This window comes from Pagrus pagrus, assembly GCF_965226575.1.
Source record: "Pagrus pagrus genome assembly, chromosome: 6".
Lineage (NCBI taxonomy): Eukaryota > Metazoa > Chordata > Actinopteri > Spariformes > Sparidae > Pagrus > Pagrus pagrus.
The window spans coordinates 7,510,067-7,759,566 of record NC_140190.1 but is presented as its reverse complement, the minus strand read 5'-3'; the positions used below and the strand labels follow the sequence as shown (position 1 = coordinate 7,759,566).

The window sequence follows — 249,500 nt, the reverse complement described above, 5'->3', positions numbered from 1 at the left end:
GTGTTGATATTCTGCCAAGAAAGCTGTTTAAAAAAAACTGTTAAGGCTTAGTTTGAGCCAGGACACATAAAATCAAAGTTTTCTGCTCAGATGTTCAGCCCACACAATGTGGACAAAAATCAAATGACCTGCAGAATGATCACAGCTCTAGCTTTGCTGAAAGACTGAACAATATTTGTTGTGACTGTGATTATTTTGACAGATGAGTCTGGAAGGTAATTTGTCCATTTAATCTTCACTGAAAAATTATAAATGTAAATTATAAATGTGATTTTTGCTGGACTCTGTACCAAACAAGTATGTTCCCTTACATCTGGAGACTATGATTTGGGGGCTGGAACAGCACAATGAGTCCCACAATGCTTCATTTATGATGGTATATCGTGACACATTTTACCTTTATCAACATGATTGCAGCTTTTAGATATTGTACTTGACCATATTATGATTTCTTTAATATTTTGATCAATCTTTTAGCCATACTTAGTGGTTACTTTAATCTTTGGTTATCTTATCGTTGTATAGTAACTACTGATATCGCCAATTTCAAGCATTTTCAGAGCTTTTCCAGCAACTGACATCTGTGGTGAATTAAAAATGATTATTATTTCACTTAATAACATTAAATCAGATGTTACTGTGCTATGAACAGCCAAAATAATGTTTCATGATTGCACCACAGACGGTTGATAAATTGAAGGAAATATAAGTTTTAACGGATACAGATATATACAGATATAACGATAGCGATGCAGTTACAGTTTCAAACAGATTCATGCATTGTATCCAAAATCCAAGCGGCTTTCAAACCTTGAACGCCACATTAAAGTGTTTTTTAAAGGACTTCAAGCACCTGTACGAACCCTGTAAAATATGCTGAGGAGCCACAAAAATGCAAAAGAGAGAACAACTTTTCTGCTTTTATTTGAAATGTGAATTTACACAGGGAAACTGAATGTCATGTTTGTGGATATAAAAAAAAGTTCAATAACAAAAACTTTCACACAAAAGGTGTGGTTGGTATGTCTATTTGTAACATTCGTTGTAGCTTCCCACTGAATCTGAGCTCAGACAGAGGCACCTCTCTCTTTAATAAATAGTTTCATTTACAGAATGAGTAATTAGATATAAATATGAAGGCGCATTTTAAACATTTTTTTTTTTAAAAGCAATTATAAATGTATTGATTCAATTACAAAAAAAACAAACAAAGGCAAGCAAATCAACCAAGCAGAGATGCAAAATGGCAAAGAATATTGGCAAAAGCAGAAATTGGCACGAAATGATAAACGAACAAACAAAGCAAGATGTTCAAACGCAAGTGAAACTTTAAATTATAGGCACTAGTTTCATAACACCCACCACACCAATGATCAGAACAACTTCCCTAACACTGGCACACTGATTCTTTTCATAGCACGAGAGGTAAAAGCCAGCAAAACTTATTCATCTTGTCATCTTTTTCAAGACATTTTCCTTTTTTTCATGGCATGAATGATATACACTGTCAGAAATCTGTTATGGGAATTTATTGAAAAAACTTTAAAGTTTCCTTGGTTTCATTGGCTGAATGGGGACAAAATATGTTTTTGGGTTCAGGTTTTCTTTTCCAATAGATACGTTTGTTAAGACGTCAGATATAACTCAGACCTAATGTTAAACTGACCAAGCACTTGAATGGAAAAGTAAAATCTTGGCAAACTGTGGCACAAATCAGAACCGAGGCTTTGGCCGAGGCGTCATCGATCACCCGGGGTTTCTCACAAGTCCTGATTTGTCCCTTTTGAAAACAATAAAAGGCTTTGGAGAGTTAGCTCGCAGTTGAGGTTCAAAATGTACATTTTTAAAGAATTGAAATCTTCAAAGAAAATACTGATATGGATTGTTTGGACATACATTTCATAAATAATTTGAATAAATAATTTCCAAAACAAACTTGTGCATACATTCTGGCTGATTTTGCAAGAGGAAAGATTCTTAAAAGTCAAACCCACACAGAGGTGCTTTCACTGTTGCAAGACATCCACAATTCTCTAATGTTATGGGACATTTTCACCTGCACAGCATCATCATAGAGATCGCTCACCTACGTCTGTTAAACACAGAGCATAAAGAGAGAAATGTGTGGAGACATTTCAACCTGAGGGAGGAGGAGAAAAGAACAGGGGGGAGAGGAGTGGGAGGAAAGCCGGGCAATGAAGTGATACGGACAGTCTGAAAGATGACTGCAGGCAAACCAAGGCAGGTGACGTGTCCTCTGCTGGCCGAGCTGGAGTCGAGCTGGTTTCTTTGGCATTTTCTGAGCAGTCTGCACTACATGCCTGACCCCTCCAGAGCCGGAGCCCACAGAGGAACACGATGCGAGGTCCTCTTTGATACGATGTGGACACTGTCTTCTCCTTTTTTCTTTTTTTTAAATTCTCAATTTTATATATTTTAGGGACATAGTCTCTCTCTTCACTGTAAAAGGTATCTAGGTAGATAAAGTGCCATGTTTTAATGTCTGCCTCCTTGTGTTGATCGTTTGATTGGAGAGCCCCCTGCTGGCCCGTCTCAGTAACAACCTTCCCTCCAGTTTTCACCTGTGCCGCTGTAGGACCGAGGAGCAGGAAGAGATCTGAGACAAAAAAAAACACGATAGTTAAATTCTGTCTACAGTAATTTATGCATGAGATCGGTGTGTGTATGTGTATGGTATACACACCTGCGCACAGGCTGGGCTAGTTTGCTGCGAGGCAGAGGGATCCCCCCTCCTGCAGAAGAAGAAGCACTGGGGCGGGGCAGGCCGCTGCGTGGAGGAGCCAGGGAGCGGGTGGGCGTGGAGGTGGCAGAATTGGGGTTGGATGTGGCCTTTACCGGCTGCCGCAAGGCCAGTGGGGACGGGGTGGCTGGAGTCCGCAGCTTACTGGGAGAGGGGACTGGAGACAGGCAGAGCAGGACTTTAGTCAGCTACAACTGGATTGTGTCTTTGTATATAAAATGCTTTGTTAGGTTTGAGTCTGACACTAGGTTAACAATGAAGTTATGATCAAGAGCACAATGGTGCGACATAGATATAATATGATGCCAGTTAACATACCTTTACAACAAAACATCTATCAAACACAGAAACATATTTGGGTCTTTGTTAACAACATTCATCACAAATGAAGTCAAACCTGTTATGGTGCAAGTTTAGAAACCAAAAACAAAAGCAACTACATTCAAAAACATCGAAAATAAACAAAAAGGCTAATCAACTCGGCTGCTTTCTATGAGTCTAGATGCACTGACAGAATGAGGTGATACACACATATTCTAGTGAAAACCTAAAGCACATATCATTAGCATGACATCAATACGACCACGGCGTGGAACCACAATCACAATATTTAAAAAAGGTGGAAACCCTCAGTGAATACTCACTGAAATCACCTTCTTCTCCAAAGCAACAGGAGAGTGGGACTAGACAAAGACGAAGACAACAGAGACAGACAGGCCTTAATACAGAGCTGGGAGGAAGCTGCTGCTGCTGCTGCTGCTGCTGCTGCTGAGGATGGGCTTCAGTGAGGTGTCTCTTACTGTCTGTGTGTTTTCTTAAACCGATGAACTGAATGTGGCGAGTGACCCCTTATGTGTAGCAGTGGATAGTGATGATGGGCAGTGTTAAAAAGGTACTCAAAAGTCATCCTTTTAAAAATATATATATACACGATTGCTGTTAAATATAGATAAATATATTTGACTAATTGAGCTCTGAAGCAGCATGCATTTGCTAAGTAGCTGGTAACTAAAGTTATCAAAAAATGGAGTGGAGTAAAAAGTACATTTTTTGCCTCCAAAATGTAGTGGATTGCACATAAAAAGTAACAGAAAATGGAAAAACTCAAGTAAAGTACAACTACTTCGAAATTGTACTTAAGAACAGTACACGAGTAAATGTACTTGTGTACTGGTGATGGGACAGTGAGGGAGTTGAAAGACAGTCTGCAGTTATAAAAGTTATGTAGCTTATGTAGTGTTGTTAAAGCTAGGTGTACTTTATAAACAGGTAACTGAATAAAACGTGAACATTTTTCACTTTAGACAAAAAAATGAATTGTTTATATCATGTAGTTTTTTTTGTTTTGTTTTTTTTAAATATGGGACATTTAATTTTGAAATTAAATGTTTCATATATTCTACCCATAATGTACAGTGCAATATTAAGTGTAGTCACTCCTCTGTTGCAAATCCTGTCAGTGTGACCACTAGGACTGTCACGCTTAACCGAATAATTTGCCTAACAGTACAGATTGTCTGGAGGGAAATGTTGTTGCTAAAGGTTGCAGTTACTATCCTACACAGGTAAATAAGCGGCTTGCATCACTGCGTGACAGGGTGTAAAAGTGATTTACAGTGATTCACAGTTTACATGGTTGAAGACTGTTATGTAAACTTAATGCTCACTTCGGAGCAGAGTTGGCTACTTACATTAGAAATGTGTATTGAGTCAAGGGAGTCAATATAACTGAAGTTGTACTTCATGTACACAGATATGAAAATACAACAATGTGAATGTAGAAAGTTATGCTAACTGCTAATAATGCATGTAATTGAATCCAAGTTAAGATGGCCGCCGAAGATGAACAGCTGAATGGAACTTTTCTTTTCATGTAGCCAGAGAGTCATGCGACTCTGATCGCGAACCATGGACCAGCAACAGCACACAATCACTGTTTTGACATTTTTCTGAACCAATTATTACAGAAGCTCGACACCGTCCTTGTGCAGATCCGTTCTGCCTTTGAAGTGCTAACATTAAATCCTTTCAGTATGGTGGCAAACCTGTGTGAGTCAACTCAAGCTCACCGCTGCCAACAACCACCCTCTATTTCACCTCGTTCTTTTAAAAAAAAAACAAAAAACTGGCTAAACCTGCCCTCAGTTACCTCACAGTTTGAAATGTCAAGCTGGCAACTAGTTCTTCACTTCACCTACCTCAGCTCAACACAATACAGCTGCATTATCATTTACACTCTGCATCAGTAGTCTTCAGTACACAGGCAGCTGACACTAGTAAGTCATAAACTGTGCACATGTCTGTGGTGCGATCGACCTCACAGCCTCCAGCTGGTTTAGGAGCAGGCTGTTACCTCGCAGGGCAGTTGGGCTTTGGAGGTGCTGTTTGGGCTTCGGGGAGGAGCGAGAAGGGGTGGAGTATCTCGGGAGCTGAGCTGCTGCTGGAAAACAGGGACATTTCAGACTTCATTCTGCCTGAGAGTCACAGCGCTACTGGAGGGAAAAAAAGGGCCGTGGAGGCAGAGAAAGCCACAGACAAGCCTGCAGTGCAGTTTGAGGCCACTAGGGGGCCCTACAGCCAAACATTCATAGCTTGTCCCAGCTTCATTCAAGTGGCGCGGCAGCAGGCTGTCGGAGCAAAGTGTCAGTGCCACGGTCAGCTTCAACAGCCCATCTAACCAGTCTCAGCACAGACAGAGAGATTGAGGCTGGTTTTGGTTACACATGCTTTAAGAGAAGTCGGTGAGAGAGGCAGAAATTCAGGTGTCTCACATGCCCAGTGCAGCCAAAGCTCAGATAGAAAACATACAACTATCAAGACAGTAAACCTTTCGCTATAGGCCAAAGTATACATATTAATGCAGCAGTAAAATCTGCTGTAATGTAAAAGCTCAGGCCACATGAACACCTGCCACTCAGAGGGCTGGTTAAGACAGGATAAAGGCAGTCAGTACATGTTTAACCAGCTGAAACCTGCCCTTTGACCCCTGTGCTCTCTGCCTCTAGTGACACAGAGGGATTACTCTTTTCTGGATTAAGGACAACACCATTACCTTTATCTCCCACTACAGGATTACATCAAATGGATACTCTTAGCCCACAGAGGTGGGATTGCGAGCTCTTAAAGAACGTAAAACCCTCGGAAACGAAATGTAAAACAATGTTAGTGTCGCTGATCGCAGGAGTCGCCCTGGATTCTCAGTGTTGCCGGCACCATGCTCTCGATTCTGCGGAATGGATGGGCGTGTTTCTTTGAAGTGAGAGGAAGGATGCGTGTGAAAAAAAAGATATTACAACTGCAAATGATCAAAGACAAAGAAGAGGATCCCCCAAACACCAAAGCCATGGCAGTACAAAGCAGCACAGTCCTCGTGCTGTAGGTGCAGCCAGAAGGATTAACAGAATTCCCATGTGCACAGTGACGAACAGGAGAATACACAGCCTGTCATGTTTCTGAATGTTTGGTATACTTGGAGAGCACAAACAAATATTAATATATGTCAGCAGACAACACAGTGATATCAGTGATGAATCTGCTGCAGTGTAAAGGTTCATTTACAACTTTGGAGGTTTTGTGTGTGTCTGCAGTAAAATGGATTGAGATAAAAATAGGACCTGTTGTTTATGTACGTCTCCGTCACAATACTCACTAGCAGACTGGCTCTGGTGTCGAGGAGAGCCGCCGTTTGGCACTTGCAGGTTGGACTCGCAGCTACGGCTGTTCTTGACAGGTTCTGGGGCCTGTGCCGTTGCCGCCGAAGAGCGCGTGAGGTTGGGAAGACTGCGACGCAGCTTTTCTGCAACAGCAACGACAGCAGAGAGTTAGCTCAGGCAAAATGACTGAATCGCAGTGTCCAGAATCACACTGATGTCCTCCACTTACCTTCGTTCTTCACCACGTTGGTCTGCATGTCGTGCCCGTGGCCCTGCAGCGAGTGGCGAGGCTGCTGCAGGCGGCTGATGATGGGCTGAGGCGAGCCGCGGCTGTGGCTGTAGTCGATAGACCGGGCGGGGGAGCGAGAGCGGGGCGAATTCCTGGGGGAAGCACGGGGAGAGTGTCGAGGGGAGGGGCTGAAGCGGCTGGAGGGCAGGTGGAAGGCCGGGTGCACCGCCTCCTCTTCGTCCTCCAGACTGTGCGCGTCTAACTCCTGGTCGCTGAAGGTACTGCGCCTTAACGAGTGGCAGGATGAACCTGAGCTCCGCCTGGATGCTGTTGCAGCGTAGTCTTGCCTCAAACCTGACAAACATGGACACACAGTTACAACACACTCTGAAACAAGCTGAAACCTGAAGGGAACTGCTGGTACAGGTACATACTCTCTTCCTGCATGCGTGCCAGTATCTGGACATCAGTGACATCATTGAGTTTGTAGGTGTTGGAGGAGCCCACTGAGTCCTCATCCATCTCTGACGTGCTCAGCTCACTGTCCACTGATGACTGCGGGCTCACCGCCGGAGGATTCCTCTCTGCTGCTGCGTTTCGCTGGTGTACTGGCGAGGAAATGATTTGTGAACACTTCAGTGAGTCACATTCAACAACAACATTATATTCTGTAACTGTCAGTGAACTGTACAGAGAGCCATACCTGCGTTCCCAGGCATTAGCTGCTGTCTGACAATGGGCACTCTGCTTGGGGTTGAGGAGGGGGAGTTGAAGCCACTGCTGTAGGGGCTGTTGGCTGCGTTTGTGCTATACGGACTTCCATAACCCTGCTGGTTGTAGGGGCTTCCATACAGGCTCCTGCGCTTGTTAGCTGTAGAGTCACAGAACAGAAAGAAATATCAGTCAGGCCACAGATTTGGTAATACAATCCATTATTCTATGTTTATGTATTATTTAAGAGGTGGGAAGTAACGAAGTACAAATACTTTGTTTCTACACTTGAGTAGATAATTGTAGGTATCTGTGCTTTACTTGTGTGTGACCACTTTTTACTTACTCCCAACATTTTAACACAAATTATCTCTACTTTCTACTCCTTACATTTTCAAAACAGGCTTGTTACTTAAGGGAATTATCTTTATTTTTTTATTTTGCGTCATTGCACACCACCTTCCCAATATGAAAAGACTGAGGCGAAATGACAGAGAGAGAGACTGGAATAAGGAGAATAGGCCTCTTAGTGTCTCGCATCTGCAGAGACCCTGCGGCCTGCTGCCTGAATTTCCCTTTTTTCCTCACACTGTTGCTGTGCTTGGGATGCTTTACCACCCACAAATGTCACTTTGACATCCTGGGAATGAGACTAAACAATCAACTATCTTTCTGGTGCATCTTAGAACAGTTTGGGCAAATCCTACTGACTCTATCTTTAAGTTTAACAGTCTAAATTATATTAATATGTAATAATATGTAAGTGAGGTTCAGTTAGCTTCACACAGAAACAGCTGGTAGAAATGTCCTTCATTTCTACCAGCTTTTCTTTCATCATCATTTCTTTATTTATGCTACTTAAGCTCTACTTATTTGCGGATCACTGTAATATCTTTCTGGTAAGAAGCTCAAACTGTCATCAAAAGATGAAAAGGCTGTTACTCAAATAAAAGTCTTCCCTTATATCAGTTACTGAAAAACCAGTCAAATCATCTCTCCAGTATATTTGTCTTTCCACAGATGGTCCTCTTAAAATCTAGCGTGTCTTTGTAAAGATTGGTATGAAGCCAGATAGTAGACTTTACTGCCCTGTACTGAGCAATAGTTCAATCCCTTAAAATACAACAGAATATTTAAATAAACAAATCACGTTTATGTTGAAATTTCTTACAGTAACTCAAGTTACAATAAACTTGTAGTAATGACAGATTAGTGTAATAAAAAGTAAGTGCAGGCAGTCTGTCAGTGGAAGATGATATGTGAAATTTAGCATACAAAATGAGAACAAATCGACTCTGAAAACTTGTTTCACTTGCCCTATTTGTTGACATACTACATCTATACATACTGTAGCCCATAAAAGACCCTGACGAAGCCTGCGGCTAATAGCCGACACTTTTATGAAAGCTCCACAGTGTGCTGGCAGTCTGCTCGAGTCTCTTAAAGCGTATGCTGAGTGTGGGCCTGATAGAGTTCCTGCATCATCAGCCGGGAGAATCACTTAACAATGCGTGCCATTCAATCCATACGCAGAGAGCACAATGCAATTCTCTGTGAGAGCAGCAGTCAAAGGCTCCAGTCTACAGATCTGTTGTCTCAGTCATGAGATCTGATTCTGGGCAGTTTGCTGGTCACTGTTGTACTTTGGTGGTTTGGGTGGTTAATGTCTCAGAGTTCACTCTTTACCAATCTCTCTCTCTCTCTCTAGCTGGATGTGTTTACACAGCTGGGTGGTGACTGGAAAGGAGCCTGTTAAGATCAGCCACCTCCCTTCACTTTCTCCCTCTCCTCCTGGTGGTCTGCACTCTGTCCTCCTGCATTATTTAAGAAATACCATCATGTCCACTCTGCTGCCATCTGCATGGATCAGCTGCTGAGGAATGTCAACAACACTGCAGCATGTCGGTCTGTGATGCTGCACACTTGGACAGTGGACGCTTTGGAGGGTCGGGTTTCTCTGGGACGTTCATGATTCGATTTTGATTAAAGGGCTAACATTTGATTATATGACGATTATCGATTGGGTTTCAAAATTCAGATTATTGATGTTTGACATCGAGAGAATGCGTCTCAGAATTGATTTTCCCCCACCCCTAAGGCTTTGTTTTCCGGATTTCGTAATGATCAAGGATGATGGTAAATGCAATAAAATTAGCATTAAATAAGTAATAACAAAAGTTAATGTTTATTAATTCAGGATTTGTAGGCCTACTAAGTCTTCAGATTTTGGAAAATGCTTAAATTAATTGTTTTCAAGGTTCAAAATATGCTTGAATTCGTATACATCCCTTGAAAATACTTTCAACATAATCTAGGCAATAATATTTGGATATTTTATACTAAACAATCTTGCAAACATACAATCAAAGTTAACATGAACAGCTAGTGTGGATGAGACCAGTATTCAGCAGCCATCAAACTACATAACCCAAAGCAGTAAAGATCTCAGGAGCTCCAGAGGAACTTTAGTGTGAACAGAAAAAGGAGCGAGTCCCCATCAGAGGAGAATTGAGTCCTCTCTAAAATGAACTAAGAATGTGAACACAAAAAGAGCTGAGTTGCTTTCCTGCTGGTCCCCTTTAAGAGGACTGAGTTCAGTTCACTTAAAGAGGATTATATGTGAAAACACCCAAAGTTAAATAAACAGATTTTAACAGTTCAACATTCAAATCCAAAACCTCAACTGTGAGCTCTTGTGGCTAAAAATTTGCATGAACACACCACTGACAAACAGGAACATCTCTGTGGGTGCTTACAAACACAAATCATCTCATGTGGTCTATTAAGTAGAGGAATCACATCAGGAAACTCTCCTCTTGACTAACATAGTATACCAGCTGTGTCTGTACTACAAAAGTCATGTGGGGGTCTGCAGCCCATATGAACCCAGCTTGGAGTTCTGTGTCAAAGACTTTAGGGATGATTAGATGACATCATGCCCTGTTGCAGCGACTCTAGCAGCACATTGTCACAGACCAATCTAAAGGGATCTGCAGCACAGGGACCAAACCAAAATAGAGTGTCCTCAAATCCTCATGTCCTAAAACAAGAAAAGAAGTCAGAGAAGAGAGAAGAAGTGTTTTTTCTACCCGCTTTGATTGATTTACTGTGATATGAAATTGTGCTGGAGGATTTTCCGTCTTGGCTTTTCAGCCTCGGAAACTTAGGGGTAGTTTCCACAAGCCAAGACAAAACAGTCAGCACACAAGAGCCTGATATAAAATGAAGCCCTGGAGGGCTTAAATGGTGAGGATGAAATGGAAGACAAAGTTTGGCATTGAGGTAAAAAATAAAATAAAAGAGCCTGCATATCACAAGAGAAGAGCAAACAGAGGAACTTTTGTAAAAGAGACAGATAAATACCAGAAAGTAGAGCAGGGCTAAAACTGGTAGAGACATGCAACAAGGAGAGGAACTGAGTGTACTGAGGTTTGAGAAAAGACAAAGCTTTAATGAGCAGGATAAGGGCAGGTCAGCTATGTGACTGTGGTTGAGACCTCCAGGGTCCTGTATGTGCACTGAATCAACAGCACAGCACAGCTGTCAGAGCAGCACCATGGAAAAAGTGTTCAGCTCCGGCAGCACACGCTGTGACTTTTTGTCAGGATTGTCCGACATGAAGAAGACGAGTACAGTCAGCGCGCTACCGTCTCCTCCCTGTTGATACTTACATAACTGAGGCACGTCATGTGGGGTTATGATTTTTACAGGGTGTGCACAGACAAAAGGCTTGGGTCAACACTGACGCTGTAAAGTTGAAAATATATGAAAGCCTTGTATGAGTATGTAAGCAGGCAGACGTATTATCTAGACAGAAACAAACACTTCATGATACAAGGAAGTCAACGCTTTGACTTCAATCTGCCTCAAGTGAAGTCAAGACATTTTTTTTCTTTGCAATTCCTCTGAGACAAACTCAAGCTGACACCATGGCAACAGGGTTTCCAGGCTCCTGCTAGAGACCGGGTGTGAAGGAGAGTAGCCGGGAGCCATGAGGGTGTGTCTGTGGTGAGGCTCTCTTTCGCTCAAATGCTCACAGAATGCACTGCTTAAGATGTGCTGAGGCCAGAAAGAAAAAATCTCTACTAATGCCCTGACCTTTTTCTTTCATTTATTTGATTTAAATGTTTTAACTACATGTCAGGTAAATCACAAGACTCCACGGAAAATCTTTGTTGTTCTGTCTTTGTGGAAGTGGTGACAACATCAGTGCTAACTGAGGACAGAAATGAAAGCAGAGGGGTGGATTGTATCAGTGACAGAGGGGATATTTTCAGGCTCCAGCAGGATGACGTTATCCCCCCTTCCACACCTACAGTGATGATATCACCACTATCACCCCACTCAAGTGGCTAGTTGTGTGTAGTATTAGTCAGCTGTTAGAAAGTGTAGTGTGCTTTGTTCAATAATAGTCCTTTTCACGCAGGCTCCTAAAACCCAATTTGGAGTGTTTTGCCTGAGAAATAAGCCTAATCTCAGAGGAAGGAAACGGCCCACAGTGATCACAATAAAGGGAAAAGAGAAAGCGATTAATCCTGGTGTGTTTTGATGAAAGTTGCCGTGCAGGTTTCCTGACTTCAATGAGATGAATCATACCAGAATCTGTGTACTTTTTCCCTGTTTAGATGCTCATAAATAATATCTGACCTGTGAACTTTGGGAGATATTAAAAAAAAAAAAGCTCTGCACTCATTTAGCAGCTGTTATCAACATATCTCAGTATCCATGGGTGAGGAGGTGGCTGTGTGTCCAGGTGCTGTCCAGATTGTTGCGCAACACAGCTGAGAAGATCACAGTGAACAACCTTCAGTGGCCTATTGCTCAACATGATCTGTCACATGGGCATACCACTGTCAAAATGGAAATGGCCCGGCTCAGTTTAGCTGCGAGGGTTTCAGGCCGGTCGTCCTCACTGAGGGACTGACTATAATTAGTGGCAGCCATAGCTCAGATAACAGACACAGACAGGGCATAAAACTACAGACTAGGTAGAGTGTTACAGATGAAATCACTAAATAATGTTTGTTTGATTTATACTGAATGCAATCATGAACAACTTTGAAAGAAAGTAATTCACCAGACAGATGTAATATAAATAAATAAATGCTCTACATGCTCTAAGCACCTAGGTGCAATCATATGGCAGAAAATGATTAATATTTTGCATACCCCTTGGCGAGGGTATAAATTAGGCATTATTTTTCACGCACATTTCCACAAAGGATCAACAACAAAGGAACTGAATCCCCTTTACACTATCAGCACCTCAAACACCTGATGATTTCATGGCTTTGACAATCATTTGCAGCACATTCAATCCCATATCAAAAGAAGAAGGGACTACCAACACGTACACACAAACACATTCTCACAAAGCCTCTGCCGGGTCATAAAACAACAGCCTCTGCCATTTTCTCTTTAGAATAAAGGAAGATGAACCACATGAGGGATCCTTTCTGATTAATTATACATGTGCTTGTGCTTTGTTTGTAATTGTGTCTTCTAGCAGTAAAGGTATTTGGAGAAATAAGTGAGGATAACTCAGAGCCATTTATTGTGTGTTATGTGTGCTTCAAAAATCAATAAATGGAAATAGTACGATTATTACAGAAGCTCAGTCCCATAAATTAAAGTTCTTTGTAAGAAGAATAATAATAACATGTATGGCTCCCTCTAGTCTAGCCTGCATTTAAACACAACTCTACTCTGGAACAAAAATTCTTTGTTTGCTATTTATATGACAATCATTTACAATTTTTACTTCAAATAATGTTATTATGGTTAAAAGTCTTGCAGAGCATTCACTAACAGCACAGCATTAGAAAAATCACTGCTGTTTTACCATGTTTCTGTGCCTCGTTGCATTAGTATACTAGTTTTGAGGTGAACTGTGGTGTAAAAAATGATGGTTATCAGTCGGTGTAAATTTGCTTATTTACGGGATTGAATTCTACCGTTAATGTTATTAAAAATATACACATTTCAAGTATATGTCTACGTCAGGACATAATACGTTGTGAAATAATAAAATAATCAGTGGTTCAATTGAAAAAAACAACCTGTCTTTGTGGAGTCTTTGTAACTGATGATAATAATAATAATAATAATTGTATAATATCATATACCATGAAACCATGATATTTTCTGAGATGTTGTACCATGAAAATCTGAACCTTGACATGTAAATTGTGTCTAACTTATATGACTTTGTTCTTGTCAGGATTAAGGAACTACACTGTTTTATTGTTGTCAGACTCTGACCTGACTACAATAGATGCAAAGTGATGTGGAACGACTTTTATGATAAAGATGAACAGCTTTAGTAGACTCATAGCTTCTTATTAATCTGTAACTTCTTATTTGCTTACTTTTGTTTTTGTTGTCTTTTTAAATGCAATCTGATTTAATGCATTTCTATGTCTCTGTAAAGCCTCGTGTCTGAATGCCTTCAATGAATAATATTATGGAAACAACTAAAAAAAAGTCTGTCTCAGTGAAGATTCTGTCCTGCTTAAGTTTCATCGGCAAGCCACTTACCACTACTACTACTACTGCTGCTGCTGCTGCTGCTTAGACTACATGTTTCATGTTAACTGAGGTTATTTACCTGACAGGGTGAGGTCCAGTCTGTGGATGAGGGAGCGCTTGGCTGATTCCATCTCAGGACTGGGGTTGTCAAGAGCTTGGCGGCACCACACGATGGGACTCAAGGTTTTCTGCAGGGGACTGTTGAGTTTGGCCTCATACAGCCTGGAAAAACAACAACAGAATACACAATTAGACTTGGTGAACTGCATGTTCTGTAAAAGCAATACAAACATATACGTACACTGTCATGTCATCTCTCTGTAATGATGACCGACCATGACTGACAGCTCATGCCTCATATGTGACGTGACCCAGCAGCTCTCAGAGGAAATGAGATTTAGGGGATAAAAGTGTTTGGCCAGAGTTTTCTCATCAAAAGCTGCAGTGCCAATGGCAGACAGAGCTTGCTGACACTGAAAATTACTATTTGTTTTAATCCAGATCTTTATCATACTTAAACATTAAAACTATCAGAGTCCATCAGTTATTTAAGATGCTGCTAAATAGACACCACCAGTTTAAAATGTACGTAGTAGTGACTTGTAGATATCTTTAAGACTTGTCACTATAATCTTGAATCTTACAGTTCACATGTTGCATGTGTTCATTTAGCACACACCAGTGTTGGCAATGATGACGATGCAACTTTCCGCTCCTGCTGCAGCAAACTTTAAGAATGGAACACTGTCACTTAGCCCAGATTGTTTGGAAAAAGTCACTGGGTTCAGTGCTCAGTCAGCTGTATTGATTGGATCGTCAAACCCATTTAATACTGCCACTGACCGATAATTTGTCGGTTTGTCGGAAGAAGAAGAAGAAGAAGACGGAGGAGGAGGAGAGACGAGAAGAGAAGAGAAGAGAAGAGAAGAGAAGAGAAGAGAAGAGAAGAGAAGAGAAGAGATTCCACTCTGTGGCGAAATCGGAGTCAGCAGCTGTCAGCTCTGTTGCAGCGATACAAGAAGCCTTTCATGATAAATGCAGAAACATTACAGACAAGGAGGACTAGTGTAGAGAAATACAAGCTGAAATCTGGGACTGCACACTTTCACTGTTTATCAACACAAAGGCAGTCATTCACATTCACTACAGCACATAGTAAATCTACCCCTAAGAGACCAAACACTTCATACATGACCTTCCGAGCTCTGAAACAATGATATCTGTCATGTCCACATGCGGTTTGGGGGAGTGTGACAAGTAGATATTGACAGGCAGTAGCACTGCAGGAGGAGAAGGCAGAATTTCAAATCCAGTCTGATGCTAATTCAGGGATTACAGGAGTCTATGACAGGAGCTGGCGAGAGCCTGGCACTACACCGTAATCCCAGATATCAATCTGATCCAGAGGGCAGACAAACAGCCAGGGCATAACGAGAGTGGCTCTGCCGAGCATGAGTGAGCAATGTCTGAAAGTGGTCCGATGTCAAAAGGCTCAGAGGCTGGCACTGCTGCAAGCAAACGAGGGAAGACTCTGCTGTGAGCTGGCGTTCAACCAAATATGATCTACATTTGGAGTAGTTTCAGTAGCTGTCATTAAGTTGTATCAGGAGCTACGCCCTAATGTTGCTTATTACAGTGTCATGATCATAGGAGATGCCAATCAAACAAACCCTTCCTGACAAGAGAGATAACAAGCACCATCTTCTGAAGACGGCCCATCATTTCATATCTAGTCTGTCCTAATTATGGTTGTCAAAAGTATCAATACTTAAGTACTCCTTTGATGCAATCTGTTTAAAACCATTTTCGATAGTATTAAAGGGGTTCTGTGGAACTTCTGTGTTGCGCTGGAAGATGTTCGTTATTTTACATTAGCGCCCTCTATTTCTAAACTAACGTTAGCTACTGTTGCTCTCTGTTAGCGGAGCAAAGAGAGGCACTGAGACAAGGCACTCGATAACCTTTGGACTGTCACGGAAAATACGAGTCCTTCACAAAGAAATCAGCAGTCCAGCAACATCAAAACAACTTAAAAAATCATCTACAGGCTTGCTAGGTGACCGAGAGAGATGGGGAAGGTCTCATTTCACGTTACAATCAGCTCATATATGCACAACACGAAAGTGACTTATATATTTGAATTGTTACATAGTGACCTTTTCTTTATGAGCAGGTCAATAAAAAAAGAAAACGTTATTCTATTTTGTGGGCATAGTTTTTTTTCTTTTTGTCATGTATCAAAATAGGTATCTGGTATAATTTTTTAATACTAACATTGTATCAAAGTTTTACATTCTGGTATTTTGATAACCTAAAAGGTCCACTATGTAGTTTTGGGGAAGAAATTTTAATGAGAAAGAAATGATTCTTTATACCCACATAAACTTTCTTGTTTTCATAAACAAACTGACCTTAAAAGACAACATACTTCATACTGTTGTACATTGTTTATATTTGGCGGACCCTGCCACCTTTCTAGCTTCACACAGTGTTGTGGGGACCTTATTTTCCTCTGAGAACAGCTTGTTTATTCAGTTATGGAAAAAACACATATTTCTGTTTGTATTACTACCTTATTAAAGTGTAACTATTAAAATTCTGTGTAGGAATTTCTTCTCCAAAACTACACCGTGTCCCTTTAATCCTAACAGACTGTCTGTAAACCCTTTCACCAAGTCTACATGTCAGATACCCGTGTGATGAAGATTCCTCTCAGTGTGTAACTCTGCCTCATCGAGGGATTTTCCTCGAGTTGGGATGAGAGGCGAGATTTAGAGAGCTGCGCAAATCCAATCTTACACCAGAGTTTCAGGGATTACACTTCTAAAGAGTGCCTATGCAAAGCCACCTAACCCTGAAACACCATAACTGCTCAGCGCTGGAGGAAATAATATTATCACAATGTATCAGGACAGGATTAAGAGCAGGAGTGTGGGCTGTCAGGCTGTTTCCGATTATAAGCAAACCAACATGATGCCAAAGGGTCATCCATGTCAACATGACCCTTTTATGTTATAAATACCCGGTGTTTGTAAGCCCCGCTCGTGATCAGCTTTTGGACACTGACACAGCGTTTATTCCGACACGATGAGACAGAAGTCCTATTTCAGATCTCTTGCCTCCTCACTTGGTGCTGCAGAAAACTTGTGGCTGTGTGCCAACAGTTGGTGCGAAAGGGAATTCAGAGGAGGACTATAACCATGGCTACCTCTCCCACATGGCTGCTGGTAACAGGAAAACAACTTTCACTTTAGCTGCACACACTGATCTCCTGCCACCACTGTCATGACAGGCCAAGCAATCTGCCACATCACAGCATGAAAACGGTTCAACAGATGATCAGGGACTGGAGGGTCCTGACAGCTGAGAGGCTCAGAGGCCTGCTGGTCAGAAACAAATGCACACAGGCAGGAAGGAAGTGATAATAATAGACCGAGATTTAGTATTGATTGTATGACAAAGCATGTCTACTGTGATCACAGAGTCCGAGAAGGGGCTTGGCATCGCCCACATGACTTGCCAAACAACAACATCCCTCAGTCAGCGATCCACAATGAGACTCCTTCAAGCACATATGACTTCAGATTTCACTGAAGCTACCGAGATTGTTTATGCCAGACGTTTTGTCGTGGTGGCTAATGTGCGGAGCAGCTGTGCCCCAGTGCTGGAGACACAGACACGGCTGTAAAGGCGAGATACCTCCCAAGACAAGCCTGTCACTCACCAGCTGTCCTCGTCTTCGTGTAGACAGTCCATGTCTTCCAGATCTAAGATCTCCACTTCGTCCAGGATCGATGTTTCCCCTTCATCTGCGAAACCCCCGGTAGTGTCTGAATAAAGTGAGTTCATACTCGACACAGAAGCAGAAGCAGCCGTTGCCCCCTCATATTCATACGGCCTCCTGAAGCTGATACCGTCGTAAGACAGTCTGGGGCTCAGACAGCGGTTATTCTCCAGCAGCCCACTGTAGCGACCCGTTCCGACGAACCCCACCCCAGGGAAGCCGGCCAGACCGGCTGCCATCCCGGCTGACAGCGACGACTCGTATCCGTCGCTGAGGGGTCTGTGGTTCCCTGACATCGCTCCGGACGAGGACAACATCGTGGACCGACTCCGGAGCTGTTCGTTTTGCTGTTCTAGTTTCTTCACCAAGTCCTGGAGCTTCCGCACCTCCAAGTCCGCGTTGATATTTGAGTTGATATCCTCCATAGTGGCTCTCCTCAGCCCAACGAAAATATGCGGTGGTCTGTGGTATTTTTAGTCCTTCCTCCGCCGACAGCCTATTTCTTCTCGTTTACTTCACTTTTATCTCCGTGTTTAAAGAAGACACTTTGGTGTTCGACCGACTTAAAAAGCTCAACATCGTCATCTTCTCCAGTTAACCGTGCTCACGGGCAGGGTCGAGGCCATTTTCATAATACTCGTCACCAACTGTGAAAGACCAACAGGCGGCGGATAGCAGACGTCACCGCGTACAGCGTCGGGAGCGAGCACGTAACCAACACCTATTTGCACGTGCACAAATAACTAGTCTCGTACAAAAGCGTTTAACGTAATTTTTTCAAAATAAATGTCGTATTTACACATGTAACATTTGGCTAGCTCAAGAATTATTCGATTATTTATTAATTATTTTTTATTCAACTATACATTTTTTAATTAAATATATATTTATTGGCCTCAAAGTGCCAGTCCAAGTCATCTCTAAAGGAAAACAAAGTGAAAGGCATGATGACAAAAACTATCAATTATCAAATCTACACTACAATAAAACATTTTTTTTAAAAATCAACAACTCAAACAAATATGAGCACAAACATGTTTATTTTCATATACAAACATTACACATGTTTCCAAATGTGTTAAAAAATGCTTTGCAACAAGCCTAGAGGTGGAGCTAAGGTGTATTTTTTAAGTCACTTGTTTCAGTGTCTCAGTCTTAAGAGAGTTCAAGGGCCTCCTCTGACTCCAGGTGCTCCTCAGTTTTTTGGAACACTGCCCCCTTCTGCTCTCCGCCTTCATCTTCAGCCTCCGCACCATCCTCCCCCGGCCCCTGGCTCGTCATAGAGGTGTCGAGCCCATCCTGGTCAGCGCTGGCGTTCTGCGAGTCTGCTCCCTCGTCATCTTCATCCTCCACATCCATCTCAAAAACGCGAATGTGCCTCAGATTGGCACTTAGCTGCCAGGAATGAAAAGGTTAATGTTAGAAAACAGTCCATTACAGTCATTCACTGGCATGCTCCCCGCTGGCAGAGGAAAGTGAGAACGCCAAAAATGGATCTTATTGATCCCTCGAGCAAACATAGAAATACTGCACTAAAACGAAAACTCCCCATACATTTATTATAGTGGGAGGTGTTAGATATAACTTTAACATACCACACAGGCCACTTTGCGGATTCCATTGACAGCAACAAACTGGGCCTTCATGCTTTCCAGTTCCCGCCACTGATTTCCCAACACTAGCTCTTGGCACGGGATGGCACCACTCTGCTGGTCCAACCTGCGTTACAAATCAAATTAAATAAATGACTTTTAGTATTTTGGTCCAACAGCCTGGTTTATACCAGTGAAAATAATTATCATGAAAGGTAGATGTGTTTAATAATACACACACACCTCAGGTTAGTCTCCCAATTGAATTCAGTCTCACAGCTCAGGGCTGAAGCTAGAGGAAGCTGAGCCAGGACGCGCCTTCTGTTCTCTTCTTCTGATCCTTGCAAGACCACAGTTAGCATTTCATCGTCATAGAAACGAGCATCCAGGCAGCTGTATACATAATTAGGTCTAGAAAAGAAAATTATGCTGAGTTATGGTAGAAATACCTTCACTTGCATTTATGTTCATTCAACAAAATTAATTACTAGGAATGACATGAGAGGGACTCACTGGGCTGTAGCATTATCATCGTCTGTGTTGTCAAGATGGTGGCTGAGGTCAATGGACATGACGCTGTTGGGGATGTGTCTGTGTGAAAACAACAATTACGGTTACAAATAAGCTTAAACACACAAAGAAACTCACACATACACCAACAATCACACAAACCTGTTTGGGTCTGTTCCTTTGCGTAATAGGTAGAGTTTGCTGGGTGAAACCTCTGGCATGCAGAACAAAACATAGTGCATTTTGGCTTTCTTGTCATTCCACCTGTAGCACAAAAAACAAATATCATTAATGCAAACCCCCCCGTCTCTCAGTGCAAACCATTATGATGTTTGTGTTTTACGTACAAAGATGGAAGTTCAAAAAGTCGTGGAGTGTTTTCAGAGCTGGAAAGACAATGGACATGACCAAATAAATACACCTTTAATCACAATAATTTAGTAATATTTGAAAATATTACAGATTACTTACGGAGACATAAGATCATACCTCTCTGGCACGGTGTACAGGGGCAAAAAGACGGCCTGTTTTACAGACTTTCCAATCACTTCCTGCGCACACATATATAAACCATAAATAAGCATGTGTAATGTGTAAAATGTGTAAAATGAAAGAATAAGTAAAAATTTCACAAATAAACATCTGAAATGTATGTTTGTAAAGTCTGTTCAGTTGATTATTAAAATTAATTAATCAAAGGACTATTACCAGAACACATTACTGTATTTTAGCCAAAAGAGCTGTATTGTGGTAACACTATTGTTGTGTAAAAATGCAGCAGAAGGGCTTTCGATCTACACAGAATGGGCAATATGGTTCCTGTTCTTCAGGTTTATCTTGAAGCTACATATCCAGACTTTGTGTTTGAGGGTCGCTGACATTTGTGGCTAAATACTTTGAATATACTCGTGAAAAAGAAGAAGATGGACAGCACACAAAACTCACTGCAGGTTTCTGTAGACACTGCTCGATCACACTCTCCATCATCCTCTTGACGAAGTGCAAAGACTTTTGGGGATATGAAGGAAACAGCAAAGGGCTCTCTAGATAAACATGTCAAACATTTTATCTGTTAGTTGTGGTGGTGCCAAGCTAACCTTTTACCTCATTTTGAAAAACAAAGTTATAAAGACAGTAATTATTATTAGCAAATGTTCTGCACTTATAAAGTCAAGATCATAATTCACCCTTCAGGTGCGTGCTCTCCTGTAAAAACTTCAGCCACTGGTTCCCCTTAGTGTTGGGTGGAGACACAAGGTCCTCATCCTCATCCTTAAGGTACTGTAAATGTCAAGATAAAAGAGAAACCAGACTGTTGTAAGACAGCTGCTCCATTCAAAAACACCTGAAGGTATGCAAGTCAAAACCACCTACCTGACCAACTCGTTCTACGTTGAAGTACTTCCCTTTACGATCAAAGAGTTCTTCATTCTGTGAGAGAGAGTAGTCTGTGAACAGCTATAAATATGTTGAAAATGTATTCACCATTATTGCCGAGTCATTACACTGATCTCACCTCACTGAAGTGCTCAGACAGGAAGTCAGCAACAAAGGCGATGTCCTTCTGAGTCATCTAAGGGATTAACCAAACATGTTAAAATTCTAGGAAAATGAAAGTGTTCATTTCAGGAACACTTGTCTAGAAACAAATGTCTCACAGCACCTTTGATAACTAACCTTGTTGAGTTCTGGAGGTACATGCTCCTCACACATCCTTAGCATAGCTGTAAAGAAAAAAACAGTGATTGTGATAAAAGCAATCATTAAAACTTCATACTTTAATTAAAATGCTATACTTTAATTTGTAATCTTTATTCTTACCTACATACAACCACCGAAAAAAGGCCTTAAAGTTCTTCATACTCTTGTCAATCACCCTGAATGATAAAATAACAGCAGATATACAATTTACACAAAAAACTTCATAATTGTTGATAGACAAGAAGTTAATTACTAAAAAATGTAATCACTCACTGCAGAAGTTCATTGGCTTTCAGAGAGAATGAACCCACTGCTGTGATGGCACCTGAAAACATAAAACACACATGTTGATGTTGTTGATTCAATATCTGATGTTTTATTAATAATGCAGGTTACAGGCGCTGTACCTTCTATAGCTGCTGAATCCAGACCGAGGGGCTCGAACTTCTGTTTCCACAGGCACATGCCTTTCACCTCGCTGAGGTGATACAACAGAGCCTCAGAGCCACTGTAGCCATAGAGAGACAGAGGGAGAGATTTGAACTGAAAGATCTCAGGTACCAGGTGAAGGAGAAGTGATGAGAAGTGAAAGCCTGAAAATACCTCTGCAGGTGGCTGATCACCAGCTTCTGGATGCTGGAGTAGGAGGACTCAATGGACTGTCCGAGCTTCTTTAAGCCCTGTGATGAAAATATATTATACAGACAACAAACAATCAAACAAGATGTGTTTGCCAGTGTCAGGAAATCTTATCTGAAGTGCACATAAAAAGGAGCATTCACACCACCTCTTACTCTCACCTTAACAGTCAGCTGGTTCATGAGAAGAGCCTGCAGTTCAGGACTGCATGAAAGCAAAGAGCCAATAGGAAGAAAAATTAGATTAATTAACCCAAGATATTCTGACTCCATCTACAGGACACACCGAACATTGCAACATGATAATGAGCGAACACTAAGAACAAAAATGTTTTCTTACCTTGATTGTCCCCACAGCAAGAGCTCCAGAAACTCATCTTGAACTTGAGTGTTTGTGTTCTTTTCCTACGAAGAGCAGAAATAAACAATTTACTGTTCGCTCTAATTTCAGCCAATTTATACTACAGACCCCACGACTACTGACCTGAACAAATTTAGTGAGTCTGAGATCCATCTGCATGAGGATGTCCTCCCAGGCTTCACACATACATGTGAGCGAGAGGTGCAGGTACTGCAGCAGGGTGGAGATGTGGGTGAACTTGCGTGCCATCCTGGTAACTTCAGACAGACAGTCTGATAACAACCCTGTGTCTAACTGGAAGACAAAGATGGACAATTAAATGACCAAATAAAGAAAATGCAGGTTTAAAAGAACTGGTAAATGAATCCAAATCATCCATCTCACCTGAATGTAGCAGATCTCAGGGTTGTTGTCAGCAGACCTGACTTCTGTGATGACGGACAAAGACTTAAGATCACTGGACAAACTCAGGCTGCGACAGGTTCCTGATACCTGTAGTGTCATTACATGAAAATAATCATTAAATGTGTTGCTGTATTCTTCAGAGGCTTAATATTGGACTTTTTTGGACAAGGGGTTTGCTGATGGTCTTATTTGCTTCTGTAGGTCATGTAGCGCCTTCAGCATTAGATTGAGACCGTTTTAAAAACCTCTGTAGAAGGTTTGAGTGGAATTTTTGGTGAAAATATTTTTTCAGTGACCAATATATCAGTTGATTTATTAACTCTTTCAGAAGATATAACTGACACATCATACAAATAAGGAAAAGAACCTTACCCCTGTTAAAGTGGCAATCTTGTACATCCCGTAGGCATACAGCTCCACAAAGCCAGCATCTCCTCCAAGAACAAGTACGTTCAGCCTGAATGGAAACAAAATGGGCGATGTTATCATTCACAGCTCTTAAACTTAAAAAGTAGCATGGATTAAAAAGTCTCAGACTGAAGAGGCCTCATTTACCTGACTTCTCCCAGGAGATTCATTATCTCGTCAGACTTTTCCTCACTGTAAGACAGACAGATCATGGCAGCTATCTCAAGTAAAACATACAGTAGTCGACTGATATCAGACTAATGAGTTACGCATTAAAATACTGCCTCACCTGAAGATTTTTGAAGTTGTGCTGTAGCTGGGGAAAAAGTTTTAGCAAATGTTATTCAATCAACCCAGGAGTTGCTGTCTTATAACCTGATGTGTAACGGATGTTGATGTTACCTCTTGGGCAGTGTTGGTAATTTGGGAAGAAAAAGTTTGGATTCATCCTCCGAGTTGTAGAAAGAGCTGAGGGCACTGAAACACATTAAAAGAGCAAACATCCACATTATTCTTGAAAGTCAGACATCCTTTGTGCCACTGATTTGATCCATGAGCCTCACACATACCTGTTCTCCTCTGTCACCTCCATCCAATGCATGCAGGTCACAGGGTGCTGCATTGGAAAGACGTGGAGGATCTCTGCTTTCTCAACACCGCACAGGACCACCTGCTTGGTGTCTCCAAGGCTGAAGGCCAAAACTGGGGAGTAAAAAGGAGGATAAAATGTATAAACAGCTTTATGCTTCCATCAACAAGTAGACAACTATCAAGAGAAAGATGTAGTCATTCCTTACTTTTGCCATCAGGTCGCCAGGCAAGTGCAGTGATCTCTTTCCCAGTGCACTCACTGGGTGGTAAGCTCCAAACACGCTGGAAACTAGCCAAGCGGTGTAGCAGCAACTATGGTCAAACATCAACCATACAATTACAAAGCTATACACGATACCAAGACATGTGTCAGGAAAAATAAAGGATTTCAAACCTACCTCTCCAGTTGTGTTGGCCAGAGCAATAAGATCCCTTTTAGGAGACCATGCCATACACAGGACAGGGTTAGGAAGCTGTTTCTCTCCCACTTGCCGGAAGGCAGGCATGTTGTGGTCTGGACAGTATGAAATGTTTTAATAAATACATGTACAGCAAGTTAATTCGGATGGCTAAACTTAAGATAGTTAGTAAATGTCTTAATGATTATGTTACACTGTTATTGGTGATTGAAGAAGACAAGACAGTTGAGCCCTTGTTATGTGTACAGTCTCTGTATTTTCATTATAGTAGCCTAGAGCTGGACGACCTGCTACTTCCTCGACCAACAGAACATTAAACATCCACAATTTGATGATTACTTAAATATTCATTGTGAATTGACTATTTTGGACTGTCTTGTGCAAAACAAGACAAGTAAAGATGACACGGTAGGATCTGGGAAATGCAACTGGCGTGTAAATGTAGAAGTGTGCAGCAGGTGGGTAACATTAGCGCTAGCCACAACCTAAACAACACAGGCTAAACCAACAGTCCGTGCTAATAAGTGGAGCCTTACCGTTTGGAGTTGACAGCCTTCTGTTTAAATGCTAGATATTACTGTATGCTAGCAGGTTTGTTAGCAAGCCGACCTAGCTAATGTAGAGAAACCCCCATGGCTAACTTTGGCCGTGCTGGACATTACGGGCGGCGAAATTATAACTGCAACACGGCGTGTTTTACATTTAAACGCGTCAAACACACTCTGCCCTGCGAAACACTAGATTTAAGTTTTCTTCGTGATGTTTTCACAATTACGCGGACAGCGCCATATTTTCCCTGCGACCAATCATTGAGGAGCGACGGCAGCCGCGATAAGACATAATTGCTCGGAGAGAAAACGCGATTCGTAAATGTGAGACACAAAAAAGTGGTCAGTGAGCAGACAGTGAAGGGTGAATTATTGATGGGCGACACGAAGCTTTCTTAAAAGTACTGAAGCACCAAGCTCTAAAGTTTATTTTCTTGTAATAGTTTATTGTTTGGGAGCGTTTTACAGTCAAAATGGGGCTCTCTGCTGGCCTAACGATGGTTTTACATACAATAGGGTTAATTGCAAAACCCCCAACCGTCAAAATGTAAGTAACTCGGTGAGTGGTTAGTTGTTTCGAGTGTTCATTGCGTTCTAGTATTTTTAATGTAAAGTTAAACTTTTGAAGTAAAACTGGAAAGTTTTATCTCGTCCCGCCCCCTTACGAAATGGCCCGAAGGGCGAAGGAAGCGCGCGTTCACAAAAAGCTCGCCCCCGAGCTGTTGTGCTCGTACTACAGAGGCACTGTGGAGAGAGCTCAGGTTCAAAACTGACTTTTGTTAGCGAGTTTTATCTGAAGATGTTGAATTGTAGAAGTGAAATCCAAATTTCATGACTGTCTAGTTATATTTTTAATGTTTGTGTTTTAATGTCTTTATTAACACAACCAACTACTGTTATTTCTATCAATAAAAAATATTATATTTGTGAGAGACTTTTCATTTTGGATATTATGGACTTTTGGAGGAATGCTCATTCATTTATAGGCTAAATATAAATCGCTATTTTATCATATTTGTCTTGAATCCAGCTCCATTATAGCAGGTAAAGCACATCCTGACAGCTTGGAGTATTGCTGTCAGATACTGTTCCCCCTCTGGTCAATATGAAAGGAGGCTCACACATCTTTCAAATTCATACTGCTGACTTCTTTCCCCACAACAAAGTATTGTGATTTTCAGGCTGATATCATTAAATTTGACCATTTACAACAGGGGGAACGCATCCTGACAGCTTGGAGTATTGCTGTCAGATACTGTTCCCCCTCTGTTCAATATGAAAGGAGGCTCACACATCTTTCAAATTCATACTGCTGACTTCTTTCCCCACAACAAAGTATTGTGATTTTCAGGCTGATATCATTAAATTTGACCATTTACAACAGGGGGAACGCATCCTGACAGCTTGGAGTATTGCTGTCAGATACTGTTCCCCCTCTGTTCAATATGAAAGGAGGCTCACACATCTTTCAAATTCATACTGCTGACTTCTTTCCCCACAACAAAGTATTGTGATTTTCAGGCTGATATCATTAAATTTGACCATTTACAACAGGGGGAACGCATCCTGACAGCTTGGAGTATTGCTGTCAGATACTGTTCCCCCTCTGTTCAATATGAAAGGAGGCTCACACATCTTTCAAATTCATACTGCTGACTTCTTTCCCCACAACAAAGTATTGTGATTTTCAGGCTGATATCATTAAATTTGACCATTTACAACAGGGGGAACGCATCCTGACAGCTTGGAGTATTGCTGTCAGATACTGTTCCCCCTCTGTTCAATATGAAAGGAGGCTCACACATCTTTCAAATTCATACTGCTGACCTATTTCCCCACTAAAGATAAGTCCTGTGAATTTCAGGCTGATATCTTAAAATTTGACCATTTACAACAGGGGGAACGCATCCTGACAGCTTGGAGTATTACTGTCAGATACTGTTCCCTCTCTTTTCAATATGAAAGGAGGCTCACACATCTTTCAAATTCATACTGCTGACCTATTTCCCCACAACAGATAAGTCCTGTGATTTTCAGGCTGATATCTTAAAATTTGACCATTTACAACAGGGGAACGCATCCTGACAGCTTGGAGTATTGCTGTCAGATACTGTTCCCCCTCTGTTCAATATGAAAGGAGGCTCACACATCTTTCAAATTCATACTGCTGACTTCTTTCCCCACAACAAAGTATTGTGATTTTCAGGCTGATATCATTAAATTTGACCATTTACAACAGGGGGAACGCATCCTGACAGCTTGGAGTATTGCTGTCAGATACTGTTCCCCCTCTGTTCAATATGAAAGGAGGCTCACACATCTTTCAAATTCATACTGCTGACCTATTTCCCCACTAAAGATAAGTCCTGTGAATTTCAGGCTGATATCTTAAAATTTGACCATTTACAACAGGGGGAACGCATCCTGACAGCTTGGAGTATTACTGTCAGATACTGTTCCCTCTCTTTTCAATATGAAAGGAGGCTCACACATCTTTCAAATTCATACTGCTGACCTATTTCCCCACAACAGATAAGTCCTGTGATTTTCAGGCTGATATCTTAAAATTTGACCATTTACAACAGGGGAACGCATCCTGACAGCTTGGAGTATTGCTGTCAGATACTGTTCCCCCTCTGTTCAATATGAAAGGAGGCTCACACATCTTTCAAATTCATACTGCTGACCTATTTCCCCACAACAGATAAGTCCTGTGATTTTCAGGCTGATATCATTAATTTTGACCATTTACAACAGGGGGAACGCATCCTGACAGCTTGGAGTATTGCTGTCAGATACTGGTCCCCCTCTGTTCAATATGAAAGGAGGCTCACACATCTTTCAAATTCATACTGCTGACTTCTTTCCCCACAACAGACAAGTCCTGTGATTTTCAGGCTGATATCATTAAATTTGACCATTTACAACAGGGGGAACGCATCCTGACAGCTTGGAGTATTGCTGTCAGATACTGTTCCCCCTCTGTTCAATATGAAAGGAGGCTCACACATCTTTCAAATTCATACTGCTGACCTATTTCCCCACAACAGATAAGTCCTGTGATTTTCCGGCTGATATCTTAAAATTTGACCATTTACAACAGGGGGAACGCATCCTGACAGCTTGGAGTATTGCTGTCAGATACTGTTCCCCCTCTGTTCAATATGAAAGGAGGCTCACACATCTTTCAAATTCATACTGCTGACCTATTTCTCCACAACAGATAAGTCCTGTGATTTTCAGGCTGATATCATTAAATTTGACCATTTACAACAGGGGGAACGCATCCTGACAGCTTGGAGTATTACTGTCAGATACTGTTCCCCCTCTGTTCAATATGAAAGGAGGCTCACACATCTTTCAAATTCATACTGCTGACCTTTTTCCCCACAACAGACAAGTCCTGTGATTTTCAGGCTGATATCTTTAAATTTGACCATTTACAACAGGGGGAACGCATCCTGACAGCTTGGAGTATTACAGTACTGTCAGATACTGTTTTCCTCTGTTCAATATGAAAGGAGGCTCACACATCTTTCAAATTCATACTGCTGACTTCTTTCCCCACAACAGACAAGTCCTGTGATTTTCAGGCTGATATCATTAAATTTGACCATTTACAACAGGGGGAACGCATCCTGACAGCTTGGAGTATTGCTGTCAGATACTGTTCCCCCTCTGTTCAATATGAAAGGAGGCTCACACATCTTTCAAATTCATACTGCTGACTTCTTTCCCAACAACAGATAAGTCCTGTGATTTTCCGGCTGAAATCTTTAAATTTGACCATTTACAACAGGGGGAACGCATCCTGACAGCTTGGAGTATTACTGTCAGATACTGTTTTCCTCTGTTCAATATGAAAGGAGGCTCACACATCTTTCAAATTCATACTGCTGACTTCTTTCCCCACAACAGACAAGTCCTGTGATTTTCAGGCTGATATCTTAAATTTTGACCATTTACAACAGGGGGAACGCATCCTGACAGCTTGGAGTATTGCTGTCAGATACTGTTCCCCCTCTGTTCAATATGAAAGGAGGCTCACACATCTTTCAAATTCATACTGCTGACTTCTTTCCCCACAACAGATAAGTCCTGTGATTTTCAGGCTGATATCATTAAATTTGACCATTTACAACAGGGGGAACGCATCCTGACAGCTTGGAGTATTACAGTACTGTCAGATACTGTCCCCCCTCTGTTTCATAGGAAAGGAGGCTCACACATCTTTCAAATTCATACTGCTGACTTCTTTCCCCACAACAGACAAGTCCTGTGATTTTCAGGCTGATATCTTAAATTTTGACCATTTACAACAGGGGGAACGCATCCTGACAGCTTGGAGTATTGCTGTCAGATACTGTTCCCCCTCTGTTCAATATGAAAGGAGGCTCACACATCTTTCAAATTCATACTGCTGACTTCTTTCCCCACAACAGACAAGTCCTGTGATTTTCAGGCTGATATCATTAAATTTGACCATTTACAACAGGGGGAACGCATCCAGACAGCTTGGAGTATTACAGTACTGTCAGATACTGTCCCCCCTCTGTTCAATATGAAAGGAGGCTCACACATCTTTCAAATTCATACTGCTGACTTCTTTCCCAACAACAGATAAGTCCTGTGATTTTCCGGCTGAAATCTTTAAATTTGACCATTTACAACAGGGGGAACGCATCCTGACAGCTTGGAGTATTACAGTACTGTCAGATACTGTTCCCACTCTGTTCAATATGAAAGGAGGCTCACACATCTTCCAAATTCATACTGCTGACCTATTTCTCCACAACAGATAAGTCCTGTGATTTTCAGGCTGATATCTTTAAATTTGACCATTTACAACAGGGGGAACGCATCCTGACAGCTTGGAGTATTGCTGTCAGATACTGTTCCCCCTCTGTTCAATATGAAAGGAGGCTCACACATCTTTCAAATTCATACTGCTGACTTCTTTCCCCACAACAGACAAGTCCTGTGATTTTCAGGCTGATATCATTAAATTTGACCATTTACAACAGGGGGAACGCATCCTGACAGCTTGGAGTATTGCTGTCAGATACTGTTCCCCCTCTGTTCAATATGAAAGGAGGCTCACACATCTTTCAAATTCATACTGCTGACTTCTTTCCCAACAACAGATAAGTCCTGTGATTTTCCGGCTGAAATCTTTAAATTTGACCATTTACAACAGGGGGAACGCATCCTGACAGCTTGGAGTATTACTGTCAGATACTGTTTTCCTCTGTTCAATATGAAAGGAGGCTCACACATCTTTCAAATTCATACTGCTGACTTCTTTCCCCACAACAGACAAGTCCTGTGATTTTCAGGCTGATATCTTAAATTTTGACCATTTACAACAGGGGGAACGCATCCTGACAGCTTGGAGTATTGCTGTCAGATACTGTTCCCCCTCTGTTCAATATGAAAGGAGGCTCACACATCTTTCAAATTCATACTGCTGACTTCTTTCCCCACAACAGATAAGTCCTGTGATTTTCAGGCTGATATCATTAAATTTGACCATTTACAACAGGGGGAACGCATCCTGACAGCTTGGAGTATTACAGTACTGTCAGATACTGTCCCCCCTCTGTTTCATAGGAAAGGAGGCTCACACATCTTTCAAATTCATACTGCTGACTTCTTTCCCCACAACAGACAAGTCCTGTGATTTTCAGGCTGATATCTTAAATTTTGACCATTTACAACAGGGGGAACGCATCCTGACAGCTTGGAGTATTGCTGTCAGATACTGTTCCCCCTCTGTTCAATATGAAAGGAGGCTCACACATCTTTCAAATTCATACTGCTGACTTCTTTCCCCACAACAGACAAGTCCTGTGATTTTCAGGCTGATATCATTAAATTTGACCATTTACAACAGGGGGAACGCATCCAGACAGCTTGGAGTATTACAGTACTGTCAGATACTGTCCCCCCTCTGTTCAATATGAAAGGAGGCTCACACATCTTTCAAATTCATACTGCTGACTTCTTTCCCAACAACAGATAAGTCCTGTGATTTTCCGGCTGAAATCTTTAAATTTGACCATTTACAACAGGGGGAACGCATCCTGACAGCTTGGAGTATTACAGTACTGTCAGATACTGTTCCCACTCTGTTCAATATGAAAGGAGGCTCACACATCTTCCAAATTCATACTGCTGACCTATTTCTCCACAACAGATAAGTCCTGTGATTTTCAGGCTGATATCTTTAAATTTGACCATTTACAACAGGGGGAACGCATCCTGACAGCTTGGAGTATTGCTGTCAGATACTGTTCCCCCTCTGTTCAATATGAAAGGAGGCTCACACATCTTTCAAATTCATACTGCTGACTTCTTTCCCCACAACAGACAAGTCCTGTGATTTTCAGGCTGATATCATTAAATTTGACCATTTACAACAGGGGGAACGCATCCTGACAGCTTGGAGTATTACTGTCAGATACTGTCCCCCCTCTGTTCAATATGAAAGGAGGCTCAGACAAGCATTAAAGACTTTATTAACTGAAAAATGAAATTAAATGAATAGTGTACACTTACTTTTTAGAACACACAATTATTATTCAAATTCAATAAATGCAAAATTAAATGTCAAAATGTGCAATATTTCACACATCAAACAAACAAAATGAAACACTAGCAAAACTAGGCGGTTGCCTAGGGCCTCAAGTTCCTGAGGGCCCATAAAAATCCTCATACACTTATGGTTAATACAGATATTACTTATTTGCGCACATTAATTATGTTTTTGATTAAAATCCTCTCGCTAAAATGCCAGCAGAATGCTAATCGTATTATGTGTGTGTCGGGGCCCCCCCTTCAGTCTCCACTACATTGGATCAGTCCATCTTACTGCGCATGTGCAGAACAGATTCAGGAAGACAGCAGCAAAACGAAAACAAACGGCGCGAAGTGGCGAGAGAAGAAGAGGAGAGTATAGAAGAGAAAAGTAAAGAAAAGAGACAGATGAAAAGAAGCTACCCCAGCCGTGCTGAAAAGAGGAGAAAGAAGGAGGAAAACAGAAAGCTGATCTCCAAGTTAAGAAAGTTACTACTGTCCCTGAATACATGTTTTGTAGTAAGAGCTAACAGAGAGGAAACTTTTTCTATTTTTCTAGGTGTTGACGTAACTGTCTGTGTCTTCCTGTTTCCGTTAGTGTGACTAGCTGAAATCCATGCAGGATGCAATCATTGTATCATTGTATTCCAAAATCAGTGTGGGATCATGTAACTACACTGGCTGCATGAGATACGCCTCTTGTTTTTACGTTTTACATCTCTAAATATTTTTTAGTAATTTTTATTATTTTTTATTCATTTTTGTATGTAAATATTAGCATGTTAGCTCAATAGCTTCCAGGTCATGTGACCAATTGACTCAAAATCATGTTGGGATCCTGTAACTACACTGGCTGCATGAGATACACCTCTTGTTTTTACGTTTTACATCTCTAAATATTTTTTATTAATTTTTATATGTAAATATTAGCACATTAGCTCAATAGCTCACAGGTCATGTGATCAATTGACTCAAAATCATGTTGGGATCATGTAACTACACTGGCTGCATGAGATACGCCTCTTGTGTTTACATTTTACATCTGTTCATAATTTTTACATCTGGTCATAATTTTTTCGTAATTTTTAGGCTATATGTAAATATTAGCATCTCAGCTCAATAGCTTCAAACACACTGTCTCTGCTTTAAATATCCCACATTTTTATTTTGAAAACAGGAAGTCGGTACACGCTGTAGCCGTCTTCTCCGTGTGTTTACTGTAAAGTCTGCAATACAGGTGCACTTGAAATGTTGGAGTGGCTTGCGAATGTCAAATATCCAACTTAAAACTAACTTCACTGAAGTCTTGTCATGATGTATTTTCCAGCTGGCCCAGGACGATTTTTTAAAGAGTTTTGGCTTAAGAAGTCACCCTACAAAGGAAGACTCTTTCAGTTTATCACAAATATTAGCATTAAATCATCATTTTGAGGGTACATGGTTTTCACTGGGCAGGAAGGTGGATTCATTTCCCTTGCAGGACAAGAGATAACATGGAGTTAATTGAGAATTTGTAAACTTAATGTAGGCTAGTAGTTAGTCTGTTCACAGCACAATTTACATACCTTTTTATAGCTTTCCCAAAGTTTTTCAACTCGAGCGATGTCTCATTCGGGGTTCTCCTGTGCAAATAGGCTACTGAAATTGAGCTTTAATTGGGATGTTCGGTTTATCCAATGACCTCCTCTAAGAGATGCACTGACATGACGTCACAAGGTCATGATCAACGCATGTTGTGTTTCTTTACCTATCTAGTTTACATACTAAATTGCAGTCCTCATTTACATTTCCTTCAATGGCTTTCTTCAATTTTCATATTTATCATTTAAATTTATTTTGATGTTTTTGTTGATGTGTGAAATATTGCACATTTTGCCATTTAATTTTGTATTTATTGAATTTGAATAATAATTGTATGTTCTAAAAAGTAAGTGTACACTATTCATTTTTTTTTATTAAAGTCTTTAATGCTTGTCTGAGCCTCCTTTCCTATTGAACAGAGGGGGAACAGTATCTGACAGCAATACTCCAAGCTGTCAGGATGCGTTCCCCCTGTTGTAAATGGTCAAATTTAAAGATATCAGCCTGAAAATCACAGGACTTACCTGTTGTGGGGAAAGAAGTCAGCAGTATGAATTTGAAAGATGTGTGAGCCTCCTTTCATATTGAACAGAGGGGGAACAGTATCTGACAGCAATACTCCAAGCTGTCAGGATGTGCTTTACCTGCTATAACGGAGCTGGATTCAAGACAAATATGATAAAATAGCGATTTATATTTAGCCTATAAATGAATGAGCATTCTTCCAAAAGTCCATAATATTCAAAATGAAAAGTCTCTCACAAATATAATATTTTTTATTGATAGAAATAACAGTAGTTGGTTGTGTTAATAAAGACATAAAAACACAAACATATGTCCCAGTTTAAAAATATAACTAGACAGTCATGAAATTTGGATTTCACTTCTACAATTCAACATCTTCAGATAAAACTCGCTAATAAAAGTCAGTTTTGAACCTCAGCTCTCTCCACAGTGCCTCTGTAGTACGAGCACAACAGCTCGGGGGCGAGCTTTTTGTGAACGCGCGCTTCGTTCGCCCTCCGGGCCATTTCGGAAGGGGACGGGACGAGGGGAAACACATCTCGACGAGGAAACAGAGCTTGATACAACACCGGCCCCTTTCAGAGCCTTCTATGTCCTGAAAGATTATATATTTTTCCCAATTTCCCAAATACAACATCATATTCATAAGTTGATCATTTTGTATGTAAAATCAAATTTGGCCTAACTTATGACAGTTAAATATTGATGTAAGAAGTACAATATTTCTCTCAAAGTAAAAGTATCTTGAATTGGATATACTCAAGTAAAGTACAAGTACCTTAAAATTGCACTCAAATACACTTTAGATACCACCACTGTCAGACACATTAACAAAGAGAAGAGGACGCGTGTAGTTTTTCTGCAGAAAGAATTTAAATCCCCAAAAAGAGACAATTATCAATAAGTTTAATTGATCGTCAGAGGGAACAGCAGAAGTTTTCAATGAAACTGCTGACAGGAAGGTTCATCCTGAGTACTCCACAGACCTCCAGGCATCACAGGCTTGTCATTTTAGGCTTCTTGGAAAGAGACACTGCTGCATTCAGAGCAGCAGCCAAATCAGTCGTTGAGCTTGATTGTATGGGGATGATTTGTTATATCCAGACTTCAGCAAGTCACACTGATACTATCCGAAAGGATCAAACTGTGGGAAAAAATAAATAGTTATGTTTTTAATGGCCAAGAAGGGTATGTATGTATATATGTTTAGTATGAAAATGGCCATTATAAAACTGAACTGCTGGAAAAAGATTTATTTACTAAACCACCATTGATATTACAGGTAAAAAAGGCTCCGTTATCTTCACAGCTGTAATAATACAGACTATCATATATATTCTTTTCAAGCATAATCTTCCCATTGTGTGTCAAGACGCCATGGCCTTTGGCCTTTGCAAATGAAGTCTCAGTCTCCTATCTATAGAAACACTATAAATACTGAATGCAGGCGACATGTAAACCTAATGTGTGATGGGGGTAATAGAGTTGTGGTGGAAACATACAGTATAAAATGTTGGAAAAGTTCCAGTACTATTCTTACATAAATCACAGATGCAAGATCTGTATGCTTTAGAAGTCACCATAAATAATGCAGTTATTTTTAAAGGATGTGTTACCATCAGTTATTAATTGGGGTACTGTGACAAGTGAGTAAAATTTTAGAAGATTACTTCTTGGAAAAAGTGGAAACTTATCACTGGCACTTCACTGTAATCAGTACATTGATGAAGAACTAGAATAGCTCTGAGAGCGTAAAATGTGATAGTGGCCTCGAAATAGACCAAGTGAGGCTGCATGGTCCTCGACTGTCTGTTATCCTTCCGACCCCCCATTTTGTCGTTAGTCTGAGACATCTATTTTCTGGTATTCAAAAGGAGACCATTCTGGATGTCTTTTTTTGGATAGCAGAGAGTTTAAAATACGACATGTCTGTACCTTAATTTAATCTGAACATGCTCCATGTGAGCAGCTTTGACCTTGACAAAGCCACAAAGCACTAGTCTTTGCAAAATGCTCACAGTCCCCTTTTAAGATAACTTACCCATAGATGAGGCAGATAAGTGGGTGGTCTGGGGTTATTGGGTTAACTCCGCTGGACACCTTGGCAACACTGAGGAGCTGCTGTCACTTCACTGTGTCAAATTAAAAGACGTCTTCACCTGACAAACCATAACCCAGCCAGTAAAAGACATATTCAGCAGGATGTTTGTTATCTCTTCTTTATCCAAACCTGTGGTTAAGTGTGGCCAATGCACATTGGGAGCCTCTGAGTGTCGCATGAACCCAAACTGTGTAGCTTATTATTAGTGGCTGTGTGGTGTAAGATAATACTTGGATGCACTGTTTTCCATGTTTAATTAAAAAACACTGGTTCTGTAAAAATGTCACCACTACCTTCTGTTCCTCTGGACTACCATAACACTCTCTCTGCTTGCCAGTATTCTGGCTGTGAAACCTGAGCCGGGGCCAAATATAGCCCCACACAGTGAGCAGTTAGAGACCGGGACAGATGGGACAGCAGGCCACTGCAGAGGCAGTACGCAATTGGACCCTGAACCTGAGAGATCCTGCTGACTGTCTGACCAATAAGGCTGCTCTTCTGGAAAGAGAAGCTTCTTTTTGGCTCATTGTGACTAATAAACGAGACAAACCTGGAAGCACAAAACCAGGAGGAAGTGTTTGGACCGATAGCCCACTTTAAGGTTAGTTTTGCTCTGTTTTTATTGATCGGCTGTTGATTGCTTATCAATAATATGACTTAGATCATTCAGTGTAACAGCTCAAGAGTTTTTCAATGTGGTGGTTCTATACAGTATCAGTAATATTTAAACATTACAATAAATATATAATATATTCTTTATCATGTTCTTTTAAGGATATTTGGGTTCCTTTTCATTTTAAACTTTTTTGTAATAAGTATAAAAATACTGTTAAAGTATTAAGTTAATATTAAAGTTAACTTAAAAACGCTTTTCAGATCTTGGAGAGGATAGGAGCGAGTGGAAACTTTGACAGCACTGACAGTTGTTAACATTCTGTCAATCAGTCTCAATGTTTAACATTTTCCACATTCATATTTAATAAGCCCTGTTTCGTTGTTATTGTTTCCTTGAGATAATACATAGTCTGGCCTCGTCTCGTCTGTTGATTGCTTTAACCCAGCGACTGTTTGTGCACGACCAGTTGTACCTGTGTGTGTTTGAAGGCAGTGGTTTCTTTCTTGAGCTCAGGGTGGGTGAGTTTGTGCTGCTGCTGTGAAACATAGCCCAGGAGATTAAAAATAACAACAGCTGGTCTTCAGGACGCCATGAGGCACCGAGTGTCACACTGCGTCATGCGTGTATCTACACCAACAGCTTCAAAACACGCTATACATCTAGAGTCAAGGTGTAGCGTGACAGAACACAGAGGTAGTAGAACTGTTTTAAACTACATGTGCGTGTGACCTAGTTTGACTTATAAACTTGTACATACGGATGCGTCGTGACCTAAATGTACAGTGCATACTAAACGTCAGTGCACATTTATATTTGGATTATGGTTTAAAATGTCCTGGCATCTATGTGAAAACGCTCCATCTCTTGTTCGCAAAATGGTACAGCTTTAATGAGGAAAGATGTAAATCTGTGATGTGGAATTAAAAATGTGTGAGGTGAGTGGAGCTGCAGTGAATGATTATTTTCTTTCCCATTAATCGTTTTCATGAAACCATTTCCACAATAATCATATAGTCTATAAATTGTCAAATAATTGTGAAAAATGCTCATCACAATTTCCCAGAGCCCAGAGTGACATCTTCAAATTGCTTCCTTTGTCCAAAACCCAAAGAACCTTCATTTACTATCATACGTAACAAAGAAAATCAGCAAATCCTGACATTTAAGATGCTGGAATCTGCAAATGTTTGACATTTCTGCTTAAAAAAATGACTGACATGAATATTAATTTATCAAAATAGTTGGTAAGTTAGCTGTAGAGGTGAGTACACGAAAGAACAGTGGGTAAAGAGGGTGAAGAGTGATGGGGTACAATGTCCTGTTGGAAACACAGTGAGTAAGAAATGCCAGTCATGTTCACCATGACCTCAGTTAAGGCCTTTGCTAATACCCACCAACTGTGTCCAGACAGCGCCAGCCTGAGTCATCCTGCCGGCTATGGCTGCGAGAGCAGATGAGCCAGTATTGTGAAGTCTATATTTTAAGCTTGACTCCTCTTGTTTGTCATTTCCCTTTAAACTGATAGTTATCTCATGTACACAGTGTAAACTGTAGTGTCTACAGTGTAAATGTGTGTAATTAGCTTGTTGTGAATGTGTATTTCAGGATGCAGGACGGGAGTTGGAATCAGCCGCTCCCCATTTCTCTGCTGCTGAAGGACCCGGCAGGAGGCAGGTCTTTGGAGGGCGATGGAGGGATGTTTTCTGAAGCGTCCTCTGATGGGGAACTCTACCAGGACTCAGTGACAGCGCTGGATTCTGGAGATGGAGACTTTGCAGATCTTACTGCCTTCTTAAGTGCAGAAGAGATTAACCATAGCCTGGACCTGGCCCGAGAGGCCTTTGGTGACCAAGTTGAATCTGAAGATCCAGGCCCCTCTAATCCTACGCCCCAGGAGCAGGCTCTCCAACATGTCCCTTCTCTCCCCTTGCCCCCCCAGACTACTGAAAACCTCACCACAAGTTCAAAACTGCAGCATCAGACCAAATCCCCCTGCTTGGATGACAGTGCAGCAGTTGACGCCTCATCCAGCCAGAATGTACCCCTCAGTAAACCTGTACAAGTGTCCAGTGAGGCTCCGTCCTCTGCTGAGAAGGTTGTCCGCAAACCAGTCCAGCCAGTGTATAAGCAGGATAAACCCCGGCTGCTTCACGAAGGCCTGGAGCTGAACGATCGAGCGGGGTCAGCCACAGAGTTCTGTAGCCGAGCTGCCACGTTCATCGAGGAGCTGTCATCCATCTTCAAAGGCTCTGCCCACCTGGAGCCGCAGGTGGAGGAGGACTCCTCCTCTCCTGACAGTGGCTACCTGTCCCCGAGGAGTCGGCGACCAGTCCCTCAGGGCTCTGCCTCTGTTCCCTCTGTGCCTCCCAGCCAACAGGAGCAGGCACAGCACAGTCAGCCGGCCATGAGCATGGAGCCTCAGCCCGGAGGCCCGTTGGGAGTGGCAGCTGCTGCGATGTACCAGCACTCCGGAGCTCCAACCTCATACGGACCGCTGTCTCCTCCTTGTTTCCTCCAGAAGCTGAAGAGTCAGGAGGTGGCAGAAGGAAGCCCCATTCGTCTGGAGTGCAGAGTCACAGGAAACCCCCAGCCGCTCGTCAGGTAGGGAAAATGCACTTTAAGGACTTCTCATACACAAGTGATGAATTTCATCATTCTGATTATCATGTAAAGAATTGTTCGTTTATCTCTTTATCCATGCGTTTGCATATTTTTAGTTGGTTCATTAACGATCTCTGGATGTTAATTAACTTATCAAACCAGTGATTATCAAATATGATATCAAATATCAATAATGATGGAGAGATTGTTAGAACACAGAGTGTACAAGATTGTCCCTCTTTTCCATTACCGTGGTCTTGTTCTCAGAGTGTTGGGAAATTTAATAATGGTGTCTTCAGCCAGCATTAAACAGCAAATACCCACAACTGATTTTCCAGTGATTCTCTAAGATTTTGGCTTGGCAAAGAAACTGACTAGTCAAGGAATAGCTTTTTTGTTATCCATGGAGTTTATAGGCTTGATAGAGTTGTTGACGTCTGTATTCTTCCATAAACACCTTCGTTATTACGTGCGCACTGTAATGTGAGTCCTGCTATCCTCTCAGATACTGAAAAGCATAAATAGCAAAAGTTGGCCACCATAAAGTAGTTGGTGCTGCGAGTGCGGAGCCAAGTAATTTTCATCTTGATTAAAGGGTCAGTCAACCCAAATTATATAATGTTTTCTATGGGTTTTCTCCTTTTATAATGGAGGTGAATGGAACTTAAATTGCGTTCTACATTTTTCATGGGGACTTTTTTTTTTTCATTTTTCGGTGCTGTAAGCGCCTCAAACCAAATTTCAATCACCTCCATTGTATTCAGGTGGAGTTAGTGATCTCATAGACGGATAAAACCCAGCATGGCCGGATGCCACTAGGGGCAGGTAAAGAGAAAATCAGTGTTTTTGTAATTGAAGTGAAGTTTTTCAGTTAAACATTTTACACAGGTCAGGAACTGTAAAACCTCTGTGCTAACATACAGAGTTCCAGTTTGAATGAACATGATGTGAGAACACGCTGACCTGCAGTATATGAACAGACCTCTATATCACAGTGTGGGTGATGTTGACCAGACCGGGCTTCAGGATTCAGCCTGGCTGCCTTGCCTGTTAGAGATAAGGTGGACGAGGTGGGAGGTGACCAGGAGGTGAGAATTACTCGTGTTGACAAGCGGAGCACCTGGTTTCAGGTTCGGGGGGGACTTCCACTCTGTGTAAGCACATTTGTCCTTTGGTACCTGAGCCAGTTAAAGCAGGGACACTTTCGAACTTATGCCTACATGAACTGCCCCTGGCTTTTTGCACCAGTTCAAACTAAAAATACACTCTTCTCTTGTTTCTAGAGATGTCAGCCTCACACCTCGGTCAACACGCTTGTTGTTTACTATCGAGACATACCTGTGCTAATTAAAGTAGCAATCTATTTGAATGTGATGATTTCAGGGATGTGAAAGTGGCCTCGGCACTGTTTGTCTACTCCTGATGGTTCCAGCTCGTCTTCCTGAATTTCAGGCAGTGTATCCACTTGTTGCACTTCACTGAACTATTATAAAATTAGCAATCAATATTTCAGGTTGCACTATTACATACAGTTGGAAAGTTTTGATATCATCAACTGCGCATTTCACTATACTTCACCCTGGCATGTTTGGTATCTTTTGAGACCTTGCGGTCTTCGTTAGAATCTAAACTAATGTGGGTTTGACCAGTCCTCCTCTTGTCTGAGATTATAATAAGGGTCCGATAGAACTAAAATAGATTCCCGTTCATGAAGTTTTGAGCAGGCGATGTGTTTTTAGGTGTTTGTGTAATCAGAATACAGAAAGTCGGTGACCCAGGAAGCGTATCTCCCTTGTAGGCTGTGAGGGGCCTCTTCAGCGGCTGTATAAATAGTCTTCAGGCCAACAGGAGACAGGCACAGGAATGCAGGCAATGCAATGACAAGGCGTTTTCAGTCACCACACTCCACATCTCCCCACACCTTCTTGGGGAATATAAAGGTAGTGTGTAGCACGTTTAACCGTAAGGAAACAGGAGAGCTCAGACAGTGTAGTAATACTGACATTACAAAACAGAAAAAGTGAAGTGAAAGTTAAAGGAAGTCAAGTGGAGAAGCAAAAATGAAATACTTAACCTTTTACCCCTATAATTGTATAACCTGTGCATAGTTTCCAAAAAAAGGTTATGACCTTTATGCTGCTGAAAGTGAATTCAGATGTTGTTGCAGAATGAGGTGGACGGATTGTTGAACTGAGCAGATTTGTGCAGGAGTTTTTGTTGTTGGACTGTGTGTTTGGCGGCTGTGAATGCTCTGTCAATGGCTCTCAGTATTGTCTGTGAGCTCCTGAAAGAGTGCTGTCACTTCCGGTGTTAGGTATCGATTGTGGACACTAGATGGCAGCAAATTATGTTTTATTCAAAATATCTTCTTCTGTGTAATGAAGGAGGAAAGTTGCAAAAAGGGTGTATCATCTGTTTCTGTGCTGTGATCTCATATTAGTCTAATTAAACACCCAAAGCCAGTGCTTTCTTTGCTGCATATAACTCTAACCATAAATACATGTGGACAAATGCCCAAACTTTCATATTTTGCTATTTAAAACTCAAACACTCACATGTCTGAAACCCTAACTTGCAGAGCTTCTTGCTGAAATACCAGCTGGACATGACTCACATTATGTTGTGCATGTGCGTGTGTTGACCTATTTTCTCATGCATATATTTATTTTGTGTTGCACTGGACGGTTATAGTTCCCATATTGTAAAAATGTAGATTTCCATGTCTTTTTGATTATAAAACAGGTCTAGGGGATATATAGATACTATGAAAAGATCAAAATGCTAAATCCACAAAAAAATGCACACAGCCTGTATTCAGAAACTGTCCTAAAATGAGCTGTCAGGACTTTTTTAAGGTTGTAATGTCACGGCTATACAGTCACTGCACCCTGCACGGCCATATTCACCGGTACAGATAGCCTGCTCAGGCTTGTGAGAGCTGACCAATCAGAGGACAGTACAGGACAGTAAGAGGAAAATAATGTGTCTTTGAACATTAAAGCATTTAAATATTTCCTCGTAAACACCAGTGAACCTGAAAATGAGCATAATATGAGACCTTTATTTATCTTCCGCTCACCTTTTTTCTCATTTCAACCTTTTATTCATTGTTTTAGTGAAAATGTACAACGTTTCAATTCAGATTTCTTATTGGGCATCGTCTTTGATGCAGCTGGTAGTCCAGACAGGTAACACTCCTCCTCACCTCCTCGTTCTCTCAGTCTAATGAGCTGGTGCTGAGCTGATGCCAGCATTTTGCACGGCCAGTGAAAGAGACATTCCTGGTGGTTGGGTGCTGGGCGCGGTCTTCCGTGGTCAGCCACAATTTGTCTCGGCCGGAGAGTCTTACGGTGCTGAGCGCCTGGTATTCTTCACTATGTCTTCATGCTCCTCACACACAATGTTTTATGCAATGCTCTGTTTAAAATGATGCATCTCTGGGATTGGGATGCGTGTGTGTTATATCCTTGTGGGAACCACTTTGTGCATTTCTGCAGTCTGAGCTCATTTTGGCCTTTCTTTACTTCTTCAAGGGGCTAGTTTAGGATTATGATCTTATTGGCATGAGAGCAGAGGGAATGTATGCAGTCAGTGTAAGACCCTTGTGTGTCTGTGTTTGTGTGGTTAAAAAGAGCATTTCTAAACAAAATTGATGGTGTGAGGTCTGCTTGTGCATCACACCAAACACGCTGCGGGTGCGTGATGACTGATCCCTCACTAGTTCAATGCATTGCAAAGCAGACATCGACAATCCATCTCCAATTGTGGCATGCTCGGCGTGCTATTTTAGGCATTTTGTCTGATGCTCTTCCATGTCATTACCCTAACTGCCTGCTGTGCAAACAAGGCATTTGAAAACTTGACTTGGAGTTGAATGAAGGGAGATGGGCAGTTACGGTAGAGAGCAGCCGCGGCTTCTCGGTTTCAAGCGAACACACAAAACCACAGGGGAAACTTTTGGAAGATGAGAGGCCGCCGATGAATGTTGCTATGAAACCTACGCAAGGCGGTGTCTCCAACATCTGGAGGAGGCGACGCGCCATAGATTCATGATGGAATTTGTTGTCAAACATTGATCCTTTACATTCAAACATGGTACCTTGTTTGAGCTAATATTGACTGACGGGATCATAGACAGCAGCAGACACACAGATGTAAGAGGACAGACATGCACGCAAACATGTGGTCCAAGTATTTTGCAGATTGTGTGTCCTAAATCGTCCCATTTTATTCTCCTGGGTAGAGAAATTCTTACGGACATGGTTCATTCCTAGAAACCAAACCCTTTGGTCAAACTGTGAAATATTCATCCCTCTACCGCCAGAAGGGCAAAATCACACTAATTGGATTCTTTAAAAAATACTTTGTGTCATCTCATGTAATTTATTTGCTTTCAAAACAGTTCCCACAGTTTGAATTCTAGTTCTGTATATCTTTTTAGATTTGGTTTATGGACATGCGAGGGCAATGTGCCCTGACCTTTGAAGTCCTTGCTATTGATTATTTGTAATTAACTAATGTTAATTGGGTATAGATGAAATTTCATTGATGGATATCATTTTACTCATTTTAGTTTCTTAAAAGTTTATGGGATATTGTTTGTCATTATTAATTTGTGGCCAGAAATTGTGAAGAAAATCTGATCTGAAGAAGAATCATGAATAAGAAACACTAACAATAAATCACAGAGATGCAGGCATTGGTTGCTGTCATAAAATTAATTGTCCCCTTTTTATTATGTGAAACAGTGATAGATAAACCCACATCCAGGACCATGAAGGTGGCAGAGAATCAAAGAATAATCTAGTCTTGTGTTCCCTTATCTGGTGCAATGTCCAGTGTCAATATAATTGTAAATGTTTGACTCAATTACATTTTTTCGGGTCCAATGCTGATACAGTATTAGGGAAAAAACCAATTCTGATATTGATACATTTGCCGATAAACACATTATTTGCAATGATCCCTCAAATGTGGATGTCAAACACGAATATACAGTATGTAAAAAAGGCAGGATATTTTACAGCAACAACAAGTAACAAGTAATAAAGTGACAATAAACTTTATAATGAAATCAGTGCACTAAAACCCTGGGAATGTGAAGGCACCACAAGAAACTTTTAGCTGGTGATGAAATGGTCTCAGTGTAATAGTGATGCCTCTTTATGACCTACATAAGCAAACAACACCATAAGATTCAGAAGATTGACTATTTCTAGATAATTCCTCTTAATGGTGCTTCACGAGTCAGATTATGACTTATCCTGGTCAAATAAGTCAAATCAAGATCAAATCAAACAAAATCAAGACCTTTGGACACGAGGTCGTGCCAACACCATCGCTTTTGTCCAGAATCCACAACGATGAAAGTTGCTTATAGTATCTTTAAATTCATCCCATGTGAAGAGTAACCACTCCATGTCAATGAAACGCAGTCATGTTAAGGAAGTACCGAGACATTTAAAGAATTTATAATGATTTCTCATGGGTTTGTTTTCTTGTTCGGGCAAAAGTTTTAGTTTCACAGTTAGTTTTATCTCCCAGACTCTTTGGACCTACACTGACTTCTTACACTTTGGCACACAGATAAGAAAAAGATTCAAGTTTGGCCTACAGTACCAGCCTTGTTGTTGCAGAAGTAGTTACACAGTCACAGTAGCCCTTCCTCCCACATTGTGTGAAACAGACTTGGTATGAGGTCATAGCAGGTGACCCGCTGCTGACTCATGACGGAGCCTGACTGTAATGCTGACTGTTTGGCCTGTTTCAGGAAGGCCGTAACTTTAAATTCTCCCTCATGGGCTCATTTGATCTCTGCGGGAGGAGGGGGGAGGAAAAGGCCCTGGTATTTTTATACCTGCTTTTTCTGAATTTTTGCAAGCATGATGTCATTTCATATTTAAGCTCAGAATAATGAGTGAGTCTGGAGTGGCTGTGGGGGTGCACGCATACTTCAAATTAATACTACATGGGGACTATTTGACAGAAGCTTAACATTCCTGAAACGTGAAAACATTTAAGAGGGTGTAACTTTAACTATACTGTATGGAGATTTCACAAGATGCTGTGAGGTAGTCAGTTTGACGTATTATTTAGGTCTCACTGTGCTGATAACTGAACTGTGTTCATTACTGTGTGTGTGTACAAAGCTGTGTATCAGGCATGATACATGTGAGCTTGTGCACTGAAGGCAGCCAAAGAATTTCTTTAAGCAACCACAAATAAACAAAGAAACTATCAACTCATCAATATCACCACTGAACATCAGGCTACATACCAGTCGCTGTCAAATCCGGCCTACTGCAGACGATACACGTGAACACATTGAGATATCAGCAGTAAAACATTTAGATGGACACACGTCAGTGCTATTCCTCAGCGCTACGTTAATGGTAGTAGTGACGAATGGCCCTGTCCTGTCTGAGCCTCAACGGTGGCCCCTGGCCCTTGTTTGGCCTGGAGACAGAGTGTGAAGTTTCACCCAAAGAGGTGAAACTTTTCCTGCTCCTCTTCTGGCCTCAAAGTCTAGGAGGCTCCTGACCTTGACCCTTTATCACATAAATTCACACAAATCCGATTATTCTATTTGTAAAACAAGCTGTTTTATACGTTCGCTCCATGGTTTGCAACCATGGAAATACAATACGTTATAGATAGCTCTGGTCAATGATCCTTAAATTGTGACGTGTGTGTGTTCAATCAATCAATGTTGACTTGGCAGTTGAAGACATTCACTGGTGGAATATAGCTAGGTACATTAACAGAGGTAATATTTCTACATTAAAATGTCAAAAGATGACTAGACCTTCACTTTGTTGAGTTGTGTACTTCATTTTATTCAAGGTAATGTTGTGTTTTCTTTGGTCGCCTTTTGTTATAACTTTGGTGAAAAACATCAGATGATTCTTCAGAGAGTGAGGAAGAAAGTTGGCAAACAGAACTTTTCATACTTTCAATACATTTAGCTGAATATGCTCACATACTTTTACTCAAGTAAGATTTTCTATACAGAACCTTTACTTGTAATGTGGTATTTTCAACAGTAAAGGATCTGAATACTTTCTACACCACTGACGACATTATAGACATGTTGGGTAAAACAAGGCTACACAGGATTCAAATTAAGTCTTTTATACATCTTTATGTGCAGTATTTAGCAGGAAGTAGGTGTTACACATCCTAGATGGGTGTTAGTGTAAATGTATTATTTTTCCAGCTGTTAATGAGAATAACCCTCTTATAATGTTAGCTCTGTGCATGGATCATACTTACAGCCAAAATAATTCTGGGCTCAGTGACAGCACCATGTTGAAATCACATTTAGCGTTTAGTGGGTGAGTCTCGAACACCATGAAAAAGGATTTGCCACTGTTCTTGGTTTTTATTTATTTTATAAGCCTAAAAAATCAATGTTTTTTGGACTTACTATATGAGCAGGAATGGTGTCATCAGGGTCAATATAATACTATTAAACCTTAACAATCAGGCAAAAAAGAGTTAAATAAGACAGCGAGTAGTGTAAGAGTAGAGGGGAATGAGATTTGTCGAGAGTTATATAAGTGGATCAGTGACAGTTGAAGAAGTGGAATACCGGATTTAATATGAAGCATGTCTGTTGCGGACAAAGGCGGCAGTCATGCACGGCAGGAGGATGGTAATCCAAGACAAGTTCAACAGGAGGATGGGCAGAGGGCGCTCCATAAATCTTTACTCCGCACTAAAGCCGCTCCTCCACACAGTGTCGGCCGGGCCTGTTTGACCCCATCTGTAAACACGCACACACTTAGCATCATCATTTACCATCTACAGCGGGCCTTGCATGTGCAGCGACACATGAACGCTCAAACTACTTTCAGTCGGATCACAACAGCTCAAATTTCGTGGTCTTCACAACAAATGTGTCACCAAAGGTTTGACTATTTTATGTAGCGTGGAGCGTGCACAGGTACACATCAGTTGAAAGGGTAACTCCACCAATTTTCCACATTATAGTGTTTTTACAGGTGTTGGGTGAGTACAACTGCATATGTGAAAAAAGCCTTTTGTGGCACCAGATGAAGCTGCATGTTATCTGATAAACTGCCTCCAGTGATGTCACTCAGTGGCTACGCTGCATTGTGGGTAATGTAGGCACCAGGTTTTGAAAAGCGGTCCACTGTTCTAGCATTGCACTCCAATAACACTGTTGGGCTCATTATTCACTGTCTAGAAATAAATGATCAGGCTTCCTTAGACTTGGCTTACGTCGGACACGCTGTATGGGACCCTTTTATGTTTATTTTCAGTTCCCCGTCCATCTACTTGACTACGAAACTGTAATAATAGATGATGAGATGACATTTTCATTTTTGGCTTCACTTCTCCTTTAATGTGTAAAATTGGTGGACTTACCCTTTAAGTGTGGGCAGGGCGTCAGAGATCTGTCAATGGTGTTGTTGACAGTAGCAAGGACTCATCTGAGACACTGGAGTGCCGTCAGTCCCGTTTGTAGTTTTGAGTCATCCAGGCCTCGGGCTCGGCTCCACAGCTGGGCTGTGAACAGTAAGCACCGGGCTACATTCCTCTGTTCACCTGTTAAATGGCTCTCTGCTATTCATCATGCTTGATAAGGCATGGCCATTAGATTCAGCTTACAGTAATCTGCCTTTTGATGAGATATTTCAGGCTGTTATTTTTCCTGGATGTCGGATTCCTGCGTGGCTGCCAAAGAGCTGTGTTTGAAGTGGAGCCCGATTCAATTATGTATCTTTGACGATATTGAAGCGGTGGAATTTAGTGTGTCCTGTTGTGTTTCTTTGTGTGTTTTGAATGTTTTAGAAATAGCAGCATTTTAAAACTATAAAAATGTGTGTCCATGTGTTTGGCTGTGTGTCGTGCGCAAATCGGACTGCGCGCAGGGATACTCGTTTTACGAGCAGACGAGAGGTCAGATGGGACTCGTAAAAACAAGCTAGAGTCTTCCTTCCCATGTACATGTGGCAGAATAACAGCTGTGTGAATGTTAAACTGTCTCACATAGAAACTCGAGATATGCATCTTTGTTCCTCAGTCTCCCTGTGTTTATATTTTGCATATCACTTGAGTGAAACACCCTCTTTCAGTTTGCTGCTGAGGCTCCTGACATCATGGGGAGAGACAGTTTGAGTGGGGGGGTCTGCAGGATTTAGTTTCACATGGAGGAAAGGGTAGGAGGAAGAGAGGAAGATGCTCCATGTACAGCTCATGTGTGTCTGATCGGTGCTCAGATCCAAGTCCATAAATTCGGAGCGTGGAGGAGAGGTCGCAGAGTTCAATCCCTGACTGCAGCAACTTCGGCCGGTTGCCTCTAATGCCATTTATCTTCTTTTGTTGGCAGTAGTTTTACAGTAATTTGTTGTCTCTTTCAGCCTTCAACACAGCACAATTACAGGGTGCACTGAGTTCAGTATCTTATCAGCGTGTTGCTCACTACCTCCACCATCAAACTGACTATTTCAGACTGGCTACAATTTGGCTTTACGAGTGAAAATAATCTAGGATGTCAATGTTGTGGTGCTGTACCCACCCACACACCAGGAGAGGTGGTCTGGCTGTCATGGAAGCAGATATTTTTGTATGCTTGTGTGTTTGCATGTTTGTGGCAAGTTCGTGGGTGGCTGGTTGAAGAGGGATTATGCACATTTGTTTGTTGCCGTGTATATTTACTTGTCTGGGATTACAGATAGCTTAAAGTATGTCACTTCCTTTTTATAAAGAGTCAGAAGTTGCACCTGGTTGGTGCAATTAACAGGATGTCAGCTGTGACAGGATAAAGTAACTATAAAAACAAGAGTAAATATCATTATAATGGTTGTAGATAGTAAGTCGTTGAAAGATATAGCTGTACAGGAGGTTACTTAGAGCGCGACCACACATGTGACCATAGATCTGCTCAGCCATTGCATTAACTCCACCTAATTGTTGTTCCCAGAAAGTTATGATACATACCTAAAATTAGCGCGGACACAGACAGTTATGTGGTTTGTCTCCAGCTGTAATTACTCAGTGGCAGGAAGATCGATGACTGTGGTCGTGGAGAAAGAGGTTAGAATTTTTTTTAATTGATGGAATTTTAAGCACAACATGTGATGTAAACATCCTCTTTAAGTTTAGGTGCAATTACATATGTAGAAACCGACTGCAGCTCGTATGCTTGAGGAAATATTTAGGTTTCATTTGGCCACAATCCCACACCAGTTAGAAATATAGTCATTCATACCCACAGGTACTTTTACAGGATCCCCTTTGTTGGGCTCAGTTGTTGTGTGTGTGTGTGTTCTTTGTTTCACCATCATCGTGTTACTGTTATTAATCTCACATAGCCACAAATAGACATATTAGCTCATTGCTAAGCATCCTGCAAAGAGCTGTGTTTAAAAAAGAAAAATAGCCCTGAAAAATAAGTTGCGGCTCTCTTTCACTCATTTCCAAAACAAATACATGTGCTAGCCAGATCGAGATCTTTTTTTACATGATGCTAATACTGCTTTTGTCCACAGGTGCCGCCAGAATCAACAAAAAATGACAGGTCCTGTAGCTGCCTTTAAAAAATGCCAAAAACACAAGTGACCTCACTGTTTGTCTCAACAAGAGTGAACCAGTGAGACATCTGATCTCGTTGGCCATCAGTCCAATTCTGCTTCATGTTGCTGTTTAGATACGTGAGCTCATTTATTTTATACGGCTGATATGTTTAATTTTGGGCTCTTCTGGACGTTGCAATTGTTGGTTTTGCTGCTGGATTTATTTGACAGTCGGGAGGATATATTGTCCTCGCAGTATGACATCATGAGAGGACATCTCTGTCTTTGTTTTTGTTAGTGTCGTTCAGTCTCCTTGGAGCACAAAACAGAGGTTGCCTTGACAACAGGCCCCATTTTTGTTGTGACATCAACTGACCCTTGAAAGAGCTTAATATTGTGTGGAAGTGGGCGTCTGATTGAATATGTATGAATGTTTGTTGGTTGTTTGTGGTTTGACTGGGAAATGATGTTTCATTAGTGAGTGTATGTGTGTGAATGCTGCACCTGTGTGTGTATTTGTGCGTTAATAAACCCAGCATGCTGCTTCGAGGGAGGAATATCTTTGTTCTTGTTGACTCATAATTTGGAAAGCTGCTTCCACTTGTACATTTCTATTGTTATTTATTTATTCGGGTCAGACAAAGCAGTTGGCCTGAGAAGGCCGCTGTCAGTCTTTCGGTAATTAATGGGAACATCCAGAGACCGTAAAAGTTCTTCCTCTTATTAACCTATGTTTTATAGTCACGTAGGGGAAGTACGGTGCTTTTCATGTTGTTATCGCTACAAATGGGAGGGTTTTTTTTTTTCACCGACCAGAAGAATTTGAATAAAAGAACCACATGATTACAGTGTGTGCCACCAGGACAGGACGTTGTTTGTGTGCGTTCGTCTCATCGTAGACTTTTACGTCGCAAAACCTCACACGGCAGCAGACCTAGTAACAAGCACCACAAATAATCCCATCTGCTTCGTCCCAGCGGTAGTCCTCTCAGGCTCTTCGTTGACAGCGACTAAAATATCGCTGTTAGAGCCTGAAGAGCCTGAGCCCCTGCAGAGAGTGAAACGCACCACACCCTTTCATTCTGCTGTGCGTCTGACATCAACCTTCTGGCTCTAAACAAACCGCAAATACCAGATTTATATTTGCTGACCGATGTGGATATGGAGTGTTTGGGATTATTATACGGTCAATATGTGTGTGTGTGTGTGTGTGTGTGTGTGTGTGTGTGTGTGTGTGTGTGTAAAAAGCACAACCAGTCACAGTAGCCACAGACATTTGTCTTGTGCTTGCCAGGTGCTGCCAACTCAAAGAGGTCTATTTAGATCCTGACTTATCCGAGCTATTTTGGTTCAGGCCAAACCGGGCTTTTTAAGTGGCCCACTTAGTTCTGGTATGTGGGATTTATTAAGTCAGGGCCAGTTTATTTAGTGCCCTCTCTTTTTGTGTAACACTGTAGTGCCTACTGTAGCTGTCATCTTTTATTTTTTTTCACGATCCCCCTGTCCTGCAGTCACAGATCAGAGGCCCAGAGGTTTCCATCGTGACTGGGTCGCTTGGCTGCAGCCCAGGCTTCTCTGTGGGGCTTTTGATAGTCAGCAGACTGTGGCCTGGACTTGTATAGGGGCAGAAAAAAACAAGTTTTGTTATTTGTTTGGGAGACAAAATCCACAAAGAAACAGCTAGAACATCCCTGATCTTCAATCAGCTTGTTTAAATGTTTGTAGGCCACAATAGTATCGCACGAGAGGACGTTTACCTGTTCCCATCTGCGAGGGGGTCTAGAGTTGCAGTGAGTTTGACTAGCAGGGGTTAGAGTTTATCCTTGTAGTAAGGACGGGAAAAACATGGAGACAATCACACAACCACTGGAATTACATGAATGCTTCCACTGTGGGCTGCACTGAAACAGTTTTTGTCTCTTAAATGAGTCTTAAATGTGTGTTTTTTTTTCTGCTCCTCTGTCTTGTGTGGAATTTGGCGATTCGGGGCTGCTCCCTCCCTCTCAACCCTCTGCTCAGTCCGAGCGTTGTGTGTATGTCTGACTGCGTGACTCAGAGTGGCAGACCTGGTGTGAGAGTGTCAGCGGCTCAGTGCGTGTCATGCTGTCAGGAGGAGAAGATCTGTGTTCAGCCTGAGATCAAGGAAATTATCAGTGACTTTGGTTTAACTTAGTGGGAGCAGCACGGCAGCTCAGGTAAGGTTTACTTGGTGATGTCATTTGCGGGTGTACTCAGGTGAAAGTCGAGCTGACGGGGTTCATCTCTTTTATTTAATTGTCTCGCCACACATAGATTGTTATGAGCGAGATTAGCAGATTCACCTCGAATTAGAGTACAGTCATGTCTTTGATATCTCATCGTACCTGGGTGAGGATTTAGGGCTCTTAGGAGAACAATGCTAACTTTTATTTGTTAAATAGATAAAAATGTGTTGTTGATCTCTGAAACAACAGGTGATAGACTGTGTGTGCGGTAATTACTTGAATGAATGAATAAATGAATGAATGGTTTATTGTTCGTAGAGAGCAAAAAGATAAAATAAAAAAAACAGTTGACTGTTCGACTACTGATTTCTTTCGGGCCTCAAAAAACAGGCTGAAATAAAATTGTGTGCGTGTGTGCGTGCTTGCTTGTTGGGGCATCCCCATGAGTGCCGAGGTGTGTGCATTTGTAGCTCAGCTGCTGCCTACGTCTGTCACTATTTCAGTTGAGTGTGTGTGTGTGTGTGTGTGTGTGTGTGTGTGTGTGTGTGTGTGTGTCTCTCTCTCTCTCTCTCTCGTTCTCATACCCACACACACACTCACCATCAACAAATCCTTCACTGATAGTTAAAATTAAGTTTGTTGATTCAAACTGTCAGAACCGCACAAACACTATGAACATTTGCTACAGGTGCTAATGATTCCTACTAACCACAGTACAAATGTCACATTTTATATTAATGCCCATGTTGATTCAGTCTGTGACCATTTGCCTTCTTGGCATGGCTCTCCTGCTCTCCTGTACTGCATCAGTGGACAATGTTTGTTGATGGACAACACTTTGCCAGTGCAACCCGCCCTCACTCTTGGTTAAAATTCCTCAGCGAAAAATGTCCATCTTTTCTTCCGGTCAGCAGAGCCGCGTCTGTCATCCGCAGCTGTCCGCCGTCCGGAATATTCCAGTGAACTTTGACCCGTGATCCTGCGCCCCGATTAACAGAGCTCCATCACCAGATGGCTTCTGCTGCTTTATTAAGCTGAATTCCTGCATGTATCATCTTTAATCGAGACATTTGCGTGCTTTTATGAGCACGTAGCAGAACACTTCAGTCTTAAATCTGGCATGATAATAATTCCTTTCTCTAGATGACACACTTAAACAAAATAGATTAGATGTAGTGGAATCTGTACATAAACTGTGGCATTATACAGGTCATGAACAGTGATTTAGTAATGCAGGGAGCACAAAACAGTTAAATACCAACACCTTCTCTCAGCAGTAAAACTATATTTTACTTAACTGATCAATACTAAATATAAACTTTTAATGTAACTATAGTCTGGTATACTGACAATGTTTGCTGGGCAATATAACATTGATAGACTTGAAGTATCACTAGTCAGTTTTGGGGGGGTTTTGGACACTACACAACGAGCTAAACATCAAACAAATGGTTGACATGTGATGGACTTATGTTAATGTGGCTAACATGTTAGCAACCAATTGGGTATTTACACATTCAACACATTTAGAGCAACATTAGCATACATCTGGAGTTGTTCTGGCAACCTGATGAATGTGAATCTCTTTGTAGCTCTATTTTGCACACAATCAACCTAGAAAAATCGAAATACAACTGGGTGTTTACCTTGCTGTATGTGCCTCCATGTTCATTAGCTAACTGCTAACTTTATCTATCTGCTATATTAGGCACTGGGCAATGAGGGTACTGAGTTTATTGGAGTAATTTTGCATAAAATAGCTGCCTGCTGCTTCGGGAAGAGAAGTGGTGAATGAGAGTTATAGGTTATAAAACCAAAAAAATGAGCTGAAAGACTAAACAATGGTTTGGTTTAGGTGAGCATGCTAACATTTATAACTTTAGTACTTAACACAGCTGAGACTGATGGGATTATCGTTACTTTTTTGGGTATTTGGTCACAAACCAAATCAATGGACAACTTGTACTTTTGATATAACGATGGTGAGAGATGAAAGGTTAGTCACCAAAGTGATCACAGTTCATCCTGAGGCGGACATGATTGTCTGTTGACATGTGGTGAGACTAGAGGATAAGTCTGGAGCTCACCAAAGTCTGTGAATGTCAGTACAAAATTTTATTTAAAAAAAAATGTTTATATGAATCCTCAAGTGCAGCTTTTTTATGTTAAAGAGAGTTAATGTCTTTGTGTGTTGGTAGAGATGCTAGAAAAAAAATGAGTTAAATTAGCTCTGGCATGTTAAATTGATCCTGGTTTAATGATGGGAATATGCTGGGTCGGTAAATGATGCATTCTGTGGTACCAGTAGTGGTACAATTACATACCTAGGGGGCAGGTAAATGGTGCATTGTGGTGGTATTCTGGAAAATTACTGTAATAAGGATGGCTGCGGTGGGAATAAATATTTTGCTACTTTGTTGAGGTTTTGCTTTTAGACCTTTCTCCGTACCCTGTAGAGCTACGTTCATTGTTGGATTCAGTCAGCATGCGTGGGAAAGAAGAAACCCAATCTGCTTTCCATCTTGTGTTTGGATGAATTAGGAGGTCTTTCTATGGCGGATAATAAAACCAACATCGCTTCCAGAGTTTGGGTAGTTTCAGTTGACCTCTATTGTAGTTTGTAATTAAGGATAAAGACAGGCTTGATGCCGCTATGCTTGTCCAGTTGCACTTTGGTTGACTTCTGAGGTCCGTGGCCCCGGAACTGAACACTGAGCAAACTTAAAACAAAGACAAACATGTCTCAGGAGGTATACATCATCTACCCATGCCATATTGATTGCTGATTGTCTTGTGGCTATGTTTCTGTGAGCCTGTCACTCCTACGTCCTGTCAAAGTCCTTTTTGTGAATGCACCCTCCTCCTTTCTTTTCCTCTTCACTCTGCGCTCTGGCCTCCGCTCGTTTTGGGTTTGTGGTGAAACCGAGCCTTGCTTCATAAAATTTTCCATCAACAGCAGCAAATAACAACACAGGGTCAGATGGGGAGAGCGCGGCCCTCAGCACAAACTATGGAGTCCAGTGCAACGGGGTCGGGTTTGGCCTGGAGATCATCTCTCTGTTGATATTTGAGGCATCACCTGGCATCAATTGTCTTAACTGAGATGTGTATAATTGCTATCTCACATGTTATCTTTATTTAGAGAGCTGGTGACAGGCTGGTTGATTGTGATGGTGGAATGTCTAGTCGCCATCTTGGCTGGGCGTCCTTAGGGTGGGAGCGAACGTAAACCAACCATGGCGTCACCCATCGGATTATGGACTATCGTTTGGAAGTCTTGAGATTGGTATAACTCGACCATCTTTTTTTTTTTTTGAGCCAGAATTGACCATATTTAGAGTAGCGGGTTGAGCTTAGCAGGATATCCTAATTGGATCAAGAAAGGTAGCAATGCCCTAAAGCATACCCCGCTTTATCGTCTACTCTAAATTAGACCATAACTTACAAAATCAACAACATGCTGAATTAAAGAAGACTTGAAATTAGCAATCGAGACCATAAACTCATCAAGAAACTGTTTGCTGAAGTAATAGATCAAGTTAGAAGTAGGGTCATTTTCTCATGAACTTACATACAATTGGACTTTAAGCCTCTAGTTTGGCATTACGACCATCACCATCTTGGCTTTTTTTTCTGGAGCCAGAAGTTACCATATTTAGCCAAGAGGGTGAAGCTTAACAAGATATTCTGATTGGATCAAGAAACCAAGGACAATCTGTGACAACCATAATTTACAAAATAAACATCGACTGGATTGAAGAGGACTTGAAATTAGCAATCGAGACCATTAACTCATTAGGAAACTAGTAATAAGTAAGTTGCCTCCTGCTAGCCATTAGAAAGAATGCAGGTTTAATGCACTTCCACATTGGCTTCACTTCTCAGACCCTGAAGCTCCGTCCACATTTTAAACAGCCATCGGGTGAGAGATGAATGAAGAGGTGAGGGCGTTACTCAGATGCCTTTTTACTCTCAGCTATTAGGGTGTGTGGAATAGTTGTGTTTTATAACTGTATTGTGTTAAGAGGAAATGGGTGGTAAAGCTTCATTCTGCCAAGAAATTTGTACCTTCACCCACTTTTCTCAAAGCAGTGAGTGATTGCTATTCCAACACACCCTGCTTCCCCTCCGAACGAGACTATTGATGGTTGAGTTCCTTCTCCGCCTGCCGGACTGTGTGTGATTCAACAAAGTCCCCGGCTGGAGAAACACACGCACGTCGTTACAGGGCGAGTACCCTGTTCAGCACATTCCACAGAAATAGAGAGGGGATTAAATAAACATTACTGTCTGTCTCTAAATGAGTTTGCGCAGTAATTATGCATAATGGTAGATCATTAAGGTTGATTAATAAGGGGTTTTTATTGTTGTGCTTGTTGGGAATGGTTTGTGCTTCCTAGTTTATGCTCAGTCAAGCCTCTGGGGAGAACAAGATGTTGAGTCCCGAGCTCTGCTCTGTGTTTCGTCAATGTGGGCCCAAACAAATTTACATTTCCATTCGTTTGCTGAGCAGATGGGCCGTGTTTTGAAAACAGGAAGGCAAGCCCGGTATACCTTCATGCCATAACTGGAATGGAAAACTACTTAATTAACAAAAATCACTACAAGACCACTGATGAATGCCTGAATTACAACTCCATTTTGCATTTTATTCACAGATGTTGCCGCTTGAAATTGCTGGATTTTCTCCTCTTGGGATTTGGAGAGATTCCGGCCACCCTGTGCGAAACATATTCCCCTGCCTCTGTTCACTATAGTTACACACAAACACAAAACACACATTTTAAGTACCTCCATCACAAAAACAAGTCATTAGTTTAATGATGTCATGTGTTACAATAAGCCCCTTTTTTGTATGTGTTTGATTTAACGGTGCTCAAAAAATGTCCAAAGGATTTTCCTATGTTGAAGGGGATTCGTATTGTGCGGCCCACATCAAACTTTGTGCATATGGCTGCAAGATCCACTTGGAACCATTTTTGATTAATACAGTGAGTGACTTGAAAGAAACTCGTGAGGTTTAACCAACAAAAGAAACCTGAGTTTCCCAAAGCAGAGCAGCAGACATGGCAGTCACCCAGACGAGTTGTTTCCCTCTCCGCCTGGCTGTAATCCTGAAAAATGGATTTCAAAACCGCACAGACATGCTGGTTTGCTCAGACAATCAACTTTTTACTCCCAAAACGAATTTGTGTCACATAAAGGCTGTGTTTTCCCAGCCTTTCTCTGCACAGATAACTGCTGGACTGTTTGATGCCTGGCAGACGACTCTTGGCCTCATTTGCCTCGAGGGCCTGAAACACCAGTGGATAAGGTCTCCCTGCTTGTGCCATGAACAACTCTTCATTAGTCTCATGTCACGATCTGTTTCCTATCGTTTAACACGCCGGTGTCTGGCTGCATGATATAGCCAGCCAAGTTTCCGTTGTTTCCCTTCATCAAGCGATAACACAGAGGAACTACCCTGAGGAGTCTATTGTACGGGGGCGGTTTAAGCAACGGCAGAGAGCGTTTGCACCGCTCCACCTGTCACTGCTGCTGATGAATCGCTCAGCGTGATCCGTCTCAACAATGACAGAGCGTATCATTTTTCCTGTCTGACCCGGCCTGACTCATGCTTGTTCCTGCGCTCGCCATTCATTCATTCACTTTCCCCCCCGTGTCTGCTCCCACGCCCACTCTGTCTGTCAGGTGTGAATCCTCCAGTATGAAGTGTTGTCTGTATATTTTTGGGCTGATTAATTGCTTTCTGGAAAAGGAGCTAGCTGTTTGACCGACACACCAGGGTGTTTAAATTCAAGAAATTGCCATGCAGCAGGATGTCGGGAATTTTTCTACCGCTCTCCAAGATAGCTGCAATGTCCTCAGGTCAGGGCTCTGGGCGGACAGAGCAGCTGTTCTTCCGGCATTTTGGGAATTCCTGCTCCTCCTCCTGTCAATGGAGAGGTTGGGGGGGTGAACAAGACAGATATGACCTCCCTTTTAATAGAGTGCTGATAGCTTTACAGTAATGTGTCAATAGAGTGTGGATATGTTGATTTGAGGTGTCATGATGCACGTTTAAAGAAGATTCGTACCGATAAAAGCAACTGACTTTCACAAATCATGCACTTATATGTGTGTGTGTGTGTTTGCAAGAGATGGGTGGTGTGACCCCTGTTGACTGATCCTGTATTTGATGTGGTAACACGCTGCTAGAGGGGGTGTGGTGGGTCTCCTCTAATCATAACCCTGTGAAGAGAGATGAGACAGATGAAGCTGGTTGTGTTGTAGACACAGTCAGATCAGGGAACAAAGCTGGTGACCCCAGGGAGGTGGTGCAGGGCCCGGGCGACCTGCCCAGACACCTCTGATTGGAAGGAGGGAAAGGGTGTATCTGCTTCCCGTAACACGCCGTCTCGTCAGTGCCTCAGGGCGGCTGACGTGTGGCAGATATGGAAACCCAGACATGCCCGGAGGAGGCGTGTGAGTGTGTGAATGAGTAGTTATTGGTGCTAGTTAGGTTGGCAGGCATCCATCATGTTTGACGAAGGTATATTTAAGTTCAAGTATTTGTCAGGAAGGGAAATCGACCGTGCTTGTCTGATAGGGTTTTATTGAATTTTTTTGGCAGAGGTGTCATAAATATTCAGCCTCAAGACAATGTTGAAATAATATGACTCAAATTAAAGACCCATTTCTCTGTGAAACTCTGGATCTCGGGATTCACAGGGTAACTGTAAACTCTTGGCTAAAAGACCTGCGTTCGAGTGTAAACTATTCATTTTTGGCTCTGGATAGTTACAGTAGCTATAACTCAACATAATGCAGTTTGCTAAAACTTTAGCACAGAGCAGCAGTTTGATTAATCTACGGACTTCCTCTTGAAACTCGATGAATAAAACCAACATGTAGTTCGACTTTTGTGATAAAGCGATTACTGTTTTTACTCGGTTGTTCTAACGAACCACATCATGTTAAAGTAACCAGAGTTTCCTCCTTTTCCAGGTGGTTCTGTGAAGGCCGAGAGCTGCACAACTCTCCCGACATTCAGATCTGTAGGGATGGTGACCTGCACACGCTGGTGATAAGTGAAGCCTTTGAGGACGACACGGGACGGTACACCTGCGTGGCCTCCAATAGTCTCGGAGCAGACAATACCTCTGCTGAGGTTTACATTGAAGGTCAGATGTTTTTATATTAGGAAATTATTATATTCTCACTTTTAAGGCTTTTTTTATCTTTACTGTTCAAATTGCAAATATCAATCACTGCTTCTGTTTTTGTCCCTTTGCAGGAGCTTCATCATCAGACTCAGAAGGAGAGGGAGCTGGGTCACACTCCAGATCGGGAACCATGCCTCAGTACGTGTGTTTCAGCATGACCCCTTGTGACCCAATGAACCTTGAACTCCTTGAACAGGTTAACTGAGCCCTGCAGCAGCTAATCTGCTGCCTTTAAATAGGCCCTTAAAAGACCCTTAAAGAGCCATAACCCCGACAACCCAGTACACTGGCTGCACTTTAAGTAATGAGAGGTGCAGAGAGGGTTAATATGGTGAAAGATCAGCCTGTCAGGATTGTCCCCTGTACTTATATCCAAATGTTAAACTTTTCCTTCCTTTTCTATCATATATTACTGTGTTTTTCAATTTGGTACTTACTCAACTGACTGAAAAATCTGGCACACGTGTAGATCCAGACTTAGACGTATGCTGTATTCAAAATGTCTAAACATTTTCTATTATTAAAACAATCCTTTGGAGGTTCGTGTGCTCCACCTAACAGTACCTGCTCTGTGTGCTTTCTAGCTCTCTAAATGTTTTTGATTGTTATCTGTTGTATAACTCTGCCTCCATCTGGACTACTTCCTGATTCTCTCTCTGTTTACACAATGAAGCCAAGATCACTGATATCATCTTAATTGCTGGGGAGAGAACATTTTCTGTGATCCAAGTATCATATTTGAACTAAAGGCATATAGAGTCAGGAAATGTATTTCTCTTTCTTTTTCGTTTTTGATGTGTGTGCTGATTTATGCTTTGTTAATAATAGAGTTCAGAAGAAGACCACTTCAATGTCCCTGACAATACGCTCAGCATCACCAAAAACCCCTGAGGGCCTTCCTCATCGCTCCACCCTGGTCCAGGCCCTGTCTCAGCCCCCACAGAGGGTAAGCACCCGCTGTACACGAGATGGTAGAGTCACAAAAACGTATACACATGGTCGAAAATGGGTATTTTCAGTGACATGAGCCTTACTGAATGAAGTCCACCTGCTCAGAAAGCTTTTTTATTGTCTTTTAGATGCAGAGCCCAGTGTCATCACTGTATGGTGGCGAGGTATCAGGTCCTCCTATATTCACCAAGGTAAGTTTGCATACACAATAAACAATACATATACCACATGGCTGGAAATGTCATTGCATACCTCCATCACTTTTGCACATTAAAGTGTGTTTACAGGTCTTGGTGAGTACTACTACATATGTAAGTAGCACGAAGCCTTTTGTAGCTCCAGAGGAAGCTGCATGTAATCTGATAAACTGCCTTCAGTGATGTCACTCAGTGACTAAATTGCATTGTGGGAAATGATGGGACTAGGTTTTGAAAAGCGCTCCACTGGTCTATCATTGCACTCCTGTAACACCGTTGGACTCATTGTCGACATTTTAAAAACAAATGATCAAAATCGATACAGCAGAACCAGATACATCACCTCATTTATTCCACAAATTTTTCTTATTTTTTAAAATGTGGCACCTACATTTACCCACAATGCAACCTAGCCACAGGGACATAACTGGATACTACTTTTTTTTTACATGCAGTACTTCTCCCCACGACCTGTAAACACACTTTAATAATGTGTAAAATTGCTGGAGTTAAAAATATACTGAAAGAGGTTCCACTCTTCGTGGTTAAGTTATAACCTGGCTGCAGGCATTTGCTCCAATTTAGCCTCAAGAGCTTTAATGAGGTCGAACACTGCCTGCAAGGCGATACGACTTGGCTTGCAGTCTGTGTGTCAGTCCATCCTAAAGGTCTTGATGAGCTCTGTCAGGTCAGGCTCTTCTACACAGACTAAGAAACACATTTCTGGCACTGGCATGAAACTGAAGCGATTGTTGCCACAAAGTTCGTAGCATACAATTGTCTAAAATATTTTCAATTTCCCTTAATTGGAGCTAAGGGACCTGGGCCAAACCATGGAGAACAGCCCCAAATACATACTTACACAGGCACATCATGCATGCAACACATACATGCATACACAGTACGTACTTAGAGCCTGATACACATGTACTCAGTCTCCTTGCCTCCCCATAATAACAGCATGCTGTACTGTGGCTTTCAGCAGTGGGGGTCAGATAGAACATGAGCCTTGATGAGAGCTCCTCCTCCAACTCAAGAACACCCTATTCCAGCTCAAACTCTTCAACACTCCCCTGACTCCCTCTCCCTCAGGCTGCGGGTCCTGCGATGGCAGGACTGAGACGGGCTGAGGCAGAGCTTCAAACGGGCCTGACAAAGCCACAAGGGTCAGGTCTCTTTCACTCTTGTTCAGCCAGTGAGACCCTAAATCATTTTCCACTTCATTACAGAAAGACATTTGTTTTTCCTCACCCCCACCCGCCGCCTTTAAAAACCGTCGCAGGCTTTAATCATCTCAATGAGAGGATGTTCGCCTCTGGTGAAGTCAGCACTGTGATGTCACCCATAAAACACACACCCACACACCCACACACATTCACTGTCAGACCAATGATCTACATTCCACCCCTGGTTTTACCAAAATACAGCCATGCCAAAGACACAGAGAGAGAGGAGGCTCAGGCTCACAGGCACATTCATTCACACTGACACTGAGTGCCTCTTGTTGATGGATACCAGTATATTATGTAACTCTGTTAACTAGCAGACTAGAGACAACACAGTGTTGGCAGTGGGTCCTCCATCTGCCCCTGTGTTGATGTTTTGTCTTTAGTTGTGCAACACTGTGAGCTGCCATATGATTGGTTGGACACAGGAGGTAAATTGGCATTTGTAAGAACTAGGACCTGCAAGTTTGAGAACATCCAAAAGCTAAATGTTCACATGTTTATAGGTGAATTTACTTTATGTATGGTTTATTTAAGTATAGTAGAGATGAGTGCCAGTGGTAATAATCAGCATAAGGCAGTCGAATCTTAACAGAATTAAAAAAATAATGTACTTCTTATACTCAAAGCTAACTGCTGGCATACACTTTCACAGAATCAGAAATTGATCCAATAAAGATCCTCTCTCATAAACTTCCAAAGTGCAGATATTTACCTATCAGTGACGATAAAAAGATGTTGAAAAGAAGTTATATTTGAAAGCCTGTCAAATATATCTTACACTTACAGGTCATCATTATCCAAATATTTGAGAAATGATTTAATCTTGAAAAACTTTTTTTTTCAGAAAGTAAACAGCTTTGGTGACAGCTGTTTGGACCAAATTAGACGCTCATTTTAAGCTGAAGTTAAAACAAATGGACAGCTTGAACAGTCAGATGTATAAATATTTTTGGATTACGTGATGCTGAAAACTATTGGACCAGATAGATCCAATAAAATGTCAGTGGATATCAGGTCCTTCGAGGAAAGCATCTCTTCATATTCTTTAGTGGACCGCTTGTTGTGGAGCAAGTTGGAAGATGTTTTCCTAAGTAAAGGGAAGTAAGGACGAATACTTGACTACTGGACATGAATTAAATGAGTCCCTGTCTCATAATAGCGAAGGTTAACTAATTCAGAGTTTTCTCTGAACACTGACAGGATGTGACAGGATGTGGTGATTTGTACTAGAACTCAGCCTTAGTTATCATTGGCTGAATTTGACCAGTGAGAAAGAAAACTGGAGGTCAGGAGTGAAAAGAGTGACGGTTCATAGTTTTCCACTGGCCTCTCAGTCCCTCATGACAGCCCCTCATCTGCAACCATCTCTTGTCCATCTATCCCCATGCTGTGACTCTGAAGAGGATTTATCGTTTTCATTACCGGTTTCAGTCTCTTCTCATTTCCTCGTCATTATTCACTTACTCAGTCCTTCTTCTCAACAACTCTCTCTTTATCCCTCCTCTGTGCAGCTGTTGCAGGATGCCCAGGCATCTGAGGGCCAGGTGGTGGTTCTGGAGTGCAGGGTCCGTGGAAGCCCTCCTCTGCAGGTCAGATGGTACCGCCAGGGTGAGGAGATCCTGGACTCTCCTGATTTTCGTATTCTCCAGAAAAGTGAGACATTCCTCTTGGTAATAATTAGTAATTATTAACACTAAATTGGCTGCTGATATATGTTAATAACCAAAATATTTCTGTCTGTCCTCTCTTCCTTTTTACCTTTAATGTACTGTGAATCAGAGCCTCGATCTGCAGCTGAGTCAGGTATGTTCCCTCAATTACAACGCTGCTTTCATGTTCCCAACCGCAGACGGGGTTAAAATTATTAACAGATTATTAACTGTGTCTGGAGAGTCATATTGAGTTTGATGGCTTCATTATCAGCTGCAGGCTTTCACCCGGTTATGACTACAGCGAATCACAAGTTGGTAACTCTCACAGTACAGTCACTTTCACAGCGACTCCAGTCAGAGGGAGTCCCTGTGAAAGTCTGAGAAACCCCCTGAAAACTGCACCACATAAACACAATGTCGTAGATAAACAATGACACGCACGCTAATTCATGTCAGACTGTTTCCCACCTGTGTGACTCAGGGGTCGTTTCAGGTGTTACTTTTAGGCTGTGAGTCACTCAGACGTCCCTGAACATCTGTGGATTCATGTTTATGTGTGTGTGTGTGTGTGTGTGTGTCTGTTCTTCATGAGTAGTTACATCCGTGCTTGTTTGTCTTTCCCGGCTGCTCTCCGTGTGTCAGACTATGACTTGTGATTCACCAGTCTAACATGTCCATCATCTGTCTGCCGTGCACATAATTTGTCTTCTGTCCATCTAATGTCAAGTGTCAACACGTCACTCCACTTCACACCTGTGCAGATCTTCAAAAAGTTTGGTTATTATAGGTGTATCGATGGTGTTTTTTCTTTTTTTTAGAGGAGATCTGCACCCTGGTGATAGCTGAGGCCTTTCCAGAGGATGGAGGTCTGTTCTGCTGCACCGCATCCAACCCGTATGGCTCCATTAACAGCAAGGCCCATCTCGCCGTCACTGCAGGTGCGTCCAACACAGACAGAAAGGTGTGATCAGTGTGTTGTTTCCCAAAAAATAAATATGTATTCCTAAACTACCACATCACTATATACCGGTAAGCTAACTAGCATGCGAACAATATGTTGAGCTTACTAGCATGCTGCCAGAGGCACCAAATAAACCCAACAACAAACAACATTTTAAGCCAGTCAGTATTCACGATAAGAGAGAGTCTCAACAGCTAATTTCACCTCTTTTAATACGAGTTTTTTGTGGCAGTTGTAAAAACTGTTCTTCCAGTCAGAGGATGATAAGACTTTTGGGGGCACGTTTACTAAAATTTGGATTTTCAAGCTTCAACTATACATTGTTTCAACAGTTTATTGGTATAACAGCCCTGCTCAGAGGGTGTCTTCCATCAAACAGTAATAACATTATTCCACACATTGGACTGTGGACCTTTATGGTCATTTAAAATGTCCTATAAACTGTAGCTTTGTCACAAGTTCAATATTTAAACAAAGTATAAAATGCTTCCAACATCAGAGCAGATCTTGTTTTCTGAAGGTGGGTTATCTAAATGTAAAATGCAACAAAAAAGACGTCTTTCTTCACAACAAATGTAATCTGGTAAATGAATCAGGGCTTGGTCAAACTAACCTCCGATAGTCCGGAAACTCCCTGGAGGTCTTGTGGTTTGTGGTCAGTGATAATAGCTGTATTGTATGTCTCTAAGGCGAGATGACCATCTTTTGTCGTGTTTATGATTGTGTAGTCTGTATGGGCGAGGAGTGAGAGGTGTGAGCTGATGAGCAGCTCTTAGCACGACACAAATATTTTTGTGTGTGTATTCTCACAGACAGAACTATGTGTGTGTACAGTACAGGACTCATCACACAGTAAAGGGAAAGGCTGAATAAACAGGAATTGCATCAGCCTGACTGGACCCAGCTGCTACATTAGATCAGATGAGCAGCAATACACACATATCGTTTGTGTGCGTTTGTGTGTGTGTGTGTAATCTGCATCCACTGTGGTATGTGGCGGGGGCAGAAGAAAAACTAAACATTGAAGTCCAACATTTTCCACATTTCTCTTGTTTGTTTCTGTCAGCAGCCGAGGACTCATCCAGTAATGGGATGTCTGGTGATAGCTCAGGGTTTGAGGATGCGGCAGCCTTCCCCCCTCCTCCTCCACCCACAGAAATCAGCCTCCTAGAGCTGCCACCCAAGGTGCTGCCTCATCCTGGCAATGAGGCTGTCCATATCAAGGAGCTAGAGATCTGGCCCAGTGTGTCATCCCTGCCTCCAGTCCAGATGGGCTCAGAGGTGGAGGATAAGGTAAAAGGGTCTATACAGAATAGCCAGCCCCAAAATCCACCACCACCACCAAGCCCGCCTAAAGCAACCACGCCACCGCCTCCACCTCCACCCCCACCTCCACCTCTGCTACCGTCCGACCTTTTGGCAGACATCACAGCCTGGAGTCCAGCCCAGGCGGCACCAGACTCACCTCCATCCCCAGGCAAGCTGTCTCCATCCCCTGGGAAGGACGGTCCTCCGCTGCCAACCAAGCCCAAACCGAAGCTGTGAGTACCTGTCGTGTCCACATGTGTCTGTGCCCCGGGGGCCGGCTAGTCACCAGGGAGGGCCGCTGGGAGGGAGACAGACTGGGAGCCTGTCTGAGGGCTAGTGGAAATGATAGTGTCTCCGCTTTGTGAAAGGGTTAACGGGGGAATCCCAGGCCTTTTAGAACAAAAGCATTCCCTCGCCTTTATGTTGGTGTCAGTGTGGCATCGTGTTTGCCAGGGCGAGTCTGCCAGCTGCTGCCTGTCTGTGGCTGTAAACAGATCTATGTGGCTTTTGCTGGATGGCTCCTATTGTTTCTGTCTGACCTCGGACTGCATGCCCAGCCCAGGACAGAGCCATTGTGTTTTTTTTCCTGAGCACCTTTTCTGTGAGCTCTATAGGGACCAGGTAGGATGTCACTGTTATTAGAGGAGAGTTGGGCATTGAATGGTTTTATCTTCAATGGTCCTGTGTGTTGAGATGTCTGCCGTGGACAAGCCTTTTGTGCATGGATTAAATGTCGTCTGCTGATGCATTTCTTTTTGTTTAAAGTACTTTTTTTATTAGAAATTATTCAGTGTAGAGCGCAGATTGACAACTATTAGATGGAATGTTTTTAAATTTTATTTTGTACAGACATTCATGAATCACAGAGGATGACTCCTATTGACTTTGATGACCCCCTGATTTTTCTTCTGGCGGCACCATAAAGTTGATGGTGCCAGATTACAACATGTCAAAAATTATTGAATGGATTGCAATGCCAAGTTGCTACATATATCATATTCCCCTCAGGATGACTTCCTGACTTTTACCGTAGTGCGAGTAGTCAATTACAGCAAGATGGATTGACACCAAACATTTATTGTTCCCAGAAAATGAATCTTACTGACTTACGCAATCCCCTGAATTTTTTGGATGGATTGCTTTGGTGCAAATACTCATGGTCCCCAGTGGATGTATTGTAAAGACTTTGATCCCCTGACCTTTCATCTCGTGCCACCATCGGGCCATTTTTCTGCTCATCCAGTACTTGTTAATGACCCAAAACCAGCAAAAGTAAAAACATGTCCATCAGCGTTGGTGCTAATTCACAAATATGAGTATGCTAACCTGCTAAAGTAAAATGGTAAACATTATATGTGCTAAACATCAACATGCTAGCATCGCTGATGTTAGCTTTTAGCTCAAAGTGCCACTGTGTACAGCCTCACAGAGCTGCTAGCATGTGTGTAGACTCTTAGTCCTCCTTTATTTTACACTCACAATATTTTCCCTTATAGTTTGACAAAACTTTCTTAGATGGCGGTATTTTTTGTAGACGTGCCCAATATTACAATATGATGACTGTCACATTCGTGAACAAAGCGAGCAGTATATCCCATCCAATGCAGGTAGTTAAAAGTGTTGCTGTGCGTTATGACAGGCTGCATTTAGCTCAGGGTTTGGTTACAGTGCAGCAAAGCTTGCTTCTTGCGTCGCACAGTCCATTTCCACTGCATGTGTGTACTGGATTTGATTCCTGCTGATGGATGTTACAGTATTGCACATTTGTTAACGGAAATGTTATGACTTGTTAATTCTGTGCTTCCAGAGCTGAGAATAGAGAGGAGGAGACAGAAACTGACAGGTAAATATTTGGTTGAGAGGCTGATGCTCTGGATGTGATCTGAGTGGCGCCACATGTAGCCTCGTTAATCAAGCTGTCATGGACGCAAACACAGACAGCGGCAGATGGTGGAAATTAAGGAACACGCCAATTCTGATAAATGACTTTACATTATAACATCATGTATGATGATGAATCAGCAGCAACGTTTAGACAAGAATTGAGTGGAAACAGCTGTTCATTTACTAAATAAATGGATTATGCATTATTGTTGGTGAAGAATTTGCATACCCTGGATGAACAGATGTGGTGTGCTTGCTGGGCTTGACCAGAGAAACTGCCTACATAAAACATAATGCCCTGCCATCCAGTTTTAAATAGAGCCAACTCGCCTTTGAGGTTTTAGTTTGGTATTGTACTTTTGATGCAAATCTTACAATAGAAGTTCATTTCAAATTTTACAAGAGAGATTAAAGATATAATATGTAACATTCCTGAATTGAAATGTCTTTAAATGTCCAGACCCGTTATATTTAGTTGAGTTGTGTACTCACCTGTACTATCTGTACGTCTTTTGTTTTCATTGTTTTGCTTTAAGAGACTCTGCATTTATTCGCAGTGACAACATGGATACGCTGCTAGAAACAATCAGCCCCCGACAGTGAACCAATTAGAAAGCGTCAGCCATCCCCGGCCTGCCCTCTCCCGTTTTTAAACTCTGTAATTACACAGTAAAACCAACAGCCCTGCCATTAACCAAAGGTCACATTTATGTCAGACTGCACTCTGTTTCCTCAGGTAACATGTAGCAACAGAATGAGCACCCTTGACCTAAAACCGTTGAGCTTATCACTGAGTTCCTCGTGTCCTGTTTGTCATGTGGCACGTCCCGCCAACACTCATGTTTTGTTAATTCACTGTGAGCCTCTTGCTGCTGAAACATCTACAGAGTACGGTAAAGCCTACAGCCTTTGAAAATGTTCTTCTTTTGATACTTTAATTGCTTTATTTTCAATTTAGAGGAGTTAATTTTTACAACTTTTTAACAAACCACTTTGTTAAAAATGCTATAAATTCAATATAGAGAGTGGAAACTATGACCCCTCTGACGTGTGTTCTTGGAAAAAAGCAATTTTGTGTAATAACCTAATTGTTTTACTGCATTTCGTATAAAAGCAGCGGGATCAGTATGGATTAGATGCTCATACTTAATGAGAATTATTTGTAGTCTGGATTTCTGTAAATTTAAGCTTTTACACCCAAGAAAATGTTTCTCATATGTGGACATCCCCAAAAAATATTCTGGGTTTTCACAGCACCCGTTGTTATTTATAAAGGACAGCTACATTATGTAACATTGCAATCTTAGCGCCCGTGTTTGTAGTATGGAGAGATGTGTCCATGTTCACAAATCTAGAATAAATGGTTCTAAATCATAGGAATAACATGCTGGAAGCCTGCGTGAGGGATGATTTTTGCTTCAATAACACTGTGCTGACGAGATGGAGGAAGTCGTTGTATGACTTGGCAGGCAGGAGGGACTGCAGGAGACCTGAGCTGTAATAACAGACCTGCTGTGTTTTTTCTGTGCTGGAGGAAGAGAGAGCGGGGTCAGTAGGTATTTGGATTTGATGCCCAGTGTTGATGTCAGACGTCAGGATAAGAATCCAAGGAAATTCTCAAGGGAGAGGTTCAGATTGGCCCCAAGGTTTGGAGAAAAAAAAGCAGACATTTACCAGAGTGGAGAGAACAGATGGACTGAAAATTGACAGCACTGTCTCATTGAATGCTCCTCTGGGGTAATTCTGCACATAAAAACAAATACTCTGGTTACTTGATTTAATTGGTAAATTTGATGGCTGTGTTATTTTCAGACTACTATAAGAAGGATAAAATTAACAAGTGACATCATGTGTTTGCCAGTATTGTTGGTGCCCTGACATAAACTACTCAGACAAGTAAGCATACAAAGCAAAAGCTTTCGCTAACATTACCTATTTCTTTGAAGGTGTACTGTGCAGGATTTTCCCCAAAAAACAATGTATAGACTGAAATAAAAGAAACATCTTTCAGTCATCACTTAGTGTGGCCCACATGCATGTGGTGGTGTCTAAACCACTGGAGACCCAGCTCTCTGCCTGTATTTTCTTAGTATTTTGCTGTGTTCTGGCCTTTTCGAAACAGTGGTACGGAGCCTTCAGCCAATAACAGCGTAAGGTAGCAAAGCGAGACTGTCTCTTATGGATGTGTAAAGAGCTGCAGATTTGTGTGCCTGTTTGACCGAGGGCAGGGATGAGCAGCACACACACAGGCAGAGCAGAGGGGGAAAGCAGCAGAAAGGCTTATGTCTTGTGCAGAAGTGTGTTTATTTGTGCTTTAGAACGTAACCACTAGGAAATAATCAGAAAATAGCGTTTTATTACTGATTCACCGGTTTGTTCTCCCTAACGACGCTCCCTCTCTTCATCGGTTCTCTGGATCCGTAACTTTGAATGATGTGTTTTCCAACAGAAAGACAAATCTTGCATAGTATACCCTTTAGCATATATGTGCTATGTAAGGCAACTGAAGGTTATCTTGGAAGTGAAGCTTATTTGATTCTGTGAGACGGTCTGGAAGATAAACTGAGCTCGCTGCTGTAAAGAGGGGTCAAGATAAAGACCTGACAGGGTTTAGGAACATGAAACACACTATGAGATGAGCCATAATTCAACTGGATGAGACTTTGCATCCCAACATGAGGTCATCGTGCATGTTGGACAGAGATATGGTTTCCCTGATTCAACAACACAGCTCCCCTGTGTTCGTGGCTCTTTAGGGTTCAACCGTTTACACGTGGCCGTCTGTAAAGCCACATCATGATAAACTGACAACACATGAACCTTGTAAATCTGTGCTCATGCACATGTTTGTGAGTATGTGTTGATGGATGAGGTGTCAGTGCTGCGTGTGTCTGGTGTCAGCTTTCCTACATTGATGAAGGTACATGTTGGCCTGGTGTGAGATTTCACAAGAACGTTTTGCTTTTCATAATGACACGTCCTTGCTAGTACAAGAGGAGAACACGTGCATGTGGTGTTGTGCTTTCACATTTTGGATATCCAGATTTTTGTATAGTAACCTTGCTGTTGAAGTAATGTTTTCATTACGTTGCTAAATCACCTATACAGCTGAAGTTTGTAGGAAAGTGTACTTATGATGCAGTGAAACATTAAGGCAAGTTAGTGAGCAGCTGTTTCAAGACTGCGAGACAGAGGAGGAGACAAAAGTGTCAAGCCAGTGCGACACGACAAAGGTGTGACCACCGTGATATTGACCGTGATAATAGGGGCAAAGCGTCATATTATAGGTTTGGATAATGTCTGGGTGAGCGTCACATTCGAGCACAAGTAGCAGAGGCAACAATTATCTTCAACCCATTCCACAGCTTAATCTCTCTTTCATAAGACCAGGAATCAACTTTGACAGTCCAAATTGTTCTCTTGCACGGATTTCGTTCCACAGAGTGCGTTTTATGTGTGACCTCTCACTCGTAACATGTCTGTGGATTTCTTTTTTATGCAACTCTACATATGTTCATTTTAACTCAGTATGCTAAGATTAGAGATGATGAAGAACAGACGCACATCGGCACTCAACAGGACCTCAATTTAGTATTTTCCCTCTGGAAATATTTCATGTTTTTGCAAAGCATCTACAGTGATTCAGTTTCAAGTTGTTTTGCTATTTAATTGTTAAAGAGATCATAATTACCGATTGACAAGGCTAATTGTTAGAATAAAGGCAGACATGAGTTGTGTATGTGAATTTAAACACGCTTAGGATCCACTGGAGATTTTTGACTTGATATTTTAAGTGCAGCCAAAGCAAAAGTAGTCTTGGGAAGGAAAGTGGAGGTCAGAACTGTTCTGTTTGTGTTAAAGGAGGAAGTGGAAAGTTTCAGACTCTGAGGGAATTACGCAGCAAAAAGTGTGTAACAGTGTGCTTCCCAATAGATCAGAGGCTACTGTCATGTGCAAAAAATGTTGTCCGACCTTGTTAGGATGATCCAAGGAACAATACATAAACACACACGACGCCTGGGAGTTATTGCTGCATCACTATGACTATTTTTCTGATAATGATATACGTCAGTGTATGAAGTATAATCTAATTGAGGTCCTGTTCCTACATGAAATTAACTTTGTCCACTGTTATGTTTTATATCTGATGAAAATCATGTGATTTTTCATTTTTCTTGTTCATTGGGCCAAGTTAAACAAACATATATTCCATTATAATAAATTTTTTTCTTACTAAATAGGTAGGAACCCAAAATGTGTTTATCACAAACATTCATAGTGAAGACATTTGGAGAGCCATGGTTTTCATTGGACAGTAAGGGTATGAAAACATGCAATCTTATATAATGTAGCAGAAAATGGAAATACTCAAGTGCTTCAAAATTGTGCAGGACTTGAGTAAAAATACTTAGTTGCATTCAATCACTGATCACGTCTATTTAAAGACAGTAATAAAATATAACAAGGCAAAATAAACAATTAAAAAATTTAAACACACACCAAAATGTACATTTAAAATCATAAAACATTAGCAGCTGCAGTTTCCCAACATATCACCAGAAAGCTACTTAAATTATAAACTGATGAAACATTAAAGTTTCCCAAGTGCGTCATGCTCTTTGTCTCTCACATCACTTCTAACCGAGCCAAGTTATTCTTTCCGTTGTGTAAAATCCTTTTGGGGGGTCTGTTTTAACCCAAACATGTTTTAAGTTCAATTTACAAAAGTTTAGCATGATACGATCATATTAAAATACAGATCCACCAAAATTTGAAATGCTGCAATACTGAATTATTCACCCAATCACAGGGTCCCAAACACACAGGAGTTCAGAACAACAGTATGTAAGTGACACCATGTGTGTTACTCACTAACTCTAATGTTTCCCGGCTCTGCCTACTTACACAACGCAGTGATAAAGATGAGGAATGGCCTAATCCACTTTAATGTGGCCCGTATTGCATGAAGCTTGACCTTATACCTTTCAATCCCTGTCCGCTGACATAATTGCCATACCACTGAGATTAAATGATTTCTGCAGTAGCTCCAAACCACTTTAACCCCAGTGAAGCTGTTGTCAGGGGAACGGCGTCCAAACTGAACGAAACAAACTGCTCTTTGCCAACAGTCCTCATCCGTCTCCCACTGTCACACACACACACACGCAACTTGTGTTTACAGTGTGAGGATGCAGCAGCTGATTGGCTCTTTTTGTCTGTCCCCGTCAGCACTTGTTTATTATAACAGACTTGTATTTACATCAAGCTTGTTGTATTACATTTAAAGCAGAATCTATAGTCTTCCTGTGCTGCATTGCTGAGCAAGGAGCTCCGGCTGCCAGGATTTGTCGCATATCTGCGCTGTGACTCAGAGCTTCCTCTCAGCAGTGTGTTTGTGTTTACGAGGTGCAAGTCATGAACTCTCTAATGAAGTATTAACAATCACTTTCTTGTCGAGGTGTTGCTTGTGGTTTTATGGAAAGCGGGAAACATGCATGTTAAAGAACCACCACATATGGCTTGCTGCACACTGAGCAACTATGCTTGCGGTTCATCATCATCAAACATCTAATTAAAAATGGAGGGAAAACACTGACTGCGGACCAGTCAGTGGATACCTTCACTTCAGTGAACACAGGCCAGAGAGGCTTTTGATTAACCAGCAAAAGGAAAAAAAAAAAGGCTGAGCCAGAAAGTAAGTTGTCGTCAGGGAGAGAACAAAAACAGCAAAATGTAGTGAGTAGGAAAAGCAGATAATTTCACATGAACCTCCAGAGTCAGAGATGGGCAGTCCTTAAAAGGACATGGGAGACCCAGGATTGGCTGAGACATCACACCAACTAACCACCGGATTGGTCGGTCGGGCTACAATGACCTGCATGGAATGGAGAAACTTTCCAAATAAGGAAGAGAGTTGTCGAAGCTGACCTTCACAACACAGACCGGGGGCTGGGAGAACGAGGGGTGAGCGGAGGGAGAAGGGGAGAAGCGATTAAAAGACGTGGGGAGTGAGAGACCAGGGTGTATGCTTGAGAGTTGACAGCATGGAAACTAACAGGCCTCAGTGATCCCCTCATAGAGAGCAGACTGTGTTTCCCAGGAAAGAACACCCTGGTATGCTAAACACAGAGAAAGACACGGATAAATACACATTGCCGCACATACGCACACGCACTCGGAGAATCAGATTGTTTCCGGATGAAGTCAATCATCCTCTGATTAGATCCTGACCCCGGCTGTGTGTGTGTGCGGCGGCGGCTCGTGTGGTATAGACTCTATCTCCCTTCACACAGTCAGACCAACACACCACTTCCACTTGTGGATGTTAATTAGAGGGTGTAACAACGTATACACACTCTAATCTCATGACACTGCTGTCACCATGAGGAGATTCACTCTGACTCGCCTCCAAGTGTCAGTGAGTCAGCACACGGGGGAATGACTCGCACCTCCAGACAGAGCGAGACCCTCAGCTAATGGCTCTCGGACCTTTCCTCAAAAAAACAGACAGTTGCTGTACATACACACTTACACACAGGACCACACTGGACCGGATCCCCGGCCTCCCCTTCCATCAACACGCTGTGACTCATGAGCAGCCTGGAAAACGCACAACGGCTCTAAAAATAGAGGCATTACATACAAAAATAGAAATGATGAATTCCCACAAAGGTTTAGCTTCATCCCACAAAAATGAAGGAGAAATTCTTTTATTGAGAAACCGAATATTTGTGGACATTCTCAGTGAATGAAACCAGATCTGTACGGCTGTGACGGCAGTGTTTGCACCCACAGTGGCACACAAATTGTTCCAGAGGGCCAATAAAGTCCGCGCGTTACATAAAACTATTATGTTCCATATGTTCGGCATTTAGATAATAGTCGCTGTGCTCCGCGTAGATAATGTGTCTGTGCGGGCGTGAAGAGAAAACAGAATGTGGAGTTTATTTTCAGAGAGGGCGTTGTTTCAAAAGTTACCTTACAATGGACACATTTCATCTGTGTCACCTGAAGCTGAAACACTTGTTCAGATGATTAATTTCTTAAACCTATCTTATATTCTCTCTCCTTAATCATCCTGTCTCTGTAGTCTTTAGTCCTCCAGGAAACAAGATAAGTTGGGACACAATAGGACGACTGAAAACAGTAAGATAGATTCTGATTCTGCTTTTCTATATGGTCACTTTCTTTACTGCGACTCCAAAAGCCGCAGTTATTTTTGTTCCCTGACTCCCAAAAGGAAGTAACTCAGTCAGCAGGACCACAGTACAGTATATGGCTGAGCTTTTATTCTGAAAGGAGTTGTTCTGAGGCAGGCTGGGAGCTTTTATTGTGAAGGGGAGGAGTTAACAGACAGACTGACTCATGCAGAGAGAGAGAGAGAGAGAGCGACTGGGTCTGTCACTGTCTGGCTGCTCGGTGCTCTATATATGCTCCTCACACCTGGCAGGACAGCACTGCAACAAAGTTAACTCTCCTGCAGGGAAATATCAGCTGCTTCACAGCAAGACAACAACACTGACGGTAAAACTTTAGTTTATTCTTGTTTATGTGTGTAAACTGATAACTCTTTTAAAGTCAGCAAACTTCAGCGGGACAGATGGAACGATGGATAAACAATAAACAGCTTCTCTATAACTTTTAAACTTTTAACTCTCAGAGAGGAAACTTTTTGAAACTTTAGGATACTTTGGTTTGTTTATTTATTTATTTATTTTATTTCATTCTATTAAAAATGCACTGGAGCCAAGCTTTGTCGCTTAATTTGAATATAGTAGAAGAAGAAAGATGACTGCGGTAGATTAAGGACTACTTTTCTTCATGTGTTCCTGGTCCCAGCATGTTAATGTTTAAATCATATGTTTTCAGAATGGGTGTGTGTGGTTTTCTGGGAGCACAGTGAGGCTGACTGTGATACCCATTCATTTGCTGGAGGCTCAGGAAAGGTAGTGAGGTCAGGCTGTGGAGAGAAAGAGAAGAGGAGCGGCATCAGTCACAGCGAGTGACTCAAGTCTGCAGTTTTCTTTCTAGCTTTTTGCATCTGCTGTTTATGTGGCGAGGTTCGTTTGTTTGCAGAGCTCCTCGGTGGAGTCGGATGGATTAGTCAACACAATAGAGTCTGTTAGGTTAGAAAGCTTGTGTCTCACTCGACTCGAGCTCTCTCACTGGTTGATTCCTTATGAGCCAACTCTTCACTCTCTTCCTTCCTCCTCCTCCTCCTCCTCTCCCTCCACTCCTGCTGCTAATCCCATTTGATGGCAATGTCTTTCCAATCCAGGGAAGAATGTCTTCAGCATTCTTGCTATAGAGAAAGAAGGAAGAAAAAAAAAAACACTCTTCGTCTCACTTGGACAGAGAGAGCAGAAAGGCGGAGGAGTGGGGAGAAGAGGGAGGGATGGATGGATAGAGAGAGGGAGGCCTCGCTGATTGAAGAGAGCCCTCTTCACCTACACTTGGATATGAAACGCGAGCCCGGACAGAGAGCAAAGGGGGGAAATAATAGAAGAAGAAAAGAAAGAAAGTAGGGCAGGGAGGGAGAAAGTGGGTGAACGGAGCAGCCGTGAGCTGTTGGCGTGGCTGGAATAAGAAAAACGCTCTGTGCTACGTTTTAAAGAGAAAGGCGGGGGGAAAGGAAAACAGTCTGGTTCTGTTTTATGTGGTGTGTGTGCAATTAGAGCCAAAGAGAATGAGGAGGAGCGGTGGGGAAGAGGGGGGCTGGGGTACCCGGAGAGGAGAGGGGTTGAAAATAAGTTAAGGACAGCAGGAGAACAAAGACTGGGAGAGAGAGAGCATGTCAGCGTGAATGAATGGAAGCTGCAGAAGGAGAATTAAACACTTTTTTCGTATGTGTGACATATTGAATATCATGCGTTTGCAGCAGCAGTAGCCTAGTGTTGGGGGGTCAGACAGCTTGTGAGATTATAGAGAAATGTTCTTGGAAACTTAGAGCGGCTTCTTCGCAAGTCTGCTTTCTCTTGTAAGAGTAGAGGAGGAGGGAGAGTGATGCGTATGAGAGAGGGGGGAGAAACAAATACAGACACAGAGCGCATGAAGATTTTACATTTCAACGCCTACATGTACAATCTTGATGATTTCGTGTAACTTGATCCTCGATGTGGTTCAATTCTGATGAACCAAATGTCTCATTCTTCTCAGTAAATGTTTCGCAATTCCCAATGCGACACATTTCCAATCAGAAATGACACAAAAGCCATTTCTTCATATCAATCGGACCGTAACTAATTCAGCAGCAACTTGTCTATCAGTTGAGCCGGCAAGTCTTACTCAGAGTCTGTCAATCTGACAGTCATTAAGACATCAGCTCAGTCACTACGTCAGATTGATGTATGTTGTCGCTCGGGGGCGTCAGACGAGCTTGTGTTGACGTGCTGTTGTGATGATGCAACGCTCGATCATGAATACAAATGAGGGAACAGGTGTTAACTAGAAAGGTGTGTATAAATCACAGCTCTGGTGATTTAATCTTGCACGTCTACTGTCATGAACTCCATAGACATGTATTACTCATGTTGGGGCGACATAAATCTGTTTGTACACTGACATCATGGGGACCAAACAAGCCCCCGTAATGTTAAATGATTACATATTAGGGTGAAGACTTCGTATACAGTTGGGGTAAGGTGTGTGTGTGTGTGTGTGTGTGTGTGTGTGTGTGTGTGTGTGTGTAATGATCTCAGGAAGGGTTTCCAAAGCTGTGTTTGTTTTTTAGGCGTGATACCGGAGCTCAATTTGACAATTCGGATATCAATCATTCACAAATGGCAAGGTCACGCTGTTACTAAGCCACAGGTGTTTGCAGTAACAAACACACATAAGTGTAATGCAAACTCACAATGGGCCTTTAATAGCCTGAAAGTAGCAAGAACACCCACTGAAGCTTTTCCCTTATTCCTCTTGCAGCACAGCCTTGGAGATTCCTTGTTTTATGCATCTTTTCACCTCACTTTTTCTGTTTCTCAACACCTCCAGAATCTTTAAAAGAGCAGGCACGTCCTTAGTTCCCCTCATGTTGTTGTTTACAGAAGGAAACCCCTCATTACTGGCCATGTACACTGGGCTACTTCCTGTTCTCCCCCCCCCCGGTGCGCTTCTTGTCATCAGCTGGCTGAGTCTAATAAAGCGGCTCCGTCTCTTCTGAGGAGATGAGCCTCAGAAAAATGCGCGGATAGCTCCCAGCATGCTCGGCTGTGGAGCAGTGGATGAGTTTCTCACGCAGCCCGGGTCGTTATTGTTCAGGAAGCACAAACCGAGCGGCACAGAGTAAACACGGCCATTTAAGATGTTGAGGTCTACTTTTATTAAAGCAAGATGCTGCTGGTGAAGACTCACTGTGTCTGGCACGCCTCTGATACATCATTGGGCTGTAAAACACACTTTCAATTAAGTTACTGTTCAGCTGTTCCTGGATCTGTTTATTGAGCTTTTTCATGTAGAGACTGGAGAGACAAAGTTGCTCCAGACCAGGTCACTCTTCACCCCATTAGAGAATTTACAGACAGGATTCAGCCCAAGGAAAGTATTTCTCAGGATGAAAAGAAGACAAAACTGCTCCGGCTATTTATACCTCCAAAATCAGGGCGAAAAAAGAGAGACATAAGAGTAACTGTGTGTTGCAGAATGACAGACAGAGGAGCTGGAGCGTTTTCCCTTCAGCAGCCAGAGCCAGTTGGCCCAGACTAGAACAGCAAAACACAGAACCGTTGGCATGGCCACAGAGGAACACTTCCCTCCTAATCCAGACAAAGAATAAGAGAGGCAGAGAGATGGAGGTCTGTTCTGCTCCTGGAGCTGTTTGTAGATGCCTTATAATGGTTTACACAAGGTGCAGGTCAGGTTTTACAGCAGGGCACAGCTGGGATGAAAAGGCAGGACGCGGTGCGAGCGCAGCGGCCTCGTCCTGCACTTTGTGGTCGAGGCGGTCTGGACGGTCAGAGCTGGAGGCTGCAGGGTCACACAGTCTGGATGACCCTCCGTCCTTCCCTTGATGTAAATGCTTTGAGTGGGCCATAAAACTATTCGTGCAGCTGCAAATTATACAAGCTGACCTTTTCATTTTATTATGAGGCATGCCAAACGGCTAAACAAGAGGCGAAACTAATCTGACAACATTAGAAACGCTTTGATTAAAGTGAATTTTAATGCAGATGGATGACTTGATTGTGTATCAACACATACTGCACAGACTCTTGGCCATACTAAGAGAGTGAGAGAGAGAGTACGTTATGATACAATGAAAGATGGCCACACAGCAGTTTGGCGTCGTAATGAATGAAGGTGCTTGTTTAGTCGTAGTTGCTTTATATAGAAAGCACCTTTTAAGGCAAAGGGGTGATGTCAGTTACAGCTAGATAACATCCACCCTGCCGCCTCCTCTACACATTTATATACATATACCCCTGTCAAAAACATAGCGGTCGAACAGAGGTGTTTTTCTTGCTACGAGGCTTATCTCTTTTGTCAAAAACATAGGTGAAGGCTGCGAAGGTCTTTGAGGTCCCCTCACGCTGAGGCAGTAAAGCCGTGTGTCGGGCTTCAGAGGGATGAGGCTGCGAGGAAATGAAGTGTGTTTCCTCTCTGCTGGAGCAGACGGGCAGGGTGCTTCTCCCCGACGCTCCGAGAACACAGCCAAAAAAGGAATCAAACCGCTGCAGAGCGCCGCGAGCCTCACGAGCTGCCAAACTATTCCTGTAAAAGCACTCTTTTGGTGGAGGGCTGAGCAGGAGATGTTTGGAGAATGTAAAGAAGAAAATGTATACAGGGAGGAGGGGCACACATTGAATCGATCTTGTGCTCTCGCGGTCAGTGAAGGAGAGAACCAGGTCGTGATGTCCTGGAATGATCGCAATGGAGGCTTTTGAATTAACGACTATTTATTTGGGCATGTGAAGTCCTCTCTGGAGGAGAGCGTATGACCAAAATAACTGGCCAGGACAGACTAATCAGTCATGTTGCTGTTGGAGCGTGTAGCAGATTTGTTACGCGATGCTACAACTGTCACTTTTGTGAAATATCCACTTGTGTTGTTGCAAATGTATACGAGGGGAGAGCGAAGAGGTGGGGGGGCTTTCTCTGCATTCTCACAGATGAAAAATAGTCGCAAGGCTCCACTGATTATTCAACATCTGGAAACGATTTGGGCACGTGAACGTAGTCCTGGTGGACTCCTGACAACATGCACCGCTGGGATGCACAGTATATTCTGAACAGGCTGCCTATGAAGAACTCATCAGTCTCACACACATAGCTGTATACTCTAAAGGTTTGAAACCCCAACCTTTCCCAAAGCCCTCCTGGTCCTCAAGGAGCGCTTCTGAGAGTTCACTTGTGGTTTTCAAAGCTAGCGCTCTTTAAAAAAACCCTCCTGGTGCACGTAGAGCGTGTTTCAACGACTCTACGAGGAAGTAAAAAGTTTAGGTTTGAGGCTGATGACGTGACAGAATTTTTGAAAAACTCCCTTTTTCCCCACAATGACAACACAGTGAATCAACAACCACACCTCTGTGAAAAAACACAATACTTCATTACCAGGACCCATCCCTGGCAAAATGACAAGGCAACGTTGCATTTCTGTTTTTCTTTCATCACAGTGCCATTCAGAGCCACACCTCAGCCGTGTGGTTCACTGGTCCTGTTTCTCATCCGAGCGCTGCACCAGTCCGTTAAAACTGGGCTGATTTTCTTACTACTAAACTTATCTCCTCATGCCTTTACCATACTTGATGTATTGTCAACAGGCTGGCTTTTTAAGAACTCTTTGTTAAAGGCTAGAGGCTGATAACCTATCAGTCCGTGCTGCTGGTGCAGTGGTTTCCTTCTCAGAACAAACTCTGACACACACACACACACACAACTTGTCCACATAAAACTGCTTCGCCTGAACCTCGGGCCTGACAAGCTGTCGCCTTCAGACCAGAGAAAAACAGCTCAGTTCCTGTTGAAAACTGTCAGACTCACGACCACGTGCTGAAGTCACCCCCAGAATCCTTTATGTGCTTTATAATAAACGTGTGTTTGCCATCCCAACGCTTTGATTGCCGTTTTAACTCTCCATCGATTATGCTCACATCTGGCATTGGAGATTTCTGCCAGTTGTGGTCTGACTACAGTTGGATTGAGAGCAGGCGATGGTGTCATGCATAAAGTGAAAACAGCTGTGTGATTTTGTTACATTTTCACAAGTGTGTTACTTTGTTACAGACATCCCCTCCCCCATCAAGAATAGAGATGTTCCCAAACCATCTTCTCCTTCCTGATAAAGAGTCCGATACCTGAATTTTGCCTATACAATACAGAGTACTGATCCAAAACCATTTCATTTGAAGGAAAATATACTGTACATTCGTTATTAGGAAAGGGAGAATATAAGATTTAATCACAGATTACATGAGGCTAAAGTTGTCCAGCTCGTTAATGTGCTGTCCTAAGCTCGTCACCATGGTGTTGTGTCCTAAACAAAACAAAACAAAAAAGCCAAATCCAACGAGTGAAAATGCTTTGGATTCCAAACTAAAGAAGGAGAAGGACATGAGGTGTCCAACACGTATTTATCCTTTATTTATGCAGGGGGACCTTTTTTTTTTTGACCAGGATAATTATGACATGAAATAGTTGTATACTACGAGCACTGTATGGATGTTATGTTACGGATATACTGTTTTTGGATATTGGTTACTTCTTTGCATACAGGTGTGCAGAACACTGCTGGGAAGTAACCGGGTCTTATTTCTAATAAATAAATCATGTGGTATCAGATCAGTTCATAGACTTATGTACTCTCCTCTACCAATTCCAGCATTTTAGGCAGTATCCGAGACTTTTATGTTACTGGTCAAGAATAAAAATTGCTGAAGAGACAAAAGGCGCTCACAGTTTCTGATACCTGTCACTGATGATGATCTTCCCTCTGCTTCACAGGAACGCGTCCCAGCTGAAGCAGCTGCAAGACCAGATTCTACTGGAGCAGCAGGAAGCAGCTAACTGGCAGCAGCAGCAGCAGGAACAGCAGAACCAGGAAGTCCCGCCTCCACCTCAGCAACCACCTCAGGAAGTGCCTCCATCTTCTCCACCATCTCCACCTCTACCACCTCCTCCCTCCTTCCAGGAGCTGGAGAGTAACGCAGCCATGCAGGCCAGCACCTTCAACTACGCCCGGCCCAAGCAGTTCATCGCTGCTCAGAGCCCCGGCGGGGCGGGCTATGTCACCCAGTCCTCTGGCTCCTCCGGGTCCAGCCTGTCCTCGCCCCTGTCTCCTCCCACCTCACACAAGCCCTTCAGCAGGGTCACCTTGCCCCCTTTCACCAAGTCCAGCAGCGTGGAGTCTCCGAGCTCTCCCTCCTTCCCGCCCCCACCTCCGCCCTTCTTCAGCTCAAGCAACATGTCCTCTCCATCAGGCCCAGCCCAAGACTTCCCTCCCCCTCCACCTCCTCCTCCTCCTCCACCAATGTCCTCGTCTCCAGCCTGCTCGGATATGTCCTCGCCGTTCTCCTCCGTCCCTCCATCTCCAGCCTCCAGCTTCCTGTCCTCAGTGTTGCCCTCCACCCCTTCATCACCTGGCAGTCCTATTTTCAACGCTCTGGGCCTTCCGAAAGGAAACGGGACTGTGTAAGTACTTTACAGTTCCTTAGGTTTCTAAGGTTCTTGTGTTCTTCATACACCGCGAGTTGAGCTCCCTGTCAGATAAACCCACTGACAACTGGAGGCAGGATGTCTACAAGATGGAAGATGACATGTTTACATTTTTACACAGCATGTTTACAGGGAAACGTTAACTACAGAGCCCTTTTAAACACACTCAAACCCACACACGTTGATCCCGAAGTATTCTCAAGGTGCAAGAACTGGCATGAAAATATACAGAAGGATCTCAGAGGACATTCAGATTACAGTATTGTAGTTTCCGTTTATGATGTAGCATCTGTCAGGATCTGTGACCCTCCTGATACAGCTCCTATGGACTGAGGGGTTGCCGGTTTTATATTTCGGCCTCTGCATATTGACTTAGCAGATACAAATCTCTTGTTGTGGAGATAATCCTCCTCTGATGGCTGTCCCAGAGGCAGAAATTTCGTTTATTTTTTTCCTCCATCAAGGGCATTCCACCTTCAACACTTTGCCAGTCATTTTTCATCGGCCCCTCGCTCACTCCTGCACTCCCCCTCTCAGCCTGGCATTCCTGCCGCGGTTGTGAGAGATAAGAAGACGCACGGTGGAATGCAATAGCCGGACACGTCCAGATAAGAGGGGATGTGAGAGAGCCAGAGAGGAGCGAGAGGAGCGAGGGGCGTTGCATGTTGAGATAACGTGTGTGCGTCACAGAGCAACTTTAATGTTGACGAACGTTTCTGTTTTTTTTTTTGCTTCTTTCAGCAAAGCGTTCCCCAGGAAGTCCTCGGTCACCAGGACGCCTCGCGCCCCTTCTGACCACGACATCCAAGGATCCAAAGACGCCGTCATCCAGGACTTGGAGAGAAAATTGCGCTTTAAAGAGGAGCGCATAAGCAATGGTCAACAGGTGTGTGTGTGTATGTGTGTGTGTGTGTGTGTGTATGTGTGTGTGTTGTATTATTCCTCTACTTAAACAACTGTGTGTTTGCAGGCAGTTATGAGTGTGTTCAGTAACGCAGTTTTAACAGTTTTTCTTCCCATAAGCGTGTATTTAAACAGGCTGTTGTGCCGCGCCCCCTTAAATGAATTCATAATGTTTTCTCCATCCCTCATTAACACAAAGTGTTGACACCGTAGCTAGCTGATGGTGTGTGTATAAGTGTGTTTTCTGCAACTCACACACTAACCCCAGCTGACCCCATTAATCCCTGCTTCCAGAGGTTAACCTATGAGGAGAAGATGGCCCGCAGACTGCTGGGTGCTGACAACGCTGCCACAGTCTTAAACTCACAGGAGACAGAGGAGGAGCCCGTCACACAGGTACGGTGGCTGTTTTTTAAGATCCACACACCTGGAAAGGGGAAATCCACACGCACACACACTCACCTGAAATCATACAGGCACGGAAGCGTTCGACCACCAGCAGTATTTATTTTGTTTTTAATCCCACTGTTGCATGTAAACGACACTCAATCACAGATCTATTTTCTGTTTGGTCCTCTGATACGTTGCTGGTGTCATTCCTATCTCATGACTGCTGGCTTTCCTTCATATACTGTTGAATTAGAGAACACCCCCCAGCCCCAGTCCCTGTAAACACTTGAGGAGCGAGTTATGAAAGCAGGGGTATAAACACTATAAAGTCCTCCAGAGCCCTCCATAAAAAGCTCTGTTTATGCAAACTGCTGGAAACCAATGTTGCTACAAACATGCTGGGGAGTAACACCGTTCGAAGGCGTGTGTAGTCATTAGTCTAAAGTTGTGTGGAAGTCTAGCACCTCCACAAGGTGTCGGCTGTTCATTCACGAATGAACTGGCATTTTTGTGTTTGTCGTTTGTGCAAATGGTCAAATATGTTAATCCTTTATCAGGGTTTATTTCCACCTATTGAGGAAAGTATGAATTCTTATATTTATAATTAGATTATTGTTATTTAAAAGTGGGCCACATAATCCACAGCAGTAATGAGAATTAAACCTATTGAGTTTTTTTCAGGTTATATAGTATACGTTAGTCTGCAGCAGAGAGTGACAGTAGTCAGAGGTGAAAGTGGCTCTGAGTGTCTGCATTAACAGACAGCACACACTGATTAGTTAAGTGAGGTCACGATGCAGATGTGGTGAACGTCACAAGAACAAAAGAAGTTATGTCCACACTGACGCATGAAATCGAGTTAGCACCGTGCCATCCCAGTGTGATGTAGCCCGTTGGCATGAGGAGTGATCTGATTGGTTGTGGCACTGTAGCACTGCATGACTGAACGCAACTATGATCATGTTGTATTTTTATGCTTGAGCATGTGAATTTGAATGATCTGTTTTGAGAGCAGGTAAGATTGAGCGGGCACACACGCACACACAGAATAACTGTTTCCCTCCCTGTGTGATGCAGCGACAGAACAACACACACACAAAACTCCCTTTTTCTCTCAACAGGAAGACAGACAGTCATCTGACAGAGAAACTGTCCCTCAAAAGGTTTCTGAAACCTTCATTTCTCTCTGTCACCTTCTGGTTTTTCACTTCACTCTGCGCAACATGTCGCCGTGTGTGAACGTGCACACAAAGTCACGCTGAAAGCTTGTTCACTCTGACCAGAGCGGAGCCTGGGAATTAGCTGATAAGGGAACGCATGGCTCACAAAAGGCCCTGTGGCTCCATACTGACTGTGTCGTCCATTCACAGGCAGGTGTGTCTGGTAAACACAACAGAAGAGAGCTGATTGAGCATGTGGACACCTTTTTACAGACCATCGTTGTTCAGCGCAGGTCGTTTGAATCGATTCAGATAATGAAGCATGTTCGAACTTGATTGCAACACAAGTGAGCACGTTAGTTTCACCCAGAATGCACTTTGTTCTGTCTGCAAAGCACGCATCGATGTTGCCACATTTAAGATTTCAGTAGCAATTAGGAAAACTGAATGTTACTCTGTCAGATTTGAGAAAGGAACACGCTGCAGCAGGATAACACCTCAGTCGCTCAGGATGGGCCACTTCTGTGCTTGCTGGAGTGAGTTTGGGAGGATAAGTGCTGGTTCTGCAGCTGTACCCGAGGCCTGTCATTATCTGTGCGATGTGTCATCAGACCATGCAGCTCTGCAGATGTTCCCTCTGCCTCAGCAGAGCTGCGCTGATGAGAGATTGATGAAGGCGGTGGGAGGAAGGAGTGGCTCATCTGGGCAGACTGAATTAGAGAATTGGGAGAAAGTTGGTAGTTTGGGTGACGATGCAGACAGGTTAATGAACGTGTCACAGGTTTTTATTGAAAGCTTTCTGCACGCTGCTTTGCCTCTGCCACGTGATCACACGAACCTAATGTGGTCTGTCTGTCTTAGCCTTTCTGTTAATCTCCTCTCCGTCTCCGGTTTGCAGGAGTACAAAGTGTCCAGCTTCGAACAGCGCCTCATCAGCGAGATTGAATTCCGCCTGGAGCGTTCTCCAGTGGAGGAATCAGACGACGACGTGCAGCACGATGAAGACTCTGCCGGCAAGGGGGTGGCACCGTCCTTCGACCAGAAGCTCAAACACTACAAAGTCTTCGAGGGCATGCCGGTCACCTTCTCCTGCAAGGTCATGGGAGACCCCAAACCAAAGGTGGGAGCGTGTACTGAGCATGTCATCGCCTGGGATGAGATTATTAATATCAGATAAATGTTGATGATTTTGAAGCATTTGGCTTCCTTGCTCGGGAGTCGCTGATGTGTGATGTTGATGATGGAGGGTGTAGATATTGTACATATGCTCCATGTTGTGATAAGGGGAGGCCCCTCGACAAGAACACACACTGGCCTGAGCCAGCTGTCTGGCTCTGTCCATGTTAATGACATGCTGATGACAGGCTTCAGATTGAACTGATGAAATAAAGAAAAAGAAGACGGATAGCGGGGAAAGGGGAAGAGATGAGAACACATTTTTGTGTCAAACTAAAAATGTAAAAAATTTCATCTGCTCAATTCACAGTTAAAGCAAATGTTTCCCTCTTTTATCAATGTCTATTAAATCATGTCATATCTGTCTTATTTCGTGTCCCAGGTCTACTGGTTCAAAGATGGCAAGCAGATCTCCAAGAGGAGCGAGCACTACAGGATCAGCCGCGATGCTGACGGGACCTGCTCCCTGCACACCGCCGCAGCCTCACTGGATGATGACGGCAACTACACCATCATGGCAGGCAACCCTGAGGTGAGCAGACGGCTGCACGAGATAAAATATAAAATTAATTTCTCTGCACCTTTTCATTAAAAAGAATAACAAAGCACACACACGTCTGTCTCCAGCCTGAAGAGGAAGAGGGCGTCGAATGAGACAGGAAATCACTAAAGCCCTCGTGAGGGTCAAACGTTCATGTGCTACAGGCTTTCTAACAGCTTTTTCCAGCTCTGACACTCACATTTTATTTCCTCCTCCCGGTCTGACTGCTGCTGGTGAAGTGGTGAAGTGTCAACACCTCATAAGCTCCCTCTCTCTCTCTCTTTCTCTCTCTGTCTCTCAGGGCAGGGTGAGCTGCACCGGCAGGATGATGGTCCAGGCTGTGAACCAGCGAGGCCGCAGCCAACGCTCGGCACCCGGACACATGCGCAGGTGAGGCTTCAATGACTGACAGAGGCGAGGGAGGAAAGACAAACAGGAGTATCTGATCGCCATCTGCGCGACGTCTGTGCTCACTCGCGCTTCTTATTCTGACGTAAAATGTTCCAAGAAGCTGCCGTTTACGCAAATGTTTGCTGCGAGCTGAATCACAGTTGTTCCTTTGTTAAACCGTCTGTTCAGGAGAGAAAAGCTCGGCGTTAATGAGAAGGAACACCTGTTTGCTCTGTTCTGTTTTCCATCGCTCTAACTACCCCGTATACAGTGTGCATTCATGCATTCATCCGAGCCCAGATATCGGGAAGAAAGCACAGAAGATCAGAGACTCTCCTTACAGCACATTAAAAAAACCCCACCTGTAATGTGTTATCTAGATGAGCACTCCCTGAGCTCAGAGATGTTTTGCACGAGAAGAGATCGAGATAACAATCCGTGTCTCCCGCTCGCTTTCTTCTGCCTCCCCGGTTGACATGCAGGCAGAGCGGTGATGTCACTGTTTTAGGGCCGAGTCACATCTATGGGTCCCGACCTGCTGTGAAGGGTTGAGGGAGACTCCCATGGGTCAAGAAAGAGCAAGTGGAAGGATGTCAGAACAGGAAATAAGGCCCCAGAGGTTCATATTATGTCTATGAACGAGGGGAAATACTGTATGATTCAAGCAGTTAAATTACTTTTTTGCCAATTTTTGTGAAGATAACCACTGAAGCTACAAACAATTTGGGCCATAAAAGGAAAGGAATGATTGTTTCATTGTTATTTTACTCTGTCGTCGCCGTTTGAATTCAACGCTGACGTTCCTTGCAGTTTTCCAAGAATAGTAGGGCATTTCATTTTTTTAGATATTGTCTGTGAACAAGTGGAAAAAACCTGATTGAATGGCTTTTTAAAATTTTTTTTGTTTTGTTTTAATCACTTTTTCTGGTAGTTTTCGTCATCCAAACTAGATTTCTCCCTCTGGCAGCTTTGCTGTCGTTCCATGAAGGTGGAAAGAAGTTTCTGTATTAAGACTGAGAGTATTATATTCATTATAGCGTCTCACAATACATTAAAGGGGCAATATGTAATAATTTGAGTTGAATCAGTCAGAAATTCACTAAAAGTTTTGACAGATTGTGAAGAAATAGCAGTTTAGACATTACATTGTCTGCGTATTGCTTTGCAGAAAAATCTACTGAAACTAGCATGGTAACCAGCCCTGAACCATTCTGGTCCAGTGTTAGTGATGTTAACACTGACACTCCCCTGGTCCCAGAGCTCCCAGTACGAATTGCTAGCTCCACCGCGAACTGAGCTTATTTGCTAACAGCCGCTACAGTTAGCACCAGTTAGCGGCTACTCCGATGATGTGCCACATGTGAATTTGACAGGTGGGCAATTCTTACATATTGCACACTTTTTCTTAAATGTTTAAATCTAAACAAGCTTCATTATATACAAATTAAAGGTGCTCTCATTCAGGAAAAACACAGAGTCATGCTCCAAAGAGAGTTTTGCATTGTAAACTCGAAGGCTCTGTTCAAATGAAATACTTCTAAAAGCTGGACTTAGTTGATATTCGCTTGCAAAATGTGTCTTTCATGATGAAACTAATAAAAGTGTGTGTTAAAATTGCACCCTTTTGAAATACAAATGAAGTCAAAGTAATAAAAATCTGTGTTTGCGTCTCTCTGTCAGACCCAGGTCCAGGTCTAGAGACAGCGGCGATGAGAACGATAACATCCAGGAGCGTCACTTCCGCCCTCACTTCCTGCAGGCGCCAGGTGACCTCATCGTTCAGGAGGGTCGACTGTGCAGGATGGACTGCAAGGTAAATACACACCTCTTATTGTTGAGAACACAACCTGTAGCAACATGAGTGTGCAGGGTGATGAAAGGGTGAAGGAAGGTCAACGTGTTGCTATACGGTGGCTGCAGCTATTTTCATATAAAACAGTTATTTAATGATCAGCGTGAAGGGTCTTCTGGCACTGCTGAAGTTTGTAGTGCTTAAGATTAGCTTTCATGCAACTTCTAGGTCTGACAGACTCATAGAAGAAGTCTTTGGAGACAGTACTGCTGACCGAGGGACATTTTTGAAAGTTAAAAGGAGAAAAGACAAATTACAAACCATGTTCTTTGGTCTGGTATGGCATGTCAAGCAATGAACTTTAATGCGAACAAGACTTTTTTTATATACAACCGCAGTTTCAAGGCCTTTCTTGTGGACGAACTATGCCAGAGTCTGCCTGCATCAAGTTTAATGGAATGGGGTCACAGTCTAAATCAGTGCAAGAGTTTAGCAAATAGCCAACCTCTGCTGAAACGTCCCGTTCTTCTCTCCTGTAGGTGAACACAGCACCCGATCCGTGCTGCTGTTCTTTGATAAAGACAAGCGAGAGAGACAGTTGAAAATATCTGAGACTGGAGAGGAAAATGCCCGCACCAAAGAGAATATGTTAATCATAGTAATAGAGAAAGCCATTTCAGATCCGCCCTTTAATTCAGCGTCTGTATTGCTTTCAGGGAGGCTCCTTGTCTGCGCTGCCAAAGAAACATTTCTGTGCGTTCCAGTTTCTGTAGCGAGTGAAAAAACTAGCCGAGATGAGATGTTTCATCACATCCTCGGCGTTATGAATGGCTCAGAGCAGACAGGGAGAACACAGAGGTGTCATTTTTCAGGGATTAAGTGGGATCAGGTTTTCTACAGTCATTTCCCCCGACACCACTCGGGCTTGTTTTCCTGCCTTTATCTTCTTCGTCGTCACCTTGGCTCTTCCCTCCAGCCTGCAGCACTTTTTAGAAAAACTCTTTGAAAACGGGTTCATGTCATAAAATGAAACAGACCCACAATTAACTCACTATAAAAAGACTGCCTTTTCTTACGCTTGTCAGAAATAAACTTCGTGTCTCCATTCCTTCAGAGCCCTTAATGTCAGGGACATTTATAGCAAATATTTATTTCCAGATCATTTGTGGCTTTCCAAACTTTCCATGCTTAAAAAAGTCCCGACTTCTAAAAGCGTGCTGGGCCGCTTCCAGAAGGATTTATCGTTGCTTAGTCTGCTCTCTTTTGTGTTATCAGTGAATGCTGTTGATCCCTGTAATACCAAACATATGCATGCCCGCAGTGGCACGTTTTACCAGGAGGGCAGGGCTTCTCTGCTCTCTCCTCGCTGCAGTTTATTTCCCATGACAAAAGGCGACCAGGCTCCTCCAGACAAACACAACACAGACAGATTAAGCAAACACTGCTGTTTTCATACTCCCAATAAACACTCCCCGCCCCCAAAGAACACATGCAGCTAATATACTCATTTATTCCAGACGTCATTGCAAACAAGCGTTCACACATTCAGTGGTTTCTAACGTCTGTTTCGCCACCTGTAGGTGAGCGGCCTGCCCACCCCTGACCTCATCTGGCAGCTGAACGGACAGACCATCCGCCCCGACTCCGCTCATAAGATGCTGGTGAGGGAAAACGGCGTGCACTCATTGGTCATCGAGCCCGTCACCAGCCGCGACGCGGGCATCTACACCTGCATCGCCAGCAACCGAGCCGGGCAGAACTCCTTTAACCTGGAGCTCATTGTTGCAGGTAAACAGAAACGTGCAACGTGTGCAGAAGATACATGTTGGCACAGTTTGGATCAAGGAAACACTCAGTAACGTTCTGTTTTTCCACAGCTAAAGAGATGCACAAGGCTCCTTCGTTCGTGGAGAAGCTGCAGAACACAAGCGTGGCGGAGGGTCATCCGGTGCGACTGGAGTGTCGTGTCGCAGGAGTCCCCTACCCACAGATCTTCTGGAAGAGGGAGAATGAGTCATTCACTCACAACACAGACAGAATCAGGTAAATAAAATGTTTCAAATGACAAAATAACACTTTTATATGGACGATAGAATAAGTCCCCGTCCAGTCAAAACAATAGCACACAAAGCTAACGTTACTGGGTTAGCTGCTGAACAACTCTGCTCAACGACTGTTCGAGCATTGGGAAATTTTAGCAATACTACAAAACTTTCGCAATACATCCACCTAGCCTCTGGGAAGATTGGTGGGCAGGTACGTAGGTAGACAGGCAGGTAAGCCGTCCAATCATCTGACATAGGCTGAATGAATTGATTGGATCGGCTTATTACGGCCAACAAAAACCACAGAGAGTTTTTTTTTTTCTTTTCTTTTTTTTGTCCGAGCATTTGTTTTATTGATTGCCGTCCAGATGTCGAGATTTTCCACTAATTTAATGAAAATGCTTCAAAAGCCCTAGCTTTAAACTTTTAAATATTTGCATATTCAAATATTCTGGAAGGCGTAGGTGCCATTTCAAGGATTTTAACAGGGTAATGTTACTTTTTTTTTCTGCAAGAAAAGGAGATTTTTTATGTATGCCTTACTGTCTACCTTAAAATGTGACGGGGATCTTTAAATTTGTGTCAATTTTCTTTCCCAGCATGCACCAGGACAACTGTGGCTACCTGTGCATGATCATCCAGCCGGCCATGAAAGAAGATGCTGGCTGGTACACAGTGTCAGCCAAGAATGAAGCAGGCATCGTCTCCAGCACTGCACGCCTCGACGTCCATGGTGAGTGTTGACCCTAAAACATACACACACACATACACGTGCTCATTAAAGGTGCACTATGTAGTTTTGGGGAAAACATTTTAATGATCAGAGAAAGATTTTCATGGACTGATTTTTTTTTTTATGCTTAAACAAACTGAATAAACAAACTCTCTTTGTTTTCATAACTAAACAAACTGAATAAACAAACTGACCTTAAAGGAAAACACAACTTGTTTTACTTTGTTTATATTTGGCGGACCCTGCCACCTCTCCAGCTTCAGTGTTCTGGGGACCTTGTTTTCCTCTGAGAGCAGCTTGTTTATTCAGTTATGGAAAAGATAAATATTTCTGAGTTTGTGTTATTACCTCATTAATACTGTAAATGTCTTCTCCAAAGATACACAGTGCCCCTTAAAATCAAGCATTTCTTATATGTATTTTTCTTTGAATTAAACTCCCCCTCTGCTTCGTCCTCAGCTCAGTGGCAGCAGCCCAACCTCCCCAAGCCCAAGAAGGTGCGTCCCTCCACCAGCCGCTACGCTGCACTGACAGAGAGAGGGCTGGACGTGAAGGCGGCCTTCTTCCCCGACTCCAGCCCGCTGCAGCCCGGCGGCCTGGTGGAAAGTGACGACCTGTAGACACCACAGGGAGGATTGCGATGTCAAAAAAACCCTGAAAGCTGCCCATATACCCGCTGTCCACCTGAGGGACTCTATCATTGAACTGCAGATACAGAACTAAAGGGTCGGTGGGCAGAGTGAGCCGGTGCAGCCGTGGTTTTCATATGTTTTTATAGTCTGACACAATCCATTATATCACAGAATCCATTCAAGTTGTTGCCCCATGCTTCATTTTATCAACTGGACCTGGAATGATTGAAGTGTTTACCACGAGGAAAGACTGCTCATAAATACGCTCTCTCGTGTTTCATGAACTGTATGACTGTTGACTCTGTTTTGCATCTTTTTAAGTGCCTCTCATGTCTGTAAAGATTAAAAAAACAGGTTTAAAAATGAAACATAGAATTACTATGCATGTTCAAGTGGTGCCATTTGAATTACACAGACTAATACTGTATCTATACGTAGCACTGCACCGACTTTGTGTAGAAGTGGGACAGAAGAGAGACTGAGTGACTCAAAGCGTCGTAGCTTTGACGAAGGAGATCACAGACTTAATTATGTGGGCTTGTGTAGCACAGTGCTGATATCTACAGGTTGTAGTCGGAGCATCATACAGTCTCAGTAATGTCAGGTAGAGTAGCTAACAGATATTGGAAAAAGGCCGGGCCTTACAAACAGTATGTTTAGTGTTTTTTTAGCAAAAGAAATGAGGTTTGGGAAAGAGGAACGCTCACACGTGGGTGATTTGATTGTTTGTGGGTGCAGCAGAACTTAAAGAAGGTTGGATCGAACAGACGCAGGAAGGGACAGCGACGGGAACAGGCAGGTTTTTGTAACAGACATGTTTTATGTGGTAAGTTAACACTTGATAGAGGGATGTGAAGATGACAGAAAACTTTGGTGGGTCATTTTTGAGATTTTTTTTTTTTTCTTCTTCTTTGATGGTTTATTTTAAAACGTGTGAATTGAAATGCTCTCACTCCAGAGAGGGTGCTGTGAAAGGTTTCAGTATTTGTCACACACGTCACAGATTGTCCATTTTATTTTTGTATGAAAAAAAAAAAGACTCCCCCGCCCCAACAATCTTTACGTAAATTATATCAGCAGCCTTTTGTTCACTGATGAATCAACCTTCTCTGTATCATGACGTTTTATAAATATATTTACTGCCTTAAAACACTTTCAGGCTCGATACAAACACAACTTCTTTGCATGTTATTTTTGGACACAGTGCCAAACAACTTTTTTTCCAGGATGTATAAAAACACAACTTTTCACTCTGAATTCAAGGGTAGAAAACACTCCAGGCTGGTGAAAAGTGAAAGGCAAGGTATATTTATATCTACTATTTTCGTCACCTCTGTAACTCTATACAAAGTGGACATCTTTCTCTGTGTCTGTTCAGAGCTTGCATCGGCTGACAGTTAACTGTGTTTGCACATTTCTATGCCAATCAATGCCTGTATATGGATTGTTCTCCTGATATTATTTTAGGTTATGAAAGTTAATAAAAATCAAACTCGTAAGAGACAGCGTGAGATGTTTTTATAGACTGGCAGACTCCTTCCAAAACAATAAGAGGACGCCAAAAAACACATCTGTCACAGTGGAAATACCACTCCTGCTAAAGAGCACTGATCTGAGTTTAATGTCCCAATGGAGACATATTATGCTCATTTCCAGGATCGTAATTTTATTTTGGATAACTACTAGAACAGGTTTACATGCTTTAGTGCTCAAAAACACATCAGTTTTCTCATACTGCTGCAGCACCCCCCCTGTTTGAAACACTGTTTTAGCTCCTGTCTCTTTAAGGTCCCCCCTCCCTATTACGCAGTCTGCTCTGATTGGTCAGCTCACACACGCCTGAGCCAGCACCTCTCACCATGGCTCTGTCATGTTTTCAGTTTCCAATGATCTTAAGTTCGACTGTGAATATAGGCATAAATTACGCAAATGTTTCACACAGTGACGTAGTGTGATGTCACAAAGTCACCGAATTAAAAGGCGGGGACTACTGACGAGGCGTTTCAGGAGCAGCGTTTTCTGTGGGAGAGAGGAGCTTCTGTTGGTGTGGACTCTGATCTTTTTAACTTTGAAGATCTTTTACATGCACAAGAAGCTATATGACACACTGAAGGAAAGGAAAAAAACAAAAAGCATATGTCTCTTTTAATAGTCCATCGGGTTGGGTAGGAACAGATTGCATGTAATTGGGAATACATAATCAAACATAAAAAATATTATCAACACAGATTACATTTGGTAAAAAATGTAATTGTCACTTGTTCAAAGATTACTTGATGATATTTTTGATTGTCTTTAAAACATGGCAATTTTTGAGAAATTAAACTTCTTCATGACAATGCTCTAAAACCAATGTTACTATTTTATATGGATGATTTTAATTAGGCCATGAATTCACTTTTTTTTTTTTTGTATTCCAATGTCTTATGTTACTATTTTTTTTAAATGCCATGCAATTTGTATTCACTGACTGACTACATTTAAAGTAATCTGACCCAAACCTGAAAATACAAGATTGAGGATACAAGTGCACACAACACAGAAAGAGGACAATCAAAGTTGCTCATTTAAAGTCACAGTTATGACACTTAACGGATGGTAACAGCGTGTTTTAATGACAGCAAAGCAGCATTTCATATCTCATCACTGGGCATTACAGCCACCTCCAACCTCATCCATCCACACTTCAGGTCCAGAGCTGTAACCAGACACTCAAAACATTCCCCGAGCTAAAAATACCCCCCTCCCACCTCCACCACTACCTCTAATTTCCTCCAGCTGCGGCCTAACATGCCTGGCCCCTCGACAGGCCCCTCCAGAGGTGGGCTCAGGGGGCCGCTGGTGGAGGGGAAACATGTGCTGCTGGCTGCGAGGGGGTCTCCCGGGGGAGGTGGAGGAACAAAACACGAGCGGGAGCTTTGCAGTCATGGAAAAAAAAGACCAAGAGAGTTCAATCTACTGATCAAATTTAGGAGCTCGGGGCACGGAGGTCCGGACTGGGCCAGACACTCTGGAGTCAGCAGCGTTAGTCATGAGTGATTGTCATACACACACACACACATACATCAGGTCACGCATAATGTGGCTGGACAGGGTGACTCAGCAAAAAGACGGACTAGGACAGTGATCTTCTGAAACATGTGGGTTTGTGTGTCCCATGTCAACAAGTAATCGTTTTTTTTCACAGCTTGTGCAAAGATTTAGTTTACTCTTTGCAAGAAATTCGATAAGAAAACAGCTGATAAAAAATACTGTCCATCCAATTTCACACTCAACTACATTCAGCTTCAGCCATGAAGCCTTTTAAAGTGTAGTCCATTTTTTTATCAGTTTGATGCTCCTCACAGAGAGCTCACTGTCCCTTTTTGTTTTTGAGCCAAGACAACTTCCAAGGAAAGGCGGCGCGAGGCTTTCCCCTGCCTCACTGTCATAAGGCCCCATTCCCTACATGGCCAGCTGCAGTCCTCCATCCACCACCAGCACCTGTCCCGTAATGTAGGGAGACTCCAAAAGGAAGAGCGCAGCCTGGGCGACCTCCTCCGGCTCGCCAAACCTCCCCAGTGGGATGGATCGCACCCCCTCCTCCTCCTTCAGCCCTGCGGTCATGTCGGTGCGGATGAAACCTGGAAGCAAGAGAGGGAAAGTAAGGTGACAGGAAAACAAAGGTCCAGAGCAGGTGCTGAGAGAAAAGGTGAGTGGGAGCGTACCTGGAGCCAGCAGGTTCACTCTGATATTGCGTGAAGCGACTTCTTTAGCCAAAGAGCGTGTGAAGCCTTCTAGACCGGCTTTACTGGCACTATAGACACACTGACCAGCGTTTCCTTTCAGGCCCACAACAGAACCTACAGACAACAGACAAACAAGAAGTCTTGGTATGACAGAAATCTTTCACAATAAAACACGATGGGAGAACAATTAATTGCCGCCGTTATGCTTAAAGGACGATAAAAGTGTTTTAGCCCAAATAATGTGCAAATCACAGTGTTTCTGTGATGATGTTCCCAAATGTCTTGTGTTTTCCACAAACCAAAGATATTAACAAGGGAGTAAAGAAATCAGAAAATATTCACATTTTAAAAAGCTGAACACGTTTGACTCTGGTTTTAGTGTATCTCAGTATCTCTCTCTTTAGAGAATAAAAATAAAATCACATTCATTATTGGTCGTCCTGGTTTGATTTACTTACAACCCGTTGTGTTAATTCAATGATGTTTGGCTTTCGACTTGTAGTCAACACCTCTGATTTAAGTTACATACACATGTGACAATAACGTAACAAACAAAATAAATCTTAAAACTTATTCATTCAACATCTAAACATGCATGGTAGGGTTATTGCAAAAAAAAGTAATATGATATTTGTAGTTAACAGGCCAAAAATCTGAAGACAGAGGCAATGATGTACACTGCCACCTAGTGAGCGAACTGAAAACATAACACTAATCCTGAAGACAACTGGACCCAGATCCATCAGTACCTATATTAACAATGGCCGCTTCCTGTGTGTGCAGCATGCTGCGCAGTGCTGCCCTGCAGGTCAGCATGGTGCCCAGCAGGTTGGTGTGAAGCAGAGCCACCATGTCCTCCGGCTTGGTCCTCAGTAACAGAGCATCTCTGAACAAACACACACACAGGACAAGATTATACTGTCGGACAGTGTTTATGACAGCATTCTGTATATAAAAACGCCCCTATATATTTTTGTTAATACAGCGAGGAGCTCCTGCTCACCTGTTGATGCCAGCTGCGTTCACGAGATAAGAGATGTTTCCACAGGTCTTCTGGATCGTCTCAAAGGTTTTCTGCACCTCCGCCTCTTTAGAGACATCACAGCTGAGAGCCACGTGGTCAGCTGGAAGGCAGTCACAGAAGGGCTGTGAGTATATTAATGCTTAAAAGGACTGTTTATAGGTATTGTAGGTCTACATTTCCTTTATTTTATAGCACAAGTTGGATTAACAGGAGGCTTGGGGCAGGCAGTCAGCGTGGTATTTCATCAACATTTTCACCATTTATTCAATTTTGTCTGGCTTCTGTAAGAAAATCATCTGTGGCAGGATCAACTGAGCAAGTAAGTATCCGTGACATAGCTCAGACTTCCTGATGCCTGCACTGCTGAAGAAACAAGAAAAACACCAACAAAACAAACAGTACCTGACTAAACGAGTGACTGACCCAGACCAATCACCGTACCTCCATGTAGAGATGCCACAGTGGCGCGGGCAGCGTCTTGGCTCCTGGAGAGGACAGCCAGCCTGCAGCCTCTCTGTGCCAGCAGGCGGGACACAGCCCTCCCAATGCCCCTGGAGCCTCCACACACCACAGCCAGCCTGGACATGACACTGTGGAGGAGACGGACACATCAGCACAACACACAGAGCCTATTGTGATACACTGTACTGAACACTAAAACACAAATTAAAATGTTTGTGTATGACAAAGACAATGTAGCTAACGAGTACATGGAAAATAAGTATATACCGCACAAACAGGGCTAACGTAGCTGCCATTGAGGACACTGAGGTCATGTCCTCTGTATTTTTTCTGGGTCTTTAGATCGATCGATCGATTGAAAATGCTCTGGGTGGGTGGATGGATGGATGGATGGAGGGCACGATCTCAGTATTTCTAAAATCCTGGCTACGACCCTGCGCACAAATAGTGTTCAAACAACTATAAGGCAATAAAGAAAATACTACGTTATAAAGTCACAATATTTTAGAACTGAAATAAGATTTATTAAACGCATTGAAGGCCCTCTAATGTTAACACATGCTAACACGATACCTGAACTTGGCTGTTATTAAGAGAGTCAACAGCAAAACAAGCTAAATATGACAGTGAGACGTTTGAGGGTTATTTTGGTGTTTGTTGTCATCATTAGCAGTTTCCCAGCCTGATAACTACGTTTGAATAATAACGTTTATCAAAGTTTGGTATAACCTACCTTATTTTCGACAGTTCGGACACAACTTGTCCCTCTTTAAATAAGTTTGCTGACTGAAACAGGGGTGGAGATCAGAGGAGCGGGGTTCATGGACGCCGCCATGTTTGTTTGTCTTTGTTGTTGCGCAGCTCGTCGTGAGCCGGAAGATGGCGCCGCGGACCCACAGCACAGAGCACACAGAGCAGAGAGAAGAAGAAGAAGAAGAAGAAGAAGAAGAAGAAGAAGAAGAAGAAGAAGAAGAAAAGTAACAAATATGGCCAATTTTGACTTAAATTTATTAAACTTATTTTCTTTGCTTAAAATAACTTACTGACACGAGTAACACTGTATAATAACCATCATTAATAAATGGTAAATGTATAGTTTATTAGTTAAGTAACAATTAAATGGTTCATAAAACATTTATTAAGCAGTTGTAAAGGTTAACAACATCAGTTGCAACTCTCTAACGGTCATCCAACTAATGTTTATGATGAACTACACGGTATCAGTTGCAACTTTCCAATAAAAAAACTGCTAATAAATAGTTTATAAAGCATTTAATAGCTTAATAGTAAAATAACTATTAACCACAGTTTGATTAACTATAAATTTGCCATTTTTTATGATGCATAATTGCTTGTTTTAATGATATGACCGATATAGAAGTATAAAGAAACAAAAACAAGAATACTCAAGTAAAGTATAAATACCTCAAAACTGTACATAAATACAGTATTTTAGTAAATTTCATGAGTGACTTTCCTCCACTGTTCCACTCGATTTTCAAAGCAGCCAAAGTATAAGTTCAGATTTATCTACAATTTGACATTGTGTCAAGGAAAGTTCACTATACATTTAAATCATACAGTGAATTTAAGAGGCCAGTAACACACATACACATTATTTCCTTGTGTAGGTTGTGTGTATATTTAACAATTTGGAAAAGGAAGCAAAGACTAACGAGCTACTAGAGCTGCAAAGGTCATGGGCATACTGAGAAATCTGAATTTATATTACTGCTGTTGGAAGTACATGCAGTGCCTTATTGCCTTTGCTGGCATCATTATACTCCTAGAATGTCTTTTCAATATGGCGTGCTAACATCTTCTCCATGTTTTATGTAAAAGAAAAATACTCTCATTTCTCATGAGTAATTACAGTTTCTCTGAGTTAACTTTTGGAGGATGAGTTATTTATGCTGACAGACCACAGCGCCCTGCCCACTGAATATAGCCCAATGATTATTAATTGCATTCATTCATTCTCCTCTGTGATTTATGTGTCATTGTTCCCCACTGAAACATATTTCACCAAGCAAAGCCAAACCGTCACTGGTGTCCGCTGGGTGGCCTTGGCCTCCACCTGGACGCTCCATCAGACCAAGACACCCTCTGCAGGATTGATCGGCTGAGGTTAAATCACATTCACAACCTGCGCCTGAGTGGACCCGTGACACTGACCCGTGCAGCATCTATCACATCCACGCTGCAGCAGAGAAACACAAGCACTGTGTGCAGTGTTGGTGGCGTTGTTGGTGTTTCATTATTCGTTCCAAATGTTATTACTCTACAGCACAGTGTTCATTAATAAACGGTGTCTGTGTGTCAGAGAGAGAAATAGAGCTTGATTTGTATTCAGATCACCCTCCTGAACACCAACATTATTCCCCTCTTTCACACTTTGGTGATCTGATGATACTTGCCAACTGAGCTGTGTTTTGCTCTCTCACACATACACACAAACATTCAGACACACTAACACGCAAGATATGTGTGCTTGAGCGTGACCCAGAGTGCATTTGCACATATTCACTGTTCAGAACTGAGCCTCGGTTCAGACCTGCATGACAAACACCCTAATGTTTCTTTGTGATTTTTCTGGAACTACTTTCTTTGATTTTGTGGGCGTTATTTTGAATGAAGGCACTTTTTAAAAACTCGTTATTATTATAATTAAGCCATCTAAAATCCTGTCATCTATTTGAAATTCGAACGTTCGTTGGCTTCACAAAGAGATTTCACGATGACTAACACAAGCTGAACTCAACTCATGAGAGCCAAATACCTGCGCTCTAGTACATTAAAGCTTTTGAAAAGGTACTTGAACGACACTCCTTTCACTAAATGGCTTGAACTCGCCGACACACCTCAAGGCTTAACATTATCAAGACATTCTCGACCTTGAGACTCAATTCCTGAGCTCTTAACAGCCCTCGCAGCTATTAATATTGACTTTTGCCTACACTGTGTACACATAGCTTTTTCCTACATTTACTTACGTGCAAGTCATTCAAAGATCCCCTCAAGATATCAGTAGCTCTGTAGGTGCATCTGGCAATAATCGATAGGAGAATGAACACACAGAATTATTTATGTATTTTTCTCACCTACATTGTCCAAGTTCAAACTAGATAACAATATCACTGAAAACGAAAACCTAACACATGTTTTTCTAAGGAAATATCCAGGTGCCTGGCAAAGGGAGTGCCATTTTGTTACTTCAAAATACTCCTGCCTGAGAGTAGCAGGTGCAAAAACTCATATTAGTACTTTATTTCCTTATTTACACAAACTTTATGCTTATAAAATAGTCACAAACAAGTGCTTAGGTGAAAAAAAAAGCCTATTCAAAGAAGAAAATGCATAAAACGACATAAACTTGTATAAGTTCCAAGTTCCAAGCTTTAAAAACTGTAAAAAACTATGTATTACTGAATTTGAAATATCATTGGCTACATTCATCAATCATCCGGAGGCTCACTCCTTGGCTGTTGTAGGCTCTAGGGCGGGCAAAGACACTCCTACCTGCTCAATGACCTGTCAATCAAACAGCTGCCATCTCAGGATCCCAGGAAGCTTTCTAATGTTATATGGCATAAATAGACACTTGAATTGAGGCTTGCTTAGCTTTGTTTGTACGTTGAGCTTTAACTCGGTCATTCCACAACTCACTGTTCTGTCACACAGGGAAGATCCTTCATCAAATGAAGCATTAGTTAGTCATCTACAAGAGTGAAAGCATTGATATTATATCAGTTTCATGGTATGAGACTATATAGTGTCTTAAATTTTTATAATTGTTACATGGTGATGTGGAATGAGTGTTGTCTTTTCCTGATGTTAAAGGCTGCATTACAGTAAAGTGACGTAGTTTTTGGATCTTACCAGACTGTTGTGACTGATTGTCACAATATTGATATCAGGGTATTTGGTCTGAAATATAATATTTGCTTTTCTTGTCCAGTCCTAGCATTTATGAAGTGCTTTTGAAAATATCTGAAAATATTGAGATTTATAATGTGTATTGAGATATAGTAATATTCTAGGTCCATGTAACCCAGCCCTGTGAAAAAGTGTAAAGAAGTCACACAGAGTGGTCTATATATACTCTTTGCTCAGTATAATGTTCATACAACTCATTTCCATGGCAACCCATCGTCTGTGTGCTGCACAATGACCTCTCCGGGCGCTTGTCAGTTCCTGTCAGTGTCTCCCAGCTGAGCACGCTGGGAAGGCTCACCTCTCCCTCCAACACGCCGCTCTGCTGTGAGTCAAAGCAGAAGCTCCTCTGCAGCAAGGACCATTTATTTCCTGGAGACATTAATGACCGCACGTACTGTGACTTACCCCAAATACGTTTAATTAGGAACAACTGTCCTTTTACTGTTGGTTCATTGTGTGTGTTTTACTTTCTGTCAGTCTCAGAACCTGTTCATCTTAGGTTGTACAAGCTTTGTGACAGGGAAAAGGAGCGGGGCGAGGACACCAGCACTCAGTCCTGTCAGCAGCGGTCTATGTCTTCGATGGTTCTGCTGGCTGGGCAGTTCTGCCCTGCGAGCGAGTGGACAACGTGACAGAAAGTCACGGGAGCAAACAGATTCAAAGAACACCGCATTACTGTCACGAAACACCAACACAGCCTGAGGAAATTATGGAAACCATTAGCTTTTATTGTTATATAGATTTTTACAAAATGTGCTATTCCCTCAAATACTTCAGAACGTTTTTTCACATAATAGACTTGTGCGAAATAAGTTGATTTCAGTTTCACCATTTTCAGACATACAACAGACTAACTAGAGACAAAAAAAAAAAAAAAAAAAAATCAAGTAAGTCACCTTGGCATGAGGAAAATCTGTTAAGTTGAATCAAGCAAACGTTCGTTGCCATGTGTTCCAATAAATGAAAATATAGTTAAATAACTCTTGTAAGAAATGCTTCATGTTTTGAGATCTGTGCAGCCTATGCATGAACGAGAAGTCAGTATGATTAGAAATGTTAGAATAGTGCATAAATGTGTGTTGGAGTAAGTCTGATGTGTATATTAAAGGCTTACCAGTGAAATGAAAAGACACTCGAGAGGAAGAGTTTAGCATAGAGCCTGAGGTTGGTGTGGTGATTGCCAAGACAACAATGCCAACATATCAGATTAATTCTAAATAAGTACCAATTCAGAAAGACAAAATAAAAAAGGCCCTAACAGTGATTTGTACCATCCTTTTCCACGCTCTCTTCGAATTTCAAACAAACTACAATATATTCCAGCAGTCAGTTACACAGTGGTCCCCCTCAATTAACAACAAAAATAATAAAACAAAAAAAGACACACTTGAAACTATGGGTCAGATTCAGTCAGTAAATTCGTTCTCAAAGCCAGATTTGGCACGATTCAGTGATTGCCTCAACCTTAAAGTGTTTAAATACCCCCCTTAGACCTCATAAGACTTGCTGTAGATCAGATGAATAGGACACATTACATTAAATGTTGTGGGCTCCACTAAAGCAGCACGGGTCCATCTCTAATGTTAGCTTTACTTTGGAGAACTTCATTCATTTATCCAATGTATTTTCTCCAACAGACTTCATTCTCTTAAGTATTCATTCAAAATCTGCCTATTCTTAAAAGGGGCACTATGTAGTTTTGGAGAAGAAGTTCAAATTCATAATTTTAACATTTACAATATTAATAAGGTAATGATACAAACTCAGAAATGTTTATTATTTCCATAACTGACTAAACGAGCTGTTCTCAGGGGAAAATAAGGTCCCCAGAACACTGTTTGAAGCCTGAAAGGTGGCAGGGTCCGCCACATATAAACAAAGTGAAACAGTATGAAATTGTGTTGTCCTTTAAAGGTCAGTTTGTTTATTTAGTCATGAAAAATGAAGAGTTTGTGTATTTTGTTTCTTTAGGCAAAACAATGAAAAAAAAAAATCAATTAAGATCTTTCTCTTCTGATTAAAATTTCTTCCCCAAAACTACATAGTGCACCTTTAATGTTTCAATGTTCAAGCACCAAAACTACGACCGAAACCCCTCGAATCACAAAAAAAAAATGGTACAGTCATTTAAGTCAATGCAACACTTTTTGTAGCCAATACAACATTTTGTAGAGATGTAATGTACAACAAAACCGAACCAGAAAAAAAAAAACATCAAGGGGATCAAAGTGATTGATTTCAATAAAACCTTGTCTTATCTCACACTACACATCTCTTCCTGTAGAGTAAGAAACAATGATATGTTACTTTAGGCAAACATTCTGTGCTTTAGCTAGCTGTGTTTTTATTGCCACAAGTCACATTAGGAATGAGTTATACTGTAGAAAAAAAAAACTGAGCGTGTGCCTTCCTGCGTGTTCAGGATACTCTCTACGAGCAGCAGGTGTCAGCCTCCGTGGAATTCATAAAGAAACATAAATACACGCTGAAAAGTATCCGTTGTGCACTGTTACTGAAATGTTACTGTCGCTCTGGTGATGTAGAGCTACGTCTGGGTTTTGGGAATAGGAGTGAAGCTACTCTGGTCAGTAAATACAAAGAAGGTACAAAGTAAGCAATATTTAACTGCAACGTCTATCTTGGAGTGTGTTTTCCGCATATTAAAAAGGCAAACAGTCCTGCGACACGTCTATCACCACTTTTGCTAATCACAAGCAAATATTCTATCGCTGCGGGTTAACAGTCCTCAGCACTTCAGCCACACCAGGAGCCAAAACTCGAGCCCTGTGAAGGACCCAGAGAGATATTTTATGATGTGCAATGTTCACGTGGCTGTGAACTGTAGCTAGAGTGCTCGAATGTGCAATAAGGGCAGATTACGTAATGCCTTTAGATCTGCAGAAGTGTCCTTTCTCCTACTCTACAGCACAAGTGATGATGATACTGCTCATTTGTTCTGGTCTGCCACATCTGATTTATCTCCTCCTATCTGCTGACGGCCTGGACCAACAGTAAAACTTTAATCAGCAGTCAGAGGAATGTAGAACTGATGTGGGGAAGATGTGGCATAAGGCTTGTGCCAGCTTAACCTCTTGATGTCTTGCACTACAAAAAGGCCAATCTATGAAATAAGTTAAAATGTGTAATATATCTATATCGACAGCTCATATTGGTTGTTTTAGGACTAATCATCTTTGTGTCCTTATGTACAATAAAGTGAGGAACAGTACAAGGCACACATTTAACAGCTGAATTGTTACAAAGATATAAATAACCAACAAAAAGGAAAAAGTTCATGAGTAGTGTGCTCTCCTCTAACTCTGTCCACTGTGCTTTCAATGACGACATGTTCTTCTGTTCTAGTCCGCAGCTCGCTCTCATGTGCCACCGCTGTTCTTTTTTCAGTGACTTGAGCCACTCTGTGTCAAGGTTTGTACTGTGACACTGTAGCGAGGTTTGTGGCGGTCACGGCGTCCACCATGTGTATTAGATGCTGTCTACAAAGCTGCCGGGGAACAGTCCGGTCCTGCCGTTCCTCTGCAGCGTGCCTTTGAACCAGCCGTCCTCCCTCTTCCTGTGAACAAACACAATGTCGCCCTCCTTAAGTTCCAGCTCGGCCTCGCTCTGGGGAGGATATGACACCACCACCCTGTACCTGTGGAGGACAGCCAGAGGCACAGTCAGTGATTGATACACACCGCAACAATGACGACCGATAGCTGTAATGTTACACACTCTTTGAAGGGATCATAAACAAAGCCGTACCTCTCACATATGATGGGGCGTGCGTCATGCTGTTGAGATAAGAGAGAAGAGCACGGCTGCCGAGGAGGAGGAGCGATAGGTGCGCATCCATCAAGAGGGCTGCTCTTCCGATGTGACGACTCCAGGGCTGTGGAAGTGGAGGAGGAGGTGGAGGATGATGAAGAGGCAGAGGCGACAGCAGCAGCAGCAGTTTCAGGCTCGAGGCAGCCGACAGAGCCGGAGGGAGGGGAGGTGTCGGGGCCCACTGCGCCGTGTAGCAGCTCTCCAGCGGCAGCCTGTTCTGCCTCAAGGGTAGGAGACGAGGGCGGTGAAGGACGAGACTTCTTCTTATTGGAGGACAACAGCTTCAGAAGACTTTTCTTTTCTCTCTGCAGCAACAACAGCAAGATTTTTTTGTTTTTGTTAGAGAACTGAAACAACTCCAGAGGCTCTAAGGCACAAGTACTTTGCACAAACCAGGTGTACTCTAGTGTCTGGAACTGGCTGATTCTTTATCACTGACGCACACACACTGATTTCTATTCTGAGCACAGACAGCTTCTAAACTGCAGTTTATAGATGTGAAACATCATGGCCACTGTGCGTTTGTGAAGAGAACAAATGACAGAAAGACGGGATCAAACTGTGCATGATAATAAGCTCTCCTTCTTGATTACTGAATCCTGTCAGCGTGATTAGCATCCTTACAAATGTCATTAAGAATCTCAGACATTCCCAATCACTACAAGTCATTTCAATCATCTGACAAGTTAGTCAAAAGATACAAGAACAGAAGATAAATTCTCTGCAGACATCAAACACAGCAACAGCAACAAATAGTTACAATGTATTCAAATATTTATCCAACCTTGATGTCTTTGTCCATTCTGCAAGCCAGAGCCGTGCTGTTAGCTGCAGGAATGAGAGCAGAGTTGTTCACTGGGCCGACAGGCACAGTGAGGATGGGTACAGGTCTCAAAGCATCACTGTCCAAGGATGCAGCGCTGACGTTTGGTGGGGTCAGAGAGGCGGCGGCGCAGCCCATTGCCACTCCAGCCCGGGTGCAGCCTTGTGCAGGACTGTTGGAAGGCTGCGGGCACACTGTGAGGTGTGGGAGATAGGTGACAGGTGTGGCAGACTGGATTGGTGTCACTGCTGCTGTGGGCCGGTCCTGACTGTGACATGCAGCTGCAAATGGGCGATAGAACAATATTACACATTTAAAAGGTGTTATTGATAACACTCTGTAAAAGCATTTTTTAAATCAATATGAAATTAAGATAAAACTGCTTTCATACGACAATTCATATCCATTTTCCTGACAGTAAACTTACCTGTCCTGACCGCATTGCGAGCCTGATTCACAGTCATCTGGGAGCTGACGTGCAGAGGGACTTTTGGCTGTTGACCCGTGGCTGTTTGAGCTGCTGTGACCACAGCTGCAGGTTGGGAGTTGGCAGGTACAGCGCTGGAGCACACGGTGAGGGGTTTGTTGAAGTCAGGACCTGAAACAATGGCCCCAAGGGGAGCAGATGAGGGGCTGACGATGGTGATCCCTCTGCCAGCCTGAGTGCACAGACTCATGGGCACTTTAGACTGTGTGCTCCCAGGGGCCGTCCTGAGGGGAGAGGACAGGAATATGAGTCAGACCAATAGGAAGCTTTTATACCTCATAAAGTTTATTTTTCATTCTTCTAAAAAGGTGCAATCACAATTCTGATTTATTTTTATCAATATCAATAATTATTATTAACTTATGGCGATGCATCTTATACAAATAGATGTGAAACCAGGCCTGTGAGAGTACGGCATGCTGACAGTAACAAATGACTGTTCGTGAAGTGATGACTGACCTGCTGACTGGGCTCATGTAGTTCCCAGGAAAGACTCCAATCTTGCCAGTGTGCATGGAGGTGCCCTTGAACCAGCCGTCCTGACAGCGTTCCAGCACCAGAAACATCTCTCCCTTCCTCAGTTCGAGCTCATCCTCCTTACGGGGAGTATAAGGGAACATAGCCACATAGCTGGATAAAGAACAAACAGTAAACAAAGAAGAGGAATTTAACAAACAAATACAAAACGCACAAATGCCAACATAGAGCTAACATGGAGGATTTTCGTCCTTATGGAAATGAAAGCTGTTTAACATTTTGTACAGCGTTCCATTTGTTATGGACTTATTCTGCTGCTTTGCTGTTCATCTGTCATCATCTCCTCCGAGACCCTCCAGTTGGGACTGTGGCCTCTGACCCAGAGAAAATCAGCACTGGAGGACAAAACAATTTGCGGGTCATCTCTCTACAGCAGAAAACAAGCCTGGAATGGAGTCTCAGCTGGGATGTTTTCAGTCTGATTTCAGCGTTGTCGGTGGGGGGAGGGAGGGAACATGGATGCCTCAGAGTCTGACATGCACGCACAGGCAGACGCAGATGACGGCAAGAGGAGCAGGCATGAGTGCATCTAATTCTCATCAGGTGTGTGGTGTCTTGGAGGAGTAATGAGGGTAAAGGTGAGGAGGTCAGATCTCCAATGGGACCCGGGAGACTGTCATCCACAGGTTTTGACCCCTTCACCTGTGCACATGCTCACACTTTGTGGCCTCACACTGACAGCTGAAGGGGGGTGGGGGGTGTCGCAGACAGACAGACGAAGACTTCCCCCTCTGAACAGAGCAGTAGCATTAAAGCCCTGGGCCATCGGTGCTGCAAACCGCTTCTGACATTTCACTGCACATTTAAGAAGACTGCATATTTTTGTGTGGGACTGTTTTTATAACTCACACTGTGGGTCTTTGTCTCCCACTTTGGTCGCTTATGCTGGGGGAGGGTCTCTGTCCGGCAGCCAATGAGTATGCCGCGCCGTCGACGGAGGACTGTGGGGGAGGAGGTGGGGGCGGTGGGAGAGCATCCTGTAAAAGACAGAGAATCATATTAGCAATGAGATAGGATCAACATCTAATTACACTTTTACCACAACTCATCGTTGTATTTCCTCTCAGTGTCAAGCAGAAAGACAAAAACAAGTAACAAAAGCCTTAAAAAACAGAGTGTGCGTGTGTTACGTAAGTTGAAAAACCAGTTTGTTTATGAGGGAAAAAGAATGAGAGATCATCTGTCATCTGGGATATTCCCTCCGGTTTGCCGACACTGAGGGAGAGCCGGGTTTGGCAGCCATTGCAGCCTTGTCCCCGACTTCCCCCTTGCAACTGAGAATTTCCTATTCTGCTTGTTTGTTTGTTGCTAGGAGACCACATAGCTATAATCCATTGCAGCGTTTAATTGGGACCATATGAATCGAAAAACATGTCTGCAGACACACTTCAGAGCAACCCTCAAACCAAGCATGAGTGGATTCATCTTGACTCACATGTTTTCCCTTGTTGATGGTCTGTAATGTCATAAGAGACTCAAGCTTTTGACTCGAGGCTAATGATCTCAGCATGCTTTCAGGAGAGAGGAACATTTCCTCTCTTTTGTGTGCTACTAGATTACCGGATTAAAATTAATTCACCAGCCTGTTATGACAACACGAAGCGCACAAAAACAACATAAAACTACACACGTTTTTAGAAAGTGTGAAAAACTAAAAACAGACGACTCCTACACCTCGGAGCAAGATCAGTCCTCCAGAGCTCAACACCGCCAGCTCTGAGCAGCGGAGTAATAGCTTCCATGACACAATGGTGGAGCGGAGTGGCACTCAGACAGCCCTGTGGTATGTGTACGGCCTGTGTGTGTGTGTGTTTCGATGTGCGTTTCGGTTCACTGCTGACGCTTGAGCTGAGATAATTAGGTTGCCTGCGGGCTAGAGAAATCATCTGTACAAAAACATCATGTAGTGTTCCCAAGTGAAGCGGAGAGCTCAACCTTTTGTGTACACATTCCTGCTCATTCAAAAACTCCACATGCCAGAGCATACACACAGACAGACAGGAAGTATGCCTGCTGTTTTGTGTGGGCTGAAGGGATTTCTTGACACTTTTAGTTGGACTAATTTTTGAATGTCTGCAGAAACAAGTTAATTTCTGCTAAAAAAAAACAAAACTCCTCCATGTTGCTATCTTTTAGAGTTGGTTGACAAATTGCGTAATAATAAAGCTACTGTATCAAGATTAACACAGTTTCACATGTGCACCGCCTCAAGTAACAACTATGTTGTCTGTTAGCAGCAGATGGGAAGCGCCAAGAGTCAGCTCTTCTCATCTAAACAAACTCATGTTCTCAGGGGAAAGCAAACGTTTTGATGGGAACCATGCTATGTGCACTGATTCATGTTTACAGATATTTTTTTTATTGTATACATTTGTGCCATTTTATACCCACATATTTAACCCTCATACTTGCATCAGGCAATTTTGAAGTGTTGCAAAATGTACAGAATGATGAACAAATGAGTTTAAAAAGAATAATCTGAAAATAGTCCTAACTGCTTGAAGAAAACACTTCCAGCTGTGCTATTTATCCATATGGATTGTTTTGGAGGGAGTTGCAGAGTTTTGAAGATATCACCCGTAGAGATTTCTGCCTTCTCTCAAATTTAATGGAACTGGATGAAACTCTGATTGTGGTGCTCAAAGCACCAAAAGAATACATTTGAAAAACTCAACAGCAATGTCTCTTTCCAGAAATCATGACCCAGTTACTGAAAGTAATCTACAGAACTTGTTGTGTTTATATAAGAACTATTTTCTTTCTACCAAACTATAAGCTGTCAACCATATTACCACGTAATATCAAAAATATGTATATATAGCGATACATACCGATTCTGAATATCTGAAATGGTTTCAATACTAATTTTCTGCAGTACTGATACACCAGTAGCAGCTGTGTTTTCCTGCTCTCTCTTCTCTCTGGCAGCGACTTGACACATGCACCGCTGCAGTGTCCTCATAGCCTCGTCTTTTCTCACTCTTCTGACTATGGTCAGAAATGACCTAACTGCACAGTACATCAGAATTGTTATATATATATATATCTTAAAATAAATGTTATGCCCTCAATGCTGTGTCATTATTTCCCCCTGGAATCAAACATGGCATCGAATATTGACTTTTTTCAAGGCATTGCATCGAAGTAAGAAATTTCTGCATCATGAAAACCCCAGCGCAGAAGGAAGCATGCATAACTAACGTTAACAGCTCAGCCGAGGAGGATGCCATTAATGTTTACACACAGCGCTGTCACAAGCAAGAACCTCTCGTCAATGAGACACCTCCCGGGCTGAATATCTTTAACTTGGCAACTCACTCCAAAACGATCTAGATGTATAAATAACACTACAGGTTAGAGAAAAAAATATGTATTTTTATTTTGGGGTGAACTGGCACAAATTGAAACCATTCATGTATTTTTTTTGGTTTAAGCAACATGCCATATATGTGTAATCTGTTTAGTACTCCAGAAATAGAAACACACTAATCTAATAATCTAATAATGTTAAACTGTTTTGTTGGCATCTTTTGTGCGGCTATGGCCTTGTGTTTATAATATTTATAAGACCTTTAGAGGATTCCACCTACCACTGGGATAGATGTGAAGCTCGTCTCTGAAGGAAATGTGAAGACCGTTGCTGTAGTAACAGGACTACTAGGGGGTGGGGTCACGATTAGTCCAGTTGTGCAAATGTGTACCTGACAACAAAAGGGACACACAGACCATGAATCGACTGTATAAGACAAACTCCACTCGCTCATGATGAATAATAATGTGCAAAAAATGCTCCTGTCACACTGTATGTAAATGATTCTCACAGAGCAGTGATGCACGCAATGTGGGATTGTATCCAGCAGTAACCACAACGGTGGTCGGATGGTCCAATTGGCCAAGGAAAAGCAGGTGACCACCCAGCAGGATATTTGATTGGGCATATAGAGAGAGGTGGCTTCTCCAGGCAGTCATCCACGTGAGTCATAGTGGTGTCCTGGTAACAAGGCTATACTGTTGGACACACAATGTCTCCCTGTAGCCTGCGCTCTGTCTCCATGCATGACTGCTCCACACAGAGCCGCCTCTTAAGGTGAACCTTTGAGAGAGCGGGCCTGCCACAGATTCAATCTTCACCGCTTCCTTATCTATTGTGCTCCGGGTGTGCCGAGAGTGTGCTCAAAGGTGACACGGAATAAATAACACTGTAGTACAGGGCAGGTATGTTATGCTCATTCAAATAAATATATTTCCTTAAGGATTTACAAAGAATGCCACCGACAGCTGCCTGTTTTAATTCTCCTTCGTCTTGTCTACGTGTATTAGATAAGAGGCGTGTTCATTTCCACGACTAGGGCAACTCAGCCCCCTAGGCAACTGGGGCTTACCTTTGTTGTTTTTTGTCTGCGTGTTTGAAGGAGAGAAGAGGAGTAGAGGTGAAGGGGGAGAGGAGAAGAAAATAGGCTGCGCTCACAGTGCCTGGAGAGTCTCTATTGTGTTTTAATAAACACAGTGATCAGTAAATCAAACGTATTGTTAGCCCTGGTGTCGCTGGGGAGAATCAGCTTACAGCCGCAAACGCACGTTTCTTTTATTCTATAAGTATCCTGATAATGATTTGTGGGAACAGTCTGGAGTCATTAAATACATGATTACACCTTCCACATGGATAGAAGTCGTTGACGGTGAATAAATCATATCTTCATGAAAGGTTTTTGGTTTGAAAAAAGACAGAAGATCCAATTCACCGTGGACAAGCACTCTCCTCGTCTCCGCTTTCACAAAGATGCATATAAACACACACATGCTTTAGATGAAAGATTGATGACTGAGCTTAACAGGGAGTTTTGGAACAGAGCATTTAAGAGAGTCTGCAGTGTCCAGACAAAAGTACGCTTGAGAGAACAAACAAACAGAAAGGCAGAAAATAATAAAATTGAGTTAGCTATAAGCTCCCAAAAGCTCCAAGTGGGACAACAATGCTGATAAAATCTCCCAATGTTGTCAAACTACTTGTCCTGAAACATCCGTTTTTATATTGCTTGGATAACAATTTTAAAAGACAATTGTGCAAACATTGCCAGCCAACATTTAAGGTAATAAAAGCAAGATAATAATTCTGAAACCTTCACCACAGTGAAGTTTTCAAACACTGTTTACTTAGTATTATTATTAGCTGCATGTTTTATTTGAAGTCATAGAGAGCCTCAGACTCAGATAAATCAGCAGGACACTTGTCTTGTAAATCGGCGTGTCTTTTGTTCGGACTGTCTAGCACCGACTCGAAGCCAAATCTCCAGCGGCTGGCAACCATAAAGCAGCTGCGAGTTCCTGTCATGTCGGGATTGGTGTGGAAACCTTGAGGGCTGAGCTGGAGTCGTTTTTGCGGACGAGTGGAGTCACGCATCCATGATTTCAAACGCTTGGATGGAGCAATGGCCTGTTTGGTATGATGGGGGGAAAGGGGAAGTCAGCCTAATTGCTGACAGAAGGAGAGAGGAGCCTTTGAGAAGCAACAAACATCTTGTGAAAACAAAGAGCGGAAGCTGGACGTGTCTTTTTAGTAGCATGATTATGTCTTGTGTTTCACAGTTTGTGAATAAATACCACTGGACTGGCTATTGACAAATCGGCTGGTTGAGAGTGGTCTCCCTGCATGCATTAAAAAATGCAACAAAGTGCACGCTAAGTATTCGATAAGCCACATAATGAGGGTTCACAATAATGTTTAATGTGTTGCACATTTTTCTATTTTGTGAGTAGGGGCCACATCCTTCCACATACTGCTATACATTATGAAAAACGATAGGACAACATCCTATATTAGCCTAAATAGAGCTTTTTCGTCACACTGCACGCTTCTGCAAATGAGCTCTCAACATAACTTCAAGGAAGCCACCCGCAATGCAGCAGCTGCTTTCCTCCAACTTCCCTCTTCTTACCTGTGAAGGTGCACTGCAGGAAAGCCCCCCACTGATCTCTCCAATCCGGGCAGCTGCTGTGGGGTTGCTGGAGCTGATAAGGACCGGCCCGCTGATCTCCATGGAGTGGCGCTGGGGGGGGGGAGCTAGCATGGGTTTGTGGGACATGGTCAGAGAGGTGAAAGAATGTCGCTTCTTGCTGTTCTTCTTCTCCCCTGCCCGCTGAGCGCCATTGCTCTGGGGCCCCGAGGAGGCCCCCTCACCAGATTCCCCGTTGGAGTCCGACGGCTTGTCCAACTCTATAAGCTGCCGAGCTGCCGAGTTGAACTGCGAGAGAGGGAGAGAGGCAGGGGGCAATGAAGAGAGAGTAGTAAGGTGGAAATAACAGATAGAGGGGAGGGAGCGGTGGAGCTCAGAGTATTAAAACGATCATGAAAACTGTCACTCTCTATAACGAAGTTGACTGTCATGGAAGAGCTATATCTTTAACAAGTCAGTGGAGATGTGAGCAGCAGAATGAGACATATTAGCCTGTGAGAGTTATAGTCCTGAACCAGCTCTGTGAGTTCAGACTCTGCGACCCTCTGAGGCACCTGTAAGGTAAAAATCAAAGGAGGCACACTAAAAAGGTTTCAGCTAATGACAGGGTGCTCTCACTTGCTATCACATGTTGCCCCAAGCAGCTCCCTCTACTTAGGACATAAAAGCTAAGATTTTCACTCCAATCCAGGAGAGAGCCTGTGTCAGCAGTCAGTCAGACAAGTAGTATTAAGAACAAAACACCAGGTGAGGAACCCAATTCAATTTAGGACCACCTTTAACAGAAATTGTGGATTATTGTAAATAAACAACTGAAAAGGCAACAAAAGCACCTAAGGCAATGAAGAATCTATGACCTAGATATTCAGTCTTTGTGCACAACCAAAGGAACATTTTGTGCCGCTCTATACGTTTGGGATGGTACTGCATTCGCAGTTGTATTATGAAACCTGAACACAAGTGGAAACTATCCTGTTAAGAGGACAACAAAAATAATATATTCTGCTCAAGTGGCTCCTGCTGTGCGAAAACAAAGCAATGCATAACTTTAGATATAGTCTGCATTCTGTTCCTGCAAAACCGTCCCTTGAATAAAATATGAATATAAAAAAGGATAAAATAAACATGAAAGGAATAAAGAAAATTGTTGCAGCTTTTGAAATAAAGTGCTTTTCTTTAGACTGAACGCACTTCAATCCAGTATCGTCTTGGCGTTTTTGTAATATTCATAACAATAGGAGGCACGCTGCCACTGACAGACTTTAAATGAAAAATGAAATCATCTTTAAAAGGACAAAGAGATGATTTATTCTGTCAGGATTATTCCTAAAGCTTTTAAGTGAGACCTGTGGAGCTTGGAGTGGGGGCTGTCTAAATCTTCAAAGACATGTTTAGTGGCTCTATGACACACTGGAGCAATACTAAAGGAAGAGAGGTATCAAACGCATTTTGCAGGCTGTATAAGCAAAGAAATCTACATTCAAAGGATCTAAACAATTCTGCACTAGCTTGTCCTCCAACAATGATTGGTGACATTTAAAAGAATCTAGTTAAGTTGTCTTACCTCAACATATGAGATGGGAAAAATTCCAATTTTATCTCCCAGCATTCCCTCTGCCCAGTTTTCATCCACTCTGCGGATCACAGTCAAGATATCGTCCTGAAATTCAAAAACAGAGAGAGAGGGTGGCGCTGCATGAGGAAGAAGCTAATTAACGATGCTGCTAACTAAGAGTGTTTCTCATCCTCGAGGAACAAACACTGAACAGAAATAATTAGGTAGGGACAATGTTTTATTAAAGAGGGACATACCGAGGAGTAAAAACACTGGAGTCGAAGCCATGGCATTGTGTTTGGAAAACTACTTAGTAAGCTTTTTTTTTGTTTTTGCTCATGTGGCATATAAACAACTGATGACAGAATACAAAAACATCAAAGTATGACCCAAACAGCTGGACAGACATAACCACTCAATTACTGTAGTTAAGCCATGCCTTGCTCTGTATGGCATTCATTCTGTCCAGCTTAATTACAGCTGTTCATCAAGAAGTCTGGCTCAAAATATAAACCATCTCTCTGGGCGTTTCACTTAACAGCCCTTACATTGTAACACATGCACAGCTCGAGAAAATGACTGCTTAGAAGACAGAGTGTCACTGTAATGAGAGGTATTTTTGTTTTACTACAGTGACCACGTGGCAGGGACTGTGGCTGCTTCACTGCTGCTGTGTCTCACCTTGGAGAAGGGCAGGCAGTCCTTGTCTGCCTCCTTGTCTTTGAGCTCAAAGTCATACAGAGCTTTGCACTGAGGTGGCGGTTGAGGCAGTGGCTTGATGACTTGGACAAAGTTGGTGGGGAAGAAGCCGTGGACTCCACCCATCTCCCCGTGGTACCAGTTCTCGTCCACTTGCCGGCGCAGGATAATAATGTCACCCTTGCTGAACTTGAGGTCACCTGGTTCCTTGCCATCATAGTTGTAGAGCGCCTTGGCACAAGGGAGCTGGGGTACACCCTGAAAACAGAGATTAAGAATAAAATGTAGAGTGTATGCAAATTCTGTGCTTCATACTTATTCTAAGCAGGCATCAGTTTGTAGTGGTTTCACATTGAAAAGGGGGAAAAATAAGTGTCGCTGGTATGCATACGAAAAAAGGGCTTTTTAAACAGTAATGAAGAAGTTGTTCACAGCTTTTTAAAAATTAGAACAAGCTGCAGTGTTGGAGAGACAGCTCCGGAAAAAAGTCCCTAACCAGAAATAACACAAGAATGAATACAAAAACAGATTGAACTTTCAATCTCAAAAAAGTATCACAACTTTGCAGAGAGTTTGCAAGAGCTTTGGTTTTCTCTTTGCAAAGTTAGTTCAGGCTTAGTTTGTAGGATTCATGCAAAATTAATCACCAACCGAAAGCACAGAGAGGTACTGAAGCAGTGCTGGAGAACAGTGAAATGGAAAATACCCAAGCTGAGCCCAAAAGACGCAGTCAGTCACAGTCCATGTAAAATACATCAGATTTCAAAACAGTGCTCACAGTCAGACTAGTCACTCCTGAATCAACTACAAACTAGGGCTGCACAATTAATTGAAATATTATTGCAATATATCGCAAAAGCTGCAATTTTTTGATAAAGGTGAAATCTGGGACAAAACAGTAATAACAAGAAGTACTGTAGTCATGCAGAGATGACCAGGCCTAATACCTTGTTCTCTAGATGTAAGAAAACATGATTGTTTGGTACAGACCCCAACAAATGTAATAGTTTTTTCAAGGGATAGATTGATTATAGGGGCCAATATTGAGCCTTTTTCCAATTATCTGTATCTCTGTTTTTCTTGTCCAGTTGTTGATAAAACTTTTTTGGCTCCGATGCAGCATCATTCTTCTGTCTGTAGTCACCACTATTTCAAAGTTGTGATGATTTATTTGAGACAGAGATTTTGCTTTCTCTTTGTGAAGTTAGTTCAAGCTCAGTTGTAGGATTCATACAAAATTAATGACCGACCAAAAGCACATTTCTCACAGAAGTACTAGAGGAGAACAAGGAGAACAGTGAAATAGAAAATATTCAAGCTGAGCACCAAACACACACTGTAACAATCCATGTAAAAGACATCAGATTTCACAATAGTGCTCATAGTCAGACGTGTCATTCCTGAATCAATTAGAAACCAGGCCATGAGGGAAATGAACTTAGTATGTTTTCTTGACACAACAAACAAAAAGGACTCATAATCTGTCAGTAAACTGTCCTGTTTGTTCCCTGTTAGTAAAAAGGTCTATGTTGTGAGTTCACAGTTTAAGTGCGATGAGCCTGGCTGGTTGTGGCTAGCTGACTAACGCCTTCAGCGGGCCCATGGCTCTGCCCCTTTATCTTGCAGAGGGAGGTTTTGTATCTCAGCCTGCTAGCCTTGAGTCCTGAAAGGCCCATTCAGGGGAAATGACAATCCCAGGAAAGAGGGACAGCGAGCAGGGGGGAGTAGCAGGATAGAGAAGCATCAATGTACTCCATTCAGGGTGGGTGTCCATGAGGAAGGCTTCAGTCCAAACCAACCCCCTGCCATTTATCCCACTGCTGTTAGACATCTTTCGTGGTGATCAGAATCACAAACACTGGTGACTGACTGGACCTCAACTCTGGAACTGAAACTGCAGAGTCGACAAGGAATATAGATAGATAGTGATAAGAAGAATGGCTTAAGCTCAGGCAGACACTGGCAGAGTGAGAAAGCGAGCCAGAGACAGTGGGGTTAACGCAGAGTTTGGAGCAGGCTCTGCAGTCTTGTTAAAGGCTAATGAACCGTTTAAAGGCTCAGAGGAGAATAAAAGTACAGAATGAGCCGTGATGGTGAGCCAGGGTGACATTACCCTGCTGCAGAGAATCACACAGGCTAGAGCACAGAGCCAATCACTCTCTGGCTCTACCGGTCCAGCCTGTGGGGAGAGAGAGTAGTGGGAGGAGGGGTACCGCAGCCCCCTGCACACTGCGCTGCAACTGGGCCTCCTTTCAGGGGAAAACGGGGCTTTTGAGCCCACCCAGGCCTGGCAGGGAGTTTCGTGATGAAAATGCAAATGAAAGTGGAAGCTCTGCCATTTTTGTCGCAAATGACAGATCAGGTTCAAGCTACACAAAGCCAGCAGGATCTAATTACATGGTAAATATGAAATGCCTGTCGCGTTGAAACTGTGAAGTTTGTACGCGGTTGTTTGTAAACCGAGGCCAAGCCTTAATAAAACCGAAACCAAAGTCAGCATTGTTATGTAATTACTTTTACACATGGTAAAAGTAATTCCAGTCATATAAGGTGTTAAAGTACAATTCTATTAGCGAGACTCGCGAGCTGAGACTGGTGGGAATTCAAGATTTCCCTGCTGATTTCTACTGAATTAGTTTAGTAATTATGTTTTTTCCTGTTTTGTACGGGACAACACAGACCAAACCCCACTCTTGACAAGGTAATATGATCTGCTCCCACACTCTTACAGCGCACTTCTCAGCTGTTTCTTGATCTCCCTATCCCCGCCTCAAAAAAGAGCTACATTTCCATGTTTCACTCGACTTAACATAGTGAGAGAGAAAGAGTAGAGAGAGACTATAGGGGCCTCTAGCTGTAAGAGGTGGTGTGGGTGTGCAAGAGAGAGCAAAACTGGGGATGGGTGATGACTGGGGGGGTTAATATCCGGTTTGTGTCCATGGAGACAGTGTGCTGTTGTGTCTGCGGTGGACCTGCATACAGGAGCACCATCAGTCCTGATCAAACATCCCCTCTGGAGAAGAAAGGGGACTGCGCTTCTGACAGTAAGGAGTGGCTACAATATAAATACTTCAAAAAAGTTTAATCTCAAAACTCCTCACTTGGATCTGAGGTAACTAAAATGTGGTCTGCGGGCCACAAGAAGCTTGTGATTCCTTATTTTGAGGCCCCCAACATGGACTTATTGTTTGATGTCGAAAAAAACCTGATATTGCACCTCAACTTGTTCTCATCCCTATATGAACAATAGTATTCAAAAACATGTTGTTGTTTCCATCCAACAGCCCAAAAGTTGTAGCAAGTGAATATCAACAAAGATAGCAGATAGATGATTTGGTGACACAAATATTTCGGTTCTCAGACTTCTTGACATGATAAACATGCTTATCAGTGCAGCGTATTATCAGTTAAAACAAATGTTTTGAGGATTTTCATGGGTCATTACCCTGTATCAGCTGGATATACAGAGGGAGATACAAAAGTTAATTAAGTCGGCTACTCCAGGCATCTGCTTTCACAACCTCCTCACACTGCATCTTTGAGTTGTTAATAACCATCAAAGAGAAACCGAACAGTCACTTGATTTTTGTTAAAAACATCTACCTCTGAAAACCAAATAAAACTTTGCCTTTAAACAACGACCCGGGTATCAAATAGGACCCACAACTTAACAGTTTTATCAGCGATTACAGCGTTACAATATGAGCGTTTGTCCACTAATGTACAACTGTCCATTGAAGAAGGAGGACAGGGGAGATGGGGCCAGGTCTTAAGACCACAACAAGCATGTATGGGAACAGTGTCTCCTCTTTCACAGGATTAAGTGCTCATTTTCCTTTAGGGGCTAGATGATTGGGTGGTGTTCAGTACTTCCTTTGTTGAAAATCAGACCTCCACTTTTTTAATTACATTTGTACTTTGCAGTAAAGAGTACTAACAGTTATCTTACATTTTTGAAAGAGTGAGAGGCAGACGGACAGACGAAGATAAAGACAGGGCGATTAAATGAGAGCGAGATTAGGCCGAATGTGTAGAGCATCAGATGGTGTGTGCAATTACTCCTGTACTGCATATAATGCAATTAGACTGGTGTGCTAAAGGGATTTGGCTGCTATAGTGTTCTCTTCCACAGCACTGGATTATAACTGAATTACCTAAGTGTTCTGCTCTACAGCACAGCCAAATGTCAACAACCAGTGAGTAGACAGGCATAAAAACACACACAATGCATGCATACAGTGGCGGTAAGACCGGGTCAAATGGGGATAATTACACTAACAGTTTGTCTTTACATCGTAAATTTTGCGAGAGAGGTTTTAAAAACAAACAAAGAGGTGTCCTGTAGGTCTTACAGTTTCAACACACTATTGAACTGCTATAAACACGGCTCAGACAATCAGCTCAACAAAATCACAGTTAAGTATCAACTGATTTATCAAAGAGTCGAAAGAAATTCGTTGCCAATTATTTGGAGAATTGATAAATAATTTTTCAAGCAAAAATGTCAAGATTTGCTGCTTATTAAAACGGTCTGATTTGCTGCTTTTCTTTGTCATTTATGACAGTAAACTTTGGGTTTTGATGGAAAAAATAAGCAATTTGAGGACGTCACTTTGGGCTCTGGGAAATTGTGATAAGCATTTTTCACACCTTCTTGATATTTTAAAGACTAAACGATTCACTGATTAAATCTGAAAATAACTGGCATATTAATCAATATTGACAGGATACCTAATGTTTTGTCTTTCACAGTCTCAACACAGTTGAACTGATGTACATGGTACAGGCAATCAACCAGCACAACAACATTCCGATAAATGATGAACTTACCATGCATTACAAAATAATACTTGTCCAACAGCTTGCCTCTACCGGGAAAAAACAAGGTTATATTCGAGGTTTAATGCCCCCAGAATCAGCTAATGCTTGAGTGCCAAATGAAACTAAAAACCAGTGCCAAGCAGCAAACAGTCAACGTGTGCACTATACACTGACGGATTGTTGATCTGGCTGTATCTAATCCATTGAATGAAATGATTGTGTTATGCCAATATTGGATTTCCAGGATTTGTGCATGATATGATGAATGAGTCCAATTAGCTAGGTATTGATTTCACGGGCACAAAATAGGGTTTAACATTGGGTAAAGTGTTGAGCAGGAGTGAATATTTGCCTGATGTCCGGACCAGAATTTTATAAAGAAAAAACAAAACACTTCTACAACGGCTCGTCAGTACAGGGAAAACATCAAGGTCACAGGTAGTTTTTTCTCCATCAGCAGTTCAAGGGTTGTGTGTAAGCACAGTAGACATAAACCTTTACCCCCTCTGTGTAAGTGCCAGACATGACTCCACTCCCATATGGATACCTCCAGGAGCTCTGCAGGGGTTTTACAATGAGCAGGGGGTACTACTGCCAAAACATTGTGTACGATGAGGGGGTGGGAGGGGTTGCCTGTCTGGTTTGCCCCTCTACAAACATTTCCAGGCCAAGACATGTCAGACATTGTACCAGTGGGAGCACAAGCAGCATCTGCCACACTGACCAGGTGGTCATGGGACATTTGTTGTTCATTACCAAGTCACCGTTTACTGAAGATCTTGCCACCAACATTGTGGCACAGGCATTGACACATGATGGGAGAGAGAAAATCTGAAGGCATGGGCCATCTTGATTCCATTAGAGCTGCATTAGTTTAAATTGATTCCTAATGGGCTTTTTAATGACCACTGTAGAGCAGGCCTATTTCACTGCTTCCACCACACTGTCTAAAGACCTGAGGGTTTGTTGGTGTAAAATGCAGGAACTGGGCTACAGACAAAGAGAGGCAGACAAAAGGCACAGATATCACGCTTATGAAAGCCAGAAGCCAGAAAGAGAGACCGTTATTCAACAAAACTAACCAAGCACGCAGTTGGGTGAATGATCGTGTACACATAAGCAGAGCAGAGGATGAAGCTAGTAGTAGTCTGTTTATCTGTTAGCTGTTTGTCTTTTTCAGGGTCTATTACATTTATGGTTGTTGTTGATAAAGCTGTTGTCGTTAAGTATTGACAATAGGTTTATCATTATTACAAATTGGTGAAATGAATGAGTCTTGATTTCTGCTGTCTTTAGGTGGCATTTCTTCATTGCTGCACCAAACAGTGGTGGCGAATGAGAGTAGTATGTATGTAGTATGTCCAAAAAGCATAAATATGAGGAACACCAAGAATGATTCAATCAAGGGAAAACTCAATTATAAATAGGAAGCCAAACTTTCACTCATTGAGATTTGGATAACTAAGACCTTCAGTTAAGAAGCCTCATGACACAGCTTACTCATCTAGAGCTGTTGTCTCCCTCTCTGTCTCAGACAAAAGAAAAACTTCCTTTCTCTGGTTTCTATGGAAACTCCACACAGGAGCACTTTTTTTTTGGCTATTTATAGGTCTCTTGACAGTGTCGTGAATCTTATGAGGGGGAGTCATTTAGAGTCCAATGAGTGCCCGGTTCTGGGGGAGAGTGCAATGATGGGGCCCAATTCAGTGGTGAAGTTTATGGGCTATCAGCTGGAAACCGTCTGACATTTTCGGAAATGTGTTTATTCACTTTCATGCTAAGAGTTAGATGAGAAGATCAATACCACTCTCAAGACTGTGCGCCAAATTTAAGACTACAGCCAAGAGCCGGTTAGCATTGCTTAGCATAAACACTGGAAACAGAGGGAAACAGGTACCTTGGCTCTCTCCAAGGGTAACAAAATCCACCTACCAGCACCTCTTAAGCTTATTAATTACTAGAAAGCTAATTCTTGAGTCCCAAATGAAACTTAGAGTGTCAAGCAGCAAACGTTAAACTTGTACATGATATACTTCTCAAACAATCATCTGGTTGTATTTAAGGCATTACAGACAATGTTGTAAATGAATGAAGTTATTCTGTTATGGCAATATTGGATTTGTCCATGATGTGATAAATTACTTAAATTGCTTAAATCAGGCAAAAAATAGACTTACATTGGTTAAAATGTTCAGCAGGAATCAATTTTTACCAAACAACACTGTACTCTTCCTGTACAGAATAAAAATAAAAAAATAAGGGGCATCATTAAGCGGATTCCTAAAATAAATACAATCTAACCGACACTCACTTGACTGCATTTCCTAAGGAGGGAAATAAGCAATAAACCATTCAAGCTTTCCAAGAGCTTTACCCTGTGACAACTCATTGTGCTTGTTTGTTGCCCTCGCTAAATAGCAAATGAGGGCCGACACATTAGTCTGCAGGCACAGAAAAACTCAGAGCAGTCTGGAGGCCAGATGGAAGCTTGGATCACATGTGAAAGGAACAGGAAGTTTCAAGACCTCGAAACTCTCCTTCTGTTCCTCCTGATGTCCTGATGTTCCTCGGTCATCTCTTAGTTAGCCTAACACTAACAATGTCCTCTACTCTCTCTAGTGCCAGCTACAAAACACATCTCAGGAGTCAGCACTCACTGAACACAGCAATTTACACTTTTAAAGCCACGCTGTAGGTGTTGCCTGGGGGCTCATGGGAAACCGGTTGCTAAACTATCCCAACTCCAAGAAAAATGGCTTTGATCATACAGAGCCCACAAGAGTGCAATGTGCAAAACCAGGAACTACATTGAGCTTTCTGTCTTAGGTAGCGGTGGATGATGGTGGGGTTTATAAAAACATTCACCACATGGACATACAATCAAGACATTTCTGAGCTGAGTGCACTTAGTAAGCTTTAGATTAGTCATCAGAAAGAAAGCATTTTAGCAGGAAGGGAGTATGGATTTATGGGAGAGCGTTTGCACACACTGTAGAGCTGTCACACATGCGGTTTTCATGAAGCTCTCGTGTGTTTGGCTGTATGTGTAGGCTCTACTGTGAAAATGTAATTGCACGAAACCACTTGCACATGGACTGGCACATCTCTTCGTGTAGCCTTATGTGTATGGGCTGGTTTCTTTACCTGGCTGGCCTCAGATGAGGGTAAAGGCTGGTTCTGGGTGGCCCCCTGGATCACCCAGACTGCTTGCCAGACTAAAAACTGAAAGAACACGACTCTTTAACTCTGTGCCAGTTCATACACTGGGCTTAACACTGTTCTCACAGGAACCCACTCACATTTCGGAGCAGACAGAGTGCAGGGGAGCTAGCAGAGTAGAAAGAGAAGGGGAGAGAAACAGTGTGAGATCAAAAGGCTGAAAAGAAAATAGGGTTGAGGAAGCAAGACTCGCCATACTGAAGCAAGACTCGCCATACTGAACCCATAATACAGTTCTTTGACATAGACATGCCCGCATTGAGTCAGCAGTTCCTTATCTAGTATAGCAAGAAAACGTGGGGCGGGCCACTTATGACAGGCAGATGATAAACATTGCATTTTAGACGTCATTGTCCACCAAGAAGCAGTGGTCTGTCTTGATTCTTCAAACCCCTTGATTTGACTTTTGATTTAAAGATTTTTTTCAGCACTGACTGCTACGCCATTGTTAGACTATCGTATATGGGTATAGTCATTTACATGTTCAAATTCTTTAAAAAGATGGGGGTAACCTACAAAAACAGTTTTGTTACAAAGTTCAGTTTCTTAAATCTGTCCTGAGTAAACCCCCTTCCCAAACAAATTAATAAAGGATATCTGAAAAAGAAAATAAATCGAACATCTCTGACTCCAACAGCGTCAAAATTGAAAGCTCATTTCATTTGATTTTGGAGTTAGAATAAGCCGTGACCCCCCTAATGAGCACCTCACTAATCAATAGAACATTTGGGTAAAAGGCATTATTTCAATTGTCAATGAGATCATTAACAACAACAACACAGGTGTCTAAGAACCTGGATTACCATCAAGAGAGGAGTTGCACATAGGAAGTAAGTTTGTATCCAAGCTACAGAGGGATTAGTTCACAAATGTCACAGTATCTGTGTATGGAGTACCAGTCAATATGAGCTGAATACTAAGCATTTCCTCACATTACTCTCCACTGTGCTGCTGAAAGCGTGCAGTGTCTGTGGCCTTTTGTTCCTCCTCGTCATTCAGGGTGAGCCACCTGCTCTGCTCTGCTCAGGCGACTTGGATTTATGCAGGGAGTTGCATCTTGAGGGGGAAATTTGACATGGGACTGGACCACTACCTACTCTGTAGATGCTGAATCTGACACAAAACCTGCTAAAGTCAATGCTATGCTGTCTCCCAGTTATCTTTGTTAAAAGTGTGTCTGGGCAGGCATATGTCTGTCTCATACGCCTGCGCATCTTTCAATTGTCCAGTGTTGCATATCAGACCAGTGGGCGACTGAAGAAGATTTGCTTGCATTGGCTGGTATTTGTACGCCTCAACAGTGGACAAACAAAGCCAGGATATTGACACAGGACTGGCAAAGGGCCAAGGCACAAACACTGCATCTGTTCTCCGACTCTAGAAGTCGCACAGCACTGACCATTTTTCACTTTCTTAAGGAAGTGTGTGAGTGTGTTTGTCCATTCCACCCTCGACTCAACCCAGATGTAACATGTAGCTGCTAGGTTTCCTTTATGTCCCCTGAATGCTAAGTGAGGCATCACGTTCTGGAGCGACAGTGGCGGAGCAATGAGGGGCAGATCTGAGGAGCTCAGAGTTTGGGGCCCTCAATAGTTTCTTGCTCTTCTGCAAAGATTTGCTGAGGAGTTGGTCATTAACAGGGCAACATTATTACAGCCATTTAACTGGTTGTGTCACTCTCGGACACCTGAGCTTTACAAGTACAGTTCAGATTTTATTTTACGGTAAGAAATCTAAAGTGTCAAAACAGGCATTATATTTTCAACACTATAAGTATGAAAAAGTGTGTTTCCCAAAACCCAAGATGACGTCCTCCAATGTCTTGTTCTGTCCACAACTGAAAGATATTTAGTTTGCTGTCATAGAGTAGTAAAACGAATGAATCGATTATCAAAACAGTTGGTGATTAATTTAGTAGTTGACAACTAATCGATTAATCGTTGCAGCTCTATTTTCACGTCTATCTTGACACGTCACATTAGACAAATTAGGCCATTAGAGGGAAACGCATAGGCAGGGCTTGTAGGACTCAAGACATTTGACAAGTAGACAATTCTGCTGGCACAGACTCACATTACATAAATCCAGGTTGCTGTGGTTACTCAGCCCACAGTAATACCATTAAGCACTGGGCAGAAAGGAGAGACAGATGCTGGTGCCTCTAAAGCTAATCAGGATGTCCATATACTTGAGAGCTAATGGGCTTCTCCTTGACATGAGCAGCATGAAGATCACACCTTTCTATCATGGAGAAACAAAATACAGGCTCCTTGGCTCAAACCTGCGTTGACATTTCAACATAGTGCTGGCACAGATCTGTTTGTGTACCGACTACACACCTGTGTTTTTGTGGTTGCGCACTGTATAAGGGCCCTAGCGGAACTAAAATCAGTCTGTGAGTCATTAAAACAAACATTGCCCTGGCTTGGTCAGGCCAAACTCACAGAGGGCTGGGTCTGTGTTTGTGTAAAACGACTTGGCTCAAAGTACATTTGCCTCGAGTCAGAACAGTTATGATGGGAAACGAGTGTGAATGTGATTCTGTAGTCAGTGCTTGTGGTTGTCTGTGTGTGCAGACGGCATATCATGGATGAAAGAAGCCCCAAGTCTTTGTCAGTGCTCTCCCCTATTCAAGTGCACTTCAGTAATTAATCACACACTGTCAGCAAGCAAGACCTCACACGTGTGGAGTAACTAAGAGCACAGTAGCAGGGCTCTCAAGATTTGAGAGATTTTCTTACAAAATAAAATACAGATTAGTCATTTTTTACCCATCTGGAAAAGAGACCTTTCAAAAAAGATTTATTGATTAATCAAACGACAGAAAAATATTCTGCAACTATTTTGATAATTGCACAATTGTTGTTCTGTTTCAGGTTTTATGTCAATGAAAACTGGACCTCTTTTTTTCTGACATTTTACAGAGGAAACTACTCAAGTAATCGAGAAAATAACACACAGTTTAAAAGACCGAGCAATCGTGGAAAAAAAACAGTCTCTTCAAACATGCAGTCTCCTGCCATTCATGTTCCCATTTCAGGGAGAACAGTTGCACTTTGTTTACATACAAATCACTTCTCACAAACAATCTCAACTTTAAACTTATGGTTCAGAAAGAGGGCTATAGTTGCTTTTTATTGTTAAGCCATGGCACATGGTTGCTCGGCAGTAACACCAATACTGTCCTTTCAACAGAAGATATACTGTATGAAAAATACACCGGATGCACAGTGTCTTGTCACAGCTGGAACAAAGATGTCAGTTGAGGGACAAATGCAGATTAACTGCACCTCTGGGCCTCAAAGAAAAACAGGAAACTTCTCAGCACATCGCTGAACAGCAAACACATAGGGCTTATAGAAGAAAGGCCAGAGATCTGTGGAAATCATTTAAAATATTTTATAGAATCATTCTTCCCTGTCTCAGAAGGAGGTCTGGGACCACACATCACTCATGCAGTAGCAAGGTGAGCCAGAGGCAGCTGCTGCTGCTGCTTGAAGATGCGTGAAGAGCCAGTAATAGTTCTTGGGTCAGAGGTCAAACAACTGAAAACGAAACTCCTAGCAAATCATGATTCTGCCTTAGGGATGGGAACTAAACACTTAACATGCCAGCAGTCAAACGGCCCATGGATGACCAATCCTGGCCCACCAATCACAACACAGGGTGAGGGGTCAAACTGCTCTGTTACGGCCAGGCAGCAGGTATTAAGGGCAGTTTGGGAATAAGGGAGGGACACAATGGGACACATGTTGTCAAACAGCTGACAAAACAGTCAAAAGAATAAATTCCACTGAAAACAATTTTGAGTCAACCGAGCCAGGAGACTAGTTACTGGAATAAAATGCAGAATGCATATTTCAGGTATGACCACAAGCTCAAAGTGGACAGTAAAACAAACTATTGATAAGAGCTGGTCCACAAAACATGTTTCCCCAAGGGACCTTGGCCACTGGACCACACATATAAAAGGAGGAGTGCTAAAGAAAGGCTTTCAGAGGCCCCCACAGGTGTGACAGGACGGTGGTAAAGAAGGTCATGGCTGCTTCCCTTACTATTGTCCTGCTGACAGACTTGTCAAGAGCTGAGATATGGACGGAAGAAGCGGGGGGGTTGTGCCATTGGCAAATGTGGCATTTTTGGTTGGTGGACCACCCAGAATTTAGTGTTAAAACCGCTGGAAATAACAACAAACGTGAACCCATCTTTGTTAAGAAAACCTACACAATGAGGTAAAATGTTATCATCAGTTCACATGAGGGAGCTAGACAGTCCAAACTGTAGAGAAAATGATGACCAGATGGTTAGCACAGTGGAAGAATATGAAAAGATCTTGCAACAAGATACAACTGCTGCAGCTGAATCTGCCCTGGGGCTTTCAGGTGCAGAGGCACATCACTGCAAGCATGATTATCAAAAGAACTACACTTTCAAATCACCACTTTTACCTGGGAATCAAAGCACAGCACTGCACGTCTAACAGCAAAAAAAAAATGTACACATAGATATGCGTTGATACTTAAAGAAGGTTGACTGAAGGCGGTGAACATGAGCTGGCAAGTGGGACGAGACTAGACAAGCCCAATGTTTAGAGGAGAAACAGTGACCTGCAACTACGCATGGCATTCCTCAGAGACACACTCACACACTAACACAAAACATCCTCCTCCGCCTGGGAAAGAGAGGTTAGAAAGAGAGGTTAAAAAGAGACTGAGACAAACAAGTCAACTCTTTCCTCTATGTGTCTGGCAAATCCTGAAAGCCCCAAAAAAGACAAAGAGAGGCACACACCCTTCATCAGGGGAGCAGTGTTGGACTACAATGAGGAGGCCGTGGCTGCACCTTAATCACATGATTAGGTCTTTGAACTTTTCCTTGGGGATTATATAAACACATACATGAGGGACAGTAACTTCCTACAGCTTAACTGGCCTCTTGCTCGTTTATTGTATGTTTCCAAAACATATGTGATGCTCTATGTAGGTTAGGAGAGCAATTGGCTGCCGACCTGTTCAAGGTGCCTGTCCTGGTAGCGCCAAACTTCAGATAACCGCACTGACTTTGAAATCGAAGCCAATCCTTTGTTTGGGGTGCTTATGTTTAATGTCCCAGACAAATTCTGTGGTCTCATTTAGCTACTTATTAGCAAACACATTTTAAAGACACAAACGCTTTTTAATTCATATGTGGCGTATAAACGTGAAAATCTCGTGTTAAAACTTGTGATAACCACAGACCTTATTTCAAGCATGAAACTGAAAACCTATCCAAAAAACCCATTGACTTCAAGATGAGGGAACCATGTGTGCAAAAATGTGTACTTGATCATGATATTATCTCTTTGGCCAGATTGCCCACCACTACTCCATTACATTGTTGTATAGTATGGATGGTAGAGGATGGATAGATTTGCAACCTTCTGTGTTGCACATTGGTGGTATGAAAATCTCCAATTATCTACTGTCTTGATACTTTGGGTAACAATACTATCAGAAACCATTCATTCAAGAGTATATTTAATAACCCGGCACTGAAAAACTGCACATGCAACAAGAAACAAACTGACAGAAGGTGCGTTAGATAAGTCTTTAAAAAAAAAAACACAGTGGCAACCAGAGAGACAGACATGCCGTTTGCTTCACTAAATAACAAGTGTTTTGTTTCGACAGAATGAGAGTCAGCAGTCAACAGTAAGAGGAGAACGGGGAGCAGTGCCGACTCACTGTCTAATAAACGCTAATCTCATTAGACCTTTAACAGGCTCCAGCCTGGATTTAGATAGCAAGGAGGGAGGAGGAACACAGCAGAAATATGGGGGAAAAATACAGCCTGTGTCAGTGTCTCATAAGAGAAAATTACAGGTGGCTCCAAAATCCCTGACACACACTGTCCAGAAGGTCATGGCTACTTGTAGACCTCCGTGGGAAATACAGAGGAGGCAGGGGAAAAGTGTGAGTGTGTTGAGAGAGAGCAGGAATGAATAGACCAAAGGCCTCTTGAAAAATTCCCAGTGGAAAGCAGTAAGTATGTGTTTGCCAGTATGTGGGCAGTGTGAGGGTGTAATGACGGGGTTCTGTCGCGCAGGCAGAGGTCAGCCAGCCGGCCAAAAGGAAAGGCTTCAACAACAATATGATGTCATCAAAGAGGGCCAGCGTGACTCATCGACCTCAGTCGAGGGAGGTGCACAGGAATTTTAATGAGATACCTCAACATAAGGAACCCATAAACAGCATTCTTTTTCTCTAAAAGGAATAAATCAAGAACAAAGAGAGAGGACAAAAAAACCACCAAAAAATGTATTAGAAAAACTACCAGGGAATGAAAAACCACAGTGTCTCGGTGGTAACAAGACATTAGACAACTTCCTTCAATCAGCAGCAAATAATACATAATTAAACAGATGTGTTTTGCTTCCTGTTTGTTTAGAAGCAATTCAGTGGATTTGAAGATAATGAGAAATAATAGCAGGTGGAGGGTGCCATTAAACGTAAGAGGCCTATAAAAAGAAAAACTTTCCTTGTATAAAGCTCTCATTACCAAAGAAAAGACAATGACCTAATTACAACCCCAGGAGCTTGGGAAAGAATAGTCTCTCATTTCCCATCAACTAAACACACAAAGAGTCACACACTCACAGAGTGAAGTTATTATTGTTAATTAAAGCCTTATTTCATGGGTATTATTGCACAATATCAGAGCTCAAAACGTAACCTAAACTGTGGCTAATGCACAACACCATTAAAACAAACACTAAATCTTTACAACAAAAAAGGAAAAACATAAAAGAAGCTATATTTTGAGTCCATGGGATCAATGCCTCAACCCTCTAGAGGACTATAATGATAACTGAAGACATCCACTGAGACCCTTCTCTAATTCTTCTCCCCTCTCCCTGGTCGGCTCCGACCCCTGACTGCCATGACTCCTGAACCCTCACCTTTGACTCCCAGACAGCTCCAATGGCTTTACTCGCTCTCACGCAAAAAAAACCCCACTGAGCTATCTGGTCTCAATCTGTGCGAACAAAATACTGTGTTATATGAGTCAACAGGGCCAAGAGGAAGACAAAACATCCATGTAACGAAGCACCATGGAGGTGAGTCATCGACCTGACTGTGAAGGGCCAGACAACCACAAGACGTGCCTTTTCATTCCCGCTCATCAAAGAAATGCCGTGGCAGAGTGTCAAACAACTGCTGCAACCCTGGAAATGGGAGGAGGAGGGGCACAAAGCTGACTGTGCAAGGTAGCACACAAAACATTTGTCCCTTTTGGTCGTGACGCCTTCACTTAACACTCATCAGCTTCTGTGACTGGTAGCCCTCTACACACACACACACAATCTCTCTTGGCCACTCTACACGTGTCGGTCAGTCAGTAAGATCAGAGGGGACCCGAAACAAAACCCTGTTGTGCATCTGTCAGGCAGTCCCCGCCGCCCTCCCCTCCTGGCCATTCTCTGGCCACATAAGAATCGGAGGTGGAGCTCTGCTTGGACAAGGGCACTGCACCAGAGGAGCAGCTTCAAGCCTTGAAATAGCCCAGAAATCGGGGGACAGATGACAAACAATAAAGAAGTGGGACTGAGGGTGTCACCCAGGGGCAGTGAAGCGCTCAGTCCCCATGGAGCACTGGCCAGAGATCAGACTGGGCAATCAGCGAGAGCTTTGATCCCTGCCTTTCATGTTCTGAAAACGTTACACCTGCACAGCCACGTCTTTTCTTCTTCTCTGTCATCAGCGAAACGCCTTAGGATGGAAGAACTTGAACTAGACCTGAGAGATTCTAGTCCATAACATGACGTTCTACAAAACAGTTGAAAAAGAAAGGAAAATAAGAAATGGCATTTGAATGCACTTCACAGTCTCGCATGCTTTCATTCAACGTGTGAATGGGGGAGGATTGATTATAATCCCTCCGTGCCTACACGGAGGGATTATAATCAACTGTCAATCTTAAAAACATGAAATAATGTGGTCGTTTCAAATGTCCACCTCTTTATCTCTGACAAACAGGCTTATAGGAATCGAGGGAAATTCCACAATGCACAAACAGCTTTGAAATGAGAACGTATCCTCTGATGTGATACTATGGCAAATGAGGCGGGTCCCCCACTAGCGATTTACAGCGAGGTCTCTGATCTCCGTACCTGCACGGCGAGGCAGATACATTATCAGCAGCGCTCTGACATTCCAGTGATTCTACACAGGACCTTGACATCTTTTCATCTAAACTATCCTCCCTACGTGAGCTGCTCAAAGAGGGGGCCCACGCGTTTTCCACATATTTTTTGTTCTCTCACATTTTTTCAGTAATGTTACCATCTTCATTGGTACAGCAAAAATATTTTAAGAATCTTGACAATTTCAGAGTAAAGACAACACTATTTATGTGAATTTTTTGCTCGTATCAAGATGTCATGTTCTCTGGTGTGTGCCCATATTATAAAGTTCACACCAAATAGACTAAGCAGCTCAGGGAGAGTAACACATTCACATACAAGTGTGATTTTGAGTTTTATACCTCATACATAGCTGCAATAATGTACTGGGTGTTGACTTTCCCAGAGAGGAGGTTAAATAATAAAGAAAAGCAGTTCTTGTTAGAGGTAGTGGTATGAATAACACTAATGCTAGACATACTATGGAGTTCGCTGGCCTCAGCACCTGCTTTCATTTGATATGCGTTTCCACATAACCATTAGAACAAAAACAAATTCAAATCAGCCAATGTTTCCTTGCACTTACAGATTGATTAATCTAAAATATTATTTTCCTCTTTCAATGACTTGAAAAACTCATCTCCTTTTCATCTGTTTAAATAAACAAGGGCTCCCAACATTTTACAGTTTTCTTCCTCTTCTTTAACTACACTTTGAAACTCTCTCTCAGTACTGCAGATTAAACAGCCACCCTGTAGTCCCACCCTGCTTTTCTCACGTAGGAAAACTACAGCAGGAATCTCAAGTGCACGAAAGACTTTGGCAAACGGCATTGTCAGCAACTGAGTAAGAACTGAGAACCATTCTTTGAGGAACAGCCCAGCTGCAGTAGGCACAGAGCAGAATCATTTGTTGGCTCAACTGTTAACTACTCTCAATCATTTCCATTAGTAATGTTGGGCCGCTAGTCAACTGGCTGGCTTTTGGATCACCATGATAACAGTTAATCCGCAGCAAAGATTAGAGAGCCAGCAATGCAACATGCTGCTTTAAATCCACACAGATTTTCTCTGTTTTGTTTCAGCTTGACCCTAACAATGGGAAACACAGATTCGTGCTCACTGATCCATGATGAGTCACAGTGAGTATACTAACCCTGACGAGGGTGCTCTTAGCCTGAGCTCGCTGGGGTTGAGCTCCTGGGGTGCCCTGCTCCCTGGTCCCGCTGCCGTGCGCTCTGGCCACGGCTCCAGACGTCCCATTTGTGCAGACTCCTGCCCCAGGACCAGCCCTCCGAGGCCTCTGCTTGATGCCATCTAACAGGCGCACGAGAAGGATGTTGCTGGGGAGCTCATCCACGGCACACTCCACCAACGTCCTGCACTCTGGGCAGCGCAGCTCTCCACGTGAGCCTAGGATGCCCTGAAGGCAACGGCGGCAGAAGGTGTGTTGACAGGGTAGAACCTTCGCAGAGGCATCCAGTCGCTCCAGACAAACGGGGCACTCAAGCAAATCCAACAATATTGACTCGTCCATTCTCTATGCGTTCTGCCACCACTTCAGCAGAAGAACATGATGCTGAGGAGGTTTGTGTTTGGAAGCAGGACCAGTGCCGTCACGTCACTCCCATACCTCGGCTGTGGCCATGGCATCTGCATCAGCTAGACAACAGGGCAAAGACATGCAAATGAATCAACTGTACACACAGGAAATAGGTCACGTTATGCTTACAACAGACAGCACATATGGCTGAAACTGAAGTGTCTCTTTGTTGAGCATGGGTAGTGTTGCGTTTCAGTTGGCACAGTGAAAAACTGAGACATTCACGCCACGTTTAAAACTGTAGCAATGAGCTGACAACACAAAGCGTCTGTGCTATCGTCTGCCTTACGATTAAGGACTTGAGGATTTAGGAACAAGTTGATCTAATTAACTTAACAGATAATTACACCTGGAAACGGTAATCTTGGATCAGTGGATCGTTGAACGTTTGCATCGTCAACACGCCTGGACAAACAAGAGAAACCTACAGCGACGGAGCAGGAGTGACAGGCTGTGATTTGTCTACAAAAATGTCTAAAAATGTGTTCAAATATCTTATCTAAACTGATGATTCGTGCAAAAAACACTACAACTACTCACTACGAATCAGCCGGGTGTAATTTACTTTATAAATGCTGACATCACAGGAAGGCATTTAATGATAGGATCCAAATATTTCAAGCTTGTTCAGCCATAGCGTAACATTACTCCGGCAAAAAAAATGTCAATATTACGTAACACTAAGCAGCAAGAAGAACGTGTACTCATGTTCCGAGGACTTTGTTTACGACCTTATAACTGTGCGCAGTGGTGTTTCTCAGAAAGGAGACATTTAAACTGACTTACCCGAGGTAAAGTAAGTTCGCTAGCAGAGACGGCTCGCTAGCGCGGGGCTACTTTTTAACGTAGTTAGCAACTAACTTAACAGTTAGAAGTTTTTACAGCACTCGTACTTGGGGAAAAAAAGGTTTTCTCCAACTTCTCACACGAAAGCAATTCATTTAAAACACTTAAAAAAAAACATTCGTACACTTACTGCAATTCAGCTTACCTCTTCCAAAACAGGACTCCTCCTCTTGTTGCCCCGTATCTCCCAATTTTTGCTTTCTTGCTAACGTTACTAGTTAGCAGGCTACCTGGAACATACAAGCCACTTATCTGGAGTATTCGCCCCAACTACTATTGTTCTTCCACTATATGTCTCCTTTAAAGGTGTAAAACCGGTCGCAAAAACAAACCTCTGTCAGATACTTGAGTAAAACCTAACGTTAAAAAAGACACGGGCGAGACAACGGAACTCCAGCCGCACCGAGCGCCATGCTAGTCCGCTACTTGTGTTCTGCTGCTGGACTGAGCTGCTGGAAACAAGCGGAGAGGGGGAGGGAGTGTGTGGGCTTCAAGGGCTGTCGGGAAACGAACAATTACGACGGGTAGGAGGGAAGGAGCATGAACGCGCCACCAAATTACGTGCGCTGTAACCTTTACAAACACAAAGCCGCGTACAGTGTTAGTAAGTGATAGAATAACTGAATACAATTAAAAAGTTTGACTGCTCAGTCGAATAAACACATAATTTAAAAAAAACAAACATGTGAAATAGGCGGCTAAATGATTGCCAAATCCGTAACGTAACTGACGACTACCAGAGTGTGAAGTAGGAATTTCCGAGGCTCACGAGAAGGCGGCGTCCAGCGTTGTCAACCGGGCGTGAACTGAATCGTCTAATGATATGTAATGATGTGTCAAAGAGCAGCACCTTTTCCCAGGCAGAGTGGAAAACAACTGCATTTTATTGCATTATTTGGCGACACCTTTGGACATGTGACGCATATACGTTGTATTTAATAGTGAAAGCAACCAGATTTTATATAAATGTCACTTTATGGCCAACAAATCAATGCATTTAGTCCCACACACAGGATGTTGATGCTGTTGTATTTTCACTCCCCCTTGACAAAATCTCATCTTATGGTGGCAGCAATGAAAAAAAGTGTTTCATAGAATCTGTATCTTGTTTAATGTGATCTTTACATTGCCACAGATTTGCTTATTCTATTATAATATGGGTTGTAACAGACAAGTTCTCCTGCTGCTGGATGATATTTCCTGTGGGCTATATTTGCTGGAGGAGAAAGTGAACTGATGGACCTGTCACTGGCTCATATAAAAATAGACAAAAGCCCCACGGGGAGAGGGAGAGCACTTCTCCAAAGGCGATGCTTTTATGACAAAAAAGTACATTTGGAATAGACCTTTGGCTCCTCGTAACCTTCACAGCCAAATGCATAAGCACAAAACGACCAGAGGGAGGAGGGGAGAGCGAGTGGGACACAGCCAGACAATAAACATGTGATTTATTTTTATCTCATTCGGAGGACACTGCATATTAAGCAAGCGGGGTGAGATGAAGGAGAGGCAGAAACGAGCAATAAAGAAGGAGATTTATATGGAGGTGGCTCTCCTCTGTCACATGTGATCCTATGGGAGCTGGCAGGAGCCCTCAGGTCATATTTCCTCACTGAGAAGAGGCAGCAAATCCGCCCCTCCACCTCAGCTCAGACAATGGCCCCTGCCCTCCTTTTCTGCTTGACCCCCGTATATTACCACACACTCAGATTCTGCACACATTCCTCGCTGTTTTGCTTCAGCAGACGTTGCTTAATGTTTATTCAAAAAGGCAGCGGGGATGATTTGTAGACTTTAAGAGACAATGATCTCCCATTATGTCTGCACCTGAGGCTAAAAACACGACCACTGCCCTGTCCACACACACCCAGACACGCACGCACATCCTCATATGATGGAGGTGACAGCTGTGTTACTGCCTATAAATGGGGACAAGGGGAAGCAGGAGAGGACATGACAAGACATATGTCCCAATTTCCATGAAGGGATAAACCTTGACAGATATACTGGCCTCTCTTGTACACTCCATTACTGTAAATAGATGTCCAAGGTACGAAGTTGAAATGCAGGGAATACCAAAGCAGAAGACCATTTTTTAAAAAAGCAAAGTGCAGATTACACAGCTATCATTTATAGCCTTGCTCCCAAGTCGACAATACTACATAATTCACTTTTTAAAACGATTATGGCTTAATCCAAAAGCAGACGAAATCTCCCGGGCCTTATATGCCATTAAGATCAGGACACTCAAATTCAGTGATCTCCATTTTTATTACTCCGATAAGGCTTTCAAACTTACTAACTCAGCCGGAGGCAACCTGCTTTCAAATTAGATCAGGGACCATGGCTGAATGTCAATGAATGCTGCCTGATAACGGTTGAGTGCATGCATTTCTCTGTGGGGTTATTTTTCCCTCGGAGAGCCGGGATCGAGCCAAAAAAGAGCCTTATGGAAAATGCGAACCAAGAATTAAATGAATTTTCATCCAGAGTATAATGTCAAACTGACAAACTGGGTTAGCGTGTGTCATCCTAAGTCATATTCCTATCTGCTCTTTTTGTTTCCCTCATGGCTCGGTCTAATTTTAGTGTGGTTATCATTTCTAACAGAACGCATGAACAAAGAAATGAAGAGATCTGTTGCATTCTGAATTTTGAAGATGAAATTAAGAACATTGCTATTTATGTCTGTCTTCTGTGTTCAACCGCCGGGGGCCCAGGAACAGACACATCTCTCAGCCCGTCATTTTAAAAGTGTTAAACATGACAGTCTGTCAAAACAGACATGAATAAAACCAACTGTGGTGCCATACCATGACTCTAACTGAGCCTATAATGTCCTTTCCGCATGAAAAACCCCAAAGAAAGCATTTTGTCACAACCCCTCATGCTCCTATCATGGTATTTGAACAGACACTTGCCCACCTTCCTGCACTATATGAGCCTCTGAACAAATGAAATGCAAATCAATACCGAGATAAAACCACCACCCATGCATAAAACACATCACCCAGCAGGACATAAAACAGAATTACTAAGTTTGAAATGGAACAACAAACAGACACAAAGCCATCACGAGGCATGAATATTGAATGAATTGCTCTGCTGCGTATGGCATGTAACAGCTTTAAGTGCTATTCCTCTCTGGCCCTCAACTAAAAGGCGAAATGAAGTGTGTGAGTGGATAATAAGGAAGGCCAGAACTCAAATATGTGTGTATTCTGTTTCCACCTTCTTCTAAAAAAATGCAAATGCATTCACACATATTTACAATGTGAAGTTGATGTATGCAGTTGCATATTACAACATAAAACCTCTGCTCAAAAATGCATACTGGGCATTTCTGTTTGAATGTAAATATGCCGTTATTTAAAATGCATCTTCCTGTTGACGGTTTAATGTTGATATGGCAGGTTTATGCTCAGGGGGTGAATACTTGTGCAACCAATTCCAGTTAGGCCACAGCTCCTCCGGCTCTCATCTTGACTTTCCATTCGAACTCCTTCCATACTGAAATTAAGACATTCATCTCCGTTTCCCACTTTTCTTTATTATCCAAACTGTTATCCATTGATTGTTCTCGTAATATTTTATATTTATCTGCGATATAATCTTCTTCTTAACGGTCCCTGTGATTGTTAACAGAAAAATAAATTCTGAAGCACATCATTTTTGCCATTCTTTGTGTTTCTGTAAAAAATGTCTCAGTTGGAGATATGGAAAGAGATATGGAAAGAAATCATGGGCTGAAAGATGAGGAAGTTGTTCATAAGACATCAGAGCTCCTCCTTCAAATAACTGACCAACATAATTAAGTCCATCTCCTCCTACTTATGAAACCCAGCCTAGTGTGGAAGGTAGCAGTATTGCGTGCAATCTTCATTAGTCTTGATGTTGATCTTTTCTTTTGCCACATGAAGCTAGACAGCCATTTATTAATTGTTTTAATTGTTCTAGGGTAAACACTGGAACAGGAAAGAAGCCTTGCAATATGTTCATTCGTATTTACATTTCGGGCATTTTTAGCAGATTTTGTCCAAAGCTTACAGTAATTCATACATTCATACACTGATGGCAGTGGCTGCCGTGCAAGGTGCCGACCAGCACATCAGGAGCAGTTTGAGATTCAGTATCTTGCCCAAGGACACTTTGACATGCAGACCAGGGGAATCGAACCAGCAACCTACCGATAACAAGACGCCGGCTCTACCCGAGCCACAGCCATACCCTCTGTATCGTACTGTATCGTTTCCACTCACACTATCAGGGATAAAGGGAGGACTTCCCACCTACTAAGGTCATTTCTTTTATTGGTTGTTCAAAGCTGACCACCGAACAGAAAGCAGAAAAATATGTGTTTTTGAGTTTGGTATGAACTTTAGCTTTAAATTACGACAGCATTCAATTCACGAAAGGCTGCAAAACTCCATTATCAAACTGGTTGTTTTTTTCTTATTGGAAGGATGCTACAATCAATTACTTGGTTATGCTCCGACTCGGAGGAAACGCACCCTCTTCTCCTGTCACACTAAATCAGACATGGTGTCAGAACTCTGGAGGCCGTTGTTATATTATTCACCAGGGACTGAAACTACAAATAAATCTTGCAGGCTGACAGAAGGGCGAGTGGTCTGTTGAAGGGCTGTGGCTCAAAATAGTCTTGTGCACTCACCAGTGGCACCAGAGTATGATAACCTGTGAAAAACAACAGGATTTTAAATAAAACATATTTTAAAATGTGAGACAGCCAATTTACAAGCACTGATGTGTCCACACTTGGCCATACTGTACAGAAAAGGAAAATTAGTCGTCAGGTTATAAAGAAAAGCGTTTATTTCATAAAAAGATTTACAATATTTTATTTATAATCAAATATGAATTATCGTTAACATCTGTACCATTGCTTACATCATTATCTCTCTGCACTGAGTATCATTCTGACCCGGCTCACTCCATAACACCCACCACGCCAATGCCAGTCTTGCTACAGTGCCTTGGCAACAAACAACATTCTCACAGAAATCTTTCATGTAGTTTGGGTTAACTGAAACAGTAAGAAATGTGGAAAATGTATTGGAGAATAATCAACTTCAAGTTTGGTCGAAGAGTTGTAAGAAAAGGAGGTTTACCTGGTTCTCTGAAGTAAATCGTGGCTGTTCTGAGGGTGACCTGGTTTGTGTCCTGAAGCTATTGTTTGAGTATGTGACGATTAGAAAGAGAGCACCTGAGAGGACCAGATTTTTGCCTGCCAAAATAAAATGCCACAGCGCTCTGATTCTAACTGAACCAACCACAAACTGAAACACAACAGGGTTTATGCCATCAATCAACACGACGATACATGTGTTTCATTAATTTACAGACACAGACTTTCATAAACATTTGACAGAACCTTGACGTTAACTTTGGTTAATACAAACATGTATTTGATAATGCACTTCTGAATGAACACTGGTGACAAAGTAGTGTCAGGTGCTGATAGTCAAAAACTATGAAAAACAGCCTCGAGTGTACAAGTTATTCATCATGCAAGTGTGCCTGAAACACTGTTAGATGTGCGGCTGTGACACCCCATGCATAGATCCCTCTGTCAATGATGTACGTGGTGGGAAGACATCAGATAGCTAGCAGATTGTCGTAGCTGCCAGCAGCTCGATGGCACGAAACGTCATTCGTCATTATCTGAAAGACAGAGAGAGGAGAATGAGAATCATGTTGGGACAGATAGTTCATTAGAGAGTCAGAGGTCACTGGTCAGCGCATGTAGCTTAATAGGAAATGACAGAAGAGGAGCGGATGACTCCAGAATGCTAAGAAAAGCCAAAAACCACACATGATGTTCAAAACCACCATTGTTCAAGTGTACAGGCAGTCACACCAAGCCTTCCACTTTATTCAGTTACATTTAGCATCTTTTTACATTTTTGGGATTGCAATGTTGGTCGATCTGCCATTATTTAGGTAATTTTAGGATTTTTCTGGCATCAACACCCCTTTCAGATGTGACATTGTTTACATGGGTGACATCCTATTTGAAGGGTGGAATATCAATGATGAGAAACTGAAGAAAAATGTCATGAAATGCTGTCATTTTTCCTCAAAGTTTGGGGAGTGTTAATGTTGTTTACTATCAGAAAATCACCCCTGACTTTTACTCTAGCACCAACATTCACTGTAAATTTTTAAAAAAATGAAATATGTCAACAGCTTATGGATCGATTTTCTTAAAAATTCAAATCACATTCATGCCCCCCTCAGAATGAATAGTAACAACTTTGGTGAGCCCTTCACTTTCTATATATAGAGCAATCATCAGGTCTACATTTTAATTTGTCCAACACTGTTTGGTTATAAACCAATGTCGTTACCATCACCTTTGTGTTTAGTGCTAATCAGCAAATGTTAGCATGCTGAACAGCTAAACTAAGATGGTGAATATGGTAAACATCATACCTGTTGGACATCAGTATGTTAGCATTGTCACTGTGAGAATGTCAGCATGTTGACCTTATCGTTTAGCCCACAGCACCGCTGTGTACAGCCTCACAGAGCCGCTAACGTGCTTTAGACCAATGACACAGCTTCCATCTATCACACAGCTGGGATTCATATCTGCTCAGTTGACTTACTTCTTGATGCTTATTTTCCAAATGCAACCTGACATTTAATGGGAAAAACAGGCATCATAACTGACCTGAAACCCGAAGCAAAGTCTAGTCAATCTTGGGGCTCGGATGTGATGGATAATTTGTTTGTGAGTGTAGCCGACAGATTACTCTGCATTGCCTCAGTATATGGATTTGTTAGCTGTTAGATGCCTCAAAAATCTTTCAAAACATGCACAATGTTATTGCTGTATGGATGGGAGCCATGAGAAACATCTTTTACAGATCGTGAGACAGATCCTCACGGGAGACATTTGACAATTGCTTCCTGTTTTTCTTCTACTGAAGCCAGTAAAAATAGAAAACAAAAGAACTGTCAGATAGAGATTTTCAGTGAGAGAATTTATCTGAAGACTGCTCCCATCCTGAGGGAAGCCTGTCAGACTCTAAAGAAATACTCCGTTCCTTCACCTCTCCCTGTATCTGTCGTGGCCCCAGTCTGACAACTGACTCGGCACAGAAAAAGCTGGCAGAAAGTGTTCAGAGTGTGTTTAACACCTACTTGGTCTCTTCATGACTTGGTGTCAATGTGAAGGAAGAAGATGGGATTTTATAGATTAAATTTAAACACTCACTTTATTCTGACACTGTGCAGTGGGGAAACCATCCATCACTGTTGCAAACTATCTACAGTCAATTAAGAAGTAACTAGCGTCACTTAAAGGATTGAGCCAGGACTCAGCTGAAGTATCCAGTACAGAGTGTCAACATCTGTACTCACTACACCCACTAACATCTGGTTTTTGTCTTCAATGTGACTGTGTACAATAAGCATTTACTCTCTCTGTCAACTGACTCTGCAATTTTCATGTGTGTTTTTCAGCTCCATCTTCAATCAACTGTGATGAAAACGCAACACCTGGGTTAACAGGCTAATATTTGCCTGTCTTCAGGCGATGCTATGACGTGTGTTGGAGCTAAGGCCGTTGGCTTGTTAATACCTTTCCATCCGTCTCTGTTCAAGCAGCATGTGGACATCGCTCAGTCGTTAATGAGTTTGAAAGGGAGACTTAAGTAAAAAGATATTAAAAAAGTGACCGTTGTCAGCGGCTTTCGTGCTCGTCAGCTGCTTGATCGGTAATGCACAAGTGCAACTCTCAACAGAGATGAGAAAGAAGTGAGATGTAGCATCTTGTTGATTTAGTCTGATGAGGTATTTGATCTGCTGGTTTCTTCTGTTCCCTGCTTTACTGGTGCGTTGGTGATGACAGACGTGACGCAAAAGGAGAAAATAAAACAGAAAGGCTCCTTGTCTCCTGGCAATGTGAAAAAGCCTATTTTAAGTGGGTTTAACCGCGTTTAAAACTCCTAATGGTTATATACTTTCCATAATATATAAACAAAAATATACAACTTCCAGGAGCATCACCCACTTCCAGTTTAAGCCCCACAGACAGCTGACAGCTACAGACACATACAATATTTTGATGGGGCTCTACGGTTGGGTGATATGGCCAATGACAATATATACGTCAATATTTTTAAATCAACCAAATCTAATATTACGATATTTTTGACCAAATACCTTTAAGTCGATATTGTGATACAGAAAATGGTGTACCCACTCATCCCTCGTCACTAACCTTCTTGGTATGCACCATCTGCCATTACCAGATGAAGGATGTTGGGATACAGATGCTGGTACTCGGTTCCCAAAATGCTCAGCACTAAACTGGAGCCCAGGTCAATAGTCTCATCTTCATCTTCATGTATAGCCTTAAATGCCAAAAAAAACAAACAAACATTTAGTCAATCTGCTCGACCATTCTTATGTCACACCATTTAATGGAGACAACATTTCATACCTTAATCTTATTGTATGCCTCGATGAACTTCTCAAAGCCCATCTGCTGCTCCAGGTTGAAGCGCAGTTCTTCCAGTCGACTGAAGATGCTGTCATGATAGGCAGCCTCCACGCCCTGGTCCTCTCCACTGCCGTCTGTGGAGCAGCAGGATTTATCAGTTCTCATAAAACTGAAGGTGCTTAGTTTGCATAAATAACCCATTTATTACCCAGCAACTTATTAAAGGCATGAATCATCTGACATAAAATATTAATTTATGATGATTTTTCCTCCAGGCTACAAGCAGCTTGCAAGCTTGTGTAGCAGTACTGATAACGACGGGTATGCCAGCAAAAATATGAAATGAATGTGAACTAAATTAAAACAGGTTGAAACTTAAACTTTTATTCTACAAACTCAAGACATTCCTCGTACCTGAATGCCACTCTTCGTTTATCTGGCTGTTATTGCTGTGCTCCTCTTCACCAGGACTCCCATTGGAGCATTCCTCATCCTCCTCGTCCTCCTCGCCTTCCTCCTCATCTTCCTCCTCTTCTTCATCATCATCATCGTCATCGTCGTCATCCACAGCCATCTGATTGTTGTCCTGATCGATCTCAGCCGCTAGCCTGTTGAAGAGCTCTTGGTCTTCGCCCTCTGGAGGGTTTCCGTTGAAGTCTCCTGCACCGACCTCCTCTTGCAGCAGCCTCTCCATGGAGGCCCGGATGTCCCGCAGGTCTTCATCCTCATATGCACTTGGGAACAGGGAACATTGTTATTAGACACAGTTTGCCATCGGCTGGCTGTATTTATAGGTTCTCAGCAAAATGAAAGTGCCTTTTTCTAATGTGGTCTCTCATGCCTTAAAAATGATTGAAGAAACTAAAACTACCAGCTATCTCTAGACTGCAGAAGTTTATATTTGCAGTGTGGCTCAAGCATGTGTTTGCTTTTGAAATTTAATTAATGTTTGTCTCACTCTTCAGTCTCTGACTGGTCGTCATCTTTGGCTGCCTCGTCCAAGTCCTCGATTTCCAGGTTGTTGTCTGGGGCAACATTAGCATTTGTCACTGCAGAGTCCTGCTGAGCGCTGAAGAGACGACTGAGGTCTGGTAGAGAACATGTCCGCAGCATCTGACAACACAATGCAACCAGAGAAACATGTACAATAATTTGATGGGGCTCTAGGGCTGGGCGATATGGCCTTTTAATGATATTGCGATATTTTTCAGGGATGAATTGAAAGAGACACTCATTTTTAGCGATGCCAAGCATAAAACAGACATCAAGCCAACAGTTACATGCTGATAGGGGATGGTTATTAAGACCCAAAGCATCAGGTTTTCAGTTTTAGGTCATGTAGGCAAGAGATTCCAAGAGACTGCTCCTCTAATATAAAAAGCAGTCTTTCCCAAGATCCAGTCCTGGCATGAGGAACCTGAAGAACCAGCCAGTCACTGGAGGAGTTAAAAGTGGACCATGGTTGTAATATATGAGGGTAATTTTCTGATCAGGGCTTTAAAGATAAACAGATATTACATCTCTCAGGCAGAGATGGCCAACTGATCGTATCATAGAGGATGCAGTGATGAGTTTTGTTTGTTTGTTTGTTTTGCCATCACCACTTTATAAACCTCAGGGCTGAGTGGTAGACAGAATTACAGGGGCCAAGTGTGGAGGGAGCAGCAGACTAGATTTTCAGATTACAACACAAATGTTGTTTCATTAGCTTTAGGCTTTGTTGACTTGGCGACAAAATAAAATATCACAATAATTTTGACCAAATACCTTGATATCAATACTGTGACATATCGTAGGGATGACTATTGGTGCTTTTACAAAATATTAACACAATGAGACTTTTGACCAATGATCACCAGTAATGTGGATATAATGACAAAGTCAGTAAAGGCAGGTATTTGAACAAGTATAGCAGTCTGGTGAGTTCAGAAAATGACATCATTTTACTGTAATTCAGCCTTTAAAACCTGGAAAAGACGACACTTATGCCATATCATCAAATGACGATATTCAAAATCTGAGACGATATATAACCTCATATCACGATATATCGATATAATGCCCTGCTCTAACTTCAACATTAAGTTTTGATTAATAAGACCAATAATCAACTGCAAAAAAGTTAAATTATGTGACTACCAATAAAAAAAATTTCATCCCAATGGAATGCAAAATGTGGAAAATGTAACCAGCAGTAACTTTCAGAAAAATCCAGAAATAACCAAACCCTAAAAAAAGCACACTGACAAACCCCCATCCATATTCTGTGGAGCTCTCTGTGTCTTGAAACTGTTGAGCTGGGTTTTGCAGATCCCAGAGTCCCTGATGCAGGTTATGAAAGATATAGGTTGATGGATGCTCTTTCCGTCCTATCGGACCCACTGCAGGTTCAGACTATGTGATTAATACCTCTGGCTCTATTCCAGACCCCCTCATTAATAAAGGAGACTGAAACCCTACCTAAAAATACCACACAAGCCTCCACATTACACCAGGCACAAGAACAAGTGTGAATTTCCTCAACCCCTGCAACAGCCGTTCACCTGATCATATTAAATAGATTGCATACCGTTATGTGATATGCCATTTCATTACCCTTACACCTTTCCTTTGCCATTCCCGGTGAGAAAACTAAAGTGGGTTTTTAAATTCACACTCAACCAGTCATCACCTTGGGGTTGTTGGCGTCAAACATCCCCGTAGAGAGACCAATGAGGAGGGCGTCATGGTGTTTGGAGCGCAGAGGTGAGACGGAGCGTGAGCGGGAGGCCAGAGAGGACGAGGATTCATCGAAGGAGGACTGGGCTGAGAGGATTGCAAGGGCGGCAGTGCGTCGGTGGGCCGGGGAACACAACTTCACAAACAGGGGCTCCTCACACTGTGCTGAGCCTGGGAGAGGGAGGGAAGGCAGGGCAGATTTAATTAAGATAATAATCACGTTGAAGAAAAAAAAAAAGGTGGCTTGGACTCACTAAACGTTAACCTCACCGGAAGATTCATTCGGTTTCTCTGCACTCTTCTCAACCTCTTTGGCGCCTGCTGGTCTTGTGATGCCCTCTGGTGGCCTAAAAGAAAAATACACTTCAGCTCCACAAACACGAGTCTTTAAATGTATGGAAGACATGCATATAATGTTAATACAAAAAAAGAAACAAAATTCTACATCTTATTCTTCTACTTAAGCTGTAACAAAATTATCTTTCTTTTCTTTGATGTCTTTAATTAGTTATATAGATGAATATTCACCTTGGCTGTTGGGCTTCCTGCTCCCACGCCTGCTGCACACCAGTTTGGGGACGTGAGGCCTGTTTAGGTGTCTCTTCCAAAACCATCGACTCCACGTCTGCTGGATCTGTTAGAATTCAGAACAGACATGATTGAATTTTACTTAAAAACATACTTAACCTGATATTCATTGAGATATTTCAGCTCCAAGCGTCATGCTGACCCTGAGTCTCAGTAAGGTTTGGTGGCAGTGTCACTCTGTCTACTGCACCAGCCGCAGACATTTGCTGATGTGAAGCCTCTGTAGTGTGTGAACTCTCCTTCTGAACCTCCGCGCTCTGCACCGCAGCAGATGCCGCAGGCTTAGAGGGCAACGCTTCTATAGGTGTCTTTGCAACCTCAGCTGCTGCCGTCTGGTTAGGCTTATCTAGGGAGAAGATAGCATCATCAGTAAGTCAACGTACCACTAGTACTACTATAATCACCCTTGTTGTATCTATGGGAGTGAATTTTACCATACTAGTGTTAATACAAAAATATTGATTTCTGTCAGGATGTAATATTTTGTGATACTCTAATAAAGCATTTATTGTTTTCCCAAAACACCCTAATACTGATGATAATAATAATAATAATAATTTAATATCCTGTATATAATGTCTATAAGCAGAAGAATTGATATTTAAAAAATGGTCTGCAAGATTTAGGAACAACAGGAAGGCAAGACTTGGTTTGTCTTTATTTGTATTTAATCGATGTGGGTTTAAAATTTAAAACTTAATGTGGCACTACTGGGCTGGGCAGCTGAGATCAGTTATGTTCAATTCTCAATAAATTATTCTCCCCATGAGCTGACATAGAAACTCACAGTCTACCTCTTCCCTTATAAACTCAGAAAAAAATTTGAAACAAATTAAAAATTCACTCAAGAAACACATTCATTGTCCCAGTATAATCCAATAAAGGGTGATGAGTTCTCTCTAACTGGAAGAGAAAATTATGGGACTATAGGGACCTAAAATGATCCAACACTCAGACGTTATGATGCCTTCTAACAAGCTGAGGTCTAATTTCAACCCCCAACCGAAGCACCTCCAGCTTAGAAGCTTTGTTAAAGTAAATCAAAATAAATCCAAAGGTCTGTGAATCGGTGTAGTCGTATCTTTAACTTTAAAACCCATTTCCCAGTCCTACTGGTTAAATAATTTATAAAAAATATTGTGGGGAAAAAAGATGAAGACTAACCAGGGCTGGAAAAATCTTCTTCGCAGATGGTGGCATTCTCCAGCTGCTGGGTGAGAGGCTGAAGCTCTGCCTGCTGGAGCACTTTCAGCACCTGAGAGTCTGGACTGGCTTCCCACACCTTTCTCGGGGCTTCTTCATGTAGCATACCCATCTGTATAACTTCACCTGCCGTTTGTTCTGAAACATAAAACAGAATGAGGGAGAAATCCTCTATGAGTTCACTGCAGATTGTTGTGTTAGTTTGTTTTATTGTTAGTCTATCCGACAGGCAGGAAAAGTGGGAGAGAAGGAAGACGACACTCAGCCTTAGTACATGGGGCCCCACCAGAAGAACTACAGGGCGCCCAGCTTGGTGTGATTTTTAGGAAATTTGCACAGTGTTATTGCTCAGGGAGAAAAATGACTCACCTATGGTCGGGATGCATGTCTGCTCTAGAGTTTGTTGAGCAACAGCGATGACAAGTGGAACTCCTGCCTCCCACTTCTTCCTGTCTCCACCTGAAGATGGTCTGTCTTCTGGAGACACGGAGGAGGCTAGTGAGAGAAGTTTGAGGAAAAAGCTGAGCAACATATCTGAAACAGAGGCACTAATGTGTATAAATTCAGAACAAAGGAAATTTAAGTTGATCATTAAATTTCCACTGCACCCATTACCTGCTGTTGTGACGCAGGTTTCTGTTAAGGTTTGCTGAGCCACAGGAAGCACCGGCAGATCTGCTGCGTCCCACTTCTTTCGGTCTCCGTTCGAAGGGGGGCGTTTCTCTGCGTCACACTGGATCTGCTGGGGAGCAGGACTTGGTTCTGCAGGGGGCAGAGGTGGCGGCTCCACTTCCTCCACTGGGCTCTGGCCCTTTAGGTTCTGGTTAAGTCGGCGCAAAATCTGCTTTTTCTCACTCTGTTGCGGGAAAATAATTACTTAGCATTCAGATTCAGAATTCCTGCAATTTTGGCATACTGTTACTGAATGAAAGATTAATGTATCTTATACACTGACCTGGATGACTGTAGCATTCTCTGGGTCAGGTAAGCTTTCTTTAAGCGGAGTAATCTGTCAAACACAAATTGATAACAGTTTAGGAATACATGCTCAAAAAATACTATCTGTTAGGGTGTGGTAGACTTTGTAAATGTATACTGACTGCTCCAACATTCTTCAGGGCAGCAGTCATGGATATGGCCAGGATGGACTGGGATTTGGATATAGGCAGGGCTGGAGCTTTGGGAGCCGGGTCTGGCAGAGAGGGACTGGGCTGGGGTGGAAGAGGACTGTTGGAGGTAGATGGTACTGCTACTACTGCTGCTGCTGCTGCTGCTGCTGCTGCTGCTGGTGCTACGTTTCCTGCTGCCATGCCAACCTTTACCCCCCGAGCTGCAAGCTACCACAATACACAACACCAAAGATTAAACCTTTTTTTTTTTTTTTTCAGTTTTTCAATTTGGGATCTTGTGGCTTGTGGTGACTTGGCTACACCATGTGAGCTGTATGGAACCATTTTATGTTTTTTGTTTCAATTGTTTTCCTTACATTTTAAAACAAGTCCCCATCTACTTCAGTTGTTTAGGAGAATGCTGCAACGCTGTTTTGCTGTGAAGCTCCAGAAATGTTTTGTGAACTACAGAAATTCACCCCACTTTCCAGGCTTTACAGGCTCATGAATGTAAGGGTGGTAGCAAAGAACGATAGAACTTACATGGTCCTCCCAAGCTCTCTTTTCTCTCTCATATGCTTCTTTTCTCTTCTTCTCTAGTTGCTCTTTCAGCACAGCAGCACGGGCGTTTGCTTGGGCCTGGCAGGCGCACATAAACAGACAAATGAAGAAGAATGAAAACATTTCTTGGGTGACCAAAATCTCTGTCGTCTTAATGAGATGCTATTGTGTCATCTCATTAAAATAACTCGCTACTGTTTCTATTCCTGTCTCACGCAGAGCAGAACGCAGCAGTGGAGGCTTTGAACTCCTAAGGTATGAAAATAAAAGCCCTGTTTTATTTTCTCTACACTGGTTGCCAGGTAGTAAGAATGTACTGCTCACTTACAGGGCTCATGCTACATCTCTGACCTTTTAACCCTCATTGAAACAACCAAGACAACAAATCATAGGCTAAGATAGTCTTCACAATCCTGGCGTTTAATTTCATTGTTCTTGTTGTCATCTAAATTTTTCCAAAGCAGACTCACCTTTAAAGCCTCGATCTTCTTTCTCCTCAGCTCTGCCTCCTCGCTGGACTCCTGGCTGTCGGAGCCATCGCTGTCGTACTGAAACACACAAACCAATAAGAGTCAGGACACGAAATGTCAGCAAGAACTTGAAAGACGCATTCGATGGCTCTGTGAGAATCTGAGAGTGGAGGATTGTACCTTCTCTCCTCTGAGTCGCGCTTTGATCTGCTGCCGCTCATTGAAGTTCTGCAAGCGGATCTGCCTCAGTCTCGACAAGTACTCCTGAGAACAGACTCTGTGTTACACAGTGTATGCAGAAGTAGAACACAGCATTGATCATATCAAAAACAAATGCATATACAGGTAGCACCTTTAAAAAGATACACAAGAGGATGTTAACATCTGTACATCAGCCATTCAGCCAGAATAAAAAATAACACATTAAGTTTTCCATTCAAATCAAAAAAAGCTGCAATACACAACTCAAAACTGAGGAGGTGTGGTTATTTGAAATGGGACATTATGCACAACAAAACAAAATCAATGGTATTTACTGTTGGAATTATTCGGAGGCAAACTAAAAAGTACAACAGCTCACACTGGACGGTGGAACATCACACGCTGAACAAGGAGTGGGCATGGGTTTGAGCCGCTGGGTTGAATTATGGGAGTGTCAAAGGGATTTTTGTGCAGATGTATGAACGGAGACGAGCCAAGCCAGACGTGCTGTGAGTGAGGTGGAGTGTGGGGACTGGGTGGGGCATTCGAGGCCTGGGCTCCTACCTCCTCCTCTTTGTTGGCTCTGGGCCTCCTGCACCGAAGAGAACCGCCCCGGGTTCCATAGATTGCAGCCAGGTTTTGACGAGTGCCCTGTTTACCATTCAATTCAACCACACTTTAGACAGCTCCCTAACATCTAACTGCCACAACAGTCATGAGCGGGGCCCAGGATGTAAAGCTGCACTGATCAATGTTTTCATATCAACACTGAATTAAATGACTACATGTTAACTGAAAGGTGCCATTCATCACAATGAACCCACGGAGAAATGTCACCCAACTCTCAGCTCATTGTTTTGTTTTTACAGATTCACCCTTTGATTCAGTAACACCACCCTCATCAACCCTGTTTCCTGCAGTAATAAACCTGCCTGACAGAGCAACTAGCTGGTGAAGAGTGCTAACCATCTAGTGAGCATAAAGACAAGGCCAGACCAATGAATACTGGACCTTTACATGTATCATCAGTCCAGAAACACAACTTCAGTGGGATGATTATATTGCTGGATGTTAAAATCATCATCTGTTTGCACACATATGGCAAGAACATTTCAGGGCTGTCTGTCTGCTTCTTCTGAGGTTCTGCTGCCCCCTAGTGGCTGACAATTAGTTTATTCAGCGTCAAAGGAGACATTTTATGCATTTTTGTTTTTTTTCCCTTTCCTTCAGTGTGTTATATATGTTCGTGCGCATGTAAAAGATCTTTTAAAAAGGTCAAAGTCCGCACCAACAGAAGCTCCTCTCTCCCACAGAAAACACTGCTCCTGAAATGCCTCATCCGTAGTCCCGCCTCCAATTCATTTGCATAGATCTATTCCTATATTTTAGCACAGCTTGTCTGTTGTTGTTAGTGGTGGCTGCTGATTAGTGTAGTTGGCAGTACTAGCAGCCCTTTCATAATACATGAAGCCATCTGATTCAGTGTTGACTGAAAAATGCTTAATTGAGCGTAAAGATTCATAATATTTGCTAAAAATACACAAATCAGCGTCAGTTTTCATCTATGCACATAGAAAACTGTACCCGGTTTACGAGGGGGCGTAATAACAATGATGGATAAGGTTCAGTTTTTCAGCAACAGGAATAAATACTCAAAAATTAAGTGACAGTATACACAGATCAACCACAACATTAAAAAGGACCAAGGGGTGAAGTGATTGATCACTGATCTTGTTGTAATGCAACGTTCTGCTAAGAAAACCTTGGGACCTGGCATCCATGTGATGCCACTTGACATGTACCATAAACCCAAACAACGTTGCAGACCAAGTACACCCCCTCATAGCAATGTCAGATGTTCCAGAAGTCTCACAGATGGTCCATCGGATCGGGATCTGTGGAATCTGGAGGTCAGGTTGACACCTTGAGCTCTTTGTCACGTTCCTCGAGCAGTTTTTGAGGTGTGGCAGGGCGCATTGTCCTGCCGCTGGGCCACTGCCATCAGGGAGTGATGTTGCCATGAGGTGGTGTACTTATCTGCAATGGTGTTTGATTGGGTGGTTCATGTCAAGAGGAATCCACATGGATGCCAGGACCAAAGGTTTTGCAGCAGAACATTGCAGTGACACGAGAAGATCAATGTTATTCACTCCACCTCTTAGTCCTTTGTTGGGACTGATCGGAGTAAAACACACTACGTACCAGCTGTCCCTCAGCACGAACTTTGTTGAGCATGGCTTCTCTCTTCCGCTGTAAAAACTCCTCAACCTGATACGCCCGTCCATGAGCCATCTGACCGCACTGCCTGAAAAACAGAATCGAGTAATTCAAACTTTACTTTTCACAAGAAAGGAGCAAAAATATAGAGTTTCAATCCACATGTTTAATGGCATTTGCTGATTAGGGAGAGGCTGCATGACTGACCTACTAATATGAGCTTGTCTAGAAACATGCTGCAGCCTCTGTAGTTCCCTCTTGATTACATCAGGGTTTAAGATTCGGGCTGGACCATTGGGCAGCACTGGGCCAGCAGCAGCTGGTACGCTTCTTACACGTAGAGGCAACAGCATTAAAACAATTGTTCAACACACCAAGATGAACTAAAATACAGAGACATTTGAATTTACCGAACTGGACTGCCTGGTCCTGCTGAGGATCCCTCCCTCTTGATGATTTTAGGCTGTGGTTTAGCCATTTGGTCCAGAGCAGCGTGGTACTGCTCGTATGGGATTTTACTTGCAGGAAGTCCCTGAACAGAGCTTTGGACAACCCTCTTTCCACCACCAACATAACACTGAAGTAAGAAGACAAAAGGTGATGATACAATGCAATCATGAAAACATGGAAATACTTTAGATGTAAAAGATGGCATTAGTAACACTTTCATGAAAAAGGAAATGAGCGTCAAGTACCTTCCTCTCTGGGCTGCTACCTCCACTAGAATTCAAGACATGCTTCCAGCCTTGTTCTCTGGCTTGGTTTATACGATTGATCTGTTACAGATCACAGGTTTTAAATGAGACATACAGTGTGCTGATCCTTTCCAATGTGTTTCCCAACTTACAGCACGATAATCACCAAATATATCAAAGAAGAGGAACAACAAATTGAACACCCACCTTTTCCTTTTCATATCTCTTCATTTGGTCTGCTTTCAACAGGAACATCTGAAAGCAACACAGATAAGGAAATGATTGAAACGAATGAAAAACCTGGTTGGAAACTATACAGAGGGACATAAGGGAAAAGTTCAAGTCCAGTCTTTATCTACTCACCTCCATGCCAATGGAAAGTCAAAACATTTCTGGAGCTTCATACAATACAGCGTTGCAGCATTATCCTCAACAACTGCAGTTGATGGGGACTTGTTGGAAAGCATACAAAAAAAAGAGGCAAAAACATAAAATGGCTCCATATAGCTCATCCTGCATAATCCAAGTCTCTAGAAGTCCAGTAATGCCAAATATTTGAAAATACGTTTTTTAAGCTGAAATCTTTAAAGTAGCTGCTAAGCTAAAAGTGTTAGCGAGGGTGCAAATACATATTTTCAAATTAATTTGAGATCTTGGGGCTTCTGGAGACCTGGATTATGCCAGTGGAGCCACTTTTTGTTGTTTTTCTTGCTTTTTAAGTTTTAAAACATGTCCCCATCTACTTCAGTTGATTAGCAGAATGCTGCAGTGCTGTTTTGCTGTGAAGCTCCAGAAAAGTTTTGTGGACTACAAAACTTTCAATCAGCATGGGCTTTTGTAGATAATGACTGAATTTTATTTTTTTAATTTAACAATACACCCACCTGCTCTCTCTGTTTCCTTTCTTTCTCAATCAGCTCCATCCTTTTCTTTCGGGCACCATCCTGCAGCATGGGGCAAAGGCATCTCAGTCAAAAGAAAACATCTTCAAGGACACGTGCTTTGAGGCAAGAGGTAAGCAGGACTGCTCTGTCACTGGGCAGGCAGGTGAGGAGGGAAACGTCGGTTAACAGAGAAAGCTAAAATCAGACACGATACTCTGGGAGTGGAAAATGGGTGAATACGGGGATCAAGCGTAATGAGAGGGAGAAAAACTAAAAATGCTGGTAGGAAGGGACCTTCATGTTTGAGTAAATGTGGAGAGAAAAAGGAAGGGAGAGCTAATAGTAAGTTCAAGTTATGTTGGGCTCTCAGCTGTACCTCTTGTTTTTTCCTCTCTTCCTCCACTTGACTCACTCTTCTCTTGGGGGCTGCTGGGAGAGGGGCCTGAGCAACATATGACACTGGGGTTCAGAGGTAGCCAACAGACGATGATGTAAGAACACAGACTTGCACACACAGATGGGAGAAGCCTCCAACATGCCAGACTTGCTGAAAAACCTAATAGAGCTTCTTTTTTTTTTTGAAACGCGCATAGCAAATAAAAAGTCATGAGAGGCGCTAAAACAAAAGACAAAAAATAAATAAATAAAAAAATCACAGCAATTTCTGATTATGATCAACAATCTACTTACCGGTTTGTGCTTCACAGCTGGTTTCCTCTCAGCAGGCTTTTTGGCTGCATCTGACACCTTCCTCACAGTTAAAGGCACTCCATATTTGCTGGCTGGTTTGGTAATCTTCTGGGCTGGGGCGAGTGGTATGGAGCCAGGGGCAGAACGCTTGGCTGCTTGCACAAATAAACAAAAAATATAAGAACATTTATCCTAATCAGTAAAGGAAGATTTTATTTGAAGTGCAATTCGGTAATGTTATTCGTACAAAACACATTTGACAGTTCGAACCCCTGGCCTGCATTTCACCAACAGAGCAATAAATTAGGAGCACCATTTGAAGCAAATGAGGCAATTAATTCTTCCCTCGACAGCTTCTAAGCATCTAAGCTTTTAAGCCATCTAATCAAATCGGAATGATTAAAACAAATCCCTCTCATAACTAGAGCCCAAACCACACAGATGATGTTATAACAGGTTCCCATCCAAAGCCAGCCCTGCCTGGCTGCAGTAATCCAACAATCTCCTTTTGTTTCAGATGACTGATAGCCTGGTCAAATGTCTGCATCACATTCCACATATGTCCTGTGTGATCCTGGGCCTTGGTGTTATGGACAGACCGGCCAGGTGAGTCTCTTAGCCTGAACACAAGCCTCACCTTCTTCCGTTCGTAGTCCGAGCTCATGGATTTCAATAGAAGCTTCGGGGTGTTTCTACAAATAGTGCTGTGCAGAAATAGCATGTCAATTAAGGAAAGCTTATGAGCCTCTAACTGCTCATTCAAACTGGTTATCTGTCTCTTTCAAGATTTAAATATAAATGTAACTATACAGTATGTTTATTTTGCTTTTACTTTTTATACTTAAGTCCATTTAATATCAGATATTTTAAGACTTTTACGCAAGTACTATTAGTATGGGTGACATTTATTTTACCAAAGAAATATTTTAACACACTATCTTTACGTCTACCAAAGTTTCGGATACTTTCTACAACACTGCTAATGGGTTACCAGATATGTTGTTTTGCCTTGAAATATGGCCAATAGTCCCACTGGATTTTCACTATCCATTGTGTTTATTAGTAGCTGATCATTCAGAAAGCGGTGACAGGATTATGATTCATCAGATTCCTTATGTTTATACGTTTGCTAATTTCCCACCCTGAGCGTGATGTCGGATGAAAATGGCCGCTGTGTGAATGGCATGCACTCCACTGCAGTCTAACATCAGGGGACAGCTACACAGAGCGGCTTTGTTCATTTTCTTACCTGGTGGCCCCTGTAACACACCCAGTTTAGGCAGCTTGTGAAGAAAAGTATGGTGGAATTCCTGAGCAATAATCTGGAATCAGTAGAGAATACATGTTATTTTACTCAACACAGTTCTTGTTTATGTAAATTCAGGCTGTATCAAAAACACCTGATCATGTGCTCTACCTGTGGTGTGAGGAACTTCTCTATCCTACAAGTCAGGAAAGGTTTGTCCAGTATGCTGCTGACTGAGGGCCTCTCTCGTGGGTTGCGCTTAAACAGGTGCGCCAAGAGAGAGCGCAGTTCTTGGGAGTAGTGGACAGACACGGGAGGGTACGAGCCACGGATGATCTTCAGGACGAGGTTCTTCATGTTGCCAGCCTCGAACTAAGGAACAATAGACGTAGAACACCTTTGTAACCGCTGCAAAGAAATGACTGAGGGCAATTATACTTTTTTTTTACAGATTTGATGATGAAACTGCGGAAAGCTTAGTTGTCAGCCATTATACATTACAGTACATACAGGAAATGAGTATGTGAGAGAGCACTGCAATGCTGCATAAACTCTACATTAAATATACATTAACTGGTAAACAGCTTACACATAGAATACTTACTGCATGCTTAAGAGTGCACATTTCATACAGGACGCACCCTAGCGCCCAAATATCACTGCAGAGGGAGGGAAAGTAGGGAAAGTGAGAGGAGGCCGCACACAAATGGACAGGCAGGGATCAGTTCAGGGGTAGCTTTACAGCTTTATCATTAACCTGGGGAAAAAAAGAAAGGGCTTAATTTCTGAGAAAACTCCGTATTGAGCACTGAGATACTGCTACATTTATTTCCTTGCTTGTAACTAGTGTATTGGATTACAATCACGCTTAAAATAGTTAAAGAGGAAATCAATACTAGCTTCCTGCTGCAGCTACAGACAAGACGTTCACTCGATAAAGAAGAGACATGATACCTTCACATCACCCACGAGCCACCACCTAATCCTGCATGACTCACAATTTGCTGGGACAGATCTTGTCGCCTGAATCGAATATTCATTTACACAACAACTGAAACAAACACAAACATGATGGTACTCTAAAATATCATGTTAGTACCTTTTGTTGTTGTACGGTTTGTTCTCGCAGATCTCCGGTGATAGGTAATAAGGTGTTCCTATGCACGTTCTTGCGAGTTCCACAGTGCTGCAAATCACAAGAGAATGGAAAGCAAATTGTACGATGCGTTACTATTCACAAATCTGCGCTGAACAGAGACCTGCAGATTGATTGAGAGGACATTTTACACACCTGTTTAGCACCCTCGCAATCCCAAAGTCTCCGAGCTGCACAGTCCCATCTTTCGTCAAAAATATGTTCTATGGGGATATCATGAAAAGACGGGTAAATAACACAATATTTTCTGTCACTGAGGGAAGATCTTGTCGTTCATGAAGCAAGCAATACCTGCGATTTGATGTCCCTGTGGAGGATTTTTCGATCGTGCACGTGCTTCAGTGCCAGGCAAATCTGCACGAACCAATCCAAGATCTGGGAAAGGCAGAATACACTAAATCCACATTATACAGTATCAAATCAAATCAAATCAAATCTTATTTTATTTGTATAGCCCAAATTCACAAATCACAGTTTGCCTCAGAGGGCTTTACAATCTGTACAGAGACGACACCCTCTGTCCTTCGACCCTCGATTCGAGTGAGGAAAAACTTGCCCCAAAAAAGGCCCTTTTAACAGGGAAAAAATGCGGAAGAAACCTCAGGGAGAGCCACAGAGGAGGGATCCCTCTCCCAGGACGGACAGACGTGCAATAGATGTCGCATGTACAGAGCAGATCAACGAGATCACAATGTATTCAATTATATCGACTTTGTACCTACATCATTTGTAACTATACAACCAAGGGACAACACATAAAAAGAGGACAGAGATGTGTAACAGAACCAGTAAATATGGTAAGTTCAGTCTGTGTGTTTTACAGGTTATGTCCTCAAAATGCAAGATTGCCTCAAAGAGGTGGTAGCTTACTTGCTCTTCTGAGAACAGCACTCCTTTCTGAGAGTTGATCTTCTTGAAGAGGTCTCCTCCCTCACAGTAGTCCATCACAATGTACAGGCAGCCCCCCTCTGAAAAGAATTTCATAACATTCAGGTGTCAACATTTCAAATTATCTTAGATCTTAGACCTAGAGAGATGGAGCATGTTACCTCAGATAGAGAATGAACGCGCTATCTCAAATCTGACGTCTTTTTCAAACTCTTCTTCTTTATCTCCTAAAATCTTTAACTCACTTGAAGCCACAATACAATCATAAATTTGAGCTGTAAGCCCCCTGGGATCCAAAAAGCAGTTCTTCAGACACCTAAACTGGATGGGACTTTCCACTTACCTAACATACCGTGATATTTTGTGCTGACAACCTCCAAAAGCTTGAGTAATGCTGACACATTAACTGGTGCATTATAACAGCCAACTCCTGCACTTCATCCTCTCTTCCTTCATTACTTTTCGCTTTAATCTCGATACATCCTTCCCACTAACACCCCTGTTGTACTTTCCACATTAGACAACAGTTTTGAAAGTTGGTCAACAGTTTGGAAACCTTGTCATTAAATTTGTAACAAGGTTTACTTTACTGTCTTACTTTAAACTATAATCTTCTCTCTTTCCAATCATTTTCTCCTTTCTGGCTAAAGGGTACATAGGGAAAAGCACTAAGGCTAAAGCTGGACAAAAACTGGTGGAGGGATGATAAGGATCTACTGCACTTGCACCTGAAGTCACCCCTCTGTGCTAAATTTCATACTTTTTGTGATTCTTTTTATTTGTATTCTCAGCCTCACAAATTGCGTATTTTTCCACTTGATTGGGTTTAGATTTGTACTTAATATCCAAGAAACACTAAGGATAGTTTGCACCATGTATTCATTTAAGCAGTTGTTGCACAATATTTTGAGTAATCAGTTGAAAATCCGTGAACTGGGAGAGGTTCTGAATACTGGGCGAGTTGGCGTGGATATTTCTAGTGGTTTACAGGATACACCAGGGCCATGCTGAGGAAATTGTTTCCTGCTAATGACAATTTCTATAATTGGTGCCATCTTTCCCCAGCAGACCTCACACCCACATATGTTTGACGGCAGGTTTTCCAAAGACCAAGCTGACCTTGTTGCGTTCGCTACCCTCTAAACATCATATATTGCTATATCAGAAGACTCCTAACGGCCCTGGCACAGCTTCTTGACTGAAAGATTTAATGCCTTTTCTCCACTTGGATTGTGTGAATACCTTCGAAAGACTCCTTGTACTGGACGATGTTGGGATGACTCATGTTGGCAAGAACGGCAACCTCTTTTCGCGATTCCTGCCTCTCTTTACTTGACATCTGCCAAAATGAGGAGCAGAGAATATGATGAAGCAAAGTGGTAAAACAGTGGCCGGTGGCCGGTGAAGCTTGTTTTACATTATGCATGGGATCTTACTCCAGATATGCCAATCTCCTTGATGACATATTGGTGTCCATCCTCTTTGGATTTGACAAGGACAGCCTTTCCAAACGAACCTTCCCCAATCTTCTTCACCTTTTCGTACTTGTTCATGTTAGTGGAGTGAATGGCTCCTCATGCTGGGTCTGCAAAGGGATGAGGCAACATAATGCATGGCTCTCAGACAGGTATGGGTAAACAGTAGTTTTACATAAGGCAACAATCTGAGCCACTATTATTAACTTCAGTAATAATGACTTGTTTGCTGTCCTGTAAATATACAGTAGAGCTAGCTCCGTGGAGGAGGAGGAGAAGGACCTCTTGCCTCTGACGGGCTGTGATGCTGAGACAACACACTATTCAGCTGGTAGCGGGATAGCTAACGTTACCGTTACATAGCAGCTAGACGGATAATGGACGACCGCCCAACTTAGAGTATATATGCGAGTGAGTCCACGCAACACTGAGTAACATAATAAACATAGCTCACTATGTAGCGTTGTGTAAATGCTATTTGGTGGCTAATACTCGGCTTACCATTAGTCTGTATCGCTGCCGTATAACAGAGCCTCTGGCACTTGCTTCCGCCCTCGCGCTCTCTATCTAACTACAGCTCCCCCTTTGCTCTATTTTAATTGGCCGCCTTCGTTCGTCTCGAATGTTAATTGGTTTATACAGCTGTCCGTCATCTTTTACGGTGAATGACAGCCGTAGTCTCCGCCCCCAACGGGGCTGTTGCTGTGGACATTTTCCATAGCAACCGCAAGCCAACCATGGACCGAGAAACCTACATCAGTGTTTTCTAGACATAACAGTTATATAAAGGTTTTTATTTTTTAAATATTTTATTATGTCCTTAGAGTGGACTCGAGTGGAAGCTTTGAGCTGTGTTTTGACCAGCTAGATACACTTCATTCTTAATTTAGGTAGATTTAGGGAGGTTGAGTGCAGTGCAGTATGATTGATACATTCATGTAAACAAACAGGCCAGGTGGGTTCACAGACAACAATTTAGAAAGAAAAAGAAAATCTAAAATACAATTAAAATAAACATAATGAAAACTAGAATAAGCACTTGGAAAAATAAAAAAACATACTATACTAACATGTAAATACACTCATTAACATTTATTTTATGCCTTCTTATTAGTGCATGGTTTAATTATCTGTGATGACAGATCACATTCTGTATATAAAAAACAGTTCTCTTGTTGGCAAACTCACATTTATGAATATGAAACTTTTACAAAATACTAATAAAGCTATTCTTGTTCCAACTAAAAAAAACAGAACATGTTTAAACAAGAAGGTAAGAATAACAATGAATGTAATATGTTGTCATAGCTTATAACAGCAGCTTTAAGAGCAACAAGGACAAACTGAGACTGGAACAAATGTATTATGGTTTAAATTAAACACTTTTTCAGCTTTTGTTTCAATTAATTTCAATGATTTTTTATTGTTTGATATCAATTTCCTCTAAATGTGTTGATAACTGATGTGTATACTGTCCATTCTGCAGTGTTGTTGAAGTCTTACTACTGTGAATCACCTCAAACAGCTCAAACAGCGACATGTGGACATTTTATTATGGGGCATAGCTTATTTTGTTTGGAAGAAAGAGGGAGACAGACAGATAAAGAGAGACTATTTTTACTTTTCAATCTCATTTATTTTTCAAACAACCAAAGACGACCTCGACATGACGTCATTAACTTGTGCAACATGTGTGGGGCCCCCTGCTGGTCTCTTGCAGAGAGTGCAGTCTGTTATGATAAACTTCCTCTGGGTACCACAGAGTCTAATTAACCTGCCAGAAGAAGACAAGGAGCAGAGCAGCAGCTATTGTAAACCTTTACCTCCTAGGATATGATGATGTGGTCTGAAAAACAATAACAAGCCTCATTTTAAGAGGAATGATCTCTCTTTATCTGTCTGTCTTTCTCTATCTCCCAAATCAAATAACTAATGTGTCATACTGAACTTGCAAACCTCCTGCAATCCACTGCAATGCCACATTGGTCTTGTGTTTTGTAATCTTTCTATTTTTTTTGAGATTTTTAAAAAAAAATATGTTTGCATCGATCCCCTCGATTTACAGTGAAGCGTGTGTAACGTGTGAGCCATGTATCGATCCCAGATCAGCGTTTATGGCCACATTTCTACTTTGTGGTCACGTGACTCGCGCGGCCACGCCTCCCTGTTTGATTGTATCACCGTCTGTACAGATGACGCACTGAGCTTCAGTGTGTGAAGATGGCTCCCTTTCCGGACGAGGTGGATGTTTTTACTGGCCCACACTGGCGAATGAAGCAGCTGGTGGGCCTGTATTGCGAAAAGGTGAGTATAGTTAAATGTCGGTTGTTAATTTTGAGTTTGACAAAGGAATGTACACGGGTGGAAGGCCAACGGACGAGTCAACGCCAGCTAGCACAGCAGCTAGCTTGTTGCCGTAGCAGTCAGGGTTGAGTCAGTCGAGGCAGCTGAACTGTCGGATGATTGTCTCACGACTACACCGGGACCATTCATTAGCTCCGTGGAGCGGCTTATGAACGTGGACTTAGCGTTATATATGGATATTTGCTTAACCAGCTGTGTGAACCATCTGTTGCTCTAAATAAACTTTCAATAAACAAGGCTTGCTAACTGGTTTAGCTAGCTAGCTAAACTTGCCGTTACTTGCAGTGTGGCTTGTTATGCAACATGCTTTTAAGTATCACAACGCAGTTACTAATGTTCCCACAAACTGTATATAATATTTAGTATGTCCTGGCTGCCAGCACGTGTCAGATGAGCTCTGTTAGCGACATTAGCTAATGCACGGTGGGCGTGCTAATGTAAGTATAGAGTGTGCTGCTGTAATATCAGCTGTGTGTGTGTGTCGTGCCGCAGCACATGTGTTGTGTCACGTATACCTTTTATTGTGATGCAATGGTGCCAACAGAAGTGCTCATGAGTATGTTCATGACATGGCACCCATTTACATTTTCTAATAAATACGTGTTTCCCTTGTTTTTCCCACAGCTGTCAAAAACCAACTTCTCCAACAACAATGATTTCCGCTCGTTTCTTCAGTCACTTTGCGCCACCTTCAAGGAGTTCAAGATGCACGAACAAATAGAGAATGAGTGCATCATCGGCCTGCTGCAACAGCGCTGCTGCACTGTGTACAATGTGCACTCTGACAACAAACTCTCCGAGATGTTGTCCCTCTTTGAAAAGGGGCTGCACAACGTCAAGGTGAGCATGCATTGTTGTTTTAAAGTATAGTTTATGGTCATGACCTCGCTCTGCATTGCACAACCCAGGCATTAATTAAAGGGAAACCTTGCATTACTTCTGCAGAGCTCAGCTGGTGCTTGATGCTCAATGGTGGGGCAACACTCTGTCATTAGAATAATTATCATGTTAGCCACACAGGATTGCAGTACCAACAACATCAAATGCTACATTTCATGTACACGTGTTAATTATAAAGACAGGATAATATTCTGAATGTAGAATGATAAAATTAGCTTACGTTTTTGTCATATTGAATGGGGTTACAACTTAAGATTTTATAAGACTGGATGCAGAAAGAAGTGGGCTGAATTGTGTAATAAGGGCAGGGTTGGTTTTGTGATCTGCTTAACGAGAGAGAAGAGTTATTGTTCTCTCTCAAGCCATGGGCAGACCCAAAAATGAGCTTTCCAGAATGATGCAATTGTGTAAATCTTCACTTCCGCTCTGCAGCCAGTTTGTACAACGGAAATGAACATTGTGTTGCTTTGGATCGAGATCCAGGGTGAAGATGTTTCTTGTGAGAATAATCGGAGGGTGCTGATGAGATATTTTTCACAGTTGGAGAGCGTTGTTTTGGATTTTACCTCAGTTGTTGACGAGACTGTACAGGATATTAGATCGGAGAAGGTTATAAATAATCTAAACTAGCTTCTAAAAAAACAAATAAACATGTGACTGTACATTTAGTAATTAGTTATGACGAGACCGAACTGCCAGATTTTGAATTGAATTTAATGAATTAATCGTTTTTTTTATGTGTTTTTAGAGTGAATATGAGCAGCTTAACTATGCCCAGCAGCTGAAGGAGAGACTAGAAGCTTTCACCCAGGACTTTCTGCCCCACATGAAGGAAGAAGAAGAGGTATAAGATGTTCAGATATCTTTTTAGTGTTGATTTACTGTAAAAACCTTATTAATTTAATTCAATTTTAGAGAATTTAATGTTAATTGGTTCCCCAAAGAACCGGTAAGACTACATTGTCGTCAGGAAGGAAATAACGAAACATATTTCGAATTGTTTTGCTCACACCCCAGTGAATTGCACTGTTGCAAGCTGTTTATAAACTAAAGGAGATTCGTTGCAGGTGTTTCAGCCTATGCTCATGCAGTACTTCACCTATGAGGAGCTCAAGGACATCAAGAAACAGGTGATAGCGCAGCACTGTAGCCAGCAGCAGTGGGACTGTGCCGCTGAGGTGCTGAAGGGCTTCAGTTTGTGGAGCCAGGCAGAGGAGCTGCAGAAGGCCTTTAAATATGCTGATCACGAGAAGACAGATTATGGTGAGTATATTCCTAAATGTGAGGTTGTGACATATACGAACCTTAAGGACCATCACCACCAGTGTTCGAACTGGTTACAGCTGATACATGAATGACTAGTTCTCCCAGTGTGTTGGTGTATAGCAGGCCTCTTTAAGAGGAATTCCTTGCTATGACTGTGAGTCAGCATGCACAATAACAGGACCTTGACACTGAGGCAGCTATATGGAGCTCAGCCATCATTTTCCTACTGTGAAGTGACAAAACGTCTTCTGTGAGGAAGGCCCATGTTATTATTTGTCATGGCATCTGTAAAAGGTACATTTTAATCATTTTGGCATTTGAGTCAAAGCTGTTTTTGTCCTCCTCCTCAGAACTGGAAAAGAACGGCAATTCTTCAACCCACATCTCTCAGCTTCCTACAGAAATCTTGCTGAGGCTGTTCCGCTATTTGGGCCCTGATGATCTGTGTCGCTGTAGTCAAGTGTGCAGCTCGTGGTCCGAGCTAGCCAAGACCGGCTCTTTGTGGAGGCACCTCTACCCTGTGCGCTGGGCCAGAGGTAGGCTGCTGATAGCTAGTGATTACCTGAGGGAACAAAATATTGTTTACTTTGTTTGATTTTCCCTGTGATAAAAGAAAAAAAGACTGAATTCCATTCATTTAAGTATGAAGTGGTGGTGCACTGTTGATTCAGGTTTTTGTGTCTCTGATGTAGGTGATTATTATAGTGGCCCGCCTGGAGATCTGGACCAGGACCCAGATGAGGACTGGGTGAAGAGTCGGGAGAATGAGGGTCGAGCCTATCAGGAATGGGACGAGGACGCCGATGTTGATGAGTCTGGTGAGGTTTTGTCTGAAGCAACGTGCTTACCTCAGCTAGTGAGGTAGTATGTACGATCATTCCTGCAAGAAGCTAACAGAAAGGTGTATATAATCATAAATACAACTAAAATATTGTGCTGATGTAGTCTACAAAATCAAGTCTTCATTAACAGTCAAACAGTATCAAAAGCCATATTTCTGATATTTTGCTTTGGTAGTCGAGTTAAAACAAGTCCACAATAGTTCCTGGTTTGTTGTCTTGTTGATATAGGGCAATAAAAAAAAAAGTTAAAAAGTTATATAATCTACATTTTTTCTGCCAAAGATCCTCTGGCCTGGTGCTCCACATTCACTCACATGCTCTCGTGCTAAAACCTTTTGCACAGACGTGATCTCAGGCTGCACTCTGGCATAAAGGCAGTAAACTGTCTATCAGCGTAGCCAAAGGCTGTGCCAAGTGGTGAAGATAAAATGAGTTCTGTATCGAAACTGAGTAATTTGTCTTATCTATGTCTTTGGTGTCTCTTTAGATGTGTCGGGCCACACACAGGGCTCCCTGGCAATTAGCACAGCTAAACGAGAGAAGAGGCTTCTGAACGGGATCATCCAGAACCTCTTGCCAGCTGTTGGGCCGTCTGTCAAGTCCATTGTTCTGGCGTACAGTTCTACAGTCTCTAGTAAAATGGTACGCAGCACAAAATCTTTATTACGACACTGTAATTGCACAAATGAAGATTATGTCAAGTCTCAACTGTCATGCTTTTGTCCCCTTTTCAGGTACGCCAGATCCTCAGTTTCTGCCCCAATATCACTCACTTGGACCTGACCCAGACTGATGTTACAGATTTTGCATTTGACAGGTAAATAATAAAAGACATTATTAAAATACCTTAAAGGCATCGTCAGGCCAAAAATGATAGTAAAGCTGACCTTCAGGTGCTCTCAAGAGATTAGTGATTTCCAAAATGGAATATTTACGGCACAAATAAACTTCCTTTGCTCATTGTCTCCAGATAACTGCTGAATTTAGTTTTTTTTCCACAGACCGATTTAGCTGCCATGTAAGCGCACTTGACATGAATTTTTAAGGTAGTAGTGCTGTTCCCGCTGCTTCCTGGCACAGCTTTTAGTTTTTAGTGATGCGTAAGGTGTGCCCTCAAGCTGATATGAGCACGATCTAAATGTGGCATCATAGGGCATCATTGACAAGTCTATGTCTCGGCTCCACCGTGAACTCAGATCAGTTAGATTAAAATTTGCCTTTGGCTGACCCTGGTCACTTCTGTTGTATCTCAGTCCTCCTCACTGTGTCCTTCTCTCCTCCCTCTTTCAGCTGGTCCTCTCTCGGAGCCTGTCTGTCTCTGGAGCACCTGGATTTGTCGGGTTGTGAGAAGATTACTGATCACACCCTGAAGAAACTGTCCGTCGGACTGGGTGACCTCACGTCTTCCACCTGCTTCGACAAGCGCTCAGACCGACGAGCCAAGCTCCTTAAAAGTTCTCCAATACCCATCACTCTCATGGATGAGAGAAGCCTACATCCAGTGGGGCGGAAGCGGCAGGCCATCATTTTCAAACAAGGGACTGGGCGTTGGGGCGATGCCTGCACCCCCACACGAGTGTGGGTCCTGGACACCTCAGACCTCGCTGATATTGAAGATGCAGCAGAGTGGAGCCGTCGTGATGGGCTGCCTCTCCCTGAAGCAGAGAGCTTTGTAGAGACACAGCTTGTGGGAGGCTCGTGCTGTTGCAGGAGGAGCAGGAGGCGTGGGCACAGGACTGGCTCCAAAGCCTCCTACTTGCATCAGCAATATGCCATGTCTGGGGAAATGTTTTGTGGTCACTCCACCTGCTGCACTAGTGACACGGCCCTCAGGACTTTTACTGGGCCCCAGTGCGAGTCAGGCCCCACCAGAAGCAGCACTGCAGAGTTTCGGACTAAATGCTCCTCATCTAGGGGCCTGCAGTGTGTGGGGCGTGAAAACAGGACTGACCATTCAGAGGCTAAACGCTCACTGAGATTTCTCAGCCTCTCCGGATGTTACCAAGTCACAGATTTGGGCTTGAGGTAAAGATCATGCATTGCTGTAATTAAACAAAAAAACCCTCTTTTACACTCTAAATAGTATAATTTCCTTTACAAGCCTGGGTTTAAATGGATTATTCTGAGAGGTTAGTATCTTCAGAAACTGCTGTGATGCAGTAAGATGAGTGAGTCATCTTTGATCAGCTGATGGATACCACAACAGTTTCAAAACAGCATTTAGTGGTCAGTGGCAAATGTAGTTTTTTCAGTGCTAGCTGAAAACAGAAGATAGTGTAATAATGTGTGGGTGGTGTCATTTGTGCAACCACCTCCTCCCCCTTGCAACCTTTCTCACGTACACAGTTTGGGTGTGAAACACTGGCACAGTAGAAATGCTGATTATTAAATTACATTACAATAGCTGCAGTCAACAGTATGCCTTTTTTTTAGGGAAGACTGGATTATCAGTGTTCATCACAATGTTGCTGCACCCGTACTGAGATTGCACTGTGTGTGTTGCAGGGCTCTGTCGCAGCGCGGCGGGCTTCCTGTCCTCGAGCATCTCAACTTGTCTGGCTGCCTCTTCATCACTGAGGTGGGGCTGCAGGAGCTGGTGTCAGCCTGTCCTTCGCTCAATGATGAGCACTTCTATTACTGCGACAACATCAACGGTAACACTCCCAAGTGAAACTGTTGGGGGTCCTTTTTTCCTTTGAAACATATTTGTACACACTGAGGATATAGTGAGGCGCTTTGGCAAAAGGCTGTGTTGTGTTAAAGGGGTAATATGTAAGATATGGCCAGATTTTAGTTAAAAATGTTCAAAAATCAACATAGTGTGACGAAACAAACTACAGTGATGATGTTATGTTAAAAGCATCTGTGTACTGTCACAAAAATGCCTACTGATGTTCGCGTGCTAAACCGGTCCGTCCTGTCACGTAATTCCACTTTGTACAGAGGTAATAGCCGGAGCAGCCCCTGTAGTTTAAGCTGAGACATGTAAAAGCAGAAAATAAACTAAAAAAATGTCAGGAATTCAGACATTTTACACCCATTGTATACACCTCTGTATTGTATCCCATTAGAAAACTGGCATCAGTCCCAGGCTGGTGTCTAGCTGTGTTCACTGGGAGGCAACTGAGGCCGGATGAGCGAAGTCCCATTAATTTCGGCAACTTCCATCATCTGAGATGGGTATAAGCAGAATACCGTCAGCTAATAGGGTCACTCAGCTCCACAGCTAACTGAGCTACTTGCCAACAGCAGCTAGACGCTACAGCAAAGAGTGTAAGGGTTATGCTGCCCCCTATAGTTCTGCAGCTGTTTTGAAATTCTGGCCATTTCTTACAAATTGCCCATTTAAACTCTTTGTGAATATGTCACAGTGAATGTTAAAATATTTATTGCAATGTGTGGCAACTGTTACAAACATTACTAACCCCACGTGCATAGCATGTGTCCCAGTGTAAGTAATAGGTGCTACTGAGGTGGAAGGTAAGTAGGCATTACAGTAGCCAGTATGATGCCTTCAATATTCACTTCATTTTACTCATTCTTTTAAATTAGTATTCATAATGTGATAATTAATTTTTAAGTACTGCTGTAGATTGTGTATGTCGCTTGTCCTATTGCATGCAGCTCAGTAGATGACCACTGTTTGGTGTTTGTCCCCAGGTCCCCACGCAGACACGGCCAGCGGCTGCCAGAACCTGCAGTGTGGTTTCAGGGCCTGTTGTCGCTCTGGAGAGTGATCCTGCCAAGCAACCAGCTCTCCCTAAAATGTCACGTCTCCTTTTTATTGCACTTTATCCTGGAAATACCGGTTGCTGTATTTTGTGTCACTTATAAAATTGTTTCTGGATGAAACTGTAATTTTGCTCCTGTTATTTCCATTTTCCATCTATATTAAATGGAAATAATCTTTTAGAAAAGGAAAAGCTAAAAGAGGTGATAATGGATTTGAAGTGTCTGAAAATGTACATTCTGGGTCCTTTTTTTGGATTTGAGAAATTTAAAGAAACTAGAGAAGCATAAACACCAAGTACTTTGTGTTTTCTGTAGTTCAAACCCTGTTTCTTTTCTCACTAAATCTAAACTGATTCTTCTTCTCCCCCTGCTGGGTTTAGTTGAGCTACGTATAATCAGCACAGTGTAGACTTACTGACAAGTGATGTCTTCTTTTTTTTACCCTAAGTGTCATTTGTTTGAAAGGGGGATATGGCAAATTTAAGAAGTGAATTGATCGCTGCCTCCTCTTAGATTGAAGCTGACTGTTGCAGGTGGCTGTCATGTTGTTGACGGTTACGAGTCAGCATTATAAACATATAATCCCACTACATGGAGGACTGTTTAAAACGCCCTGCGTTCTCTTACCGTGATGTTAAGTTCAATGTTGATGCCGGCACAGCTACCATTAAGTTACTGAGACATCAGCGAAGGATGTACAGACATCGGGTATGGAACATGATGTCGCAGCGTAGTCTTAACCATTTTGTGATACCGGATGTTCATAGCCACCAAAACAAGCGTTTTGCTTTTTATTTTTCTTCTTATGCACTCCAATGCTGTGGGCGAACAAATGGACCAATGTTCATGTAAGAGGGATTTTAAATCGTTCAACACTGAAGAGCTTATAGAAGCTGAGAGGGGAGTTAGATTAACAACTTCAGACTGGGAGAAGCCAACTGTGTACTTGGTCAGTTTTTTTAGTAAGTCGTACTTCATCTTTAATCATTCTGCAGCAGGATTTCTTTGCTCGTTCAAAGTCTTGCATGAGGAGTTCTATTGGAGATGTTCAATTCATAAACAGAACAATAAAAGTATCTTGGGGTTCAGAGCTCTGTTGTTGGTCATTCTTAATTATTGTGTGAACATAGTGAAGCAAAGTAGAAACTGAAAAGCTGAAAAAGTGACATTTAATTGTCTCAACATATTAAAAAGGTGCAATATGCAAGAATGGTAGTTCAAAACAAAAAAGTTAAAACGTGAAGAAAAAAACAGTTTGATGCTATGTTAAAGATGACTGTACTGTGTTGCAAAGGTATCTGTTGAAGTTAGCATGCTAACCGACTAGCCCCTAGCCGCTTTTTTACCTTGAAGTGACAGTCAGGAAAACACTTCACACTGCTGAGTCCAGGCAGAGTCAGCTCATATGCCCGCTAGCTGCCCAGCTAACTGAGCTTACTTGCAGACCAGTTGGCAGCATTTAGTGGTCACTCTGGCGATATGCTGCACACTATTTGATTAGAGTATGATTTCGACAGGTGGCCAATTCTTACACATGGCACCTTTTTTAAAAAACAAACAGAAAACACATGCCCAGTGTGCTGAGCTATCAGGTATTTACATACATTTGGTTGATTTTGTGCTAGGTTTTGGTAGTGTTGTTAAGGCATTTCTCTATTTTGCTACTATTCCGATTCCTCCATATGTGTCATAGATAAATAAAATAATGGAAATACATTTTAATACTGTCAAACACAACAGCAACAAGAACAACAGCCACAAAAAAGGCTATTTTTTAACAGCGTCAAGAAGAACTGAACATCATCACGCTCAGGATGGAGCGATTAAATGTTATTTAAAAAAGTTAAAAGTTATTTTGTGATGGATTGGAGACTTTAGACTGGTACCTGAGTATTATCAAAATATCTATATTATAAAATCTATCCAATACTGTGCAAACATAGTGTGAGTAATGAAATTGGCTTAAATAAAGCTAAAACGCATTTATATACAGAAGCACGTGATACAGGGTGAGATCTCTTGTATCACGTGCGCACCAGTGAGGCCAGGTACACCCACACAGACAGGACATGATTAGGGTAGGGGTGCACATACACAGCCAGGGCAAACTCCACATTGGATCCCTGAATGTTGTGAACTCCAGTGCTGTGCACCGCCTCGATGATGGGCCCGATCTCAGAGAAAGGCAGATGCAGTGGGAATCCTGAAATCTAAAAAGAAAAAAAAGGCCTGTTAGTTGTAATTTATGGTGATTTCTGCCAGCTGACATTGTCGAAAATAATAGATTGACAACATCACTCGGTGGCTCACTCCAGTGACCATTTTTCGAGGCACTCCCACTTCATGTCTCACCCTGTGGTCTCCCAGCAGGCTCTGCAGCTCGTGCCTGTGCCCCTCAGCCATGTCCTGCCCCCCGCTCAGCTCCAGTTTGGGCAGGAACTGTTTCAGGGTGCTGGTGCAGTAGCGGTTCCAGCGGGTTGGATGACGAGGCCGCCACTCCATGATCTTCTCCTTCAGGATCTTCTCAATACTGTGGAGAGCATGACGGGACAGTTAATAGGTTTTGTCTAGCGTGGAGCTACTGCCCAACAGATCAACATGACTCAGTGGTAACTTGCCTGTCCTGAAGGTCTGCTGCAGCTGCTTTGTCTGCGCGCCTATATGACAGCTGGTCCGGCTGAAGTAAAGTAGATTTAGAATAAAATCTTCAAAAATTACAACTGAGCATTCAACAAGATTATACAGAAACCTTGAACACTCACCTGCACACTTGACAGCCCGGGGTGAGTGAAGGATCGGGAGAAAAACGGCTTCCACAGATTGGCTTTTGAGACGTCAAAACTTATCGTCATTGGTGACGTATATTCTTGAATGTTGAGCCACACCTAGGTAAAAAAAAACAAAAAACAGAATATTCAATAATCTGCTGCAACATTAAAAATGAAGATGAAATCCCACATCATGAACTGGTAAACTAATGTCATATAAGCTGCTATTATTATCCATCCTGAGTGAGCACAACTCTAGGTACAGGTGTGAATGACCCCAAGACACATTGAGATCTTATTTGAGATCCAATCGATTACATGTTTGGGCTCTCTTAACCTGCCAATGTTAGCAGCAGAGTCTGTTTCAACCGATCCATCAACTGAAAACGTGACCAGAATATCACCAGACTCCCTTAACAAATTGCACAAATTAGAGAGTTCTGAGCCTTCTTGTAAATTTGGCATTGAATACATCACATTAAAGTGTTTCATTCCTTGCGAAAAGTGTGAGATTGACGCAGCATCACTGTACCAGCCTGTCTGCTTCCATATCATAAGTGCATCTTATCTGCCAACATTTAGCAGCTGTCTGAACACACTGTTTCAACTGGCTTCATCATTTACACTGAATTTATGAAAGACAACAACATTCATCATCACTTCAATCATGACAATCTCTCCTGGTCTCAGGGCAGAAGTTGTCTGAGGGCAGGTGATCCCTCCTGGTCTCAGGGCAGAAGTTGTCTGAGGGCAGGTGAATCTCTCCTGGTCTCAGGGCAGAAGTTGTCTGAGGGCAGATGAATCTCTCCTAATCTCATGGCAGTAGTTGTCTGAGGGCAGAAGTTGTCTGAGGGCAGGTGAATCCGTCCTGGTCTCAGGGCAGAAGTCGTAATTTTTCTGTTCTCAGGGCAACGTAGTTGGAAAAAAGAAAGTCAACTGTCTCCTCTGGTCTCAGGGCAGAAGTTGTCTGAGGGCAGAAGTTGTCTGAGGGCAGGTGAATCTCTCCTGGTCTCAGGGCAGAAGTTGTCTGAGGGCAGGTGAATCCCTCCTGGTCTCAGGGCAGAAGTTGTCTGAGGGCAGATGAATCTCTCCTGGTCTCAGGGCAGAAGTTGTCTGAGGGCAGATGAATCTCTCCTGGTCTCAGGGCAGAAGTTGTCTGAGGGCAGGTGAATCCCTCCTGGTCTCAGGGCAGAAGTTGTAATTTTTCTGTTCTCAGGGCAACGTAGTTGGAAAAAAGAAAGTCAACTGTCTCCTCTGGTCTCAGGGCAGAAGTTGTCTGAGGGCAGAAGTTGTCTGAGGGCAGGTGAATCTCTCCTGGTCTCAGGGCAGAAGTTGTCTGAGGGCAGATGAATCCCTCCTGGTCTCAGGGCAGAAGTTGTCTGAGGGCAGGTGAATCTCTCCTGGTCTCAGGGCAGAAGTTGTCTGAGGGCAGGTGAATCTCTCCTGGTCTCAGGGCAGTAGTTGTCTCAGGGCAGAAGTTGTCTGAGGGCAGATGAATCTCTCCTGGTCTCAGGGCAGAAGTTGTCTGAGGGCAGGTGAATCTCTCCTGGTCTCAGGGCAGAAGTTGTCTGAGGGCAGAAGTTGTCTGAGGGCAGGTGAATCTCTCCTGGTCTCAGGGCAGAAGTTGTCTGAGGGCAGGTGAATCTCTCCTGGTCTCAGGGCAGTAGTTGTCTCAGGGCAGAAGTTGTCTGAGGGCAGATGAATCTCTCCTGGTCTCAGGGCAGAAGTTGTCTGAGGGCAGGTGAATCTCTCCTGGTCACAGGGCAGAAGTTGTCTGAGGGCAGGTGAATCTCTCCTGGTCTCAGGGCAGAAGTTGTCTGAGGGCAGGTGAATCTCTCCTGGTCTCAGGGCAGAAGTTGTCTGAGGGCAGGTGAATCTCTCCTGGTCTCAGGGCAGTAGTTGTCTGAGGGCAGAAGTTGTCTGAGGGCAGATGAATCTCTCCTGGTCTCAGGGCAGAAGTTGTCTGAGGGCAGGTGAATCTCTCCTGGTCTCAGGGCAGAAGTTGTCTGAGGGCAGGTGAATCTCTCCTGGTCTCAGGGCAGAAGTCGTAATTTTTCTGTTCTCAGGGCAACGTAGTTGGAAAAAAGAAAGTCAACTGTCTCCTCTGGTCTCAGGGCAGAAGTTGTCTGAGGGCAGGTGAATCCCTCCTGGTCTCAGGGCAGAAGTTGTCTGAGGGCAGGTGAATCCCTCCTGGTCTCAGGGCAGAAGTTGTCTGAGGGCAGGTGAATCTCTCCTGGTCTCAGGGCAGAAGTTGTCTGAGGGCAGGTGAATCCCTCCTGGTCTCAGGGCAGAAGTTGTCTGAGGGCAGGTGAATCCCTCCTGGTCTCAGGGCAGAAGTTGTCTGAGGGCAGATGAATCTCTCCTGGTCTCAGGGCAGAAGTCGTAATTTTTCTGTTCTCAGGGCAACGTAGTTGGAAAAAAGAAAGTCAACTGTCTCCTCTGGTCTCAGGGCAGAAGTTGTCTGAGGGCAGATGAATCCCTCCTGGTCTCAGGGCAGAAGTTGTCTGAGGGCAGATGAATCTCTCCTAATCTCATGGCAGTAGTTGTCTGAGGGCAGAAGTTGTCTGAGGGCAGATGAATCTCTCCTGGTCTCAGGGCAGAAGTTGTCTGAGGGCAGGTGAATCTCTCCTGGTCTCAGGGCAGAAGTTGTCTGAGGGCAGGTGAATCCCTCCTGGTCTCAGGGCAGAAGTTGTCTGAGGGCAGGTGAATCCCTCCTGGTCTCAGGGCAGAAGTTGTCTGAGGGCAGGTGAATCTCTCCTGGTCTCAGGGCAGAAGTTGTCTGAGGGCAGGTGAATCCCTCCTGGTCTCAGGGCAGAAGTTGTCTGAGGGCAGGTGAATCCCTCCTGGTCTCAGGGCAGAAGTTGTCTGAGGGCAGGTGAATCCCTCCTGGTCTCAGGGCAGAAGTTGTCTGAGGGCAGGTGAATCCCTCCTGGTCTCAGGGCAGAAGTTGTCTGAGGGCAGATGAATCTCTCCTGGTCTCAGGGCAGAAGTCGTAATTTTTCTGTTCTCAGGGCAACGTAGTTGGAAAAAAGAAAGTCAACTGTCTCCTCTGGTCTCAGGGCAGAAGTTGTCTGAGGGCAGATGAATCCCTCCTGGTCTCAGGGCAGAAGTTGTCTGAGGGCAGATGAATCTCTCCTAATCTCATGGCAGTAGTTGTCTGAGGGCAGAAGTTGTCTGAGGGCAGATGAATCTCTCCTGGTCTCAGGGCAGAAGTTGTCTGAGGGCAGGTGAATCTCTCCTGGTCTCAGGGCAGAAGTTGTCTGAGGGCAGGTGAATCCCTCCTGGTCTCAGGGCAGAAGTTGTCTGAGGGCAGGTGAATCCCTCCTGGTCTCAGGGCAGAAGTTGTCTGAGGGCAGGTGAATCTCTCCTGGTCTCAGGGCAGAAGTTGTCTGAGGGCAGGTGAATCCCTCCTGGTCTCAGGGCAGAAGTTGTCTGAGGGCAGGTGAATCTCTCCTGGTCTCAGGGCAGAAGTTGTCTGAGGGCAGATGAATCCCTCCTGGTCTCAGGGCAGAAGTTGTCTGAGGGCAGGTGAATCCCTCCTGGTCTCAGGGCAGAAGTTGTCTGAGGGCAGATGAATCCCTCCTGGTCTCAGGGCAGAAGTTGTCTGAGGGCAGGTGAATCCCTCCTGGTCTCAGGGCAGAAGTCATAATTTTTCTGTTCTCAGGGCAACGTAGTTGGAAAAAAGAAAGTCAACTGTCTCCTCTGGTCTCAGGGCAGAAGTTGTCTGAGGGCAGATGAATCCCTCCTGGTCTCAGGGCAGAAGTTGTCTGAGGGCAGATGAATCTCTCCTAATCTCATGGCAGTAGTTGTCTGAGGGCAGAAGTTGTCTGAGGGCAGATGAATCTCTCCTGGTCTCAGGGCAGAAGTTGTCTGAGGGCAGGTGAATCTCTCCTGGTCTCAGGGCAGAAGTTGTCTGAGGGCAGGTGAATCCCTCCTGGTCTCAGGGCAGAAGTTGTCTGAGGGCAGATGAATCCCTCTGGTCTCAGGGCAGAAGTTGTCTGAGGGCAGGTGAATCTCTCCTGGTCTCAGGGCAGAAGTTGTTTTGTAGGATTTTCCTCATGGCTATTTAGTCTCATCTGGTCCCAGGGCAGAGACCATTGTTTCCCACAATTTTGCCTGAGGGCAGGTGAATCTCTCCTGGTCTCAGGGCAGAAGTTGTCTGAGGGCAGGTCTCAGGGCAGAAGTAATATTTTTCTGTTTTAAGGCAATGTAGTTGGAGAAAAGGGAGTCAACTGTCTCCTCTGGTCTCAGGGCAGAAGTTGTCTGAGGGCAGGTGAATCCCTCCTGGTCTCAGGGCAGAAGTTGTCTGAGGGCAGATGAATCCCTCCTGGTCTCAGGGCAGAAGTTGTCTGAGGGCAGGTGAATCCCTCCTGGTCTCAGGGCAGAAGTTGTCTGAGGGCAGATGAATCCCTCCTGGTCTCAGGGCAGAAGTTGTCTGAGGGCAGGTGAATCCCTCCTGGTCTCAGGGCAGAAGTCATAATTTTTCTGTTCTCAGGGCAACGTAGTTGGAAAAAAGAAAGTCAACTGTCTCCTCTGGTCTCAGGGCAGAAGTTGTCTGAGGGCAGATGAATCCCTCCTGGTCTCAGGGCAGAAGTTGTCTGAGGGCAGATGAATCTCTCCTAATCTCATGGCAGTAGTTGTCTGAGGGCAGAAGTTGTCTGAGGGCAGATGAATCTCTCCTGGTCTCAGGGCAGAAGTTGTCTGAGGGCAGGTGAATCTCTCCTGGTCTCAGGGCAGAAGTTGTCTGAGGGCAGATGAATCCCTCCTGGTCTCAGGGCAGAAGTTGTCTGAGGGCAGATGAATCTCTCCTAATCTCATGGCAGTAGTTGTCTGAGGGCAGAAGTTGTCTGAGGGCAGATGAATCTCTCCTGGTCTCAGGGCAGAAGTTGTCTGAGGGCAGGTGAATCTCTCCTGGTCTCAGGGCAGAAGTTGTCTGAGGGCAGGTGAATCCCTCCTGGTCTCAGGGCAGAAGTTGTCTGAGGGCAGGTGAATCTCTCCTGGTCTCAGGGCAGAAGTTGTTTTGTAGGATTTTCCTCATGGCTATTTAGTCTCATCTGGTCCCAGGGCAGAGACCATTGTTTCCCACAATTTTGCCTGAGGGCAGGTGAATCTCTCCTGGTCTCAGGGCAGAAGTTGTCTGAGGGCAGGTCTCAGGGCAGAAGTAATATTTTTCTGTTTTAAGGCAATGTAGTTGGAGAAAAGGGAGTCAACTGTCTCCTCTGGTCTCAGGGCAGAAGTTGTCTGAGGGCAGGTGAATCCCTCCTGGTCTCAGGGCAGAAGTTGTCTGAGGGCAGATGAATCCCTCCTGGTCTCAGGGCAGAAGTTGTCTGAGGGCAGGTGAATCCCTCCTGGTCTCAGGGCAGAAGTTGTCTGAGGGCAGATGAATCCCTCCTGGTCTCAGGGCAGAAGTTGTCTGAGGGCAGGTGAATCCCTCCTGGTCTCAGGGCAGAAGTCATAATTTTTCTGTTCTCAGGGCAACGTAGTTGGAAAAAAGAAAGTCAACTGTCTCCTCTGGTCTCAGGGCAGAAGTTGTCTGAGGGCAGATGAATCCCTCCTGGTCTCAGGGCAGAAGTTGTCTGAGGGCAGATGAATCTCTCCTGGTCTCAGGGCAGAAGTTGTCTGAGGGCAGGTGAATCTCTCCTGGTCTCAGGGCAGAAGTTGTCTGAGGGCAGATGAATCCCTCCTGGTCTCAGGGCAGAAGTTGTCTGAGGGCAGATGAATCTCTCCTAATCTCATGGCAGTAGTTGTCTGAGGGCAGAAGTTGTCTGAGGGCAGATGAATCTCTCCTGGTCTCAGGGCAGAAGTTGTCTGAGGGCAGGTGAATCTCTCCTGGTCTCAGGGCAGAAGTTGTCTGAGGGCAGGTGAATCCCTCCTGGTCTCAGGGCAGAAGTTGTCTGAGGGCAGGTGAATCCCTCCTGGTCTCAGGGCAGAAGTTGTCTGAGGGCAGGTGAATCTCTCCTGGTCTCAGGGCAGAAGTTGTCTGAGGGCAGGTGAATCCCTCCTGGTCTCAGGGCAGAAGTTGTCTGAGGGCAGGTGAATCCCTCCTGGTCTCAGGGCAGAAGTTGTCTGAGGGCAGGTGAATCTCTCCTGGTCTCAGGGCAGAAGTTGTCTGAGGGCAGATGAATCCCTCCTGGTCTCAGGGCAGAAGTTGTCTGAGGGCAGGTGAATCCCTCCTGGTCTCAGGGCAGAAGTTGTCTGAGGGCAGATGAATCCCTCCTGGTCTCAGGGCAGAAGTTGTCTGAGGGCAGGTGAATCCCTCCTGGTCTCAGGGCAGAAGTCATAATTTTTCTGTTCTCAGGGCAACGTAGTTGGAAAAAAGAAAGTCAACTGTCTCCTCTGGTCTCAGGGCAGAAGTTGTCTGAGGGCAGATGAATCCCTCCTGGTCTCAGGGCAGAAGTTGTCTGAGGGCAGATGAATCTCTCCTAATCTCATGGCAGTAGTTGTCTGAGGGCAGAAGTTGTCTGAGGGCAGATGAATCCCTCTGGTCTCAGGGCAGAAGTTGTCTGAGGGCAGGTGAATCTCTCCTGGTCTCAGGGCAGAAGTTGTTTTGTAGGATTTTCCTCATGGCTATTTAGTCTCATCTGGTCCCAGGGCAGAGACCATTGTTTCCCACAATTTTGCCTGAGGGCAGGTGAATCTCTCCTGGTCTCAGGGCAGAAGTTGTCTGAGGGCAGGTCTCAGGGCAGAAGTAATATTTTTCTGTTTTAAGGCAATGTAGTTGGAGAAAAGGGAGTCAACTGTCTCCTCTGGTCTCAGGGCAGAAGTTGTCTGAGGGCAGGTGAATCCCTCCTGGTCTCAGGGCAGAAGTTGTCTGAGGGCAGATGAATCCCTCCTGGTCTCAGGGCAGTAGTTGTCTCAGGGCAGAAGTTGTCTGAGGGCAGATGAATCTCTCCTGGTCTCAGGGCAGAAGTTGTCTGAGGGCAGGTGAATCTCTCCTGGTCTCAGGGCAGAAGTTGTCTGAGGGCAGAAGTTGTCTGAGGGCAGGTGAATCTCTCCTGGTCTCAGGGCAGAAGTTGTCTGAGGGCAGGTGAATCTCTCCTGGTCTCAGGGCAGTAGTTGTCTCAGGGCAGAAGTTGTCTGAGGGCAGATGAATCTCTCCTGGTCTCAGGGCAGAAGTTGTCTGAGGGCAGGTGAATCTCTCCTGGTCACAGGGCAGAAGTTGTCTGAGGGCAGGTGAATCCCTCCTGGTCTCAGGGCAGAAGTTGTCTGAGGGCAGGTGAATCTCTCCTGGTCTCAGGGCAGAAGTTGTCTGAGGGCAGGTGAATCTCTCCTGGTCTCAGGGCAGAAGTTGTCTGAGGGCAGGTGAATCTCTCCTGGTCTCAGGGCAGAAGTTGTCTGAGGGCAGGTGAATCCCTCCTGGTCTCAGGGCAGAAGTTGTCTGAGGGCAGGTGAATCTCTCCTGGTCTCAGGGCAGAAGTCGTAATTTTTCTGTTCTCAGGGCAACGTAGTTGGAAAAAAGAAAGTCAACTGTCTCCTCTGGTCTCAGGGCAGAAGTTGTCTGAGGGCAGGTGAATCCCTCCTGGTCTCAGGGCAGAAGTTGTCTGAGGGCAGGTGAATCCCTCCTGGTCTCAGGGCAGAAGTTGTCTGAGGGCAGGTGAATCCCTCCTGGTCTCAGGGCAGAAGTTGTCTGAGGGCAGGTGAATCTCTCCTGGTCTCAGGGCAGAAGTTGTCTGAGGGCAGGTGAATCCCTCCTGGTCTCAGGGCAGAAGTTGTCTGAGGGCAGATGAATCTCTCCTGGTCTCAGGGCAGAAGTCGTAATTTTTCTGTTCTCAGGGCAACGTAGTTGGAAAAAAGAAAGTCAACTGTCTCCTCTGGTCTCAGGGCAGAAGTTGTCTGAGGGCAGATGAATCCCTCCTGGTCTCAGGGCAGAAGTTGTCTGAGGGCAGATGAATCTCTCCTAATCTCATGGCAGTAGTTGTCTGAGGGCAGAAGTTGTCTGAGGGCAGATGAATCTCTCCTGGTCTCAGGGCAGAAGTTGTCTGAGGGCAGGTGAATCTCTCCTGGTCTCAGGGCAGAAGTTGTCTGAGGGCAGGTGAATCCCTCCTGGTCTCAGGGCAGAAGTTGTCTGAGGGCAGGTGAATCCCTCCTGGTCTCAGGGCAGAAGTTGTCTGAGGGCAGGTGAATCTCTCCTGGTCTCAGGGCAGAAGTTGTCTGAGGGCAGGTGAATCCCTCCTGGTCTCAGGGCAGAAGTTGTCTGAGGGCAGATGAATCCCTCCTGGTCTCAGGGCAGAAGTTGTCTGAGGGCAGATGAATCCCTCCTGGTCTCAGGGCAGAAGTTGTCTGAGGGCAGGTGAATCCCTCCTGGTCTCAGGGCAGAAGTTGTCTGAGGGCAGATGAATCCCTCCTGGTCTCAGGGCAGAAGTTGTCTGAGGGCAGGTGAATCCCTCCTGGTCTCAGGGCAGAAGTCATAATTTTTCTGTTCTCAGGGCAACATAGTTGGAAAAAAGAAAGTCAACTGTCTCCTCTGGTCTCAGGGCAGAAGTTGTCTGAGGGCAGATGAATCCCTCCTGGTCTCAGGGCAGAAGTTGTCTGAGGGCAGATGAATCTCTCCTAATCTCATGGCAGTAGTTGTCTGAGGGCAGAAGTTGTCTGAGGGCAGATGAATCTCTCCTGGTCTCAGGGCAGAAGTTGTCTGAGGGCAGGTGAATCTCTCCTGGTCTCAGGGCAGAAGTTGTCTGAGGGCAGGTGAATCCCTCCTGGTCTCAGGGCAGAAGTTGTCTGAGGGCAGGTGAATCTCTCCTGGTCTCAGGGCAGAAGTTGTCTGAGGGCAGATGAATCCCTCTGGTCTCAGGGCAGAAGTTGTCTGAGGGCAGGTGAATCTCTCCTGGTCTCAGGGCAGAAGTTGTTTTGTAGGATTTTCCTCATGGCTATTTAGTCTCATCTGGTCCCAGGGCAGAGACCATTGTTTCCCACAATTTTGCCTGAGGGCAGGTGAATCTCTCCTGGTCTCAGGGCAGAAGTTGTCTGAGGGCAGGTCTCAGGGCAGAAGTAATATTTCTCTGTTTTAAGGCAATGTAGTTGGAGAAAAGGGAGTCAACTGTCTCCTCTGGTCTCAGGGCAGAAGTTGTCTGAGGGCAGGTGAATCCCTCCTGGTCTCAGGGCAGAAGTTGTCTGAGGGCAGATGAATCCCTCCTGGTCTCAGGGCAGAAGTTGTCTGAGGGCAGGTGAATCCCTCCTGGTCTCAGGGCAGAAGTTGTCTGAGGGCAGATGAATCCCTCCTGGTCTCAGGGCAGTAGTTGTCTGAGGGCAGGTGAATCTCTCCTGGTCTCAGGGCAGAAGTTGTTTTGTAGGATTTTCCTCATGGCTATTTAGTCTCATCTGGTCCCAGGGCAGAGACCATTGTTTCCCACAATTTTGCCTGAGGGCAGGTGAATCTCTCCTGGTCTCAGGGCAGAAGTTGTCTGAGGGCAGGTCTCAGGGCAGAAGTCATATTTTTCTGTTTTAAGGCAACGTAGTTGGAGAAAAGGGAGTCAACTGTCTCCTCTGGTCTGAGGGCAGAAGTTGTCTGAGGGCAGAAGTTGTCTGAGGGCAGGTGAATCCCTCCTGGTCTCAGGGCAGAAGTTGTCTGAGGGCAGGTGAATCCCTCCTGGTCTCAGGGCAGAAGTTGTCTGAGGGCAGATGAATCCCTCCTGGTCTCAGGGCAGAAGTTGTCTGAGGGCAGGTGAATCTCTCCTGGTCTCAGGGCAGAAGTTGTCATTTTTCTGTTCTCAGGGCAACGTAGTTAGAAAAAAGAAAGTCAACTGTCTCCTCTGGTCTCAGGGCAGAAGTTGTTTTGTAGGATTTTCCTCATGGCTTTTTAGTCTCATCATCTGAGAGTTACTAACCTTGTCATGCAGCAGTTAGGCTAATCAGGGGTCCTTCTCTGTGATATAATTTCCTGCCACATGGTCTTCTTGCACAAATTACCAAAATGGCTCCTTGAATGTTGGTTACACCACCTTGACACTTTTCAACCAATTCAACTAAACCATAAGAATGCAAAAAAAAATTGCGTCACGTCATTGACCCGTATACCTTTTGTGTCATCTCATCTCTTGTTGTTTCATCGAATGTCATTATCTGGGTCATGTGAAAGCCTCCTTTTGGCTGTGGCCACTATGTCGGCTTTTTTAATGACTGCCCTTTTAATGATTTAGCCACTAAAGGCTTTTTAATATTTCCTTCCTCATTTTCCTCATTTTGTGAGTTGTTGAGTTAGGAGAGACTTTATACACATTGTGAAACGTTGTCTAATGATGATTAAGAATTTGGATCTTTTTGTAAATTCTGCAACTGTTACACATCAATCTCTTTTTTCCTATAAAAAACATTTGTCCCAGTGATGTATGTGTTTATTTGCATACAGAGCTGGGAAGTTAGATCAGATCACAGGTGGTCACTTGAAGCGCCTGTCAATTAGAGCTGTCCACCTGTGATTGGATCACTCAGGATGGATGGTATTACCAGGTCAGAAAAGGGCTACAGTTGCTATGTCTTCACTTACATTGTCAGCGTTGACCAGGGAACCAACTGTCTGCAGGGGGCAGAAGGTGTCATACTGTCCGTAGTACTGACCACTGCTGGGGTTCCAGATCAGGTAGCGGCTCTGCTCATAAGTCAACACGTACGCTGTGGGTCCCTGAGAAAGAAGTCAAAAACCTTAGTGCTGCTGCAGAGAGAAATACATATTTAATTATTTATTTTTTACACACCTCTGGTATAGCAGTGCCAATTATAAGCCAGGCTTTCTTGCCCATTGACAGGAAGTAATTGCACAAAAGTACAGCGTGCTCCTCTTCATCTCCCGCTAGGAGGGTTAGGAATTCCTAAAAACAAGAAGAGGAAACACAACGTACAGTAAAATGGTCATTCTGGCTGCTCTAACAATCAAGTCAGAGAGGATTCACTCACTCCACAGGTGCTCCACAGGTCACAGGTGCCAGAAAACGAAACCCTGTCTGGCAGAGATGGGATGAGCGAGACGAATCGGGCGACCAGAGCCTGCGTACAGATGGAGTCAGATTGTCAAACAGTTACTACTGAAGAAGATAGGAGTGATCGAGCAGCCTCTTAATGCATTCACTTCAATAAAGCAACTGACCGTGGCCTCCTGGGAGTTTTCGGGGAATGCGTCCAGTAACTCCTGAGGTGGATTGAGCGGTTTAATGTACCGTGTGATGAACACCGTCTTCCCGTTGAGGTCTATGACTGTGGTGATGCAGGGTCGGTCCGGGTAAGACCGAGCTGCGTCCCTCTCGAATCTCTCTGCAGCCTGCAGCAGGTGCTCGTCCTCTTGGCTGTCAAACTGTATGAAAAGGTCAAAGGTTACAGCAGAGGAATCCAGGCCAGCAGCTCTGTGTGAATGAATTCATATGCTTCAAGAGTGATGTGGTGAGTTAGGTAAATAAAAACAGGACGAGTGTTACCTTCACTTCCTTTATCTAGCACATGCAGCAGACGCATAAGCATACAAGTGACACAAAAGGATGAGAAATAAAGAAACAAATTACTACAAAGATGCACAACCACCCAGCACAAACAACTAACAGACTTGTGAAAATGATTGAAAGTGAACATATCTGAGGCAATATTGACATTAATCTAAGACACACTAAGACAAACTTGCACACAGTGATGCAGGCTGGGTACTACGAAGCAGACGGGATCCATCCTCGAGTTTGTTGCTTAAATACGACTTACCTTCTCCCTGATCGTCTCTCCAGGCACCAGCTGAGGTTCAATGGTGATGAAGAGTGTGATGAACGCTCCCTCGCTCAGGCTCCGCAAAGTATCATAGCCACCATTAGTGCCGTGGCTGCGCTCCTTACTGTACCCCAGCAACACTGCCGGTGTGTTCACCTTGAATGTTCCATCAATCTGTCCAATGGTGTTAAAAAAAAACATTAGTTAGGAAGTCAGCATGCTAATAAGTGTGTGTTGTAAAAAATACACAACAACAAAGAGTCTCACCCTGGACTGAGAGTAAATGGTGCTGAAAGGAATCTTGACAGAGCCCAACCAGTGCTTCTCTACCCGGGTGTGTATCGACTTCCCTTTGTCTTTGTCAGTCTGAGGAGCAAAAGGTTCAACTGTGAAGCAAAGAACAACTCGAGGAACAGAATCTGATTTAATAACGGTGAGAGACAATGAACAGCGTTTTACTCACCACTCCAGTTTCATAAACCACCTCGTCAAATATGTTGATGAAGACTTCATCTTTGACTGACTGCAAGCTAGCAGTGCTGTAGTCGCCATTTGGTGCACTGCAGAGAGATTTCAGCTCATTTGTTAGTGATATCGAACTTGTAAAGTGAACCAGACAGTGTAGAAATACTCTGTTACAAGTAAAAGTATTAGCATCAAAATACATTAAAGTACCAATAGGAAATGTACTTAATTTTACTTCACTATGCAGAGTGGCATTTCAGAGCAATACATATTATATTATTGGTTTAAAGTTATTGACAGTGATGGAATATAACATATGCAAAGTGAACATTTATCTGAAAAATAAATAAGATTTTTTCACCTAAATGGCAGCTGTAGCTCCTCGTTCCAGGAGGGGTTTGGTCCATCAGCTGTGGTAGTTTGAAGCACTGTGCGCTGGAAGGAAATCTCCACAAAGGGCCTCACTTGTACCTTCAATGCACAAGTAACGAACACACACATGATACAAAACACATGCCAAAAGAGATCTTGCTGACAATCAGCTGTAAAGAACAGTTAAGGTGTATTTTACCTGGCTGAGGAGCCAATCGCTGCCCTGGATGGCCGTCTGAGACGACTGTCCTGGTCTACTGAAAGAAAAACCCATCGACGCGTTAGCTGAAGAGCATTCTTAATTCTTATTTCTGACGTCAAAAGAGGATTTTTTAGTCTCTTCTAAAAACTATATGACACTCACTTGGTCTGGGGCCTGCGAACCGGGACATCGTACGCCCGGATGATGTTGATGAGCAGCTTAATGTCTCCGTTGGACAGATTCTGAGCTGTCACCTTCTTTCTTTCTTTCCTCTGAGGTTTCAGCGGTCGCTTTGGTTCAGCCAGCTTGAAAAGGTTTAATCCCAGAATCCTGAGTGTCACAACAAACAGCTGTTATCATCCACTCGGCAACCTCCAGGAAACTGCAACTTAATTTACTGAGGGATCAAAAATGTTGTTTGTTCAAAGAGTGGGATAGGATTAATACCACCAACAGTACTCAGTCCCTTCAGGTATTTGCAAATTTATGAAGAAAATAACAATTTGGGGCTGATTTGACCTCAACATTTTCTTTTTCAATGTTCCTTTATGACAAGAGTAAGTAAGAGTAAGAAAGAGTAAGAAAGTAAGCAAGTAAGAGCTGTTGAAAAATGGGACAACTAAGGTGAAAGTTGATCGAATTGAGTTGCTTATTATGTATTTACTGTGTACTACTATTGCAAATATGCAGGATTCAATTGTGGCCCAGAGGGCAACCAGGAAGAGGATTGTTTCACTTGTTTGAACAAAGGAAACATACCAGCATAATACAGGCAAAACCGCACAAGTCCAATGGTGCCTTGCCAAGTGTTAAGGTATGTGTTGCCATAGCTGAAGTTAGTAAAAAACAGGATAAACACAAACTGTTTTGTTACACTTGGCATGTCAGCTGCTTTTCATTACTATAGCAAGTAAACCTAGATAAATAACTCCCATTAGTTCTGTGTAGTTGAAATGAAATTACTATAATAAGTAAATATATTGACAACATTATCAATGACTACCATATAAAAACTGTTTAAGTGAAAAAATCTCTGCAAAATCCTAAAAGGACTGAATACGACACAATAATGGTCACTACTACTGCATTGGTACTTAGGGTTCAAACAAAATGGAGGAACATGGACACAGAGGGTGGGAGAAAATAAAAGAAACTCTAAGCACATACCCTGGACCTGCACCACTGTTAAAAACGCAAAGCAGAAGAATAACAGAAAAATGGAACAGAAAAGATTATAACCTGCACTTTGAATAATGGAAACAAATGTGCAAAGTAACACCCAGCAGCGTGATTGGCGTTGACGTACATTAATGTGTATAAATCAGTGCACGGGCCCTCACACACTGACAATTTCGCATTTTCTGTTATTGTGTCCACATGTTGTGAAACCTGCTCTGAAGCAGTTCCAGAGGAGAGTATTACTCAGCCAGGGGAATGTAATGTTGAGCTTGAGATCAAACAGGCTTACGTCAGCCTGTGATTTATATCGGCCCCCTTCACATTCTCTGATTGGCTGATCTGGCTGTTTGTCCCACAGCGCAAGGTAATCCAAGTTATCTAACCTTTCCTTTACAACTTGTGCAGGGAGTTCAGGCTCTCTTTGCAATTCTTCAATTTGTTTTGACAAGAGGAACACGCTTAAGAAATGATCAATTATGATAAGGTAAGTAGAACTTTATTTACATGCTTGAATTACTATTTTTTGATTGGCAGGAAAAACAAGTCTCGCGTTAACATGCAGAACACAAACATGAAAGAATGTCAGTTGTGAAAGACGGGAGTTTGACAGAATATTTAGCCAGTTGATAAAGCTGAGGCGTGTTTACCCGATGCTTGGTATCTCCTCTTCTATCACCAAGTCAGACAGAAGGTAGTGATGCTTGGCAAGAATAAACCTGTTGATGACTGATTCTCGGATCTGTGGGAAAACAACATTGTTCGACACTTAGCGCTATTCACCTTAAAAATTGGTGTTACACAAACATGTTTACATCACATTGGTTACTCACCTTCTGATGTTGTTTGGCTTTGCGGGCTCGCTGTGGATCCAGATGGTCTCTAGTGTCAATTTCCTCTCCTTCTTTCAGCCTCTTCTCATATTCCTGAAAACGTTTTCAGCCAAAAGAGAAAAAAAGAGCTTCATACATCCTCATTCTGCCTTATCCAGAATATTCTGGGATGTAATAAATATTTGGAGGACTGACCTGGAACACCTTGTCAGTGACCTCCCTCTCCAGAGCGGGGACACACTTGTAATTCCGAAACTCTGCCACTTCCTGGTTCCTGAGCCGGAGCAGGCGGAACCTTTTGGACCGCTCCAACTCTTCGTCGGTCACAAAGTTGAACTCCTCCTGCAGCTGCTCCAGACGGAAGTACTCGGGAGCCGTTACCTCTCCGCTACTGGCCAGCTGAGGAACCACAGGTACAAAGACAGATGCTGTGTTTTCATTCCCAGATTGTTGAGATCTCTTTTCTCATGCACGACGCTGTATTCTGATACCCACTTTCAGCAGCTGCATGATGGAGCCATTTTTTGGATCGTTGGGGTCCAGTCGTGACTGTGTGGCCCACTCTCCAATTTTTTTCATGTCATATAGTCCAGATGCCCCGATATATGTGACGGCATCAAGACGGCCCAAGCCACTAGAAACACAGAGATGGTAAGTGATTAATAATCACGATGACCATAGGCTAGTTTCTTATATAGAAAAGGTACAAAGACAGACTTAGAGCACTACACAAGTGTTTTTGCCATGTTTTAGCTCATGAACTAAAGACTGCATACAGAAGCTGAAGCTAGGGCCGGGCAATATGTATTGATATTATATCATTATTGTGATATGACACTGTACATCCTCTTAGATTTCTGATATTGTTATATCACGATATGACACAACATATTATAATAATTATATGAATTTTTCAGTTGTCTGATGACAGAAAACAGCAGTTTAGAAAGAAATACAACCCCAAATCACCAATGTGGCATGTGTGGTATTCTTAAGAATATGATCAGCAGTGATGTAAATCATATAGAACATGTAGTTTATGGGACAAATAAAACATGCAAAACCACAAGTACGTATCCTTTAAGCGGTTTTACCTGTGTATGCCGCCTGGTTGTTGAGACACAGGAGGGGCGAGTGGTACATCATCCTCCCCGATCCCCCAAGAAACACAGCAAGACAGCTTCCCAGAGGTCAACAGGGTCTGTTTGTTACTGCCGTCAGCCTCAAAGGAGAGAGGCACGTCTGACGAGTCACACAGAAAGGAAGACAGAGACTGAAATGACAGGTGCCTGTCCAACAAATGTGAGGGTTATGAATCACATTCACATATAAATGTCATCCTTGGAGTTGGAAAACATTTTGTGGCTGACAGTGTTTCAGGTCAAATGAAGGTGTTTACCACTTCCTACACCATCGTGGTCGAACATCACTCTCTGGTTGCTGCTGAACTCAAATTCCTCCAGAGTGCCGTTACCCGTCAAAACTGATGGTTCTGGCACTGGAATATACACTTGAGCCAGGAGGGAGCATGATGAGCCAATCTCCTCAAACACCTGCCCATACACAGTACACACACACACACACACACACACACACACACACACACACACACACACACACACTATGTTAGAGGCAGAAATGAGAAAAGATGTAGTAATCTATCAAACTGTTTACTGTTAGTAACAGCACGCTTAATGTCTCTGTACTGTACCTGCAGACTGATGCTCTGCGGACAGTTAACTATCTTGAGATTGAAAATCTGACCAAAGTGCACTCTGAAATCAGAGTTCAAGGAGCGGCTGTCCGTTCTCGAAACTTCTTTGTCATTGTATAGGATCTTGATGAAAAGAGAGCGTCTTGCGACATCCTCTCTTCGAGCTGTTTCAGGCCTGAAAACAGGGAGCAAACAAACATGACGAAAAATGTCTGAAGTACCACAGCAGACGTGCAGTCCATCTTCACAAGTAATTTCATTTCGAGTGTTAAACGAGTGGACAACCTGCCAGTAGGTGAGATACGTAAATGTATTTTCTATATTTCAGCCCGTTTACTAACATCTGTGATCGGATGTAAAATCTCTTCCACTTTCTCTCTCTGTGTTTCTGCTCTTACCTGGGGCACAGATCACTGGCGGTGATGTTTCCAGATGCAGACAGCTCAGGGATCAATATGGCCTCTCCAGGTTTCCTGCGTATCCTGTTGGCTTTCTCTCTGACCTGCTGCTCTATAGAGTCAAAATCTGGCTTCTCCAGAGGCTCCGGCTTTGGGGGACCTTCTTCAGCAGGACCTTCTGATTCGCTCGCCTCCTGGTCTTCGTCTTCCTCTTCTGTGTCGTCCTGTGCCTGGCCTTTCTTCTTCTTTTTTTTCTTCTTCTTCTTGGCTTTCTGAATACAATTAATACAATATACAATTGTTAATTCAAACCAGAATTTTAACTATTTATTTACTATTCTTCATGAGGTGAAGATGAGATGATTCGATTTAACAGATTTGAACACGGTTCCCTTCGATTTGACCAAGATACATACCGAGCAGAACATTTTTCAGTTGAAAAAAACACAACCTCTCAATGCTCTCTAGTGGAAGAACTTGTAACACTTGGTGACACTGTTTCTAAACCTAGTTGGGCGTATTTTCCCTGCAGCTTATTGTCACTCATCAGACAACTCAGTACCGACATATTTGCAGTTGGCCAACATCTGCTGATTTATCACTGTAGCTCTAGCAGGTACCTGTTTCCTCCTCCAGAGTTTCCACTCCTCCAGCTGTTTTTTGTACTCTGCCAGCTTTCTCTGATAGTCCTCCTCGCTCTCTGCCTCCAATTCCACGACCTCTGCCAGGATCTCGTCTTCGTACTCACGCTCATCCGACGCACGGTCCACATTCTCTCTGGAGTAAGATTATAGAAAATCATAGCACATTAGAGATTACTCAGACTCTAAGGGCTTATCTGGACTAACATCCCTAGAAAGGCTATTTTTTAGGCTTTGTCGAGCCAGCTCACACAAAGACAGCCTGGCTGTGTCGAACTTGCTTTGCAGTATACCGCTCTGGTCATGTACCAACCATTTGTCAACATATTTGTGTTTTTGTATTGTATTTTTTGTAATTTATGACCATTTCATGACTTGTTTTTTAAATGTAATTATTATTTTGTTGTATATTTATCTATAACCTTTTTCCTTCCTATAGTCATTTTCTTTTATTTAGTTCTACAGTCATGTGGGAGCTCTTGTTCAGTGTGTTCTGTGTAGAGTAAGGTGATCTTTTGTCTCCTTAAAATGTGTTTGTTGTTTCTTATTGTCTGTCATCTCTGCACATAGTATGTTATTAAAGTTCTATGGAGGAGAACCAGCAAATGCGTTATTATAAAGAGGGGCCAGTTACCTCCTGAGGTGGAGCTTAAAGGGCGTGTTGGTGTACTTCTGAAGGTCTCTCTGGGCCTTGAGCTCCTTCCACACTTTAACTATGTTCTTCAGCAGGGTCCTGTCTTTCCCCTGCTCGCTGTCTCGCAGCTGCCGAGTGTTGCTGTGATATTCAGGGGAAAAACACAGCGGCATATTAAAGTTATGGTGCTAAAGGGTCTCCGTTTGTAGACTGAGCAGGACTTGGATGGAACAGAATCTTGGTTACTCACCGAACCTCCAGACTGTACTCGGATATCCTCTGATGCATGGCTGGAGAGAGGTTCTGCCCGCCATGGTAGTTGAGCATATTCCGCAGTGCGATCCGGGATCCGTTCAACTAGTACACACAGGAAACACAAAACACACCAGATATGAAGTATATATGGCTTATACTTAATTTTGTTATGTATTCAATAATGTTTCACAATACGACGCAGACACAGTCAGCTGCTGAAGCTTACCTTGTCCGTGAGGTGTCCTGTCAGATTATTGTGCTGCCTGGTAAGGTACTGATCATACAACTGAGCTAAACGAGCCCCCAGGACGTGTTCGCGACTAAAGAGTGGGTGATGGGAGAAGATCAGCCCGGAGACGTCAACATCGAGCTGGTAGTCTCCTTCAGGGTCCGCTGCACCAGCGATATAAAGATTAGCATACTTGGACTTGACCGCCTGGGGGATAGAACAACATCATCCTTAATGCAACACTCTGAAAAAATAATAATCACACAACTGTGTGTATCTAAGTATGTGTGCGAGCATGAAATGGTTAGCAAGACTGACAGCAGCACGAGGGAATAAGAAGTTATGCGTGACAACAATGAATCATAAACACCCACTGAAACTACAATGAGTGCTCTGTTTTCTACATGATCACATACGGCAGCTGTGTCTCCAGAATAAAAAAAAAGATGTGTGAAGAGAAACCTTCTTTGATGACAACCGTTGGATACACACTTGCTTCACATCAGGCACGCCCAACCAGTGAACCATTTCTGAACACTGTTTTGGATCATTGTCAGTTTATATTTTCCTATTTATATATTTCTTTTATTTAGTCTCCATGGTCAGTCACATCATTGCACAATCTAAGATTCGTACATTTAGAAGTGTGAATAAAGTCTAGAATGAGCTGCTTCTGCTGAGGATGGAGATGCACAATGCGATCCAACTGTTCATGTTTCAATTTGTCACTGAGCTGTACACACCTAACCATCCTTTACGAATCAATAAGGCAGTTCCTTTTACAGACTACACAGGTAAAACATTTTACATGCCAGTATCCAACATTTACCTTAAACAGATAGTTCAAAGACATCAAACAATGTAATTGTAGGGAAATACTACTCAGTTAAACTTCTTATCGTTTTATTAATGTCTGTGGATCAAGATGAGCTGGAGCACTACTGGATGGAAACGTGTATCCCACCAAGCGAAGATCCACTTGTGTGGTGGTGTGGGAAGACAAAACACTTTCCAAAACTATGCCGGCTTGCAAATCACTATTTCTGTCTGCCTGCCACATCTGTGCCAACTGAGAGATTTTCAGCTGCTGGAGTTATTGTTAACTGTTAACTGACTGAGAGATTTTCTGACTGGCTTACTATCTGCCATCGTATGGACCAAAGTTTTAAACTCTACTTTCTTGTTTGTAGCTACAAACAGACATTTTGAAAAAAAAATTCAATTTAATTTCCAGCTCTCCCTCAAAAGGTGACTTCACATTTCCCACAATCCCCAGCTGGAGTTTTGATGTAGCTGTACTGTACACAGATGTGTCAGCCTCCACCTCTGTTGTATTCCCTGATAACAAACGCCTCCTCCCTTCCTGTCCCTTTGAACCAAATGCCAAACTGCCCTTTTGCTTTGTTTCAAAATGGCAGAGGGGTGAGAGAAGACTCAAGTCTGAGGGAGCCACCACACTTCCAATGTACAAACCTGCATGCTGCTTCAGATGTGGCAAATGAATGAAGTGATCAAAGTGAGAGTCAAAGCAGGCGTGTGTCTGACCTTCCTGTACACGGTGTGCAGTGCAGGGTCCAGGGCCTCCTCCATGTGGAACAGAGGGGGTCTGGTGGAAGATTCCTTTATGGGGTCAGGCAGAGCCATGATCCTGCCGTCATCTCCAAACCACTTCTTTCCCTAAATAAATCATTTTTAAAAAAGATATATTCTAATGGATTCCTGAATAAAGTCAGTGCCGGTGACACTGCTGAATAGTCTGGCATGTTGTTTGACATTACCTCCTCCATTTTCAGAATGCGGTTCTCCAGAATGTTCTCATTGGTCAGGGACACAGGAGGCCTCTCCCCTGCGTAAAGACCCTCGTCCTCCAGAAAACGAGGCTTCATGTTTTCAGGCAGTTTAATGGAGGTCGGGACTGTGTTGGGAATCAATTAGAGACAGTTGATATTCTGGACAAAATATTAAAGCTGACATCACAGTATTTGAAAGTTGAAAGTTGTGTATGTGAATCAGGTGCTTTTGTAAATTACAGAATACCTGTTCGAAAACTTGGCGTGAAGAGAAGTTCACTTTCCTGCTGTATACACTTTCTGTACCCAATGTACTCTGCCTTCTTCACTTCCAGGAAGTCCTGGGACGATTGTTCAATGACGAACAAATCCCCCTCTTCGTCTCGCACCAGGGGAGCTTCTTCACTCTAAGGTGACAGAAACAGTGTCTTATGAACTGCAGTCAGTCAGTAATAATATGCACATATCATTTCTTATGACTTTACCTGGTCTTCATGTTCATCCTGATTATCTTCATCTACTTCAGCATCTTCCTGCTCATCAACGTCTTCTCCTCCTTCTTCATCTCCGTCCTCAGTTGCTTTTCTCTGTTTTTTTCTCTTCCTGCTAATCTTCTCTGTCTCCTCTTGTGGCTCAGGCTCAAAGTTGAATGTAAAAAAATTGTATGCCTCCTCAGCAGTCGGTACGCCTTTTGATGCCTGTATTTGCAAAGAACACATGAATAAACAATCATAAAGCATTTGTTCTTGAAATTATTGCAATTCTGTTTCCAGTCTTACTCGTCTTGCTGCTTCTCTGAACTTGACCCTGGTGCTGAGGGCCGGAGGGACATCATGTCTTCCAGCTCTGTCTGGATCAACCTGTAAAACACTGGGAGTTAAACCTCCACTTCTGACTACATGGGTACAATCATGGCTGACAACTGAGGTAGAATGCTCACCGCTCGGTCAAACCTCGTCACAGTGTCTCTGTCTCTGAGACTCTGGAGGCGACTGGCTGGCTCGGGAAAGGCCTCCTGCGGCTGAGCATTCTCAACTTTAGCCTGGAACACAGGAGGCCGCACATTAATACTAATTTGCAAATGCAAATGTTTGCAAAAGAGGTGGTTTCGGAATCTGATTTCTTTCCAAATCTCATTCAAATACAAGCTAGTTTGTTTAAAAGAAAGAAAGAAAAAAAAGAGTTGGGTTTACTCTGGCTGCTCTCCGTTTCTCTTCCAGGCGGCGTGTCACAAAGTCGTCTAAATGCTGAGAGCCAGGGGAATGCTGAAGTCGGGAGGAGATGCCTACAAGACAAAGCACATAATGGAACAGTAATTACATGCATTACTCAGCCTTTCATTTTTCTGTAATATAATATTTCCAGATTTTAAAAAATATTTATTTATAGATATAAGTATAAGTAAGTTATATATAGAAGAATATACGTTTTTATTTTCATAGTGATAGTAGGGTGAAAGTGTGAAAAGACACAAAAATGTTCATACTCGCTCTCCACCGGACGTCTTTTCTACAAAGACGTTGAATTGTTTTTGCTCAGCGGGGAACAGCTTTAAAGCATCAACGGAGAGGAGGCAGGTTTAAAGAAAACATGGGCAGTAACCTCTAAGCGAACCAGTCAGAGGTCTTGACAAGACCTCAGGGTCAGCTGCCCTTTCAGATGGGCCTTCATCTTCACTGCGCTGCTGAACGGTGGAGATCTCCTCCACATCATCATCATCATCATGGGTATCCTGGGCTGAAGACCGTTCAAGCACCTGATATAGGCCAAGAGATGAAACAATTATGTATACTATACTTCTAAGTGGGTCCTATGAAAGTTATTCATTTGATTAAAAGGTGCAGTATGTGATAATTGGGTACCTCAAATTCATACTCCAAACAAAATAGGGGGCAGCATATCGCCAGAGTACCCAATGACTAGTTAGTTAAGTTAGCCATGAAGCTAGTGCTCCTTTTAGCTGGATCTGCCCAGACTGGGAGATTGGAGCATCAGGGGAGTGTTGGTGTCTTTGACCCAACATCAAACCTGTTGTTTCTTTACATTCGGTTATCTTTTAATGTTTAAACTAAGATTCATATTGCCCCTTTAAAGAATGAGAGCTGAGGGTGTGAGAGGGAGATGTACCTGTTTCTTCCGCTTTTGTAGCTGAGCCTTTAAGGTGCGTTTAAGTGTCTCTCCCGGGTCTTCCTCGCTGCTTTGCGGTTCCTGGTGCGACACAAGGATCCAGTAAAGACAAGCAGCAACAGCAAAAAATGCATATGAGAACTGTACTTCTGTCCACACGGCTACTTAGCTCAGCTGGAAAGGGGTTTACTTGCAGAGGGAAGAGAGAAGGAGCATTGTTGTTGAGCAGCCAGCAGCACACACAGGTGGGCAACTACAGCCTACAGGTTAAGCTACAGAACACACATACACACCAACCTTCATTGACGTGTGTAGTTTCCCCTTACTCAGTTTGGTAGACGGAACCAGAGCCTGTCGAGTATAGTTAGATTTACTAAAGCGTTAGCAGCTCTTGTATCCGTCCCTGTGTGTTTCTCACTTTGAGTGTGAGCCGCCCCCCAAGTCATGTTGAGTCTTGTTAAGTCGAGCTTGTACAGGGCTATTGTCAGTCCACAGAAACAACGGGAGATATAATGTTTATCCTTAATACCAGTAATTTAGGATAGAAGTTGTACAGCTTTTACCTGAACATCGTCCTCATCTTTGTTTTTCGTCAGTGTGTCCCGCAGAGCACGGCGTTTCGTTCGCAGCTTTTCTCGAATCTCACTAAGACAGGAACAGAGGCAGTTATTGAGCTAACGTTAGCTTAGTTAGCTAAGAAAAAATAGGTATCTCAGAGACGTAACTTATAGCTAGTTAATGACAGAAACCAAGAAGAGAGCAGCTAACGTTACCTTGGGGAAGCCAGGGTGGCGGTGGTAGTTTTCTGTACAGTACGTTTACTTAGCAAATTAATGAAGAAAGCGACCTGACTGTGCCCACTGTTGTTGTGGTATAGTTTTTATTAAAACCAATAAATTTGCTATAAAAAAACCTTGTAATTTTCCGCACAGGATATTTTCCATCAGTACTTAGCAGACCAGCACCGTTATCGCTGCCTAGTAACGGGATAAACTACTTCTCAACCTACCTTGAAAATTAGCGCCGATGCATCCAAACCGTTTCCGTCAATATCAAGATTCTATACGCCCAACGGACTGTCAATCAAACAACTTACTGACGAAAGACCCGCCTTCTACGGAGTCCGAGAAGCCACTAAAGCGCAAGAGCAAATTGTTCTTCCCTCCAGCTGTTGTTTTTGTCACTCTCGCCAGTGAAAACATTACGGCTGACCCGTTTTGACTCTTCATATCATATTTTGCAACATCTTTGTCCCACACATGCTTCAGTTTTGTAAAGGGGAACCTTCAGACCAAACTCTCCGTGTCACAATGTTTATTTTAAGTTATTTGATCCAACTTCCACTCATAACAAAAAACATCTGAAACTAGCTTTATTAAATAACATAATTTCAAATCAGTAGATAGGTCTCTATAGTAACAGTAACACTAGCAGTACAAACATTTGTATAAAAAAATATATAAAATGTGTAATAAAAAACAGTGACCAGCAGTCCCTCTTTTATGTTTTCCAAGTGTTATGCATAGTCCTCTGCCAGTATGTCAAAATAGTTTGTGTCTGCATAGAGAAGGAAGCCAGAGAACAAGCTGTCAGCCCAGCCTGGGTCTGCAAATAATCCATTCTGGTCATCGAAGAAGATCTCCAGCCACACCTCGTCTTCTGGGTTCAGGTACATCACAGTGGACCCAGATGCCACGTCATGGTTCCCCGTGTTGGCATCGAATGTTTTGATGCGATACTGACCATTCTGCACCAGACCAATGGCCAGGTGTTTGTTGGCCAGCGTAATGTCATAGGAGAAATAATAAACGCCTGGGTATGCACAGATGTACTTGCCCGTCTGTGTGTTGTAGTGCCCGCCCTCGTTATATAGCACCTTGTTGAACTTGATGGGGGTTTTCTCTGTGGGGTAGCTGCTGGTGATTCCCACAGAGAAGGCAGATTTAGGCAGCAGGCTGCCACACTTGCAGATCCCTGCTGTTCCACGTGGCCCCCTTTGCCCTTTGTCACCTTTCTGCCCGTCACGGCCTAAAGGGCCAGGTAAGCCCAAATCTCCGTTCCCTCCTGTAGGGCCTCGTTTCCCTGCAGGGCCACGATCACCTCGGTTTCCGATCTTACCTGTCGGGCCAACTCTGCCCTTTAACCCTGAAACGGCAGAAAACACATGCTGGGATCATTATTTCTGCACAGTTACTGATTTTGTTTTTTAATTTCCTGCCGTATGAATCAGTTTCTGCTGCTCTCGTTGAACCTGAATTTTTAAAGGACAAGTCAATGAAAACACCAAACCCCACCCAATGTCATGTATTAAGTCACCTCTGGAACACAGCCACAGTCTGGCTTGATTCATCCTTATATCCAGTTGACTACATCTGCAAAGTAAATACCCTGCAGCAATGAAACACTGTGAAATGCCTGTGCAAGAGCAGTGAAGGTGTGTATCTGAATTCCTTTTTCCACACATAATGGAAAACACAGGTGCATGACGTTTATTTCTCACTGACAGATTTATTAAGTCTGCGAAGATGAAATCAGTACAGTGAATCTGGGTGAAGCCGGGCGAGACGCAGTCATTCCACATGTTTTTGCAATTTTAAGGCAGCTTTATCTACATGACATAAAAAAGATGATTGGCACACAGCAGGGCTCCAACATCCGCAGTATTTAATGCGCCGAAGCAGTGACGTTTCAAGCAACACTGCTCAGACTGATGAAGAGCAATGTGCAAGCCGTCTCTCTGTTTCATGTTTTGTTCATTTTCGACTCAGCACCTGCCCTTTTTTGGCTTCGATGTGCGTGTATACTCCTAGATTTACTAGCCTTACTTAGGCTTACATGACTTGTTTTTCACCATCTGAATAATAAAGGAAAAAATAAAGAAATCTGAGCTGTGAACATCCATGATAAGTTGTTTGTATTGTATAAACTGCATAAATCTACTCAGTGCTGAACTTATCACACAACACACTTTAACACATATTTATGAAAAAAAGCTGAGGAATAACAGTCAACAACAATTCAACACCTGGTTCATGGTCAGTGTGTTAAAGCAACAAAACAGAATTTCCTTAAGAAAGATAGTTTATAGTTGAGTCTCATCCTTAGATCGCCAAATGCTGACACTTTGGGTTGGCGGCTGACCTGAGTTGCTAACTCTTACAAGTGTCAGTCTATGACGAATTTTCTTCAGGGAAGTTACATTTTGTTGCTTTCACCCCACCTATTGTTGAAAGCTCTAGAAAAAGATCCAGTAAGGGAACCTTGAGTTGAGAATGGTTTTCTGTTGTTAATAATAATGATTCTTAAAAGACACCTATTAGGCTTTTTCCTTTTATCCCTGTCCTCCAGTGTTTTATATAGGTTATTGTGCATGTAAAAGGTCTTGAAAGTTAAAAAGGTCAGAAGCTCCCCTCTCCCACAGAAAACACTGCTCCAGAAACGCCTCGTCAGCTGTCCCGCCTTTAATTCTATGACTTTGTGACATCACACTACGTCACCATGTGAGGAGGAAAGCTGGCACAGAAAAAGTTTCCTGACCTGACAGCTGCTGTGGAAAAGATGAGCTGATGCGGAAAAACTCATTCACACTACCAGCATGGTTATGAAATGAAGTGTCAGACAAACTATGCCAGAGTTGTTTAGAAGAGCTCCCACTGCACTCTGCAGGCTTAGAGATGTCATCTGTGTACTCATGCCTCAGAACTCTGACTCCCCCAAAAGAACATGATCATTACAGACAGTAAAAAAGATGTTTTACCTCTTACCCTCACCGTCTGTACATACATCGTATTTAAAGGAGACATATTATGCTCATTTTCAGATTCATAATTTTATTTTTGGTTACTGCCAGAACAAGTTTACATGCTTTAATGCTGAAAAAACATCAGTTTTCTCATACTGTCCAGTGCTGCAGCACCGTATTCCCCCTCTGTCTGAGTCTGCTCTGATTGGTCAGCTCACACATGCCTGAGCAAGCACTGCTAACAAAATAAGAGCAAACTGATGTTTTTTCAGCATTAAAGCATGTAAACTTATTCTAGCAGTGACCCAAAATAAAATTATGAATCTGAAAATGAGCCTAATATGTCTCCTTTAAATCCGATATGTGTACAGAAGGTGTAGTTTACATGTAAAACACCTTTGTACTGTCTGTGATGATCATGTCCTTCTGGGGGAGTCAGAGGTCTGAGGCATGAATACACAGATGTCATCTCTAAGCCTGCAGAATGCAGTGGGAGCTCTTCTAAACAACTCTGGCATAGTTTGCTGACACTTCATTTCATTACCATGCTAGCAGTGCGAATGAGTTTTTCCTCATCAGCTCATCTTCTCCACAGCAGCTGTCAAGTCAGGAAACTTTTCCGTGCCAGCTTTCCTCCTTCACGCAGCGTTAGACACATAAACTAATGCTGCATCTGTTATGTTTCAATATATACCTGAGTCTCCCTTTTCTCCCTTTTCACCCTTCCTGCCATCTCTGCCATCTCTTCCCGGGATACCCACATTCCCATCAGCTCCTGGGGGCCCGCTGGGACCGGGTTTTCCAGGCAGGCCCGGTGACCCTGGGACGCTGCAGATCAGACGCTGTGCTCCTTTCAGTTTGGTGTCAAACAGCTGCCCAAAGACACAGTGGCACAGACAGACTGCTCCCATCAACGCCCACATCTTCACATCTGCAAGTGCAAAAAAGGACTTTTAGAGGACATGCTTCCACATTGACGTTAGAATTTAGGAAATGCAATTAAACTGTTTATTGTTTGCAGATATTTAGAGCAAAGGGGAAAGATAAAAAATGACCATAAGACAGAATGACAGTGGGAAGCTGTTATCTGCTGTCACAATGCTATAAAACACGTATTTCTGTCGTCATGGGTGCAGACGGAACAAAAGGTTAGTAAATCAAATGTTCAATCAAGTACAGCATGAGGCCAGATGTGGCTCTTGTAATGAGGAGCAATTGCTGTTTGACTCCGTTTCACACACTGATGTTCTCATCCGCCAACGGAATCGCATGTGAGACCTCTAACGAAACCTTTGTCTCTTTTCCAAGTCGTTTTTGTGCCAAAACATTCCCTAGTTATGACATAAGATCCAGCACAACGTCTGTCAGGGGAACCTAATCATGAAGCAATGGCACTTGAGCAGACAGAAACATTATACATTTAAGTTACACGGAGAGAGAGCCAGGGACACGATCTCCTCCGAGTTAAAAAATAATAACATTGATGGAAATCTTGCAGCGATGAACGAGCTGCTAAACACTTAAATCCAACCTGGCAACCTCTCAGATGCTCAAGCATTTCACAATAAAGCCATGTGTGGAAGGGCGCCAACAAGTTGTTCTACAAGCAAAACTGTAGGGCGTTCAACCGAATGCACAGAAACACATAAAGACCGGTGGATTTTATGAATACCACATGCTTGTTCTTTGCATATCTGCCCATGTGGGTGTGAGAAAGTGAGTTTAGCATCTGCTCTTTGGCCCTGGCTGTTCCTGATAGGTGGGGGCGTCGGAACATGTGCATCCCCTCGTCTGTCTTTAAAAATAAGAGTGTCTTTTTACTGCAACATTGGCCTTATAAGCTTCCTCTGTCCGTCGCATCAGACAAATGATGTGCATAATATGAGACAGTAAACACTGGGGAGACAAACAGGAAGTACACACAGCCGCACTTCTTAAACAAGCACATAGCGTCTCTGCGTTGCTCGTGTAGCATGTTTTTGATTCTGAGGGTAATGAACTGGTCACAGAGCCAGTGTGAGGTCCTGTGAGGGAGACACCCCGCCCGCCAACTCCTCTCTGCAGCGATGATGTCAGCATTAGTCAAATAGCTATTATTAAAGACATGGTCCTCTTTTTAAACACACAGACACATGCATGTGTAAATTTGCATGAGGGCATACAATAAATGCATGCTAAAATGCACTTGCACACACAGATGAACTCAAAAAATCAATAAGAAAAGGGGAAAAACATCAACATTGAAGGGGCACTATGCAGCTTTTTTAAAGTCCTGTAAACAAACACAGCTCCTGGTACAAGGAACAACAATTTGCAAGAGTTAGCATGAGTTTTAAATGTACTCCAAAGCCATATATTTACATTTTTGTTTATAGTCATTCCAGCAAAGCATGCTTGTATTTTGAGTTATGGTGGGGTGAGAACAAAAAGATCACAGATTCAAGAATAAAGGACTACAAAACCAAAACTGTTTCTAAAAAAGTTACATAATGCACCTTAAATTAAAAAAAAAGTTGCTATTTTTGAAACTCTGCAGTTCGTCTTTGTTATGAAATCCAATATGAAGACATCCAGGTCCAACTGGGAACTCATGGTTCTCATTGTCTTGTTCTCCCGGTGGACAGGTGGAGCTTTAAAATAAAAGTCTGTGTTTGGATATCCTTCACTAACAACGTCTGTGTCCACTCTAAGCGATGGCAGCCTACGTGATGGCCTCTAGGTGTTTGTAATTGATGTCAGACACAGGTCTCCCATTAACTTCTCGGACATGTGAAAAAAGTCCATGAGAAAAAGTTTAAACAAGAGCGAATAAGACATTTTTAGACATCTAACTGCTTTCAGAAGGTAATTTATCATACTGTAGATGTAAGTACACACACTCAGAGGACATGCGTGCAAACATGTGGGTACAACCGCACAAAGGCTGACACACACAGACAGGTATGCAAGGTATTCACTCAGCAGGTTCGACTCACAATCTTAAACACAACAGTGTTCCTATCATGCTGTGAATGAAAGATGTTCTGTGAGAGTCAGTGACCAGTGTTCTTACCCCACAGTTGGCAGCTGTTCATCTCCAAGCCTGATCAATACTCTCTCTCTCTCTCTCTCTCTCTCTCTCTCTCTGGTGTCTTCGTCCTATCTGCTCAGTCTCCTCTCTATTTGATGGTCTGATCTCTTGGTTAACATGTTAGTCGTCTGTTCTCTGCAGAGCTCTCAAACATCTGCGTGCAGGGCTCAGCTGCTTCGCTGCTGACAGTGTCTTCTAGTGCAGCAGCAGCAGCAGCCAGCAGTCAGCAGCCAGCAGCCTGGACTCACTCCATCCTCCCCTCCCTGCCTCCTCCCTCCTCCCAGCCCTAATCCACTCCCTTCTCTCTGCCTCATAAACTTCCCAAGGAAAACAGGCACAGTTTGTGCGCACAGAATCGGCTCCATTATGTCATGGGATGAAGACTCCTTAAGTATGCGACACCCGGTGTAGAAGTCAGCAGCTTGGATCCTGCAGAATAAAGCCGTTGTTCCAAAAGTCATATTGATAAATGGCAGAAGCCTTGTTGACCTCAGTGTTGATCTCACTTGTGTTTCTGACACTCGCCCCTAGATGGAACCAGAACTGATGTGTGGAGGTTGGATATTTGTTTTATTTGTCGTGCTGTGTATTCCCTGCCACACACAATTAAGTTGAGGTCACCTTTATAGATACTATCTAAAAATATGTCTCCAAAATAAATTGATATATTATCATGACCATTTATTGTAATTCAGTTATTTTTTCAGCTGTTTATTAACCTTTGCATGATGTTTTGTGCGGTGGTTGCAAATCTTCATGTACTTATATATTCTTATGTATACTATAAGGAATTAAATAATCATAATAGGTCCAAGAAATTGATTATAATGTAAATTTGTGTCAGTGGTGGGATAATTTAGAACCTTTACTAAGTAAAAGTAGCAAAACCACAGTGTGCAAGTACTTTGAAATACCCATACCCACAAGTACAAATCCCTAAAAATGTTACTTTCAGTACTGACTTATATTCCACCACTGATTTGCACTGACTTAGTAAAATGCTTTAAAAAATCTGAAGCAGATTTCCCTAACACAGGGAAGCTTAAGTAAAAATTTGATTAAAAAGTAAGTATTTATGTTGTATCATGATGTTATTATCCTACTTTTACTAATTATTTTCTGAGTTGTCTTCAAAGCAGCAGTAGCAGCCGTGTGGTGTCCAAACAGAACGGGTCTTTATTCAGGAAGTGAAAGAGAAAAAAAAAAAGATTGTAATCAACACCCCATTTAAATACAAAACCAACAAAAATAAAAATAACCATGATATTCATTTTGCATATCAAAGAACCATTCAGTAATAATTACAATCCAAACACCTCATAAACCACTTTTGTGAATCTATACACAAACTCTGATTTAGAAATTAGTCACTTTAACAATAAAATTACAAATATTTAGCTTTAAAAATAATTAAACTCGAAATAATATCTTAGCAATTAGCATTTTTAAATTTATATATAGTGTATTTCCACATAAAAATACAAAATAATACCATGACATTTAAATATGAAAAAAAAAAAATTATTCCAAGAATTCTGCTACTATTAAATAAAATAAAACGTGGGATAAAACAAGATGAAACGAAATAGAAATATGCATGAAAAAGTCTCTCCTTTTGTTAGCAAAACACTATCCAAAATAACTACAATCATTTACATCAGTACAAAGATATCTGGATTTAAAAATAGTTGCAATGAAAAAACGGGGTTTTATTTTTTCTGACAGTAAAAAATGACACTGTGGATCAGAAATCTGCAAAATATGCAATGAAAAAAATAAATCTGCATTAAAAAGGTTTACACTGTAGTTCTTACTTTTATACAAACATTAGAAACAGTATTGCACATCACAACACAGATTCGAGGTTAGTCAGCCTTTCAAAATGTGTTATATTCAAGTTTCAGAGCATCTACGAGGACAGGCAGCCGGGGCCTCGATGCGACAGGGGAGAATCTCAAGTGTCTTCCAAGAATATAATAAAACCTTCATGTTTCCTTCCTTCAAATGAAATGTGTCAAGTGTATCAAAATAAGAATCAACTGTGTATCAAAACTTTGATGTTTGTGTTACTGATGACGCGATTCTTCGTCTCCGAACAGAACGTGTGGACATAATTAGCACAGGAGGGGGGAGGGGTGGGGTAAATAAATCGTATAATAGTCCTATTCAAATAGAAAAATACAATCAAAATCAAATAGGTTTTTTTTTTTTTTTGTCTACAAAAATAGTGAAATAAATATGATTTTTACAAAAACAAAGACACATACAGAACAAAGTAACAGTGTTCAACATAGAAAATAGAACCTCACAAAAACAGCACGAGTCAAGTGTTACAGGTGACGATATTCAAACATGTTCGCATCATGAGAACTAAAGCCACGGGGTGGGGTGGGATGACGGGAGCTTGCTCTTTAACTCTCACCTCCGTCACGTCCTCACAACATCCAGACTACATTAGAATATATTAGAACATATCAGATTTTGTTCTGCTCTACGCATACAGGATATAGATAACTTAAGACCACCACTGCTTCACGCTACGTCGTAAATAAGCAATCATGAAAAAATAAAAATTTAATAAATCATCTGTAGGATTATAAATAGGTGGAGGTTTTCGGGGGAAACTGCACTGAAATCACTTAAAGTGTACGGGGTGGAGGAGAAATCAAATGAGTGGGGGGAGATATAGAAAAGTAGTGCATAATATATATATTATAAAAAACATATTGAAGGGCCAGTGATGGGTAAGTAGTTGACACAAACAAATTCAGTTATACGACTCAACCATGAGTGAATGAACTTAGTTTCATTAAGGTTTAGTGACAGTACACACTTGACGCCTGAACACCGATACCGAGGAGCACACACGGAGGGCGTGGAGCACAAAAACCACGACGACACGACACACTTTTACAGTACCAGACGGACGGCTGGGCCACCGTCCTCACAGAAAGATTGTCCCTAAATTGTGTTTTTTTTTTTTGTTTTTTTTAAGAGTAATTCAAGGGTCACGGCGGAAACAGACGAACAAAACAAAGAGAGGAGAGTTTCATCTTTAGCACGCCGAGGGACCATTTGTCGATTCACAGAGCCGCAGCCACACGGCGTGAAAGTCATTACAAAATGTTCAGAGGATGCTTCTTAACATGACCTTCAGACTTTTCGCAGTTAAAGGATAAGTTTGCCCCAAGAAAGAAAATTCAGTGATTTCCTAGCTTTTTTCAATGGCGCTAGAATATAGAAAAAAGGTTTGAGTGTGTTTCTTTTCCTGGATGATTCAACAGAGAGAGAGAAGCACGTGAGATGTTGTGTGCACTCTTCACTGCAGTTGTTTCCAGCTCATGCATCCTCTTCGCTCTGAGCTCATGCTAACGGTTTTAAGCTTAGCGACTACAGTGAAGATTTTGGCTTCAAAATAGGTGGGTGTGTCTTTTTCAAATCAACTCGGGACGCTGCCACACTGTTTTGCGGCCTATGAAACTTCACCTGACTTTCCATCGGCACAGGGGTAGGTAGATAACGAGTGAATTTTCATTTCTGAGTGAACTCTTCCTTTTCGATCCAAGCCGATCAAGTCTGTTTGCGTTTGGTCTGGGAGGGGCGTTGTCGTATCAGATGAACCTTTGGAGCCATACAAAGATGTGGAGTAGGAAGGGTGAAGGCAGGAGTGATTCGGATGTTTTCAATTCTCCTCTACGTTAAATCTGTTGGTTACTAAACTAGAGCCTCAGTCTACGCTAGAAAACAGTCACACGGCACAAGGGACGACACAAACACAAACCACTGAACACCACTCTGCTTCTCGACAGTTTTTTTTTTTTTTTTTGCCGTACGAGCCATCACGTGTCACAAGATGATGGCGTCCACTAAGTCTACAGGAGAACCAATATCACTTTTTGTATCATGTAAACGGATCAAACAACAGATAAACATCAACGCATGCAAGTTTAAATATGTTTCTTTTTTTTTGTCTTATTTAGCTTTGTCTGATTTTTTTTCCCTCTTAGGCATCTGTAATAGATGGTCATGCTACGAGACTTGTACGTCTTTAGTTATGATTTCAGTGGTTTGTTTTTTTTTCTCACATCTAACTATAAATATGTTATTTGTGTAACTAAGCCTATTGTCATAACATGCACTTTCCACGGCAATGGGGGCCATTAGTGGTCGAGTGCATACTGCATTTCATTTTACATGATTCTGGTTTATAAATGGCATTAAATATAATACCTACACATTTATTCATATATATGTATATATAGCAGCAAAGCTTCTAAAATAGCTTGTTAAGTATAAATGTTGAATACAGTTAGCAAGAAACCAGATTTAGTGTTTTGAGGTATCACTCTATGGGTCAGTATGAGCGCAGAAATAACCCTATCGTCTTTTTGAACTTTAATAAACCCTTTAACACGAAGAAAGAGCCCGTGGTAACGTTAGAAAACAACCGTTTTGTTTAGCGGCAGAAGAAAATGTGTCAATTTGTGTGGTTCCTATCTTTTTGCTACCTTTGGTTAAAGACCCGGGGCAGGCGTCGACATTAGAGAATCAAGGATTTCCCAGAAACAAGTGTGCACTACACGCACTGTAGGGTGGCTAGCAGCAGACAAACAGACAGACAAGCTGCCCCCATGCAAAAACATTCCCATATCTACTTTAAATCTCACATACAAAAATAATAATAATAATAATAATTAATAATAAAAAAACCTACAAAAATCAATCTCTTTTTAAATCTCCTCTTAGAAAAGATGAAAGTACCACAAAAGAGTTGTAGAGTTGTCAGAGCCTGAGATGTGAGGGGGGTTTTGGTGAAAAACTGAGGCTTGTGGTGTTTGGCTGCTACAAAAGATATATAGATATATATAGTATATACTGTATAGTGTTACGTACTCGGTTATACTGATAGCTTAGGAGAGCAGGAGAGGCAGAGCGATGCTCTTCTTCCTGTGAACCAGTGTTTCGTTTCCCTTCCCTCGGACTGTGTCACCACGGCTGTGGTCGCGTCTCTAGTTCCAGCGGAAGTGAATCTGCCGTGGACGGTCGGCTCCCTCCTTCACCAGGGGCTTGTGAAACTCTCGGCCGGCGCGGGAGTGGATGTTGGCCCAGCAGAACTCGCAGTAGTACTGCAGACAGGTGACGTTAGCGCAGAAAAAGGGCGCGAACTTCCCTCCACAGCGTGCACCCTGACACTCGTCGCACAGCTGATCATCCAGGACGTAGGGCTTCACCTCCACCTGCGTGCACACGTTTCAGAGAGGATGTGCATAAATTCACACAGTACAAGACATAATGCGCACGGTGATGAAAGGCCACAGCTTGTAGCAGCAGAGACGGGGGAGGAAGCTAATTCAATCAGCCCTAATAATCTTTTGCTCACCATGGCAACAAGCTGCTGCTGCCACACACACACAAGCACACTTGCGTTCACAAACCGCGTGAATTACACATCCTAATGATGAATGATACGTACACACTTGATGAAAAATTTGGGATTTGTTAATGAAGTGGAGGCTCTACCCGCTTGTCAATGTCTCCGTGCTGCAGCTGGACGAATCTCGCGCTGATGGCGGCGATGTAACTCTGCTGATTGGAGAAGGCCACTCGACCCGCACCCTTGGGGTACTTGAGCTCTGGGTCGGTGTCGATCCCCGCGTAGCACACTCCGCCGTAGAGACGATCCATAATCATGGCCAGCTCAACTAGTCATGGGTGAAAAGAAAATAATTAGACGATTGAAAGCAAGAAGAAAGGGTGTGGGAGGATGTGAGGAAGTTACACCAGAGGGGGTGAGAAGGAGTGGGGGAGAAGATGATCGTCAAGTCTGAATCTACTTAAACTGACATGGAACTCAAGAAGAAACAAAGGATGTGTACTTACTCGCTCTCAGGGGACGGGGGACGCCTCCCACGAAGATGGTCTTGCGTGGATCGAGGGGCTGAGAACCGTCCATCACAAAGTCACTGTCGCTCAGGTTCCAAGGTCGGATTTGCACCTGGAGTCAAAGAAAAATGTTACTTTACATTCATTTTCTCCTTATGAAGGAGCTGCTGCTGCTGCTGCTGCTGCTGGACTCACAGGTTTGTCCTTGATGGTGGGGCTGGAGACACACAGGTAGAGCTTCCCGTCCTCCTCCATGCAGGCTTCGATCAGAGCCTGCACCGAGCTCTCCTCCTGGAACAGCAGGAATGCGTATCCTAGGAAACATACATCCACAGCCTCAGTGTGAGAAGTCAGACTATATATAATGAATGTTATCAGTATTCACTGTCGCCTTTTTTATAAGCATCAGAGCTTCACGGCATCCAAGTTTTGTAGCCATAAATGTGTGTTTAATATGGAGGCTTTCTGCTTTTGTCGATACCTTTAGGTGGAAAGTAGGATTTGCTCTCTGCTTTGTGTGGCCAGTCCACCACCAGGTGACCAAAACGGCGGAAACTTGAGGTTATTTCATCTGAGGGGGACAACAGACAGGTGAAGTTAAGAAAAGGAAGATTGTAGAATAGCAGAACCAGCAGTGTAAGGTAATCCTGAAGGATGTGTTGTTGTCCTCACCTTCATCTATGTCAGGGGGCAAACCTCCCACGAACACCTTACGGGAGAAGCGCTCGATGCGCTCCCCATTCTGGTGGGGGTAACAGTTAGGGCCAAGAACTCCTGGGACACCCTGGTTGCCGTGGCCATCATCGAGGAGATTGTCATCAATAGGGAAGAGGGAGGAGCGGCCTGGTGGAGGAAAAAAAGGCAGTTAAGGCTACAAGCATACATCCGGCGTTAACACAAACACACACAAGCCCAAACGCAAATCACAAACATGTTTTTCTTTTTAAGTATCTGCCTCTCCTTTATGGAATCCCATATCTCTGCCATGGCAAGGACGAATGCAAAGAAGAGGCTGTCAATATATTTCTGCTTTTACTGCAGTTTGACGCCGGGTGGTTGTGAGACAAAGCACCAGCTCAAAGTGAGGAATCACTTGCTCGGCTCGGAGCGGTGTGGTAAATAAAGCAGGTGTGGAAAAGCAGGCTGTGAGGAACAGAGCTGTTAATAACATCGCTGAGCGGTATGGAGCCCCAAAGTGTTCAAAATAAATGAGTCATTATAAAACAAATAGTCACATGAATTTTTAGACATATATAAATGAAACCAAAAAACAGAAGCCAACAGCAGCTAGCTCATACAGCTAACACTTCCTTCTCGCTTCCATAAGCTGAAAGGTTAACAAGTTAGGTACAGTAGTTAGCATATGCAGCCATGTTAAGCTAAGGCTTAAAAGCTAAAGACATGTAGATAAGGTGTCCGCGTGCTGCATTTATTTACAGCACCAACCTTGAGTTGGTTGATTCAGGATAACGTCAGCATTGTTGCTGCTCTAGCTGCTCTTTATTTTGAAATAAAAACAGACTTTTGGAAAAAGGGGAAATAACAATGAATACAATGAATATATTGAATATTTATACTGACTTTGGGGGTCCATAGAGCAGAGGTAAAACTGCCACAGCACTTCAGATAAATGTGACCAAACTTGAAACCCTTGCATGTCTGGATACTAAAACAATACAATTGTTTGTATTGTAATTTTTTTGTCTTTGTAGTTTTAATATTCAACAATAATTTGTTAGATTTAACTCAATGATTGTTTAACAACACCTGTATTTAAACACAATTTGAAGTCGGACTCCAGACTTAAGACCTCAGTTTGGTATCCATTCAAGCAACAGAGCATGCCACACGACAACACGCCACAAGAGATAAGACACGTTGTAGAAAGCTGAGTTTACCTCGACGTCTCCCATAGCCTCTGGCTGCATGTGGAAAAGTACAGAGTGCAGGTTTCAGCTACATAGACATTTTTTTTTAAATAGAACATGTAACCTTTACGGACTTTAATCTGCAGTAATGTCATGAACTCTTTATCTAAGCATCCACAGTCAGTGTCAAATAAACTGTTGATCACAAGACAGAGCACTGAATGTAATTGTTATTACTTGGTAACAGTTTAGCTTACGTCCTCCTGAGACCCAGAACAGGTTTTTTCATGTCTTTTACTACAGTATATATAGAAATGTCTGTCGTCTTTACAGATGATACGTATAAAAGCAGTTCCTGGGTGAACAAAATCCCTTCCCTGCTCTGAAAGCTCGTTTAACTGCCCCGTAGACAACCCGACTTTCTGTCTTTCCATAACACATCTGACGGAAGCCATTTGGAAAATCAAATGTCCGACTCCACACATGTTACATCACTGAAAATCCCTTGATGTCCTCTGTCAGGGACGACAAGGCTCATCTCAGCAACATGTCTGAACTTTAGGCACACGAGCCTCCGACACAGGACAGAGTTAAATGACTGATAAATAGATGCTGGGTCTCAGGAGGAAACAGCACGCTCGCAATTATTTGCCAATGCCGTCTGACCCAGATTCGTGTCCTATCGAGACTGTTACAAAACAAGATTTTATTTGTGTCCACACGGGAGTCTGCAGGGCTTCAATTATTCTAAGTGGTGCTGAAAATTTACATTTTAATGACAGGATGTTTGTGGTGCATTCAAAGTCCTCAGGTGACTTTGTATAACACTCTTAATCACGTGAGCGCCATCACAAAACCATTAGCATAGTAGACCTTGAGCTGTGGGGCAATTGGGTGATCTGAAAATGCTACAGTGATGGTAACGTTACAAAACGGAAGAAACGATGATGTTTATAGACACTACAAATGGCTGACAAATGACACTTGATCCAAACAGAGGGGCCTACCACATGTTACCTCATGTGACCCACCTCAATGAGTCTGGTGAGTGTGTCTAATGAGGCTAAAGTGTAACTGAGCTGAGTCTCCAGTTCTCATCATGTCTCCAGTGTTAATCTGAGAGCTGCGTGTCATATTTTTAAATTCGTTATAAAAGCAGCTGGATGGAAACACTTAAAATACACAACAGAGGGAGATGATGCTGAGAGATAATTACCATTGAGCATGAGTAGGCCGTCAGCCCCGGGGTTAGGGCATCCCACACGGCCTGACATGAGAAACAAACACACACACACGCACACGCACACACACACACACACACACACACACACACACAAATAGGGATGAGACACGGAGCAGATGGAGAGGACAGGGCGAACTCAATGTGTGTACATGGCGGCGAGAACACACACAGACACATAAACACGCACACAGAACTACAATGGCTGACTGTGAATGTGTTACGACAGCCTTCTCACATGTCTGCCGAGAGCGCCGCAATCAGCAAAAAGAACAAAGCTCTCCATATCCTCAGAGATACCCCGAGTCGATATTACAGCCAGATTTGGCAGAATGAAACATTTTGTTTTCATCGACAATAATACAGTAAGACAGGGGGAAAAAGCATAACTTCCTGTTCAGATGTAAGAACCTGACTCTAAATTCAGTATTTTATATGGCCAAACAATATTCTATTTAAAAGTCTGAAATGAGATTATAGCTGAAACAATCTGTTATCGTTAATCTGCAACTAATTTAGTTCCCATTTTAGTTGCCTAAACATTATCTTTGGGGTTAACAAGCAATTTGAATACGTCAATTTATACTGTAGGGGATTTTTTCAGCCTTTTCCTCTCATTTTATCGATCAGTATAAATCAAGAATTAAAAAAATCTATTGGATATAATATTTTCATCTGGCTATTTTTGTCCTTGATCAATTTGCAATCTCTAAGATAGGAAAACGTTTTGTTCAGAGACAAGTTAAAGGTGTAATATTTAAATTTTTACGACAATATCAAAAATTGACAAAATAATATGAACTTGTAGCACTGAAATGTTTTTGGTGTCTGAGGTCCTGTATTTTGGAGCTGCTAGTCGGGATACTGTTGTGTTAGCCGTGTCAGTGCTATAAATGGCAGAGCCCACCCCTCGCAAGCCCTCCTTCCCTCTCATCTCCTCTCTTGGCTGTCATGCACAGTGCGATCACATCTAAAATTAGTCTAGATCCCCCTCTCTCTGCTGTGCACACTGGCCCATGTCCTCTCCATCTGCTCAGGCTGGAAAAACAAGAAACTCACCCGAGAGAGGAAGGCACAGGTTGAGTTCTGATTTTAATAGGATCTTAACGGAGATCGCAAATAATTAAACAAACCGTCCTGAGATTTTTGATGCCTCCACACATATGCAAAGTGTTGTGATTACTGGGTCACAGTTTAAAGTGAAAGCGTAGCTGGTTTGTGAGGCTGTAAATGAGCCGATGGCGGCCATCTTTAGGAGAGGAGGGTAAGAACAGAGCAGTTATTTGACACTGCTCCTCTGATGACCAGCAGCTGAGCCCGGGAGGCCGGGACACTGTCACACTCCTGCCAAACCATGAGGAATAATTCAAAAGAAACCCAGGACTATTTAAAATCTCTATTCTTAATTTCTCTCCTGGTTAAAAAAAAATTCCAGGTCATGTGTGATACGCACACGCCTGCTCTGTCAGAAAACATCTGGAACCTATTACAGACGTTCACAGCAAAGAACCATCATTTCTCTCTCCTCCACTCCTTCCTACTCCTCCTCCTGTGCGCTTCCCAGGTTAAGTAGCAGCAGGATCAGAGCTGGAAGGTCATGTAAATGTGCAGCTGGTGGCAAGAGTAGTATTAAGCCCTCAGCGGGGGAGAAAATAAGCTGGTGTGCGGAAAAACAACGCAGCTCCGAGAGAAATGGGCCTGTCACTTCGCTGCACCACGACGTCTGACAGGCCTCCTCTAAAACCGAACACGATCGCCTCCCTTTCACCCCCCCCCACCTCGCTCAGACGCAGATAGAAAGGGAAAGGCAATCTTACCTTTCATCGGATCCTGCTCAGCTCGCATGATGTCAATCAGAGAGCTCTCCAGGGAGTGCATGTTCAGACTGTCGTACATCCTGGTGCGGTCCTGAAAGCGAGAAGTTTGATATCAGACAAAAACAAACACATGTTTCTAACACGCTTTCGTGATTTGGCTCGCAAACAATAAAGCCTCTAAAGTGTGGGTATTTGGCTTAACATGTAGGAGATTTGAGGAGAGTGAGTAGCTCACGTTTGGATTAACATTCGTGTTTATTTACTTTGGCAGTCTGGAGGTGTGTTTGTGAGCAGCCCGACAGGACGGATTCCCCCAACATCTCTGGACTCTTTCCCACAGACAGACGGAGAGTGAGCGGAAACAAAACCCAGGAGCTGAGAGGGAGGTTATGAGCTCATCAGCAGGCCGGTGAGATAGTCCTCCTTAATGAGCAGCTATGACAGACTCATATGGTAATATGCTGGTGACTAGCATACCAGGGAGTGGCTAACCTGCCTCACCACACCCAACACTGTGGGAGCATAAAGGTCTTCATACTTTCATAGCGACGGAGCGTAGGTTGCTTAACAAGCCTTCAGCTTTCTTTCCCATTTGTTTATTTATTACAATAAAGAAATTAGCTCATAAAATAGAGGTTGAAGACATGCTTAGATTGCATAGCATTGGAAAAAACATTGAAATTGACTTTACATCCACTGCTAATCAGAGTTATAGTATAAAGGAGCTCAACCAAAGATTTATTTTCTTTCCATAAATAGTATCTGTAGCCATGCAGATGATTTTGATTTAATTATTCAGTGGTTGGAAATATTTTTCTCTGATATTTTTGCCATCACATCAACAAAATGTCATTCATGGTGATCTGGGTCAGGGTCCAGACACAGAACCGACACCAAAGAACTTGTGGTGACGATGGCTCGCTGCTGCGTCGCCTCACGTTGCCCATGTCTCAGCCAAAAAGCTGCACTCGAACACACCGCAAAGACTACAGCCAGCGGCCGACAGCATGAAGGGAAATAACTACACTGGAGGACTGAGGACTGCAGATATACAACATTTGTGAAGTTCCCCTTTAAAGGTCCGCTTTGTAAGAAAGTTGATTTTAGATTCTCATTCCCAACTTGTCAAATACTGGTGCTTTGGGATTATTGGCCGGGTCCCTGACCAAATTATCAGCATTTGACGAGTTAGGACTGAGACTCAAAAAACAACTTTCTTACAAAAAGGACTTTAATAGCCACCAATCAGATCGAAATGTGTGTCAAAAGACTTGTTTGCTAAAAGTACAGCTGAGGGAATCATAGTTTCAGGTGGGTTTTTTCTTTCTCTGTAAGAATACAGTGTTTCAGGTGATTGTATGCATTCACTACTTTCATTAGTGAAAGTAGAAGCGACTCCCTTTATCTTCCCACCTCTGCGTGATGTCTCAAACGTGACACAGCAGAGATGTGTCACCGACTGCCAAACATTAAACAGAAAGGAAGGAAGGAAAAGACTTGGAATCTAAAAAATTCTGGGTCTGAGACTGTTTATGGAAATTAACAATCCACGGAGTCAGGCCCGTTTCCTGGAATAGGAAGCGTTGTTCTTCTTGGCACTGATATCACTAATAATTTGAGCTCATAGCAACAGCAGTAGTATTCAGTGACACCATTATTTATGTGATATCATTATTTTAGTCCGAATGAGTCACAGTAATGAATATGTTTTCTGGTCAAGGTCATTAAAATGACATTTCGTGTGGCGGCGCACGCAGTAATTTATTCACAGAGTTTTCAGTTTAATGGATTTTTCTGAGCATTAAAATCTGCATGACAAGCTGAACTCTGTGGTGCTGCGGCGCAGTCTGAGTACAGCAACAGACAGCGCACTAATTCTTATGTGACAACAGAGGAAGCGTCTTACATGCAGCCTCACCACCCTTTGACTGCTCACTTCATTCTGACTGCAAATGCTGTAAAAAGTCGTATCAGAAGTGATAAACTACAGACGAATGAAAAAAAGCTATCCACTTAGACGACCGTAAAACACTCGTTTCTATTTGATACTAGTCTGCTGTATCGTGTGTGTTTATGTTGTTGTGTAAATATGAACCTTTGAAAGTGAAATGAATCAGGCTCAGTGCACTTCTGTTTGTATGCCGTGCACATGTCAAAACAATAATTTGCTGATATGTTAGCTGCATTAAATTATGGTGGCCCTGAAGTGCAAATCACAAAACACAACCGCAAAAAAAACATCTTTCTGTCCAGTTAAGAAGACGTACAGCGCTCCGTCCAATCAGCAACGGTCCCTGTCGATATAAGCTACCGACCATTTCCAGCAGAAAGTTAATGTTGCTTTGCTTTCTGCTTTAGCGGTTGTGTTGTGTGATTTGCACTTCACTGCCACCGCATCAAAAGAAAGAAAGAGAAGAAAGAAAACGTCTTAGGAAGGGCGAACATCCAAACACAACAGATAGCTAGGTGCTGGACAGAAGCACATGAGAAAAATGTAAAAATAGTGCCGACACACACATTCATCACCACCATGTGATGTCCTCGTCGCAGGCCGTTCTTCAGAAGAAGACAGGACCTAACATGGTGATGCTGAATGTTCTCGGGAGCATTGTCTAATGTGGAGTCTATTTTTACAAATACCAAATAAACCACAAAAGTGGATGTCAGTGGATGTCAGCCATGGTTACAAGTCAGTGTTTTAGTCTTATTTTGACCACGATAACTGATTAATCTAATTTAAAAAGAAACTAATGTGCTGTAAGAGTCAGACAGATGTGACCAAAACATGACTAAATGGGGAAAATCTATCTTTCAGTGGAAGGAAAGAGAAACGAATTATAGTCTCCAGCAGCATGTAATAACCGCTGATAGACCTCCATAACAATTTTCTTAAAACACACACAACTTGGTAAAGATAACATGGAATAAGATGGTCTTTAGGAAGAGCTTCAGCTGCCTTTGCTACCTGAAACACTCCAGCAGATCTCACCTACAAGATGTTAGTTTCCTGTAATTAATTCAGCCCAACCCCCACCGTGTTACACCTTTAGTAAAACCTGCAGAGTACATCAATCCAAACTCCCCCCGTCTGATTGAAATGCTAACAACGGTGGCTCCTTTGTGGTAATTCACATCTACACATCGCCCTGTATGTCTACAGACGCCTCAGCTTTCAGTCTCTCTAATCCTCTCTTAGTTTCTATTTCATCAAGGGATCTCGATTTAGTTCGTTCTCACACACCTCCTCATCGCTCCCTTTGTACTCTATCTATAACAAATGATCAGGTTCATGTAGGTTACTTTCCCATCTTTAAAGTGACTGATTCTCACACTGTAACGCCAAAAAAAAGACAAAAACAAAACCCATCCACTTGCAAACACAAGAACAAAACCAAAACCAATTATTCTACAAAACCCACCAACACCAGCAACGCATGCAGTAACAACCCAAAACATTTACCTGCAGGGGCAACAAAGTGTTGCTGTTGCTGTCTGTGCGAAACATGTTCTCCTCTAACCAGGACTTAGGCCCCAGTGATCCTCCGGAGCGTGGGAACTTGGGAGGAGCGATGACGTTGCTCGAGAAGGGCTTCTTCAGGGGCGAGGCGTGACTGACTGAGCCAGGTACACCCATGCCACTCCCTCTGCGGTGGTCCCGGCCCCAGGACATCCCCCCGGAGCCCCAGCCATTCCCCTGGTGACCGCCCCAAGGAGACGGCTTCACCATGGGCTGCAGACAGACGGTGTGGGAAGATGAGATGTCAAAAAAAGGACATGTACATCATATTGTGTGTTTTACTATCTATATATTATTTCCATTTCATCCTATCCTGTCTTCTGTCCCTGTCAGCCACAGCCCAGCTTGATCTGCTCCTGTAACGGGTGGGTAGATAAGAAGATTTAGGGCTTTAAGTCTAATACTAAGTATCCCGAGCGCTGCGACACCAGGCCAGTGTAAGTTACACACACTCTCTCTCTACCTGGACCCCGTGTCAACTCTTAAGCATATCATACATCCAATCGCAGTGGGCTTAATCCTGCGTGCTTTCACGTGAAAAATCTTACGACGGGGACAATCGACCGTCTGTTTCACACACACACACACACACTCAGTAATCTAAATTCCTTTTCTCTTTGTGTCAGCTGGAAACAGCGATGGGACGTCAGACAATGGTGTGCTTGAAGAACAGTTTCATTAATGTCAAAAAAACAGGATAATCTCAGTGCAGTTAAAGAAAATGAAAACCAATGTGGCTGCATTTTATTAAACGAGTCTCCTTTAAAGGTGCACTGTGCAGTTTCGGGGGAAAACATTTTCATTAACATCAGAAGAGAAAGATCTTTATCATTATCCCTAAACAAATTAAACAAACAAACTGTCTTTGTCTTAATGACTGAATAAACTGAATAAACAAACTGACCTTAAAGGACAACACAATTCATACTGTTTTACTTTGTTTATATGTGGCGGACCCTGCCACCTCTCTAGCTTCAAACGGTGTTCTGGGGACCTTATTTTCCTCTGAGAACAGCTTGTTTAACAATAAATATGTCAGCGTTTGTGTTATTACCTCATTAATATTGTAGATATTAAAATTCTACACAGTGCACCTTTCAATAAGGCTGCAACGTTTCATTATCGAGTAATCTGCTGATTACTTTCACGATTAATAAACTATTATTTTAGTTGATTAAACGTCCAAAAATTGTGAAAAATGCTCGTCACACTTTCCTCGGGCCCAGAGTGACGTCTTCCAGACGCTTCTTTAGTCGAACCAACAGACCAAAACCCAAAAAACTCTTCATTTCCTCTCACAAATGACAAAGAAAAGCGTAAAATCCTCACATCTAACAAGCTGGAACCAGCAAATCTTTGACATTTCTACTCAATCGATTATCAAACAGTTACCAGCTTATTTTCTTTCCATCAACTAGTCGACTAGTCGTTGCAGCTCTGATCATTTGGATGTGCGTATGACAGGGTGGGATCTACAGGGCTGGCTGTCTTTGGGGGTTTTATGTAAATATATTTGCATATTTAAAGCTAGGGGTTAAAGGTCGGTGAAACAGCAACGACGTCGAAGCACTTTCAGCACCACCCAGTCCCACACACACACACATGATCGCAAACACACACCCAATGTGCAAATCACATGAGAAACCTGATGCCTACAGGCCCCAACACCACTGCATAAGCTGAACCTGCATGTGAGCCTCTCTGTTACTGGCTGGGCTCCCCCCCCCCCCAACTGTCTACCAGCACACCAACACTACACTAGTCGTCTTCATGTCACACAAATAAACATCCATTGAGGGCACCAAAAGCCTGTGAGCCTTTGTATTCCCACTGACTGAACCACAAGACAGGGATGGCCCGGCGCCATGTGACTGCATCCCACTGCCAGCTTCCCGGAGAGAACAACAGCTAGATTCAGAGATGCTCCCTTGTTCCCCTGATCACCCCTCCCTCCCTCTGCCTCGAGAGTAGTGACTTCAGCCCCCTGCAGACGACATGACAAATGCATTATGGAGGAAAAAAAAACTGTTTATCCTTCAAAGACTCTGAACTCTTGAGGCTGTATCTCATCACAAGATGCTCCCTAACCTGAGGACATCCTAGTGGCGGCCCTCACACTGAATGATAGGAACATCACATCTGGATTTGAATATAGGATGGAGCTGTGGTGGGGCTGAGGCCTGTTAATGGCCATTAAATGTGGGATCACTAATTAACAGGAGGATAAATGAGGCAGGGGAGCCCCTGTGTCACCTTCATGTGATGTATGCCCTACAGCAGCTCACCTGATGTTGGTTGTAGTTGTTCCTCTGCTGCAGGAAGGCGCCCTGCTGGGGATGCATCTGCGGGCTGACCGGGGACCTGCGGCTCTGCGCCTGCTGAGGGACGTTTATCTGGGGCGAGAAAGGACCGCTGAAGCCCTGCACGTTAATCCCGGCGCACGGATTAGCTGACACCGGCGAAAAACTCTGGAAGAAGGCCGGGTTGATGGAGGAGGGGATACCTGTGTAGAAGCCGTTGTCAGAGTCTGTGCTGGGCAGCTGGTTAATGGCGTTGGCGTGGATGGGGTTGATGGAGTTGGGTGCGGGAGGGGGCGAGGAGCTGGTCTGGACGGACCACGGGGTGCCGAACCCGGGGAGGGAGGGTGAGGTCGAGCCTACGCTGGCGCTCTGCAGCTCCTGGGTGGGGAGGTTCGGGAAAGCGGCGCTCAGACCTCCGGACAACATGTTGCCGGTGCTGCTGCCGCCATTGCCATTTATATGGTGGGCGATGGGGGAGTCCATTTGGATCTTGTGTGGATTTACGGAAGTGGGCGATGGCGACGCAGCATCAGCTTCAGCCTCCTCCACTGGAGAGCCGCAGGGGTCGGCAGCGGCGCGGTGCTCGGGCTGCCGCTGCGGCAGGTGACCGAACCGTCCCTGGGGTGGGGGCGACCGAGTGGGGCTGAAGTCACTGTGCTGATGGGTTTTTCGTCTGTGCTGAAGGTCACAGATAGACTGCGTCGGGCAGAAATGATCTCTGAGAGCTATCCTCTGCTTCAGATGCTTATAATCCGGTGTGAAGGAGCTCGGCCGGCTGCCGTCGCTTTGGTTCGGCTGCTTCCCGGATTTGCTGACCGCGCTGCTGCTGTTGCTGTCCTTTTCCTCGGCTGACGGGGGCAATTGCGTGGCTGTCACCCCCACAGGCTCATCCTGCATGTTTTGCTGATGCGCAGCAGCTGACAGGAACAGCGGGGACGGACGAGGCGACGCCGCCGAAGGGCGAACCGGGACGCGACTGGCCGCAGGAAAAACCGGCCGGACGAGGCGTAGTATCCGTCAGCCGTGCGAAAGACAACAATTCTGCTTTAAAATTGACCAAATATATGCGTTTAAAAGATATATTTACCCTCTGTTTCTGACTGAGGTCTCTTTAATAGGAGAGTGTCTGTGAATAGGCTGTAGACAGAGAGGAGGGGGTCCGGCCTGTGCGCTCACAGCTCGTCCTGGTCGTTATCTCTGCTTTTACTCGGTGATATTATCTTCTATCTATCCACCGAGCTATTTCGGCCTAGGAGTAGGCTAACCTAGCCTGTGCGGTCCATTCCTGTCCGACCGAGCTACCCCCTCCTCTGGTTACCGGCTGCGCTGCTGCGGCAGAGGATTAAAGATCCCCGACTGAAGCTACGTCACGGCCGCGTCACGCCTCGGTGCGCCCGCCTCCAGCCTCGAGCCCGAGCTGCAATACAGGACCGCATTGTTTACGTCATGTTTTCATTATTCATAAAGTGCAGTAGGCCTACACCCTCGCACAGCCTACAGTCCGACCCATTACAGCGAGAATGTCATTAATAACCCTGTAGAGATGAGTCTGTTTCCCATTAATGAGGATGTAGTGACTCAATGGTTGCAGTGTAGTGTCATATGCGGAGAACCGAGCCATTATGTGGGCTAGAAAGCTTTAATAATTGTGTTATATTGTCCATTTGGGGTAGTTAATGTAAAGTTAAGTATTTCATGAATCCATTTAAGACGTTTCCTGATTTTTTCCCCCATCAAACTCGTAGATTACTTCAGAAAACCAGAGGCAATCCAGGCCCTGCAAACTGGAGAAGAAAAGAAAAGAAAAGAAAAGAAAAGAAAAGAAAAGAAAAGAGAAACAATAATTAAAAATTAAATCACGGACTTCTTATTCAAGATCATAATGAATACATCTGGAAAAAAATGCTTCATCAAAAACTCTCACATCACCAGACTACACAACGTGGCACAGTTTGCTTCGCCTTGTGCCCATCAGTATTCAGTCCACAACTCGTCGTGCGTGCGTCTGCGCCGGCGTCACTTTACGCACAGACGCCAACAGCTAAATATAGTTTTTTTTTATGTCAGCGCGTGTCAGGGGAGATGAATCTTCATCGCCTGTTCTGAACTCAAAGCTGACAAGCCAGCCTACCATATGATCTGCCACCAGCAGCACTGTATGGCTGCTGGCGAATTATATCATTTATAGTGGGAAAGGGTGAGTGTGTGTGTGTGTGTGTGTGTGTGTGTGTGTGTGTGTGTGTCAGTCCTCTGTACGTCACCATCTGACTGTGCTCATTGGAGAATTGAAGAGGGGTTGAGGCAGATGGACTGAAGATGTCTTTTATCACTTTTAAACAACACAAAACAAGCATCAGCTGGGAATTAGGGCGATATTATATGAGCAAGGCTCCAGCTTCACTCTCTTGTTTGTACAAATAGGCCCAGTTAAAGCTGCAGTTATAGATTTTTAAGTGTGTGAGTCCAGTGCCTTTGGTGTGAACCAGTGTTTGTTGTGTAACATAAACAGACACGGGTCATTTCTCTTCCTCCAGATTGAAGTTGAATAAATCATCACAGTCTCTCTGTGTGTGTGTGTGAATGTGGTTTCTAATGAGGAAGACAGATACCAGAGAAGCAAAGCAATGTGCATGATCAACCTACCATCTGGTCGCTGCTAATGATGAGGGCTTATCACGGCACATACTACACAGCAGCTTTCCGGTCTGCATTGTCACCTATACAATACCTATTTTAAACCATAAGCACCGGATTACACAACACGGCAATTTCATAACCCCACCTAAAACTCAGGAAATATTGTTGGACTATAAGTTAGGAAGTTGGCTATGTTATGCACATATACATTATCGTTATCATTGTTTTGTTAATTAGTGCAACAAAACATTTCCTGCACGTACAAAAGTTTGAGCGATGAGAACTTGAACGCAACAGGAAGCTCATCAATGTCAATCTGACTCCAATCACTGACGTCTTGATTTTCTCCTCGCTTTTCACAGCACCTTTTTGGGAAGTAAGACGACACCCCCCCCTCCACCCCTCCCCAGAAATGCCCCCATCATAAGGTCCCAGATGGGACAGTCCCACCAGCGAGGGGGCAGGTGTGGTGGCCACGGATGGTGCTGAGCACCAGTGATTACCCAGGCCCAGTAAGTGCTGGAGGGAGTTAAATGGGGCAGGCTGCCAGCTGCTGGTGTCTGATGATGATGGGCTGGGGGGAGGGGGTCAGCCGGGGTGGCGGGGGTGGTGTTAAGGGTATGGAGGGGTTGGAGGGGGGGTACATTCTCTGATTCCCAGCTGCCCTGCACCATTCACAATGTGTCACATCAATCCAAACTTGAGCATAGTTCTGCACAAATTCACCTTTACATTTAGCTGTATCCTCTGCACACTGGGGCAAAGGGTGCGCATGGAGAACAAATGTAAACACGAGAACACAAATATCAGTATTAATCATGTGATCGTGCGCGTGGCTGTATCATATTAAACTGAATATGAGCACCGCAGCACACGCAGCCCCCCATTTAACCAGGTTAAGTTGCTACTGTTGGTTATTAGGAAGCACCTGGCCCACTAAGCGATATCAAATTTCACTGTGCTTGTAGAGCTCGCTCTATTTAGGTCTCTGTCAGAGTGGCTGTCACACGCTGCAGCTGCAGTCGTCATAGCAACAGGTAATCTGCATTTCCTTTTGTGCGGCTGATTACTCTGTTTGACTCAGGGCTCAGTCTCACCCAGTGTATGTTTGAAGGGTTGGGCGGAGAGGATTGATCAGCTCGTACTGTTTGACAGACCCATCCATCAGCTGCGATGACTGTATTCTGGGATTTGCGGGGTGTGTTCCATCTCTTTTTAATCCCATCAGGGCACACAGGAAGTGTGCCTCCTCTGTGCCACTTGACAGTGGTTTCGTATTTCAAAGATGTCATCGGGCAGAGGTGGCATCGACCTTTTGCCAGTGGAAACTAAATGATTCAGACGTAATAAAATCAGATATGTACAGTCTATACGATCATGCTGCCTTTTGATTAAAGGGCCAGTTCACCCTGATTATTAAAACATATTTTGTCATGTACCTACAGTGGTATTAACCTATGCAGACAGAGATAACTTTCCTTTTCACTCTTGAAAAGGTTAAAAAGCCTTTATTCAGACGGCTATTTCATGCTGAAATTCTTCACTGGAACTACTTTCTACCTTAGAAATAGTCCCTAAGAAAACATTTTATCCAGGGTGATGCCGCACTGATTCTGGAGAGTGATATATTTCTAAGTACCACTTGTCATTTCATGTCTCCAAACCCGAGCAAGCACAACCAAAGCGTTTCTAGATGTCACTCTAGGAACAAACATGTTATTTTTTTGTACTCTGAGTGCTCTGACCGCTTCCATAACTGAATATACAAGCTGTTCTCAGAGGAAAATAATGTCCCCAGAACACTGTTTGAAGCTATAAAGGTGGCAGGGTCCGCCAAATATAAACAAAGTAAAACAGTATGAAATTGTGTTGTGCTTTAAAGGGGCAATATGTAGTTTTGTGGAGGAAATTGTAATCAGAAGAGAAAGATCCTCATTGACTGATTTTTAATGCCTAAACAAACTAAATAAACTTCTCTTCTTCTCTAAAACTACACAGTGCCCCTTTAAGGTCAGTTTGTTTATTCAGTCATGAAAACAAAGAGTTTGTTTATTTAGTTTTTTCAGACATTAAAAAAAAAAAAATCGGTCAAGGAAGATCTTTCTCTTGAGATTAAAATGTCTTCCCCAAAACTACATACTGCTCCTTTAACTTTGCCATCGTTCACCATATACCATGGAACTATGGACACGGAGGCTCGTTCCACCTGAGGTTATGATTTTGCATGGCGGTCTGCGGTTTCTAATTCCAGCTCATCGGATGGTTTTTGTTCCGATTTGCACCCGGCATGGCCTCCAGGACGGAGGTGTCTTTGTTGCTCTAAATTGTCCCTTTGTTGTGTCTCTCTGGGAGACTGAATAGCTCTTTGTGTTGCTGACTGATAAAGCTTCTGCAAACAGTCATCTCACTCACACAGATGCACAAACACAAACTAGAAGTGTTGGTAACGATGTTATACCCACATTAGATCACAAACTGAGAGACGGATTGAAATACAGTTCGACAGGACGACGCCTGGATGAGCTTATCTCTTATCTCTAATCTCCGGTCGCACCTACCGGTCACACTTTAGGACACTACTGCTTCAGAATCAATCAAAAGGGCCCTCCCATCTATGATTGGTATTATTCTGTGAGACTGAATGAGCATAGGTCGGCATCAGAGTGGCACATATTTGCATTTTATGGCCCACTGCAGACGGCTTTGGAGGACTGATTAGGTGGTCGCTTTCTCCGAGGCTGGAGGCACATCTGTCACGCTTCACACATCTTGAAGTGTGTCAGGGTTTGATTCTCCTCATCAGACTGAGCTGTATGTGGCCTTACAGCGGTACAGTTAACCCAAAGCATCAACCCTCTGCGTGACTTACATTATCTCTCATCATCTTTGATCAACCCGTTGTCTTTGTCTTAGAGCTCTCCTGACTAGTGCTCTCACCGCTAATCCCATTCCCAATATTCCCATGAGTGCTCTCCAGTGATTGTGTCCACATCACATCTGTCTACTCTCTTAGCTTCAGCCCATGTGTGTGTGTGTGTGTGTGTGTGTGTGTGTGTGTGTGAGGGAGAGAGAGATGGCGTTATCTTAATGTCAGAGTAAATCTCCCGTGGTTGTTGCACAGAAGCCAGGGCTCTGTTGTTACAGCAAACAGTCACACAAACAGATAACAGCCTGCAGCCTCCTGCTTTCCATAGGACGTTTATTTACACACAAATATATGAATGGCACACACACACACACACACACACACACACAGACCATAATGTCAGGCAACGACAGGGATCTCAGACATATGGGGATGCATTTAATGCTGTTTAAAGGAGAAACAAAGAGAAAACTCGCTTAGCCACACACACACACACACACACACACACACACACACACAGGCAGTGTGCTCTCTGATTCAGTCTGTGGGAGCACCTGTCCGTCACTGTATTGCATTATTGCAGGTAATGCAATTAGGTGTGTGTCTCGCCGTGTGTGTACATGTGTGCCTGTTTGTTTGTGTGTGTGCATCTGCATGTGCGCTCCAGACATTGTCAGAGGGCATCTCAAGTGTCCCCCAGCACAGAGCTGCAGCTGGGGGTCAGAGGTCAACGATGACAGGTGTCCCTGGCCCTCCAGATGCCTTGTGAGAAGCCGGCAGGTGTGGGAAGAACATGAATGTTAATGAGAATGATCATTTCTACTTCTGTTTACTTCCTTCATGAAAACTGATCATTAGTTTAAACATCTTCGGGCGGACTCTTCTCTTAAAGCTTGTTGTGTGTAATTCTCTAGATCTAAAATGCTAAAGGCAACTTCATAACCTTCATTGCTGCATATAATAAAATTCTATAAATACACTCAATCATTGATCAAACTAGGATCACTATAAATTACAATCAATCACACCAACCCACCATTGTTCCTTTCTTGTTTATTAAACTTCCAATAAAATGTGATAAAAGTCCAAACATGCTGTCTCTCAGTTTGCTGGGGGCCCCTACAACCCACTCAACGGCCCTGTTGGTCCCCTAAACCCAGTTTAAATAAAGTGCATGAACTGAAATAACCAATATGAGGATCCCTTTCAGATCTCTGCGTATCATACATATCTTCATGAGTATGTTTATGCAGACATTCGTTTCCTTTTTTTAAAAAGCTGATTGCGTGGAGATCATCGCTGTTTGGAGCTTTTGATTTTGTTCATATGGACAAAATTGCATTCCTATTCATGTCTCTTTACTATGAATCCTGCCAGCATAGAGGATGTGAACCCAAGCGACTTCTGTTGTACCCACAGGACAAAACTACATCTCCTTTGAACAGTGCACGTTACACATTACTGCCGCTCGGTGGTGAGAACAGCACCTGCACGACATCCTGAGAATAAGACTCTTCTTATCTCCATGTTTGTTTTTTTGTTTTTTAATGAATGCGACATGAAAAAAAGGCTTCAATTAACAGATTTAACGGGTTCACATCATCTTTTTTTCTTGAGCAGCACATTCCTGGGAAAGTGCAATCACCCTGAGTGGATAACAAGTTTTTAAAATATCGCATATATCCAATTCAGTTTGGTCTAAGCTGCTTGAACCAGTGAGTAATAGAGGAGTATGACTCCTCTGTAGAATATGAAAAATATAAGATCTGTTTAAGAGTCCTGCGAGGTTTATTCACACGAGCTCTCTTATTCAACCATAACTTGAATAAGCTCCCAGGTAGGAGGAGAGGCATCATTTGCAAACACCAGATTCTCTTCAGTACTAACAAACTCACTTGAATGTAATATTTCTGAACTGCCCAAAATTTAAATATCCTCCATCCAGGTGACGGTAATGGAAGAACAAACACACTAAACAGGCCTTATCTGACATATAGTAAACAGTCCCTTCCCCCGGCCGGGCCGACCCTCCTCTGGCTTTGTTGACTCGTCTGCAGCTCAGCTTGACAGTTTGTCCATTGAGAAGGTTGGAGAAGGTGAATGGAGGCAGGCAGCTGGTCCAGATGGCGCCCTGAGCAGGTTTATGGAAGGGTTTGTTTAAGATGCTGACAAAGGAAGTGAAAACTACCTTAGTGATACAGTGATTAAACCTTTGTCAGGTGAGCCAGTCTTGGGTTTTAGGTTTGTCTGTCACTGACAAACATGAACAGCCATTCTGGTCCTTCAGCAAGAACTGTTAATACTGCACGATGAAGATTGATTCATCGTTTATAACATCATTTTCCCCTCGTGTTGTATAAACTGAACTGGTGTATGAACTTAATGGACAACAAGGTGATTACAGCCAATGCTACATGCTAACTGATTTTAAAAAAGGAGACAGGAACATGCTTCTCAAACATGATACAGTCTTTAAAATCAGTTGAATCGGTCACTCGATAGTTACTGTGAATGTGAAGTTAAAAGATAGGTTCACATTTATACAGTATTATATATCACAGTCTTCATATGTACATTGAAAGCAATGTTTGGTTGCAGTAATCACTCCTCCTGCCATAATGGTTGTGAAGAGATTCCTTCTTAAAGGAACAGTTCACCCAAAAATGAAAATTCACTCATTATCTACTCGCCTCCATGCTGATGGAGAGTCGGGTTTCATGGTCGACATAACAACATTTTCGGAGCTTCACAGCAAAACAGCGTTGCAGCATTCTCCTAAATAACTGAAGTAGATGGGGACTTTACTCTCATAAAAAAACAGCTGGAAAAACAAAACAAAACATGAAATGGCTTCAAACAGCTAGTCCAGCATTATCCAAGTCTCCAGAGGCCCCTGATAGCCGAAACTCATTTGAAAAGATGTTTTTTACACCATTTTTAAGGCAGAAATCTTCACTGCTGGGTGGGTTAAATTATGCTGGACAAGTTTCATTGAGCCGTTTGTGTCTTTGCATCTTCTCTGATAAATGCCTCTGGTTTGAATTTATTTATTACATATTTGATTTTAAACTCATGAAGATGGTCATCATCATTAATTTAATAAACCTGGTGTTACACACAATTATGTACAAGTGCACTAACTTAAGATACGATAGTTTACTTATCGGCATGTTTAATCATATTTGTAGGAGTCAAGTCAAACTCTTCTTCGGCCTTCACAGTATCCAGTTCTTGGTTTTTGCAATGTTAAGGTAAATATGTGAAAGAAGTCTTTATTGGTTTACCAGATGTAAATGAAAGTTTCAACAATAAGTTATTAAGATAGGTGCTATTATTATATTTACTTTACTGTTATTTATATGGATTTCAGACTATTTTTTCCATGAACTGAAACAGATAAATGAAGCTTTAACTGACATTAGTTATGTGTCCAAATTTTTTATCAAATTAGACAAAAAAAACAGATAATATATTCTTTATTAGACAATAAACAAACACAGTTATTATATTATATCATTATTATAAACCATCAACCCAAATCATGCTTTAATTAGAAACCGCATTGTGCCTTATTAGACCTAAAATATAATACAGTATACTGATGGAGTTAATTTAAAAAAAAACTAATAGAAGATCCCAATACACCATAAAACACAATTTTACAAGATCATTCAATAAGAAATCACATACAATGTCATATATGGACACTGACAACATCAATATCGATACAATGTGCATTATTACTGGAAATGTCACATTCAATACTACTCTCAGTATCAGGTGCAATGTCACCTTTCATTACTTCTCAATATCATTATATATACTACCTTTTTATATTTACGTATTTAGTAGTTGTAGTTATTTACTTATTTCATATTTATTGTTATGAGTCTATTGTGTTTTTTGTGTATTTTATTCTGACTTTACTGTATTTCTGGGCACCAAGAATTTCCTTAGTTATATATCATCTTACATCAGATCAAAAACATGAATTCAAGACTATTTTACCCTTTCTACCGAACAATACTGCTATGTGACACCACATTTAGTGCATTCTTTATGTGGTTACAACTCTAACACTGCCTACACACCAGAGTATTGTGTTGCAAAAGCTAGATGTGACTGACTGAGGACTATTTTTCATGTTGCAGTGCAGCTCTCTGGCCGGCAGGGCGCAGTGTTTCCATTCCTAATGCCTCATTAGTCCCAGATAGCCTAAACAGACCTGACACTTGGGAGTGAAGCACTGAATTCTTGGAGCCGCTCTAATACCACTCTGACTCTCATGTGCTCGTAATAAAGTCGATGAAAAATCTTTTTATTATAATACATTTAATTTATATGTGTTTCAGTCCAGTAAACTGGGGTTTCATGTCCCTGAATGTCTCTCCAGGGCTGTGTTTGTGTGTGTGTGCGTGTGTGTGTGTGTGTGTGTGTGTGTGTGTGCTGGGTAAATTCGTTCATCTCCCACATTTCATATCAGAGCTATAAACTTGGCTTGCTCCAGCAGACTGTGATATTGTTGCTGGAATGTTCTCTGAAAGGATTTTATGGTCTTTTCCTGTAAAGTCTCTTTTGGGACCGACTGAAAATCTTCCTCAACAGACAGTCAGGACGTTCCAGTATTTTTGTAGAAATTCCCCCTGACAACCACAGAACAAATCTAATAAAGTCTGAGCACCTCGCTGGGCTTTCTCAAGTCTCTGTGATGATTGCAACACTCTCTCCTTCGTGTGATGGAAACTCTTAATCTGTTTGACACTGTGCTTCTTGCATTATTAGACCTTTTGCATCATCATCATTATTATTTGCTCAACGTTGTGATGCGTTCAAAAGTTCAAGTTGGATGTATCTGCATTGTATTTTTCTTTATATACGGCTGTTGTGCTCCAAATGTATCCACTTTTGGAGTTTATGATTTACATTTCATGTTAGTTTCCAGTTTGATCTTTTGCTGTATCGTAAAATATCACAGTAAATCCTGTGTCTTTGAAACTCTGGCAGAGAAATGAGAAACACAGGCTGTACGTTGCAATGTCACACGAAGGATCGACCCTCTGTTTACCAGATTATCGTGAGAAAGCTGGAGATGCAAAACTTGCGTTCTGAAGTATTCTGTCCATGTCATTATCTATTAAAGATCAGAAAGTTTGTATCATCAGTATAAATATTTATCAGACACAAACTCTGTGTCTGGATGGACTCTCAGTCTTTTTTGTGTGAAATAAGAAACAATCTGTTCACTAAAGCCTGAAATACAGATGAGGAGTGTCTGTGGATTTGTGCCACAGGCTAAATTTATTGTGTGAATTCTTTCACGTAGATGAATTGAATCAAATACAGGCAAATGTATTATGCATTATGATTTATTACCAGTATAATATGAGATAATGATATTTCTGTAAGGAGAAAATTTGCTGTAAAAAAACGCATCCTGAAAGGAAATTGGACTGAATTTATGTTTGATCTGAAGGGAACGAATTGAATTTAATGAATCTGTGGAGTGAATCCAATAAAGTTGTGTTGGCCTTTGGAAGGAATGCATGAAGTTATGGATGTGGACTAATGAATTGCAATCCTGGTTAAAGATATAAAATGTAATGTTTCTGTCTTTAAGTTTTGAGTTGTGTACTTGTATTATCCCAAATGTTTCCCTTCAAAACCAGAGAAATCCATGATTGAATCATTGTGAGGAAGAAAGTTGGCAAATGTAACTTAATGTAACATGAATAAAACTTTAACACATTACCTTTCCTGCAAATAATTCAAAGTCTTCTGTGTTCATCGTTTTGACTGAGAGGTGCCAAGAAATTACATACTGTGTTTAATCCTGCAATTACTCAGTTTTTTTGGCCACTTGGGGGCAGTAGAGACAAGCTGAGAACACAACATTGACCTTTTCACTTATGAAGTTAATATGATACAGCAAACAAATGCTTATTAGCACACCCAGTGGTTACAAGGCAACATTATCTTTTACTTGGAGTCCAATATTTACTCTCTTTATGCTCTGGTTTTGGTCTCCACCAACTCCTGAGGGAAATATCTGGTTCTTTAGTGGCTTTTTTCATTGAACTCGTAAATCTGAGTAAAAAAAAAAAGGTTGTTTGTTGTGTCACAGAAATGTCATGTGAGAAATCTTTTCATCACACAATTTTCACATTTTGCTTCTTCACATGTGATTTCCATGTGAAGACATTTTCACATTTTCACTAAATTTGAACCAAAAGTTTAACATAAAAAAATAACACAAGTGAGTGTTTGTTTTTTTCCACACATGAATGAAAATTACCACATAAGAAAGGTGTATTCTGTTTTCACCTGTGTCTTACATGCGTTCCTAAACATTGGCTTTTTTTCCCACATGTGGGAATCTTGTTAGACAGATGTTTTTTGGTAGAACATACAGAACCTTGGGGTTCTATAGAAGCTTGATGTTTTATACAGAACCCTCTTTTTTTTTGTTGGTGTACTAAATGTTTTACTCTGGTATGAAACAATGACAGTGAACCAAAACAGAAAGTTTCTCAGCTAAACATTGAGCTAAAGTTAAAGCCTTGAAAGAAGTGTCTGTGATGGCAGCACATAATAAAACATTTTTAAGAGAGAGCTCATTGATTTTGCCTCGTTCTCAGCAACTTTATGTAGCTGTAATTTTATATAATTGTGATAAGTGGTCTCAGTTTTCAATGTGTTTTGTCTTCTTTATGTATTTAAATGTGAGATTCTATAAATTATAGGTCAAACACATGTTTTGTCCCTTCAGACTAGCTCATGGTTTGACATCTTTTAGCTCTGCAGCATCTGCCGAAGCATAAACATGCTCCTAACTGTCAAAGGTGGATAAGCATGTGTTGAGGCCGTTTGTTACACTGTCATGTGCAGTACGAACTGAGCTTCATGCTTCATGTAGGTGCAGCTGTTACAGTCTGGAGCGCACCTCCTTGCCTCACAACAGGACAAATCCCAAAGATAGAGTCACATTATAAAACCATCAGGCCATAACTATCACAGCAATAACAAGTGGTAATATAACTCCATCTATTTATGCGTTTGTAGCTAACCTGTCATTTGTAAGATTGCAGTCCTGGTTGATTTAGCAACTCTTGCGGTTACTGTTGACAACAGCAAGTGCTGTCGAATACTGTGGCCGACGCTAATGTAGCAGCTAATGTGTGAGAAATCGAACAGAAGAGCAACAGTATGTGTTAACGGTGAAAACAAACAAACATAAATGGGGGACCCCGCCACTAAAAATGAAAACAACCATCTAGAAAAGTCATAACAGAACGCAAATACATTGATTGGCTAATACAGAAAAAACGATTACCTTACAAAGCTTAAAAAATGGGGTTTGATGTCCTGAAAATCTCACATATCATCACCTTAAATGTCTGTTTGGATAGTTTATGTGTGAACGTCAGCTGTGCAATATGTTACAGATGATGTAATGCTTCTGCTAGTTTGTTGTTAAGACAGCAGGCCGTGTGGGGAGGGAGAGCAGATCCTCCTCTGCTTGTCTCCTCGCGGCTGTGTTTACAATCGGCATACCACGCCTGGAGCTGCAGCGCTCTAGAGTTTCACTAAAAAGGCCTGGGACAGACTCCTGTTTGAATCTGCCCGTGTGTGTGTGTGTGCGATCGTGAATCCAAACTTTGCTCTTTGTTTACGTCTCCCTGTCCCCTGAGTATTTCGGGCACCACCGACATGCCGCTCCCTGGCTGGATAAGAGGATGAAGTTGGACGCTGACGCTGCTGCTCTCTTATTGGATAATGAGAGGAAGTTAGACGCTGACACGACATGCGCTCTTCACTCGTGCCCTCTTTCATCTGGTTTCAATTGTGGCTTTTAGACTTTTTTTTCTTCTTCCCCCTATCAAGAGCCAAAGGAGCTTTTGAAGAAAAAGAGCGGATGAGCGGATGAGTTAAAGGATAGCCTATAGACTAATTTTAGAAAGGCTGAACCGCTCATATCACCGCTGTATGTTTGCCTGTATTTATCTCAAATCTCTCAACAAAACAGCAAAAAACCTTTAAAGATGGTTTGAGGTAACAAACCCTTCAGGCCGGCCTTATCTCCACTCACAGGTTCATTTTGTATTAGCTGACAGGGGGAATCTGTCGGAGGCCAGGTGGGCACACGATGGGATGAAACTCGCACAGGATGTCCTGAACCACATCCTTCCCTCCCTCATTCTTTCCCTTGAACTGTAACCTTCTGCCCGTCCTCCCACTTTATTTTGCTTTATTTTCCATCTGGGATGATACCTTCATAGTCCGATCTGTGTTTTCTGACCATCTATTCGAGAAGACTGCTCCATCTCTATAGGTCAGAGGTCACACATTGTTTCTCCTCCCTTCCCCCCTCCGTGAAGAGACAACAGGAAAAGAAAATGATGGGGAGAGATGTTTACAGAGTGGATGTTTGCCTGGAGGACGCTCTCAGCTCCGCCGAGTTAATGATGAACTCGGTATTAGCAGGCAGGCCCGCTAAAAGGCAGAACCTCATCCTCCTCTCCTGTAGCAGTGAAGGAAAGCCTCTCAGCGCAGCAGCGTTAAATGGATGTGAAGTGAGTGATGAAGATTACACCTCCCAGGCTCCGCTCAGCGTCGTATGAATGCATCCCGGCCCAATGACATATTCCTTTCCATCCTCCCTGCATTAATGGATTACCTGAGCCGTCGGGGAAGTGTAAGGAGATCAGTTAGGTGAGGCCACAGTCAGCGACAGAGTTATTCCCCGAAGCAAACAGGCTGAGGCCGGCGGAGAATGACTCTCAGCCTGCATCCGCTGGCTAATTCTCATAAATCATAAACTCAAAAAAGGAGTTAGCTATTTGTCCTCACACATCACCGATATGATACGTGTAGCCCGAAATGCAAGAGAGCACCAACCACTGACCTTTTCACTTCGAGCCGATGTTACATGCAAACAATCAGGAGGGAAAACAAGGTCAGTGAAACAAACGGGCGGCTTGTTATCCAAAAGGCAAACAAGTCATACCCACGATCGGCGTGTTTCACACTGATAATAAACCATTAATCATTGCTGCGGTTCACTGGGTTAAATCCTCATAAGCTCACTGAGATAAAGGGCTGCTTCACACAAATCACTAAAAGCATTTTTCTTACTTACCAGCAGAGCTGAGGCAGAGACACATGTTCGCTCTCATCCGAAGATTAAAAGATGTTAAAATGACGCTCAATTAAACTTTAGTTAACAGTTTTTACAATGGCATGCTTTATGAACCATTTATTAAGCAAATGATTATTGTAAAGGAGTTCAAAAAAAGTTTTATTAACTATGAATTTAACATCTACAGTATTAAAGGTGCAATATTAAGTGTCACCTTTACTTATTCAGGCTTTGGGCCATTCATGCAAACACTCATATAAAATGAAGATGGAGCTGATACATGATGAATGAATCCATGAACTCATGCAGGATGAATTCCTGTTGAATTGATCAATTCCCTTTGACTTTGATGACTGTGATTAGTTCATGCCTAACGGGTCATCAAACTATTAATGAATGTTCGCAGAGACTTCATACAGTAATTTACATAGAAAAGGGGCGTTTCAGTTGCTTGTGTCCTATTCTCGTGGATATATGAAACTTTTTAAAGCAACACTGTGTAACTTTCTGCAGACTAGCTGATTGAGTCTCATCCATCCATCCAAGTCCACTTCACCTTTGCAGGGTCGCGGGGGGCCAACATTAGGCAAGTGGCGGGGTACGCCAGTCTCATGCCCAGATCGTCAAATACCAATCAAAATCAAATCGGGTCTTCAGCGTCAGACCCAAACCAGAGCGTTGGTATTTGACGATCTGGGAATGAGACTCAACAACTAACCGTCTTTTTCCTGAATTACTTTAAAAGTTACATAGTGTTGCTTTAAATATAAAAATGAACTGATTGTCAGATGCAAACATCTACGTGCTGCTGCATGGTCTACATTTAAAGCTAGGTTTGGGACAGTGTTACCTATGAAGACCATCTCTTACCAGATACAGTGTCTGGGTAATCAACACACTGGTCATTTGAACTATTTCAGCAGCAGAGAGTAGTTGCTTTATGTATGATATAACACAGCTATCATGATGCCACTGAGCAAGGCAGTTAGCTCAGTGACCAACGGCAGAAACAAGCAGATGTGGATGTATGTAACCGTGAGAAGCAGGGCGTTGCTGGAAAAAGAGCATGTGTGACTCTCTCAAAAAGAAGAAAGGTCAACAATGTGGCTTTTGTGTCAATTTTCTGCAGCAAATGCGTTAAAATGAGATTTTATTTTGTCTCTGCAGTGGAGCTGAAATAGAGCAGAGGGATTATCGTTACAGGAGCGTTTTCCACCTCCTCCCTCCATCTGTACTAAACTGTCCCTGGTGTGGATACATTTTCAAGAATCTGGCATTTAGCTGCTGGGTCAGTGCATGTGTGGGTATGTGTGCGTGTGTGTGTGTGTGTGTGTGTGTGTGTGGGTGTGTGCGGGTTATTGTGAGTATACACGTCCCCAGAGTGGATTCGTTTTCACAGCTTGGTGGTGTGGCTAATAGCAGATTCAATTTGGCATCTATTTTAATCCCAAGGATGTGAAAGTCACAGCAGCGCTAATCATGAACCCCAGACATCAATAACCCCAACACACACACACACACACACACACACTCACACACGCACCTGTGTGTAGGTTACATCTGGAAATACACCAGTAGTCCTTCTATGTTATAGAACAATATAAACACTTCCACAGGCTCTGTGTTAAACAGATGTGCGATCTGCGATTCTGCTTCCAAACATCCTTGAAACTAGCAGAAGCATTACATCATCTGTAGCATATTGCACAGCTGACATTCACAAGTATATTATCCAAACAGACATTTAGAGTGAAGGTCTTTGAGATTTTCATGAACTCTAACTCCGATTGTTGATACTATTTATGATTAGAATGTTTTCTGCATTAGCCACTGAATGAATTTACTTTCTGTAATTACTTTTCTTTATGATGGTTTTCATACCTCGACACCAAACATATGCAAATAAAGACAAGACAAAGTAAATATCAGTAGGTGACTTCTATTTAATCTTAATATTGAGTGTGTCTTCTGGAAGAGTACACATTTGTGTTCCTGTAATGTAATTACATCTTTTATTGATGTAACCTTGTTACCATCTATGTATCCTAATTACTTAATCCTGTAACATAACATGTACTCCACAACCCCCCAAATCTCTTAAAGTATTAAAGGTGCACTGTGTAGTTTTGGGGAAGAAATCTTAATCAGAAGAGAAAAATCTTCATTGACTGACTGTTTTAATCCCTAAACAAACTAAATAAACAAACTCTCTTTGTTTTCGTGTCTGAATAAACAAACTGACTTTAAAGGTGCACTACGTAAGAATCGTCCACCTGTCAACTTCATACTCAAAACAAGTAGAGAGCAACACATCAGCAGAGTAACTGCTAACTGCTGATAACTGTAGCTGCTCCTCAGCTAGTTAGCTCAGTTAGCCGCGCAGCTAACACAGTTTACACAGCTAGCACAGGAGCTTTGGACTGGGACGGGATGGGGCTAGCTGGTTAGCATGCTAACTTCAGTAGTTATCTCTGCAATACAATACATAGACATCAACTTAAATCCTTACATATTGCCCCTTTAAAGGACAACACAGCTTCATACTGTTTTACTGTGTTTATATGTGGCGGACCCTGCCACCTTTCTAGCTTCAAACAGTGCTCTGGGACCTTATTTTCCTCTGAGAACAGCTTGTTTATTCACTCATGGAAAAGATAAATATGTCTGAGTTTGTATTATTACCTCATTAATATTGTAAATATCAAAATTCTGAGTTTGAATGTTTTTCTCCTAAACTACATACTGCCCCTTTAAGTGACCTTTTTTTCAAAATAAAAGCTGAATGTTCTCAGTGAACATTACAAGCTGTGTCCTCTAGATGACGCTGTTGTACCAACACTCTGTGCAGCTTCTCACTCCAGCAGTCTGCTTTCCAACAAATCTGATGTTACTGATAATGAATGTCCAGTCTCAGGCTTGTATATTTATATATACAACAATGTATATTTACATTTAAAAAAACATCTTCTCAGATCAGGTAATCAGTATGTGTCCCTCCCTGCTCTCTGTAGTCATCATGTCATGACTGAATGAATAACTTCTCTTCAGTGTCAGTGTGAATTAATCCTGTAAGAAAACGAGCTGCCTGCTTTCTCTTGTAAGTGAACATGTCATCTTGTCTCCAGCTCCTGCAGGAAGCTCAACCTGCAGCCGTTCATGCGTGAAAACCTGCAGCTCAGTGTCATTAAAGAAAACACGGTCCTCCTGGGGAGGAAACGGCAGCATCCTCTAGATCTAGATTGCACGGGGCCCCCCCTCCATCAAGCCATAAATCTGGGGGCAATTCAGCTCGGGAGACAGTCGCAGGCTCTTATCTTGGATAAATATTTGCTTCCTCCAGGAACAGACAACAACACTGATGTCTCACTGGGAATTCCCACAGTTGATCAGCAACTTTTTGCACTTCACGGTGCCATCATCAAAGCCTCCCTGCAGATGGGGTGTATTATGATGGTTTTTGCGCACACCCAGGCACCAGGGCCCGTGATAAAACCTGCCTACACATTTAGCCCCGAGGGTTGCGTGACTCCCACCAGGCGCTGCTGCCCAAAGTAATAATTTCCAGGGAAGCATCAGAGTAAACAGCTAGGAAATAAAAGAAAGTAAGAGAGGGGGGAACCCCGCTGTGCCGAGGGTTATTTATGACATCTCACTGTCTGTTTCATCAGCTGTGATTTAAAGTTTGAAATCAGCTCAAAACACAAAAGCATTCAGGAGATTCCTGCTCCAGATCTGCTCTCCTGGAGTCGATGCTCAGAGTTTAAGGGTTTGAGTCAATCTGTCTGGTCCCTGTTTAGTTTTTTTTCTTTTTTTCTTTCCTCTCTCCTTGTGGTGTGCTGAAGCAGTGGGCTGGTTCTGTGTCTTGGAGTCTTCCTACGGAGAGCGCAGGGGAAGAAGTTCGCACCAGCTTTGCCTCCAATCCAGTGGAGGTTTCAATAGCAGCGGCGCGGCAGGGGAGGGACGCACTGCCAGAGCTCAGGATACCCACTCACTCACTCACTCCCTCACTCACTCACACACACTCACACTCACACACACTCCTGCCCACCAGAGACCAGTTAAATCCGCAAGAAAACTGCAAACACGCACCAGAGCAGCAGTCTGCCTAATCCGATTGATAGGCACCAACACTGAGGGAACTACTGGACACTGCAGAGGACAAACTTTTCATTTTCCTTTTTTCTCCCCCAATCGCTTTAGTTGTCAGCCACTTTTTTTGGTTTGAAAGTCTTGGTGATATCAGAGTGGCTGTGAGAGCGAGAATCATCCCTCCAGAGAAACTTCGCCGTTGCGTATTCTTGAAGGTAAGACCGCCTCATGTTAAAGACCCGCTTCCTCGCATGCTCTTTCCTCCGGCGCGTCTCATCCAACGCTTCCCTTTCTTTTTCTAACTTTTTCTTGTATTTTATTTATTTATTTATTTATTTTTTAAATGTGCATAAAAGCTCCATATAAATTCAGAGCCGGACTCCTTCGAGTTAAAGTGGTGCCTTTGAAACGTCTGCCAGAGGAGGGGAAAGAGAGGGGAAGAGGTTTTTGCGGTTTACAACTCCGGGAAGTTAAAAGTTTTCAAACACATTTCAATCAAGCCCCAACTCGCATGTTCTTTGAATCTCGGCTTATTTTGGTTTTGTCGGGATTGTATACGTGCGTGCATATGGAGCCGTCAAAACGGATGAACTTTGGAGAAATCCTCTTCGCTTTTGTGCCTCTGAAGGGTTCCCATGCTCCCAGGGGTGACACAGCAGCACCCAGTAAAGGCGATTTATCAACACGAGCCTGTGCGCTAAAGTGTGCTGTTGTCTCCATCACGCGTTTTTATTTCCATTTAATATAAGAGTGCAATTTGGAGATATGTTTGGGTGCTTTTACGCACCTGTGAGAAGCCCGGACGCACACGAGAGGAGCGCTTTATTCTGCCAAGAATTCACATTTTAAATGATTTTTCCACTCACCGACGCGTCAGATGTCTAAAAAGTAAACGATTCAAGGCAGATTAATGACACTTGAGCTCATGTTGGGAGTTGTTTTTTCCCCTCAGAGCCGTGCTTTTCTTTTAATGAGAGACATACCCGGAGTGGAGGATCTGAATAACTGTATTTAGCAGCCGGCTGAAGCCACACTGACTGCCTCCCTTCTCTCTTACTTTCTCAGGAGAATGAATCATGAACACAAAAAAAAAAGTCTTAAAATGGGAAGGTCTGCGTCGCATACCGTAACTAAACCGTGATTTGCATATGAAAACTCTCCGGCTGAAAGAATTCAGCCAGTGTTGCTCCGGCCGTCCTGCGTCCAGGGAGCGGTGACAGGCTGCGGCGTGTTGTGTACTGTCCCCTCCTCTCTTGTGTCACACATCCAGAGTCACTGGTGGAAGATTAAGGACAAGTTTTTATTTCCTTGTTAAATTATTCATCATATCCACACACACCCCCCCTCTGCCTGCTCACACTCCCACCCCTCCACCACCTCCTCCCCCCCGGGCGGGCACATCCATTTTGCAAAGCCCCCCATTATGCTCCCCTCAGATGGACAGACAGAAGCAGGGAGGCTCACACTTGCTGCTGAACAGGCTCCTTTTCTGTGTCCCTGCTTCCCCCGAGCACAACATAACTGAGCATGATTGACTCATTTCCCACGATGCAGCCCCGGCCGGGCCTGGTGCATGATGGGCAGTGGGTGGATGACTTTCCCATGGGGGCATTTTCTCTTCTAATCTTTAATCACCCTCGCAGCCACAATGCCAGCGCATCAGTCAGAGCCACCACCACCACCGCCACCACCACCACTCCCTCCCACCCTCACTCACTCCCATCTGAATGGGCGACCTGACCCTCCTCATAGAGACATTCCAGGATGCAGCTCAAGCTAAATGCAAGCTCCAGAGATGTGGACTATAAAGAGGCACGAGGGGAGGGGAGTCGGGAATGGGAAGGGAGGGTGAGAAGGGAAAGGAAACTGGGCTCTCCTTCCCATCTTTGCTATTGTGCCAGCTTTCGTGGTTCTGGTGATGTGGAGGGTTCAGAAACTCAAACTGTGAGTGATGTTGTGGATGGCGAGGAGACAGCTCCTGCGTGATAGTTCACACACACACACACACACACGCGCGCACGTGGACATACACATGACAGATAAAAATCTCCATTATTGGACCCGAGCCCTCGCCACAAGCTCAACCAATCCATTAATGAGCTGTTTAGCTGTCCAAAAACACCAGACCTGCTTTAGTTTGGCCCGCCTATAGCGCAGGTCCAGGTCCTGTGTGGTTCCATCCTTGGCTCGGAGCCCCCCGCCCCTCATATACACTCCGCTCACTCCAATCCCCCCACATTGGCCCTGAAGTGACAGCGGTGATGGAGCTCGCTACCGAGGGCCCACCATAAATCTGCCTTCAGACTCCCTTAAAGAAAACACACGGAGGCTTCAGGTCCCCGGCGGCGAGCGCTGCCTGCCAGGCGTCTTGTTGGGTGGAATCCGAAATGTCTCTTTATTTGTGTTGAAATTAAACTGTCTTTTTATTCCCCTCCCGTTCTGTTAATGAGCTCCATGTGGCAGCAGGCAGGAGGCTTATCCGTCCTGACAAGGAGCTGGAGGGGAGGAGGAGGAGGAGGAGGAGAGCGGTTAAACAAAGTGAGGAGAGAGGAGAGAGGAGAGAGGAGAGGGGAGGTCAGGGGCAGTTTGGTGCACACATACATGCATGTGTCCTGCTCCACCTCCATGCATGGAAACACTGATAATCAGTGTGTGATCCTGCTGGAAAAGCTCGCTCACACACACGCAGGTGCCTGAATTGTTGCATGTCATGCGCTTTTTGCTTTAATCATGAGTGGATTGTGAATAATCTCGCAGTTGATGGATGTCAGTGCAAACGCCGCGTCCCTCGGGAGATGTAAAACATAGTGTGAACATTTTGTTTTGGCTTCGCACACGATTTGCTTGTAATGACCCCAAATTAGAGCGGGGTCGAAGCTGTTAGAGCCGTAATTCAAATGAGGGGATGACATTCCTCAGATCACACAGGAACAGAGAGCTGGGTCATTTTCTCGATACTGTACATGGGAAAATAAAATCATCACTATTTCTCCATTTTTCGTGAAACCACTGCAGGCTGCATTCGTCCTTTAAAGGGGCAGTGTGTAATTTTGGAGAAGAAATTCAAACTCAGAATTTTAATATTTACAATATTAGTGAAGTAATAACACATGTACACAAACATGTATTTAGTCCATGACTGAATAAACAAGCTGTTCTCGGAGGAAAACACCGTCTGAAGCTAGAAAGGTGGCAGGGTCCGCCAAATAAACAAAGCGAAACGGCGTGAAGTTGTGTTGTCCTTTAAAGTCAGCTTGTTTATTCAGTTTAGTCAATGAAGATCTTTCTCTTCTGATGAAAACGTCTTCCGCAAAACTACTTAGTGCGGCTTTAATCCCGTCCCACAGCTTCCACAGCTCGCAAATTAGAAAACGCGTGATGTTTTCCGCCCAGGAACGCTCGGCAGAATCCACTAAAAGTGAAGCGACGAATGTAAAAATACGCTGATAAAAAGCACCAGCAAAACAAAGTTGACACGATTGCGGGTGACCTTGCCTTGAAATTATCCCTTCCTCAAATTGCGATCATACATTCTTCCCCGTTCTAATTAAACATCGGGGTTTATTTGTTCCAGATGCAGCCCGTTTTTGATGTGTTATTTTGGCGAGGGAACTCTGTGGCATGAGAATGGCGCGGGGCCCCGCATGTAAAAAGCGGATCCAGCGCAGCCCCGTGTGACCGTGTTGACTCTGCTCCGGTCCGTGCAACCGCGGTGACCCCAGCCGGCACCGCTGCTCTAATATTCAGATGTCATCTCCGCTGCGATATATATGCTGTCAATACCGACTGAGTGGTTCTGGTCCTGGGGTTTAAATCAGTCGGTGTCACATGTGAGGAGCACTCTGAAGGCACACATCAAATGTGCTAATGACCGTGGTGATAAAACCCTTACTGTATGAGTGATAGCGGACATTATGTGTAATGACATCAGTGTGGTGGACAGAGCCGGTCGGGGGCCGGGGCCCTCGCTGCGTCTGCGAAGTGTTTGGGGGGGATGTTGGAATGAAAGGCAGCTCTGAACGGCTCTGTACATACCACCTCAGCGCTGTCTTGAGTATTAATAGACATGTCTTTGTTCCAAGTGACACGCTTCTGAAGTGGAATGAGACAAGCCGAGGCGATAAGGATCTCCTCTCTCTGTGTGAGTCAAACCTCAAAGTACCACTTAGGCGGCTTTCCTTCTGCTCTCTGAAGTTTGGCGGTACGGCGGGAGGCTGGGCTCAGACAACGGCGGAGACGGAGACACTGACAGGAGCTGTCAAGGGCTTTTCCCCCCCCTGCTCATGTTCTTAGAGGAAGATAATGCAGAGATGAAGTTTGGTAGTGAGGAGGTTTGACTCCGAGTCCTCTGGTTCTACTTATCCGCCCTCTGGCGAGGAAAGCAAACGATAGAGAGGAGGAAGCGGAGGGACGGAGAGCAAAGTGAAAAAGGCTATATTGTTTGTGTACAAGTGTGAAAGAGAGCGTCTGTGGATGAAAAAAGTGTGATCGAGAGAAAAAAGGCAGACGAGGGAGGGTGAGTGGAGAAGGGGGGAGAGGGAGAGGGGTCATTAAAAGGACACCATCTCGCTTGCAGTAAATGGCAGTAAAGTATCTGGCTAATCTGCCATCATTACACTGATTAAATCACCAGGGATTTGGCGTTCCCATCAGCTGCAATCAATGGGGCAAAATCAATAGACAGGGGATACGTGAGAGGCACTCAGCCACGGTCAGCTGCACCTCGTCCCGAAGCCACAGCTCCGTCTGTGCACTGCACCACTAAACATTTTTATAGTAGCATCAATAAAACTTAAATGACATGGATTTGGGGATTTTTATACTAAGCGTTTGATGAAATAGCGCGGTTCCCCGGAGTTTTCTCGCAATGTCTTTTCCCCTCACACGTCTGTGTTTGAACCTAATCCCCTCTTTCCTCTTTCTGTGGCCCGCGATACTCATTCACTCTCTTTTTAGCCTCATTGATTGACTCAAAGCTGGTGGCTGCGCTGTCACACAGTTTTAATGTTAAATGTTAATTAAGGCTCAAACTAAAAAGGAAGCGAAGGCAAGAAAACACATTTTAAACACAAAATAAAAATATGTAGTGGAAAAAAAGAGCCCACTGAAAACACTGTTAACGTCCGCTGCCAGAGCTCAGCGTTGCCAAATGGAACTCATTAAGAACAGTTTTGTGTTTTAAGCTAATGCCAGATTGCAAAGGGGAAAAAAAGCCATTCAGAACTTCCATGGTAAAAATAGACATTTTGGCCGCAGCTTGACTGCTGTGAGCCACCAACACTGATTGATAATGTGCATTAAAGAAACAGAGTTATAGGAGAAGATTTATACCAGTCTCATGTTTGTATGCAAAATATTAGCTTATGTTAACATAGCATAAAGACTGGAACAGCTAATGCGGCTTAGTCCAAAGTTAACAGAATTCACCCACAAGCCCCTTTTTTCTTTTATCATAAAGTTATTTTTGGTTTTATTGGAAGTCATGTCTGTACGTTAGCTAAATAAATGAAACCAGCAGTTTATTAGTTTAGCTTAACATAGCATTTGCGCTAGAAACGAGGCAACAGCTTCCCTCGCTGTGTCCAAAGGCAAAAAAAAAAGTCCCTTTTCATCAAGTTATGTTTACCTTTAAAGAAATAGTTTGACATTTTGGAAAATAAGCTTATTGGCTTTCTTGCTAAATGTTAGATGAGAAAATTGGCACCACTTTCAAGTTAAATATGAAGCAGGAGAAATTAGTTGATTAGCTTAGCCTAGCATAAAGACTGGAAGTAGGGCAAAACAGCTAGGTCACCTACCAGCCAGACTAAAGTCTTCCCTCATCGTACATTTAACTATTCTCATGTCTGTAGATAAGCTAAATATTTAACTACAACCAGCAGTCGATTAGCTTAGCTTAACATAGCATAAAGACCGGAAACAAGGCAACAGCTCCCCTTGCTAAAGTCTTTAACCATCGAATTATGTTTAATTATAAAGAAATTGTTTCACATTTTGGAAAATATGCTTACTGGCTTTCTTTCTGAGAGTTTGATGACAAAATTGGCACCACTTTCATATTTTTTGTTCAATAAAATAGCTGGAGACAGGAGTTGATTAGCTTAGCCTAGCATAAGGACTGGAACCAGGGGTAGCTAGCACCTCTTTAACACGTTATATCTCATTTGTTTTATTCACACAAGAAGTTAATCTAGAAATTGTTGTAAAGTTAGACTGGTAGACTATTTCTTGAGCCGGGCTGGAAGAAGAAGTTAGTCTGCTGCTGGCCGTAGCTTAATATTCACTGCACCGACATGACAGAGGAAAGAAGGGGGAAAAAGCGTGTTTCCTCAACTATTCCTCTAAAAATCAAACATAACTCAATGTTTCCAGGATGCACCGCACTACAAATGAAACCTTATTTCCCCGTGTCTTTCAGAATGAGGCAGTGTAAAGGCGGGAGCGTGGTGCTGCTGGTGCTGCTGGGGCTGGGAGCTTTGGCGCAGAAGCTGCCCACGAGAGACGAAGGACTCTTCCAGATGCAGATCAGAGACAAGTCGCTGTTCCACGACTCCTCCGTCATCCCGGACGGAGCTGAGATCAGCGGCTACCTGTTCAGGGACACTCCCAAAAGGTAAGACAAACAGTGCATGAATTACACAACCCTAGTGATTCAAACTGTCTGCACGTTGTTACGAGCACAAAAAGGAGCCCGTTTCCACCTTCCGCTGCTGACTGAGCCGAAACAATCACCAAGGCAAACATTCACTCGCAGATGGCCGCTTACTGTAAATAGATAGGAAACATCAGATGTTGCTCTGTAACGTGATCTATTGTGTTGATGCAAAAACTAAATAATAGATGAGAAAGTCGTGTTTGTGTAATTGAGTGTCTGTTAGCTCCGAGCCAGACAGCCCAAGGTCAGCAGTACAATAATATCACGTTGTGCCTCGGTCTCGGTCTGCTCGCGCATCTACCCGACACATTACTTTGGATAACGTCAAAACTGTGATGAAGCAATGTCAATATGAGTTCCCCTTTAACCTGTTATTTTTTTCCCCAGGTACTACTTTGTGGTGGAGGAAGACAACACACCCCTGTCTGTGACTGTGACACCTTGTGACGCTCCTCTGGAGTGGAAACTCACCCTGCAGGAGCTGCCAGAAGAGGCCAGTGGAGAGGGATCAGGTATAATTGACATCAGAAAGCAGTGGAAGAGGTTAATGACACGTTATGTGGAAATATCACTATCCTCCACACACAATTAACCAAGGCAGTGATGTTAGGCTTTGTGTTTTTGGTGGGTTTTAATTAAGTCACAGTCGTAGCGTCTAGTCTGACCACTTATGATGTCTGACTCGGCCCAGGCTGACGTCTATAATTTCAGAGGAGGGCTCCACTCTACTGTAGTCGCCCCACTGAATCAAAGCCATTACATCCCTTTACTTAGGCTGTCTTGGTCTTCTTAAGGTAAATCCTTCTGTCTGTCTTCCTTCCTTCCTCTTTTCCTTTCCTTCTTTTTCACTCTTCATTTTTCTGCCCCACATTAAAACTTTCTCCATCTGGAAGTCGTCCTTTCAGCGCAGGAGAATCTCGCCAGATGACCAAAAGCTGTGGTTTTTAGAGCGTAGATGTGTGATGTGAGCATATATTTGAATATAAATACACGAGCACCTGTGTCTGTGTCTGCGCTCCTGTCGGATCACATATCGCAAAATGATTTATTGGGTTGTCACACCGTTGTAGACGTGCACATCGCCTCAAGAGAAAAGAATTCATCTGGAAGTAGAAGAATTATAACAGATTTGGACCCATTACCGGTGCCATTACTTTTTCGAGGCAGCTGGATGTGCGAGAAATCATGCGATCTCGCCAGGCTCCGAGCTGTGAGGACGACCAGCGTGAGAAGCGACTGCACGCTTGAAAACATTGGCGCCGCCTCAAGGGGTTAGCGTAGCTGCTAAAGCATCTGGTTTATCACAACTGGAGATTGTTCTTAATTGAAAGAAGAGCAAAAGAAAAGGATATTTTTGTTCTTGTCTCGACTGGCCTAAGACTTTGATTGACGAACTGGCTCTGCTGGTGGTAGTGCTCCCCTACTGTTGATCCGAAGTTAGCCGTGATAGACGCTGATAGACAGAAGGTTTGTCCAATCACCTGCTGAGTATTTTTTGAAAGTGTCTGCCCCTTTTCCAAACAGTTTCTCAGGGATACTTCCCAGATGGTTTTTGAAATTCTGACATCACAAGATGTGTCGGAGCAACAGTTCAACCCATGAACGTCTTCCTGTCTTTGCAGCTCTTTCTGCTAAACGTCTCTAGTGGGAGTAGATCTTCGAGCATTAATTTTTAGTACACCGCTGAGCACACTCTCTGGTTGACAAACATAATATTATGCTTGGGCTGTCTCTCTCACGTAGAAGCTACAAGGCGCCTCTTTGTAGCACAGCTTCCCCTGGAAAGGCAGAGTGAATGCTGGCCTGTGATCTTTGGGGATGTTTGGAGTGAAAACATGGCTGCCATGTGAGGGGCTAATCGTCCGTGAGGCTCGCGGAGCTTCATCATAAGCTCGCAGCGTCGACACGTTAAACATTTTTAGTAGGGGTGGAAATTATTTTTCATCAAAGCCAAAAATAAAGGAGGAGGAAAATACTGTAAAAGGTCATGACAACAGATCTCTGTCAGAACTTGTAATATAAATTCGGATACTGTGTCAATCAAAGAGCTCATGTGGTGCCTATTTGTTTTTGACTTCCAGGAGAGCCTGAACCTCTGGACCAGCAGAAACAGCAGGTGACCGTCGACGAGGGGACGGAGCTTTTCACCTACAAGGGCAATGATGTGGAGTCCTACGTGGCCACCAGCACGCCTTCTGGCCTCTACCAGCTGGAGCTCCTGTCCACAGAGAAAGACAGCAACTTCAAGGTGTACGCCACCACGACTCCAGAGTCTGACCAGCCCTACCCGGAGCTGCCCTACGACCCTCGTGTGGACGTGACCGCACTGGGCCGTACCACCATCACCCTGGCCTGGAAGCCGACACCAACGGGCTCTCTGATGGGCCAGCCGGTCCAGTACTGCGTAGTGATCAACAAAGAGCACAATTTCAAGAGCATGTGTGCAGCTGAGGCTAAGATAAGCGCTGATGATGCCTTCATGCTGGCTCCAAAACCTGGCAGAGACTTTAGCCCGTTTGACTTTGCGCACTTTGGCTTTGTTCCCTCTGACATTGGTTTTGGCAAAGACAGAGGCCTCACAAGTAACAAGATTTCACGGGCGTACACAGCCAAGCCCAGAGCATCAGACATTCAGAAGGTGTGCATCGGCAATAAAAACATTTTCACCGTGTCAGACCTGAAGCCGGACACACAGTACTACTTCGACGTGTTCGCTGTGAATTCTGCAACCAACACCAGCACGGCATACGTGGGGACATTCGCCCGCACTAAAGAGGAAGCTCGTCAGAAGACAGTAGAGCTGAAGGACGGCAAAGTATCAGATGTTTTCATCAAGAGAAAGGGCAGCAAGTTTCTGCGATTTGCTCCGGTGTCTTCCCATCAGAGGGTCACTCTTTTTGTCCACACATGTCTGGACGCCGTGCAGGTGCAGGTGAGGCGCGACGGCAAGCTGCTGCTCTCCCAGAACGTGGAGGGGGTGCGGCAGTTCCAGCTGCGGGGAAAGCCAAAAGCCAAGTATCTGATCCGCTTGCGGGGCAGCAGGAAAGGGGCCTCCACTTTGAAGGTGCTCGCCACCACACGACCCAGCAGCAAGCAGCCCTTCCCTTCGCTTCCGGAGGACACGCGCATCAAGGCCTTCGACAAGCTGCGCACCTGCTCCTCCGTCACCGTGGCCTGGCTGGGCACGCAGGACCGCAACAAATACTGCATTTACCGCAAGGAGGTGGCCGACAATTACGGCGAGGAGCAGCGACGCAGGGAACAAAACCAGTGTGCCGGGCCAGAGACCCGCAGGAAGTCAGAAAAGGTCCTGTGCAAGTACTTCCACAGCCCGAACCTGCAGAAAGCTGTGACCACAGAGACCATCACGGGTCTGGAGCCGGGCAAGACCTACCTGCTGGACGTTTACGTGGTGGGACACAGTGGTCACTCAGTGAAATACCAGAGCAAACTGGTGAAAACAAGGAAATACTGCTAAATGACTCTGCAAAGAATAAATCTATTATAAATATATATATTAAATAAGTTTATTTAACTCTAAGTGATATTCTACTAAGGAGTGTATACAGACTGACTACTCACACAGCGGATGGGCCTGTGGCAGTGACTGAACTGTTTGTAGAGAGAGATATCAACCTGTATATTTATGTTTACATTTCATCGAGCACCTCTGGGTGGCCCACAGCGTGAGGTGCTTCGTTACCAGGCGTGTCGTCTTGACATCATGTTGCCACTGGGGAGGCAGAACTACAAAGAAGATCATCTTTCATCTTGTACGTTTCTTTGTTGCTGCATGACAATTTTTGCGTTTTTGTCCGTCATATTTGTGTGTTTGCTTCAGTTTCAGGAGATACAGTCGCTTCCCGCATTGTATAGATCTCTCACTGCATATTCACTACATGTTTTTAGGAGGAATTTAAATTATTTTATACTTTTGGTCTCTCTTTTTTGATTGTCTGTTTTTATTGATGACAATAATAACTGTTACGAGGAAAATTCCAGTTTTACGAGGAAGCTGTCGTAGTCCAGACATTCCCTTATGTATCTCAGCCAGTGTTTGCTCTAGAGCCCATCTTGTAAATGTGTTCTGTGCTGGAGATCTGTGTTATTATCACTGTATCGCTGTGTGTGTGTGTCACATGTACAGAGTTGTCCTGCCAATATTCATGTACATAAACACTAAATATAGAACAAGTAATCCCTCTGTCACCCCGGGTGTCATGTTCTTTTGCCAAGCAGTTAACATCACAGTCGTGGCTCCGAGATGAAAGAGAGCACTGCGCATTGTGTTTATGGACTCGGACACTTAAATTAGGGTCGCATAAGCAGAACTCGATACTTGCGATAAGAAACGATAACGTGGTAGTAAAAGTGATTTGCGACCAGTGAAGCTCGACGGAGGATGAATTATTTGCTGGAAATAACTTTTAAGACTTCTTTTTCCCAGATGGTGTCTGAGCGCCACTGGAAAAATATCACCTCTTGACCATCGCTCGCCGTCAAACCGGCGTCTCTTTGACCTACATTCTCGTAGATGTGCAGGAATAAATCAGTGCATCTTAGCGCACGTATGAGTGTTTTTCTTTGACTCTGTTGAAGAACCATTCATGAGGATTAAAAAAAAAAACAACACACATAAAAGCACATTAAAGTACAGACCATCTGCTTCACGTGGTCACGTTGTAATGTGGCCACACAGGATGTTGTCGATTAGGAAAATTTTAATTTCGTTCATGAAATTATTTATGATATCGACGGGTGAAGAACAGGCCTGATAAAATTCAGATTTCTGACTTAGGATTCAACGGCTAATACTCATATAACTCTCACCAGGATTTGTTGACATAATTTGTGTTAAATATTACAAGTAATTTTTATGTTTCTTCAATTTTGTGTTAGTTTGTGTGACACTAAATAATTTAATCCTCATTTTTAACCTGCAAATTAAACATTGTAAGCAACTAAACACATCGTTATTACTCATTTTAATACAGTCAGAGGTTTTGCTTGGTCTGTTTATATCTGTTAGCTGTGTCACATTAAAACGTGAAAAGTTTATAGTTGTAACAAGATGGTTTTTCATGTTATTACGACAAAATTATCACATTAACAAGACATTTTTCTTGTTATTACAGTTACTTGTTCTTTCTCTGGCATGGCGGCAACAAGCTTCTGCAGTACATAACTGACTCTATACTCTTTGTAATATTCTTGACTACCACGCTAGCCTATGTTTTTAGCTTGTCACTGATAAACATTTAACACAGTATGCTTACTTTTTGTTTTATCTTGCAGCAACAGCCTGTCCTTTATCCTCTAACATTAGCTAACATTAGCCACCATAAGCTACTGGCCCTACCAAACCAAGTATGATTGTAGCAGTGAAACCTCTGAGTGTATTAAAGTGAGCAATGATGCTTTTTATTGCTTAGGAATAAAAGATATTCTACTTTGGAAGTTACTCTTACTAGAATAATACACTTTGCACTCTACTTTAGGATATTTTCTTAAAATGAATCTATTAAAAAAATATATAACATGATACTGAACATGCCGCCATCTTTACAGCAATCTTCCTGTTCACCTACCCTCATTTAAGTGTACGCACTTAAAAAAAAACAGACTCCAAATTTGGGAGAATTGGGTGACTTGCAATACTATTTAACCATTAGACAGAGTTAACCACATGTAAGCAAAGAGAAAAGCCAGACACACATCAGTGAACATATCCACACGTTCCAATTAAGAGTAGTCTCAGGTGAATGGAAATGCTCTCTCTTTTGTGGCCAAGAAAAGCAGCTGTTGCTCTTGAATTGCCATGTTTCCATCGCGACCCTGATTCTGGGTAGCTGCACTCCGATTCATCGCCACAACTCACTGTCAATCAGGCGCTCCTGGTCGGAGGAAATGCAGGGGAGGCTCCACCTGGCTTCCATTAACCTGCCGTTGCCCTGGAATAATGTGGAGGAGCTTCCAGAGAGCTGTGGGAGTGTCACGGATATCCCTGTAAACCGCCACTAATAAAAGATGGCCAGCTCTGCTCTAATGTTATCGTGCACGTGTGAATAAAGATCCGCCGTGAAGCCCTCGAAAGACTCTCCGGCTCTCTGGTCAGCTCAAGAGGTCTGAGGATGGAAAAAAATGTACAGACACGTCTATTTTACAACCGTGCTTCTGGAGAGCTCCTCACAAACACTCGGGCAAACATACATATACAGAGAAACCTCTATCCGAGAGCTAACCATCTGCAGGGCTGCTCATGTTTATCTTCTGCGTGGTAATGAGCGCAGGGCTTTGATGTATGAGTTTTGTATATATGTGAGTACACGGAGCAGGGTAAGGAGTGGAGACAGACATGTAGTGCTCCAGTAAGTGGTGTAGTAATCACAGCAGCGCACGGAAGACCTGGCTCCGATTCCTGGTTTGGCTAGTTTGACTTTGACTCATGTGAGCTGTCAGTTAAAAACCAGTCTAAGCAAATAAAACAATCTCATAAAATCTCAATTGTCTGCTGTGGTTGACTAACTTACAAGGTCGGAAAATCTAAGTTGAGTTTTATACATTTTGCAAGAACATTAGACCCCTGTTCTTTGAAAAGGCAGATTTGTCTGGTCTCAGAGGGTCTTAAACAGTTCAACATTTGGGGATGTATTCACTTTCTTGCCGATAATGAGATGAAAAGTTTGCTACCACTCTCATATGGCAAAGACAGCCTCCATCTAACATAAAGGCTGGAAACATGGGGAAACAGCTAGCCTGGATCTGCCTGAAGGGAACCAAATCTGCCTGCTAGCACCAATAGAGATCATTAATAAACATATTTTAAAGAGGTCATATTATGCTTTTTGGGTTTCTGCCTTTCCTTTATTGTGTTATGTAGTATTTTTGTGCAAGTAAAAGGTCTGCAAAGTAAAAAAAAGCCCAAAGGGAGTTACTCTCTCCCACAGAAAACACGCCTGGTTTGGAGTCGAGCCTTCACTCAATTACTTATGTGCGTCACTATGTAACAGGCGTCATAAATATATATTTTTATATTTATTATAACATATATAAACTCCAGTCAGTCAGCAGAAATACAGTTGCTACTGCTGTAGCGCCGTTATTTTAGATCACACTACCTTGCTCGGCATGAGATTGAACAGAGGCAAGATGTCTCACTCTGTAGCTAAAACGGTGCATTCAAGACAGGGTGAAAAGTGATGCTGCAGCAATGCACCACCGCTAATCAGAGAAGTGACTCATGAATATCATTATTAAAGGAATAGTTCAACATTTTATGAAATACACTTACTCACTTTCTTTCTGACAGTGGGGTAGAAAGACTGATAACACGGCATGTCCATATGTGAAGAGTCAATTAGCTTAGCTTAGCATAAAGACTTAAAATAGGCATACACAGCACTCTAAAGCTCCCTTACTAAGTGTTTACATTTTTAGGTTAACAGGTGCTGGTAGGCTGATTATTCTCTTCTTACAGAGCCAAGTTGTTTCCTATACCTTCCATTCTTTATGCTAAGCTAAGCTAACCTTCTCCTGATGCTAAATTCACAATTCACAGACAGATATGAGAATGATATCTTCTCATCTAACTCTCAGCAAGAATGCAAGGGTATTTCCCAAAAGTTTTATGACCCTCACACTGCCACTTTCACTGAAGAAGTTGTGGAGCACTGTAAAAAAAATAGCTTTTGGTGAAACTGAACATGTTTTGGGGTAAATAATGTCACAAATGTGCCTTATAAACTTGCGGCATTTGCAATTTATAACAAAAGTAGAACTCCCACCACCAGCGTCCCTTCATGAAGGACTTAAGAAAGTTGGCATGTGTGATTTTTTTTGTGTGCGAATGCACTTGCTGCTCAAGTTAGAGGTGAGTGACGCTTTTGGACAGAGATCGTGAAAAGGGAGCAGAGGCTCGAACAGAATCCAAACAGAGACCGACAGCAAACAGACGGACTCGCTGAGAGGGCTTTAAGTGTAACTCTACTACGGCAGAGTAAAGCAGTGAAACATTGTGGTAAAAGCTTCGTGCTGAATGAAAGGCTACTGCCATCTCTGGGGTTGGTACTATACTAGAGAGCAGTTAAATTAAATGATTCGGCCCTACACTGGTGCCACTGTCTTGGAAATCTCCAAAGTAAACAGTGTGAAATGAAATTATGGCGCTTTGAAATCTCACACACTCATCCAGAGAGGGAGCCCCAGCTGCGAGGTAAAAAAGAGTCGGCCATGATGAAAATGATTCCACTTCAGCGGCTCCGGGGATAGATCATTGTTAAGGGCTCGGGTCCAAACCAGCTCTACATAACTCTGATTTAGCAGAGGGCCAGGCAGAAATCGGAGGCTTCCTTCCAAACCCATCCTGACCGAGAGCCCATTCCCAGGAAGGGTGGAGAGGGACCAGCGGCCCTTGGGCATTGCCCGTCTCAGCCGATCTCCATTAGGATAACTCAAGTAGTGAAAAAAAAACAACCACTGGCTCCTGAACACGACTTTCATTTAATCCCACTGGATAGTTAACTCTAATGTTAGTTTTATCATCGCACACACATATGAGCAATACTGTACACATGATATGCATTTAAGGATCCTTGGATGGGGATTCTCTTGTGGCTCTGATCTGCACTTGATTCTCTCTCCGAGTGTGTGTTTGGGTGT

At 43.0% G+C, this 249,500-nt stretch overlaps 11 protein-coding genes across 35 annotated transcripts; 3 read left to right on the top strand and 8 right to left on the bottom strand.

Moving 5' to 3' along the window:
* Nucleotides 1-905: 905 nt before the first annotated feature.
* slain2 (SLAIN motif family, member 2) lies at nucleotides 906-18,325 on the bottom strand. 6 transcript variants are annotated; one of them, XM_084355169.1, is made up of 10 exons: nucleotides 17,607-18,325; nucleotides 13,962-14,104; nucleotides 7,347-7,514; nucleotides 7,078-7,251; nucleotides 6,644-6,997; nucleotides 6,411-6,557; nucleotides 5,115-5,201; nucleotides 3,406-3,444; nucleotides 2,705-2,918; nucleotides 906-2,617 (listed from the first exon to the last, which is right to left on the bottom strand). In XM_084355169.1, the coding sequence occupies exons 1-10, from the start codon at nucleotides 18,089-18,091 to the stop codon at nucleotides 2,554-2,556; spliced, it is 1,875 nt and encodes a 624-aa protein (XP_084211295.1). In that variant the 5' UTR covers nucleotides 18,092-18,325; the 3' UTR covers nucleotides 906-2,553. The 6 variants fall into 6 exon arrangements, with proteins under 6 accessions (XP_084211295.1, XP_084211296.1, XP_084211297.1 ...); XM_084355170.1 differs by having other exon boundaries at nucleotides 5,115-5,198; XM_084355171.1 differs by lacking the exon at nucleotides 3,406-3,444.
* A 364-nt stretch (nucleotides 18,326-18,689) lies between these two features.
* Nucleotides 18,690-25,097, bottom strand: anapc4 (anaphase promoting complex subunit 4). 2 transcript variants are annotated; one of them, XM_084354376.1, is made up of 28 exons: nucleotides 24,828-25,097; nucleotides 24,271-24,386; nucleotides 24,079-24,184; nucleotides 23,851-23,983; nucleotides 23,684-23,758; nucleotides 23,571-23,597; nucleotides 23,429-23,473; nucleotides 23,246-23,330; nucleotides 22,853-22,960; nucleotides 22,592-22,762; nucleotides 22,448-22,512; nucleotides 22,270-22,312; nucleotides 22,073-22,149; nucleotides 21,877-21,977; nucleotides 21,743-21,794; nucleotides 21,590-21,645; nucleotides 21,446-21,492; nucleotides 21,285-21,341; nucleotides 21,143-21,199; nucleotides 20,956-21,049; nucleotides 20,714-20,811; nucleotides 20,240-20,319; nucleotides 20,116-20,154; nucleotides 19,931-20,032; nucleotides 19,772-19,849; nucleotides 19,502-19,669; nucleotides 19,262-19,385; nucleotides 18,690-19,061 (listed from the first exon to the last, which is right to left on the bottom strand). In XM_084354376.1, the coding sequence occupies exons 2-28, from the start codon at nucleotides 24,376-24,378 to the stop codon at nucleotides 18,822-18,824; spliced, it is 2,436 nt and encodes an 811-aa protein (XP_084210502.1). In that variant the 5' UTR covers nucleotides 24,379-24,386; nucleotides 24,828-25,097; the 3' UTR covers nucleotides 18,690-18,821. The 2 variants fall into 2 exon arrangements, with proteins under 2 accessions (XP_084210502.1, XP_084210501.1); XM_084354375.1 differs by having other exon boundaries at nucleotides 20,258-20,319.
* A 10,944-nt stretch (nucleotides 25,098-36,041) lies between these two features.
* Nucleotides 36,042-92,882, top strand: palld (palladin, cytoskeletal associated protein). Of its 9 annotated transcripts, none has more exons than XM_084355015.1 (23): nucleotides 36,043-36,223; nucleotides 37,844-38,839; nucleotides 58,572-58,747; nucleotides 58,861-58,927; nucleotides 59,618-59,735; nucleotides 59,869-59,931; nucleotides 62,678-62,819; nucleotides 62,946-62,969; nucleotides 63,637-63,756; nucleotides 64,849-65,320; nucleotides 66,895-66,930; nucleotides 80,907-81,593; nucleotides 82,359-82,503; nucleotides 82,815-82,916; nucleotides 84,032-84,073; nucleotides 84,969-85,190; nucleotides 85,629-85,778; nucleotides 86,089-86,177; nucleotides 87,858-87,990; nucleotides 89,550-89,757; nucleotides 89,847-90,012; nucleotides 90,614-90,747; nucleotides 91,207-92,882. In XM_084355015.1, the coding sequence occupies exons 2-23, from the start codon at nucleotides 37,845-37,847 to the stop codon at nucleotides 91,365-91,367; spliced, it is 4,452 nt and encodes a 1,483-aa protein (XP_084211141.1). In that variant the 5' UTR covers nucleotides 36,043-36,223; nucleotide 37,844; the 3' UTR covers nucleotides 91,368-92,882. The 9 variants fall into 9 exon arrangements, with proteins under 9 accessions (XP_084211146.1, XP_084211141.1, XP_084211140.1 ...); XM_084355014.1 differs by having other exon boundaries at nucleotides 64,846-65,320; XM_084355017.1 differs by lacking the exon at nucleotides 66,895-66,930.
* Nucleotides 92,883-93,973: 1,091 nt separating this feature from the next.
* cbr4 (carbonyl reductase 4) lies at nucleotides 93,974-97,472 on the bottom strand. Its single transcript, XM_084354647.1, has 6 exons — nucleotides 97,327-97,472; nucleotides 96,573-96,721; nucleotides 96,111-96,231; nucleotides 95,857-95,993; nucleotides 95,087-95,221; nucleotides 93,974-95,002 (listed from the first exon to the last, which is right to left on the bottom strand). The coding sequence occupies exons 2-6, from the start codon at nucleotides 96,715-96,717 to the stop codon at nucleotides 94,824-94,826; spliced, it is 717 nt and encodes a 238-aa protein (XP_084210773.1). The 5' UTR covers nucleotides 96,718-96,721; nucleotides 97,327-97,472; the 3' UTR covers nucleotides 93,974-94,823.
* A 3,764-nt stretch (nucleotides 97,473-101,236) lies between these two features.
* Nucleotides 101,237-133,538, bottom strand: sh3rf1 (SH3 domain containing ring finger 1). Of its 2 annotated transcripts, XM_084355799.1 has the most exons (12): nucleotides 133,207-133,537; nucleotides 131,769-132,274; nucleotides 114,395-114,670; nucleotides 113,723-113,818; nucleotides 112,141-112,446; nucleotides 109,795-109,905; nucleotides 107,054-107,181; nucleotides 106,127-106,297; nucleotides 105,608-105,891; nucleotides 105,142-105,461; nucleotides 104,295-104,662; nucleotides 101,237-104,184 (listed from the first exon to the last, which is right to left on the bottom strand). In XM_084355799.1, the coding sequence occupies exons 2-12, from the start codon at nucleotides 132,147-132,149 to the stop codon at nucleotides 104,016-104,018; spliced, it is 2,610 nt and encodes an 869-aa protein (XP_084211925.1). In that variant the 5' UTR covers nucleotides 132,150-132,274; nucleotides 133,207-133,537; the 3' UTR covers nucleotides 101,237-104,015. The 2 variants fall into 2 exon arrangements, with proteins under 2 accessions (XP_084211925.1, XP_084211926.1); XM_084355800.1 differs by lacking the exon at nucleotides 109,795-109,905 and having other exon boundaries at nucleotides 133,207-133,538.
* Nucleotides 133,539-137,871: 4,333 nt separating this feature from the next.
* nek1 (NIMA-related kinase 1) lies at nucleotides 137,872-158,198 on the bottom strand. 5 transcript variants are annotated; one of them, XM_084355160.1, is made up of 36 exons: nucleotides 158,134-158,198; nucleotides 157,594-157,742; nucleotides 157,400-157,496; nucleotides 156,140-156,237; nucleotides 155,561-155,644; nucleotides 155,405-155,472; nucleotides 155,213-155,299; nucleotides 154,718-154,772; nucleotides 154,285-154,485; nucleotides 154,117-154,189; nucleotides 152,868-153,019; nucleotides 152,554-152,619; nucleotides 152,178-152,237; nucleotides 151,501-151,548; nucleotides 151,294-151,374; nucleotides 151,009-151,175; nucleotides 150,806-150,928; nucleotides 150,584-150,686; nucleotides 148,946-149,032; nucleotides 148,361-148,444; nucleotides 148,181-148,258; nucleotides 147,693-147,788; nucleotides 147,141-147,377; nucleotides 146,996-147,049; nucleotides 146,656-146,896; nucleotides 146,410-146,535; nucleotides 146,002-146,178; nucleotides 144,980-145,183; nucleotides 144,778-144,883; nucleotides 144,520-144,596; nucleotides 144,203-144,420; nucleotides 142,490-142,644; nucleotides 141,946-142,265; nucleotides 141,532-141,665; nucleotides 141,310-141,442; nucleotides 137,872-138,743 (listed from the first exon to the last, which is right to left on the bottom strand). In XM_084355160.1, exons 2-36 carry the CDS (start codon nucleotides 157,708-157,710, stop codon nucleotides 138,730-138,732), a joined length of 4,221 nt encoding a protein of 1,406 aa, XP_084211286.1. In that variant the 5' UTR covers nucleotides 157,711-157,742; nucleotides 158,134-158,198; the 3' UTR covers nucleotides 137,872-138,729. The 5 variants fall into 5 exon arrangements, with proteins under 5 accessions (XP_084211286.1, XP_084211287.1, XP_084211289.1 ...); XM_084355161.1 differs by having other exon boundaries at nucleotides 150,806-150,925; XM_084355163.1 differs by lacking the exon at nucleotides 148,946-149,032.
* A 205-nt stretch (nucleotides 158,199-158,403) lies between these two features.
* Nucleotides 158,404-167,826, top strand: fbxl5 (F-box and leucine-rich repeat protein 5). Of its 2 annotated transcripts, XM_084355109.1 has the most exons (12): nucleotides 158,404-158,421; nucleotides 159,825-159,936; nucleotides 160,621-160,836; nucleotides 161,645-161,740; nucleotides 161,964-162,159; nucleotides 162,513-162,698; nucleotides 162,855-162,980; nucleotides 163,492-163,646; nucleotides 163,739-163,821; nucleotides 164,295-165,029; nucleotides 165,510-165,658; nucleotides 166,665-167,826. In XM_084355109.1, exons 2-12 carry the CDS (start codon nucleotides 159,853-159,855, stop codon nucleotides 166,739-166,741), a joined length of 2,103 nt encoding a protein of 700 aa, XP_084211235.1. In that variant the 5' UTR covers nucleotides 158,404-158,421; nucleotides 159,825-159,852; the 3' UTR covers nucleotides 166,742-167,826. The 2 variants fall into 2 exon arrangements, with proteins under 2 accessions (XP_084211235.1, XP_084211234.1); XM_084355108.1 differs by lacking the exon at nucleotides 158,404-158,421 and having other exon boundaries at nucleotides 159,784-159,936.
* Nucleotides 167,827-167,888: 62 nt separating this feature from the next.
* Nucleotides 167,889-192,660, bottom strand: cc2d2a (coiled-coil and C2 domain containing 2A). 2 transcript variants are annotated; one of them, XM_084355106.1, is made up of 38 exons: nucleotides 192,586-192,660; nucleotides 192,320-192,373; nucleotides 192,023-192,103; nucleotides 191,498-191,651; nucleotides 191,089-191,180; nucleotides 190,836-190,937; nucleotides 190,675-190,755; nucleotides 190,381-190,593; nucleotides 190,143-190,302; nucleotides 189,884-190,020; nucleotides 189,651-189,782; nucleotides 188,103-188,312; nucleotides 187,872-187,978; nucleotides 187,622-187,762; nucleotides 186,967-187,123; nucleotides 186,347-186,618; nucleotides 185,946-186,123; nucleotides 185,634-185,787; nucleotides 185,329-185,476; nucleotides 184,730-184,868; nucleotides 184,430-184,633; nucleotides 184,235-184,327; nucleotides 184,052-184,143; nucleotides 182,388-182,555; nucleotides 182,223-182,280; nucleotides 182,013-182,122; nucleotides 181,650-181,746; nucleotides 181,454-181,552; nucleotides 181,184-181,360; nucleotides 180,910-180,924; nucleotides 180,585-180,788; nucleotides 180,395-180,484; nucleotides 180,196-180,309; nucleotides 179,988-180,122; nucleotides 169,499-169,621; nucleotides 169,355-169,413; nucleotides 169,089-169,266; nucleotides 167,889-168,946 (listed from the first exon to the last, which is right to left on the bottom strand). In XM_084355106.1, exons 2-38 carry the CDS (start codon nucleotides 192,323-192,325, stop codon nucleotides 168,761-168,763), a joined length of 4,866 nt encoding a protein of 1,621 aa, XP_084211232.1. In that variant the 5' UTR covers nucleotides 192,326-192,373; nucleotides 192,586-192,660; the 3' UTR covers nucleotides 167,889-168,760. The 2 variants fall into 2 exon arrangements, with proteins under 2 accessions (XP_084211232.1, XP_084211233.1); XM_084355107.1 differs by lacking the exon at nucleotides 180,910-180,924.
* Nucleotides 192,661-193,333: 673 nt separating this feature from the next.
* c1qtnf7 (C1q and TNF related 7) lies at nucleotides 193,334-199,093 on the bottom strand. Its single transcript, XM_084355580.1, has 3 exons — nucleotides 198,817-199,093; nucleotides 196,459-196,695; nucleotides 193,334-194,167 (listed from the first exon to the last, which is right to left on the bottom strand). Exons 1-3 carry the CDS (start codon nucleotides 198,836-198,838, stop codon nucleotides 193,539-193,541), a joined length of 888 nt encoding a protein of 295 aa, XP_084211706.1. The 5' UTR covers nucleotides 198,839-199,093; the 3' UTR covers nucleotides 193,334-193,538.
* A 41-nt stretch (nucleotides 199,094-199,134) lies between these two features.
* Nucleotides 199,135-216,801, bottom strand: cpeb2 (cytoplasmic polyadenylation element binding protein 2). Of its 4 annotated transcripts, XR_014622788.1 has the most exons (12): nucleotides 215,445-216,801; nucleotides 213,103-213,372; nucleotides 209,643-209,733; nucleotides 207,802-207,852; nucleotides 206,616-206,639; nucleotides 205,390-205,560; nucleotides 205,199-205,288; nucleotides 204,913-205,031; nucleotides 204,715-204,829; nucleotides 204,355-204,536; nucleotides 203,728-204,071; nucleotides 199,135-200,008 (listed from the first exon to the last, which is right to left on the bottom strand). XR_014622788.1 is itself a non-coding variant. In XM_084355574.1 (11 exons), exons 1-11 carry the CDS (start codon nucleotides 216,354-216,356, stop codon nucleotides 203,844-203,846), a joined length of 2,253 nt encoding a protein of 750 aa, XP_084211700.1. In that variant the 5' UTR covers nucleotides 216,357-216,801; the 3' UTR covers nucleotides 199,988-203,843. The 4 variants fall into 4 exon arrangements, 3 of the variants coding, with proteins under 3 accessions (XP_084211700.1, XP_084211701.1, XP_084211702.1); XM_084355574.1 differs by having other exon boundaries at nucleotides 199,988-204,071; XM_084355575.1 differs by lacking the exon at nucleotides 206,616-206,639 and having other exon boundaries at nucleotides 199,988-204,071.
* Nucleotides 216,802-234,314: 17,513 nt separating this feature from the next.
* ndnf (neuron-derived neurotrophic factor) lies at nucleotides 234,315-245,051 on the top strand. Its single transcript, XM_084355434.1, has 4 exons — nucleotides 234,315-234,402; nucleotides 240,606-240,800; nucleotides 241,230-241,354; nucleotides 242,924-245,051. Exons 2-4 carry the CDS (start codon nucleotides 240,607-240,609, stop codon nucleotides 244,318-244,320), a joined length of 1,716 nt encoding a protein of 571 aa, XP_084211560.1. The 5' UTR covers nucleotides 234,315-234,402; nucleotide 240,606; the 3' UTR covers nucleotides 244,321-245,051.
* The last annotated feature ends 4,449 nt before the right edge of the window (nucleotides 245,052-249,500 follow it).

Excerpts from the sequence above, each read along its gene's own strand:
- cbr4 (XM_084354647.1), bottom strand. The coding sequence starts at position 96,717 with ATGTCCAGGCTGGCTGTGGTGTGTGGAGGCTCCAGGGGCATTGGGAGG. Across the intron at positions 95,994-96,110 it reads AACGCAGCTGGCATCAACAG|AGATGCTCTGTTACTGAGGA; the intron begins GTGAGCAGGAGC and ends GTGTTTGTTCAG. Across the intron at positions 95,003-95,086 it reads AGTGAACCTGCTGGCTCCAG|GTTTCATCCGCACCGACATG; the intron begins GTACGCTCCCAC and ends TCTTGCTTCCAG.
- ndnf (XM_084355434.1), top strand. The coding sequence starts at position 240,607 with ATGAGGCAGTGTAAAGGCGGGAGCGTGGTGCTGCTGGTGCTGCTGGGG. Across the intron at positions 240,801-241,229 it reads TTCAGGGACACTCCCAAAAG|GTACTACTTTGTGGTGGAGG; the intron begins GTAAGACAAACA and ends TTTTTTCCCCAG. Across the intron at positions 241,355-242,923 it reads GGCCAGTGGAGAGGGATCAG|GAGAGCCTGAACCTCTGGAC; the intron begins GTATAATTGACA and ends TTTGACTTCCAG.
- cpeb2 (XM_084355574.1), bottom strand. The coding sequence starts at position 216,356 with ATGCAGGATGAGCCTGTGGGGGTGACAGCCACGCAATTGCCCCCGTCA. Across the intron at positions 209,734-213,102 it reads ACACTTTGTTGCCCCTGCAG|GACCGCACCAGGATGTACGA; the intron begins GTAAATGTTTTG and ends TCTCGCTTTCAG. Across the intron at positions 204,072-204,354 it reads ACGGAGACATTGACAAGCGG|GTGGAGGTGAAGCCCTACGT; the intron begins GTAGAGCCTCCA and ends GTGTGCACGCAG.
- slain2 (XM_084355169.1), bottom strand. The coding sequence starts at position 18,091 with ATGGAGGATATCAACTCAAATATCAACGCGGACTTGGAGGTGCGGAAG. Across the intron at positions 7,252-7,346 it reads GCTAATGCCTGGGAACGCAG|TACACCAGCGAAACGCAGCA; the intron begins GTATGGCTCTCT and ends TTTCCTCGCCAG. Across the intron at positions 3,445-5,114 it reads AAGCCCAACTGCCCTGCGAG|TCCCACTCTCCTGTTGCTTT; the intron begins GTAACAGCCTGC and ends GTCTTTGTCTAG.
- fbxl5 (XM_084355109.1), top strand. The coding sequence starts at position 159,853 with ATGGCTCCCTTTCCGGACGAGGTGGATGTTTTTACTGGCCCACACTGG. Across the intron at positions 162,160-162,512 it reads TCACGAGAAGACAGATTATG|AACTGGAAAAGAACGGCAAT; the intron begins GTGAGTATATTC and ends CCTCCTCCTCAG. Across the intron at positions 165,030-165,509 it reads GTCACAGATTTGGGCTTGAG|GGCTCTGTCGCAGCGCGGCG; the intron begins GTAAAGATCATG and ends TGTGTGTTGCAG.
- cc2d2a (XM_084355106.1), bottom strand. Across the intron at positions 186,124-186,346 it reads GCCAGTGATCTGTGCCCCAG|GCCTGAAACAGCTCGAAGAG; the intron begins GTAAGAGCAGAA and ends CCCTGTTTTCAG. Across the intron at positions 180,310-180,394 it reads ACCTGTGGAGCACCTGTGGA|GAATTCCTAACCCTCCTAGC; the intron begins GTGAGTGAATCC and ends TCTTGTTTTTAG.
- c1qtnf7 (XM_084355580.1), bottom strand. The coding sequence starts at position 198,838 with ATGAACAGCTGCCAACTGTGGG. Across the intron at positions 196,696-198,816 it reads GAACAGCTGCCAACTGTGGG|ATGTGAAGATGTGGGCGTTG; the intron begins GTAAGAACACTG and ends TTGCACTTGCAG. Across the intron at positions 194,168-196,458 it reads GGGAGAAAAGGGAGACTCAG|GGTTAAAGGGCAGAGTTGGC; the intron begins GTATATATTGAA and ends CTGCCGTTTCAG.
- palld (XM_084355014.1), top strand. The coding sequence starts at position 37,845 with ATGCAGGACGGGAGTTGGAATCAGCCGCTCCCCATTTCTCTGCTGCTG. Across the intron at positions 65,321-66,894 it reads ACCAAGCCCAAACCGAAGCT|AGCTGAGAATAGAGAGGAGG; the intron begins GTGAGTACCTGT and ends CTGTGCTTCCAG. Across the intron at positions 85,191-85,628 it reads TGGGAGACCCCAAACCAAAG|GTCTACTGGTTCAAAGATGG; the intron begins GTGGGAGCGTGT and ends TTCGTGTCCCAG.
- nek1 (XM_084355160.1), bottom strand. The coding sequence starts at position 157,710 with ATGAACAAGTACGAAAAGGTGAAGAAGATTGGGGAAGGTTCGTTTGGA. Across the intron at positions 153,020-154,116 it reads TGTGTTACAGGGGCCACCAG|CCAAGCGTTCTGCCCCTGGC; the intron begins GTAAGAAAATGA and ends TTGTGCAAGCAG. Across the intron at positions 144,421-144,519 it reads GAAACCGAATGAATCTTCCG|GCTCAGCACAGTGTGAGGAG; the intron begins GTGAGGTTAACG and ends TCCCTCTCCCAG.
- sh3rf1 (XM_084355799.1), bottom strand. The coding sequence starts at position 132,149 with ATGGACGAGTCAATATTGTTGGATTTGCTTGAGTGCCCCGTTTGTCTG. Across the intron at positions 114,671-131,768 it reads CTAAGAGCACCCTCGTCAGG|GGTGTACCCCAGCTCCCTTG; the intron begins GTTAGTATACTC and ends CTCTGTTTTCAG. Across the intron at positions 105,892-106,126 it reads TACATGAGCCCAGTCAGCAG|GACGGCCCCTGGGAGCACAC; the intron begins GTCAGTCATCAC and ends CTCTCCCCTCAG.
- anapc4 (XM_084354376.1), bottom strand. The coding sequence starts at position 24,378 with ATGCCTGCCTTCCGGCAAGTGGGAGAGAAACAGCTTCCTAACCCTGTC. Across the intron at positions 22,313-22,447 it reads TTGCTGTGGGGACAATCAAG|TCCTGAACTGCAGGCTCTTC; the intron begins GTAAGAAAACAT and ends GCTTTCATGCAG. Across the intron at positions 19,850-19,930 it reads AAAGGAACAGACCCAAACAG|ACACATCCCCAACAGCGTCA; the intron begins GTTTGTGTGATT and ends GTTTTCACACAG.